Source organism: Orbicella franksi, chromosome 2 (genome assembly GCF_964199315.1).
Source record: "Orbicella franksi chromosome 2, jaOrbFran1.1, whole genome shotgun sequence".
NCBI classification, from domain to species: domain Eukaryota; kingdom Metazoa; phylum Cnidaria; class Anthozoa; order Scleractinia; family Merulinidae; genus Orbicella; species Orbicella franksi.
The window spans coordinates 27,271,946-27,501,834 of record NC_138146.1 but is presented as its reverse complement, the minus strand read 5'-3'; the positions used below and the strand labels follow the sequence as shown (position 1 = coordinate 27,501,834).

General features: G+C 38.4%; 16 protein-coding genes, 1 long non-coding RNA gene and 1 pseudogene across 25 annotated transcripts; 10 read left to right on the top strand and 8 right to left on the bottom strand.

The window, feature by feature from the left end:
* Positions 1–3,807: 3,807 nt before the first annotated feature.
* LOC145479027 (vesicular inhibitory amino acid transporter-like) lies at positions 3,808–5,777 on the bottom strand. Its single transcript, XM_081457271.1, has one exon. The coding sequence runs from the start codon at positions 5,146–5,148 to the stop codon at positions 3,808–3,810; it is 1,341 nt and encodes a 446-aa protein (XP_081313397.1). The 5' UTR covers positions 5,149–5,777.
* Positions 5,778–10,224: 4,447 nt separating this feature from the next.
* Positions 10,225–27,443, top strand: LOC145479026 (adhesion G protein-coupled receptor L2-like). Its single transcript, XM_081457270.1, has 22 exons — positions 10,225–10,446; positions 10,584–10,623; positions 12,839–13,015; positions 13,717–14,023; positions 14,453–14,625; positions 14,947–15,035; positions 15,694–15,798; positions 16,763–16,937; positions 17,180–17,281; positions 17,492–17,582; positions 18,549–18,663; positions 19,617–19,672; positions 19,954–20,098; positions 20,492–20,595; positions 20,955–21,057; positions 21,362–21,515; positions 21,797–21,863; positions 22,360–22,426; positions 22,893–22,984; positions 23,806–23,974; positions 24,259–24,381; positions 25,150–27,443. The coding sequence occupies exons 1-22, from the start codon at positions 10,411–10,413 to the stop codon at positions 25,510–25,512; spliced, it is 2,853 nt and encodes a 950-aa protein (XP_081313396.1). The 5' UTR covers positions 10,225–10,410; the 3' UTR covers positions 25,513–27,443.
* Positions 27,444–31,118: 3,675 nt separating this feature from the next.
* Positions 31,119–43,465, top strand: LOC145479025 (uncharacterized). The gene is made up of 16 exons (XM_081457269.1): positions 31,119–31,382; positions 31,979–32,168; positions 32,408–32,628; positions 33,578–33,728; positions 34,113–34,694; positions 35,238–35,695; positions 35,990–36,120; positions 36,544–37,674; positions 38,735–38,834; positions 39,295–39,454; positions 39,578–39,641; positions 40,032–40,098; positions 40,443–40,540; positions 40,854–40,980; positions 41,462–41,596; positions 42,816–43,465. Exons 1-16 carry the CDS (start codon positions 31,134–31,136, stop codon positions 43,206–43,208), a joined length of 4,257 nt encoding a protein of 1,418 aa, XP_081313395.1. The 5' UTR covers positions 31,119–31,133; the 3' UTR covers positions 43,209–43,465.
* On the top strand, positions 43,232–47,083 carry LOC145472346 (uncharacterized). Its single transcript, XM_081454942.1, has 3 exons — positions 43,232–43,258; positions 43,452–43,614; positions 46,615–47,083. The coding sequence occupies exons 1-3, from the start codon at positions 43,232–43,234 to the stop codon at positions 46,782–46,784; spliced, it is 360 nt and encodes a 119-aa protein (XP_081311068.1). The 3' UTR covers positions 46,785–47,083.
* A 2,391-nt stretch (positions 47,084–49,474) lies between these two features.
* LOC145479024 (uncharacterized) lies at positions 49,475–56,307 on the top strand. Its single transcript, XM_081457268.1, has 3 exons — positions 49,475–50,908; positions 53,307–53,489; positions 54,909–56,307. Exons 1-3 carry the CDS (start codon positions 49,906–49,908, stop codon positions 55,397–55,399), a joined length of 1,677 nt encoding a protein of 558 aa, XP_081313394.1. The 5' UTR covers positions 49,475–49,905; the 3' UTR covers positions 55,400–56,307.
* An 817-nt stretch (positions 56,308–57,124) lies between these two features.
* On the top strand, positions 57,125–65,220 carry LOC145479023 (pyroglutamylated RF-amide peptide receptor-like). Of its 2 annotated transcripts, none has more exons than XM_081457267.1 (4): positions 57,125–58,130; positions 60,739–60,930; positions 61,416–61,866; positions 64,169–65,220. In XM_081457267.1, exons 1-4 carry the CDS (start codon positions 57,944–57,946, stop codon positions 64,353–64,355), a joined length of 1,017 nt encoding a protein of 338 aa, XP_081313393.1. In that variant the 5' UTR covers positions 57,125–57,943; the 3' UTR covers positions 64,356–65,220. The 2 variants fall into 2 exon arrangements, with proteins under 2 accessions (XP_081313393.1, XP_081313392.1); XM_081457266.1 differs by having other exon boundaries at positions 62,573–64,252.
* Positions 65,221–66,397: 1,177 nt separating this feature from the next.
* LOC145479022 (neuropeptide FF receptor 2-like) lies at positions 66,398–75,837 on the top strand. Its single transcript, XM_081457265.1, has 5 exons — positions 66,398–67,971; positions 72,720–72,908; positions 73,281–73,725; positions 74,165–74,322; positions 75,515–75,837. The coding sequence occupies exons 1-5, from the start codon at positions 67,788–67,790 to the stop codon at positions 75,592–75,594; spliced, it is 1,056 nt and encodes a 351-aa protein (XP_081313391.1). The 5' UTR covers positions 66,398–67,787; the 3' UTR covers positions 75,595–75,837.
* Positions 75,838–75,952: 115 nt separating this feature from the next.
* On the bottom strand, positions 75,953–93,365 carry LOC145479021 (TPR repeat-containing protein DDB_G0287407-like). The gene is given in 27 exon segments (XM_081457264.1): positions 75,953–77,053; positions 77,683–77,907; positions 78,185–78,392; positions 78,570–78,691; positions 79,726–79,847; positions 80,365–80,476; positions 80,973–81,114; positions 81,482–81,600; positions 82,667–82,822; positions 83,650–83,743; positions 83,951–84,105; positions 84,613–84,708; positions 85,471–85,630; positions 85,923–86,059; positions 86,434–86,545; positions 86,729–86,868; positions 86,985–87,069; positions 87,192–87,259; positions 87,607–87,711; positions 88,243–88,404; positions 88,623–88,870; positions 89,430–89,537; positions 89,686–89,968; positions 90,132–90,275; positions 90,445–90,618; positions 90,908–91,165; positions 92,658–93,365. Coding segments are annotated over 27 exon segments (3,777 nt in total). The 5' UTR covers positions 92,664–93,365; the 3' UTR covers positions 75,953–77,017.
* A 3,243-nt stretch (positions 93,366–96,608) lies between these two features.
* On the top strand, positions 96,609–117,845 carry LOC145479019 (adhesion G protein-coupled receptor L3-like). Of its 6 annotated transcripts, XM_081457258.1 has the most exons (25): positions 96,609–97,384; positions 98,149–98,333; positions 103,047–103,123; positions 103,215–103,260; positions 103,973–104,274; positions 104,624–104,759; positions 105,401–105,649; positions 106,551–106,588; positions 107,202–107,405; positions 108,147–108,333; positions 108,665–108,817; positions 109,027–109,117; positions 109,284–109,386; positions 109,761–109,813; positions 110,133–110,262; positions 110,364–110,467; positions 112,405–112,510; positions 113,091–113,241; positions 114,023–114,089; positions 114,181–114,247; positions 115,087–115,172; positions 115,848–115,974; positions 116,201–116,242; positions 116,644–116,763; positions 116,865–117,845. In XM_081457258.1, the coding sequence occupies exons 3-25, from the start codon at positions 103,073–103,075 to the stop codon at positions 117,045–117,047; spliced, it is 2,796 nt and encodes a 931-aa protein (XP_081313384.1). In that variant the 5' UTR covers positions 96,609–97,384; positions 98,149–98,333; positions 103,047–103,072; the 3' UTR covers positions 117,048–117,845. The 6 variants fall into 6 exon arrangements, with proteins under 6 accessions (XP_081313384.1, XP_081313386.1, XP_081313388.1 ...); XM_081457260.1 differs by lacking the exon at positions 98,149–98,333 and having other exon boundaries at positions 96,609–97,349; XM_081457262.1 differs by lacking the exon at positions 98,149–98,333 and having other exon boundaries at positions 104,027–104,274.
* Positions 117,846–119,621: 1,776 nt separating this feature from the next.
* On the bottom strand, positions 119,622–141,818 carry LOC145479018 (EF-hand calcium-binding domain-containing protein 6-like). Its single transcript, XM_081457256.1, has 24 exons — positions 140,781–141,818; positions 138,197–138,273; positions 137,318–137,415; positions 137,149–137,223; positions 136,817–136,883; positions 134,136–134,350; positions 132,567–132,704; positions 131,682–131,755; positions 131,337–131,527; positions 131,160–131,225; positions 130,769–130,851; positions 130,185–130,295; positions 127,681–127,791; positions 126,805–126,987; positions 126,125–126,308; positions 125,742–125,795; positions 125,567–125,637; positions 125,002–125,153; positions 123,885–124,114; positions 123,643–123,729; positions 123,305–123,390; positions 123,109–123,208; positions 122,828–122,896; positions 119,622–121,657 (listed from the first exon to the last, which is right to left on the bottom strand). The coding sequence occupies exons 1-24, from the start codon at positions 141,022–141,024 to the stop codon at positions 121,442–121,444; spliced, it is 2,982 nt and encodes a 993-aa protein (XP_081313382.1). The 5' UTR covers positions 141,025–141,818; the 3' UTR covers positions 119,622–121,441.
* LOC145472330 (uncharacterized) lies at positions 141,813–164,004 on the bottom strand (annotated as a pseudogene).
* Positions 164,005–168,628: 4,624 nt separating this feature from the next.
* On the top strand, positions 168,629–173,088 carry LOC145479017 (uncharacterized). The gene is made up of 3 exons (XM_081457255.1): positions 168,629–168,700; positions 169,580–169,612; positions 169,813–173,088. Exons 1-3 carry the CDS (start codon positions 168,629–168,631, stop codon positions 170,260–170,262), a joined length of 555 nt encoding a protein of 184 aa, XP_081313381.1. The 3' UTR covers positions 170,263–173,088.
* Positions 173,089–173,454: 366 nt separating this feature from the next.
* LOC145479016 (TBC1 domain family member 15-like) lies at positions 173,455–188,534 on the bottom strand. Its single transcript, XM_081457254.1, has 15 exons — positions 188,292–188,534; positions 188,059–188,157; positions 186,229–186,340; positions 185,001–185,214; positions 184,746–184,857; positions 183,764–183,979; positions 182,765–182,893; positions 181,747–181,850; positions 180,907–181,001; positions 180,256–180,372; positions 179,334–179,434; positions 178,703–178,802; positions 177,499–177,596; positions 176,921–177,037; positions 173,455–175,888 (listed from the first exon to the last, which is right to left on the bottom strand). The coding sequence occupies exons 1-15, from the start codon at positions 188,355–188,357 to the stop codon at positions 175,442–175,444; spliced, it is 2,127 nt and encodes a 708-aa protein (XP_081313380.1). The 5' UTR covers positions 188,358–188,534; the 3' UTR covers positions 173,455–175,441.
* A 475-nt stretch (positions 188,535–189,009) lies between these two features.
* Positions 189,010–208,215, top strand: LOC145479015 (tumor susceptibility gene 101 protein-like). 3 transcript variants are annotated; one of them, XM_081457252.1, is made up of 12 exons: positions 189,010–189,165; positions 190,693–190,777; positions 192,326–192,391; positions 194,321–194,484; positions 195,102–195,342; positions 195,836–196,146; positions 196,553–196,645; positions 197,342–197,478; positions 198,647–198,749; positions 199,282–201,941; positions 203,036–205,849; positions 206,645–208,215. In XM_081457252.1, exons 1-10 carry the CDS (start codon positions 189,127–189,129, stop codon positions 199,372–199,374), a joined length of 1,332 nt encoding a protein of 443 aa, XP_081313378.1. In that variant the 5' UTR covers positions 189,010–189,126; the 3' UTR covers positions 199,375–201,941; positions 203,036–205,849; positions 206,645–208,215. The 3 variants fall into 3 exon arrangements, with proteins under 3 accessions (XP_081313378.1, XP_081313379.1, XP_081313377.1); XM_081457253.1 differs by having other exon boundaries at positions 199,282–205,830; XM_081457251.1 differs by having other exon boundaries at positions 199,282–205,849.
* Positions 208,216–209,769: 1,554 nt separating this feature from the next.
* On the bottom strand, positions 209,770–211,136 carry LOC145469407 (uncharacterized). Its single transcript, XR_014042314.1, has 2 exons — positions 210,593–211,136; positions 209,770–209,973 (listed from the first exon to the last, which is right to left on the bottom strand). It is a non-coding gene; the product is annotated as an uncharacterized LOC145469407 (long non-coding RNA).
* Positions 211,137–211,745: 609 nt separating this feature from the next.
* LOC145479014 (uncharacterized) lies at positions 211,746–215,540 on the bottom strand. The gene is made up of 2 exons (XM_081457250.1): positions 214,739–215,540; positions 211,746–213,738 (listed from the first exon to the last, which is right to left on the bottom strand). Exons 1-2 carry the CDS (start codon positions 214,997–214,999, stop codon positions 213,685–213,687), a joined length of 315 nt encoding a protein of 104 aa, XP_081313376.1. The 5' UTR covers positions 215,000–215,540; the 3' UTR covers positions 211,746–213,684.
* A 3,486-nt stretch (positions 215,541–219,026) lies between these two features.
* Positions 219,027–220,190, bottom strand: LOC145479013 (uncharacterized). The gene has a single exon (XM_081457249.1). It carries the CDS (start codon positions 220,180–220,182, stop codon positions 219,658–219,660), a length of 525 nt encoding a protein of 174 aa, XP_081313375.1. The 5' UTR covers positions 220,183–220,190; the 3' UTR covers positions 219,027–219,657.
* A 1,537-nt stretch (positions 220,191–221,727) lies between these two features.
* Positions 221,728–227,898, top strand: LOC145479012 (uncharacterized). Its single transcript, XM_081457248.1, has one exon. It carries the CDS (start codon positions 221,728–221,730, stop codon positions 222,646–222,648), a length of 921 nt encoding a protein of 306 aa, XP_081313374.1. The 3' UTR covers positions 222,649–227,898.
* Positions 227,899–229,889: the final 1,991 nt, after the last annotated feature.

The following is a 229,889-nucleotide window of genomic DNA, read 5'->3' as shown; positions in this document are numbered from 1 at the left end:
TAGAGTTTAATGTCGCATGCCCTTTTATGGATTATCATTGAACTAAATCTTCCTTCCCTGCCCCCTTCCTAAGTTGCTGACTTCAGTAATACTGCCTAATAGGAATATGCTCTGTAATGATTTTTAAGACAACGCTCTTTGAAATGCGCCACATCGCAGTGCAGTACCATTCACGGATCAATGTGGAAGTTTACTTCAAGACGTGCTACTAGACATCCATCATAGTAATCCAATCAAACTTCGTCGGCTCAGAAATTAATGAAGGAAACCGATACAAATGAAGCATTCGTCACCAAAACAACAAAAAATGACACCGTCATCATTGACATGAGCGGAATACTACGACAACGTTATGACAATCATGTGATGCCTTTTTGGAGCAGAATTTTTAAGTAAATTAAATCACCTACCTTTTATCGTCAGTAATATGGCATTCGCTCGTCATAGATCAGCATAAAACCTAATTTCCTTTTTCCATTGGAAAAAATGAATATATTTCTTTCAATCCTTATTATCGTTAATTGTGTCTCTATAATAATTGATGCACATATTATACTTACATATTCTACTGCTTGATATGTGAATAATTTAATTCAAATCAAGTGACTACTCTTAAGGAAAACCTTTCGCTTTCGCTGATGATAATTATTTTCGACAAGTACCCTCTGATTTCTCCTTCTGTTTTTTAGTTCGTTATTTTTCCATCTATTTTTTTAAATTATATACATTAGTGAAGCAATAGACAGTTAAACGCTACGGGTCTCGTAATTAAGGTAAAATTAATAGTTTTATTCACAAGTGACCTTCGGTAACTACGGGCGCTTTCTAGTTCAACAAAACGTACAGTTTAAATTTCCGAAAATTTCCAGAGGCGAATAAAATAGCATTTCTAGAATTTCCGGAAAGAGGGCAACCTCACTCGCTATACCCAGTTGCGAATTATCGAAACTTTATTTTCGGGAATCTATGCTCCGGTCCTTATACTGTATGTCAAAAAAAAAATAATAACGTGTTATTATATCATTTTTCAGAGCCAACAAAGCGTTATTTCAACTGTTAGGAGACAAACGTTGCTCAAAATTCAGTTTGAAGACAAAAATGGCGATTGAATTTGGCTTTTTTTAAACTAAACCCCAAGGCCCCGTTCACACTAGGGGCCGCAGAAAAGTAAAAACGGCGCTTTGACTCAAATATAATGTTTTCTGTCCACAATACGCCGGAGAAATTTGAAAACGCAACGATCACCGGTCATTTTGGAGTTCTGTTTGAGGAAAAAAAAACAAACAAGTCCTGACGTCATCGTTACCGGAAAGCTTCGATTTCTAAATGTTTTCTGTCCACACTAAAACGCAAAGCCGGTGTTTTCAAATTCCTCCAGTTTGAAGAGGGCTTTCGAAAAGCTCCGTTTTCGTGACGGATTAGCGTGGACGGCAGGCCTAACCGTAGAAATAAAGTTGCGTTTTTAAATTTCTCCCGCGTAGTGTGTACGGGCTCTGAGATAGGCAACTAGCTAGTCAAAATTTGCTTAATGTATAGAACGCAAGAGACCGTTTACTACCACAAAACTACATTTCCCAATGCAAGGAGAGAGTTGAAACTACGACGCGAAGTGAAACTCGATAACAATAACAAAAACCTAACTTCAAATTAAAACTAAGGTGAAAATAGAGAAATATAATCGTCGTAAAATCTATACTAATTAGATATCCAAACACATTCATTGTTATGATATCCTATGTTTAAAGTGCACCTAACCCCAAAAATTTTTTTTCGCTAGAACGAATCTACTTATTATTTGAAATAGTTCTGCGAAAAAATTTTTGAATTCCGTTAAATCCTCGATTTTCTGTGCCACGACGAAATCTCGAAAATAGCTCCAAAACACCGCCATTTTGTTTCACGACCGAGTTTGAGGAGAATGGGTCCAGCGGCTCTTGTGACGTCTACCCAGGAAGGTTGGATATCTCATTTCCTCTCATTTCCTTCAGGATGGTGCAATACATATTCGAAAACTGCGCAGAAACGCCTTCCAGAGGTGCTATCGGCTGTTGCAGCAATATTCCAGATTTAAAGAAAGATATACTGTACAATTTACTGACGATGATCGGCTAATGGTGCAATAAAGACGTAAACGATGGTTGATTTTGTCGAACCGAAACAAGCGAACTGAATCTGTGAGAACCATTGAAGAACTGTCACTAGAATTTGTTCCGCAGACTTTCGAACGCTATTTTCATAAATGTTCTGCTTAAAGCTAACCAGCAATTTGTAGAAATACTACCTACAACCTATATCTTCCAATCCCGCAGTATTTATAACATAACCGGCAAAGTTGTGTGATCCGGTCATGATCAAGAAGCGTTATACTGAGATGTAAATAGATCGCAACTGTACGCCGCTAACCAACACTTATTTCTCTTTCGATTTAGATGAAAGTCGAAGATTAATCCTCTAGAATTACATGATAACAAAATTGTTAGACTCACAGAGTTTTTCGAAGGTTTGGAAATCAGCAGTGCGACAAAGATTCTGTGCAATAGCGTCGAAAATATGACCGCGTAACATTATCTGCGGACCGCTTAGGGAACACATCCTTTTCGCTTATCCGACGAATTTCACTGCAAACTTTGAGGACAATTTACATTGATTATTTGGAGTTACGACTTAAAACGTGTGACAATGTGAAATCGGTAATTGTATGAAATGTTTCCTTCCGCCTTGCTTCCCACAGCTTCAAAAATACAGGTCCAAACAATACGATTTTCAATCGATCGAAGCCAATGTTTTGCAGTTCATCAAGTCTCGAAAACTGCAACACGTACGTCGCTCTTATAAACATGAAGCATTCAACTGAAAGTAAAACACAAACTGGATTTAACAGAACCTTGACAAAATACATTCTCGGTAAGGACAAATGTAAACGGGCTATAAACACGCGTGGGAATCTTATGTTTAGTTGACGAAATTACCATCCAAAGCAGTCCTTGAGTTTTCTTTCCTGCTTTTCGTTTGCCTGCTCCTCCACTTCGTATCTAGCTTTCCATTCCTAATATACAGGCAGCTCGTCCGCAAAGACGTCTTCCCCATCGTCGCTTGAAATATTGTAAATTGCTCTAAAAGTTCTAAGCAGTGAGTTCACAGTTGTCGAACGTGCTCGATCGAAGTTTATTTCGGAGCCTTCCGAATCGAAACTTAACTCTGACTCCAGTGACGAAAAAGAAATGATTCTGAGACAAAACTTGGACGTTTTAGTCCCAAAATACATCGGAACGATTAGTTTTGCGTTCTATTTTCTCGAGCAAATATAGAGAGTTGACTGAGGCGCTATTGTGTTTGGTTCCTGGGTAGACGTCATCAGGTACCGCCGCCCCAGACTCCCTAAAACGCGGTCGTGAAACACTTAATCGCGACTTTGAAAGGGCATAGAAAATCGAAGATTCAACCAAATTCAAAAATTTCTTCGCCCAAATGCTTCAAATAAAGTCTAGATTTGTTTTAGCGAAAAAAAAATTTTGGGGTTAGGTGCACTTTAAACTCGATAAATCATTAATTAATTCTCGATTGTATATATCCAAATGGCTTTCCATTTTCTAAAATATATCTTAATAGACCAATTTCGATATATTAAAATTCCGCCTAAAACAATAGACCTCAGTAAAAGGCTCTGGAAAATAACTACAGAGTTTGTGGGGTTTATTCCCCAGAGCCTCGTGCTGAGGTCTATCGTGTTAGACTGAATTTTAATATATCGAAATTAGTCTATTTCTTACATAGGTATAGTCTCCGTACCATTCGTGAAAATTTTATTTACGTTTTTTCATAAGCTTTTACCAGAGCTTTTCCAGAGAAAAAAATGCCGAACCCTGCAGCAGCTAATCCAAACGAAATGATGAAATAATCCAGGATTTTTTGATAGAAACGTAACTCGCCATGTTTAAATCTCAGATGAAACAAGCAAGGCAAAACAAAGCACGTTGTGGAAGAAGTCAAGCTGCCAACAAAAGCCAGCATCAATGCAAAGTGTGGAATTACCGCCGCAGCGCCCAAAGTAAGAAGCACCAAAGACACTCGAACACAGACAAACCGAACAGCCATTGGCAGTCTATCCAAAAAACACTCTGGCGATAGAGCATCTTCAATGGACCTCACAACGATAAGAATGGGAAATGGATAAGACGCCAACACGTTTACTCCAAGAAACACACATGAAATGTAATAAACCACACCTGGGGGAAGGTTGTTTGTAGCAAGGTCCTTCGTATCGGTCGTAAATGACAGAAACGCGCAAAGGGAAAATGTAATCTTAAGGCAAGTTATAAATATGTATGAAATGCTTAGCATGACTCTAAACATCCCCTTATTCGCCATATCTCCTTCCAGTCGTGGAAGAATGCTGTGAGCCGCATTGCTGAATAAAACAATCCCAAATGCTACAGGAATCCCTTCCGGTTTCCAAAGTGGAATCGAGCTTAGTTGCCAACCAGAGCTGTGGCTGATACCATACCACATGACAGAACCCACTGGAACTAATACGGACAGGATACCAATTAAGCTCAACCAAGCTATGTTTGAGAGGCTCTTAAGAAACACTGTGGGAAGTACCACAGCTGCACCAATGCAGCTCCACAGGATCTTTGTAAATGGCAGGGTAAGAAATGCGTAATCTAGGAATGTTGCACAAAGGACAAGGTACGAGGCTGACAGCATAAGTAACTCGGTGTTTTGCAGTGCTAGAACAACCTTTCTTCCAATTCCAGGCCAGCAAGCTTCCCCTAATTCCTCAATACTTGATCGCAGACGTGGTTTCCGTCCACCGGGTGTAGAGCTGTCTCCATACAAACATTGTATCATGATCGTACCTGTGTAGCAGCATATCACGGGAACAATAACCAATGCTGCCAATGCAGCAACTCCGCCATTCAAAACTGCGAAGGGTAAACTCAGAAGACCTGTTCCTTCTACGTCACAGATAAAGTTAGCTGCTGCCTTCCACATTGACATAGTGTCACGTTCTCCTGAATCTATAACGTTTGTTTCCTCGTCGTAAGATGACTCACAGTTACCATCAACATTATTTCCTTGGTAGTTTATGGGATCGTCAGCCGAAGTTATAGTTTGGAACACGTTGGGGTTTTCATTAAGTGACATTTTATCCTTGCGTCAAGTCTCAGACCTGAATAGAGAGTAAACGAGAGTTGGATATAATATGTTTAGTCGAAAACAATCGGAACTGCCGTAGTTGATGGATGTACGGTGTAATGATTAACACGTAGCATTTATATTATTTACAACGGTTGCAGAGGAAAAAACGTAATGAGAAGGGAACAAAAGTCCAGAGCGCTGGCATATTTCTTTTCTTTCTTTTTTTCTTTTTTTTTTTGTGAGCGAACAATGCTTTTAAAGTCGACCTGGTTAACTTAATACCATAACGATCTTCAATTGCGATATATTGCCAATTGTTAATCGGGTGGGAGTCGTTTCTGAAGATGAAGGTGAGTGAAAATATGAAAATCCGATGAAATATCTTACTATAAATTGCACACCACCAACCCTTTGCGCAAAGCTTAAATTAGTTCATTCATTAACTTCGAAAAGCTTGTTCGATTCTCGCCAATTTCTGGGGAACGGCGAATTCAAGGAAGAGCTGACACGATTCGGCAGATCCCTGGCTTTCTCCTGGGGTGTCAAATCGATGAAATCGATAATCGATGACAATCGATATCGATTGATAGATTGATACTGATAATCGATGACCAATGGATGAAAAGGATTTGTGTGACGTTTTATCTATTGTCACCGATTTCCAATGACAATCGATGGCCTAACTGGTATCGATTGGTATCATTTGGATGCAAATTTCGTCACCCTTTACAACCGACAGGCTGTTGGGGATAAGCGCTTACTATCATATCTTTGGACATGTAGATCGTTAACAGATTTTATATGAATTCTTGAGACATTTAACAGAGAAATTTGTGTGTATTGGCTAGAGAGGATCCACAAGTTCGGGTTGAAGGTGGCCGAGCTGCCCACCATCGGGAGTTACTCTCAACGCGTTTCCGTGTTCCTCATCGAATCGACGTTTGTATCGAAACGACTTGTATCGAAACGACTTTGTATCGAAACGACTTTGTATCGAAACGACCGTAAACCTCCTCAACACCAAGCATATAACACGTTGCACCCCTCGCACCACTGTACATGGGAGTAACTTGCTGTAACTATTGTAATGCCGACCGAAGTTGAAATCTCTATGCGTGGGATTACCATCTTTTCCGTTTTCAAGTAAATGTTGACTAGGTGCGACCTTTGTTGCCAGTCGAGTGACTATCGAGTGATCATCGAATGACCGATACCAGTTGATTAAATTTTATCGATTGAGCGTTTTTCCGATCATCGATTGCCATCGATTGCACACCACGGGAGATGGCTCTGGTTGCAAGATAGCCTGATAGCCTGCAACGCAGGCGGATTTTGGCGAGCGAGCGCATTCTGATCAAGCGAGCGCCATCTTGGATTGAAGAGGAGAGATTGGAGAGAGATTGGGGAGAGACGAAAAGGCGTTCTAGGGAGTGGGAGTTAGGCTAAAAGAGGAGTAACGGGGAGGGGGTTCTAAGCCAACATGGTGGCGAATCTACTTGATCGCGAGCTGATACCGCTAATTCGTGAACACACAGAAAACGCCTGCACTACAGGCTGTTGCAAGATAGACTTGAGTTTACTATCGGCTGGGATATCGGTTGGGAGGAACCTAGGCTCGATTACTTGCCGTTGTTCGGGAAAGGAGCCCGCGACCGGACACGAGAGAGCGCCAGGCGAAAATCGAGCCTTGGGGGAACCTGAAGACAATCCTCGAATTCGTTAAAAACCGCGATCGAGCTGTCTAATTATTTTAGCATAACCCACCGACCGATCTATCAAACAACAAAAAAAATATTGTTATTTAAGAAACTCGATGAATGCGATTGACTATTATTGAGTTTCCGGTCTCTTTTATCTATCGTGTAGCCACATCAGACAGTGATTTTATGCACAATGTCTTACTTTTATTTACATAGCTATTCATATCTGTTTGTTCGAAAAAGTGTTATCATATAAAAATGTATTGAAATTTATGTTGATCTCGTCTTCCAAAATACTAAGCAATCAATAACAATAATGATGTAATTAGGTAATCGATATGCAAGTATGCTTCGTGTCGAACTCAGTTATTAAGCACAAAACTCACAAGCAGTTCTACAAGCCGCAGCTTGTTAGTTTCGTGATTTTGTGCGTGATTTTGTACGCCTTAATATCAACATAGCATTAATATAACATAACATTAGCAGGACGCTTGAACATTGTCGCGCTATGGAATTCAATTGTATGAATGCCGACTCTAATATCTACAGGACGGTCGCTCTCCCAATGCTGACTTCTGACACAGATCACAATCAAATATTGCGTTATACTGATTGTACTTTATGGTAATCTTGAAACAAACTAAACATAACGCAGGCTTCTTACCTGTTATACCAGCCGCAAACTTTCCTGGTCAATCTATTTGCTCAGTCGCTATTTGGGAAGTGGAACGTCGAATTTCTTTGCTCCGAGTGTCTTTGCTGGTGTCAAGCAGTTACGCAAAGGTCACGGAAAAAAGGATCGATTGTGCTAGCATAATCTTTGGTATAATTTAGCAAACCGAGCATAATTTTTAGCTTTTATGTATATTTAGCACTGCTAGCATAATCTGGCCTTTTCACGAAATAAGAAGGTAACGTAATTTCGTTTTGAATATACCGTACTTCTTTTTACCTGTTCTGTTTCTAACACCTTTGTGACTCGTTGTGTCCGGGATGACTATGCCCTTGGTCTCAGGCCACGCGCGAAACGGCTTGGGGGTGAGTTGACTGAGCCCTAAGATCTGACACTTCCACTTTACTTTTCATTGTGGCCATGGTACGTGACATTTCACTGAAAATGCAAACGATTCGGAAATGATATACCTTGCTTTCGGGTATTTTAATTTATAATTGTTCCACGCATTTCACAAAAAAAGATAAACTCATCCAGGACTTATGTTTTCTATTTTAGCGGAGTTTACAATTCACAAAAAATTAAATAAAATTGGTAGTCAGGTACAAGGATTCAAAAAGCGGGTAATCAGGAGATGAGGGTAGGTAATGACCCTGGCCTTCCACAAACTATGAAGCATCCAAGCAAGTTACAAATTTGCGACGCCCATTATCACAGGGTGCCGACAGTCTTTCATTACAAAGTGCGACAGCTATTTTTTCAGTAAGTGCGACCAGTACACAAACAGACAGGTGTTACGAAGTGCGACGATTTAATTACAAAAAGTGCAGCGATAATTACAGAGTGCGACAGAAGAACGCGACACTTCCAGGTCAACAAGACTATTTGAAACTATGTTCTGAGTCAGTCTTTGAGTCGGGTATCTGTTACGCAAGTTCGTCTACTAAAAATAGGATGGCTATAGGTTAGCCAAGAGGCAGGGCTTGTCTTAAATTAGATAATAATTTTTTCTTTCAATTGACGGATTCAGCTAACGTGTTTACATCCTTGCTGCTACTCTATTCAGGCCATGTGATGATTCATTTAGGAGATTACAATTGTGCAATTTGCCTGGCGCAACTGATTGCACGGGAGTATGTACAAACAAAACAATTGTAACCTCCCAAATGAAGCAACACGTGATCTCAATTGGGTGGCAACAAGGATGTAAACACGATAGCGGAATCTCTTTACACATCATTACAATACTTGAAACCATTTTTTTTTTCTACTAAAAGGCATCTCGCAATTTGCTACATCTATATAGTGACCGTTACTTGGCATACACATAACAGTTATTCCGTCTCATGCAAAATCCCATATTTCGATCGTTTCGTACTCTATGTGAAAGCTGTAAATTTCCTAGCACCCTCTTCTAGCGACCACAAGACCATTCTCCAGTTTACGTGAGCCAGTCTCTCGAAGGTCTCGCGGCTTTCGAAGATGACAATGAATTCGAAATTGGTATCGTCGAACAATAGTTGACTATCATTAATCTGATATGAACAGATATGCAAGTAAGGAATGTTTCAGTTTGAGAACTGCTATTTTGACAACTACTTTGTATTTTGATACTTAGGTTATGTCGATGTAAATGTTGGTTTTGCGGTAATTTTCCGATTTTTCTTGTCATTTTTTTTGGAAGAAAGTTTAAGATACCAGTTATAGCATACCCCCATCCCCCTATCATTATTTTCTCCCTCTGTCTTCACGAACTCAAAACGGGGGAACGCTTGTTAAGAAGGTTACATCGTGTTTTCAGTGATGTACACGCAACTGAAAACGGAGATCAGTTCATTTGACAAGGAATGCTTTGTGTCCTTTAGAGGCCAAGCGTTTATGATAGGCTGACTGGAATTTACTTAACAAGATAAATCGAAGCCAGGAGAACTGTATGGAAAAAAAGAAGCCCTTCTAAAGAATGTGTTTTTTTTTAAATATTTCATCCATGTTTCGAGTTACGGAAACACTTATGTTGCTAAAACTCGACAGAAACACGAAAAACGTTTTCTATTCCTTACACCGGATTACGCTGAAGTCAACTGAAGCCAGCAAGGCAGCCTCCTTTGGTCACTTCAAGATTAAAATAGAAAATAAATTTTACTTTGAACAAAATCTGTAACGGAGGTGCCTTAGAGTGAAAGTCCTGGAAATGTTTCAAACCCTCTCTAAATAGATCAAATTGAAGAAACATTTTGCACATGATGAAAGGAAGCGTTTTCAATAATGTGGTGATAGAAAATGACAGAGGGATGTGACGTGCCAGTTTTTAATTATTGCATCTTATCTTGACATGTTTTCCAGCTTCGCCTCCTTTTCAAATTTAATACTTCAATTATGGTTCCATAATGGTGAAAATACATCATGGATGAACAATTTTTTTTTTACCTTAATTAATTTTATCCCAATTTATCACGCGACCGTCACGTCTTTTTGGTTGATGAACATATATATTCATTTGATCAGGTGTATTGCAATGAAATTAACACACAGTTCGTCGGGATTAACCCTTGCGTAAATCTTTTTTTCTATGAACAACTAATATCCTGCTAGGGAAATAGGGTATTTATCCATCCATAATTTCTTATATTCTTTTCTCTTTTACATCGCGTAAAGCAAACACTTTTTGCGACGCGTAAATCAATAAATTAGAATAACAAAAGCGGCTGAGATACAAGCCAATCACCAATTTTAACCTTAAGACCTTTGAGTACACATCTTTTAGTGGTGACAGACAAGTCATAATCATTGTATGTTGCATTGTGCTATGGTTATGCTGGAACACCGTCCACTCGAAGAAGGAAAGCTAACAGACATACCTTGTCAGTGAAAAAAAAAAAAAATCGACGCTCTGCTATGAATTTTGGTTCTATTTACATGATTTTTCTCCAGGTAGGACCCTAAATGATGGGGAAATAATTTGCCTTTACCTGACCTGTCCTGCAGTTGTCACGGTTAGAAAAGTTAAGCTCCATATTTGCTTTACTGTTGGCTTTGAACATATGCCTTGGTATTTCTTGTCTTGACAGTGCGCTTTTTCATCTGCTGCCAAAGACTTGTACAACAAAAGTAAGTAGACGTACGATAAATATAGAGATCTCCAAGCTGAGGACTGATTCGTTACGGTAGATATTGTTCTTTGGCTATTCATTGATGATACTTGTAGATGCCAGAGTCGTCTTATATTGAATTTTGAAAGGATCAGATGGTTGTAAAGACGTTTTTGTAGTTTGTGAAATTAAAAGGAAGAATTCTTGCTACATTCAGTGATCTTTTTAAACGGTACACGACTATAAATTCGTAACTTGAGGCAGACATCTTTGACTCTGCGCATTAACCTAAGAAAACATGCAACTATCTCAAACCAAATTTATATACAGAACAATGTGTTTTAGTTAAATGATGCCAGGAAACAGGCTTAAAACAATGTTTGGACCTTTCATTGTATGTGATGACAGTGTGGAAACGAATATGTGCGATTGATGGAGAATTGATTCCAAACGTGTTTCGAAACTCTTCCCGTTCAATTTATGCCGTGACAGGAAATGTGCGTTCGCTACCGACTCAAATCCGTATATTTTTAGGTTATTATAAAGGGCTAAAATATCCTTACTTAGTCTTTGTGACACGCACTTAATTAAACTTTTTGGCAAGAAAGCGTACCAGGCAAGATAATATTTACCCAAGGGTAAGAGTAGAAATGCGCGCTTTAACAGCGCGCTTTCTATTTTCTCCTACCCTGGGGCATGTCCTAGTAAATGATTAATTTTTAAGCTACGGCTAAGTTCTACTTCATATATTTAGACCTGTTTGTTGTCGTTATCAAAATAGTGATCTAATTGGGGTTCAAATTTGGCGTTGGTCGTAACAGTGATACTGTTAAGTTCAGCATTATCAGTTTCTACTTTTCAAATTGTTATTTTTATTGAAACTAATAAAGGTGGTTATGTCTACGCCAGAAACAAAACGGAAAATCCTTGTGGTTGCATCGATGCTTTCAGAGTAAATGAAGATGGTAGATGCATACAGCTGCTCACCTGAGTTAACGCAAGAAGCTTCGAGATGAATATATTAACCCAAATATATTGCTTCACAATTACTTGGCAATTTTTATCGACGGAAATTGTAATTATAAAACTCATGGACTTTTAATTCAGTTCCTAGGGAGCGCTTTCTTTCTGTCATACAAAGTGCACAAAGCATGTTTATCCAACGCCATCTGACGGTAATTATGTTTCTAATTTATTCTCTTTCTGAGGAAAACAAAATCCATGTCAAAAGAGAAAATTAATTTGGGGGTGCTAACAGCATTAAGAGGACGCACGTCAGTCTCGTGTTTAAAACTTAGAGGTTCATTTCCCTTAACAGGGTGTGATTAAATCATTCATTTCAGATTCAAATTAGAGCGGAGTGGGTTCGTGAGTGCAAAGTGTTTCTTGCTAACTACGAAATCAGTCAGAATTTCTTAATTCTGTGTGCATAAAGGCCGTGAATATGAAACTTCGTTTTTATTCTTCGTTAAGTCACTTTTAAAAGCGCTTCACGGGAACCATAAGGTCGTTTAATACCCAGAACAGAACTTTCCCAATCCAATTTCCGATAAATTAGAAATTTGATGAAAGAGCAAAATAACTGCCATTTAGTGCCTTGTCCGTTGGAACGCAAAAAAGCCGATATTCCTTGCAAAAAATGAAAAAAAAACTTTCTCGAAATATAATACACATGTAAGAATAATATTGTTGGAGCCCTGTCAGGTGTCATGAAAAAAAAAAAAAAAAAAGGCAAATTCATTATATTGCAGGCTTTTTCACCCTAAAGCTCGCGCTCTCTCATTCAGCAATAAAACTGTTTCCCGCCAAAAATCTTTGAGCGGGCAACATTGCAAAATCTGACGTTGGAGTGTTGTAGTGTACTGCTACCGCGAATGTTGACCGACGAGCGCCGTTGAAAGTGAAATCTGTAATGCTGTAACACAATACGAATATCGAATCTAGAGCGTTGAGATTCGCGAGAAACAAATAAGGACCAACTATTACGTGTTCAATGTCATCAACACATCCAGTCGTTTCTCCAGTGCCATATTTCTTTCTTTTAAGTTAGACGTAAGGTATTGTTGTTAAGAACTGAAAAAACAAGAAAAGGAAGAAAAAGCACTGGACATTCATAAATTTAGAATTAGAGTGCTGGGCTGCAATAAGAAGTCTCTCTAATGAATTCCTTTTGTTTTTCCACTTTCATTGTTAAAAATGCTAGTTCTTATATCTTCTCTGTTTTGATCTCTCAGCTTTTTGTGTTGGTAAATCGTCTGGTTTGCACGCTGACCCAGAAGATTGCAGAGCTTATTATGATTGCAATAACGACAAAACACGCCATCGTACAGGGTTATCGACCGGACTTATGTTTGACCCAAAAAAGAAGACATTCGTTCATTCCTGGGAAATGAACTGTGCAGTAAAAAAAGGTAAGGCTGTAAGAGTCATGATACAGCTGATGAAAGCATGGTTAATATAGGGAATGGTTCTAAAACCTGGCAAAGTTTTTTGTTGCATGTTTTTGTTGTCTCTTTTGGGAGTTGACCCTGCACAAAACCTGCAAGGTAAAATACAAAAGGTGTGTGCTCATGCAACTAACCAATAGGAATATCGCGATTATGTCATTCATGCATAGTCTATGAGCATAAAACAATAGGATGTGCAGGGTCAAGGACCTTTCAAACATAAATCGGAGCCTGTTTGTTTGCTTCTTTGATGTTTACCGGGCTTCTTAACCATTTCCCTCAATTAAGTATGATGAGAGACTTAAGTTTACCAGATCTCGTAGAAAAAGCTATTCGATGTCAGAGTCAGATTAAAAATAGAGATGTCATAAGACGTAGTGGTTAGCGTCAAATGTTTCACGCGTACAAATGAAAAATATTTTCAAAGTTCGGTTCTTTATGTTGCTATCCTGCAGCAATTTGGTATAAAAGTAAGATGTCTTTTTGTGTACGACATTGTCATATGATAAAAATCGAAGAAAATCATTTTGCTCCCTCAAATAGTTGATAGTACCCTCACCTGCAGCTTGGCCTCTCTCTAGGCCATCTTGCGGGGAGGAGATGACGTGGTTTTGATGTGGTGTGACATGTAGAGATATAAAAATGCGTAACTGTTTTTATTTTAGTGTACCGTGAGCTTTGGACAAATGTACCAGGGTCCTCAGTGACTGATTTGGAATCCAGCAGTTTGTATCCCTGTGCTCCTTCGAAGACGAAGTTCATTGACACGTTTTGTGTTTACAATCCAGACAGCGGCGATTATTATGGTCAGCGGTTAAGATCTTTCTTCCGAGCTCCTGAGACAGGCAATTATACCTTCGAGACTTCCTGTGATAACGCCTGCCAGCTATGGATGAGCAACAGTGAACTTCCCACCGGGAAACGTCTAATCGTTGATCAGCGCAAATATAACACACGACATCTCTGGGATAAGTACGTCTCGATACGACTGGACACATTATGCCACACATGCAGATGGGTTACTGTAATAAGCAAACCATAGCAAGGATATATGGAAACTCTCACTAGAAGAGCTCACTGTAATCTCCTCCACAAGTGAAAAGGCTAAGCTTTTTTCATACGGGTTTGGGAGATTTTATTTTTTCACTTATGAAATTCTCCAAAATTTTTTTCTGCTTGTCCCCTCTTTCTGAGCAACATGCCTGTATGGATCGCAGCAGATTTGAAAATATATAGTTTTCTGATTTGTTTTCTACTCTTTGGAGTGGAGGTGTATGGTTCATTTCTTTCATTATAACAGTCTGGCATTTCACAAGTTGCCTGCAATATTTAAGGGTGTCGTTCTAAATGAACTACATGTAACCTTGATTTCTAAGAACTTAATTAAGGGTTTTCTCTTAGGTCTGATGATCAATCTTCAGAAAAGATATACCTTGAAGAGGACAACGTGTACTACATGGAAGTATTACACAAGGAGGATATACTGTATGATTTTATGTGTGTCGGAGCGAAATTTCCTACAAAAAAGAAACAGCAGCCCATTTCATCAAAGCATTTTGTCATGGAAGGAACAGGTATGGTGCTAAAAGGTCTTCGCATCACAGCGTATTAAATACGTTGTATAACATAAGACAATTCACCGCAAGAACACAAGATCTATTTTTATCAAATCCCTGTCTATTCTTATTATGCAACTGACAAAGAGAGAAAACTCGAACACCGCGGAAACACCTCTGAGGGAAAACCATGCTGGATCCTGCTTAAAGAATTTTTAAAGGAGGAATAATTTCGCATTGTGAATGAATCGTTTTGAACTTCAAAAAAAAAAAAAAACAAAAAAAAAACAGCAATCTAGATCCATTTCTAACCCATGTATTTGCTTATGTCTTTTACAGAACTGGACCTTATCGGTTGCAGAGGAAGTGAGCAAGGATTACAAGATGTTAAATGTCAAGCAGAACGTTGTAAAACTCCAGACGAAATGGTAACTAAGCTATCCCGCATGGAGAGTTTCAGTTTATTATTTTACAAATTTTCATTTAGGCTTAGCATGTATTATAACTCGAAATATAAATAGTCTTTTTTAAAAAAAAAGCAAAAAAAAAACAAGTAGCTAGCTGCTATTGTTGCTAAAGGTATCCCCGTAAAAAAGGAAAGGAAGAAGGAAGAGATGGAGAGAGAAAGCGTAACGCATGCTAATGAAAAACTCTCCAACTTTGGTTGTTTTTCTTCCATATCTTCTGGCTAAAAGATACTAGTGTTATTCCATTACTGTTCCAAGTCTGAAACGAATTTTAAGAGATCCTTCCTACTCCCTATGGCTGGACTCAATCTTATATTTGTTTATATTGTTTGTGAAAATAGGGGACTTATTACTTAATACAAAACCGATTTTGTGCTTTCTTTTTGGCCTATTCCTGAAGCCATAAAGTGAACTATTGCAGGAGAGGGAGCTAAAAATACAAATATGTTAAAACGAAATCCAATTAAAGGTCTTTAGGGATAATGCCAACTGCGTTGTAAGAACTCCCAATAATGTGTTTGTTCCTCTCGTACTATTTTACGTTGCTACCGTAAACTCCATCTCCGATGCGTTTGTTGACTTGCGGTATTTTAACGGTCCTCTTCAACTTTGAATTTAGCTCAAAACCTTCAAGCAGTCTATGGATACGATGACGAAAAGTTTGAAATCAATACCTTCAGACCAATCCCCTTCTTCGCTCCAGCAAATTACGCAAGTCACAAAGGTAAACTGCAATCTGCAATGATTCTCAAACTAACATCGCCTCAGCAGACGGTCGTTCAATTGAGAAATATGGGACATCAGTTAGATTTGCAAGTGTGGTGAAGCAGGAACAGAAGTGCAATCATTACTACATTGCCTGCGCTTTTAAGCCGGTTTGCAAACGTCTAGCAAGGGAAATAGCAGACGTCTGCACGCAGGCTACCATTACTACTGCTAACCTGCATAGCAGGCGTAAAAAGGGGGAGAGTGGGAGGGAGCGTTAGAGAACATTTTTCGCCTCCCTACGTCATTCCCGGTTTACTCCTGAAACACAGGCTATACTATTATTCAAAACTATCCCATGAAGTCCATACTTAACTGAACTTTACCAGCTGCACTTTTGTACGGACAATGTCACTGTCCTTTCCTCGTTCAGCACGGCTCTCTCGGAAACCAATTCACTGTAATTGAAGAAATTTTCCGTGTTGAAATAAAAGCGTCTGTCTGTCTGTTTCACCTGTTGAGAAACGAGAGAGGTGCTGATCCCCATGGAACGAGGTAAAAAAAGGTAAAGTCTGCATACGAGCCAAGTGGCCCATCAGGCCGGAGCTTATCCCGGTTTCTGTAGCATGAAGCTGGGATGCTAGTCCATCGCAGGGTTACCCCCAGCATTAAGTTCGCCGGTACCCATTTATACACCTGGGTGGAGAGAGGCACTGTGAGAGTAAAGTGTCTTGCCCAAGAACACAACACAATGTCCCCGGCCAGGGCTCGAACCCGGAACGCTCGATCCGGAGACGAGCGCACTAACCATGAGGCCACCGCGCCACCCAACAACAATTTCAGGTGGCTTAGAATTTACTGCAAAGTTTATGATCTTCTTAACACGACTATCCTAAAGAACACATACCTTTATCGAACAAAAAGAAGAGTGTAAGTTGTTGTGTGTCTCGTTGCTTCATCAAACGTTTATTGTTTTTCGCCAGGAAAGCACGAAGACCATAAACGATGTACTAGTAGAAAAAACAAAAGAGCAATGGCGTCGGTCTAATACGAGTTTAGCTATGGAGATTGCAGAGATCACGGAGTCGTTTGGTAAAGAGTTGGCTGACAAATGGTCCAATGAAACATCTGCAGTCGGTTCATCGGAGGACAACATTGGTGAGCAGAATTCATCTTTATTGGCCTTTCTAATTCAAACGCTTTATTGTTGGAATTTTACTCTCATATTCGATGACAATACCATTACTTTTGTTGAGCAATGTTAGTTCCGTTAGTGAGTACACTAGGTTGGTGAGATTTTGAAATCAACTCACAGGGAAGAGTTCCTACAGGTTCCATGATAACAAACCCTGGTTTCAGGTTGCCTCACTTGTGCTTACAATTTTGCTGCTGTGTGTTAGTTCTGCAGGCATCAGTGTTGTCTGGCGACTACAGATTTCCAGTATCTAACATGGACAAAAATTGGAAAGAAATCAACGATTTCCTCACTTTAAAAGTCGCGGGTGAGAAACAAGTGTTGTTTTACCAATATTGCCTTGGATTGATTATTCTTTGCTTTCTTGATCAACTCTTGAGTTCCGTTGTTGACAATGCTTTTTTCAAATTCAAAGCCCGTTGTCACTGTATCTTTTTTAGGAAAAAAAGCCTTTAACGCGGCACTTGGGTTATTTAAATAGGTTAACGGGGCTGAAGGTTTGTAATTTATCTTGCAGAAATCAAGCTTAAAGATAAAACCAAGGCTTTTAGTGTCATTTACAAGAGTTTGCATGAAATGCTACCATCGTCTCCATCCAAGGTTGGAAAGTAAGTATAGATGATATTGTTCAACCAAGCAGACCACGAATACAAATACTCCAAGACCAGTTATAAACATTCTTCTTTGTACTCCTGACTTAGGCACCGACCACACGTATCCGGATATTTTTGAATCCGCAACTTTTTCTTTCCGGATTCAGAAATTTCCCCGACCATACGTAGCGTATTCAAATCGAATTCGCCTGTCCACATGCATCCGATGGTATCCGGATTCACTCCAGAGAAACTAGGCCTACACGTTGTGCTGCCATATTGGTTTATTGTTCGGTAAGAGACTGGACGCGATTTTTCTACGTCATCCGATTCACTTCAAAAATATCCGGATTCGCCGTCCACGCGTTATCGGACTCGCTGCGGATTTATTTTTTTCCACTCTGGAGAGCGGATTAAAAAATATCCGGATTCGCAGCGGAATTCGCCGGATGCGTGTGGACGGAAGCCGTAACCGGAAAGAAAAAGTTGCGGAGTCAAAAATATCCGGATACGTGTGGACGGGGCCTTCATGTAGAATGAAGCATTGTGCTCGTTGAAATGCTGCACGCGTTTAACTGCACGCGTTTAACTGTGCAACTTACGCAAATAAAATCACGAAGTGATCTGCCAGTATATTCACGTATTATATAAACACGAGTGACTTACTGGAAAATACACCACGCGTAACATTCATACGAAACTACATCCAGGACTCGGGTGGCGTATTTTCCACATTCTTACTAGTGAGGATATTGATGACATCATTAATCGCTTTTCACGGTTTCTTGTGCAGTCAGTTGGTCTATATGGCAAAAAGAAAATTACACGATAGATTGACGATATATGGATTTTATTTTCTCATGTTTAAAACGATGTAGTTGTTTTACCACGAGAAAATATAATTCACACCTTTGCAACGCCGTGTAACATACTATATGTCTAAGTACTTCTAGCGTAAAATCTGCGTTTCTCGCTTTTCAGAGAAAAAGGCAACGAAACGAATTACGAGCTTAACAGCCGCATCATTGGAAGTCTTGTGACGCCGTCAGCTACTGGTAAAAACCTGGATGTCCGTGTTACTCTCCAGCACTTAAAGGTAAGTCCTACTTGGCGCGGACCAAATAAGGCACCTGTAACGAAATTAAATTTATTTTTAAAAGTGAAGAATGATAATCGCAGTAAACTTTCCAATTTAAGCAATTGGAAAGAAGAAGCCTGAAAAAATCAGGGCTTCAACGGGATTCGAACCCGTGACCTCCGCGATACCGGTGCGATGCTCTACCAACTGAGCCATGAAGCTGCACATTGCGAGCGAGGTCAATTAATTGAGCTCATATTTTCCCATGAGGAGTGAAATGATGTGAAGTATATATGAAATAATTCATATTAGAACTGTGGTTGTAGATGAAAGTGAAGAATCATCATCGCAGTAAACGAGAAGATATGAACTCAATTGATTGGCCTCTCTCCCAATGTGTGGCTTCATGGCTCAGTTGGTAGAGCATCGCACCGGTATCGCGGAGGTCAAGGGTTCGAATCCCGTTGAAGCCCTGATTTTTTCAGGCTTCTTCTTTCCAATTGCTTAAATTGGAAAATTTACTACGGTGATCATTCTTCACTTTCATCTACAACCGCAGTTCTTATATGAATTATTTCATATATACTTCACAAATTTATTTTTGTTCGACGTGAAAGAGGATACATGCATGAGAGACTTCTTCCTCCGATGAAACATTAAAAAATTTATCTTTATTTGTAAATCTAAAGTTTTGGTTATACCGTGTCAAACGGTATTATTATTATACAAGTTTACAACGTACTCAGTGAACTAAAAGGTGATTTATGAGCACTGAAAACAAGTGACTTTTGAAGGACTTTTCATCATCCTTACAGTAAATGCAAAGAGGTGTGAAAACTAGAAAACTACTAGTAGCAATAATATAACCACATGTGATGTTGTATTGATTTCATCGAGTAAATTACCTGTCCAGTACACGCATCAGTAAGCAGTTAGTGACTGGCATTATAAGATGCTATCTTTCTTTTCAGTTCAAATCAAATGCCACTCAGGTACCAATGTGCGTGTGGTGGGACTTCACTGCTGGGTGAGTACGAGTGAATCAGCAAACAAGCACATAAGCACAGCAACATGAAAATTCTTATGGATATCAAAATGGATACTTCCTTATACATTTAAGCAAAGATGTTATCTCAAGATTAGCAAACAATCATATGACTGCCAATGTGGATATTATGCTATTTTTTGACATATCACAGGTTGAAAATTGAACGTTATTATATAGAATCTCTAAATTTCTCTCACACTCACTGCATTACTAAAAACAAATCAAAGTCTAATTATGGTTTACTTTAACAACATCTTTAGGGGCGTAAACAGCACTGGCCTATGGTCGACCAAAGGGTGTGACGTGGATACTGCTGCTTCAAATGAAACCCACTCAGTTTGCAAATGTGACCACCTCACTAACTTTGCAGTGCTGATGCAGATCAAATCGGACTCAGACCTGGAGGTAAATTATGTCCTCACAGTAGGGATAAGACAATGCAAGGGCAGTACGAGGGAAATAGACGATAGGGCACGCCAGATTTAATAGATATTAGTAGTGCTTGTAGCTCCTGACTGAGAAAGATCCGCAATAGAAAACGTGGACTTAGTTTTCTGTGCCTCGTTTGGCCCTCTGCAACAAAATTCTCTATCCCAGGAATGTTTTACCAAAGAGAGAAAATGTAGCGTTACTTGCGAATTAGCATGACCGGACAAAATTTCCTGTAAGACGACGTTGTTCAACATCTTTACAGTTGTGTGTTACATGTACATGAAAATTTACTACTTAAAAGGCTTTCGGTCCATTTGTTGTTTTAGCTATGGATGATACATTAAAATACGCTTTTTCGCTTTTTAGGTTGATGAGTCCCATGCTGTAGCATTAGAGATCATCACTTACGTGGGCTGTGGATTGTCGTTGATTGGCGTTACCCTTACAGTCGTCATCATCATATGTTTGTCGTAAGTTCAGATACTGTTATCCAACTAATCTCAGAGATCCCTTCCAATCAATTGTGGGATCTGATTCAATCAAACTGAGCTTAAATCTTAATAATGTCGCTTAAAAATATGGTGCGTTGGACCCCGGACTGATGTGTTCTTTCAGTGCCCATCCTGACCAAAAATCGGCTAGCATGCCACCCAGGCTTTGCCCACTTCACGCTGCCGGGTTTCATGATCACTAACCTTGTCTGACAACGTAAAATAAAATAATTTTGGGCTAGTTATTTCGTAGCTTCCTTATTTCGGGTGGTCATCATTTAAATTGTACACTTTTAACAATATAATATAATTTGGAACTTTTCATTTAAACTCCACAGCGGTGTGCGTTCAGAGAGGAACCTCATTCATGTAAACCTGTCGCTGTCTATCGGCATCTTTCAAATTATTTTCCTGGCAGGAATTGAAGCAACTAGTAATGAGGTTTGTTAACCGGAAAACAAAGAACACTTACAATAACTTACAATCAGAAAATGCCACTCTTTATCCACAAAAGTTTGTATTTTTCTTCTTTTTTTTTTTTCAATTTGTTAACGTTGCGTGCTGCTCCTGTTGTGGTTGTGGTTGTCATTGTTGTCATTGTTATTGTTGTTGTTGTTGTTGTTGTTCTTCTTCTTCTTCTTCTTCGCCTTTCCGTACTGTTTACTTCAATTTAATTAATTGACCGTAACTGATGCAGTTTTAGTTTGCAGAAATGATTTCGAAGTTGCATTCCATTTCTTTGCAGGTTGCCTGCACGTTGGTAGCGGTGTTACTTCACTATTTCTTGTTGGTTTCATTTGCATGGATGTTAGTTGAAGGCGTCCATCTCTATGTTATGGTCGTCACTGTTTTTGAAAACAGCAAAGAACAACTTCGCATCTACGGATTATGCGCATACGGTGAGACCATCTATTGAGATTGTCTTATAAATAAAAAAAGGAGTTTCTCGTTGATCGGAACCTGGCCGAAAACATGCATCGTCCGTTTTCTTAAACTAAACCGTAAAGTTAAGCGTATGTTCCAAATAAATAAAGTATTGTGTCAATGCATAAGTCTTAGACTGATGATCAAACATCACAAATTCCAACTGACCCACACCATTCTAGATTCATAGTTATCAGCGGGTTGTACCATGCCAGTCGAAACAGCATGAATTTATGTTTTACATTTTCCTTAACAGGTTTGCCTGGAATTGTTGTTCTTATTGCTGCCAGTGTTGCCCATGATGGTTACGGTACAGACTCCCGGTATGAAGTCAAATTACTGTTTGAAGCCACATGGTTGGATATCACGTTGCTTTTAGACCAACTGGGGTTCATCAGTATTGACCAATATTTCAAACTTTCCTAATAACGTTTAGCTATTGAAAATTTAACTAGACTTCACCGACTACTGGCAGCATCCAATGTATACAGCCGGATTAGGCTGTCTTACGATTGATAACTACCAGGAAATCTGGCTCTCTTTCAGTCTAAGTTGTAAGAGCTTGCTTTGCATGGTTTACAGCTATTTTAGATTCAGAAAAGGCACTTGTCAAATTGACGCCTTGGAAAATCAGTTTATAATTAGTACATTAAATTTAGGTTTATTTACGCATTTTACGTTTTCCCTTCAAGGGAAACATGAAACATACACACACGCAATTCAGTTTTATACACAAGAGACACCAACTACTTTAGTCATCAGGCATCAAATTATACAAATGATAAACAATAACAAAACAAGAGTCTTCTTGTCCTCTAGCTGTTGGCTGTCAGTGACAAACGGAGTCATTTACGCTTTCGTAGGACCTGCACTGGCAGTAATCCTGGTGAGTGAAAATGTTTGCAGGAGTTGTGCTGATGGTATCGTGGGCCACCTTTTATAACAACAACAACAACAACAACAACACAGGGTTGTCAATTTTTTTGTTGAGTTTAATTTGAAAAGTTAAATTGGCACATATTCTGCCACCAAACAGCGGTACCATCACTTGTCCTTCCCCAGCCAAATACTGCCTTTTCCAACAAATAAAAAATAAGCGCAAGTAAACTTGAGTGAAACTAATCGCAAGCAAACAATGCATTTGGCGTTCGGCGTTCGGCGTTCGGCGTTCGGCGTTCGGCGTTCGGCGTTCGGCGTTCGGCGTTCTGCATTCTGCAAAATACCCCTGCCGGGATCCTTCAATAACAGTGTGGACCGCAAACTCGGCCAGTAACAGGTATTTATGACTGTAATTTCGCACCTGCTGCTCGATTAGGCAGATTTTTCATTAATTTTGGTAATATTGTTTGCAGGTGAATACAGTAATTTTAGTCATGGTTATCAGGGAGATTTTTAAGGTACAAACGAATGGAGTCTCTCGTTCGACGAAGTTTGATCTTGTCAAGTAAGTAAAATGGTGACTAAATTGTTTAAAGTGCAGTTTGTTTCACGAGGTTTCCTGGAACCTGGTGATCGTGTCTTGGTAATAAAGATCTTACTAAGAGTATGTGAAACATTGCTAGTCAGTTCTATGTAATTGACCGGCAAACAGTCGATCCCCATTGCTACCGAAGCCATCGAACGGCCAGAAACATATCACCGTATAAATGACAACTTTAAGTTCGGGGTAAAAACAGAACCACGCATAAGCAAGGAGATCCTCAGCCCATTCTGCAGAAAGAGAGAGGAATTGATAGCCATAAGGCTATCTTGCGCTATTGCCCTAGCCTTGTTCGCTACTACAATGATGTATTTGAGCTTTATTGCTTAATTGCATTCTTGATCGAAAGCCTTTTCTGTTTTCTGTTTTAATACACTCTTTGCCGTTGGCATCCTGGGAGACAGTTTCAATTCAATTTACACTATATAGGACATTTAGATACATTTTATAAGTAAAGTAATGAAACTTGTAAAAAAAACATAGAGCCGTAAAGAAATAAAATTTATATGTGAACGGTGGCCAAAGTAGCAAGAACTTTCTTGCTGGCCATCGCCATGGCCAAGTTAATGGCTAAGCTCGATCTGCATACACTACATTACATCATACATACACTACATTTACACCTATATAATAGCAAAATCAAACAGCAAAGTAATACATGGCAGCAAAATCAGATTTGATTATTCAGAAGGTGGCATTTGTACTCTTTGCTCAGTTCAGAAGTCTCTTGAAATGCCCCACCCACATTCCAATGAGCCTGATCACCTCTTATCTCACATCATTAGGTCTGGAGTCAAGTCAGCAACCGTTCTCTTTCCTTTACTTGGCATTACGTGGCTGTTCGGTATTTTAGCACTGGACACTAAGACCATCGTGTTTCAGTACTTCTTTGCCATTCTCAACTCTTTACAGGGATTCTTCATTTTCATATTTCACTGCCTGCTTAATTCAGAGGTAAGGAGATACTAAGGGTTCTTTCTTTTCTCAACATCTTGCATGAAACTGAACGTTCATTGTATTTTTAAGATTTGTAATTTGCCTCTATAATTTCTCAATCCATGAGTCATGTTGTAATGTATTATGGATATAGAAACACGCTTAAGTAAAGAATGGAATCATACAACACTTGGAAATGCATGGAAAAGTAAAAGAAGCAGACGGATACTTCTCGTCTGCAGAGTCCTAAAAAGATTCCGAAGTTTTATTTTTTCGAGATTCTCAACATGCTTTTTGTTCAGGTACGAAAGGCAATGCAGCGAAAGAAAGAAATCTGGTCCAGCCGTCGAACTTTCTTCACGCCTTCTTCGACCATTCCTTCGTCGGCTGCTGCTGCTACAGCATCTCATAGGGCTACGCTATCGGTAATCATGTTTAATATTTGCTATGTGGTGCTTACGCTAAATACAGATTATTCCACGAGCGCGCATTGGATATGGGATGGTAATTAAATAGCTATAATCATCTCATATCCAACAAGGGCGGGTGGAATAATTGTTTAATTAAAAACGCCTCCAACATATAGAAAAATAAAATAAAAACAAAAACGCGCCGAAGAATTACCGTACGCTCGACCGTGTTTGTAGAGCATGGTGGCTCATATACCATGATGACTAAGTCAATGAAAACCCTTGAATTGCGTTATCCAATAATCCACTTTAATAATTGTTCATATACTATAAGCCAATGAAAACTCTTGAATTGCATTATCCATTGATCCAGTCTTTAATAATAGAGTGTATTTTAACTTATAGACTACGAGTATTCCCTCTAGCTTTTCGTCGAGCGTGACCGTAAATACACCCGGAAGGAAAAATGTCCGCGCGAAATTTCGCGCGGTCATTTTCGTGTCGCGGTTTTCTTTCGCGTCATGCACGACGGACTAAGCGAAAGAGGGACAACTCGTAGTCTATTTAACTTATGTCCCAAAGGTTCCAGTTTTTTCGACAGGTTATCTTCTAATAAGTCACACTGTTAAACGTAGTATATTCAATTGTTAGTAATTTATATTTCTTTTGCAACAATTAAACAATGATGACGATGATGCCGCCGCTGCCGCGGCTGCTGCTGATGTTTCTGGTGCATTAATGACCAATGCGCTTAGAGTCGACTTATGTTTATGTATTTTTAAGGACGTGAACATGATGTCCCACTCTGATGACCCCACTAACAGCCAACCCGCCGTGGATGGTGATAATATTGAATGCAGTCCCGTGTCCGAAAAGAACGCTCCTCACGAATCGGACAAACAAGCAGACGTCAATCCTAGTGGCACTTGCCCAACAGCCAGAGAGCACTGTCCAACTTGGCTTTCCAAGGAACCAACCGAAGGATCTGCAAAAATTAAATTGCCTCCTGTGACGGTTCCAGCAAATAAGAAAAGAAAGCAGAAACGACTCCTAAACAAAAACCCGAGACAGAACAGAAAAGGAAAACTAACTACGGTTATAGAACCATTGCAAGAAGAAACTAACGAATCGAATGTCAACGCGTGAGAAAGATGATAAAACGTGATTGTTGTTTAACATCTACCATTCTGCAAAACATGAAAACCCATTTGAATGGCAGTGTTCCTTTCGGGGATAATCATTTAAAGACATTGTCTCTTTCTCCTTTGTATATACCTAAATTTTACTCTAAAACCGGTGGTGAAATGAACTGTGACGTGTCAATTTATAAATAATACACCCTTATTTATGATCCTGAATACTGGGAAGGTTCTCCTTTTTTTTCATCTTTTCATTTCATTAAACTGCCAAAGAGAGAGTGAGTTTCACCTGTACATAATTTAATCCTGTCTGAACGACTTGTAAAATGGCAGAGTAAGTCAAAATATTAAGAAGAGAATACTATTTTCTTTACGCCTAATAAAGCAAAAGAGCTTAGTGCAAATCTCGTTCGAGCACCGATCCCGGTACTTGTTAAATGTTTTCCGCGAATGCCCTTCTCTCTAGTTTCAGCATTTATTTTCGGCTCAGTACATTGTTTCAGTGCACGCTACCAAGACAATTTTACAATCCCTTTATTGTGAATCCCTATAACAGTGCTAATTCTGATTTAGCTGTCTGAGTGTGATATGTTCTGGTTATCGATTGAAAGATATAAACGTGAACAGAGATTTGCAGGTTTACCGTCAAAGTTCGATGAAATTGAAAAATGTGCCATGCAGGCCCCTCGATAATATGAATTCGACGTTTAATAAATGGGAACCCCGCCTGACAGGGGTCGTTTAAGGTTTTTTTGACGGAAACAAAACTCCTGCGTTGGGTATTGCATATGCTATGTAAACTAGATTTGCCCTGACTCAAAGGCCTTCATGCATTTGTAATGCACAAGCCCTCAAAAATCACTCCGCTTTACCACAGTCGGCCGTTAACACCAAGTAATTTGACAGCGTTTCGCACCTTCAAAACAATATTTCATATTTATTCACCGAATTTATCATCGAACGCATTAAAAGACTGTTTTGTTTCTCTTTAACACGAAGAGCAAAAGGGCTAATTACGAGTGCAAAACCACTCTATAGGTGCCAGTGGTCGGTTACCCATGGGACTTTTTTGTTTTGTAGTGCGTTCAATGCCCTTAATGGCTCCGCATCCTAATGACAGCCTGCCTTTCAATAACATCCTAAGCAACCATTTTAGCATCTCTGTGTTCATAGCAGTGTTTTTAAACCGCTTTATTAGCCACCATCGTGAAGGTAAAAGCGTCACAAATGGCTTTAAATAGGACGAGTTGACCAGCTATGGAATAAATCAACAGGTAAATTTGACTTATTTGATTTGAACGTCCAAATCAAGTAGAGATTTTGTGCCTTAGCCTACGATGTGTGGGTTTTTTTTATTGAGAATGGTCGGCGAATATTGGTTGCGTTTACTGAAAAATGGAAACCGTCCTTCGTTTTTAGAAGTAACGACTAAGTGACCTTTCCCCCTTAATTCACATCGTTCAATTATCTCTCTGAGTTAAGGAAGGATGAAAGATTCTCAACAACAATTAAATTTTTAAGACCGTAGGAGCACTCGTATTATTCATCATTTGGTTTGGAATAAATTATTGGGTTGACTCAGTATTTATATATTCAGAGCACCATTTGTAGTCTTGGCTACTTAATTCAGTTCGATAGTGAAAGAGTGCGAACTTTAACTGAATGTGAAGAGAAACGAAGCAACTTAGCAACAAAAATCCTTGCCTAACTGACTAGAGTCGAACACATGACCTTTGAGAAACCGGTGCAATGCTGTGGCAGCTCGCCTTTCTGTAATTGTTCTACCTGTAGTTGTAATACTAGGGAAATGACTCTATCACCACAAGTCAAAGTTCTTGTAGAAAATGAGACTATAAAATGAAAATGTTTCAAGTCAGAGTGAAGTGAAGTTCATTCATCCCAGTGAGCGAAAACGGTTGCCAAGACAGACAAGGGAGACTGTTTATAAATTAAAGCTGTGAAAAGAGAACCTCTCTAAGTTCTCTTGGAAAGACTTTTGATCTACCTTTCTGCTGGAGAATCATTCACTTACGTTAGTTTGACTATTGGCTACCTGGTACCGGTCCAAACAGAAGGGAGGTTCGCCTCCAGTAAATAAGTAAGTAGGTAAAGACTTTATTTAAAAAGGGTTTACATGCGCTAAATAGCCAAAGCTAATAAACTTGTGGCCCTCTAGATCAAATATTGAAATAGTTAAGAGCCTGCATGTTGTTGACGAAAACGTTCATCTCACATTGCATTCTTGAAAGATTTCAAAGACTTGACAGTCAGGTCTACAGGAAGCTATAGAAACCGAAAGCGAGCTATATGCAATGATCCGTAACCTGTGAGTGTTCCGCTGAACAGTAAAAGACAAAAAAAAAACTTACTGGTAGATAAATATTCATTTGCCTGTGTTACGTTCTAGTTGCCCCGCTCACAAAAAGCATTTACCGTCACCAAATAAAAATGTTATGCCCCTGTTTTGGATTTTGACCCAAAAATAAGATAATATCATAATGCTTATTTGAAATTGATAAAAGCAATCGGTTCAATTAATGATAACAAAATTTGTGCTTTCTCTGCCTGCCCCAAGAATAGTAGTACTCCCTTCCCTGCTGTCTTGCGTGAGCTCTACGTACCGGACATCAATAAAGCTCAACAAATTGGACAAATATGGCTATGGGCAAAAGGTCCATAGCCACTTTTACTGAAACATTAAAATTCATGACTAGTTCCTTATACATCAGTAAAGGTTTGCCGCCAAGGAAATAACAAAAGGAAATGTGTTGAGAGCACATAGGCTGTTCGATAAGTAGTAAGAAAATTTCTCTCTAGCTCACTCCAACAACCTAAAACGACAAATAAACTGGCATCTATGTAAAGACGTATGTAAGGACAACTTATCGAAGCACAGTAATGCGGCTGCAGTGCCCGCGGGGATTAAAACAAACGGCGGATCTATTTCCTTTTTTACCAGTTTTGGAACGAATGCACCTCCTCCTCTTCCTTCTATTTTGACTTCAATTCACACAGCAGAAGGCGCTGATCCGTAGAAACGAGTTTATTGTAAACATGACCGAATTATACACGTTCGACAAACTTCAGTGTCAACCTCAATAAAGAACAAAGAATAAAACTATGAAGCGTAATTCCGGGTCTTTTGATATTTGGAGCTTGCTTTATTTCAGGAATCCCTGCAGGCGTGATCTATCGCTGAGTCACCTATAGCTGACAAATTAAGCCTTTATTACGTTAATCCATAATACGTCACTTTCAGACAAAGCATAAAAATGGAAATTGTTATGACTTGTGTGTGTCCGTGTGTCTAAAGGCTTATAAAAATTCAACTGCAGTTTTAATAACTTCACTGCTGAGTAGCATTGTAATAGCGATGCCGGGGACCGCTTTATTGAATTTTTCTATTTTGCTCTCATCTAATCATTCCTAACAGAAAGCGATATGCTGCATACTCGTAAAAACAGCTCGCCTAGCCATAAAAAATAACGTTTTGTAGATCCCTGTCGGAACAATAAGATCTGATCTTTACTTGAATTGGTGCAGTCTGTAAAGAAAAAAGGATTAGAGAAGATTGCCAGGTGATGTTTGAATCTTTGACGTCTTTTGATAAAAGAGAAAATCAAATAGATATTATCAGTTTGTATTTGATCTTGCTGTTTGTATTCGTACAACTGAGCTTTGTCATACACCTTTTCAGATGTCCTATATGTGTGTTTTCTCTCACGTACAGGTGAAATGGCGGCAAGAGCAATTCTTTTTATTGCTTTGTTCCTTTTGCAAGGTAAGCCGTAGAGACATTCTTCTAACATTTTATGATAGATATAAAGACTACAAAAGCAGAACAAAAACTGGCAAACGTCGACACAGAATGGTGGAGACATTTCAAAATAGCAACAATATTTATAAATGGCACGTAGGTAGCTAGTTTTTACTTAAAGTTTCTTTTCCCAGGGAGAGGAGAAATGTCGAAAAGAACAGGGGACAGAAAGAAGAATGTTGACTGTTTACAAAATAAACTATTTGTCGGTGGTGTTAAACAACAAAATGGAGAGGTATTGTCCTACGGTCACAAGAGAAAAGCAATAATAGACACAGATATTTCAGAGTATGGGACAAATGTAAATTGAGAATGCGCGCTGTCGGGGAGTTGAAATGGGCAAGGGATGGTTGGATATTTGATTTTGTTTTCTATTTTTTTCTAATTTAAATCTCCGAGGTTATAACTTAAAACTTTTTTGCTAGTATCATCTAAAGGAAAATAGAATCATGTTTCCGTTTTGACCAAAACTTGCCAAATGAATGTTTGCATTATCAGACTTTATTTAAAGATAAACTCGGTTGTAAAACCTTGAACCAAAATTAAAAGTACATGAGCCATGAACGTTTCACGCCCCTCCGTATACTAGCATCATTGTCATAATACCTTAACATTTCATACTTAGGAGTTCGTTTACTTTATTTTTGTCCGGTCGTATTCTAGGAGACTTTTCATTTGTATTTGCGGATTCTTTCTAAATTTGTTTATTCAGTTTCCACTCTGAAATCGTCACAGAAATCTTAACAAAAAGAGAATCCTGCTGTTAGAGAAAATTGGCAAGTCGTAAAGTATGAATTACGACCAGCAGGAGGTCGCTAATACGCCTTTTCTTAGTTTGAAAACTACTCTTGAATAGAAATTAAACTTTGTAAAGGGAAGAGTACGGTGGAAATGCACAGCTTATGAAACACACTTATTTTAGCCGCACCAAAGCGATGTGTTATTAATTATAATACGAACCACAAAGTTAAATTGGTATGCTACTTTTCATTGTGCACTACGAACAAGAACCACAATTGAGAAATGGTGACTATACCGTAACATCTTTGAATGGAAGCAAATGCCATATTAATGCCAAATGATACACAAGGGTAATAAATTAACTTTGAAGAACTTTCGTTGTTGAGTCTGGGAAAGGCTTAATTTCAAAGACATACCCTGTCCTAAAGTTCCTTGTCGAGGTTTAATTGTAATGTTATTGTTTACTGTTGAAACGTTTAGTTAATTAAGAAGCCCGACAAATTTGTCTGACCCTGTGTAAAATGTCCGGCTTTCGGTTTTTTTTTTTGTTCAGTTGTTTTCTTCACTGAGTTGTGCTTTGTCACGAGGCCGGCTCCGGCAACGGCAACGACGATGTAATTCACATTTTCGACAAAGGCTGGATTCTTCCCTAGAGCGCGGTCTATGTATAATAAATGCAAACAATCCGGCGCATTCAGTTAATTTAATGCTAGGGATCAGAATACCGCATCTCAGAGTAGACGACAGTTTCTAATAGACTGCTTTGTCGATCTAACATTAAGAATTCTTCGAGACTTTTCAACTGTTCTTGTTGCCGGTTCAACTGTTCTGTTTCTTGGAGACTTTTCAATTGTTATTGGTTTGAAATAACTTCTCTTTAAGAATCTTCACATTTAGCAGCAATTGCCTTTGTCACGTTTTAGGTAAATTATGTCTCAGACCAGTGTTTTTATTAATAACAGGCAACGGTAGAGTCCCTATCGAAATTGCTTTCTTCCTTTTTGGTTACAGGAAATGTCAACTGCATTAAGTGTTATTCAAAGTATTCTCCATATTTCCGTGGCTACTTCATGGAAGCCAGTGATTGCACAGGAGCCACCTTAAGAAATTCAACCACCAAAGACCCAAACATTGTTTGCTGTATTTTGGATAGTGCCATAATCCCTTCGATCCCACAGAATGTCAGTGTTTCTCTGGAATCTTACCTTGACATGGTTGGAGATACAACAAGGACAAGGGCACTGTATCCATTTTACTTGCAAGCATTACGTGATGCTCGGATTACCAGGAGACGCCACATAGCGGCATTTACTGCTCAAGTGAGTTTAAAGAGATCTGTAACCTACTAATTGCGAAGTCAAAAGTCTAAAAAAGAAACTAAGTCCTCTCTTGTTTAATGTTCAGCTACAGATGAATTTAAAAACATGGCGTTGACAAATTTGTTCATATTGTAAGACCAAATAATTTTTATAGTACTTAGTCATGTTTGATTACTGGATTCCTGTCGATCAGTTTCAAGTCAGACATTATTGTTGTGCACCTATGACCTGTTGTGTTTCACAGCATCTTCAGGTTTATGCAATTACGGTCTCCCTTTAATTAACTTTCTGTTTCCATTCCAGGAAAGCAAGGCATGAACCACTGAAAATACGTTTTAGCTGTCCGATTCACTACTGAACTCGAAATACGCGTTTCACCACTGTCAGTGCATCGGTCACTTATAATTTAGAAAAAGAAATAAAGATCTCGAAGAGAGAAAATATGGCTCCTTTTCCGGTTCATTCCTTGCTTGTTTCTTTTGTTTTTCGCTGAAGATTACTAGGGACGAGTCCCTTCAAGAAGTAAAATGTTAAACTTTTCCAACTTTACCACACATAATGCCAGCTAACATTTCTGTGATACACATTTTCGTTAGATCTTGTATCAGACATCAGGAATGAAATTTTCTGAGGAGAGCTCCAACGGTCAGGAATACGAAAGAAAGGAAAGCTTGGGAAATTCTAAAGAGGCTGATGGACGTAAATACATCGGTAGAGGATTTCTACCTCTAATTGGGAAACACATGTACCATCTTGCAACTTTATCTGTCAACAGCAATATCATCCGTAAGTTTGGTTACAGGCAGCTGTTTCTTCTTCTTCCTCTTCTTCTTCTTCTTCTTCTTCTTCTTCTTTAGAAAAGGATCCCCCGCCTCGTATAACAAAGTTTTTCTGAAAGATTTGTGAACTATAGCGTCTTAATGATGTTACGCAAATAAACTCCGTCTTCATACTTTCTTACCTTCTTTTGGAATTGCTTTGCGAAGTTTTTCCAAGCAAAATGTTTCTATCAACTTCACTTGCAGGCCAACCGGAGATTGTGGCGTTCCCATCGATAGGATTTAAGGTTGCCGCTTGGCTATGGACTACTGGATATAGTTCAGCTGACAACAGCAGCTTACCGACTGGGAACTTGGGAAAGTTCTGCAAAGGAACAGAATACAGCTTCTTGGAATTATCTATTAATGTTCAACAAAGTACAGCTAGGATCGAAACACTGTTCCATCACTGGCGGCATGCACGTAACGTAAGATTGACTGATGTTTCTTGAGCTCCTAATCTAAAATTAAAGTTTTCAATTCTTGCATTTCAGTGGTACAAAAAAGCCAAAGTTAAATTCAGATGGCTACCATTGTCAATCTAACGACCGTTGCAACTGAAACCTGAAAAAAAATTGTTAGTGCCACCAAACGATGGAATGGACGGCAGTTATTTTTGTCCACACACTACAAAAAGGCTGTGTGTTATATAAGAAGATGTGGCTTTTGTTCACTGTGGTTAAATAGACAAATGAACGTTTGATCGTTTGTCTCATGATAAGGAGTCAGTATCAATAATTGATCGCAGTGTTTAGACTGTTATGCCGCTAGTCTTCTTCAGGGGACGAGGTTGCATGATTACGCATGTAACACGTTGGATCGGTTTTATTAGCTCGTCATTAATATTCCAAATGGCTGGTGTTGTTCATTCCCTCAAAGGTCCGCTTTGTTATTGACCGACTGTAGTGCTTTATGACTGTAGGCAGCAATTCTCTAGGAATTTCGATTCCGCTGCCTCTTTTGATTTGGGATGTCAGGTCCAGGTATCAGCCCTGGCCGGCTCATTGCACTGACTTTCTGAGCAAGGCACTTTACTCTCACAGTGCCTCTCTCCGTCCAGGAGTCTAAATGGGTATCGGTAAAATGGTAGAACACTTGACAAAATGCTGAGGCGTAACCCGTGATGGAATAGGATCCAGCTCGGGGGAGTAGCAATACTCCCAGCCGCTTGATTCTCTCTATTGACGTTATTTGGATGAAGCCAGTGATGGTCATGATCAATAAATTAACCAGGTTCCAAACAGGAACAGCCCTGCCTATTATCCTGGATTATGTACAGAAGTGAACAAAGTGAGACAGGAGTAGGTCCCGTTTCAGAGATTGTTCTGTATTCTGTAGTTAAGAAACAGTTGTAAGTCTTTATCTTGTTATCAACAGGTAATTGGTCTCCTATGTCCGTCAGATGGGAATGGGCCAAGGTGTTCGGTAGATGGAAGAAGTGGAAGGTGCAAATTGGTGACAAGCTGCAAGGGTGAACATTCTGCAACGGGTTGTCCTCTTGCAACCTCGCTGGTCACATGCTGTCTTGGTAATGACTTTGGCAATATTAACAAATGATAAAAGCAGTCACACATAGTAGATAACGGTTTCAACATGGAGAACATTTAGAAACACAGTCTCCTTCCCGTACAGTGGACATCCTATTAAAAAAAAGCATTGGCAGAGACCGCGCTCGAGATATTAATTATAAGGTCATATTAATGTCCTTTTCGAAGATATCGTAGCTCTGTCTTCCTCTAGATTTCTCATTGATTGATTCTTAGACGAAAAGTTGTTTCATTAATAGTGGAATAAGTCAGCCACAACATTAATTTTGTGCGCGCCTTAACAATTTTTGTCCATTCGCGTAAAACACACGCAAAAATATGTATGAATAGGGTAATAGTTAATTTATCTCAATTATCTTCCTTAGATTGTCAAAATCCGATCGATTTAGCCTTCGTATTGGATTCCTCTACCAGCGTCAATCCATCCAACTTTCAACTTGGACTCCAGTTCATCATAAAGGTTTGCAAATATTTCAACATTTCATATCCTGATGGCACTCGAGTGGCTCTCATCAGATACAGCGACGTTCCGACGACAATGTTTCGTTTTAACACCTACGCCAACAAGCAAGACGTCCTTAGTGCAACTGGATCGGTACCTTACGAACCTGGTTTGACCCGCACCGACTTAGCTCTCTTAGAAGCCCATGCAAGCCTGTTTGGAAACCCAGATCACGGAGTCAGAGCTAAAGAATTGGGTATTCCGAGAGTGCTTGTTCTTCTTACTGACGGAAGAGCTAGCTTGGGGACGGGCTCGGTAATCACACCATCCGAGTTGCTCCGTGGAGACGGGGTAAACATTTTTGTTATAGGGATTGGTCAGAGACTAAACAAGAATGAGTTGAATATCATTGCCAGTGATCCTGATGATCATCATGTAGTTTCTTCCAAAACCTTTGCAGGCGTAAATTCCCTGGTAGGAAACATTCAAGAAAGCTCGTGTTATGGTGAGTGCTTTGCCGTGCTATTTTCGCTGTGATCCGGCTTTCTCTTCTGTCCTTTCATCTCTAGCTTCAACTCAAAGGTGTAAGTTTTGTCATCTTTTGAATTTCAGTTTCAGGAAAAACTATTTCCCTACATTTTAAAGTGGGATAGTAGGTCAGTGATGTCAAAAAGCAAGCCCCATATCAAATTCCAGCCTAATCCGTAAGCAACAATCTCGGTTTGCCGATCAATTGCTGTTCGACGATACTGAAGGAATCAAGAATCAGCTCTGCTTTCCAGTGGCAAAAACGCATTTCCACAATTGTAAGCAATTTCTAAGTTTAAACCGAAAAATTTCCAAATTTTTGGGTTCCCATGCATGACTAAACCGGTCAAGTACAACATACGTCCACGTGGCATATCGCCATACATTTGCTCAATCGGCAGATGACATCATTTTCCCTCGTGAGTAAACACACATTGCTTAAAGTCATTTCTAAAAACGCAGTCATTTCTTCTTTTACAATTAATTACTACACTATTTTTCCTTACGCATTGTTTCTTAGAACCTGCTCTGCTCGAGGAAGAAGAAGAGGTAGTGTCCAGTGTGGTACAAAATTCTGTAAAATATTATAAATACGACTTGTTGAACAAGACGGGGATAAAGACCGTATTCCTGCAAACATCCCATGGAAGTGCTGGTATCTCAGTTTCTACAAGCATCAGGAATCCCCGAAATTATCACGTCAACCTTGGATCCTGTGAGTTCCATGGAGATATTAAGCTTGCTGATAGCGATCCCCTTTGGCAACTGGATGACCTTCAAAACAGTACATTTTGTAATGCTACTTCCAAGGGAGGCAGCACCGAGCCCCGCTTTGTATCTGACGAGGAATTCGCTGCAGAAGGATTGATCATTTACGTGAAAGCTTGCTCTAGCAGATGGTTTTATGTCTCAGTCGAGGGAGTTAATGAGACAAATACGTTCAGTTTGACACTGTTCAAGGACCTCATCAGAATAACGGTAGGTTGCTTTCCATTTCACATATCATTTGTGAATTCCTTCTTTTTTCATCTTACCAACACCCAGAATTGCTTCTTGCGGAAAGATCTTATAAAGCAGACAACACCTGCAGCTTACTTCAGTCTCTACAATTCTTTGGCATTCTCAATTCCTCGCATGTCTATACCGAAAACTCAGTAATGATTATTTCTTTCGCCAGCAACCTGCTTTGTTCGACATGCAATAAAATGATTGAGTGATTGGCGCATGTTAAATACATCATTTAATAGATTGCTTCTATTTTCTATTGATCAGAGTAAGAACAACACGGATGGAGTCTCAGAGAGTAATGACACCACCTTTCCGATTCCTAAGAAAGTGTTCGTCGGAGTAGCAGTCGCGACCGTCGGAACCACAGCAGCCGTAGCAGCTGCTGTTACGCTATCGTAAGTATGGAGTTCCAAATCTAAAATCTCGACTTTGCCAATTTTTTCTTTATTTATTCAAGTATCTAACGATATCATAAAATACTCAAAGTCAGTTTTTAAAGTTTTTCAACAACTTTCATTGTGAGCTAGTACAAACAAAATGTCTGTTTACTTTTTCCGTAATTCCAGTCAAATTATCTCTTGAACAAGACGATCTACGTACTAGTTTTCTGTCTATCTTTATTTAGAAATTGATAGCTACCCCGATGAGTTAACAATGGTCAAGTATCTACAGTTTTCCAGAATAGTAATCCAGAGTTTAATTCTGATCCTAAATCAACAGTACAGTTTTCATTTTGAATCATAGTTGCGCGTGGAGTAAATGTTGGCGGTAAGTGTAGACAGTATAATGTCATTGATCAATCCATCTTTTTAATGCAGATGCGCAAACGAATTTCAACTCAAAGGCTCCACGAAGATTAAGAAGAAAAAAGGGAAAGGCAAAGAAAAGAACAATAACTCTGTAGTTAACGAGGCTTTTGAAGGAGACGATGATGAAAAACAGAGCAGTCAGAATCGCTCCAGTCTCACCCTTTTACTAGAGAGCGGTGATCTGAAGAAAGAAAAAACGCGTTCAGTTCATGTTACCGAAGAGAAGACTGATGTTATGACAGGAATGAAGAAATGTCGAAAAGGAAATGATATAGAGAAAGGAAACGGCCGCGCGACGCACGGAGAAGAATTCTCACGAGGAAATTCCCCATGTTCCAGTGAAGGTCGACAAAGGAAACTCTCGCGTCACGGTAGTCTGGTGACTTCGATGATTTATGATTTACAGAGAGAAGACACAATTATAGAAAAAACACTGGCAACAGAAACAACGGTTTCTGGAGGGACTGATTCTCTTGTCGAGGGAGCTCGCTTCAAACGTCAGGTTACGAGTACAAGTGTATCGGTAGCTGTTGTTACATCAAAAGGAGTTCAAAAAGAAAAGGTTCCAATTGGCGAAGATAGGGTCAGAAGGATTGGCGCCGAAACAATGAAACGAAACTATGATAAGCTGTTAACAGGACTTGGAGACACTGAAAACGTATTTCAAAAAACTAAACCAAAGAGAAAGGATGCTGTAACACTAAATTCTTACAAAGACCAAAACCATTTTTTGAGCAATGATCTCAAAGCAGCCACAGGTGAAAACGTGAAACAAAATGACGGGAACACAACGCAAGATTCAAACAGTTCTTTTTCTCATCGGGAACCAGAAAAAGTGACAATCTGTTGCTTTCAATGGCAGCCCTCTTCATCTAACAACATAGTTAAGAAGGCTTCAAAGGCTGAAGAAGAATCAGAAGGAAATGGCATTGAAAAAACCGAAACTCGTGAAGTGAGTGATAACGTCGAGAAGACTGAAAAAGTTAGTTTTCTAGTCCGCATGAAAAGGAAAGTCACAAAGCGTAAGGTAATGGCAGCGATGTGTCCTTGTTTCACATACTTTATCCTGGAAAGTGAGCACGGAGGAAATTCAGTCAACAAGGCAAAGGGGGAAAGTGATAAAAATCCGCAAGAAATAAGGTAAATTATTATAAGTACTTCCTATGTTTGCTAACTGTGTTCAATTGTGAGAAACTCAAAAGAAATTTATTAGACTGAAAAAAGCTGTTATCTATGTTTTTCTAAACCGTTTCCTCGCGCACTATTGCTGTCGTAACACCTTGTTATGTAATAAGGATGAAGGCATTGTGTTCCATACTTCAACTTCAACTTCAACTTCAACTTCACTTTATTTTGCACTTACATTTTGAAATTACAATATTAGCATAAAAAAGAAAAAAAGATACATATATAACAATTAAAGGTGACAATGATACATAGTTTGTGCATGGAGGCTAATAGAACCGCGAGATTATCGAGTTAGTCTCCATCTCGTTTGAGTGAACATAAAAAACCATGGGAGTAGAAGGACGGATTACTAAAGGAAAGGGCTGGAAGAATTGTGGAAACTTAAGTTTGATATTGCCGAGATAGAACATAGTTTTTAACACTTTTGGTAATAGTAATAGTATCCATAGTATATGGACACCAATTTTTGTAATTCGCATCGAATCGAATGTGATCGAGGAACACTTTTATGAAGTGGTCATCATTGGGGATTGGTCAGTAACCGTTTCTTACAGGTTGTCAGTTTCAACAGAGTTTTGATAGAGATGTAAGGGGCAATGCACACAGTAATATTCAGCAATGACAGTTCATTCCTGAGTTAATTCCGCTATTTAGGCAGGAGATTTAAAAAGCCCTGCTGCACTTTTTCGAAGATCCCCGCTAGGTTTAACTAACAATACGCACATTGCCGGGCACTAGACCCCTGAGATAGAAGGCCCGGGGAAACTTTCATGAAGGGTTACCTTGTTGTAAAACATTTTCCTTCCGGTAATCCACGGGATGAGAAAGATATGAGAACGACCGTGTAGGGCAGCTCGTCGAGCTATAAAATGCCCGTATAGCACTGACTCGCTGAGTGTGTCGAGTAAGCGCAAATCAAAGTGCAAAATGTAGCCATTGACTGACAGAATGTCACGTTAAACGTCTAAAACAAGCATTCGTTGTAACATATTGTAATCGTTTCTCTATGCAGGGACAGCCGTTTTGAACGAGATATGCAAATGAGTCAAGCGATTTGCGTATTACTATCTCAGCTTTTATTCCTGGCCGGAGCTGACGCTAGAGATGACACAGTAGGTTTAATACATCGAATACCTTTACGATATTTGACGTAATGAGCACCAAATGGATGACATACGCCTTCAAAACAGGTTATATAGTGCAACTGAAACCAAAATAATCTTGGTGATATTTTTATCAATTCTTGCAAAATGATACACTGATTAAATAATTGTTAGTTGCATAGCTTTAAATCTCCTAATGAAGTGTTTAAAAAACGATCGAGTTGTAGTGTTTTAGAAAGTAAGATCACTATGAGAGATCGCCTGATTTTAGCTCTGTAGTGACACGTACACGTAAAGTGAGTTTCTATTACTCACTTTGTCACATGACTGTGAAAGGGTGTGCTAATGATCGTTAATGATTATTTTTGCATTTACATATTTTGTAAATAACTGTTGATAAGTTAAACCATTCAAATGTTTATTATTATTATTATTATTATTATTATTATGATGTTTTATTTCTTTTCAGATTGCTTGTGCTGTTGTGGCCATTACCATGAACTATTTGTCTCTTGTAACTCTCTGTTGGCTTATAGTCCAGGCCCTTTACCTCTTCTCCTTCACCAGGAAGCGTGAAAGCGAGGAGCAGCAGAAACTGAAAACAAAACTCTATTACGCAGGCGCTTGGGGTAAGGAAAGTTATCATGGACAGTCTTTTACAATACGACGTTGGTAGTTGAGCAGTGAAATATACATTGCATTGCAATATGTGATTTAAAATGCACTAATGTTTTGCTGCGGTTTTGGTTCAGGTTTACCGCTTGTTGTTGTATGTGTCCTTGCCTCTAAGTACGAGATGTACGATAAACATCCACAGTGAGTTAATCCCTGTTTATATTAACATATTGCGATACTATATTCATTGAAATGTAAAGAAACAGACAGACAGACACATAGACACATAGACACAGCTGACAGGACCGACACTGGCAGAGGGCCAAAAGGATGAATTGATAGAGTTTCTTGAAACAAAATGTTGCATTTTTCTTTTTTTAGTGATTATGATTTTTCGTTTACTTCATCACTTCACTGTTCAAATATCTTCCTCATTAAAATACAGCTCACTACTATTATCACTCTTCGGACATACAACTCGTTTTCAAGGAGACTCTTCTGCTCTATTTATTGTTGTTTTTGTTGTGTTGATGGCTTTTTGATACATTTAAACAAATACATCAATTATGTGTTTGTTTTCCTTTGTTTCAGCTGCTGGATCTCCTTCTCTGACGCGTTGAGCTGGTCAGTGGCAACACCCATAATTACGTTAGGGATGGTGAGTAGATTACCTATCGCTATGCATCTCAAGAGATCTTTCTGCGATTCTTCTACCAGCCTCTCTGACCATCCAATCCTCATTACAACCCGGGACGCGACTGCGTCCTGGTGGTAATGAAACATCAAATTCTCGAGGTATGGCTATTTTTCATGCATGATTTTCTTTTCGGGGACCGATGTGGAAAACTGCCTTCACTCAGGTCTCGGAGTGCACATCTTCAGGCCTGCCTACACTCATGTCTCAGAGAGCCTGAAATGAGCCAAGGGCTGTCTCCTTATCACCTAACTCTGATGGATAATAAATATCCAAAATCATGAGCATATTGCTTCTTCTGTTTTCAGGTACAATTAATACTCATTGTTTTGTTGGCGAAAGCTTTGATTACTTACCGTAAGTCCAGCGACATTGAAGAAAATGAAACCAAGAAAAGTGTCATCAAGTAAGGCATCAGTTAGTTATATTAATGTGTTTTAAATTTACATGAATGAACTTCGACCAGATCAATCAAAGACGGACCCTTTTTTTCCCGAATACAAAATAATTCGCTGGTTGGTTCCAATAGAACGTTGTAGTTTTCTTAGGATACCGTCTTTCTTCGTCCAAACAACAATAAATTCGAATAGGTCGTTCATTCGCCTCAAAACTAAAGCATTTCGCTGCTTATATCACTGATACTACAGTCAATTCTGAATCAGCTACTACTTTCCTCCTGGTTTGTACTAATTGTTGAAACGAAATAACTCTCTCAATAGGTCCGGTTTACAAACAGTGGTTTGCATAACAATCAGTGTCATTCTAACCTGGCTTCTGGGATCACTTTCCTTGAACATCGATCGTGATATCTACCATACCTTTTTCTCCATATTTAACGCGTTGCAGGTGATGATTCTACTTTCACTGTATTTTTTTAGGCACTTTAGGTGCGTAGACCGTCGTAAGCCTGGTTTTCACTAGCATATAGGAATAAGCATAAGCAAAATACGATGACTCAGAAAGATGTGGATTGTTGGCCTCCTTTGATTTTGCTAGGAAAATCTCAAAAAAAACAAAGAGGGGCTACTTACATTTAACAGCAACTTAGTGCGTCTACGTATGTTGGTTATGTTCATGAGCTAGTGAAATCTAACCGCGCAGACGTTTAGTACTGAACTAAACTTAGTAAGGCACACACGAGAACATAGTAAAGTTCTTTGTTTGTTTCTGCGGGGTGTCCAGTGATTATTTATACGCAAACACTGATTTACAGTGCATGAAATAAAATCATGTAATTAATTGGATGGACAAATGGTAAAAACAGGTTAAGACGAAGTCTTTGCCGCGCTTTTGGACAAACACTTAATTGCATTTGCTATGTCGACAGGGTTTTGGATTCTTCTTGTTTTATGTTGTCTTGAACCCTGAAGTGCGTAAACTAATTCTTGCCGCTTGGGAATGGAAAAGCACTCTGGTGACACCCTTTGACGAACATGAAGCCATTGAAATCGAAGAAGAAGAGGTACATTAGAAAATGTAGCTGACAGTCTATTCATACCAAAATACCATTAGGTAGTATTTATCTTTCACATCAGCAAGTGATGATTTTCTCTAAAATAAATCACGCCAATTAAAACTGCTAAACGTCAAGAAAGTTAACAGGTTTAACCTGAAGCAATCTGGTCTTTAGCTGAACTACAAAGATTTTACTACTTGTTATAATGATTTTGAGATATTTCGGTTCTTTAACGATAGACTGAATAGGGTAACTATTGGGGGGTAATTTTTTGTTTGTTTGATATTTTTTCTACACATTACCATTCAGTGTAGTGTCAGTGTTTCACAAGGTACACAATTCTTATTTAAGTATCATTTTTTTCATGCAATACCGTATTCTGAGGTTAAAATTTAATGCAAAAGCCATGAATCACACGATCTTTTATAACACAAAACGTTTATTAATAAAAGAACGGGATTGTTAAAACTTTCATCTCCATGTCAATTCAAACAACTGAATGAATCTACTTTCGTTCCATTTGCCTCTAATATCGAGATTGTTTTTCGAAAAGACAATCGCACTTGTTGTACAGTCCATGTTCAGAAACATAACCGGGTTCAACTTGAGCTCCAATATCACCTCCCAACATGACCTGTCTGCCATGGACTCGTGCTTTAAAATTTGAGCTAATTCTTATTTATTTTTTATTACCTTCTAACTTTTTTTTTTAATCATAAATTAATTACATACAATACTAAAATTACTTACGCTACTAACACTTCTTACAATAATATTACCTACAGCACTTACCTTACTTACGTATACAATACTAATATCACTTACACCGTTGCTGACGTTACTTACAATACAACCGTTACTTACACTACTATTACCGCCACTCAAAATACTATCGTAGTTTACACTACTGATACTATTCACAATACCGTAGCTTACAATATTCATTTTACTTATACTTGACATTTATTACATATAAAATCAATAGAATGCTATTAATATTACCTTCTAACTACTAAATGGAGAAAAAGAAACAAAAAATAAAGAAGGAAAAGTGAAAAAAAAAAAAAAAAAACCCGACAAACAACTCAAGACTGAATATCGGCCAGTATTCAACAACTCCCCCATGTTCTAACAGCATAACCCGCAGAAGTACACCTTTGTGTGGTAAATGTGCATGTATATGCAAATACTTTTTTCTGATGAGGCATTTCTCTTTTTAATTCAGGACAAAGACAAAAAGAAAGGAAAAGGCAAAAATAAAGCTACGAACAACAATAACCAAGAAAAGAACGACAGTAAACAAGGGGAACAACAAGGTCAGGCCATCGCGAATACCGTACACACAGTGGCCGAAGCAAAAATGGCAGCTGCCTCGATAGTAGCCAGTAACAAAATGAGAAACCCTGAGAACGTAACAGCACTTAAACCCGAGATTAAGAAAGAAACGCGAAAGTCAAGTTGGCCTGGTATAAAAGCCAATTCCACCCCAAGAACTCTTCCTCCAATCGCGAAACAAAAGAAGACTGCTCCGTCGTCCAAAGGGGCAGTCCCAAGACGGAAGATAACCCCCCAAGGACCCCCACAGGTCAGTAAAATTTATGAAAGTAAACTTCGTTAAGCATGCACCCCTGCTACCATAAGATGCAAAAGACGTTTATCTCCATCACTGTTCAGTACGAGAGGAAATAAGCACAAAAGAGCTGTGGAGCAAACCAAGTAATTTTCAGGGGGAGGGAGGGGATCTACTGACAATCGAGCTTCTTTCAAAACTGCCACCAGAAAAAAGGTTTAAAAACCCTCCACACATCTAGCTTTTATCATAGAAAGTACCCAAAATGTCATGCTTTCTCATTTCTTTTAGAAATTTATAGAAGATTTAGCGCTTAAACGAAATGCTGCTGGTGCTCCATCTTCACCCAGGGATAAAAGCTTGCGGTCACCATCACGATGTACGCAGCAGCCACGTTCCCCATCCTGGAGTAGGGCAGTTCATTTCGAATACAAAGATGATCTCCCTGTTGCAGGTGAGTTAAACTGTTGTTTAATTTCGTGATTAGTTTTAAAATCACGTTAAATATGATGCAAAACGTTTTTCAACCGACTTCTCTTTTGCGCAAAGTGATTTCTGGCTCCACGTGGAAGGCTATAGCTGGTTTTCACATGACGTCACTAAAATTCGAAGTACAAAACTATTGATCTTCCTGAGATTTTACTTAAATGATGTATGAGAGCAGCTGAAAACTAATATTCATACAAATTTTCGCTCCGAATGGGTTCTTGGTTTTGTGATACACTACGCTTAAATTTCTAAGCTTTTGCTTGACGCGGTATTTACATGACGGCCTAGAGAGATGTCATGATGGTTAAAAAAGTGACTTATTTCGGGGAACTTGGTTATCTGAACAGTTGATGTCTTAGAAAAAGTATTATTTTAATGTTTTAGAGTTCCTCGAGGGATAAATTCACGCTTTTGTAGCAAAACTCAGTGACAGATGTTTCTGTCAGTTTCCGGCCGCCATGTTGGTGCCCATACGGATGGGCACCAGCATGGCTTCTCCATACAAATCTCTATAAATTTGGGTAAAAAAATTCTCCGCATATCTCGCACAAGAAAAATTGCTGTGACTAGAATTTTGGCGAGAGTCTTTGGACATTTACCTTCTTTCATTTCCTAGATTCTGGACTTTATCTATTGACCGGTTTTTATTTTTATTTTGATCTATTTTGAATTGCGTGACACTGAAAACCAGCAATTGTGACGATTTCCTGTAATCCTCCTTACCCTCCACCTCAGCAGTATTCACTTCCTTCTAGACCCAGAGTACAACTAATCTTTTCTTTATCTGTAAAAAGGTTTTGTTCACACATTTAACAGCCTCTAAGTATCCAAAGTTACTAGACACGAATTTTCTCGAAGCAATAGCCCTTTAGCGTGGTGACACTAGACAAGCAAATTTCACCACCGATCCTCCCTTTAAAAATGCAAATTGTAAATTTTATCATGGACAAATTTCCAAAGCAGCAAAGATGAAAAGAATATCCACACACACACAAAAAAACCAGCTTGAAGAGGCTTGAGAAAATTTCTCGCAAGCGAGGCTTGCGGGTGAATTATGATGTCTGACGTAATCATGCATAAAGCTTTTTGGAATCCTCCAGTAGGCCATTATGACAACTTACGATCGATACTGCTTTAATGTTATGGGAAAAAAAATCAACATTTCGAATGCGGTACACATGGTAAACCCAATAGTGCTTTTTAGTAAATACCAACGACTTATGATGTAGTAAAAAGCCTAAAAATCAATAAGAGCCTGGGAATTGTGTACTCTGACCTTATTTTGCATAATTCATTGAAATAATTGAAACTTGGTAAAGGCGTAATATCGGATTAATTCACATGTTGCAATCTTCTTTTCTTTAAAGCAACAGCTAAATTAACACGTATCACGTCTCATGCATACTTTCATTAATACTACTACAAAGTCACAGAGCGGGAAGGTAACAAGCGACCTTCAATTATGAAAGTGCATTCATTAGACGTGAAAGCCTACTTTGAGACACTGGAGGTGGTATTTTTTCCAATGGTTAAACTTTCTTGGCTTGAATATGAATACTCTAATAGCTCTTTCCTTTTCACGGTTGGCTTTTGTTGTTTGCTTTACAATATAACCAATATGTGTAAATATGAGAGTAAATTTCGGGCAATGCTGTACTTTTTTTTCCTGAAATTGCCTTGCAAATAGGAAAAGCTCACCGCGTAAAGGGGTACATTGAAGAACATAATATGCCTCCCAGTTTGACTAATGTTGTTCTTTTGTGTTGTCAAAGAATAGTTCGATACGCTCAACGTTTTAAGAGTAATCACTTTTTCATCAACCCAGTAATCATTACGGGAAAGCAAGTGCCTTGTATTGTTTTACAGTATTTTAAGTCTTCGCTTTACTGATAAAAAATATATCATACATATCTCCATGTATACAAAGTTTATTTACTTTCTTTTGTTGTCGATTCTCTATAAAATAAACACGATCGGAAATTTGAAAACATTTCTTTTCTATATTTGCAGAATAATATGACATTTCATGTCAGCGCATATTTTTCTTTTTTTAAATTTCAACCATTTTCGTTCAAACAGGAAGGCCAGGCTGACATTTTAATAAGGAATTATAGCAACCCTTGGGAGTGAAGAAGATTTCCAGCTAGCTTGTCGTTACGCATCTTCTCGGCCATTTTTTATCAATGTTACTGTCAGCTAATATTGCATCTACTGTTTACATAGGAACGCTTTATTTTTATTACTTTTTTTTTCTATCCATGAAGTGCTTTAGTTGATACTGAATCGGTTTGCTATAAATACAAATAGCTTGGCTGTGGCTTTTTTTTTTTCATAAATGTCCTTTTCATTTCCTGTAGCGGAAACAGGAGCGTCTTAGAAGTAGTCTAGATCCTGTGGCTTAAAGACACTGTTATTAAAATCGAGATGTTATCCTCAAAAAAGAAGTAATGAGGTTTTTTTAACTCTGTCACCGTCACTGCTTACATTTTGTTATGATAATGCTGTGGGAAAAACAAATGTAACAGACGGATTCGGCTAACGAGTTTAATTTACATCCTTGCTGCTATTTTATTCAGACCTTGTGATGATTCGTTTGTGAGGCTGAAATTGTGCAATTTGCCACGCGCAACTGATTCAGTTGCATGGTCCTATGTGCAAACAGAACAATTGTAACCGCTAAAATGAATCATCACGTGATCTGAATTGGGCGGCATCAAGGATGTAAACAGGTCAACCGAATGTGTCAATTGATCTCCACTGCTCTACAACTTCTATTTTCTTTCGTTCTTGTTAAACGGCACTCTTTTTTTGTTCTTATGCTTAGGGGCATTGTTTGTGTTCTTTATTTGTTGTTTCGTTCGGTCAATTATAGAGAGGGATATAAGTTGTAAAGGTCACTCCAACAAAAGAGTACATCGTTTTGTATCAATACATGAACTCATGTCTCTTCTTTGTTGATCTGTAGCTTTCAGCTCTCCACCACCCAACGTCCGCACCAGGCCCCTGCATCAGACAGTAGCTCCCAACACCTCTCGAAAGAACCAAAAACCAGTGGGCAAGAAAAAGACAACCAAGGTGAAAAAGGTCTCCAGGCCATCAAAAGTTCTCTACGTCGAACCTTCCACCAGCGGTTGAAGCTGTGATATATGTTCGGATTAATATCTGAAGCCGGACAGAAGTCACGTAGCTAACCGCTCAAGATGAAAAATCCAGATAGCAGCCAGGAAGGAAAGCAACCAAATATCTCGATCGTGGATGAAAGACCAAAACAATTGAATAAAGAGAAACCTTTCCCGAACTCTGTGAAACGTGAGCATAGAAAGGTCGGCTTAACGACTGCTGAGCTGCACAGCATGAATGTTGGCCCAGCTGCATCGTGAACAATCTCAGGAATTTTATTTTACAACTTTTACAATTTTTTTAAAGTTTCTTTCCCCCCCCCCCCCCCCCCAGAGATGGATGAAGATAGGATATAGTGGTCATTACATGCACATTCATGCAAAGAAATTGTGTTTTCTTTTTTTTCAATTGAATCAAAGTCGTATTGCTTACAGCAGTCGAAAATTCATCTCTGACAAGAGAGGATGAAACCCAATCAGCTAATCGGATGGCTAGAAGCCGGGGGACGCAAATCTGGTCGTACCCCATACGATAACAAATATTCACTGCTTGGGCGAGATTGCTTTCATTCCAACTCAATAATTGTTCACGACTTTGGTAGTTTATAGCTGCTGTCAAGTCGAGCTAGGACATCCCAGCATTTGTTACTTTGAAAATGACCTCTTGAGTAGTTTGATTACGAAAAAAAAAAAAAAAAAAACAGCTATTGTGACCATCTCCCATAATACGAGCTAATCTCCTTTGGGTGATAAAAGAGGGACAAGGTAGGATTTTCGAGAATATAAATTATTAAATAAACCACAATTCCCAGCAAGATATGACTGCATTTTAATCACTTTGTTTTGCCATCCTATTAAGCAAGGTCTGTAGCCGTCACTTCAACAAATTGTACACAATCCACCCTTTATGTTTTACAATCACCGTCGCGCCATCTCGTTCAGTTTGTTGAATAAAACCCTGAGGATGGCAAAACTATTCTGCGTGCAAATGGTCCAACGTGACGGGACGACAAGATAATTACATAAACTAACATGTACAGGGCCCGCCTACTGACTCGGATTCATGAAAAAAAAAATCGTTCCGGTTAGTATGAAACATGAAGAACTTGGAGATGATGATTCGGGTTTAACATCACTACTGATCAGCTAGAGTCTATACTGACTATTAGCAGTCTTTTTTCTACAAAATGTTAGCCGAAAACCTCATTTAAAAAAAGGAATGACAATGGCACGTGATGAGCTCCTGTCTTATCAGTAGTCGATCAGTTACAAAGATATCCGCAACTTTTTGTCAGATTTCACTGAATATAAAAATGACAGTAGTAAAATAACCTAGACCTCAGTAAAAAAAAAAGTATTTGTTGCTATTAAACGGCGTACAAAGAAGAGTTTTTTTTTTTTCATTGGTAGATCTTTCCGTATTGGTCTAATGTAATTGCCAGGACTATTTAGGCATTTTGTAGAGCCCAAACACTTATGTCACTGATGCTCCTGTTGGTCAATGGGCCATGCGGATAAATTCAATTTTGTCAGTACTTCCTTAATGTATTTTCACTACATTAAATCGCAACACCATGTTAAAGGACGATGAAGAAATGTTTTGTTCGGTCGGATTCTTTAACGAGTTGGCTTAATGTTTCTTCCACAAAGAAAGCAATTAAGAACCGGATCAAGGCTGAAAGTTATTACCACTAAATGGATGACCAGTTGCACTTAAGCCTGTCATACTTTTTGAAGGCTATTGTTCCTTAAAAGTCACTGTTTTAATGTCGGCATCAATCATTTTAGCTATCATGGATTTAGACCCGGCAAAAACACCGGCGGATTTCCCAAGCTATTGCGTGCGTGGGAAAACAACAGTGTTATCTACCGCAGTGCTTATCTAGACCAGTAAATCGCAATATTTTTTTATTTGCCTCCTAAACTTATATAAGTTTATATTCAGTCTGTTTTTTCTTAGCCTGAGCGAAAAAAATAATAATGAAAAAGATAAGACATGAAAACTTAATCAAGCTTTTAGCCATGCAGCGGTGCAGATACGGACAAACCTTTTTGACATCGGTTCTTGACGCAATGTTTCTAATCAATAATGTACGTATTCAAAGATAATATTTGTATTTCAAAAAAAAGTAAACAAGGAATTTCCTTCATTGTTTAATTTTCATACTGCGAGGCTGGAGAATGGCAGCCTGGTTGAACCACGCAATAGTTGAGTGTTAAAGTAACTGAACTGATGTACTTTGCGTAAAAAGAATTAGGAAAAGAAAAAAAAATGAAAAGCAATTCAGTCAAAAATAGCAAGCTGTGTGTGAACCTGTTCAATTATTATGCTAAGTGTTACAAATGCTCCTATCTTAATTTTAAATTTTGAAAGGGAGAACAGAAACTTTCACGCACTGACACTGGAAAACGTTTTGCATTTGGTTTTCATCTAGTGTAACATATATATTTTGTTTTTCGATTTCACTCACTTCACAGAATTACCGGTCTTCCTTCGGCCGGGCCTGGAGCAGTCGTGAGTTCTTTTCAATCCGTCTATTTTCAGATTTTTAATATGTATGAATAATCGTTCTCGCGGAAAAAAACAATCATTAGGCAGGTGTAAAGCAATAAAAAGCAAGCATTGTTAAAAATTTGGGACACCTAATGTCACATCAACTTGACACGTTCCACACTGAATAAATTTAGAATATTCTGATCCGATGATGTCAATGTTGTTTCACTAGCCGACTTCAAATTATTTTCGCGCCGGCTGTTTGATAAATAGTACAAGCCAATGAAAATCCACGTAATAGTTTCTTAACCAATCACAAATGTCGTTGTAAGTGGTCTGAAGGTAAACAAACATGGCGTCGTTTCCCGAGAAACGGAACGTAATATAAATCGAGAATATGAGCGTTTGAATCGACGATTCGACAAAGGAACAACGGCCTCGAGTAAGAAATGACAATGTGACCTTTCATTTGACGATTGCTGGTATTGTTTGATCGAACATTACCCAAAATGACCATGGCTTGGAACGGAAGAATTACGCTTATGGCAATTTACGAACACGAGACAACGGGAGATGAGCGGTTTACTCGCGTGAAAAATTGGCCTGGTCAACTACAGGTTCACGTGTTTATGGCATAGAGACTATGTGTTCTACAACCGACAAATGCTGGGCATCTCCAAGAAGCATTCATCGTTTGAACCAGACATCCCCACAAGAAACACTGGCTCAAAACAAATCTCACGGGAAGAGCAAACGGCTCACGCACCCCACCGAAACTGTTTTCTTGGCAAGATTCTTCATATCTTTAACTGTCTTCATTATTAACGTTACTCTTTTCGCGTTGTTTCTCTGTGCCGTGATTCTCGTTGTTCCTGTGTGTTTTTTCGTCAGGAAACTTATTCTTTATTGCAGTATTCGGCGTCATCGAGATGGCAAGCTGAGCAAAATGTCCACATCAGAGGCAGTGTGGCTACAGACGAGTTGTGTAAATACAGCGCCAGTGAACAATTTATTCTTTCTTTTTGAGGGAATGGTCACCATCGACGAAGTTCAAAATTTTGTCAGAGACAAATTACTACAGCAAGGAATCTTGCATGGAAATTTGCGATTGCTAAAATTTAGACAGTCTCCCGTGAGGGTACTAAGCGGGTATGGATGGAAGGAATTTGACAATCTAAACATAGGTAATTATGTTCTTGAAAGTAAAGAGAATTCGTCTGCGAACCTTGAGAATTGGAGAGAAATCACTGAACTATCGAACTTCAAGGATCTTGAGAAGATGTGGAGAGTGACTCTGTTTCCGAAATTCAATGACAGCAATGATACTGGAGTATTGTTTCAAATACATGAGAGCATTGCGGATATATTTCCTTTAATGAGAATTGTGTTAGACTCTCTTGATTATAAGACCGTGTATCTCAAGAGGCATTGTTTTCTCTTGGGACGATTAGCGACATATTTCTGTGCTTGCTTCACTGGACCACTTGTCATTCTCAAAAGACTCCTCATGAAAAGTCAAGATGATTTCTTTGTGGCCAATCAAAGCGAGGGAAGTACATCTATAAACGATTCTTTTCATGTCTCGTGGTCTGGTCCCATAGATTTTAAGTCTGTCAAGAGGATCAAGGATATTACTCGCACTAAAGGTAATTTACATCTGTGAAATATTTGTTTCTATACTTTTAATCTCACGAATTAATCAACATCTACTTTCTCAGTTTACTGTGAAGCAGACAGGTAATGAGAATAAACAAATTCATCAGCTACATTGCCACTGGTACAATGATAAGCAACTTATGGTAGAGAAACTACTATTTTAAACAAGTTCTACATAATATTAAAGGCAATTTTGTGTTGTGTAAAGTGTAAGGGTAAGCTAACAGCCATAGAATGGGCACAAAGGTGCCAATGGTAGAGTTATTAACTCTGTAGCTATCAAAAAAAATAAATAAACAAATTTGCAAGCCAGTTAAGAATAAAAAGCAGCGATATTAAAGAATGATGTTTCGACGGCTCCATGCCATCATTCTCAAATTCAAATAAGATATCGTATTTGAATTTGAGAATGATGGCATGGAGCCGTCGAAACGTCATTCTTTAATATCGCTGCTTTTTATTCTTAATAATTTGTGAGCCTACAGAACAATTGCAGTCATGGACAGCTGTTTGAAAATAGCCATTTTCAGCCACATTCCTCAAGCTAACTATATGCACATCAGATTTCAGATTTTAATCATATGTACCGTAATTTCTGGCAGATTACCCGCGGGTAATGCGTTCAACTCGCTCTCTAATAATATTGTATGAACAAAGAAAAAAACAAGACGAATCTGGCAGTAAATGGGACCATGGACACTGGGTGCTCCCTGGGATAGCAACGAGAGTAGGTGGTAGCGACACACCCTGGACAGGTAATTGGATGGTTAGCGGACACACCCTGCAAACAAAGTGGGGCAGTTAGCGAACTCAAACCCCAAAGCATAAACACAATGTGGGGTGGTTAGCAGACACGAACCCCAAAGCAGAAACTTGGGCGGTTGGCGGACACACCCACTGAATGAATTGGGGTGATAGCGCACTCACCCAGAGAATGAAGCCCCCCAACCTAGCTGCTTAGGTAGCTAAGAATAAGGTGGGGTAAGGGGCCCACCCAGCCTGACGTGGGCAATAGCTAAGTGGAAGGTGTGCACCCAGGCCAGTTGTCCAAGTTTATTTATGGAGAGGGTAGAGGAGGGAAAGGAAACACTGTATACTAGCCAAGGAAAAATAGCTGATGTGCCTAGCATGCTGCTGGTACAAAGACTGGTGTAGCATAACATGTTCGTGAGTACTATTTGTTGAGACCGGATATGCAACAGATAGTAAAACTGATAACCTAAGATGAGCAAACAATAGTAATGGATGGGATTAATACCATTGACATGAGCCTTAATTGTTGATAAGGATACCGAGACAACATAGCTAGTAGTGTCCATTGTTTATGGTATCAAGTTCCTTGGAATGTTCGTAATGCACTTACACAGTAACAGAATAGCATCTCTGTACCTGAGACATATCGATGGACAGTAATAATAAGCTCTTGTGGTTAACTATACTTTACAAGTAAAGTTTACATTTACATGTACATGGATGTTGTCAACCAGAGTAAAATTCAAATTATTACTTTTGCATCTAAGCAACTTACACAAGGATAACATACTGACTGAATTCATGTACAGCTGTTTATTTTATGGGACTGAAACAGGATACTGTATTATGCAAGATTGTGGTTAAGATTCTTGCTTGTATAGGGCCTTTTCACTACAACTTAAAGATTTCATCATGACCTCTTGTGAACATGTTGTATGATTAGGTGATTTGCTTGATATAGGAACAAATTCAGAATGAACTAACAACAATTACTCAGTAGACCTTATATTTTGACTAGGAGACTGAGCAGTTTTGGAAATTTATTTAAATGTGTTTTCAAGTTTTTGATAATAATAATAATAATAATAATAATAATAACAACAAAAACAACAACAACAACAATAATAATAATAATAATAATAAAAATAATCGACTTTATTTAACGAGGGTAACACAGAATAGTAAATTACTGAAAAACCAGTGGCCCTCATATAAATATTACAGAGTAAAAAGATAACGTATTAAAAATTAATAATGTAGAAAGATTCTCAAATATGCTACAATAATGTTAAAAACTAAGATATGAGACACATTAAAATATTAGAAAGCAAAGCCATTACCGTTAAGACAAGACAATACCACTGTTTTTACCACAGCAACCAAACACTATAAATCTAGATGACACTATACCATAGCCTTAATCTGATATATTTGTTATGCAAATGTTAATGTACTTTATGCATCATCTTTTCTAGGTTTTAAACACATTTTACTTTAAATTTATTTAATGTACATAAATATTAATTCAAAGAATTGTGTCCAAGAGATATAATTTGCTGAAAACTGTTATTTAAGTAAAAAATTCAAATATGAAACTTAAATTAAGATAAAAAAAATTTCTTTTTCTGGTTTCAGTGGACATCATTCTCCTTTCCTGTGTGGCTGGTGCAATCCGTTCATTTCTTCAGAGATGTAGAGTGCAATACCCTGATGACATTCTGGTCTGTATTAGGACGGATGTCAGACCTCAACACACCAAACTCCAGCTGGACAACAAATTTTCTCTTGCATTTATCAAACTTCCAGTAGGAACAGAAGGTACAGTGGTTATGTCAAACCTCTTTCCTATGTTGATCATTGTACTGGGTTAAAACAAGTTTTAGTTGAAGCCAGGTAAATTGATCCCCTAACTGATATTTTAAACCCAGTGCCATGAAGGAGTGTGTTCAGATATCAGGGGTAGATCTGGGGGGAGGGTGCAGGGGGTGCACCTCCGCCCCCTCTGAGATGAAGCCTTCTTCATATTTGCTTTTAATATTTGTTTACCTCTCCAGTCAGTTATGCCACCCCCTCCTAAGGAAAATCCTGGATCAGCCCCTGGATTGGTTGTCCATTAAATTAAGCTGCTAGACTGATCACCAATGTGCTGGCAATATGGTTGGCAATGGAAATTTTTTCACATTCTTAATATACCATGCTTTAGGCCCGCAATGCGTACAAATGGTAAACCTCCATAGCTTTTTGCATGCACCTCAACCTTTGGCAGCATTTTCTGCTTATAATATGATACCGCAGGGAATGTTCTATAACTCGTCTGAGTAACCTCTCACAAATTAATAGGAATAAACTACTCAAACTAATAATGCAAAAATAATTTTTTTTATCAAGAATTTCTTGTTTTTCTTTCATAAATGAAATTTTATGGACATTTCCAGCTGCTGAGAACTTCAGCAGATAAGTTAGATTGTTTGAACAATTGATTCATACTGTTCATGAAGCACCTAAGGAAGTGATTAAAGAGAAGTGAATCGGTTGCAATTGAGTGGCTTTCAATGACTGTCTGAAAACCAAAATCAAAGTGATTCACAACAAATGTCAATAATACACTGAAGTAATCATGATTTTCTAAAACATGTAAGCTGGTGTTTAGTCATCCTGGGTATCAATGTTACTCCTCTCTGGGCAAGAAAAAAGCCAACGTGTTCTCAGTCATTGGATACAGCAAAAAATCACATACATTTACTTTGAAAGATCAACAACAAAAGCAGCAATCTGATTAAGTATCCAACCCACATGACCTACATGTACCGTGTTGGGCACCCCTTGTTTTGGTGGTCTCCTTTTAGATAAGTTAAGGTGGCACTAATCCCCATTGTTATTAATTTCTCTAAGGTTTTGGGCTAACAGACTCCAGATCCATGAGTTATAGGTTCACCTTTAGCGCCAAATATTTTATAGTCTTCTCGTGTTGTCCGTATTGTACTTTGCGCTCCTTTTCCATCCAGGTAACAGCGATCTGTTAGGGAATCGCGGCAATTACACTGTGGGCCTGCGATGTGCTAGGGATGAAGTAGCATTCCATCCATGCGGAGGTAGTACTAGTGTCGACAGCAGGGCCACTTTTGTGTCTAACGTATGAATAAGTCGCGTTACTTACGAACTATGAGTAGCGCAATCGGGCCGACTGCTGTAGATTTACTTAGCTTACCAGACATTTTAACGTTTATATCTCTCAAGGTGCTGTGCCTCGACTGTGGGAAACGAGGCGTAGAATAGACAAGTTTTCCTTTACCCTGGAAAGCATTATCATCTACGGTTTCATGAAGCTTTGCCTGTTGCTATTCCCTTTGCCTATGGTGAGACGATTGATCAACTATCTGATAAACAAGGTATCATGTACAGTGACCCAAATACCAGGACCAAACATGCCAGTGTTTCTCAATGGAAAAATGGCGAAAATGATGACCTGCTGGACGCCTAGAAAAACAGAAAGTGGTTTGTCAATCTCGATCACAAATCATGGCGGGCAGATTCACGTTGGCCTAGTCACTCACCATTCACAAATTAACGACCCTGTTCTGTTACTGGCAGAGTTTGAAAGAGAGGTGGCAAATTTAGGCAACCATCTGGGCAAACGAGCGTTACCCTCTCATCTGCGATGGCGCCTAAAGATGGATCAACGCGTCAATGAAGTTGCGGAAGAGAGGGAGGAGGAAGAAACCGTTTGAAAATGGTCACACATAGTATACATACATGTATTCGGTACAGACAGCACTGTAGCTAATTTATCTTTATAAAATAACGTAAGTATTAAACACTAGCGTAGTCATCACGCGAGTTCTTTGGCGAATTGCTTATCCTAATGCAAATGCTGAAAAGGACCTTAGATGAAACGTTTCTCCCCTTCCCCGTCCCCCTCTTTTTATTTAATTTTATCTTGCTCCAGCCGTTGAAATCGATAGTGATATGTGATCCGGATTTTTAGTATTTTTATGATCCACAATAGTTTGACGATACTAAAAGAACTAGTTACGTACAACATTCGTTAGCCTAAAATTGTCTTTATTTTAGTTGATAAATTTATTTGAGAGTTTTTACAGAGAAAGAATACACGTATATTTAATAACTTAGTATAATGATATTTGTGGGAACCTTTTAGATATATCTATATAATTTATTTGTACAGTATATATATATAAGAATCCAGAAAAGGTGGCATGGTTAATTAATATGTATGGATATCCAGCAGAACACATGTACAGTACTACTTAACGACGTGAAAAAAATATTTATGAAATAGCAGAGGTTCTCGCATAGTACGAGATAGGTGTGGCCGGCCACGTGTGTCTCGCTTTCCTTCTGAGGAATTTGATAATTTATGCTCTGTACCATTTTAATGTTTATATCTATTTAGTGCTGACCTGCGTCCCGGGGACCTGCGTGCGTGTGTAGACTATGTCATAAGTTACAAACAAGCACTTTGTAATTGGTAAACTGGGTCGTTAAATGTTATTTTAGACGCTACCTTCCCAGCGAGAAGTCTGGCTGTTTCTACTGGGAAGTTGTGTATTAACGACTAGATCTATAAGCTAGGGCTGTTGTTATCAAATCCTTTATTAAAGGGAACTTTTAGTGATAGTTTTCTTTGCTCTGCCTCTTGTAAGCTGTTTGATACCTTCTTTTAAATCATCTGCCTTTTTCGCTCTTAATTAGCAATGACGGCAAATTGGTTTACGTACAGATAGTTTCCTCAAACTGGAACGTTCTTGTTTTCCCCTTTTGTGTTAATTTTCAAAGCCACTTTATACGGCGGAGTTTGAAAGATTAGAGTCTGATTGTTTTAGATTATTTTTTTTCTTGGTAATTATGTAACGGAAATTTGCTCAGTCGGTTACGCAATGACTCATTAGTTGATTACCAATTGCAATTAGTACTTGTAGTTTCTTACTACAATATGTCAACCAATTAGCCTGTGATGGTAACCGCCTTATTCACCCAAAGCAGTACGTCGGAAGCGATAGAAACGAGCCATGAATCAGTATTTCGAGTTCCTCTCTGTTTAATCTGACCCATAATGCAACCTTTATGGGTATTTTGCCAGTATTACGCTTACAGATGGCTATTATAAATGCAGTAAACTCGTTACCAATGAACTGAAAACAAATATAATGATTCAAGAAACAGACTTGTTTTGACAATAAATCCATGTCAGCTCAGAGTGATGGTTCTCTTTTGCTTCCTTGTGATTTCGCTGGTTTAGAATGAGTTTCACGATATGCATACCTTGCACGTGCTCCTGGTACTTTATTCAACTTCCATCAGTCTACGTCATGAGTCATTGTTTGAAACAAGCTATTCCAGTGGATCATGTCAATTTGGTAAGCTTCATTTTAATACGTGTTGGTTGGCATGCCAGACGTACCACTGAAAACCTTTTGTCAAATTATAAAACTGAACGTTTCCGGGCATCAAAGTGTCTTGATGTCTTTGATGTGCGTCATTCAGAAGAAGTGGTGGTATTAAGTTTCGTAATTACTAATAAATTAATTAGTTTGGATCCTTTCTTTATGATGGTAATGCTGAATCGCTGTCCTTTCTTTTTGAGATTGACAGTGCTACGTGACAATTATTGAATACAGCGTTTTGACTCCAAAAGGGTGGACAATACGGTCTAAGATGGTTGTATGGCTTTATGGGGTCACCGAGATAGGACCTTGCCAAATTGAATTTCATTCATGTTTTCTTTTTCATCTTGACAATCAAATATTCACAATGCTAATCCACATTTGTGAAATTTGGCGCCCCATATGTTCTTTGTTTATCAACAATCCCGACTCAGCTTTTTAAATAGCTATTAAAATGATACGATCTGACATCTCCAAGGGTTTCTTAATACGATCCAACTTGAGATTTCAGCACTAGGTTCTTCAAAGTTGAATCCCTGCTGAAGTTGAAAGGCAAAAATATGCCTCTGACGCCTTGTAATCAGGAAACAAATCTAACCTGTTTCCTTTAATGGACGTTTATTTGTTATGTAAGTAAACTCAGAGGTCGCATTACAACACACAAAAAGCCATAATTTCTCTAATAGGTAGAGAGCTAAAAGGGTCCCGTCAAAGCAGATGTCAAAACGGATGAGTCCAAGTTGGTCCAAGGATGAAATATACAAACCTAATAGTAATTCTCTTGAAAACAAGTCATTGGGACATCTGATCAGGCGTGGATCATCATAAGTACTACTCGAGCAAAGCAGACTAATTTTCGTCTGGAAAATGGATAGCTCTCTGGCACCAAACCAGTCCGAGGTTACAGAAGGGCCAACTGAAATGGTCTACATCGTGGAACCACTGGCTCTTCGAATTTTTCGCCTAACGTTGTACGTGATTATATTCCTGCTGGCGACTTTTGGAAACGCTCTCGTTATCTTTGTGGTATACAAAACACGAGAACTGCATACAGGTAAGATCTTTCAATTCTTTGCTTCAACTTACGGTATTTTTAACGAAAGCTGCTAAGAGGATTACAGAAAGGAATGATAAACCAAGTACCCCGCTGATTAAGCCCCTTTGTCGTCCCAAAAACATTTCATACAACCTTTCTTATGGTGTCGCTGCCAACAAAACAGTTAAAATTAAATAGGAAATTGTATTTTGAAAGTAGTTCCAACTATAAACAAACGTCCCTTAGAGTATTGTACTTCTTACAATTTAAGGTATGCAGTACTAGTGAGTCCACCCTTTTCAGCCGTCGCGCCTAAATAGTAAACTGGTTAAATGCTGACAGGAATAAACGACAATCACGGCCGAATGATGCATACATAATTCGTCTACTTTACTAATATACAGCACGAAAGATTAAGTTGAGAATAATGCAATGTAATCATCGGCTCTCAAATAATCTTCATTACCCAACTTTTCTCAGTCCACGTTCTGCCTCAGTGGTGTTTCCGCCGAGCTTCAAAGCGCGCAGCATCAACACACGCGTTTACGAAAAGGTGTACAAGTTTTTGTTCAAAGGCAAACAAGACAGCCCCATTTCTTGGCTATGTACACATGAATACTTACTTGAACGTTAACTCCATTAACCTTAGTTTTTCCATTTTGACCGGTCTGCAGCCGACACATTCCTGGTATTTCGCATTTTCGTCGTGCATCTAATTTGCAGAACTTCCAGGAGATCCTCTATTGAGAATCTCTTTCTCGGCACCTCAATACGTTTCTATTGACTGCTTCCTTCCCGTCTTTTCAGATGCGAGTCGATTATGGTAGAAATTGCCGATCACAAAAGACGAAAAACAAACACTCGTAAAACAAAGAAGGAAAAGGAACAATGACAACGGAAGAATCTATTGAATCAAAGACGTTTAACAAAATAGTTTTAGTGTTTTCACAACTACAAATTCGTTGAACTTCGGGGCGATTGGCTCTTCGTATCTTTTCTCAAGGCAAAATTTAACCGCCATTAATTAAGGACTAACTAATTATGACCGGATGCTAAAGAACGCTGGTTTTAATCAATTAATGTATTGAATAAAGACATGTCCTGCTGCATAAGCATTAACTTTTCCTTCTGCTACCTCTGATTCGAACAAAGAACTTTGGATTAATGTGTTTATTATACACAATGAGTGTGTTGTACTCCGTCTTTTGTTAAAGACTGTCTTACTGAACAAGAAAAAAGATAGGCCAAAGGCGTCCGCTTCGTTCGTCCGTGGCATTACAATTTGATTAGTCCGCCGTCGCATGTTCCTCAGGAAATTTCATGCTAACTTTTCGTGACCTATGAGTACTAGTGTAACATTTTTCTTCTCACAGTTTGAGGCCCTGGAAAAGCAGATTAAGCTCGAAATACTAACTTTTGATACATGACATAAAGAGTTTTTAAACTGTTAATCTTTGTTCTCATAACTATTTCACATTTCATAGGTAAATTCAGTCTTTCTCGGTCATCTCTAAAAAAGACTTGGCATCTTGTTTTGAAATTCAGCAATCTTCTCGAGAGATCGCTCGGGGTCATGACATGAATCAACCAAATTCTGAACTGTTTCAGTATTTCGCCAATCGTGTTGAACATCACTTATAAAGTTCTTACCAAAGAAGTGACCACCTATAACGTGGGCAGCAAGGAAACAAATGACATTTTTTTGTGAGGCTACCTCATCATTATGATCGCCAAACCTGAGTTTTTTCCTTTTCTTTGGGAAAATTATGAAAACAGGTGTATTTACTTGACCACCCGCATGTGTCTGTGTTACAAAAAGATTGCTGATACTACCTAGACCACTTCCTTTCAATCTTGAAAACGCTAATGGACGGCTTTTCAACTAAATCCTCTTGATGGTCAACTTGCGGTCCAGGCTACCATTAGTTACTGAAGCGAGTCTGTAGGAATTTGGAACTGCAAACAAAAATGGATTCTGCGTGCCATTTGAGGTAACACATTTTTTCGAATACTCAAAACTCCCACCAAGTAGTGTGAAAAAATAATTATCCTGATTATAAATCATTTGTACCTTTTAACAAGAAGTGAATAGTCAAGTGAATGGCTCATAGTCAGAAACTGACTATGAGCATCTGTTTACATATGTAAAACCATTTACGCGCGAGCTGTAGTGTTATGCAATATCCTTGATTTTTCAGTTTTATCCAATTTAAAAGCCACAGTCTTCGAAAAAAATTAGCTTTCACTTTAAACACTTTTAACCGTATATCGCAAGATAGAATAAGATGAGATAATATCTCAAGATCCCTAAGTCTCTTAGAACGTCCTATGACACCCTTCTCATAAGACATATTTTGCTATTTTGAACCAACGCTTAATTATTTTGGTTTATCAGATTGTATTGCATTTCCTTAGAAGGTCTTGAAATTTTTATACTATCGTGATTCATAAATTTTACAGTTCTTTACAACTTCCTTCAGTTTTTTACAAGTTCACCGGGAAGAACAATTTCAGTAACTTCCCAGTTTGAAAACTAATACAGAAGTTAAGATAAATGTCGTGTTGACCGGTAATTCATATGTAGAAACTGTGTCAACAGTAATACGTGAATACTTTGTCTCTGCAGTAACGGGGTTTCTGATTGCAAATCTGGCCGTTGCCGACCTTGGAGTTGGAATGCTCTGTATTCCGTTTACTGTTGTTTACTTTGAGCTCAACTTCAACTGGCCGTTTGGCGCAGTGATGTGCAAACTCCTTCCCGCACTCATGTCTTGTTTTGTCATGGGATCAGTAGGAACCATGTTGGCCATTTCAATAGGTAAGCCGACTATTCACAACATCCTATATATAACAACAAGAAATGATATTCATGCAGGGTAGTCGCTTAAGATGATATCAGCATGTCTCCTGCTGAATGATAGTTGTAGACAGTACCTAAGGCAAAACATTTCGCAACAAAACTTTACCAATATAATTGGATCGGTCAAATACTAATTAATTGCACTTAATCTTCATAAACATCTTAAATAAGTATCTTAACTAACCACCATCAGGGCCAATGAAAACCAACAATAAAACAAATAATCTAACTAAACATAACATGGTTAAAAATCCCCACTGGCAGGAGGCAGACCAGTTACGTAGTAAGGATCAAACGTACCTGTACACTTACAGCATAATGAATAAAAAAACACTTGTTTGGTAGTCCCTATTACCTTTTTCTCCAAGTCTTCTAAATTCTCACATTGAACCGAGTCAGCAACTTTATCATCCGATGATGTGCCTCTTTATGTGTCTCCATAGATCGTCATCAGTCCATTGTGCATCCATTCGGCATGCGCATTTCAAGGTACCAAGGCAAGCTCATCATGTTGCTGATATGGCTAACTGCTCTTCTGCCAGCATTCCCACTGCTAGGAGTCATGGCAATCATCCCCAAGCCAACGGGTGGTGTGGCATGTTTGGAAGTTTGGCCACAAACTACGGGAATGCCGTACTCAAAAATATACTTGTTGTGCACTTTCGCGTTGACATACACCATCCCTCTTCCAATAATGATATTCATCTACATAAAAATCGGCATAAAACTTCGTCAAGCTATCAAGGAGGCAGCTGATAGGCCAGGCTTTACTCAGGCCCAAGCTACAAAGCGGATTATCAAAATGTTGGCAGCCGTGGTTGTGTGCTATGCGTTGTGTTTCCTTCCATTTCACACTTTGTATTTCATGATGGACTTCGGAGGATATAAATCCACGTAAGTTCAAGTTGTTGTTTTATTTTAGTAAATTATTGGTCACAACCGATTGTATTCTTTATGTAGCAGTTGGGTGGGAGGAGCTGGGACATTTACGTGAATAAAAATACGAGTAATATCATTGTACATTAAAAGGATGCTGAAAGCCTACATAGTGTTGTTATGAGCGGGGCTGGATCAAGTGCCTCGTCTAGTCGAATAGATAAAACATGTCGTGTTTCAGTATGTTGGCCAGCTACAATGTGCCAATTCCGCCAGGAATTCCACCTGGTTATAATTACAAAAACTTATACTATCCATATTCACCCAGCCAAATCACTTAATAGTACGCTTGCCCAGCTGCTATCATATGGTGGATCTTCTATTTCCTGATCGGACAACATTAAGAACGCTACTGGGCGGTCTTATCACTAAATCCGGGTACTAAAGACCCATCGGGCAGGTAACGTTGTTGTTCCTTAATTACAAAATGTAATGGTTGCTCGAGTCCCTCGACAGTAAAACATTTATCATTCAAACGTACAACACATTGCCCGGCATCAAAATGCGCCACCTTTTTACAAGCCGCAAACTGACAGCTAATGCTTGCTGCTCTTTTAACTTAGCTTATTCTCTGAATGTAAGCGCAGGCCCACTGCCAGGCTACCATGCCGACCTGTTCCTGCTTGACTTACTTGAAGCTTTTTGCCTCTCTCCCTCTCTGCAGGTTCTATCCAATTCTTCAAAGCTTCTCGAGCGTCTTAATGTTCTCAAACAGTGCTTCCAATCCTGTGCTCTATGCATTCATGGGCGATCAGTTCAAACTGGGATTCAAACAAGCAATTGCTTCTACTAGGAGGAGTTTTAGCTCAAGGATGTCAACCATTAATGGTTGGTCATCACCCTCCGCAACTAACACTTAAAGCGGTCAGGTATAGCTATAAATGTAATTAAAGCAAAACACCTAAAGCTTTCAATTACGTAAGTGCTGTTTAAAATAATAAACTGCATTGGGTACTTCACATGCTTACTTTTATAACTCTGTATTTCACGTACTCTCAGGTGTCCGCCAATTTCACTCAACTTCTCCTTAAAGTGCCTATGAAGTAAAAAATAATTGCTGCTTATTTCAAAGGCTTTTCAAAGTAAAGAAGAATGGCATTTTCCTTTTTGGAATACCTTTTTTCGTTTTAGAGATATTCACGTTTTTGTATCATAAGTGATGACGTCATAGGTGGTTCCACTAAAACAGTTCAACACTCAATCAAGAATATCTCTAGAAATATTAAAGCGGTGTTCTTTAAAATTTAAATGTACATTACAAAAGAAACAAAATGACACCCGTCGTGCCGTCGCCATGACAACAGTTATGCCGCTGGTCCTGTTTTAATTAAAACTAACATTACCAGATTTTATCTTAAACAAGGATCATCCACTCCCAACAAGCTAATGGGTAGAGTTAAGACAATATGGGAATCATGTGTGTTCCGAGCAAGACCCTCTGTCCCTTTTCAAAGAGTTGCAAATTGGCATATTTGGTTTTTCACAGAAAGAGACTGGAGCCAAAAGTGTTGCCATGGCAACAACACAGAAGGTGTCATTCTTTTTCTTTTGTGATGTACATTTGTGGTGCCAAGTTTGAAGAACACTGCTCCAATATTTCTAGAGATATTCTTGATTCAGTGTTTTGCTATTCAAGTGGAACCACCTATGACGTCATCACTTTCCTCATTTGCATAATACAAAAACGTAAATATCTCTAGAACGAAAAAAGATATTCCAAAAAGGGAAACGCCATTCTTCTTTACTTTGAAAAGCCTTTCAAATAAGCAGCAATTATTTTTTACTTCATAGGCACTTTAAACTACTTTAACCATTTTTTCTTTGGAGAGTGATCCATATCTCTCCTTTCCCAAGCACACTATTCGTCAAGTATAGCGTAATAAAGTCCTCCGCTAGGCACTGGCCATTAATTTGATATACCACCATATTCCGAGACCTAATATTAGAAGAAATGCGTAGCGTCGATGAAGAAAATTAACATTGCTGCAGTTAGCGAATCATACTTTACCCGAAAGAAAACTAGCTAAACACAATTATGCTATATGTATGTTCTTTTTTTTTCTCTCCATTCATGTCAAGAATATCACATATGTAGCGTGAGCGTCCTGTTAAAATATCTTTATTAATATTATTATTATTATTATTATTATTATTACATCATCAGTCATTTTCTCCGTAGGACATGATTTTCAATTTTCAGTTTTTTTTTTCTACCTTAAATGTTCTGTGGCTTAACAATTTTTAATCTTTCAATCCCTAGAAACATGTACATGTTACAGTCTTATTTCCAAGTCCTTATGTACGGTAACAGTGCAACCAACCCAGTTCTGTATGCGTTCCTTGGTGACCAGTTCAAGAGAGGTTTTAAAAGAGCCATTCGCGGTGGGAGCCAGAGAGGATTCTCTCCTCAACGAACTTTGAGCTCTCGTATGAGTTCTTTCCGGTGAAACGGAACAGTACACCAGTTTAGTTTTGAAAGAAATGTATGGAAAGCTTCATTTCAGTGCCTCGTTTCAAAGAAAATGTGACTTTCCGAAGACGATAAAAAAGGCAGTCTTCCAGACAATGAGTTTTCAGACAGTATTTACCTTCATTGTTGAAACGAACATTTCCACACAGTTATTGCGAGAACTGAATTTAAAAAAATAAATAAAATATTGCATGGATGATATCTTTGGGAACTTTCAGTAATGTAACATGTAAAGAGACATGCCAAACCTATGACATTATTATACGAAAGAGTATGACCACTCCATGTGAACTTGTTTCAAAGGCACTCGATTAGCAAACATCACGGTTAGGATGTCTAGGTGCTTTAGTGTAGAAAGTGGTAATCCGCAGTAAAGTTGTAGGCCTGACCAATGTACATTTTCTACATCGAATTACCCATTCTGATTGATAAAATTTCGCGTTAATCAACTTAAAAAAATGCCTAAAAAAGTAATTATATAAACTGGTATGTGTACTGGAGCAAGCGGGTTGCTTTAACACGTTCAACATGCACATCGGGTTTGGCTATGAGTTGAAAGCAAACTGTAATACAATTGCAAAGTTTACGATTGTGTTTAAAATATTTGACCAGTTTGGTTGAAGTCTGTAACGCCTCTATGTTAAGGACTCTATTTTTTAGATAACTTATCATTGAGTTTTGAACAGTCACAATATTACAAATGAAGATACAACAACTTTACACTTCACCTACTCCATTATGGTAATAGGACTAATAGCAGTTTAAATGCAAATGATTTGTTAACTGGGATTATCATGATTGATATATTATAGGAAAAATATATATAAAGTGAAATATTTCGTTTGCATTTGCTTATCAATTAACAAAGTATTGACAAAGATTATTGGAAGAATGTATTAAAGCTCTGTTTTCAATGAGTGTGCCCAGCTAGTCCCGCATTAATGCATTTGCTTACATTTGAAGCTCCACTATCTGCGCAACCTTTCCCCCTTAATAATAATAAGCCGTTATCATTAGCTTGACAAACTAGAACCTTAACCAAGAATCCAGCTGAAAAAGACTGCAGTGTTCCTCTTTTTGACCACACAGTGTGCTCTGAGGGTGGCGTGGGTAACGGAATCTCAGCTATGAGTTAAAAAACACGTCACCTCTCAGATCTCAAAGTGAAATCAGTTAGACCAATTCTGAGCTATCAGCTACACGCTCTGTGCCGATTCTATGCACCATGGGTGGAGCAGGGTTTGATTCGGTGTTCTGGTAAGCTGTTTTAAGATGGATTTTATAAATTTTGATCTCAAAAACTAAGCAGTGCATTCGTCTATGGTAGAGCGTTTGAGGTCGAGAGTTCCATAGGCACAGCCGTTGAACCGGACACAGTGCCTCCCCTTACGCAGATGGGCAAACAGGTATCAATGATCAAGGGAAAACCTTGCAAAATGCCAGCACCAAATAAAGAATCATAGGCAGCAAGTGCGACAAAAGGAAGTCTTGACTAAACTCCAGAGAAGTAATCAGGCTCAGAATATGACACTCCTCGAGGAGCTTGAGACTTTCAAAGTAAACATTTCCATAGGGTTATCCGGTAACTGAGAAGAGACTATGATAGATCATAGTCTCTTGTAACTGTTATATCGCGTGTCATGGCATCATGGCAACTGACGGCTGACTAAAGGCAAACGTAACAAAACTTAAAGTAAGAACAAAGAAATATACAAATGTGAGTTGACACCGCTACTTTGCCTGAAATTTCAGGGGCCTCTTAGTTCCTCAACCTTAGTCAACGTAAAATTGGATTCCGGAAATCTCCATAGCATGTCTACGTATGAAGATAAATAGCTTAGCGTTAGTTGCTAATTGAGTAAGACCAGGATAAGCGGCATGTAAATCATGGAAAATGCGCTGGACGATGAATAACTAAAAAATTCGACAACATATGCTGTAAAAAAATCATACATAAAATTTTACCCATTTATTTTAAAAACATCATATTGCATAAAAAATTAAAGTACTGCATGCACAAGTCATGCAGGAAGGCTTAATTACCAGCCGTGTGGTGGGGAACGAGCCCATTTCTTAAGTTATTTTTCTAATTAATTAAGCTTCATTTCAATCCAATAAAAGGGTCATGTCACTGACTGCATTTGTACTCTGGTCCTTGAAGACCTTATATTTGTAACTTCGGTATATCCAGAAAGATGAAAGTCTTCTTAACTATATTTTACCAGACTGCAAGCAACCTTATTTCCCTATGCCCACAAGTAAGCAGCCAAGCGACTAAAAAGATAATTGAGTGGGAAGTGGCGATCATCGAAATGTGAGCCAGAAGAATAGTTTCCATCCGCACTTTCGGTGGAGCTGAGGAGCCCAGGAGGCAACAGCTAGGTGTCTTGTGCGACATCACTCGTCTTCCTCATGATCGTCAGCAGTCTTGGTGAAAACGTATGACAGCGAATCAGCATCGGCAAGAGACCACAATATGGTTCTTTAGCATCAGTTAATCAATTTTTCTTTCTGTACGGCGTAGTTTTGTCAAATGCTCATTTTTGAGCAAAGTTAGCTGTACATCACCGATGGGCCTTATTCAACTACTGTCCTCGTTTCACAAAGTGGTGAAAACAAAGTTCTAGCTGTGGCAATTTATATCTGGGGCATTCAAATGGCATGCTTGGCATGTCATACATACAGTGTAACTTTATAGCAAAGGGCATTTGTATACGTGGAGTTCACATTAGATGCGCAAACAAGTACTTAACAGCCAAAGAAGCTTCGGACAGGTTTTTAGCTGTATCATTTTCTCCTCGGTACTTCCAATCTTTTAATAGCCGGAATTATCCTGCGTCATTCACAAGACATCGTCACGCGTGAGGTTGACTGGGAGTGTCGGTTTTTTTACATTAGAGAGGAAATTGCTTCTTGGAGAAAAGACCTTTGTTGACAGCTTCTAGTTATTTACTTCAAAAACAGGGAAAACGACGCGTCGACTGAATGCCTTGGTGAGGTGTTAATTACTTCAGAGATATTTCTGGTTCTCGATCACACCGGAAAGCTCGTTATGGCGACCTAATTACTTCACCAGCGGATTTCAGGATAAAAGAAAAGTCAACTGAATAAATATTAGGCTTATGAAGGATTTGTAATGAAAAGTCAACACAAGAGTCGGCGGGATACGGCTTAGTGGACACCTTTTAAGCTCTGGACAGAACGAAATTAAAGCCCATGAGGCGATTTCCGACCCAGGAATGGGAATTGTTATTTAAAACCAACATTATACCAAGTTTTAGTTATATTGTTTCCAGAAGTCCAAAAAGGTCGACGTTGGTTTGACATAACCAAGGGCCAATTTTGATATCTGTGTAGCAAGGTTGAGCAGGCCGTGTGTGGTTTACTATTTTAAAGAGCTTGTGATGTGATGGAACCCACGAATGTAACAGACCCACTTGCCACTGCCAATACATCTAATGTACAAGCGACTTCAGAGCCACTGGCGTCGAATATCTTTCGGTTAATTGTGTATGTAATCATATTTCTCGTCACCATCACTGGCAATGTCTCTGTCCTCGCTGTTGTCTACAAGATACGAGAACTACATTCTGGTAAGTGAAACAAAGTTATAAATCTATGCTAACTGTATGTCAAATTGGTGCGCATTCCGGCCACGTCATAGATAGCGAAGACGTTATCGAGCCACTTAAAAATGTGTGAAACCGATGAACACATTTACTTACAATGTGTTGCCTACATTAACACTATTTCAATCAAAATATAAATTATTGCCTATTGTTTAGGTTGTTTTCATGATCAAAAAGTCCTTAAATCCAGCAATTGGTAACTTGAGTGCTTACCTTCTATTTTCGGTTGCGTTGTGCGTTGTATGCGTGAGGTATAGGTAGATTCGTGATAACATTAAAAGAGTCTTTTCCTGTGATGCTGTAAGCGGTTTTACACGGCAGAGTAAAACCACAGGGAAGGTGGTGCATCTTTAGGAGATAATCGCTTCAATGCCTTTTAAAAAAGCCACTAATAGAACGTAATAAGGAAGGAATTGATTGCAGATTATCAAACTAAGATCAGGAAATATTCGTTTGTAAACTATTAAAATATAATGCGTTCTTTGCTGTTTATTTTTATCGTTGTGCTTCGCTTAGGACTGCTGCCAACTTACGAAACATACATCAGCCTTATAGATCAGTTGTTGGTAAAGCGAGCTCGGACTATTCGAGCTTATCCAATAAATTAAGAAATCTCAGACGAGAGAAGTCATAACCCGACTGAGGTCAAGTGTTTATATACTCAACTCTGTGGAAAGACGTTTATTTAACAGACTTCATAGAAAAATTCCACAAGTCTATAGAACTACCTGAGCGTAGCTTTTTCATGAATTTTCACTTGCGATTTGTTCTTGGCTCAGGAGTAAAAACTAGCTTTAATACAGCCATTGTAGTTGAGAAGACTCCACCTGATTGTATGAATGACACTGCTTGAAAATTTTGACAACAGCTTATTCAATAATTGTATTTGATGACCTAGCAACATCCGAAAGCATTTAGAAGGTATTCCGTTTTACAGCTTGGCTGCAGGTGAAAACATTGTAACTCTTCCATGTTTTTCTCCTTACTATTTTAGTCAGTCACGAGAAATTACATCTGAACCCTCTCGGTTAGGAATGGATGATAGTATATCAACAAACTACATTCGCAGACCTTTCTAGCAATATAAACACGCGCTTGTTTTGATACCTTACAAGATAGGGTTCCAGTTCATTTGATGTGCACGCCTCCTAAGTTTGAAACCTGATTGGTAACAAGAAAAATGGCTGCATTTGTGACTCATTGTCAAAGATTGTATTAACTTTGAAATTATGTCTTGAAATAATGCATTGACTAATGACTGAAGACGCGTTTCGAGGAGACGAAAAACTTCGCATTACTTCATCACTTCATTGTGGTATGAAACAAAAAATCTAAGATATGCGCGGCTATGGAAAGGTATTTTCCATAGCCGTAAATCTGTAAATTTCAGTGTAAAGATTTGACATTTTGCATTCTTTTGAGCTTGTAAACGTTTTATGGTTTATCTGCTTCAGGACATGCGTAAACATTATGCGGGTAAACAGATTCTCGAAAGGGCTTGATACTGGACGGTGTTAAATTCCCTCGAAATCCAGAAAAACTTTCACCATTTGTAATTTCGTGACATTCCAAGGCGCAAAGCCAGGATTCGCTCACATAGTTTTGAGCTGTCCCATGACCTTAGTTTAATAAAGCACTTTATCGGAGCCAACGGGTTAAATGCAAATGAACGTTTCTCAGCGCTACCCTCAGTTGAACTTAATTGCCTTGCATTATGGTACTTAAGAGATGCTATCCATTCTTTGATGAGACCGACGGTAAATGTCATCATTAACGTCTTTCCTCACTTCTAAACATTAATCAATTTATGGCACATAACTGCTCGAGGTAATCGTTGATCCATTACGTACAAAGTGGTTTATTATGGATAATTTTATTGACTTTTAATTAACCTCAGGCCGGCCGAGGTGCTAATTACATTTTGCACAGGATATATATATCTAATCAAAAAGGTTACCCATAACGGGAATAATACGGGAAGAAAATACTTTTACTAGCAAACTTAATTAGAAATGTGTAACGTGGACCTAGAGGTTACGGCCAGCGGGCACGTAGCGCTATCAGTCGCAAGGTTTGCATTTGTACAATATATTGAATTTCTCTCGTGCTTACTGGCAAGAGCCATTGTATATGAGGTATGGCACCATTTGTGACGTCTTAGAAGACATGTCACCCGAGAGCACAAGGTTTCAATTCAAAGCGATGTTCTGTTTAAGTTATACTATACTTTATTGTTTAAACTGTACTGTGACCTTTTTTGTCTGATACGCCATTATTACGACGTGATTATCGAGGTGGTGCACCCCGCACTCGGAACCCGACAGATGGCTCTATCAAAGAAAATTGTTCTTGACTTGTTAAGTTAATTAACAAAGCCATCGTTAAAAGGAAAACCGAAATACAGCAAATAAAGAAACATTCCAAAATGCAACTATATATCAAAAAACAGAGAAGGAACTAAGATGCATCAACGCCATCTTGACTGGATTATCAAGAAGAAAATAAAGGTGTAAATGTGGAATTTATACCATAAAAGGTGACTCAATATATTAACGTGGTCTTTCAGTAAGCGTTCTGAACAAGTCATTAACAAAACGCCTAAAAGTATATCAACCGTGTTTCTACCTTGAAAGGTTTTAAAGAAGTATTAGTGTGTGGCCATTAAACGGAGTACCAGTACATTTCCTTTCATCCTGAACCATTTTCAAAGTTTACTACTTTTCAATTTATGTTTTCGTTTCTATATCTTCACTTTGCCTCATCGGATTTGACATGGGTTTTGTGTTCCGTTTCCAAATTTATATAAAGACTAAGCATCATTGTTTAGCTTTGCAATTAAACATAGTCTTAAGATATCTCGGGTGTGAACGCTGGCACAGCTGCTTTCTGATATGCATGAAAAGGGCAAAAGTGTGGAATAAATTGGACATACAGCACATTTTCTTTAATATGAGCTTTCCATTTTCTGTGCCTGACTGCAGCCATTTCTTAAATACGTTTTGACTTGACGGGATATTATATTGTCTGGGCTATCAGTTCTCGTTCTAGTGCATGGTTTTACTCTTTACCCCTGTCGCCTACGGGTGAAAATACACATAAAAATGTCACCATATTATTGTCGATATTGGAAATGATGCCCTGGCTTAGGATTACAATTGTGCCTATCTTCATACATTACAGTACTTGCAAAAAATTTCGGACGTTAAAATTTCGGACGATTAATTTTCGGGCACTTTTTATCTCATTTCGAACAATTTTCGGACAAAAATTTCGGACACTTTGCTGAAACATTTTAAACCTTTAAGGTAAATTTATGGCCACAAAACTCGAACTAGACTGAAACAACATCTGGGATAATGATAGCTTAACTGCATCTTCAAGGTTGTACAGATTCACCGACGAGAAAATAACACAAATTCTATCAAGCCATTACGTATGTCAAGCCGTGTCTCAACTAGAGTTTGTTCCATCAAGGAAACTAAGAGCGTTGGACCTACTTAAAGTTTCAAACTGTACTGTGAATATTTTGGACTCTTGAAAATTCGGACGCTTAAAAATTTCGGACGGTTTTATTTTCGGACACTTCTTTTGACCGAAACTAAAATCGTCCGAAATTTTCTGCAAACAAGAAGATCTTTAAGATCTTACAACCGCGCTTTTAAAAGTTAACTGTTTTGGTAGCATGAGTGACCCGAAGAAAAAAAAACGAAAAAAAATATCGGTTTTGAACCTATTTCCAGCAAATTTGGCACACTGGAAGCTGAGAAAATTACTCTATTTCCGGTCATCATTTTTCAGCTCTTTTCGTCATATCCCCCCCTCGGGAGGGTTTTGTAAAGTTAGCGAATTAGTTGCAAGCCACCGTACTGGTGATTGCTGTCGGCGAAATATTTATTTGCTAAAAAATTGCGGCCAAATCTTTCGGAGATGGAAGTCAGGACATTTGTAAGGATACAGAAAGTAATTTGGGACCAGTTGCTGACTTGTAAGGCTGAAATTATCCAGAAGTAAGGTTTTTTTAACGTGAACGTAACGAAGGCCACGCGGTGAATAAATTATTGGCTCTTCTCACTGTCTCGTTCTGTTTTTTGTTTCGTTCTCTTTTGAAGTCCGCCGAGGTCATTTTTTCGTCTAAATAACTTGAGAAAAGTTCGAAAAAGATGTTCCTCTTGAATTTTCAGCTTTCAGGCAATAATCCTGGATTTTTTTGACCGAAACGTAGGTTCACTGGTTATGTTAATGTGTTTCGGTGGCTATGGGCGACCGTCGCTTCCTTTGTCGACTCACGCAATGAAGCTAGGTTACAAAAAAAATCTAATAATATTTAGTTCTGGTTTCGTTCGATTTCGTTGAAATTTTAATATGATGAAGCTGGATTGTCAACGAATAGATTTTAATACTGCCGATATGAGGTAGCTATTAACGCTAAAGTGATATATCGCTTCGATGTCAGGGTTTTGAAGAGGTTTTTTTGCAACGTGTAGGTTCGGCGTGATTTTGTAATCTGAGATTTCTGTTGACCCTGAAGAAACAAAGTTTGGCGAGTAAACATTACAGATTGCGTAATTCAAAGTTGGCCGAGTGGAGATCTGCGTCTGGTCTCCGACAAAAAAAAAATTAAAAAAAATAAACCAAGGGTAGAACATGAACCGCGCTCGGCCCATGGCCGCGCGGTTAATAATGTGATTCACATATGTTGTACTCTTTCTCAGTTACAGGATATCTCATAGCAAACCTGGCTGTGGCAGACTTGAGCGTGGGTATCTTATGCATTCCTTTCACGGTTCTTTATTTTGAATTTGCTCACTGGCCGTTTGGTTACGCTTTGTGCAAGATTATTCCAACCACACAGGCAATATCTGTCATGGCTTCAATAGGAACATTAGCAGCTATAAGTCTTGGTAAGTGCTGGTGACTGAATAAAATTATCGACAGTTCTTGCCCAAGTTTCTAAAAAATATCTCTCGGAGAGTTTGGGGCCATCTGGATGGAAAATCTATACTGTTGGATATATTGTTACACCTCGTGCAAAAGAAAAAACGGAGCCTGACGAACCACCCAACGTAAAAACATACAGTATAGGATTCCCCTCATTTACACTCAAACAACGTGACGGAGTTTTTCTCGAGGTAGGAAAGGATACAAGGGGTATCCTGGAGTTAGATACAAGAGTATTCCATTTGATAATGATTGTTCAGTCGAGTCCAGAATTAAATGACGCATAATAGTTTAGAATAACATCAAATAAAGATTGTACTTTTTCCTCCTTTCAGATCGTTTCCGAGCGATAGCTTATCCCTATGAGCCCCGCATATCAATTTATCAGGTCCGTTTTATTATCGCTGTGGTGTGGCTGATTGCATTTCTAGTTGGCCTTCCTATTCTCGCCGTCATGCATTTACAGGAGACCAAAGGTGGTCCCTTATGTTCAGAGGGTGGCTGGCCTAGTGAGACATTTCGAGACGTATATACTGTGTTATCATTTTGCCTAACGTACGCTATACCGTTGCCTACGATAGCCGTGTTATATACGGTTATTGTAATGAAGCTTAACAAAGCAGCAAGGGAAACTTCCGACAGTGAGGGATTTAGGACAGCAAAAGCCAAAGGGAAGGTGGTACGAATGTTGATAGTCGTGGTGGTCTTCTACTTCCTGTGTTTTTTGCCATACCATATCACATACCTGTGGTATGAATTTGGAGATGGAAGGGAATATAAGTAAGTATATCGATCACGAGTTTAAGTATTCTTTTTTTATACTTATCCTTTATTCTAGTGCGTAATTTGCTGGATCACGTTTGGTTGCTGTCATAGTGTTATAAACGTTTCCTTTTTTATCCCATTGTTATCATACAATCATGGATGACGTTTGAAAATTCGCTCACTTCTTTCACTCTCTCTCTCCTTTTTGTCGAGATGGTTATGGGTGGGGAAATTCAATTGTAAACCAGGCAGTGTAGGTCTGTCGACAAAAGTAAAAACATTAAGTGCGAGGAATTCGCGATAATCAGTCACTGACTACAACGCTTTTAAACACTTAGCCGAGCAGTCACTCTCAGAAACAAAGCTGTAAAAGTTATAAGTCAATGTTTTCAAGTCATGTCAATTGTTCTTTTTTATCTTTAAAGCAGTAATAAGATATTTTTCTTATTCCAAGGAGAATCTGGATTTTGATGTCCTATTGCCACGTGTTGGTGTACTCTAACAGTGCAGTGAATCCCGTATTGTACGGTTTTCTAAGTGACCAGTTTCGTAGAGGATTCGCCCGCCTTGTGCCGTGCTGTCGAATCTGGGGTAAAGATTCCAAGTCCTCAAGGTCATTGTACACACAAACTTCTTATCATAGAACTACTGTCTGTATGTCAGATGTTTAGCTTGCTTGTGAGTCAAACTCCAACATAGATAAGTTTACGATCACTTCTAATTTCACATATCAGTACTTCGGTGAAAGCTGAAGAAGATTCGTAGTTGCTAAATCTGTCATTTAGAATTTTAAAAGCTTGATTTTATGAATGTATGTTAAGCATCTCGTAAAGCATTTGAGGTAAGTTTTGGGCTTTTGTTTTGTGATTAAGCCAGTTCTCTTTCTTGTACTGAAGGGTTGGCAGTGCCACCTAGTCGACTGCTTACGATCTCCAAAGGAAACAAACTAATTACACAAAGACTTGATTTGAATATTTTGTCATACTGTGTTTTTTTCATGCTTTTCCTAAAACGACTATAATTACCTTTAAAGCATGCAACATTCATTTTCCATGTATAATCATACGAAGGATGTTTTTTAGAGCTAGAAAGAAAAACCCACTCATTGAATTACAAAATGTTTGCTAAGCCGTGAATAAGCTAGCTTGAATAGTAACACATTTCAGTATTTTTAAATCTTATTACTGCATGAGTACCATTGATTCAATATCACTTTCTTAGGAATCTAAAACAATTTTGAACTTTCATCTTCGAAAAGAAGTGTTTTAAGAAGGAAATTTAAAGTAACAGAGCCAGCTAAATCTTAACTATGAGATATATGATATCGGTTGGGTTAGGGTTAGGGTTTTCATGTGCTGTAAGTAATTTTCTAAAGTTCAAAAAGGGTTACTTGAGAACCATTACGCAGGCTATCCGAAGCTCTGAAGTTTGAAGAACGTAGACAAAAAACCCTGCGTTTTAGTGAACTTAGCATTTTCATCCTGTTGTGTCCCATGTACTTATAACATAAAGTGGGAAACGCTTTGTGGGGAATACCGATGTTGCTTACTGCAATTAAAAAAAACCAACACACTTCCTGAAAGTTTAGCTAAAGGAGAACTTGGAACAGCAGACGAAAAACTGACCTCAAGGGAAATCATTAATCATTCTCCCAAGTGTCTCCTTGTGATAAAATTATTAAATTATCAATTAAATAAAAGAAAAAAAAGAGGTGTTTTCTTCTTCTTTGCATTGTTATACCAATACGTCATTGAGCTCATACGTGCATACGCTCATACATGCAAACGTTTTACGTCATTCACTGGGTATGCATTCGCCAGCGCCGTTTCAAACATCACAGGTGAGCGAAGTACAGTTTCCCAGTCAATTTCCGTCTGGATATGAAGATCAGTGCAAGATGGAGGATTAAAAGGGCACCAGGCTCCGTTTCTTATTGTGTGCGTTCATTCCCAGTCCTGCAAAGTGATGCAAGCCCCCTTGGATATAGGTGTTATTGAAATTTAACGTAAAGAGAATTTTTTTTCTCTTTGCCGACATCTGAGTGCGAAGCCTTATAATATACTCATTGAGTCTATAGCCCTTCAATGTGAGGCAGCGTTGCTTAAGTGTCTGCTAACTGTTACAGCAATAACAGTTCATAAGTTGATCTTTATCTCATGTCTGATTTTAAATCCAGTTGACAAAATAAAACATTTCCTTCTTATAAGAAATAATTAAGTTACACCTGCTGACTTCTCACGGAATAGAAGGGTATATGAGTCAGTCTCATGAGTAGAACCTTTTGCCAACAGTGATTTGCTAACGATGTTTCTCCGTTCAGGTTTACGTACGGGTCTCCACGGGAGTGTCTGCCTTACCCAGTTTCTCTGGTCCCTTGGTGTCAGAAGAAGCCTAGCACATCATGTGATGAAGATGTGAGATGAATCTCGATCCTTGACTCCAGACTTCTGCAACATTTTCCTTCACACTGATGCCTCAGCTCTTTGTTTTACTATTTAGGACGTCGTTGTCCTTTTCAGTGTCTACTCCCGACAGATGATGAGTAAAAAAGCCAGTTAAAATTTATTTAACCAAATGGTTTTTTACAACAGTTTTATTTACATAGAAACGTTTTGTGTTTATAATACTCGTATATATACATTTGACCATTTCCTTCTATCCGCCGAGCATTGGCTCAAGTTGATGATTGAAAACGTATTTTCCTGTAAATGCTTGCTGACCCAGCAGCCTTCTACCAGAAGTGACAAACTAATTGAATCATTAATTTTAAAACTGTGAAATTTAATGGTCAAAGTGCGCAGGGGAAAATCTACTTATTGTCACTAATTTTTTCTTGTGGCATTGTAATTAACATACATATTGTTACAATAGCTCCTTCATTGTAGAGCACTATATTGGCTCCAGCGGTGATCAGCACCTGAACTACATGACCATACATGTATTTCTCAGGAAATGATCTTTCATTAGATTGGACGCGATACAAAGAGGCGGAGGCCTTGGCTTGTGGCCCTTTATTTAAGTTGACTTATCATTACTTTCTGTATGTTCGATAAAGGTCCTGTAATGAGAAGCGAAATGTCACGTTCATTATTTTCTGCAGTCCGTAGCACTTGCTCCTACTGGAAAGTTTGCAAAAAAGTTTTCGGAGTTTATGTTACATTATATTTCTTAGTCCTACTCTTGACTAGTGTTACATACAATAAGTAATCATCTTTTTCCAACATAACAATATTTGCGAACAGTTGGATAGTCAGGAGACTCCATACCATCGAATACCAAGTGTTCTGGTAGACCTTGATTACGACGCCTACGTTTCGTTTAACAGATTCAGGTACGACTTAAACTGAAAAAGAAAAGAAATACAATCGACATTTCTCTCTTATTATTTTATTGTAATTATATTTGTTACTTCAGTAATTCACCCCAAACTAAAAATCTCAACGCCGTTAATTAGTCATTAGTAACTTAGGTGCAGAAGATAGCGCCAGTAAATAGAACACTAAAATAGTGCTTTGCGATAGGCCGCGGTGTCCTCAGAATCAGGATCGATTGGCCTGGATTCGAGCGTTAGCAGTTCATTGTGTGTTGTGGTCTTGCCATGACAGTGGTCCCAAAGCATATTTCTCTTCCTCTCTCTACCCAGGTCCAACGTAGCGAAAAACCGTCAAGACAAGATGTTAAAACACTGGGGGGCCGGTAACTTGAGTTGTATAAGCAATACGCGACGTACCCGAAAAAATGGGCTCCTTTTGGCTCCAGAACGGACTGCAAAGACGTTATCGCGACAAGGCACCTTATTTCAAACCGTCTGAGTTCTAAAAGTCAATACTTTGCCACAATTTGTTTTACAAACGATGCTCAAATCATGGTTATTACATTTGACGCATTTGATGCATCAGTTGTGCTATAAATTATGTAAAATACGTGAGCACATAGATAACGTTTAACACGCTGTATTTTCTTTATGCACACCTGTTCTATAAGTTGTTCTTCGTGTCTTTCCTCTGCAAGATGCAACGCATTTTCCAGTATTTTCTTAGAGTCCTCGACTTCTCCTGCCATCGCTAATACACGTCCATAGCTACCCATAACTTCCGTGTTCTCTGGTTCTAAATCCAGCAGCTTCTTGAAGTATGTACAGGCCTTGACATAGTCCTTGTAGAATGCAAGGCATGATGCCAAGTTGTGAAGAATGACCTTTAAGCAGACAGAAATGATTTTAAAACAAGCTCGGTAATTTTGGCTGTTTTTTAAGCTGGTATGTTTGATCCCATCTTTTTTATTCGTGAAAAGTGATCAAGACACTAATGGTCCCTCGGCCCACATTTTGTGGAGTTTAGCGATAAATTGGCTTAACAGGCTGTATATACTTATGTTTTAATAGAGGTTTGTACTGTAAAATGTCAGACTTATTTCGAAAAATTATAACATTCTTGCTGATATTTCACCTTTGAAAACGATGATTGCAACTTACTGCGTCATTCGGAAATTTCTCATGTGCAGTCTTTATTATATCAAGACCTTCTTGTCTGTGATTTTTCGCAACAAAACTCTGGTATGATTCATTGTACTTCTCTGGACCAAAACCACCTTTTTCTAAAATTTTCAGCGTCCTTTGGGAGTCTCCGGTTTCGGCGAGCTTGGGGAGCTTTCTCCCGAAAATCATTGAGCTAGATGGAAATCTACAAGAAAAAATACATTTGAATTAATTGAATTAATCATAGAACCTTTCCTCAACCGCAGGTAGACTGAAAGATTGTATTTTGATATTTATTTTTTATCAAATTTTACCGCAGCACCCGTTTTTGTTTGATTCGTGGTTCAAGATGATGCGAAATGTTCAAATATACGTAACTTACTTTTCCAGACCATAATCCACCGTTTCCTCATACGGCCTCTCAGGTCTATTTTCTCCCAGTAGTTCATCGTCCAAAAAGTCCAGAGCAGCAAAATCTCTGTCCGTCGCGAAATCTGTTCCTACCTAGAAATCGGCAGAGCAAGCAAAAGGCTCAATCTAATGTATAACTAAGTGTTTTAACTTTCAGAACATATTCGGAGACTTTCCTTCAAGTTATAATTAAGTTTTTTTAAGCACTTCCGAATTCCAGATACGCTGTTGAACAGTCCATTCCTTTTGGGATGCAATTTATCGAATTCTGCGAAGTAAGAGCGGTTAAAGAAAAACGGGTTGAACGCGTATAAAAATTGAGCAACACGTCGCTCGGAAAAGAGACAAGCTACTCCCCCTCTTCAAGAAATAGGAAAAGCTTATTCATGCTTTTTTCTAGTTAGTCACACTGTACCTGCATTATTTTGTCCTTTGTAATCATAATCACTTAAGATCGTATTATCGTGCTTTAGTATCACCCAACTAGTGGACTAATGCAAATCCTGCATTTTGATTGGCTACGCTATCAGGGGACTATTAGTAATAGTCATCGAGTAGCGAAATTGGCGCCATCGAGCCTGACGCTTTCTTTCGTTTTATTCCCAAATAAATATTTCTTCAACTTGCATTTGCTAACTTTATTATTACCTTTTCTGTCCGACTAGTTGGGTGATACTAAAACAATTAGACCCTTCGCCCTCAAGGGCCACGGGTCAATAGCCCATGAGGCTTCGCCTCATGGGCTATTGACCCGTAGCCCTTGCGGGCTACGGGTCTAATTGTTAAGTAGTCGCCTCGATGTGTGTGCGTGTTTGAGAATGAATGCGAGTTTTCTTTGATTATGTTATTTACTTTCTTTTGCTTATTCGTAAGTAGTTTGTAAGTTTTTGTAAAGCTGTTTTTCCAGTTGTTTTTTGCCTCTTTTTTCCCCTTCTTGGTGTAAAACCGAATAAAAAATACTAAATGGTCGGGATTCCCTACCGTGCGGAAACATAGACACTTAACGAAAATGAATACGGAAACATAATCAACATTATAACAATAATCAACTTGTAAATATAAGAAAGATTGCATGCCAGTTATTATGTAAATATCTATTCTGTTGCCAAATGCCAGGTTCCACTCACCAGTCTCTCAAACAACTGCCTCGCCTCCTCATTGTGACCGTTATTGAGGTAGTAATCAGCCATGACAGAATTCAAAATTGGAATCGATGAATTCATTTGACCTTTCTCATGTCGAATCACTCCTAACATAAACAAGAGAAAGGCATTTGATGAGCAGGCCATATTTTTGGGAGGTGATGATGATGAACACACTAGTGTCTTTTCGAGTAGCTGCGTCAGCTGGGTTTCAAGTGAACACCGAATCTCACTGAAGTTTTGCCCATTACATGGTCTGACCCGTTTAAGGAATTAGTACGTTGTAGATTTTAAGCCTTCGATATTCTTCTTTGCCTTATACGTTTCTTTCATGTGTTACTTCACTTTGCGTGGTAAAAATATGGAACTTGAAAGCTAGAAACTCGGTTTAACTGGTGTAATAAGGATTAGTTCGCCTGGTATAGGGTTAGGAATCTACATTTGCTCCTGATGTTGGGAATCCACAAAAGAATTTTTAACCCAACAACAACCGCCTTACCGGTGTATTACTGTAACTACAACAAATGAAATTCGATTTATTTAACGTGTAGTATGCCCAGTGAATGAAGTACTAAAACCATACAGCATAGAGGTCAAAGAAACGCTACATAGCAAATATCAAACCTGATTTCTTGAAGAATGGATGAGCCTCATCAAACTTTCCCTCCTTGGCGAGGGCTATCGCTGCATTCTCCTGAGCGTTCAGTGTGTTTATGTGCTCTGGTCCTAACGATTTCTACAAACAAATATAGTCAAACCGCTTAAATACATGTACCAAAGGAAGGTGTTCATATTTTTGAGCCTGATGTACGTATTATAAAGGTGTTTGAGCGAGAGAACTGCTCTTGATGTAGAGGTGTCCCTATTATAGAAGCATCCATAAGGAGGGTTGACGATTTCCCTCGTTTTTCATAGTGTTCCCCACCCAGTGCAGTTCAAATGTCCGTTCAACCGAAAATACAGTCGCCAGAGAAAAAAACCTGTTGTTTCAGTTGTGCAAGGCAAGCCTATAATCACACTAATAAGCACCATTTTAGCCTGCTGAAAACTGGTGTGACTGAATTTGTTTTTGATAAAACGATCTGCTACCCAGAGATCAGGCTTTAAATGATTTGGATTACCGCAACTGGTGACATTATTGGCAACTAGAATATTATGACTCTAAACCCACCTCCCGACCCTCAGAACAGGTCTGCATGCTACTTGAACACACATCTAATAGCTATTTGTACCTCCATAATTTCAACTGCTCGTTTTGCGGCGTCCGCTGATTTTTTTGCGTCCACAGGGAGCAAGAATGCAGAATAGCTTAGCAATGTCTGACCAACATCATGATGGTCCGGGCCATATGCTTTTGTACGAATGTCCAGGGCTCTGCAAGAAATTATTATAGGTACTTCAAATTGTAATAAGCCCATCCTGACAAACTAGCCCTGCGTAAGTTCGGCAGACGGGTTCAACGAACGTGTATTCAGTCAACAGAGGGAATGTCCCGGAAAGTATTTTTTCCCACATGAAGATTTTTTCAAGACTGTCAATCTGCCCCACTTAGACAAATCAGGTGAATTTTCTTCTTACAAGTTGCAGTTACTTTAATAACGTGAATTGGCTCCATGACTGAATTCCTGTTTTTTTGTTTTGTTTTGTTTTGTTTTTTTTAATTATTGGAAACAAAGTTATTCTCTCACTGACTAATTCATAAAATCTCAACATTTAAAATGCTGATAAGTTTCTTCTTTACCTGAGGTATAATGGCTCTGCTTTGCTGGCGTCGTGGGTCCTGTAATAAGCCATTCCAAGGTTCAGCAGTGTGCCACCCACATCCGGCGGAAGTTGGCCAAAGTATGCTTCTTCGTAGGCCTTGAGGGTAACTTAGTATGAGCAGTTGCATAGATGGACATATTTTATCTTAAAATTGAGAAAGCGTAACTCTGGACAAAAAAACCGGGACACAAGAAGACTCCTTATACTTAAAACGCCACATGTAAAATAACCTCAGCGTTTTACTTTTGCTTAATAAGGCGGTACGTACGATTTGCTTGACCCAGTTGTTATATGGCTTGTTACAAGCCTACGGATATATTAACATAGCCTCCACTTGGCGCGAAAATATGCTAGGATATTTGTCCGAGGACATTATCTGTTCCGAGAAGCGAACAGTTTTCCGAGAGCGTAGCTCGAGGAAAACTATGAGCTTCGAGGAACAGATAATGTCCACGGACGAATAGCAGAGCATATTTTCGCCCCAAATGGAGGCTATTGTGTTTATCATTCTTCAAATCTTTTTCGAAACGCGCGCAGTTTTGAAAATTGGGGAATATTTTCGAATATTCCTCAGTTTTAGCTGGGGAATATTCGGTCACGTGAAGTGTTTAGACCAATCGCGCGCGAGCGAAAATATTTGATGGATTATAACAGTGAATATATGAAAGATCATATATTTGAACTGCGGAGAAAGATATGAAGACATCAATGATCATCGCAGTTATATACAACTTAAGCAGCTGTGAAATTAAAGCCTGAAAAAAATCAGGCTCTGCGATACCGGTGCAGTGCTCTACCAACTGTGCTATCAAGCCAAGTGGGAGCTGGTCACGTTGTGAGTTCGTTATATACCCGTTCGTATTATACCGTCTATGGGTATATTAAGAACTCATAACGCGACCAGCTCCCAGTTGGCTTGATAGTTCGTGCAGCACTGCACCGGTATCGCAGAGGTCATGGCCTCAAATCCCGTTCAAGCCTGAATGTTTTTTTCAGGTTTTAATTTCACAGCTTCTTAAGTTGTGTATATGACCACCATGGTCATTGATCATGATCAATGCTGTCTCCATAAGCTTATGGATGTGAAGTTGATGTTGTGCCCAATTTTACTTCATAACTTGCATTTGCAATTTTCGTAACGGCTTTTTTCTATAGTCATCACCTGTAGAGCTTCCTCGAGAACTCTAGCACAATCCTCCCAGCGTAGCATGGACTTATACAAAGCACCAATGTTGTTAAGTGTGTCTGGAATTAAATGGTGAGTGGGTGGCAAGGTTCGACGATGAAGCTCAAGACATCGGTTGTAATATTCCAAAGCCTAAAACAAAGGCATCAAATTAAACTAGAGCGCTGGTACCCCAGCATACCTTGAGACGGCTCATGTGTCCCCAGATTCGGCTTTGTCGGTGTAAAATAATCCCAAGAAAGCACAGTAAACACTCGCATATAAGGGGTTCAGGCTGATCAGGGTCTTATTTACCGGGTGGTCAGTGAGAAATCAGCCTGAAAATGCTCTTAAAATGTCCTTAAAATTTGTTCAGATATACTATACATTATAAATTACTAGAGGTTTAACTAACTTCCAATTTTTTTATACTTACACTAAAAAATGCATTCCAAATAAAAAAAATTCAATAAATGCTATTACTATAATATAAGTAAACATTAACAATTAAGCACTTTAATACAATTGCTTTCTTATTCTGGCATTTACTTTCTTTTTATATAAGAGCATGTTTTATTTATCAGGCTGAGTTGGTTCCTATGTATATGATGCTTTATTGGCAAACTTTCAGCCTGGTTGTTCTTATATGCGGGCGTTTACTGAAGCTGAAGTTAAATCTTAAAATTGCTGCTTGCTAATAGCACACAAAAAGTAAGTCACGTGGAATTAGTTTAGAATTAGAATTAAGTTGGTGGAATTAGTGAATGAGTTGATAGTGGGCTTAACATGCATGTTGTGGTAAAAGTAACACAGAAGTGTTAAAACAAGAAGCTTGCAAAAACTTTACGGCTCAGTTCCTTTTAATATAGTTGCAGTGGGTCTCACATTTGAGAACCATTTGCGCGCAAATTTATTATCATTATTACTATCAAACATAAAATATGTAACCTGAACAATTAACGAAGAATGACTAGCTTTACCTCGTCAAATTTGTTTGTCTTGTAATATAACACACCAAGACCGTTTAATGTAGTCGCTACTTTGGACCAACCTCGCTCTCTCTGATCTGCGAACCTGATTCAGCCGTCAGAGAAATATAGTATTTTATTCATAACAAATAACAAGTTTCCTGTTAATCTGTGCAATAAAACATAAGGGTCCAACTGGTTTTGTGACCCTTAATGGTACAAACAATTTCATCATGTCAAATAGTTTGAAGAAGAAATAGTCCATGATAAAACACCAGTGATCAAGTATAGTTACTTTAAAGTTCTGTCTTACTTTTCATCCAGCTCAAGAACCTCCCTATGCAGTGGTTCGGCATCATCGAAGCGTTCAGTATCCACATAAAGGCACGCAAGCGCATTGGCCACCTCCGTGTAGTGCTCAGCTACATCTGAATCACTGCGGATTTGTTCTTCTGAATATACTGACTTCTACCAAAAATACATTGAAGGACACACTTCAATATCCACCATTCGCACTTGAGTTCATGAAAACCTCCTCAAAAACACACGTAGAAATAGCTTTACTTTCGTTACTATTACATAAGATAATGTCAGAGCTATGAATATCAAACTTATATATCTAGCTCAGTTGATATCATTAAAATTACAACAATCATAAAACATAACAACCATATGATAAAACATTAAAGGGAAACCTCGGAGTTAAAGTAAGCTTTCAATGGTGTTTTTTTATGAAACTTTCAATTTATTGGCACTCAATGAGCATAGCCTTAATTAAATCAACTGTGCCGTTTATATGATTTTGTGTTTTACGAAACTCGCAATTATTTTCATAACAGACAAAGATTTTCCAGGTGAAGAAGACACCTGTTCTGCTTGTTGACCAGGAAAATGAACAAAAAATTTACAATTCACGGCATGGCCTCACAATGGCCCTGTTCTTAATTATATACCAACAAGAAATGAATCACCTACCTCTAAGTCTAAAGCTCTCTTGAGTAGTGGTTCAACTGCTGTCATATGTCCTGCAACACTTTGGAACTGGGACATCTGGAAGACTAAGCGGGCTAGCTGCAAATTTAGAGTTAGCATAGACATCGTCATTTTCACTTGAGATTTTTTCATATACATTACATTCTATAGAGGTAAATAAAGTCAAAGCCTCCAAATAGGAGACTTAGTATCATCGTGCTTGCGGTAATACACGAGTAGAAAGAATCATGAGAAAACCGCCATTTCTCAAATTAAGCTTTTTTAAGAGCTTGATTATCAATTACAAAATTGATACTATAAATAAAACTGATAATCGTAAGACCGGGAAAAAACGTTGTTCAGCCTTTTCACGCTGAAGTTAACCCAGCTTGCCATTCTTCTCGAGCATTCAATTTCCTGCCACCGGGAACCCAAGATAAGAAATCCCCACAGCATAACCATTCCAACTGCAACGAATGAATTCCAACATCATGATAGAGATTAGAGCTCTCTTAATTATAATATGAACTAGACATAGGCTGACTCTTCTTTCTTGCTGTCTCTGATAAGAGGCAATACAATCATTTGTTTGCCCATTTGTCCAATCTCATCCAGAGATATAAGAAATCAAAGTTAAAGCTCTTGAAACTATAAATAAAACTGATAATCGTAACACTAGGAAAAAGCATTGTCCAGCCTTGAGCTTCTCTCACTGAAACTAACCCAGCTGCCTATTCTTCTCGATCATTCAAGTACAAAGTTATATTAGAAACATTTCACCACAAAAGGAAAAAGGACGGTTATTTAAACAACGGATGGAACAGAACAGGAAATGTATGACTCACAAACTGTCCAGTTTACCTTTTTGACAGCATTGATAGTTTCTCCTCCTTTCTCTCGTTCTCTGATATAGAGTATTGTCAGCTGATCATCAACTGTCTTTTGATACAAAGCAGTTATTTCTTCCCCTGTTAACCCAGTTGCGTTCCAGTAGTTTACTAAGTCATACTTGTTCTCATCACTGAAATTGAAGAACAGCAAATGTAAGACTTATTAAATAAAACAAAAACTGTGAAGCGCATTTTCATTTGATCAGAAATATGAAATGTCTGCACTGTGTCCTTATTTGTAATATATATTGTCAACTCAGTGGAAACGTCTTAAATAATGTTCGTGAAAATATATTTTCGTAATATTGTGCATACTTCTTTAAAGTTACTGATCCTAAAGTGATCTTTGTGGGATGGGATGAACATAATTAAGGATGCAATGTACCTTGCACAACAAACTTATATGTAAAAGATTATGCAAACCTGTAGAGTGACCAGAAGATTGAAGCAGTCGTGAGACACTTAACAAGTCGATCTATGTCTCCAGATTTTGCCAGAAGCCACGGCAGTTCCATGCAGACGCGCTTTGGAATGTTAGTGTCGTAAACCAAATCTCTCTCCTTTTATGAAAGACGAAAATAACAGGCAATAGCTGGCAAGGCTATGACAGGGTTCTTATTTGGGTTGACAGTCAGTCATGAATTGAGCAAAAGCAGCGCAAAATACAACCCACAATGTTCATCGCCAAAAACTCAGAAGTAGTTGCAAAGAAACAATGTCTGATCTGTTATTTTAACAGCTACCATTTCAAAGAAACTTTTAATAACAATAATAGTCGATATTATTTCAAAAGTTTGCTAATTACTCGTCGGCTAACTCCACTAGTTAATCTACACGTTATTTGAAAAACACTTTATCTACTGATTTAGTTATTTAAAAAAAGTTTTGTTTTGATCTCGTTTGACCCGTCATAAGCAAACATGCTAATTCTAACCTTCAATCACGCTTCAAAATATTCCACCTCTAACATGATATAATGCCTGATAGTTGCCTCGTCCTGGCAGTATTGTTCTTTTACCGCGGCAGATAATTCGTCATGTGAAAACCTGAAAGCAAGATGTCAATATGATGAACTAATTTTTTTTTTCTATGTAGGCTTCTCCATGTTCACATGAAATAGGCCAATTTCGAGTTCCTGTCATTCTTCACAGTTAACAAAGAGGAAAAAAACTTGGAAATTGTCAGTACAACTAATAAGGCCAAAACACTCCTTATAAACTAATCTTTACCCGTAAAGCCCAGTCCGCTCCAAAATGAACTCTTCTACTGCGAAGTAGAGAACAGACCACATTTGGTCGGTTATATGAAGAATCGACTTCAGTTCTTTCTCAGACATTCCTTGTCGAGCCACCAAAATGCAACACATGACCTGAAAATAATAATAACAATCAACTTTTTAGATCGAATTTACTGTTTATGTTTATACATTCAGGCAGAGTTCTTAGTCATTCGTATTTAACGGACGGGAAACTCAGTTGTACTCACATCTTTAATCAAATTTCCTTCAAATTCTCTAGGGATATAATCCGCTTCCAAACGTTGAAGAAATTTAAGAAAAAGCTCTTTAGTGCTACAACAAAAGAAAACAGACTTAGAGAAAAAGCGTATAGTGTATTAGGAAAGAGTATGAAAAAATGTAACAGCAAGTGCAAAAAATGTAACATGGATGGCATAAACAATGACATCGTATACTCGTTCGTCTCAAGAAGTCCATCAAGATAGGCATCAAGTTGAAAGAACTCTCCAAAGCTGCATAATTCCTGAACAAAAGGAAAATTATACCAAATACGTCAGTGAGAAATAACTAATATGTGTACTTGTATACGTAAGTCTCTTTTAATTAACCGGTTTAAATGTACCAGTTTTGTTGGGGAGAAATGACATAATTATGTTCCTGAGGAGAACCGTGGTATTGGCAATGGTTCGTCATCCACCCTTTTAATAATTCGTTCGTTTCTATCATCATTTGTATTCAATCCTCTCCATACGTCACAAGCACATATTCATTCGTTTCCGTACATCGTAGGTATCAACAGTCAAATGACCTAATTACTGACTACGTTCTAACAACCAAAAATATAGATGACGTTGCGAACAAAGCACTTACCTCCAGTAATATTTTAAGATAGAGAGGATTTCCCGTTTGCGTCTTGCCCACAACTTTCGCTTTTTGCTCTGTTGATAAGGCTTTTCCACGGACTTTCAGCGTTGCCTGTTTGAAACAAGAACCGAGATAGGGAATACATAATTTTTTTCTTCCATTTCAGGTTTATCTACTTAACCTTTCTACAGTCTCTATACTTATTTCTATCAGCTTATTTTAATGTAAGTAACGAGAGGCCAGGCGGTGATATACTAAATCCAGATTCTCTCGTTAATGACCGTTCTTCTTTTTATTTTTTTTGACAATGTCTTTAATTGAAAGGAATTTAACGATTGATCATTAATGGGAATAGGGCTTAAAGTAGTCTGTACTTGAATAAGCTTGTTGCATTGAGGTCGTGTTTAACTTGATAATGAACAGCAGGAACATAAGAAAGAGGTTTCGATTACGCATTGGTTATCTCACCGACGCAAAATCTTCTCTTTCCTTCTTCAACGATTGATCATTAATGGAAACAAAAGGGCTTAAAGTAGTCTGCACTGTACTTAAATAAGCTCGTTGCATTGAGATCGTGTTTAACTTGACTGTGAACAACAGGAACACAAGAAGGAGGTTTCAATTACGCATTGGTTATCTTACCAATGCAATATCTTCTCTTTCCTTCTCCTTCAATGGCATCATGTTAATAACAGAGTAGCCTCTCTCTTCAGTCAATTCAGTCACCTTTGGACCGTCTGTAGAAATTACAGACACTAGAAGGTGGGCTTTTGGAGGCAGTACCTTTGGCAACCAATATAAGGTCTACGATGAAGAAAACAAAACGATATTATAACTCTAGTATTAACTAGGATTATCATTGTGCTTATCGGCCATTCTGTCTTGTTAGGTTGTAGAAAATCGATAGGAATTGAGATATTTTTCATGCTTGCAAATCACCATGTCATCGGTATTGGTAGTTTCTGTATTCCTTGAATGGGAGACCGCACAAACATTTTTTTTTTTATAAATATATATATTACCTTCGCTGTTTTTCCAGTGTCGTCTACTTTGTTCAGAGCATCAATAATAATTACACTGCGAAAGCCGGCTCGGGTGATCCTCTGCACCATTTCTGACAGGTTTCGAATGAGACCAAGAACGTCTTCATTAATATTACCCGGTTCTGTTGACTGTGGTTGCCCCCCGAGTTCCTGTTGGTTAGTCTGTGTCTTCTGTTTGAACCAACCGTTTAGTTCCTCCAGAAGACGCTTTAATATCTTCCTCGGCACTAAGAAGAGATCAATTGTTGATCAATTTTCGATTCGTTGGTTAAATAGACATCAAAAAATAATGACATAAGCGTTGAATGCGAGAATGAATTGAATGAAAATAACAGTTCGTTTATCCTAATACAGCTATCATGTTAAAAACTAGACCATTGGATGATGCAAATTACGAGTTTTCATTGGCTTAGCCATCCTGATATATGAAGAATTATACCATGCTCTACGAATATGGTTAGCGTATGCGTAATTTCTCAGGCGTTCTTATTTTATTTTATGCTAGTTTTCTATATCATTGGGGCGTTTTTAATAAAACAATTATTCCACTCACGCTTGCTGGATATGAGATGGTTATAGCATCATTGACTATCTACCATGTCATATCCAGCGTGGGCTGGTGGAATAATTGTTAATTACAGTAATATGAAATGTTCGTCTGGAATTATCAGGAAGTTCATGCAGAATGTTTTTTTGTTGTTGTTATTGGTGAAGTTATTGTTGGTTTAGCAGATGAACAGGCTTTAATAATTTGTCAATGGCGACAAAAAAAACTGAATTGCTTACCAGTACTATCACTAGAACTACCCGCAAAGTGATACACCACAGCGTCGTTGGGAAATTTCTCTTGGTGATGCAAGGACCAGCTTCCTAGCAAACATGATTTTCCAGACCCTGAAAGGTAATATGTGGATTGTTCAACTTTTGTGCCATTTCACGGATGGAACTTAGAGGCCCTTGTGTACGGATGTTCAAGCATTACAAAGACAATGAAAAATGTTACGTAAATCGAAAAAAGCAAAAATTCATTACATTATCTTACCAGCATCCCCAGTTACAACCAGATGTTTAGGACTTTCCTCTGTGCTTTGAGACTTGACGTGGTTGTCAAGTCGACTTAAGTAGTCATCCCCGCCCACAAAAACGCCACCCATGGCAAGCCTACTGACTCTAAACGCATCATGGTGGGCACGCTCCTCCTCCAAAGCTGACAACTTCTGAACAGGGCGAGCTAACGTTACTTCTTGCAGATACTTCTCTATTGCCTCGTACATTAATCGGGCCCCTTTTTGTGGATTTTTGTAGTTCATATGGACAGCTAAACACTATGAAAAAGGAACCATGGGCGCAGTTATATTTATCAAGAAGAATATCAGGCTGATCATATCAGACCGATCCATTTCTTCTTTTATTTCTCTTTGTGGGTTGGCTATCCCCTCTCACTGATTAAACCATGAAGAAAAATTAAAGCTTTGTTTTATTACTCACTTTATCTTTGGTTTCGTAGACTCTTCGTTTCAAGTCCTCTAAGTACTTGGCAGCCTTAGGGCCATCGGTTGATGACCGGAACTTCCGTGCCTGTCTTTCGTCTTCAGCTTCTTCAGCTAACTTCAATTTCATATCGTCGTAAGACTATAATATTAATGATCAGGTTTAGTACGACTCCTGCACGTGTGTCCATTTTGATTTGGGTTGTCTGGATTGGAAAGACATCGCCAACAACTCCTCGAAACCAAATAACGACAGTTCATGGAAAGGACAATTTCAGATTTGAAGTATACCAATATAGATATATTTTCACCTTATCTCTAAAGAAGAAGCAAGCTGCTCTCTTTCCAGGGTTTCTCAGATGGCCTTGTAAGAACTCTAACTCAGTTACAGCTTTCTCACGATAGTCGTTAACCCAAGGGTATTTCACAGCTGCGACATCAAAGCTTTTCTGTAAAAGGTTGTCCAATCCATGCCAACCATATCTCTAAACAACAAAACGAATACTGTAGCCGTACATCCAAGGCCAAAGTAACCACAATTCATAAAATGACAACAACCGCATGCAACGCAATGAGCCAATCAAAACAGGGGTCAATTGTTTTTAGTCAATTGTAATCGTCAGGCTACCTTTCTTCTTGTATTTCTGGCTGTACAAGCCGTGCATTGTTAATTCGGTGTTTTATCAGTGGATAACAACAGTAACAAACTAACTCTTAATAGTATATTTTACAATCTCTTCTCTTATATAAACGATACGATTTTGCCCATCTTACCTGTCCAAAGAAACCCACTATCATATCAGATCGATCCATTTCTCGTAGGCAAATCTCGATTGTAGCAGCATTAGACGACATCTCGGATGTTATTCCCCATCTCATGTCAACAGGCACAAACTCGTATCCGGCTCTTTTACACATAGAAGCCAACTGAGGCCAGTATTTCTTCGTTAATTCTTCTCTCTCCTCTTCCAGTCCACCAAATGGCGAACTAAAGAACACTCGTGCTGTCTTACGTTGCTGTTTTAAATTAGCCTTCAAGAGAGAATCATGGTAAAATTACTTGGAAGCCTTGGACTCCGTTATCATATGCTACATGTAGGTCAGCACAACTCGTGACCCTGTTTTTGGTGTGGGCGTGTTTTTGTTTGTTTGTTTGTTTGTGCTTTTGCTTTTTTACTTTATTTACCAAGGTAGGCTTATGTTTTACAGCAATTGGTAACACAAACTGCCACTGCCGGTATTAGTAATAGTAATTGGACCGAGTGGAGTACAATTCAGGGAGTAATCGCGCGAGTAATTTGAAATTATGAAAACGAATTGTACCTGAATTGTACGACACGAGGTCCAATCAGTAATTAATCGAATCTATAACAAATTTCGGAGTTAAAAATGTCTTATGAGAGCTTCTTTTGAGCGAAAACGCATGCAGCGCTTTTCCTAAGTTTTGAAAACTGAACGAAACATTACAAAGGAAGCCATTAAAGCGCGCGTAATTGACGTGCGAATCACATGGGTATCCAATTACAGGTATCCAATAACAAAAAGTTCAAATTGGACACCCGCGTGATCGCGCGCCGATTACGTGACAAATAGGCGCGCAGAGAACCAATCATGATGAGGATTTTGTTATAGATACGATTAGTAGTTTTACCGCTTAGGGCTCTCTGATAAGCCAGTGTGTCTGTTTCACAACTACTACAATTCCACAGTTTTATACTTCCATTACCAAAACATCTGATATCGCTTTTCTGTGAAGGCCCGTTTTCATGGCACAGAGACGTTGTGCCTAAAAGTCCTCCAAATTCCAAAGTTAGGTAAATGATAAATAAGCTAAAATATTTTTTTTCTCGTTGTTAAATTTTTCTTGCATTATCCCTGAGCTTAATAGTGATATCATCGTACGGCTAAATCGATCGTAGAAAAGGAAAATGACTGAATGACATAATTCAGGTTTAAGTTCACTTTCAATTGTGAAATTTAAGTTTATGGTCATCAAAACAAAAAGTAAACGATTCCGCCTGCTGTAACTATGGTAACAGTTTGCATAAAGACAGTCACGCAAGTCACACATGGCTGAGGTTAAATTTGAAACTAGGCGACCATAAGTAGAAATTACCGCTAACCATCTGGGATTGAGCAATAATATTATAAAAAGGCATGTGCCAACAAAAATAAAACCCATTTGCTGCTTGTTCATCGAACATTTCATCTCGAATATCTTTAAAATAACACAGACATGTATGACAACAATGAGTTTTACGTCATTCACAACGAGTGATGTTGATATGGAACTGATTAGCCTTGAGCAGTTCCAAAGGCACAAGTGGATCTTTGAAAGAATTGAAGGGATTTAGAAACCACCAGAAATGCTTTGCCAGTCGAAAATGTGTGACACCAACATGTACATGTGTCAGTAGTCCATCAATAGACTGCATGATTGCAATGTAGCATCCTCTGAACTACTCCGGCAGGATACAGTGAGAATGACAATACTAATGTGGAAACAGAGTTAAATTCCACCAACCTTCATTGCATTCGCTTGTAATTCACATCAACTCGTTAATTTCAATGGACAGATTAGCGATTGATACAGTCGACTGGTCCCAATTGAGTCAATATGTTGATAACATGTACCGTAATGTAGCGTGATAAAGTTAATCAGAGTGGAAGCTACGTCCACCCACAATTATTCTACATATGTACTCGTGTAGCTTTCTGACCGCTCAAAGTCAGTATTCACCCCGAAATGTAAGAGTGACTGAAAAGATTGACAATCTGTATCGTTTGAAAGATGTTCAAACAGAAGAAGAATGGTAATCAGTGCGGGAGGAGGAGATGTCACGCATCGAAAACGATTCAAATTTGCATGTTAATATGGAAGTTTCAAGAATTACCTTCACCCTGGTACGCTTGCTGTGAAAGGAAGGGTTGATAAAGAAGACATACGTTTTCTGCATATTTCTTAGAATTTAAAAATTTAATCCCGGCATCATTAATTGAATAAATGTAGTATAACAATTGTCTACGTGCGGGGTCTTTTCACGAGAAAAAGTGACATTTTCCGCACGTCCACACGCAGGCGTTTATCAATTGTTAATTTCGTCTTTTGAGGGTTGTGATGTTCAGTTAAGACTAATCCTGCATTACTTGAAAGATCTAATGTCTCAGGGTAAAATACCTAATAAATGGTTTTGGATATCATTGGCTACCATTTGACGTCACCGTCCTTTGCCCGGACCCTTCATTTATCAGTGTTTTGTTGTCTCTCTTTTTTGACAAGAGATTTTCCGTTTTCATTCATGCTATTTGGGTTAGATGACGTAACGATGGCAACTGGGTGATACAGCCAATTGACAAGAAAATGAGGCAACTTTAATCCAGGAAAATAAACTACTGGGATAAAAAAAATGCGTGCGCGATTATGGTAGCGAGATAAAATCTGCAAAAGCAAAAGTATTTGAAAATAACCACTGCAGTATGTTATTTAACAATTAGATTACTATACTGAGCTCTAGAATTCTATGTGATGATGAGCCTTCGGCCTCATCAACCACCACCTCATTGAAATCGAGAACGAATGATCTGTTTTAGTAGAATTTAACTGAAATTTACTATAGATGAGGGTTTCCAATTATCTCTAGGTGTATTATTTTAAATTTCGCGCCTTAGAAAGATCAATTCTATTGAAATTTCAGTTTTGTCTGCGAGCATCATCCTTTTTTAATAATTTCAAGTTTTTTTTTTTTTAAGTCAAGAGCCCGTAAACGTTCTTCTTTTAGTCTTCTCAGGCATATAATTTCCATTTGCATCAAAAGGTTCCTCCAAAACTTTAGAAAAACGAAGCACACGTCGCCATTTCATAGCCACTGCACAGTAATTAACAATTATTCGCCGAAGGCGAGGTGAACATTGGTTATATTCACCGTTTTATTCACCGCCTGGAGCGGTGATATAACGTCATATAAGGAATCGCTCAATCAATCAGATTGCTGGATACTCTTTGTTCAACTCTGAAATTATACTTATGGCTGATAGTGTTCGATCACTCAGCCAATCAGACTGTAGCATTTGCATTAGTATTCAATTAGAATTCTACTAAAACTATTTAGACTAGCGGAAATGCATTCGAATCCTGTAGGATGCAACAGGATAGCCATAGAACCGCGCATTTCTAGGTTTGGTCTATGCACTTATCTAATTTCTGTCTTTCTCTCTTTAAACAACGAAGCTCCTTCTTCCTTCTTTCATCACTTCCGGCGCGCCCTCCCTTCTATAATAGGGACTTTAACATTTAGGACGCGACGGCTCTATGATGCCGCCGGAAGTAAATTTTCAAGCAAGATGCACACTGCGCATGCCTAAGCCGTCGTCCCACTGGAGTCACGTCGCGTCGAGAACGTGAGTTTTTGAATGTTGGCGTTGTGTACAAAACGGGAGAATTAATCATTCTTGTGTCAAAGAAAATCTTGTTATATTCTCCTTAACATTTAAGATTTATATCTTCCAATCAAGTAGGTAGTTTGTGGCTGATTTAGATTGCAAAATTTCAAGATTCTGATTTTTTTTCCGACATTGTTTATAGATGTCTAAAGCATCAAAAATATGGCATCGTCGACCCAACCGTCGATATCAAGTATTAAAGTTTATCGCTTATAACATGTATGAAATCTCATAATTCTGAATGCAACTGGTTGCGATCAGTTTCGTTGTCTTTTACACACATCGTTACCGAAATTTGACCCGTGTATTAGCCGATAAAAAACACCTGTCGATGTTTCGCCGAAGCTCACTTGTCTCGCAAAGGCGCCGCAAACCTGTGATACTGTATTTTTGTCGGTTATGTTTCAGGACAAGCGACCAGACTTACCCTGTGTTGAGAGCTTACACACCAAAGAAAAGTTGCACGAGGGAAAGTAATAAAAGCGAGAAAACATCAAACATCGAGCAAAGAATAATAAGCGTTGATAAATCCAAATAAATGAAAGTTTGTGACCACTTAGAGTACACAAACATTTCAAGTCAGAGGGTCTTCAAGTTAAGAAAAATCCTCCTTTTCCACCCGGAAAATCGCCCTTATTTTTGGGTTTTACAATTTTTTTTTCTTGTAATACCGCAGCGATGGCGTTGTGCGCATCGCGTGGCAGAACTTAATGTTATTTTTCCTTTGCTAACAACGGCGTTCTAGTTCCAGTCTTTGATCGGTCACCGCGTTCTAAAAGCCGTCGCGTCCTGAATCTTAAAGTCCCTGCCTCTTCGGGGCAGAGAAAGCATCGAAATTGGATCAACGGCATTGAATCTGAACTAGAACGAATCAAAAGGCCTTCCTTCGGTAAAAGTGTATACGAAATCATTTATAAAAACTCATCAGACTCTACAAAAAATGATTTAATTTAACATTAAGAAAGAAAACGTTTTGAAGTTGTTTTTATGTGTTATTCAAAAGAATATGATCGTCCCCAGCAAAACTGGCAAGAATGATCATTCACGCATTAAATGGACCACAACATAAGGTTATTAGAGCAGTGCATTATCTGAAAAATACAAATTTTGACACATCAAGAGTTTCTGTTTCGGTAACCAAATTCAATTTACAGAGCTATCTCGAATTTCTGAATAGTTGGAGGCACTTCAAAAGCAGAGCTTGATATAACACCTGTCGCCTTAAGGTTATATGGACCACTGCGCAGCATAAATTAATTCGAGTCAACCAATCTAGCGGGATTTTCAAGAGCTTCCTGCAGGGCTCTTTTTTATGTACTAAGCGAATGAACGTGACTTGAAATAAATTTGCCTTCCTGGCATGGTCCCACAAAGTGCAATTTTCCAGCGGGAAAGTGGAACTGGATTGTTGAAACTGACATGCTAAGACTGCTAACTGTTCACGGAAACATTGATATACATTATTCTCAAATGTACTGGTCGCCTTTAGAGTTGTTACTTAATAAGTGTATTAAGTTTAAAACCCAGCTAACGTCAGGGGCACCCAACGGATCGTTTCGGTAAATTATCTGCTCGGAAGGCCTTTAATCCCCTCTGATTTTCTTGAGAGAATTGGCACCTCGAACTTTCGTGATATGAGAAATTTAATGTCTGTTGTTTTCGGACTGTTGAAAATGTTGTTGTGGGTACCGAAAAAAGGTCAGCTATCATTTTCGGAAAGGCGATAAGACCTAAGGTTTTCGGGAAATGGACAAAAAAGCCCTAATAAATTCGAGAATACTCAAGTTCCCCTAGAATATCCGAACAGATAAAATTTTTTTAGTGCAACCTAACATTAACCTACAGAGCTTTAAAAGTACTCCAGATAGCCTAAAACAGCGTCTAACAGCATTCGAGAGAAAACGGTCGTTGGGTGCCCCTGTAACGTGCAGTTTAAATTTGAAGTTATTATGTCGTTGTTCTTTTATTCGACTTTGAATTCAATTTAAATTGGTTGCGTGTGACAGCCTACATTTGTTTGCTCTGGTGGGGAAACGTGGCCGGAATTTTGAATATGTTGACTTCGTCAATATTTTTAAATCGCCTTTACAGATAGTGTAAATGATCAAAAACTGGTAATTAATCACATTATTGATATTTTGCTGATAACAGACAAATCTGTCAACAATACTTGAGAAAGTTCAATGAAAAATTAACATATTTGCTCCATGAATCTGTTAGTAGTCTCGATGAAGGGCGAGTGGCCTTTCACTGAAAATGAAAGCAATTGTTTTAGGTTTTACTTCCTATGAAAACGCTGCAAAGTTGTACTTAGCCCAGTGAATGAAATTAACTGACTTACGAAGGACAAAATCTTATTGTTTTTAATAACAACACGTTAAGAATATCATTACAGACAGACAGTCAAATACACCGAAACGGAAAAATATGGCCCATTATTGACTTAGCGCGATAATGGGTTTTATGCCGAGGCGGGGCCTTATCTTATCTTACGGTACAAGCTGCAGAGGTAGATAGCCGTTAATGGGCTAGACACCACACGCAGAGCAAGCTTTAAATTCGTGTGCTCTGCTAACCCTCTCCCCTTTTTCTGCCAGCGCCGATCGTGATAGCTGTTTGGCAGGCCAGCGGGCAACGTAAATACGATTTTTATAGTTTTAAAGTACTGATATAAATCAGTGGCTTCAAAAAAACAAAGAGATCCTGCAATGGAATACCTTGGAAAAAATAATTGTGATTACAGACCACATATGATCCAGAAGACATACAAGTACAGGTACCACCTCGAGCTCTGCTGCTTTAACTTATCAGGTTTGTTTTAAGATCATTGCTCATTGGTGGAGGTATGTACATTGTCTTTACAGTTAATGAATGTTTCATGTTAGGTTTCACAGAAAAATCTTGCACATAAAGCTACTGATATTCTGTATTATCGTTTCTCTGAGGAACTCGAACTTCTCATCTCTAGCTCTGCAAGAATAATTCTTGGGAACATGGACTACTTCTGTGAAGTGAAGTGAAAGACTTTATTTGTATTTCTAGGTGTATGTTTTCAAAAAAATTCTTACCAGTAGTATATTGTATCAGATTGTTTTACAGATTCATCTAGTTTTACGTCGTGTTAATTTTTCATTAGACTGTTATTCATTTTTTTTTTTTGAATTAGCACGCACCAGAATGAGGATAAAAGTCTTTTATAATTTGTCTAAATCCGCGGATTTCCTGATGATTTTAAGTTTCTAATATCGCCTCAGGGATTCTCAGATGGTATGGGCTCGAAATAAAAATTATATCAGCTTATTTTCTACTGTTTAACAAATTTCATCTTTCACAATCAGAAATATACAAGCGTAGCTTTCAGGATTGCTATTTAAAACTTGTTGTTCCACGCTCTTCGTAAATGAAAGAATGATAAACTCCTTACCTATATGATGACTAAACAAAGTTCATAAGGTGGTAGAGATGACAATTAAAGACGAAATGTGAATAAATTTATTCATAAATCCAAATTTATAGAGAGGAGTTAATTGCTATTATGTTGTTTAATAACAATGACAATTGTTGATAACTTTCAGGTGAAAGTCTCCCTCTAGGTTTACTCTGAAAGCTATCCCATCAGTCTTTTGCAATTGCAAGACATGAAAACGACATACAGTACGTGACGTGCCGGCCCGGAAATAATTTTGAATATCTCCTATTTGTTACCTTAATCCTCGTCATTCGATTAGGAAAAGTCATTCTCGCCCTTCTCCAAGGCAGGGTATGTATTGGTTTAGTTTCGACCAGATTGTTAGAGGAACAACGTATTTCTTTAAGCACACTTCTTTTTATTCTAATTTGCTGCCCGTAAATTCAGAGCCGACGTAGTAAGATTTGTATGTGAACTGGCCAAAGAAAAAACTGCACATTACGAATATTCGAGGTCTACATGTTGTTTACATTGTCTCATTTTGGTATATCTATTATAGAGATCTATTTGACACTCAGAAATACTCTTAATTCCTCAGAGAAACTCTCTCAAGCCCCAAATAATTTGTCACTTTTTTCACTTCCCTCGTGTCATATAGTTCAACAAAGATTCCTATTTCATTGTGTAGTAATGCCCCGAATATGTCACTCTAGGAAAAAAGATCTAGAACGACCAAGGCTTATAATGGTGCACTTTTTGGCTTTGTTTGCAAGCATCTTTATATGAGTAGATTCAATGGAACTGAGAGCAAATTAAAAGATCGAAGAACCTGAGAAACTCTGCCCACTCCCCTTGGCGAGTTACTGCAAAACACGTATTTCTAATATGTATCAATTGGATTCAGTTAAGGCGAGTTATTGAAGTCACGGAATAATAAAGGTGACGATTTATATATATATATATATATATATATATATATATCATTTCCTGCGAACATTCTGTCGTCGTACGTCAAGCAATTGTGGAGGATCCTGGCCGTAGGCACTTGAGCTTAGCACGTTTTCGTGGACATCCACTGAAAATTGTGCAGTCAGCTGGCACACATGCGCATTAGATGCCATTTCAGAGACGCAATCCATACTGTTTTTAACCAAATATGATAAAAATAATATCATAGGATGAGCAAAAGTACACTCAAAAACAGGTTTTTCAGTAAACGATTGAAAATCAAGCAAACCACTGCGAAGATTGAAGCAGATTTCTAAATGTACTTTGATTTCAGGTTGAGGTGAACTTTTTTCAAAGTGAGAAAACTAGTGTCCAGGTCAGCGCGGTCCTAAAGCTGACTGTGTCCCTTTGATTCATTAAATCCTTCGCTCTCCATTATTTATCATTTCTGGCGATCAGTTTATCAGTTTATTTGGCTATTTATTTCTTTGTTCATTCACTTATTAGTGCATTCACTAATTAGTGCATTCGCTCATTCATTCAATTCTTTCCTTTTTTCTCTCTTTCTCTCTCTTTCAATCATTTGACCTTTCGTTCTCTCTTTTATTTCTTACTTCTTTACTTCTTTATTTGTTTATCGTATAATTTTTCCTTTCCATCGCCGGACTCTTTCCGGATTATTTCCGGATTATTTCCGCTGAGGAAAATATTAGTTATTGAACTTCTGTATATTTATTATTATAATCGATCAAATATTTTCGCTCGCGCTCGATTAGTCTGAACACGTTACTTGACTAAAACTGCCCCAGCTAAAACTGGGGAATATATTCCCCAATTTTCAAAACTGCGCGTGTTGCAAAAAATATTTGAAGGATAATAAACACAATAGCCTCCATTCGGCGCGATAATGTGCACGGATATTTGTCTTTGGACATTGTCTGTTCCTCAAAGCTCACGCTATCGGAAAACTGTTCGCTTTTCGGAACAGATGTCCACGGACAAATATCCTAGCACATTTTCGTACCAAATGGAGACTACTGCGCATATGCGCATTTGAACATTTTATGAAATTTGCGCATTACAAATGTTATTGTTATTATTATTATTATTATTGTTGTTGTTGTTGTTGTTATTATTATTATTATTATTATTTATTAAGCTCATTGACTTACTAGTGAAAATTCCGTATTAGTCTTATAAGATTACAACCGAAACAGAAAAAAAATTTAGCAATGAAATACCCCACATAATGAGAGCATTTTAATGTCATGTGTGGAAAGCTACTGGTAGTTAAGAAGATATGCTGTAGTGAAATCCCAATGACAAACATAATGTACATGCGACTATACATTACGTGCTAACCGTTTGGGTTTTGTATTGATCCGCTTCATTTACAGGGGTAAAAGAATTCGTTACATTGCTATATAACACCTTTTTATCGTGTCTTTTTATCTTTTTGTCTTTCACTTCCGTGAAAAATGAAGTGAAATGTATTGTTAGTATATTGGTCATCTTTATATATAATTTGTTCCACTAAACGTATTTGGTAACATTTGTCACTGAAATCACCAAAAGTCACGAAATCAAAAGAAGTACGGCTTGGTATTATTGAGGGGCTTCCTCGATCGTCAAAACAGAGGTAACGTCAGAAAAATAAACATATTTCTCACAAACGCCTGCCATTCAATTGTTTCTGCTAGTTGGTGGAGTAACCTTGAAGTATCGAGGTTTTTTAAGATAATAGCTGTACGGATGAAGGCATACGCGTAGCTTTCACGAGTAACCGGTAACTTTTTGGTGAGTTATCAGACTGGGTTCGACTTCTGTTTGAAGAACTGGGAATTTTTACTTTCGAGTAGCTTTTTCTCTCATTGTTTAATATATTTCTCAGTATAGAGAATATTTCTTCAGGGGTATTTTGATATCTTCATTAATGGAAAATATTGGTGTAAAGGTTTCTTTCGAGATAACGCAGATTAAATCTTGCTTCATCTGCGAGGAATAAAAAATATTAATGTGGGTGCTTAAATTTATATTCGGCGAAGGCTAAAAGTCCAAAAAGTAACTAAGTACTGATTCGCATAAGCAAACAAGTTATGTTTAGGAGATGTTAGTCATTTTTGCCGCGCAGGCCGAAGCTGTAGACAAGTGGCAAGTGCTTAAGTTGTTTTGCTAAGTATGTATGTATGGTAATCTAAATCTTTGCAGCGCAAGAAACGGACCCAGTTTACGACATCCGGAAGCCGTTCGCGTTCAATCTTTCCAATCTGATACCTGGGATAAAGTTGGCAATCTATCTCTCAAAAGCAACTCATCACGCTTTTCGGAATTATTTTGTTGTATACGTTTCTTTGACTTAGTTCGATGTTCTGAACTTCTAGATTATGGATGAAAGTTATTTGTTGCAGTGAATTCTTAATACTCAACCACTTTATGCTCTAAATGTTTCCTTTGCATAAATACTAAAATAGCATTTGGCAGGATACAGACAATTAATTACATCTGCGTTTGACATAAAATCTACTATATGCATAATGCAAAATCATATGAGCCAAGAGTGAAGTGTCGTAACACCTTTTGGTGCTAACAAGGTGAAAATCTGCGGGTGAGAGAGGTGATGGGTAAGTTCACTTATTCAGTTAGTACGAAGATCAGTGTTGCTAGCACTACAGTTTATATGCAAATGCAGTATATTTTTCATCTCTTTCTGTCAAATATAATGTTTAAGTTTGGATATGTTACGTAACTACTCGTAAAAAGCAAACACAAGGCTAGACAAGGAAAAAGACAAAATTCACTTCTAGTGTTTTCCAATGACAAATATTTGAGAATGTTCTTATTTTTTAATTATTTCTTTTAAAAACTGCCAAAACTGCCAAAAATTCAAAAGAAACGCGGTTAGGTTAACAATGACGATGCAAATATCCAATGCCTCTATTTACTCTCAAGTTGTTTATTCGTGAAATTCTGTCATGTAGTTATTGATGACTTCCAACAAAAAATACTTAGATGGCATTAAAGAAGAGTAATTTGCATATATGGTAAGCTTTTAAGCTTTAAAATTGATCAGAGAAGATTTAAATGACAGGAACTTTTACCTATGGCGTAGAGAAAAATGAAGAACAAACTTACGTTCGGTTTTATTTTTTCTCTTTTTTTTGTTTCTTCTAACAATTTCAGCAGGAAGCAGGGAGTATAATGCGTATGAAAGGCACGAATTCGAAATTTGTCATGTGCGGTTAAAAATCCATTACTTTGACATATGGATAAAAAGTGGTAACAATAGCAGTTATAAAATTTTCGCCATTTAGTTTTCTTTACGGCCTATGTCTTTGCCATTAAATTTATCTCCCGTTTACTTCGAAATAAGACAATGAAGTTTGCGGTTTTATTTCAAAAGAAAATCAATACGACCTCCACTAGATGTGAAGGAAAGTGAATTTTTTCCCGAACATATTTCCCCATCAACTGCATTGTTTAATCTTCTCAGATGCTAAGAGCCATTGTAGTCAGATCATTTTACATTAACAACTGATTTATAGTCTGGTGCGCGCTCGTTCTTATGCAATCTGATGATAAGACTGGGCTTAGTCTAGAGTATATATGTGCTTTACACGGACGTGATAGTTATCATGAATAACGAATACGTGACTCATTTCTCACTAGAATGTTTCCGCACGCAATTAATTAGATCTTAAACTGTATTACTTCCCGTTCCATTCATTCTGATTCAGAAGATCCGAGCCCTTACTTGCATCTTCAGGTTAGGTTGTTCCTCGCTTATTATTTTTGGCGAGAAACCGACTAAGTATTTTAAGGTTTAATGATGTTGATTGAGCTATGAGTCCTGTGAGTTCTTCCTCTTCATAATTCCCAAAACAGAAAGAAATTATGCTAAGATGGTTACGCAGTCTGATCCAAGAGTGTCTAATGCTTGTCGTTTCTCAGGTGAAAATTTACAAGGACATGGCCAAATCGCTAACAAAAATGTATATCCTATTGCGGAAATCTTTAAGACAAATTCTGAGGACAAAAATAGACCGCAATATGCAGGCTAATATTCCGGTAAACTATCATTAATATGATCAACCAACCGTCAGTCTTTTTCTTTTTTAGTGCTGAGGCGGAACTAAAGGAGAACGATGGGCGCACTAAAGTGGCTTATAATGTTTATTTTTGCAACAAATTGGAGTGTAAGATGGCTTTGTTTTGACATTTAAGCCAAATGGTCAGTTTTTAACCATGCAAAAAACAGTTTTAAGAGTCAATGGTTTCTTTCTGCAGGAAGAAGAGGCAGTATGTAAACAAGGAGCGACGCCACAGCCTGGAGGTAAAGTAATTTGCTGCAGGGCAAAAAGAAACAATAAAAGGTGTAGAAATAATAAATCCAAGCGTCTTGGTAAATTAATTTTAAACCTCAGACGCAGGAAAAAAACTTTTTTAAAGAATCACGTTCCAAATCCGAGTACAAAAAATATTGTTGGCTACGAGTTCACTGCAAATAAGAAATCATAAATTACACACTTATGAAACAGACGTGGTATACATGTTTTAGACACTGGCATAGTTTCAATTCGTCAACAAGCGATAAACATTTAAGAACATACGTTTCGCCTCGGATTCGGCGTTGGAGGAAAGAATTATTACTGAAACATTGCTCATTACTTAATATTAATATCATCCATGCTTCTTCAATAACTTTTAAACATTTTTTCAAAGCGTATTCGTGCTGATGTCGAGTTGTTGAAAGCTTTTATGAAAGATATCGCGAAGAACACCATTTTTTTTTCTTTTTTTGCAGTCAATATATCACAGTCACTTGCAAAACTATCAGAAACTAAGACACTTTAGCAAGCCTTTGATACTCCGAAAGTTATCAATTAAAAGTTTAGCTGTAGTCATGTTCGATTTTCCCATGCTTGGGCTTGTGGTTATACGTAAGTCACTGCTTTCCTCACTAACTTGTGCTTTCGCATACACTTCATGGTGTGGTCCATAAAAAGTTCATTACACTAAGACATTAGAGCTTCTCTGTTTTACAGATCTTTATGCTTGTAAGTCAAACCCCTTAACAACAAACAGTTCCGTCATATTAGATGAAGTCACGTCAGTTGTTGCTAAAGGAAGAGGAAGTTTCCAAAGACGTATTGTTCTCGACACAACTTTGTGCCCTTCACGTTCGTCTTCAAACCAATATCTTGAGATAAAGTTGAAATATTTTTACGATGTGTGCGCGGTCACCACGTGGACGGACATTTCAAGACTTACAGACACAAACTTCAAGATTAAAGTTTCTTATAATGGACACTTCTGGGACTACTACCGTGAGATGGGAAAAGTGAAGGTAATTGTTTTTTTGTAATGTTTATAGTTCGTTCCTACTGGTCAGAATGCCTGTCTTCAGAGTAGGTGGATATAGTGAGTTCACTTCTCTGTCTTCTTTGACGATAAACAACAAGTACTATACCGCTCCCCCCCCCCCCCCCCCCCGCCCCCTGCCCGCCTTCAACTTAAAGAATTATCATCTAAATGAAAATTGAATGAAATGATTTTGATTCAGTCTTTCTACGAATTATGCAAACCGCTCGCCACCGAGTTTTTCTCCTTCCGACCCCTTTTAAATTGTATTATATATGGTGTAAGGCTGTCGGCCCTACAGTGAATAACTTACAAAATCTTTCCTCATATTTCAGGTGTTTCAAGAAGCTGGGAACAAATGTAACATATCTTTACACCATCTCCATCTGACAACAAAGTATATTCGTTTCTATCCTGTGAAATGGGATAAGGGGAGTTGTCTTCAGTTCAACATACAAGGAAATATTGCTTGTAAGTTTTGTGTTATGTTAACATAGAGAGCTTCTTTTAAAATATTTTAATGTAAATTTCATTGCCGTTCTAAGGCAATTGGTTAAAGTTTTTTCGCTGTTAGTGGATAGACCTCATTGACCAAGATTGGAAAAGACTAAAAATTACAAGACGTGCAGAATTTTTCAACAACATATTCTTAAGCATACAGTGATATTTCCTCCCAACAGAGGTTGTAAGTTTTGAAACATTGTCCAACACAAGGTTCGAACTGTAAATAGCATTTATGTGCTCTTCCTGGTTGTAGGGTTATCTTTTATTTAAAAGCATAGCCAATGGCGTGTCGAAATGACGACATAGTCATGCTTCTCGGCGTCCTTTGTACTGCAAAAAATATTCGACACTGGATGCGATGGTAAGCATTTTTATTCCAATACTGGAGCGTAGTTTTCTCAATAATGATGCAAGGTTGATTGCAAAGATGTTCCTTGCGGCTGCTTTGTAAGCTCGGAAACAGCTTGATGTCACAGAATCAGTTAGAATACTGTTTAAGCTACGCGGTGGGAGAAAATATTGCATTCAAATTTGTCTTAGTCCTGGAGGTCTAGTAGACTTTTGAAAAAAAGATTGTTTATATTAACGTTTGTTTCTCCGTATAACAGCATGCAAAAGCTCAGAAAGGCGACTGGATCTGTGGTGTAGGAATGGACCACTTCGTAACAATGTGTCCAACGCAAGATGTTCCGGTGACCTTAGAGCCAGATTTGACAGGGGCAAAAGTTCACCAATCAAGCTGTGGCGATGTTATTATGAATCAGCCCTGAAGTCAGATTTTAGCGGCTACAATGACACACTGAAAAGCTCTTGCTACGTACTCAGGCATTTTCAGCTGCAACAAGTATCAAAAACTTGTAAGAATTCTTCTTAACGTTAACATATATGATATCAGCTTTTCAGAATAGTTTTTTGTTTTGTTTTTGCTTTTCTGTTTGCCTATTTCTTTGTTTGGTTGCTTTTTCAGTCGTTCTCTAAATATAAGATCCAACGTTAAGACTGCAAGTCTTCCTATATGCGACCGACGAGAATGGCAATGTCAACAATCACATTGCTTAACATTTATTTCACACCACAGATTGCATTTGCTTTGACTAGGACTTTGCTCAAGGCTTCACCTACAGCACAAACAATTTTCTGAACGATTGACTCTGGAAACCGAGAACATACACCTCTTAAGAGATCTCAACAACTACCAGCAACTTATATACTAAAAGAGAACCGGCTTATGACTCACTAACTGACCAATTAGTTTCAACGGACCAAACTTATAGCATCATCAACTGACAGGCACATTTCACTTTACTCTGAACATGGCTTACGCTTAGGTTTCGAAACGTCAGTCAACAACAACAATTCCTTTCAGAACTGCCCTCACCCTATCGATCACACGACACGAATTGAGTTCTATCTCGAATAACGAGAGTTGACTGGCAATATCCTTTGAGATGATCTGGATCTTGTATTCTTGTAAACCTTACTATTTTGTTTTGTTGTTATTTTGTTTAAACGTCGTCTTCTTTGTTTCACCAGGAGACTTTAAACAGTCGTTTCTTTGTTTTTTTCTCAATTGTTAATTTGATGCTCGTCAAAACCTGATGTTCAAATACCCTCTGTTGTGGTAAATAAATTATAGATTCACGAATGTTTATAGGCTCACAATAAAACATCTCAAGGGAAAAATAAGGAGTTATTGTTCTATTCTAAGTAAATGCTTTTATGGTGAATTTAACTGCACTTTTTCATGCATTTTCCTAGGTACAAAGACCTCCTCCAGGACAATCGAGTGTTGTTCGGTAAGTGACTAAATCAGAAAGTCGATCAAAACGGAATGTTTTTAGGAGTTTTGACTGAAAGATGATCAGGTATTCCAACGAAGAAACCAAGAAAGCACAAATTGCCAATAACATTTTTATTATCACCATGCTGCGAAAAAGAAAACAAGGGAAGGGAATTTTGATCTGAGACTTTCGTGCTTTAGCTATAGCGCTGTGTGTCACTGACAACCGAAAAAAATATCAGAAGTGATTGCATACCACATGTAGGCAGGAACTGTGTTCGTCATGCGGAGAACCCCAGAGTCGTGGTAACATTTTTGAATTTTAAAGATTTTTCAAAACTGGCCGATACTTCAAGAATATTATCTGGCCAGAGCCTGTTAAGACGCGCGCTGGGATTATCTAAATAGTTTTGGCGGTATTTTTCCTGAGAGTAGTGAGTAATGGGTTTTCAGCAGAGAAACCTTCCACTATATTCTCCCAGTACGACCCTCGTACCCAGTTGATAACTAATTACCAAGAGTTCTTACTTATCACAATTTTAAGCAAGGAAAAGTAAAATTGTCTCAGTAGTGTTTAACACCTCACCAATAATATAACGTAATTGCACATGTACGGTATTTGCTTGCAGCCTGCACAGCGAGAAAATGAAAGAGAAGAGAAGCTGAATATCTCAGAGTACATAGCAGACTTTTCTCAGTTGACAAACGCTTACGAAACAACAGCTCAAATGTCTTCAGAGGACATTCTCGACGTAGTGCGGCTTCTTGAGAATGTGACACCAAACGAGCTCTTAAGGAATGCTACTCAACAAAACAGAGACCTGTTTGCCAAGGTATATAGATTCAAAAAAGGACATTGATATTCCACGACTAAGCGTCGCCATTTAATCGCCATTTGATGAAATAGAAACGAAATAACCATCTTCGAAAATAAAAACTGTCTTGGGGAGCGAGCGGGGTGGCTTAAGGCTGGTTTTCAATACTAGCGTCGGAGCCGTGGTCGGAGTCATATTCAACAACAACACAAACATTTATTGCTTATATTGCGCTTTTTCCATAAAAATAGTCAAAAGCGCATTACAATTGCATAAGCGTAGAGCGATACGATCTAGTGAAATACACACCAGATCTTAAAAGCAAAACACCGATCCTGCTTATGATTCCGTCGCTTATGATTCAGTGAAAACTACATTGACAGTGTCGGAAGTAGAAGCGGAAGAAAAAACCAATCACAATGCTCGATTCCAGGCCTTGTAAATTGTAGTTGATTCTTGCACTTCTACTTCCGACTCCGACAATCTAGTTTTCAAGAGATCATAAGCGACGGAGTCGCACACGGAATCGGAAGAAATGGAAACATTCTGATTCTTCCGACTCCGATTCCGTCGAGCTTATGACTCCGCTTATGACTCCGATTTTCGATTTTCACTGGATCGGAAGCCCTCTTACGACTAGTGAAAACCAGCCTTTAAAAGCGATAAACCGATTTTTTTTAATTCTTCAATAATGACGATGTGCACTATTATTCCACCTTAGTGTTTTCAAATTTCTTGTTTTATTTTCCTTTTTGGTAGACATATCTAGGGCTCTCAAGCACATTATTTAACGAAACCAATATTCCAACCTGGAGAAATCTTCAGAATTCTACAACTTTGAGTAGGCTATTGAAGGTAGTAGAGGAATTTGGTGTAGCATTTACCAAGTATCTGGATTGTGACAATGAAACGGAAAATAAAAGGACATTTTCCTTCTCGAACATCAGTAAGTAATTTTGTAATTACGTTAATTGTCAATAATCTTCACTTTTAGCTTCAAACTGAAACCCATGGATTTGTCATTATACATCACTCATAAATAAATAGAGAGCCTTCAATAAAGCGAATGACTCTCTAGATAAATTGTTTGATTTCCACGTTTAACAATGATTTCTACAAGTTGTTCACTGGTTATCATTTGATTTACTATCAGAACGCTAAAATGAAAAAGGCGCAAATATATGAATATATAAATACTAAAAAGAACTGAAACATAAAGATGGAACAATTGCTAAGTAAGAAAATCATTTGACATGAATTAATTTCTCGTTTTGCAGAATTTATTGCCAAGTCATGTGTCGACAAGAGATCCTTTCCAATAACGTTGTCTTCCATTCAAGGATGCAACTCAGACAATGATTCATCCTACTCTTGTAACGCATCAAGCAACGTTATGGACAGTGCTATAATTCCTGAATCGTTATTGGACGGTAAGCTTCATAAAAAATATCGCTCAACTTCCAGAAGGAAAACAATTCGACATGGGTTAACGTAATCAGCGCGTGTTAGTTTCATATCGTAAGAATACATGTAGGGAATAACTTACCATTTCCTACTGTACGTTATCTAAAAAGGTCATTAAAGCACTTAATTGATACTTATTGCAGTGGTCCTGAACTTATTTCCCTTGTATACACAGAAAATCAGCGATGGCAATTGTCATTTGTTTCATACAAAAACGCGCACAGGATATTTGCTGTTGATTCAACCAAGGGAAACGTCAAGCTAGAGTAAGAAGTACTTCTCAAGTTCATAATGTTGATGTTGTTGTTGTTGTTTTGTTGTTGTTATTGTTTGTTTGTTTGTTTGTTTGTTTTTTTTTTTTGGTACTGCTGCTGCTGTTACACAGTGGTGGCCTGACGTTGTTGACTGAATGCATTTTTTTCCTGTGTGTAGGACTGTCAAGGTGGACAGCCGCGTTATGTCGTTGACTGTGAAACCTGATGGGTTAATTTCTAACGAAAACCCTGTTGTCTTGACTTTTAAGCCATTTTCACGGGTAAGTAAAAAACGTACATTTTGCACTCAAATGTTTTACACTTGGAGTGCTTTAATATAATTATTAAGGTGACATAATTGAAAATTTCTATTTCTAACAAATTTCTACTACAAGAGTGACCCAATATAAGCGATGTACCTTTAGACCTGGAATGGGTTTTGGATATTAGCAAAAACGAGATCTCATTGGCGAAGAAGCTTCAAGTTACAAGCAAGCTAGTGTTAAAAAAAAAAAAAGCAAGAGGCGTTTTGATAAAAATTGTTAATCGAAGTGGGCTCAAAATTTTTTCATTGATGAGCCATATTATTTGCTTAAAGGTCAGAAACATAGCGGGAGATCAACACTGCACATGACTACAATTTTTTTCTCTACAGAAGCCAGGAAGAGTGAAAAATTTTCACTGTGGATTTTGGAACTTTAGTATTGAGTAAGTTTTAACGTTATGGAAATACACCAGGCATGTAACAAAAAATAGTTTTATCAAGACCTTTAATTCCATTCAGTGATTATTTTTGTCGCTTCTGTTCACAATACATCTTATAGAATCCATGCATATCACAGGCCACAAGATTGACATGAGAGACCTGGTCATCTCAGCGAGATAATGCCTGACCTTCATGCAGCCGAATTATTCAATGAATGCTATGAGGTTTCTCAGTATGAGGATTCTATGCAGCAAGAATTAATTCCATTTATTTTGAATCCCTGACTGTAAATCTTTCCCTGACTCTAAATCTATTTTTTAGTGAGACACCAAACGGAGCCTGGTCAACTGACGGATGTATTGTGCTGTCAACCAACACGTCACAAGTTACGTGTCAGTGTACACATCTGACCAACTTTGCTTTACTTGTTCAAGTGAATCCAGACTATCAAGTGAGTGTAGTACTTTTGAGCAGTATTGCTATTTTTTTTTACAACCCCTGCTTTAATTTTCAGCAGAGAAGGCTTATGTTTTTCATGATACTTTACCACAGACCCAAGGGATACACAAACATGTTCTGAAATGGATGACCTACCTGGGATGTTCGCTGTCATTGGCTGCAGAGATACTCTGCTTGTTGGCATTCATCCTGTTGGCGTAAGTAATCAGAAATAAAAGTTGCCATAATGATTATAATCTCAATCTCAGATAATGCATTTGCATTTTAAGAGTTTCAACTAAGATTTCATGAATGAAAGAAAACGCAGCTTTTTGAGACAAATGTGCAAACGATAGCCTAAACAAAATGTTGAAAATTCCGGTGGAAATGGGGGCAGCTTGTGTCACTTTGTGCTTGAAGCTATTTCGCCGAAAGGAAGCAACCCTTGACCTTCTGTCAGAAAAAAAATGGCTGAAAACAGCACATTTGGTGAGCTTTTTACCAAAGAAATTCAGGAAATAATGAAAAATGTCATCCCAAATACTACAAAAAGCCACAGCACGTCACATTATCAACTCAGCTTCGTACTGTTTGATGAGAAACATGTAAGCTTGCACATGTACAACAAAGGCAACTGAATGGCGAAGCCGAAGGTAAACAGCAAAGAAGAAAGGGAAAATGGATTTTCGGCATAAAATTAAGCTATATAGCAGATTCATCAAATTCTGTTACCTTGTATTTGGGTCTTGCCCTTTTATGCTGTAATGGCATCTGTTAACTTGATCTATTCAGAGATTTGTATCGTTTCAACACTGAGCTGATGTTTCAACAAGTAAACCCTTGCTTCATTTGAAATATTTTTCAGCAACCCTTTTACTTCAGATCTTCGTGTAAAACTGTCTTCGTTTGTAACATTTTCCCACCGTGTTGAAGACTTTCGAGGAGTTTGTGCGAATAATAATTCGGAAGAAAACTCTTTCTTGCTCGCCTTCAATCTCCCACGTTTCATTGATGAACTCAAGTGTACACCGCGTCCACACTTTGGCGCCTTTTCATACGATTACTTCATGTAGACCAAACTGAGATGTCCGTATCTATTTTTTATTACTTCGTATGAAACTCGGGCGTATAGAGTAACTGTTGAATGCGCCGACGAGTTCTTGTACCACGGTAAAAGTTCAATTTATAATTACTCAAATTTCGACCTCATAGATGACTATTCAAAGTTTTTGAGATGAGTACGATGACAAATGAAATTTCAAATTTCAAAATTGCACTCACACTGCAATAAGGCTTGAAGTCAATTTCGTCTGAAACCGTATTGAAGTGGATTGTATCTTCTCTCGTTTACCTGTGTCACTTCTTTTGCTCGTTTGGTGTGGCGATGATTCCGATGAATAGTTGTTGAAATGGAAGGAAATAAAACTTGCCGTGCAACCGCTTGCGCATGAATCGACTGAAAATGAGTGGGCTTGTTCCGCGCACGCTGAGAGTGCATGCATGCAGTTAGTTGTAATTGGCACAGAGGAGTTTTACAACAAACAACCCAGTAAAAGGCCCTACTGAAAGAATGTGTGATGCGTTTTCGTTCATTGCAATATCACGCACGATTGAAAAGTTATTTCACAGCATCTGTGCCCTTATTTGTATTCTCGTGAGTGACTAAAGGAGAAATGAGCTGTCTTTGTACGTAGTCTTTTCGGTTTCTTAGATTAAAGGGCGGGGAAAGCAAAACCTGACACAAACAGTGACATAGCGATGCCAGGCAATTCTTCCAATCAATCAAGTGTCAAGAATGGCGTTAACAAAAATTTGTCATCACCACAAAAACTTTTCACGATCACAGAGCTGTCCGAGCGAATACTTAATGGTCATCCTGATTATGATTTTCTGTAGCTGTCAGGTACCCGTTACCGCTGCGTCAATGTCTTCTTTTAGAGCCAGTTGCTTCTCCCATCCCCACCCCTCTGAGAGCCAGATCCAATGAAAAGAGCAGACATACTACCTTTTCCTTAAAATGCACTGAGATACCGCAGTCAGTGGTGGGATATAGATGAACCACTAGGTTCTTTGCCCCACCCACTAGGACAACAAGCATGGATTAAAGTGCTAAGTTAAACGAGAAAGCTATTCAGTAATTCTTCAATTGTTTCAGGAAAGTTAAGGAAACTAGAGTTAAAATCCATATCAACTTAGTTGGATGCCTTGCAGTTGGTCATCTAGTATTTCTAATTGGAGTGGAAAATGCAGCTGGTCACAAGGTAAAAGACCGATTGTTGTCTCATCCTAGTCAGCTGCGAACAGAAGAGTGAAATCTTATGTAACTGCTGGCTTGTACTTTTTCATGATTTTTCGTCTATTACTAACACCGAGTTCAATGCTGGTGATCTTTTTGTCCAAAGACTTTGAAAACGCTGAAGTAGCATGCAGCCAGTAGTAGCATGAAAGCAAACTGATCGCGCCAGTTTTAATGTTGCCCACCAGAAATAAAATTTCCTAGAATAGGAAAGCGTCAGTATACGTTTAACAAAGGACGATTGGGGAGATGGGGAGGAAGAAGGTCTTCCATCAAGAAAGTACTACCGTGAAACCGTTCAAATAAATAATACTTGGTTCAAACGTGTCCTCCACACTTTCCACAACTGTTTCTTTTCCTCGAGCTAATAATGTTCAATGAATGAATGAATGAATGAATGAATGAATGAATGAATGAATGAATGAATGAATGAATGAATGAATGAATGAAGGAATAAATGAATGAATGAATAGAACCACATCCCTCGAAAATTATTTATTTCTGAGATTTTCTGGTGCATTAACATGTTGAGTTTCTCTTTGCAGATGATATGTAGCATTGTTGCAGTTAGCATTCATTTCTTTTTCCTGGCCTCTTTCATGTGGATGCTGGTGGAAGGAATTCATCTCCTATCGAGAGTGAAAACGGTTTTCAAACCAATAAACAAATTACGAGTAGCTTATGCTTTAGCGTATGGTAAGAGACTTTTAATAAATCGAATCTGAAATTCAATAAATCTTGATTACATGAGAATTAAGATTGAAACAAAATAGAAGCTTTTTTAAGGGGCGAGGATAAAGTAAATTCCATACACTGTTTAGAGTGGTTTTCATTAGAGTGTCGAAAATTAATTGGTTTTGCATCAACTACGCAACACGATTGGCTTAAAAAACTTTTTCATCCAATCAGAGGTAAAACCAAAACCAACTGTGATTCACTCGCACTTGTTTTCCTGCGCTTTGCATCGTTACATTTAATTACTTCGAGGTTTGATTGGTTTACTGGATTGTCTGTGTCCTTTGTGATTGGCGAGAGTGATTACGACACCCAATTAAAAACTGCTCTAAGAAGCATAAGACATATTTCTTTGAAGTCCTGCGTAGATGAACACGCTAATCGACGCTTCCATGCATTTTGTTTCACCGTTCGAGACAAAACTGGTGATTTATTCAATTGCAATAACATACAAGAAAGGTAGTACCTTTCCTGCGGTGATTTTAGCGAAATTGTTGATAATTAATGAAAGAGCCCAACCGTGTACGTCACGATTTCCAGTTGTACCAAGTGAAAGGATCCTTGCTTCACAGCCGTACTTTGGTCGCTCTTTTCGGGTTGCAAAGAGAGCTTACACTTATGTTACAAAGCATGTTATTGTGAGCGATTCGTTGAACCACCGAGAAACAGCGCTATTATGTGTCATCATTGATGGAAACATGATTGACATACATAACAAGTTTCTTTCCCATTTTTTCCTTAGGTCTACCATTGGTCATAGTTGGAAGTACTTTTGCGGCGATGTTCAACGAGTATGGAACCCTGAAACAGTAAGATATGCGTTTCTTATGAATAACGGTAATGCCATAGGTACCTTTTCTCCAAGAAGTGGAGTTGATTCTTGCCTTCCTTTTCTTGCAGTTGCTGGCTATCCGTATCATCTGGTACAATATGGTCGTTCATTGGCCCTGTTAGTGCTATTGTCTCGGTTGGTGCTTTATCTTCCTTTTGTGTGAATTCCTTTAAAATATGTTTTGAAGGCCCCATCGGTAATCAAGATGTAGTTCCTCCTCAGACTATTCAGTTTGCTGTAAATTTATCATATTTGATATATACGTATATTTTTATTTGCGATAAAAATAACTTATCATCATAGCCTCCTCACTACGGAAAATAATAAGCGGAATGAATAGACACCTGGCCCCAGTTGTTCAAAGGGTGTATAACGCTATCTAGCGGATGAATCGTTATCCAGTGGATAGCGTAGTTTGTCTTGTCAACACTCATCCACTGGATAGAGATTTATCCGCTGGATAGCGTTATAAACCCTTCGAACAACTGGCCCCTGTCACAGTGATTTGTTTCTTTTGAGAAAAGATGTATGTAATGTATCCAGGTTCTTATATTAAGAGTGGGGTTGTGGGGAAAGTTGCTTCTCTCTTAAAGTGACAATCGAGATAGCAATAAAGAACAGACATACAATCTTATATTTCGTTACCCATTTTCTGTTGTTGTATCACAATCTTAGTGCTTGAAACAGACTAATATTGCATCTGATGAACTGAGTCGCTACCCACCGCAGTTGAGCGTGTTACACCTATCAAAGCCATCCAGACTTGAGAACAGTGGCCAACTTGAGTCCAATTTCTGTCCTTCGATAACCCTTTTTACATAAAGCTAACCTGGTTATGAATGTAGCAGATTTTGGTGTCCATATTAGGTTAACACTGCTGTTATCACGTTGGTCTTATGATAGATTCGCGCAGTTAAGAATCGGTATTTGAATTCACGTTAAAGTGAAGTTGTAACTCTCCTATCTCTTCACAGGTGAACATAATCGTACTGGCATTTGTTCTGCACAGATTGACGAAGACGAGAATATTTTCGAAACATAGCGATTGGAAAAAAATACGGTTTGTATATGCGATCTCTTTTAATTGGCAAATGTTCAAATCAGGATGGAATTTTTAACTTGTGATGAAGCATAGAGAAAATGGCAAAAGGAATCACCCTTGGCTGAAGGATTAATTATGAATTTCTTTTGTTTTATTCTCCTAAGCCTCGGAACACCTTTAGAATCATAATATCTTTAAACTTGCGTATTAGAGTAATAAAGAAGTGGTATGTTTCTAATCTCGGACATCTATATATGCCCAAGCATTCAAATGGTGTTAAGACGTGTGTCGGTATTGGTACGAACGGCAGCGCAACGTGGAGAGAGAAGCCATGTATGGCATCAGGAGCTGATGGTACTAGATTCCACCCAGCTGACCATCATTGCCCACCACTCATTTACTGAAGAACTGAGTTGTGCATTGTTGCTACCAAGCTGCCCTGTCAATCGCCACAGCTTTTTTTCCAGACCCAGTTCTTCATCTCCTTCTCTACAGTCTTCGGTCACAATTTACGTTGACGACCTTTCTTCTATGGCCTCTTTTGTTCTGTCCTTTCTTTTTCTTATCTTTTCTGTATTTTTTTTTTTTAGTTCACACATGCAATGCAATCTTCAACAAAGCCCAAACAAAAAAATGTACACAAGTATAACTACAAGTTTAGATCATCATGTAACATTTGTTATTCCTCCTCAGAGTTACTGTTCGCGCCTCGTTATTGATGGTACCTCTGCTTGGGCTGAGTTGGTTCTTTGGACTTTTGGCCGTCAATCAGGACACAATAGTGTTTCAATATCTCTTTGTTGGATTGAACTCACTTCAAGTAAGTTTGAAATATTTGGTAGCTCGGTAAGAGAACCTGGTGGAACTCAAAGTATTTTACGAACCAGGGTTTATTGATCTACATGGCCAGTTTTCGTGGTTTTACCCAACTCACTCTAGTATACGTACATGCTGTCTGTATTACCCTGCAAAGCATTTTTGTTTGTTTGTTGTACGATGTCGCAGTTATTTTTAACCATACCTTTCTCTTTCTCTTTTTATCGTAGGGAGTGTTTCTCTTTTTTTCCCAATGTGTCGTTCACGAAGAGGTATTTACGTTAGATTACAATGTAACCCCGATGTAACTGAGCTAGGTACAAACCTCTGAATGTAGAAAGTCAATGAAACACGATATATATGTTTCCGGCAACCGTGCTCAAAGGACCTTTGTTCTTTCCCTCTTGCCACTATGAGGGAAGAACTGAAAAGATGATAAAGGGTTCTGAAAGAGGAAATGCAGCGTATTTCCTCCACGAATCAGCATTGGGTCGGTAAAAAATGTATTTACTCAACTAACTTAAGTGCTTCTTGGCGTAACGTCGATTCACCTTCTTCATCTGAGTTTTGGTACTTGACGTGTAGAATATAATATGATTGCTCTCATGCCAACCTCTAAATTAAAGAGATTATAGTGTACAAACGTGTTTATAAGTATCATTTGACATTTTAGGTCAAGGCCGGCTTCAGAAATATCTTGAGAAGGAGACGAATTACCCAGCAAGTGACCAGAATAGTCAGCAAGGCTCGGTCGAACGCCCAAACGCCAGAAGACCACCAAAAACCACACAGAGTAAGAACACAACCTTTGTTTCAAGAATTGCATAATTGACAATAGCAGAAAACATCTCTCGGTACTCAAAATGTATTTCCCTTTGTCTATATTTGTCACAGCTCTCGCCGAAAGAAGCTTTTTCAGTACTCGGGACTACAGTGGTTGATCACCGTATCAAAGTAGTACAAACTGTTCGTTTGACTAAAGTCACCCAGAAATCCCAAGATAATAACGGTGCGGTCAACAAAGTTTACCAACCGGAATTTCCGTCGAAAGTCGCTTGGGGAAAAACATCATTATAAACCTAGAACACAAAATACCTCACGAAGAATAAAAATTATTGGATTATTATAGACAACGATATTTAGTTAACGAAACAGGCAAGGACAAGAATGGAGTTGGGCGCCAGTTTCTTCAGTTCTTATTGGTTTAATATTACTTTAGACTGCGTAGGATTTTCTTCAGTTCTTAGGAATGGACCATCATTTTTTTGACGGGGGGAGGGTGAGTTGGAGAACACTTCTTTTCCTTTTTTTAATTTAATTTAATTTTTTTTTATTTTAATAAAGAACATTTCTGGCTACGAACTCTTTTGGAGTGTCAGATCCTGCTAGAATTTTTTTCGTGGCTCCTTTTGCACGATCAGTTTGTCACTTTTCATTCGCAAGACCCTCCTCAAGAAAAATGATGGTCCATCCCTTGTTGACTGTCATTTTAACGTGCAGTCACGACAACAGAGCTGAGGTAAACGCAAGTGCTATAAGCAAAAGCCTCTCAACTCTCTTTCAAGCCTTAGTCTCGTTGTGACAATCGCGTTGCGGCTTCACCGAACCTGGTAACTAGCTAGATTTTGTCTAGAAAGCTATTTTTTTACTACCGTTTTTTATTACTAACTGGAAACATTTGTTTCCATTTAAAAGTATTTTCAGTAAAATAGCAGCACGGCTATATGCATAAGCCTACTAAGGGAAGAACTAGGGACATTTCACTTAGGTGTTCATAACAGCGCACCCAAAATAGGCAAGGATGAAACAGTTGGTTTCTGATCAAACGTTTCGAAGAAATCGGCAAAGATGAGTCACCGGGCCAACTGCAACACAAATCGGCAGTTGTGCCGACGACAAAAAGAGAAACAGAATAAAATATAAATCGAGGAATAAGTATGCCTTGTACATTTTCACAGATATGTTTAATTATAAATAAAATAAATAAATAAATTACAAATTTACAGAGGAGGCCACATCAACCTTAGCTGGTTTTCATGGTCGAATCCTATCCTGATCGAATTGAAATTTGTTGGTTTTTGTGGGGGGAGGAACTTCAACTTCAACTTCAACTTCAACTTCAACTTCAACTTCAACTTCACTTTATTTTGCACTTACAGTTTTGAAATTACAATATTAGCATAAAAAAAGAAAAAAAGATACATATATAACAATTAAAGGTGACAATGGTCTATAGTTTGTGCATGGAGGCTAATAGAACCGCGAGGTTATCGAGTTACAGAACCCCGAGAACCCGGAGAAAAACCCTCGGAGCAAGGCGAGAACCAACAACAAACTCGACCCACGTGTGGCTCCGTGCCGGAATCGAACCCAGGCCACATTGGTACGGAGCGATCTCACTACTGCGCCATCCCTGCTCCCCATTCTCGCCCTAATATCATAGCGGAGCACCATAACTTGAGGAACAGAACCACATGCATGCATGCATAGAAACAGAAACCCATATGCAACTCTTGTCTCATGGTTCAAATGACTAGCGCCATGGATTGTGGGCGCGTGCGCCCAACGACGACGACGTCGCCCAACATGACGGCCATACTCCAGCTAATACCAACAAGTCTTGGTTTACAGCGTACGTCTTTGATATTTGACATCCATGTTATGGTCAATTAACACCTGTCAAAACAAGGTATCCGCTGACCAGTATCGCGTGACCATATCGCGGGCTCAGGTTTAAAGCTCATTGAGATCGTGTGTTTTTTTAAAGTTGACCCCTGATCAAATACTTGTTCTCGATTGGATCTAGGGCTCATGTCAGTTTAATTTGTAGTAATCAGGGCCGGGTTGTTCGGAAATTGGGTTAATGCTAACCTAGGATAAAAAGTTAACCGAAGTATAAATTCGTGTTCTATACAAGTGCTTTTCACTACTTTAGGGTCAGGGCTCCTGGTGTAGTTTGACATTATTTAAAATCAAAACAGAAGGCCAATAATATAAACAGAAAACCTCTACGCAAAGTTACAAAACTCAAATCAAAATTCTCGCTTATCCTGGGTTAGCTTAATCGGGTTTTGAGCAAAGCGGACCAGGCTAAATCTGTATATTACAGTTAGATGCAGAAGCATAGGTGATATGCTTCTGTTAGATGTGATTGGTTCAATTTAAACAGTAACTCATTCTTGCGTTAAAGGTCCTGCTGGATACGAGCAGTAGTACGTCAAATGAAAGGTGGCCTGTAATCTGCGTAGCAGTCGGTTCAGTTGGAGTTGAACAACAAAGTAATCTTCATCAAAGAATTTATCGTGCTCTTCTTTGTTGGTCTGGCTCCCCGGAATCGAATGCTACGCAGGGTTCTGCATCACCAAATTGGAAGATTCACCCAATGTGAGTATATCTGGATCGGGGTGACCAAATTAAAAGCTGTCGAAATCGCCAAATTTTCGTATAAGCTCGTACTTCTGGGAAAATATCTGATGTCTGGCAGTTTATAGGCAAGTTCCTCTTCACACTGACAAACACTTCGTAAAGCTTATTACGGCACTGTTTCGTGCTTACAAGCCATTCTCTTGTCTAACGTGGCCAATCAGCCTCCGTTTATAATTATTACTTTTGCATCAACAGTTAAATCATTGAAGTATTAACCAACGTTTCTTAAGCATCAGAGAGGGAAGGGAACATGCCTCAAGTTCCATGCACCAGGAACAATTTTCATGCTAAATTACCTTTATTACACAAATAAATTAGTACCATTAAAATATCACACAATTTATAACAATGATGAATGCCAAAACCTTCATATCAGCACATTAAAACTTACTATAGATATAGTTTATGTATTCTACCTTCTGTGAATAAATACACAGCTAACTACACTATTTAAGATTACATAGCGTCCCAGTCATCTCAACATGAATAACGGCGAGCGGTCTTCAATTACTCGGCAAAGTTAAGTTTGCCTTGGCTTTGAGTTTGCTTAACCTTGCAATGGGTTAAAACAAATTCGTGTGATGTGTCTTAACCAATCAGAGCAAAATACTGTTGTTTATTTACCAATCAGGAGAAAAGACGAAACCAAGCGTTTTTAGCACACTCGGTGTTTTCCGCACCCGACACAAGTACAAGTTGGTATTAGGGCATGATATTGATAAAATGCTCAAGAATATTTGATTACTGACGACCTTAACAGCACGACATCAGGCAAGTTACACAGTTACAAAGCAATTTTGACCACCATGCATGACGACATTGTAATTAATAATGCTACCGTAAATACTCGCTTCTGATTGGATCAATTTATCTTTAATTGCATCGATAGCTGAACAACTAAATTCAAATCGTATCTGTCGCATTTGAGCAATGAAGTTGAGCTCTTGACAATGAAAGCGAATGTGCCCCAGATAAAACTTTCAGGTTTAACCAGGTTGCCGTGTTAAACAAACAAAAAACTGCCTATGAAAAAGACAGCAGTAAACAAAAACGCGAAAAAACAAAACAAAGCAACAACAACCGAAACTTGGCTCCGCGCGTACCGTCATTAAAGCTTGTGTTTACGGTTGCCGTATTATTAGAAGGAAATCGGTCTTTTTCTCGAAACATTTCACACTAGTGAACAGATCAGACTTTTTCTAATTTCCACGCGTCGCTGAGGCAGCCATTCGTGGAAATTACTAAAACGTTCAATCTGCTCACGCATACAATAAATCTCCAGCTGCTGATCAAACAGACAGATTACTTGTACTAAGACTGACAAGGAAGGCGGCAAATAAACTAAGACATTCACGGGATTAGAGTCATGACCTGGGTGATACGGTCCGTCACTTTAACAGATAGATTCCTTGTTGCCGTAGGTCTGTTCAGAAATTGATCACAGATGACGTCAAAATGGGGAAGAACAAAAACGGGGCACACGAGGCGATAGCGACGATAGCCGAGTGTGTCACTGATGTTCTTACCACATTTTGACATTCTCTGTGATCAATTACTGAACAGACACACTGCAACATGGAATCTATTTGTTTTATATAGTAAAGAAACAAAAAGAAATGTTAGTGACGCCATCTATGCGTCTGTCCTCCAGTTGACCATAAGTATACAAGAACAGTTTGACTTATTATATAAAATTCAATTGAGTGGGAAACTTGCTGTATTGTCAAAGTATCTACCAGAGCTTCTAGCTGAGTACAAATAAAGTTGTTGTTGTATCATAAATCACGTCGCTGAACATCTGACAGTATCACGGAATCTTAGAGCCCCCAGAATATTTTGCGGGATTCCTAAATAATTGTTTTCTTTTCACGACTGTACATTGGCAGCTATATATTTACAATGTTTGTGGCATATCTGCTTTCTCGGCAGCATACAACTCTCTTCTAACGCGGTGAATATGACAGGAGCTGAAGTGTTTGAAACAGCAAACGCAATTGGACTGACAAAGACGTATCAAACAAATCCCTAATTACGCTTTTCATTCTTTACTCGCTCAATGAACGCCTCATGAAATCCACATACGAGATTTTTCCCTCCATGTTTTCATCAAAGACTGAAAATATATGAAAGAAATCTTCCTCGTTCAAAGGAAAGCTGAACCTGCTCATGGCAGCCTTGAAATCTGTGACGGACACAAAGCCATCGCCCAATTGGTCCAACTTTTTGAAGGCTCTCCTGAGTGTCTTGAAGTCTGAAATCATCTGTAGAAATAAAGAGCTTAGTAAAAAGTACGCAAACCAACGCAAGTGGATCTTATATTGACTTACATCGGGTTTTTCAATGCAATAGATTTTCAAGGAAATAAACAAAAGAGATATAAAACTATTAACCACGGAATATTGGGTTTATCTTATTCTATCACTATATTCTCAGAATTAATGAATCAAATCAACGCAAGGAGAACGAAGCAATGCCTGTAGTTATAACTGCCCCAACTTTCTCTCTGCATAAGGAGTGTTGTGAGATCTTTTTGGAACTTCACCGGAACACGCTGCTACACCACTCAGCTACAGCGAATATCGAATCCATAAGAAAGGTCTACGCACGTCGACGCCTATCGGATAGATAGATAGATAGATAGATAGATAGATAGATAGATAGATAGATAGACAGACAGATAGACAGATAGACAGATCGACAGATAAACAGATCGACAGATAGACAGACAGACAGACAGATAGACAGATAGACAGACAGATAGATAGATAGATCGATAAATAGATAGATAGACAGACAGACAGACAGACAGACAGACAGATAGATAGCTAGCTAGCTAGCTAGCTAGCTAGCTAGCTAGCTAGCTAGATAGATAGATAGATAGATAGATAGATAGATAGATAGATAGATAGATAGATAGATAGAGATAGATAGATAGATAGATAGATAGTTGGTGCCAATTTCCTCCCTTGCAGCCAGAGGCTGAATTGCGGAGGAACCAGAGAGGTGAGATCGGACGTCAGCATATGAAGGCGCACTTTGCAGCCACTTCAGTCCATGTATGATCTCACCTTACCCACCCCAGACCAATGACCGACACAAGTCAGATAGACCATGACACCGGGTTCTACGTCCCCTACTCTGTTCGAACAGTGTCATGCGTTCTTTAACGTCCCACAAGAACCAGATCAGTGAAGTGCTGTGAGACGGGGCCTACGGTTTATCGTCCTTATCCGAGAAGACTTGAATGTCTAACCATTATCAACCTATCAAGGTGCACAAGTGAACCAACATTGCGCTGTCTTGTCATTGAAATAACTGAATGAATGCTTTTCCCAAATTAGGAAGGAAAACCGTAAAGCAGACTGGTCGTCAGCACCTCAAAATTGTCCCATACACACGTTACTAGTTAATTCGCGTGAGAGCTAGCTCACCTGGTTTCGAATTTTACCAACAACTGCATCGAGCGCTTCGTGAGCTCTTTTGCTGTCCGACCACGCCGCCTATGTTCGAAATGAGAAATAAAGCCATAAGTGACCTACAACGCCGCTTCGGCGAATGAAAACTCATCATAAAACAATAAAACAAAATTAAAACTAATGTAATATTGTCAACCTCAATTCAATTCAACATCATTTCAGAAAACCGAAAAATGGCGTACTAACGTTGGCCGAAAGCCCAAAGTACTATGCTGTTAGCTCATTTCCAAACTTACCTTGGTCCGATATTTGAACGTCTGTGACATGGGAACTAGGTCGTTAATTTTTACAGGCATTGTGGGAAGAAATTGCTTCAGGAATTCCAGGTACCACACCCTAAAGAGAAGGTACGGCGAGTTGTATTATTCACAGTTTCTTTGTCTAATCAATACTTTTGTAGTGAAACAAAAATCCCCGTAAAAGAGTTCTTACCGGGCGTTTTTCCTCCGGTCAAACTTTAAACAAAGGCTGTGGCATTCTTCGTGTGTAATATCCTTGCAAAATCTTCTTAAAACGCCCTGTTGGCAAACGAATTGATATTAATTAGTCTTTAAGCGAGCAGTATCCTCAACGTGTTTTTAAATTGCCTGCGATTTTCGAGAAACAAGACTTTTACCATCTTACTGTATCTAAACTCTGATTTCTTATCACGTTTCTCCTCGTTCAAAATTCCCAGGCAAAATATTTGCATTAGCTGATCTATTGCCTTATAATGGACACAAAGACCGATGTAAAATGCGGAGAGAGGAACATTTTATGCTTCCAATTACCTTAAAATCATTGAAATCCACCGTGGCAGCTCCTTCTATATCCACCGCAATGAAGGCATTCCGAATTTCACTCCACTGAGAGCACACCTAGACATTATGGCACACCAAGTCAGCAATAATGACAATTTAGAACATGATATGAAAAAAGTGTCTTTACATTTGCTCGAAAAGTTTTCATGCAAACAGTTCCCGGTATAGGACAAACACGAATGTTTGTGAATAGATTACAATAGGTGATGTACCTGGGATTTTATCTTCCTTAAAATGACTTCCACGGAAGTTTTGGTTTGCGTCTTCAGAGACGGAAGAGATGTTTTATCTTCAGTGGGGGACCCTGCTTGGTCTTCGTCAGGCACAAGGGAGGGTGGGGTGGGAAGGGGCTCAGGTTCAGCCTCTTTTTCTTCAGCGACAGGCTGTAATCGATTGTGTATGACTGACTTGGCATAGTCTTGCAGGACACGAGACAAATTTCCTAACAAAACAGTATAGCATTTAGTAACTGGTACATGACATATCGTCCTCCATTTCATAACCAAGAAATACTAGTGAGAAAGTAAATATAGACCCTTTTCATAAATGGCTGCCAATTTAAAATTCTTTTGTGTGCATTTAAATTAGCCTCACTAAACTCGTTTGGGAGTAAAAATTCTTTTGAATTATCTACTCAAAAACGAGGTTAGTCAGGCTAATTTTAATACTTACAAAAGAATTTATAATTGGCAGCCATTTATGAAAAGGGCCTATTGAATAAACAACTTACAACTATGTAATGTCACGAGCGACAAAGATTTGAAACCACGCTAGTAATAAGTGATATTCGTATTCTTGGTATTGGACTGGAACTAGCTTGCAATTGAGGCTCATGCGGGGGAATATCACTAAAAAAGGATTTATTTCATTTGCATTTGAAAAGGCTACCCGCATTAGCCACAGTTGCAAGCTAGTTCCAGTCCAATACCGAGAATACGAATATGGTCTATTGCCTCTCGCTTCCCACGATTTCAAACAAAACTGGAAATGTGTACTTGTGCGGGGAGCTTTCGACAGTTGCCGCTACAAAGATAGTAGACTTTCATACAGTGCGTTTTCAAATTTTGGAAGTCTGGCAGAAAACGACCAAGGAACCTTGAATCCGTCACTCATGTTCCGCACTAAGAAGACTCATGTTCACCACTAAAGAGAAGTTGACTTGTGGTAAGTCTAAGAATACAGAGGGTTTCTAGACAGAATTGTTCCTCAATCTTACTTTTATATTATTCTGCTTTGGGTGAAAATGTGATTTAACTGGACATCGTGTACACTGTACACGAAGTGTGCTCAGTATGTCACAAGAAAAATGTTTCCACGGCAGTAACTTACCAGATCCAGCCTCCTCTCCGCCAGGCGCAGCCACGTTGAAATTCAGGAAACAGTACTGCACTAGTTCTTCGAAGCTGACAGTGCCATCCTTTTCAATTGGTAACTTGGACCAAAGTAAATCAACTTCTGGTGATGTTAATTTGAGTTCGTATCTGAAAAATTGAACGGTACAGTCAGAAGTCAGACATGCGCGTGCACAGAACAAATGTATTGCCTATTCGAAGAGACGTTTCCGCTTGAACCAAATGAAACAGTGGACGTCTGTATTTCCATGTAGGCTACCTTTAACTGAAGGCAGCTAAAATGTTAAATCTTTTCAACAAAGACAAAAGAAGCACAAATGTGTTTTTCATCTTGGGGTTTTATAGAAACTCATATCACTGAGGGGCATGGCTGATTTTCACAAGACCACCAGTTACATACTAGACCACCGTATCAAAGTTACTACATCGGGCCAGTGTGGACCTCGCATTCAGATAATTCATGCAATACATGATGTAGGTACATACTGTAACCAACGAGAACGGCGTAAGTACATACACATGAGTTTGTGGTACGTATTTACCTTTCGAACAACCGTAAAAACATTCCTTTCGATAAATATCCTTTTCTAAGTTGATCCATCCCTTGAAAGGCCTAAAAAGAAGAAGAAAAAACACGTTCCTTAAAACCATCATACTGAAAACTAAAACAGTAAAAATAATCTCAACACAATGCAAATAAAATTTAAACAAACAAACCTTGTGAATGAGTTGGAATTTATCGGTAAGCAGCTCCCGAATTAAACCAAACAACTGCAAGGATAAAATTACGCACACATTATTGCCACGCTATGTTAAAACGCATGTTCATAAAAATCTCAATTTACAACAGGGATCTTTTTTGCCGATGGTTTAGTGAGGATAGAGAGCGCTTCAATACCAACACGACACGAACTGTTCATGCACAATTCCAAAAAGATTCCATGCATTTTGTACTCCTTTCGTTCCTTAAAATACCACTCACGCATGACAATCACTAGTCAATTAATCCCTGTGTGGTATGTCACCAGGAAATATCAAAACTAAACACACATGTACAACAACACTCAGTACAAGTTTTTCACAGCAGTCTATTTACTAACCAAATGAACACTCCTGGGTTGGGATTCTTTCTTGATTATCTCTGTTTGTGTAGCGCTCCTTTCCAGTCCCTTTCGCGACGCAGGTCTTCTCGGGGAACTCATTTCCTTAGGTGAAGTAGCAGGTCTGCCGCTGCCTGCTGGCGGGCTCGGTACTTTTGCACCGATAGAAACCTCCTTGTTTTCTCTGTAGAGACAAGTTGGAGAGTTAAACATCAAACCACGCGACCAGTTTGCCTTCATAACCATAAAACCATTTGCTGTGCAAATGTAGAATTTTCTTCATAGAGATTATTTTTCTATTACCACGTTTCCATAATTGAGTACAATTCAGAAAGTTGCCTGGCGCCATGGTAATACAAAAATGCGCAGGTTGTTCTCAGAAAACAACAACAACAACAACAACTGTGGAATCTAACAGTCAAGGAAACCCCGACTAAGCGACGAAATATTTTCATCCAGTATCGTGTTGTATGAACCTGTCTGATCATTTAGTCGCGCCGTCTTACAACAGTTTATTCCAACGTTTCGCTGGACAAGTAATGATCGTTTGCTCGCTTCCTCCAAAATCCCGTAGCATAACTAGGCTTCATTGCTACGAGAGGGCGTAAGATTTACTGGGATTTTCACGCTCAGGTTTACATTGGCTGATCGGAATGCCAAGCCTAATAACAATAACGTACCTTGGTGAACTGAAGAGCTCAAGAAACCGAGCGTAAGGAATCAGACTAAGGTTGGAGTCTTCCAGTAAAGGACGTACCACTGACGCTAACTCCTCGTCGCTAACCTTCATTTTAAAGCGAGCTTCTAACAAATCTTTAAACTGGTACCGCTTAACAACCCCTAAATTATCTCTGTCAAGCTGTCTGCAACAATAAACAACACAGTGATCAGAATTAGGTTACGCTAAATGGATGGCTATGGTGTACGCATTAAAAATATCTCTGTTAATAGTTTCGACAGAGTGTCATACTTTTCCAAACCCACAGTTTCATATTCAGTATACATGTACATGAACATTTTACATTACAGCACAATACAATAACCCACGATTGAAGCGATTTTTGCTAAAAGAAAAAAAAGTAAATTTGCGCAGAAAATTCTGAATTTTGCATGTGGCCTTGATTGTGGTGAACACTGCTCGTATTTTTTCGATGGTTTGCGCTTCGATTCCAAGAAAAAAAAAACGGTTTCTTAAAAAAGAAAAGAAAAAGAAACGACTAAGTTCTCTACTGGTGGTGTCTTTTGGAGATCTCTTAATAGATGATAAACAAAACAAAAAGTGAAAAAAAAAAAAAAAAAATACAAGTCAAGACCTTTCTCCGTACTTACACGAATTACAGAGTTAAAGTGAAAGTGTTATATGGCCGCAGTAGTCCAGAGATTATCGTTTCCAAATTCTCAGGCTAATAAACCGGAACAAGTGTCCAGTTGAGAATAACAAGACAGAGCGAGAGAGTACCATAAGAAGGTCTTTTGGTTTCTTGCGTTCAACTAGCGAAAATAAGTTAAACTTAATTACATTAGTTAGTCCAATACGTCAGGTTGAGATTTCTTACTTGAATGCTCCTAGCAAGGCTAAAAAGTCTGCTTGTAGTAGATCCAGTAACCGGGCCTCTGCATCGAATGCAGTTGTGTTGCCAATAGCTGAGTCCCTGCTGCGATTGAACCTGTGTTTAAATTGACAAAAAAAAAATGTTTCAGTAAATACATTGTGGGGTGATAGCATACGAGCCGAGCACAACAAGGTTTGTCTGTTATTAAGATAGCACTAAATTGTTATTCATCCCTCGCGTCAGAAGGTCTGCTTGTGTAGGGTCATCAAGGCCCCGGCGGGATCCACACCGACTAGTAGTGCTGTTGTCTACGAAATTACGTTAGCTGTCAACTAAACTAATAATTACCAAACTGTTAGTTAGAAGATGAAATCTTATTTTGCTGTTACAACTTATTCACGACATAAACAAAACTAAAACACGGGCCTCAAACAGACCGACTTAATATCAAGATACCCTCCACTCAGGTTGTCCAAAAGTCAGTCACAAACAGCAGTTCTTTTCAGAACTACCATCACTCAGACGATCACACTATGCGCACTAGATCGGGGGCCCGTTTCTCAAATGCCCCGAAAACTTTTCGGGCCCGCAAAGCCATTTTTAGTTAATCTGTATCTAAAAACAGAGAGGTGTGTACACCTGAAACTTGTGCTATGAAGGGAACCTCTGTTCATATTGAGAATATGCTAATAAAACAGCTCTGTAATCATCAGGTTTGAGATTTTGCTATGGCTTTCCGGGTGCGAAAACTTTTCGGGACCTTCGAGAAACGGACCCAGGGACCCGTTTCTCGAAAGACCCGGTAAATTTTCGGGCCCGGTAAATCACCCGGTAAGTCCCCGTAAACTCTTCGGGTGTTTCTCGAAGCTCCCGTTACCTTCCGTTAATTTTTCCGGTAACTTGCCCGGTAATTTACGGGAGGTCGTGACCTCCCGTAAAGTTACCGGGAAGTCACAAATGTTGCAAAACCAAACAAAATGGCGGCCGGGGGCGGACTTTTTTGTTTCACGGTCTTATCAAAGACGCCCCTTTCTAGCCGATATGGCTGACTGCGGAGTCATTGAACGATTTCGGCTTTCATGAACAAGAATAGAGTGACTCGTTGAGGGGCTTGAGGAGAGAAGCTGCCCGCTGGCTCCGGAAATATAGGTAAATATAATTGTTGTTGTTGTTTTTTTTTTTACAGTTTGAAGGCGTTTGCATGGAAGCGCTATATAACTGTGAAGTTCTATTTTATTGTTTTTCAAAACTAACAAACGGCGGGAAAACAAATTAATGAACCGATAAACACTGTCATGTAAACGCCAATCACTCGCTGCGCGTTTTTGAAAAGGCTTCTTTGTATGAACATCAAAATGGGTTCCTGTCACGCAAACCTGATCTTACTGCAAGCCAAACCTGTTTCCTGTGTTTTAATTGCAGATTTTTTTTTTATTTATTTATTTTTTTACTATTTTTGGAGAAGGAAATTAGAAAACAGACATTCTACAAAAAGTAAACATAATAGAGCGATCGCGAAGAATCGCATTAGGCGCGGTGCACAAATGCTGACAAATGTTGGTTATAGCATTTCTAGCCAGATGAAACACGAAGAAGCGTACTGTACTCACGATAGATTAACGAGAATAAAGAACATTAAAATTATTCTCCCCAATCACATAATTGTTTCAGTCGCATTTCTATTGATCTTAGCTTGCTTTATGCAAGAACAGTTGATTTGGGATCAGTAAAAATTACGCTTGATGTTTGCCGGAGAAAACGATTAAATCACGCCTAAAAATTTTAGTAAGATCCTTCCTTATTCCAAATATTCTGTACACTTACTTAAGCGAAATTCTTATCAGTATAAATTGCTGAAATAAGTGATCTTGTTTGATTGCTCAGTGAATATTTTGAATTAGAATGAATCACGGAAAAAGACAACACTCCTAGAAAAGAGCGAGATTGTCGATCGAAGTCTTCGAATCGAGCTACAAAAGGCAATTGATCATCACTTTCAAATAATATGACCATGCAAAATGACGATCTCTCTCAGTTGCTCTCCTTTGACACAACGATAACTTCGAAGTTAAACTTTGCACTGTTCTTCAAAAAGCATCACAGTCGCAACGACAACAGAATCGATCAGAATCGAATGTGTACGTATAGTCCCAAGTGTTTCTCCTTCTCTCGATCGCGCTAGAGATTGGTAACAACCCGCTATTTTATCGGGTCCGGTAAGTACCGGGAAAATTTACGGGTGCTTCGAGAAACGCTATTTCGGGCCCGGTAAAGTTTCCCGTTAACCGCCCCGGTAAGTTATCGGGCCCGGTATTTACGGGAGCTTTCGAGAAACAGGCCCCAGGTTGGAGTTGGCATGAGTCTTTCTGCGCATACCAAAAGTGTACGCTGTTGCAAATTAACAAGTGCCATCGATCCTCTCCAGGAAGGAACCAAAATTTCTCTGCTACAGCCAACTTGTCATAAATATAAGGTCTAATATCTAAGCACTAGGTACTGTTCTCTACCTGTGCTTTGGGTCCTCAAGCACGGCTTGTAACTTTCCTTCCTCTGATCGATCCAAATAAAAGTCCATAAGCTTCTTGTAAGGCACCATGTTATAATCTCGCATGCCACACCTACAGGAAGATAAACAAAAGCAAGTCTTAGTTACACGTAGCTGTAAAAATTTAGGTGTCCTGGAGCCTATCTGAGGTCTTCTTACACTTTTTAGACTGTACCATGTAAGGGAGCAAAGAACAAGTTGTAAGGACCCGTTCGATAAAACGCAAGTCTCGTAAAGCAGACTAGTTTAATCTGCTAGAAGGGGACTGATGGGAACTACATTGTAAAAACAGTGTTTAAAAACATGATCGATATGCTATACATGCAAACGAATAAAATGTCAAAAAACGTTTATACTTTATTTTTCTAGTCATGTTCAGTAAAGTGGAAAGTTCAAAATGGTAAACTCTACAATTAATCTTACAGCTTAATTAAATGTTTTATGTTTGTGTACAGTATATGTTGCTGCAGACTGGGGTATAAATACTAAGAAGAACAATTTATTTCGTTTTGCTCGTCCTAAACCTTTATGAACAATAATGCTTACCTTTGGAGGAAGTGCTCAGCTTCAACTGGCCCAAGCTGCAGATGATACTCAGACAATGCTTTACGGAAGTCAGCCTTGCTTATCTGAAGAAACAACATACAGTCATGTAACAATACATACTAGTACAGTGGAAACCCAGTAATCCAGGCACCAAAAGGCCACAAAAATCCGGCATATTAATTGGTTGCAATATTTCGGTGGTTCATTAAATAAGAATATTACTGACTGGACCTTTTTCCAGGCCAGAATAAAGTGGCCGTAATAACGAGGTGGCCGCATGAATGGGATGGCTGTAAGGCAGCTTCCCACTGTACAGTAAGTCAATTACAATCCAAGAGCCAAATAGAGTTAAAGGATAAAATCAATGTCTACACAATTAACTGCAAGGTACCTGCCCAGTATCCTCAGGATCATACTTGCGGAATGAACTGAGCACTCGGCTGTAGCCTTCTTTGAACTGAAAGATTATTAACAAAAATAATATTACTACCTGTAAGTACCGACATGTCTCAGTCTGGAGTATGAAGGCAGGGTGAATTCACCATGAGTTGATTTATTCTCATCTCACCTTTGCAGAAAACAAGGTCATAACATTCTCCAGTGCAGTGACACTCTCTTTTGTCAGCTGCTGGTCTTTTTCATGGCCTGAATGTGAAGGAGGTTTAAGCTCTTGTTCAACATCTTTTTCTTTCTCAGCAGGAATTTCTTCTTCCTCCTCAGGTTTAGATTTGGAACGTTGTTTGACGTTCTTAGGATGTCCTAAAATAAAACCATACAAAAAACATTGAACCTTACCATCTCAACAATGCCAAATTCCTTTTCATTTTTAATTACAGTTACATGTACTACAGAAACAATTGCTACAGTAGCCATAACTGATAGCTCTACAACAGTGAAAATATAATGTTATTACCATAGAAGGGGTTTAACCCAAGTGTTCTGAAAAAACACACAGAATCCACAGCTCCAAGACCAGTTCTATCAAATCTACAAAAAAAAAGAGAAAAGGAAAAAAAGTTCACAATTACAGGCTGAAGTCAATTTAAAAGTAAAGCTAATGACTTCTGACTGATTAAGACATGCAACATGACAACTATACAAGCAATAGTAAAAGATCTACTGTTAGTGCAGCAAAACAAAACAAAGAGGGTCAAGAGTGGCACATATACAATACAGCTCAGTGGGAGCCCAAGTTAACAATACATGCACATTAATCAAATATGTGAAATTACACGTGATAGCAGTTAAAAAACGTGTTTTTAGTTGCAATGTACATACCAGCCTCTCAGAGAACAGGATGACAATGGTAAAATCAAACTCCAGGACTATGATATAACAATTATTCAATATATTCTCCAAATTAAACCAAAACCAAAACCAAAACAAGACTTTGTGAAAGATCTCAATGTCATTCAAGACTTCAAGATCAGATCAGAAGTTTGCTAGGTACAATGATATTCTGACCTTTTCTAAGTACCATTTACTACATGTACCTCTAGAGTGAGTCATGATCAACAGTCAAATAGTACAATGTATGTCCACGGAAGCAGACAGTTGCACTATGCTTTTGAAAATAACAGTAGTTTTTGTGTAATACGGGAACTAGTGCAAAGGAATCTTCAGTTTCAACTAGATAAATCATAATGCATTAGGTCCTGAACATGCTTTATAGTTATATCTCAATCTCCATGCATTTGTGTGCCAGTGATGCTATATTACCTAATTCTCTGCACAAACAACACTCCTGTGATGCAACCTCCTCTACGTATTTGTACAGTGAATGCAAACATGCACTCACCTGTCCCAGACTTTATCAAATTCTTCTTCATACATCTGGTAGCCTAAAACATGTAGAGCAGTCCTCAATTGGGGCTTAAGCACCATGCCATCAACATCAAAGCAAGATGGAGGAAGTATTTTTGCATATGCCAACCTCCTGAAAAAAGAATATATCCAGATCCTTAACAGTGTAAAATCCTAGTATCCTGAAAATTTTGATTATATATACATGTACACGTAAATAGCAGTAGCTGTAAATGCAATTTTAAATATAAATAATTATGTAGTTTTATTAATATTTTACAATGCCAACATGGCAACAGTTATTTTTACACTTGAAATAATGGTTTGTCTCTTTACTACATGTAGATCAGTAGAGAAGATATATTATATATTGTGATAAAAGCTGTGAATGACATACAGTGTACTTGTACCACATGTAAATGTCGTGTAGGTGGCATCTACACTGTACATAGAGTACACATGACTTAAGTGCAAACACACATACATAAAACTCAGGTACTGTAGTGTATCAAATTGAGGCAGAAGAGAATTTTAGCACCTCTCATTAACAATAATATTGAAGGCTCTCGTGCAAAAAGGGCATATGTAGCATTTTGGGTCGATTTTTATTTTTTGCAGGATCGAGCTAATTTTTGGCAGACTGACTTGTTTTGACATGAAAAGCATCATTGCATAATTGTTTTTGCTGATTTGCGCTTCATTTTTAGAAATAACATATGCAAAAAAACTCAGTTTTCCGAGTGGCATCTTTTGGAGCAAATCCTTTGAAGGTGGATTTTGACGCAGCACGGACTTAAACGGTTACATTAAGTGGCTTCGACAGCACGATTTTTTTAGATAGATGTTTTGATTTTTGAAAGAAGTAGAGAAATAGACCGGAAAAAAAATCGACCAACCTCGTATCGAACTGGTGTCACGACAAAACAAACTTGGATGCAGCCTGTTCAGCGCCTTATCCGCTTGTGCTAATGAACCAACAGTAAGAGAATTGCATAATTATATAAATAATAAAACTAGTGGCAAATACCACCCTTCGGTGACTTCATCATTTAGCAAAACAAAGGTCTCCTTTGTTTTTTGCTCAACAAAAGATCTCCAAAAGATACCCTTGAAAAACTGAATTTTTTGCATACGTTATTTCTCGAAAACGAAGCGCAAATCAACAAAAGCAATTATGCAACGATGCTTTTCATGTCAAAACAAGTCAGTCTGCCAAAAATTAGCTCGATCCTGCAAAAAATAAAAATCAACCCAAAATGCTACACATGCCCTTTTTGCACGAAAGCCTTCAATTACATTCACAATTACTTTGGGCTTTTCAGATTGGCAAGCAGATTGTTCTTTTTGATCCCTCACAACAATTTAAGGTGGAGTTGTTTCAAGAGTTTTAGGTCCATTAATGCCAGTTGGGGAATAGGAAGATAATTTCAAAATTCTGACTTATGAAAAGCCAAGCAGTGAAGAAAAAAAATGTTGTGCATTTGCCTGCATAATTTTCAAACAATGGCTGCAAAGAAGACTACCAGAGAGGAGCATTGATATATCTATAGTCTAAAAATCTCACCCTTGCTGGGCTCTCCTCTTCAGCTGAGGAAAAACCTCCAGAGCAGAAAAGAATTTAGGTGGAGTCTTCTTCCGTCCTTGTTTAAGTGCAGCCTGCTTTTGTTCCAAAGCAATTTCTCTCTGCCTTTGACGTAATCTGTTAGCCGGAAGGTTCATGAGACTGCTGGAGTGTGAAGTTGGTCTGAGCACTGGATCCACCCATTCCTTGGTGAGTGACTGAAGAACAATATTGATTGAGACATTAATAACATTTACATGTACAAGTAAATCATTTCACTGATATTAATTCACTCTGTAATGTTGTTCTGCATGTAATGGTACATTCTTAGCAAGAACTACAACATATACCTAAAGAGTGCACATAAGAAAGATATTAAGAAAAGCTAATTTCAACATGATCTTAATTTGTAAAATTGCCAGACTGAGTGTTTTTCTGTCACAATATTAATACCACTTCTAACTGAATATGAACACCAATGTAAATTCAATTCAATTTAATTCAATTCAATGTTGCATAGCTTGTATTAAGAGGCTTTAGTTAATAAGTTCATTACAAATACATGCATTATCCAGGTTTATATTTCTCAAACTCATTGACAATTTATTAAGTTAAAACAAAGAAAATCACGAGCATGAAGGAGGTTTGGATACCCAGTCTTCATTAGCATAGATTTTGAAGATTTTACCTCTCCGTTCACTCCTTAGTTTTTGCTTTGACTGAAAAGATATATCAAACACTCGAGACAGTTTCATCGGCTATTCAAACACCTCAAATTTTGTCAAAAATACTCTGCTACATATTGTATTTTTGAAAGAAATGCAGGCAAGATGGACAGAGCATTTTAGAGAAGTACTGAACAGAGAAGAACCAACAGATTCTATAACAATGGAAGATGAATGTGAGTTCGAGCTAGGTGAATTGATTGAAGAAATCGCGATGACTGAACCAACAATCGGCGAGGTAAAAGCAGCAATTGAGCGTTTAAAGAATGGGAAATCTCCAGGCGTCGACTCCATCACGGCTGAATTGTTAAAGGCGCACAAGGAATTCTCAGCAACGAAAGTGCATCAGCTACTGGAGAAAGTATGGAAACATGAAAAGATCCCGGACAAATGGAAAAGAGGGTTGATCATCAAATTGCCAAAGAAGGGAAACCTCAAAGAATGTAAGAACTGGAGGGGAATTACTCTACTTTCAGTAGTCAGCAAAATACTTGGACGGATTGTGATTGATCGAATACAGAATGGAGTTGATATCAGACTGAGGAATGAGCAAGCAGGGTATAGAAAAGGCAGGGGAACAACAGAACAGATTTTCATATTAAGGAACATCATTGAACAAGCAAACGAGTGGCAGGCAAGCTTATATATTAACTTCATAGACTTTGAAAAAGCATTTGATTCCATCCACTGCGAAAGTCTATGGTTAATTATGCGGAAATATGGAATCCCGAAAAAGATAGTAAGGATGGTAAAAGTGTTCTGAAGACTTCAATTGTGCTGTAGAAGATCAGGCAGAAGCATGTGAGTGGTTCAACATCAAAACAGGTGTCAAGCAAGGATACAATATGTCTGGATTTCTATTCTTGATAGCTATGGATTGGATTATGAGAAGGACTGTAGGAAAAGGAGAAAATGGAATCAGGTGGAACTTTACATCTAAACTCGATGATCTAGATTTTGCAGATGATGTGGTGCTTTTGTCTTCTACTAAACAGCATATACAGAACAAGACTACTAAAATGAATGAGGAAGCAAGACGGGTCAGGCTGAAAATCAACAAAGGAAAGACAAAGGTGATGAGGATCAACGGGAAGAATCAGGACAAGGTTGCAGTAGATGGGTAAGATATCGGCGAAATTGAGGAGTTTAATTATCTGGGAGCTACCATTTGTAAGGAGGGAGGAGGAATGAAAGATCTGAAAAACAGGCTGTCCAAGGTGACAGGCACATTTGCCACTGACTCAAAAGAATATGGAACTCAAGGAACATCATGAAGAGGACCAAGCTTGGACTGTTTAAAACCTTAGTTGTACCGGTGCTACTGTATGGATGTGAGACATGGAAGATGAACATGGGAGATGACCAACGAATAGATGTGTTTCACAACAAATGCCTCAGGAGGATTCTCAAAATAAAATGGCAAGATCACGTTACCACTAGAGAGCTCCTTGAGAAGGCAGAGACGAAGTTCCTTAGTGAAGAGGTTAAGAGGAGAAGATGGAAGATGATAGGGCATGTCCTGCGACAAAACAGAAACAGCCATACCAACATAGCCCTATCATGGACACCTGAAGGAAAAAGGAAGAGAGGAAGGCCTAAGACCACCTGGGGAAGAACAGTTGAGAGAGAGAGAGGAACAGTGTGGGATGGCATACATGGGATGAGGCAAGAGCTGCTGCAGCCAACAGAGAAAATTGGAGGCATTCTGTGGAGGCCTTATGTGCCACGAGGCACAAAGAAGCTAGGTAACAGGTAACAGGTAACATATTGTATTTTCAACTCTCTTCGCGGTATTTGGTTATCCCAATGAAATACTGTCTCGTGTTTGATATACATGTATCACTTCACAACCCACCCATTTCAAGTAAGTGACCTGTATGCCTATTACAAATGGCACAAAATAATTAAGGACGATATGACTTCAAACTAAAAAGTTGTTTTCAGTACATTAACACCAACCTCATTATTCTGAAAGTAGTTGACAAAGGCATCAAATGAGATTGTACTCTGTGTATCCACTCCAAGCCTATAGAAGACACATAATAATAATAATAATAATAATAATAATAATGATAATAATGATAATGACAATGATAATGATAATGATAATGATAATGATAATGATAATAAACCATGACCGCAATACTTTGGAGTTTTGTCTATTGTTAAGTTAGATGAACTGTAAGGTAATACAATCCAGTATGCATTAATAGGGTTAATTACCCATCAGTAACAATTTTAATATGACATGGATAATTATAATAATAAACAATCACATAATAAACAATCACCTCTTTAGAAGACCATTTATCTGTTCAGATGTAAGATAGCCACACAGATGATACAGAATTGTAACAAGTGCTTCCCTGTGAATAGAGGAAAAAAGTTTCTAGTACATGTATATCAGAAGAAAATTAAATACGGTAACACGCAAAACCAGAGGATGAAAAAGACAAATACCTGGATACATTTCCTTTACCCATGGGGTCATTGGAACGAAAAGATTGGCGCAAGCCATTAATTCTTGTCAATAGCTTTTCACGGATGAGATCTTCAAGCTGAAGTAAAAGAATTAGCAAGCATGTCTGTAAATGAGTATATAAAGCCAATAGAATTGCATGGATCCAGTGCAGTGGAGCACAACTTGCTACGTGCATGTTACCATATGAGTAATTTTGTTAAAACAAAATCGAATGAATGTGTACATCACTGGGCGTGTTTAAAACACAAAAAGGCAAAATGACAAAATAGGACTATGAGTAAGAGTCAATGTGGTGTCTGTAATGGTTATCAAGAGTTAACACAACTGTTCAGTCTGAGTGATATTTAAGCAAACTTGAACACTACTTAGGCTCACTGTAATGCCATTAATTATTTTTGTGCTTTAAGCATGCCCTGTACCACCACTCTGATTTGTACAAAACAGCAAACAGAATCAGATATCATGTACCAATTAATCAAAACTATAATGTAACAAAATTTCATGATCATCAAACAGCTGGTTTTAAAACCAAATTGGGCTATGTAGTTACAACCAAATGAAGTTTCAATGTCTCTTAATGTCATAGAAAAATGTCTTACAAAACCTTATGTTACGGGGAATTACATGTACAGTGTAATCATCTTGATAAATAAAAGTACAAAATAATGAGTTCATTATGACCAAGTTCCACAAGAACAGGAAGCTATTCAAGTTTCAAAACAATAGCAAGTGAATATGACATGTATGTTCTCATAACACTGTATCCACTAGCATAGCATGGTGTTCATACTCTGTCTGTCGAAATCGTAACTTTTTACATTTTTAGAGTGAGGTCCAAACACAAGCTTAAAAGTTACCTCTTCAGGTGTACGTTTGTGTGGAGGTGTTTCCAATGCTGGACCACTATTGCCATTGGTCTTGTCTTTTCCTTGCCCTTCAAACACAAGAAAAATTGTTTCAGTCATTTGTTATTTTTATAAGAAATTCAGTCAAAATAATATGAAGTACATGTCAGCTGGAAATCAGATGATTAACTCTGTTAACTTAATAATTCAGAGCGATAGAAGTGCACTTGAATTTCTCTTACGGCACAGTATAGCCCTAAGAGAAGAAATAGAGGACCACACTGGGCAAAATATCTTTTGACATCTGTCAGTTCAAAAGGCCCCCCTGGCCCTTTACTTTCTTACGACTAAAGCCCAGAGGAAAATACTTCTGTCATTTTTTTTAGCATTCAAAATTATTTACAGAATTCCAATGTAATTCTCTGATTTGCGGCTTTATCCAAAATTCAGGGACTTTTTGCTGTCTCACAGTTAAACAAGTAGCCCAGGTTGTTCGAAAGGTGGATAACGCTATCCACTGGTAAATCACTATCCAGCAAATAGCGTACTTTGTTTTGTTAACACTTATCCACTGAATAGTGATTTATCTGGTGGATAGAATTATCCAGCCTTTGAACAACTGGGGCCTGGAGGCTAGATTGGATAATGCATATGGGGTTACTCCCTTATATGGGCTGTGTAGGTATGTGCGGCACCAAAGGGTATGGTTTTCCAGCCGTTTTAGTCATAAATACATGTAGGGTATCAATTTTGGTCATATTGGTCTTAAATAGGGTATGGTTTTTGTACTCTAGACTTGAATTACATATTTTGTTTAGAAGCAGCTACTTTTTCATGATCATTATCGATAGGACCATTAACAAAAGCCCTTCAAAAATTATGTTTAGGACAACTGTGTCAGCCACAACGGTCATATATAGAGTATTGAATTGTTGGTCTGGTGATAAATAGGGTGGGGAAAATCGCAGATTTTGGTTATAAATAGGGTAAGGATTTTGGGAAGTGGGCAGAAAACCCCCACCAATTTTTTCTGGGAGTGCCCCCCTCCCCACATTATTCTGTGCACTCGTAAAGAACATCAGGGAAATGGATAAGTTTACTGGCATTTAAACAAATATTCAAATGAAACTGAAAATTAGCCACCACTTATAGCACAGCTCCAGAGGCCAGCACCATACTCATACTCAGCCACCATTTACAGCAGAGTTCCAGAGCCAAGCACCATACTCATGAAGGAAACATGAAGAGAGAAAAAGACACCCTTAAATTGATTTTCTCATGGTTATGGCTAGCAGTGTTACTTGTGGGTGCATATGCATGACACCAGTGATGATAACGATGATAGGGATGACGGAGTCACGTAGGATGGTGGCCATATTCCAGCTAATAGCACATGCAGCCTTGGTTTATAGTGTCCTTCTTTGATACTGGATAGCCACGTTATGGTCAATTGACACCTGTCAAAACAAGGTATCTGCTGACCAGTATCACATGGCTGTATTGCAGGCTCAAGTTTAGCGCTCATCGAGGTTACATGTGTTTTTTTTAAGTTGACCGCTGACCAAGTACTGGGTTTCAATTGGATCGTGGGCTGATGTCAGGTTAACTTTTAATCAGGGCCTGGTCGTTTGCTGACCATTTTTTTTTTTTTTTAACTTTATTAATGTGTCAAATACATTCTAGCCGAGGATAATAAACCCTCTACTAATAGGGGACACATAAAATAAATAAAATAAATTATAAAATTTAAAAACCTAAATTTGATATTTACAATAAAAAGAGACTAAAATTTAACTACATTATTTACAGTAATTCCATTTAATGCTGACTCAGGATTAAAAGTTAACCGAAGTATAAATATTTCTTTTATACAAAGGTTGTTCACTGCTTTTGTTTTGTCTAGTTTGAGATTATTCAAACTCAAAACAGAAGGACAAACAAATTATAATTATACAGAAAACCTCAATACAAAGTTACAACACTCAAATCAAAATTCTCGCTTATCCTGGGTTAGCTTCATCGTGCTTTGAACAACCTGGCCCAGGAGCTCTTCTTTTAGGCTTGGATAAATCTCTATATTAAACATTCTAATGCCTTATAATTTAGGTTAGAAGATTTAATTCTTTGCATGCAAGTGCAGAAAGATGAGATTATACAATGTAGCAAATTTATGTCGTTAATAATCTGGGAGAATGAATGAATACACAATCAACAAGCAGTTTTCTTTCTAATATAACTAAAACAGATGAAATAACAGTTAAGCGTTCCGATTAATTTATATAAATTAAACATCCACGCACCTCCTTCTCGATGAGATTCAATAACATACATATAGTTTATACCGTATATTGTATCATTGATAATATTTAGAATCATCGAATCAGGGCCAAGAAAATAACATTTATCAGAACTTAAATGCAGCACTCAAATAATGCAGAGAAAGATACAAAAAAAAAAGGTTTGTTGTGCCATTTAGAAGGAGTGATAAATTACCTCAGCTACTGTGTGCATATCGTTAATTACACTCAAGCGAAACGCTGACTTGTAATAGAAAATGTGGATCTTACATGTATTTTGATTCTCTCTCAGTACTTACCTAATGGCCATGTCAACACCCGGGAATGTCCCTGCAGAGCTTTCTGTTTTATTCTTCTATTTAACGGCGGAAGAGCATCGTCTAGTTCTTCCAAAAATGCTTTGCTTTCTTCACGGGAGCTTCCACGGATTTGTAAATCAGCATTGTTGTCTTCTGACTTTCGCAAAGCGGGATGTTCGATTACTGGAAGAGCCGGTAACTTTTTGGGAAATTCTTGCCTTGGAGAAGCAATTACGCTAGCCATACTCTCGAAAATTGTCTCATTTTGGTCGCATTATGAGTTTTTACATGACTTTTTGACTTCGAGTAGAAGCCAAGGCCAAAATTTCCCGACTGTGTGTAACACCGCAAAAAGCCCAAATCCATGGTAACCAGTCTTGAATATTCACACTGGGAGCATGATCAGTGAACCAGAAAAGGTCACGCAACACGATCACCAACAATGTACCTCAAGAAAGGTGACTCCAGTCATAGCTAATGCATAAATTGGTCTTATTTTTGAACAGATAGAAAAATTCGAGGAAATATCTATTTTATCCTGCAAAGAATGTTTCATTAATGGGAATGGAATGTTCTGCATGTTCCATGTCATGTTCCATAAGGCGAATCAACCGAACCACAAAATTCCCGGCTCATCGCTATAGCAAAATGGAGTTGGTGGTTGGTTGGTCGAGTTGTTATATTCAGCCATCAATCCTTGCTGTCCTTGTACCTTGCCGATAAAAGTCCGCCATCTTTTTCATTGTACGAGTAGACACAAGGAGACTGCAGTCAAGACAAATAATTAAATGGATTTATCACTTTTCTTTTACAGGGTTTTGGTATGGACAAGGCCTCCTGTTAGCTGCATAAAATAAACATTATTTTTTCAGCGGCCTTGAGATTGCATTCCTGCTTGCCCTTATCACCACAGCTCAGGCTCCTCCATTAGTCCATTTTGATGGTTACACCACCCTTCTGTTACACCACATGTTTACCGAACTTTGGAACTTTTCCTCTAAAGGACCGAGGGCTCAAGTTTTAAAAGTCACACTCTTTGGTCACATGGTAGCGATCAGCGGCGGCAGCTGATCTGTCAGAGTGGTTTGGTCAAGTGCGACTAAATTGTATTGTAAAGAGAAGCATTTCTGGCTTTCTGCCCAGCTGGATGTCGAAATAACATAGGTACAGTGTATAAATAATGCGTTGTTACATATTTCCTTACTTTTCAGGGACACGAGTTCACTGAATATTCCGTTAAGATTTCTGGATTGTGTTCGTTGAAACCTACCCTGCGAGCCGAGTGGCTTCGATCGATCTTTCCGAGATAAGTGGGGAAAGATGAAGGCGACTTGTCTGGGGAAAGATCAAAACTACTCTGCTCGCAGGGGGTCAAAACAGTGACTTGTTTATACTAGGGCTGGAATACCTGAAAACAACCGAAGAGCTAACCAGAACTTTTTAAGCTAGGGCCGATTTGAAGCAATAGAAACTGTTGTCAATCACTAAGATGCAGATTAGTTGTTGGGTATTGTAAAATTAAGCCCCAACGTTCTTTATATCGGTGGTTTTGTTCCATGCATTTTACTGTAACATTTGCTAGCCTAAAGAATATTGTTCATTATAGTGGGTGCTTCACCAGATAAAGTATGTGTAAATAAGTAGATATATCAGGATCTCACCGTATACCTGTAAGCACAAATTTCTTGATAATTAGGCCTATTTCAGGCAAAGATTTGGTAAGCGAGTGTTGTAAAAGTAGGCAAACCCTTTGTCATCAGAGAACTGCCATTTGAGACCTGTAGCTGTAAAGTTACTAGGATGGATCAGGACTGAGCTGTAAGCGGAGGGAAGGTTGACTTTGGCCATGAAATAGTTGGGCTGTAGCAATTTTATAACATCATCAAGGGTTCGGAAGGTAAAGGAGCAAGGAGTCATGTAGCCATTGAGGCCATGGCCATGGGGGTGTGAGCAGTCATGGACAAGGCATACCTCAGGAAAGTCTGGCTTAGGAATTGCCCGTAGCATGTAAGTTTGATTTGTTCATGATGGAAGACATATAAGTTGTGAAATGCATGGCCAAGAAATGCGAGTATATTGATGGCATCTTTAAGAATTTTTCTATCGTTGCCTGAGGGCATTAGGAAATTGTTGCATAAGGTGAGGACTGCTGACAACAGGAGTTCTGAAATTTCGCACAGTCATGGAGCCTCAAATTTCAAGTAAATCTGTGAAAATTATTCAGAAGATCACAAAATACCGCAAAATTTGCTAGAAATCTTACCAAATACATGTCAGTACAACATATTTGAAACTTATTTTGGCTGTTAGGGCTGTTTACTTGCCGTAAACTTGCAACTTTATCTTGAAACTTTGTCATTGCAGTGAGTAAACAACGTCCCAAAACTAGCATGCATTCTTATGATTAATGTTATGAAAAACTGGGCAGTGTCCGTGATGTAAAAAGCTTTCCCATTGGTGCATTTCTTGAGCATATTGTTAATGGAAGAGCAAATGATGATCTCTGTTAAAAGAACTTTGTGGTCAAACATACATGTAAATCAAATATGTATGATTGTCCAAACGAGATGCTCAAATTTTCCTCAAAATCGCCAGTTTTTGAAAGGCAACATTTACCATTAAGTAGTCGGTGTTTCTGTTGCTCTTGTTATTGCATAGACTAACACTTATCATTTTCCCAACAAAATGACAAAATTGCTGTCTGTTTTTTGTTGTTTTTTGTTAAAGACATTCGTCAAATCAGTGCAAAACCAATTACTTTCCACCAAACTAGTCCGGAAAATTCCCATGATATCAGCCATTTTTTACTGACCGTTTTCTAGTGAAATTTGCCCCAAAAATTCCCAGTGGACAAGGTGGCGGGTTTGTTGATTTTTTCCATGAGCAGATTAAGCTCATTAGCAGAAGTTGCATGGACACTGAGTTTGTCGCCTGCATTGTTGCTTTTGGATAGGCTCTGGGCCCTCTTCTGGCTGGTAGCCTTCACATTGAACAATGCCTGATCATTTTGAGGGGCCGCTGATTGTGGTAACATACAGCTGTAGCACATTGCTTTGTTAGCAAGTCTGCCATGGCTCCTATGTTTTGGTCAATCCTTGATAACATATTCTTGGTAAAGATATTGTAACAATAAGAAAAGCAACATTTGTTGTGAGTAATACTTACACCAGAGTACTATTCTGCACTGTGATACTTCACTGGAACAAGTGAAGTACAATATACTTCACTGGAAAGCAATTGAGTCTGAGAATAAAGGAGTGATCAAAGGGCATGTTAATGGCTACACTATAGATAACAAGGAATGCAATGGCTAGATAGACAAGTGCATGCTTTTCATGTGACTTGTTAGTGATGTCAGACTGACATCGAAACAGAACTATAAATAGCCTGAAGTTGGCAAAATTTGTCATCAAACCCATACATGTATACCTATGTTGCTGAACGTAAAACTCAGCTCCATAATTTTGATGGTATAATTATGCTAAGTAATGCTACACATCCTGGGGGATGGCAGCTTACCTAATTTTAATAAGATAAAAAATATGCAGGTGTTGCTGTCTACCCATTGTGCCATGGTTGTATTTTCCAACTTGGACTTTTTAGGCCCATAAGAAACTAAAACATGCTCACCCTTTGATACATGTAAATGTGCTGGCTTCAGGAACACCAACGGCTCTTGCTGGGCTTGTGGCAAATGGACTGGGCCACCTGGTGAATGTTGGAGACTTCGAGAAGAGCCACTAGTGCTGTTTTTAGTTGCTTGGCCAGATGTCATGGCTACCTTGTTGCTCACGCTTGTTTGGGCACCAGTGAGGAGTGCGTCCAGTGGCAGCTGTGGGGGCCCTTGTTTGCTTGTGTTAGCAAGTCCCAAACCCGGTTGATTGCACAAACGGCAGACTCTTATGAGTGGCTGTGGTGGGGCTCGGTTGCAAGCTCTCAGCAAGAGTAGCAAGGCGCTGTTCAGCTTCTTTGATGGCTTTTTTAAGCATAGCAACTCCGGCCTTCTTCTGTAGCACCTGTTCCGCAATGTGGAGCTGCTTCAATATCACTTGCCCTGTAGCTTCCTCATCAACGGTAATATTGCTACATGTATGAAAACCAGCCTCACCCGCTGCTGTGCTGACGAGTTCCTTTTCCACACCTAGTGACTCCTTTAATTCAGGGCTCGTTGGCGAATCTGTAGCTAGGAGGCCTTGCATACATGGGCAATGAGGTCCTGGCACACCAAAAGTGTGAATGCTACGTGGAATCTTGCTTCCAGAGCATTTGGAGATCCTTTTATCCTCTTGCTTCTGGTCTTCGATACTTATACTGTCAAACTTGATCCGGAGGACTCGAGGATAACAATGAATCAGTAAATAATATTGAAAAAAAATTTTTTTTCGAAATACCAATACTGCTTGCGATTGCTGGCTGTTGCAGTGAATTTACTAAAAGTCTAATACATGCTTGATATACCAGTGTGATTATACCTTTACTAGCAGTACTTAAGTATCTATCAAACTTAGGTGCAGCTGTACATATTCAAGGAACAGGGCCTTGTAATATTTGAAAGTAATATATGTAGCAGAGGCTCAATATTATAAAATCAGTGCAAGCAACAAGTGCTCAGTAAAATCAATGTAACAGGGAGCACTCAAAACATGCAGACCATGTGTGATCAGATGGCATCCTGCTTCTGCATGTGGCTTTTTCTTGTGCCCATGAAACACAAATTTACACCCTGCTTTAGTATGAATAGAGCCCAGGCGTGGTGTTCACATTATCTCTAAATGCAGTAGTTATTTGTTCACCTGTATACCCGTTATGCAAGACAATGCAACAAAAGCAGATATTTTTATTTATAACCCAACACCTTTATTGTCAGCGAAAATACAAAAGAAACCAAACCACAAAGCTAAATTACCATCGTCTTTGACATAAATGAAGAGATAACCAAGTAGTTTAAAGAAACTTTCTTGGGAGCTAAAAAAAGCAACTTATGTTCCTCATTAAAAAAGTTAAGTCCTTTTTAAAGACAGTTTCTTGGTCGGCTTTTTCAGCTTTGGTATGCCTCCTCAATTTTGCGGGGCTCTTGTATATCAGGTGTTTACTATTTGCTTTCTCTTCGTTAACCTCTTTGACAAGTTTTTGCTTTCTGTTATTAGCTAAGTGCACTTGTGCCTCCTGGACTTTCAAGATTTCACCAAATTTAATATCAGAGTTTTGGCTCTAACACCTTCAACTCTGTCTGCAGCTATCTGTACTAGGTATCCTGCTCTAGACTCAAAACAAGCCTTTGGCATGTCAGCCAACTCGCCAAACACTCCATCTGCACATTTAACATAACTATTATTCTCTCTGAACGGTAATGGGATTTTTATCTGTATGCACAGCACACTTAAAAATGGGGCACTTTAAACTCCTGTGCAAATGATTTACAAAATCTAGGCACAAGGGGTAAATCATGTTCGACACATCTAGGAAGACCTTGTGTGAACATATTTCAGCTGAACTGCCTTACTTATCTTATGCAAGAGTAGATAGGTTTCTGGAGTTGTGATTGGTGGCCTGGACCTGTGAAAAATTTGGAAACAAACAACTGGAAATCTGCTCTTGGACTTTAAAATCAACACACAGAATTCTATGTATGCCCCTTGCTAATCTTTCCCTCCTTAAAAGTTACGGAATTGTGACATTTCTTTTCATCAGGTTTTTCTTCTTCAATTTCATTTCTTTTTTGTACACCGTATGACTCCATTTTTAATGAGTTTGTCAATAATTGCCGAGGCATATTCTTGACTTAACATGAAGGGGTCTTTGGAATAACCATTGTTAATGCTGTTGAAAGGATGTGCTACTCTTTTTAAAATCTTGCCCTCAAAATGCTGTCAGTCTGAGGGATAATGGCTTCTGTCTAATAAAGAAATCACCTTAGGAAATTTGCTATCCATGGCTGACAGAGTTTACTTCAAATGAGGGGCTAATACTTTGGCGTATAAGAACAACTTCTGAACTTCTGCAGTTTTACCATCTAAGAAATTAAGAAGCAAATATGGATTAAACTGAACTGCCAATTTTGCCTATTCTTTCAGCTTTCCTCGCCTCTCGGTAGGGATATAGGATGAAGGGAAATATGTTTATTTTGTTTATTGTTTAAAAACAAAAAACAAACCAAAAACAAAAATTAAGGGAAATATGTGTCCTTCACAAACAGATGCATTGAGTTCTTGTAGTTGGCAGGAACCAACAGATCACCATCACACCAAAATGCATCAGGGCTAGACTGTTGCACATATACAGGAACCATTTCACCCAGAAACATCTTTCTTTGATTTCTCCAATTCGTTTCATCATGATTGCAAAACTTAGAAAAATGGTTTTGGCTTTATTTGCTTGGAAACTTTTCTGTTAGTCCTTTGAGCGGTAGCCTGCTGGAATTTGGGACGTGGTTTGTGGTATTTGAAGATAGCTTCATCATCTAAAGTGATAAAAGAATAATATTAGTTTTTTTTAACCAACTATAGTTTAGAAATATCACCCAGTTAAAGGAAAAAAGTAAAAAGTAAATGTCATTGCTTACCTTCATGCCAATCATTGTTGCTATGTTTCTTTAAACTACTGTACAAGCCTAGTTTGCCAATCAAAGAGCTTAACATAGATACTAAAATATTCACACACATACACTGTTGTGTGTTTAAATAACTCAATGGGTACGATTGTCACTCCTACTTGCTGTGCTCTTGTTAGTGTAAAATGAAAATTTATATACATGTAAGAGAGCATCTAAACACCCAAACAGTAGTCATGAATGTGTGATTACAGATAGCCAGATATTGCATTTTAACATCAACAAAGAAAAAAGGTGCTTTTACTGATCTATACACTCGTCAGGTTCCCTTTGCAATGATCTATACACTGTTTACAGTGTGAAAAACATTTCGCCTCCACTTTTTAGGAGTTTGTTAATTTCTTAGATTTGGTAAATTTGTAGCTGATCTTGGCAAAAACCATAGGGCACACTAAACAGGGCTTGATGAATGTTTATACATATTTTGAGAAACCCATAGTACATCTACCCTTGATGAACATCCACCATGACGTGTACAAGGTGAATGAGTGCCTTTGCTTTCACCTGTTTGGACATGTGCCATTACCTGTAGCCCCAGACAATAATTGGTTTGGGAACTAAGTAGAGTCAACCACATTGCATCCACCTTCCCCTCTTCTCTCTGATGCTGCTCTTTCTTAGGAAAAACTACTTTGTTTGCCAATGGTGTACTAAAGAAGGGCTGAGTGCTTTGTGATAACTGAGACATGGACGCAACAAGAGGAGAAATAAAATATGTTTAATGCAAACCAACATTTAAGATCATTTTCTGCCTGCCAAAAATGCTAGTAATTATAAAATGTCTCACCTTGTGGTAGCTTTAAAAATTCCTGTCATTAAAAAAAATGTTATAGGAGTTGTAGGGGGACTGAGTGAAAATGTTCTGATGACATATGATTCCTTTGGGGTACTGTGATCCAGGAGGTTACTTCCACAGTCTGGCTTGTTGCAAATGTCCTGGAATTGACTGCTTGGTTAGTGGCAAAGGTGTCCGTTGAAGTCGCAGCAGATGGCAGTGGGCTGGAGCTGTTGGGGACAAGACGGCTGGTTTGAGGAACTGGTAGGACTTGGAGAGGGGCCAGGCAGGGAGGGACGAGTAGGCTGTTGAGGAACAGAAGGGTTGGTTAGGCTTGGACTGCACAGTGCAGGTTAGGGTGTGATAGCCATAGCTATGACATAAGGGTGGGTCTCTTCCTTTAGGATGTCATTGTACAGCTGCTCGTTAACCTTAGATCCTGAGACCGAGTTGCTGGAGGCTGCCATGTGGCACAAGGCCGTATCTGCAGACCTGATCCTGGTAGACAAGCAGGTCTGGGGCCAAATGCAGGAAGTTACATGTTGTAAGAAGGGTGTGAATCAAACATTTCAGGCTTTGAGCCACAGGGAGAGTGCTTGGATGCAGAATTTCCTTGATTTCATTTTATTGTTTTTAGAAGAGCTTGTTGGAATGAGTTGGACTAATAGAGAGCCTATGGATTATGAAACGGAAAAAACTGGTAAAAAAATTAATGAAGTAATGACACCTAGGACAAAATACTGACTTGATACAGGCATTGCTATTTGCTAGGTAAACAGTTAAATGACTTTACAAAGTGATATAACAGAGATAAGTCTCTCTGTAAAACCATTCAAATAAAAGTGTGTTTCACTTGCACTTTCATTTTCATTCAACTTATACTCATTTTCATGTGAAACATCACATGGAAATAAAGGAAAAGGTGCCTTGGAAATGGCATAGTACTGTACCTTCAACCAGTTGGTGTGGATTATAATTAGGAATGAACGTGAAAAGCTTCCTTCAAAGGATATCTTCATTTTGGCCATAATTGGTTTTGGCCTGTAACTGTAGCATGCTTCATAATGGCACATGTACATTACATTCAAGTCAAGTGTCCCCCCTCTCTTTTGATCCTGCCTCAACCTCTTTTCACTTCTGCCGAGAATATCAACAACAATGCTAATACAACACTGCTGAATTGTACTCATGCTCAGAACTTTTAACTGAATTATTTACCTTAGGTTTCTTCCCTCCCTTCAATGAAAGTGTCTTCCCAGTTCAAACCACATCTCAGGCAAGAAGGCATTTGCAATCATTCAGAATACTTCCTACTACATCAAGGACATTCAAATTGATCAAGTCAAGACTAAAATTCACAAACCTCAGAAAGCAAAAAGGAGTCAATAAAAACCAAAATTATTAAAACTCAAACAACACTGCACCTTGAAGAAACAACTCAAGCGAAGCGTGATGATTGGTCAACTAGCAGGACCACCACAAGCAAGCATCTACCAGTCTCTGATGAGTCTGAAAATGCTGCAGACCTCTTGTAACATTTTATACTTCAAATATGAAGTATTCATGGGAATGTCCTCTCAATCAGAAATAGCATGTTATTATGATCTTAGGTCAGGCCATGAATCTTGTCCTGTGTGACCAAAATTTCACAACTCAGATTACTGAATTGTAGTCATCCCAGTTGGGGTAGAAATCTACTGAGCCATCCTGTCTCTTCTGAAACACTGTCCAATGCCAAGGGCTATGCTTTGGTTACAGAACACTTCAAAGACTGACAAACTGTCAGGATTGATGAAGTGTACACATTCATTGAATGTCAGTTTCTTATCTGTCTTTACTGGCTTCTTCTTTTAAACGTTCTTACTAAGTTTTGCAGACATGTACTTTTGTTGGGAATTGCCTCCAAGATTGAACCACCAACACACTCACACGAAATCCTCATTTCTACTTTATTGATCACTGGAGAAGATCTCTCTCTCTCTCTCAAGCTCAAGATTACGAAGATCCCTTCTCATTTATTCTCCTTTTCTATTGTCTCTCCTATCGCTGTCAGTCATTTGGTTTGGGTTTCAATTTAAAGGGTCCAAAGTTCAAGGTTATCAGATTCCAACGCGTTGTCTGTCACGTAACACTTTCTCATATTACATTGCTCTTAATCAAAACAAAACTAAATCACGTTAATTACTACAAAAGCAACAAATGATAACAATACTCTGCACAATTTCCAACACTTTCTTCTATGATGTTTTCTCAAAGAAATTGAAGTTTGTCAAGGGAGCAACTTGTCACTGACTCATGATCAGTCTAATGTTAGAAATGTCTGGTAGGGATTCAGTGAAACAACAACTTTTGATTGTACCAAAAAAATTATTGAAACTAGTGTATTAGAGTTTATGTTAATTGAAAAAAGGATTGTGGTCAAAGGTGTTTTTTGCATTTCAAATATATTGTCGAATCTCACTTTTTGTGGCCAATTTTTCATCTTTTTCTTGTATTTTGTCAATCTTTTCAGCAGCAGATCTTTTCATTTTTGATCGCCACCCTTGCTTGCAGTGCCATTTCTTCAACTTTCTTTATATAAACTTCTAGCTCTTCAAGGTATGATTCATTTATGTTTTGGTAAAGCTGTTGAAAATCCCTGTGAATGGTTGTAGCAAAGTTCTCGATGGTATACTTTTCACAGTCTTTTATTCTGTCGCAAGCCAATTTGTATCTCTGCTCCAATTGCTTCAAGGTAACAGGTATTTTTCTTGAAGCTGTTCTGCAATTTTTTGGAATCCGACAGAGAATCGGATGCCGCACTACGTTCCCAATGTCAAGATGATCAACATGCTGTATTTTCCTCCTGAGATTTAACACAAATCAATTGTTGCGTAATCCTCTTGCTGCAAATCTCTCCGTCCCCATTTTTAAACTGGTTCACTTTCCAGGAAACTTTCTTTTGTTGTCCAAAGAGCCTGTGCAAAACTGTTGTCAAGAGCATCTGCAAAGTTGTTATTGTTGTATAGCAGAAGTTTGTAATGGAATCTGTACCATCTGAGGACTTAATTTACAATCTTTTATTTTCTTCTTGTAGATTTTCAGAATCGCAAGAATGCAATCCCAAACAATCGATCAATCTAGTTGATAATAATCTTTGAACAACCTCTACCTTTCACTCACATTCCAAAAAATTGCAAGTTCTCTATCGCACATGACTAATCTGTCAATCAAATTGAAGGACGTGTGACCAGATACGTAACTCTACATGTGTAATGCAACTATGGATTCTGAACAATGATTAAGTGTAATGCATTTCAACAACTCAAACCTCCTATGAGGATGAGAATGGTGAAATGGAAGTGAATCCATTTCTGAATTTTATCAGTTAAAAAAGAAACAACTGTCAGAACAAGTTAAGAGAGCCAACAACAAAATCAGCCACAGACTTTACCTTACAATTCAAATTGAAACAGAGGTATAAACATTTCTTGGGCCAGTTATTTCTGGGCTTCCCAGTACATATCCCATCATATACCATAACTAAGCTGTAAAAAAACTAATTCAAATCATAGCATACAGTTCCTAACAATTGAAGGGCAAAAATGTGCTTACAAACAACTTCGCTACTTCTTAGGAATGAAAAAAGCACTTTTTTGTATCTTCAGTAGCTATATATCACTGGAAAGCTTACAAACCAAGGATTCTAAAAATGGCTGTTTTTGTGCAGTGTCAGCAAAAGTAACTTGACACCAGGCTGTCAAAAGTACCACCTGCAGTGCAAAACCCATGGATACTTGAGAAAAGATTTCTCTTTATAAATTTGACAGAAAAGTAAACTTTTTATGTCATTTCAAAGAATAAGAACTAATTGTTGATATGAATAAAGGATTTTACAAAATTATAATATCACACATCAAAGGAACCATCTCAAGTTACATGCTGAAAAACTAGGTGAATATTAATTGGTGATTTTTTCCCCAGCAAGCCTTTGGAAAATTCCTTCATTTATATCAATTCATTAAATGAGCACTAACTGTCCTGAAAATTTCAGGTCAATAGCTTAAATCCTTCTTGAGATATCTTTTCTCAAAGGTGAAAATCGGTCGTTTTGAGAAACAGACTTGAAGTTTATAGCAGATTATATATTATGATGAATCTTGAACAAAAACATCAATGGTTGGAAAACTAATCAGATTTAGTTTCTAGAGGCAACAGGTAACCAATCAGAATACCCCAGCCTCATAAGTAATTCCTTCAAGGTCCTGAAAAGCTTCTTCTCGTCGTGTGCGAACAAGTTGGACTGCCTGGCGGCGCTTCTTTTCCTTGGCCGTAGCTTGGTTGTCTGCTTTCTGCAAATGCTTGTTATCCTTCAGCCTAAAGGCATGGCTTGTGCGTGTCCCACGAGGAATTGAAACCTTATCCATGATGTCCTTTCTACATTCTGCTCCCTTGTGGAAGTGGCAAACAGCTGAGGCAGCTGCATAACGAATGAATTTAGCGCCATGATGCTTATGCTCTGGGCAACGCACCCAAACCATAGAGTTGATACACTTATTTGGGTTTTGAGTGGTCCCACGAATGCATCTCTCAAGAAGTCTTGTGTCACTCAGTGTCATGAATGTTGGCCTCACAAGTTCAAGAAATACTTCAGGCAAACAGTCGTCATCTCTGTAAGTGCTTGTCCCTGTTGCCTTATCCTGTTGCCACTTACACCATGAAGTTTCTCCAACAGGACAAGCGGTGCTGTTTAGCAGGATCCTGTCCCTAAACACTGTGGTTAAGAATTGCTATGATATTCTTCTTCATGGTATAGATGGCAACATCAACTTCTCTGTCATTTGGATTAGGCTTTTTTAGAGTATTTTGACGTATTGTGAGGTCATGATATTTTTGTAGCTTCTTAATTTTGGTTTCAGTGAGCCTGCCATGCCCCCCTATGGGTTTGTCATCCTCCAGTTTGCCTTTTGACCTTGCTTTCAAGTTAAAAAGGTGTTTGCCCATCCTCTTTCGGACATGGCCAACACAATTCTCAACAGTGTTGAATGCTTTGCAGTCCCCATCTGAGACCATCCACTTGTATCTCATGTTATGCATTTCAATCGATCTTCTCCAAAGGATAGAAGCTCCTTAGCTTCCATGGCTGGTGAGCTACCATTAAAATTAATATCGCACTCACCAGAGGCCACATGTTCTCTCCCCCACTCCTGAAAGCTCTCGTCGTCCCCTTCACACCGTGACTCTTTGCGAGCACACCTTCGGCAAGCTTTTGACAAGACAGCATAGTCCAAAACCTCACCACTGTCTACTGAGATTGCAGAGACTACCCCTGTCAAAGAGGTAAAGCCTCGCTTGGCCCAGGTGCCATCAAAGCTAACAGCTGCATCCAAAGTCTCATTGATGTCAAGTTCCGGATTTTCATCAAGGATTATGTTTCGCAGCCTCTAACCTGCACTTTTGAGCTCTTCCATTGTGTAATCTTCTGCAATGCCTAGGATGCTGTCTACCTGTTTGTAGTAGGCACTTGTCGACATACAAGGCTTGTTCATGATTCCACAGAAGGATACAAGCCCTTCATAACCAGTCCCCAATTCCAGAGAGTGAAAAACAGCTCTTTTGTTTACATCAAAGGACTTTCCCCTTTTTGTGATGTTGGCAGATGTCTGGAGTGAAGTGCTTTCGTCACAAGCACTGCACATGAGGGAAAGATCAGACTTTAACCCTGCCCGACCACTTTCAGTTTGTTGAAGAGTGATGTTTGCTGAAGAAACAAAAAGACGTGCAGTATAAGACACTGTTTATTTGAAATGTCTAGTGTGGCATCTGTTGCATGCCATTTGAAAACAAAATTCTTAGTTCAATAAATATAGAAATACAAGTGCCAAAATATTTAGGCACAAACAACAAAATCAAAGCCGCAAAATCACTAAGTTAAATTATACACTGAAATCGGTTTGTTTTTCAGCCCAGAAGAACAATCAAACGGTTTGGTAAAATCTGTCAAGGCAATTTTCTCACCTTCTTTGCATTTATGTGCTGCAGAGAGCGCTTAAGATAGACTTTGCAAATCAATTAGTCTGTAGCCAGTTGCTTCGCATTGCCCAGTTGATTCTTCATCTGAGCTATTCAGTGATGCTTCTGTTGAATGGAACAGCTTCATCTTCTTCACCGATGAACTGAGTGGTTGATCAGAGTCCTCAGAGTCTGAAGCGTCAGCTCGTGAGAGGTGCTTGGTTTTGCTCGATCAATTTCTACTTCTTCTGACGGTTTTTTTCCCGAATTTTTCCCTTTCTTTTACACCAACCAAATCCTTTTCCTTTCCTTTTTGGTCTGTAGAGGCTTCTTTGCCTTTTCCCACCCATTTACAACAATATTTTGACTACTCTTGTGCACACGGTTTTCAAAAAGCGATCTCAACGTTCGGTTTCAATTTTAAATATATCCCAGGGTGGAATTCGCAGTATTTTCTGTCATTCGTGTTTCCTCGAGAAATCAGCCAGAAAAGGCCATAAACAGCCAAGAAAAACAAAAAATGCTATTATCGTTGCCCTGGCAATGCTTCCCCAGATTTTCACCTCTTGTGAATAGACCATTAATTTACAGCGAAATGGTAAGAAAAAATGAAAAAAAATCACTTCCCAATGTTAAGTTAAATAGTTAAAGTTGCCAATTTTGAGAAAAAACAAAAATTCATTTTTTCACCAAAATTCAGGTGAAACCCCACCTTAAGTGGCTTCTCAATAATTTCACAGCTTCCTCTTGCCATGTTTTCCTTGGGACGTGTGGGTGCTTGTCACAACTGCGGACTCATTTCGGCTAGGCTCCATCGCCTCTTTTACCATCTGTTAGCACTCAAAATGAATTGCTTACTGCGTGGTTATTATATATTATTTATTGAGAAAACAAGTATTTCTGAATAAAACTCAAAGACGAAGTGACAGTTTACATGAAAGCTAAACCCCTGGTACTTTGTTTCAGAAGCTGAGTATTTTCCCGGTTGACTAAGAAACCTTCGATCAAAGTTGTCAGGTGTGAAGTGATGGGAACATAAAATGGCATTTTTTGATGGCTCCCACTTCACGTGTTTTGCTTTTATGAAGTTGACCTATCTGTTCCGTCTTTTCTTCACTTCAGAGCAACTATTGCCAAAGAAAGGTATCGTATGAAGGCCAATACCTTCTTCTACAATTGTACAAAGCATCTTCCAGGCATTTGCAAGATATTTGCATTCGCACTATCCACTCAGATTACCGAAACCACAATTGTAGTCATTCCAGTTGAGGTAGAAATCTACTGAGCCGTCCAGTCTTTTCTGAAACACTGTCCAAGGGCTGTGCTTTGGTTGCAGAGTACTTGAAAGGCTGACAAATTGTCAGAATTGATGAAGTGTACACTTTCATTGATTGTCAGTTTCTTATCCATCCTTACTGCCTTTTGCTCTAGTATTTTCTCTCTAACTTTTGCAGACATGTTCTGTCTTCTATGTGTGTTTCCCAAGAAAATTAAATTTTATCAAGTGAACAACATGTCACTGTCTCAGTCTGATGTTAGAAATGTCTGGCAGAGACTTAGTGGAACAACAACATTTAATTGTGCCAAAAAAAATATAAATGGGCAGAAAATTGCCATCTTATTAGAATTAGAGAATTAGGGACCAGCTGCCCAAAATAAGCAGATAGTGCGATACAATTTGAGGAGTTAACTATAAATTGACGAGAAAGTAACCTCGGTTTTGTATTTAATCAAATTCCCGATTAATCATGATTGTGAGCATTCGGTTCGATTCACGATGCTTTGATTCCACGTTTCGATTTTGATTCGATTTTTTGTATACCTTTACCAGGGTGCCCCCAGTGAGTTCTTATATTGTGAAATCAGAATCGAGAACTCTTTCAAAATGTGCGTTTTTGATTGACAAGTAAAGACGTTTGCAGTTTGTACGCCATTTTGTATTGCTTGGTAAAAATGTTGCCCTTCTACCACCCCTTGAGAATTTCCAAATTAGGCAACCCATGTGCAACACACTCATTCTATCCTGAAATTGAGGGTTTAGGGTTGTATGTTGTTTACATTGTGTTTAATGTTGTAAGAATTAGAAAATAATATTTTGCATAATCGAATTAAAGTAATCAAAATCAAAAGGCACTAATCAAAATTGAATCGAATCACAAGAAATATGAATCGTTACACCCCTATTTAATAGGTAGATAACTAAGATTCAGATTCAGATTTTTATTGTTTTGCACTATTTACAAAAATTATAACTTTAACAGTATTTACAGAAATTACATTAATTAAAAAGAGAAAAGAAATATAACAGTATATAGCCAAAATGAAATGTGCTCAGTGACCAAAGTAGCATTGGCTTTCATGTTGGTCACTGACACGTACAAACAATTGACACAACATATCAATTATATTACTCAAATAATAAAAATAGAGTAATATGATCGTAGAAAAAAGATATTTTTTAAATAGCCAAAAAGATAATACCTAAGATTATTGCACAGAAATAACCGGGACGGCGGTGTTATATAAATAATGTAGAGCCTGTTCTTGAACCAGGATGGGTTGATAAAATGATCTGATTGTGGCAAAATAATTTTGTTAATGCATAGGCCAAAAAAATTTAGATGCATATAAAACAGTTTAAAGAACCTACCAAGAAGTAGTCTTGTTAGAGCAACAAAACACAAAACCTATAACCTTGACAATACATGTACAAAGCAGTACTCAGTGCTTAGCCAAAGAATGTCTTCTAGTGGCTGGCAAAGGAGACATGCTTGTCTGATACAAAGATGTTGCAGAATTCTCCACAGCGTTAAGGGAATCTCTGCGTTCCGCTGGTTCAGCAATCAATCGAACTGTATCGTTCTGTTTTCTTACGTTTATTTACGATCCACACATTCTACATTCAATCGATCTCTATTCATTCTCATTCTGTCAGTTACAAGATAGCAATTCTATTTATTGGTTATTACAACGGAAATACACGCCTAAACTACATAAAGCCATTATATTCTTAATACTTATTTGTGGTTTTCTGAGATCCTATTGCATTTTCTATTGCATGACTTGGCTTTAGTTTTCACTCGGGCTAATCTGATTAACAACTCTGTTCACTAAATTACAACCAAGTGTCACACATTCCTCTATGTCACAGGATGTTCGAAACCAAATTTGCACCCACAATTTCCCTAGATAATTCTTTATTTCATTGTCGGCAACATAAGCTAACATTCTTGTAGTTATTTCAAATTATACGCAAGCACGTTTCACAACAAAAGGTGATGAGCAGGCCATAAGCAACTGAGACATTTATACATTCCACACCCATATTATCGGAGAAGGAATTCTCCAGATTACTTCAAAGTCATGAATTTAATAAGCACAATTTTAAACATTAACAGAGTTGCCTGACAGGAGTGGTATCATTACACACCAAAACTTTTTGATAGTTTGTATTTTATGTTTATTAAAAGAGCATTGTTGTCAAAGATACTTTCCATGGGGAAGCTGTACATCTATTGATGGGTCAGTCTTCCACTTCTCTAGAAGTGCTATTGAATTTAATTCAAAATTGAATGTCAGTTGATGTTGGAAAACTGCCCCAACCAGGCTGAAATATTCTTGTATTCCCGAGAGCCTCCACTTTCGACTGGTGACTCCATCAAATTACATTTAACCACTTAATCATATGCCTGGTAGATACCGTTGCCTGTCGCATTTTTGAGAAAATCATGCCTGCAGCAACATTTATGTGCTGAAACTGTTTCAAGCATCCACAGACTTTTGTCAGTAAAAAGCATTAACTTTCTCCACTCATTGAAGCCTTAACCATTACCTGCAATAACAAAACTCTCTGTTCAATATTGTTTACATTTTGTCTCTAAATCAGGTTTTTTACAGTAATTAGCATAAATTTAGTTAGTATTATTCATTTAACTCAATTCACAGGTGAGTGTTTCACGTATATAAATATAATTTGGAAAACAGGCACAGTTTAACATAGTCTCATGGAATTATTAATTCTCACAAAAGAGTTCATAATGATTTCCTTTTCAACCTTTTTTTAGACTTTCATAAAAATATGTTTCATTTGCACTGATCAAGGATATGGTAGAGAATTTCCTTTTTTAATACTAAGAGAGAAATGGCAAAAAAAATGATACAGACCTTCCAGCCAAAAGCCAGAACATCAGAAATTTTGGTACTGGGGAAATCAGCAAAGTCCTTGGAAAGTAGGAAAGCTATTTCTGGTTTCATGTTGTGAATTGTGGATATGCTTGAATTCGTCCCTGTTGGAGTGCTGTTAAAACCAGCTTATGGCAAGGCTTGGACATCACATGGTAGTCTAAGACCTCACCAGTGTCCACAGAGATGCCAAAAATCACCTGTTAATGAAGTGAAGCCTATCTTGGCCCATGTACCATTAAAGGTAACAGCAGAATCAATAATTGCAGTGCTGTCTGGCTAACCGTTTTCTTCCATCACTTGCTGCCAGAGCCTTTTACCTGATCTTCCAAAATTACATACACTTGCTTGTTGTAAGCATGATTAAGAATATAACAAACAGGAGGGATAGAGATTATATTCCAGCGCATTTTAATACAGAATTTGACGTTTCATATACTAGTCTATATACATTTTCAAAAGTGACTAGTACAATTTATTGTGAAATATTAGAGGTCAGGAACCTAGACTGAGAAAAATGATCTGCAGCAGTATGTTAACCTGTCTAGACATCATGAGGAGTAACAGCTAGTAAAGTAACAACTTCTCAATACTGACACTGACATTGAGGGAAGGCTTTAGCTCTTGAATGAACAGTCTCTAATTTTGCAATGAAAGTAAGTTTTGCTGGGCACTAAAATGTCAAAATGATCTCGTTTTATGTTTTGACCAATGGTTTTTACATGATCAGCAATGGCTGATGAATGGTCACTTTTAGTGAGGGTCTTGAAATGTTCTGTTTTCCTGTCATGAAGTCTTCGTTTTGTTTTGCCAACATAAAATTCTTCACAGTCCCAGCAACCAGCTTTACAGATGACTTTGGACCTCCCTGATTGGCTCAAGTGATCTTTGTGTGGAATGCAAGATTTGATGCGGTACATGTTTTGGAATATGATCTTGAGGTTGATGAAAGAAAAGAAGTTGTATACACTGGATTTCAGACGTTTTGTGACTTGGTCACTGTAGTAACAGCTATTGTAGTAAGCAGCTCTTGAAAGGCAAGGTATGTTTATCATTGCACCAAATGAGGAAAGCCCCTCATAGCCCATCCTTGATTCAATTGAATGCCAAACGGTCCTTCTGTTGACATCAAAAGATTTTCCTTTTTTTAGTGAGTTTGGGTGATGTCTGCCAACGAGTGCTTTCATCCGAGGCACTGAGTAAATAGAAAGATTTGTCATCAATCCTGCATGAGTAGAGGCATTTTGTTTAATAGTTATATTTTCTTAATTACCATATGAGGAAGTAGCAGATCCCATTAAAATAGTGCTCAATACACATATAGTGTAGAGCTGAGTATATGAGTAATAACGAAGAGGCAAGATTTGCTGTTACTCCGAGTTTCGTGCTTACGCACTCATCAGACAGTATTTAATGATAAGCATTCCTATCAACTAGATATATATACACGGTATTAAACAATAGGCTAATTGCTGTAATGCAACTAGTCCAGCAATTAGCCTATTGTTTAATACCGTGTATATATATCTAGTTGATAGGAATGCTTATCATTAAATACTGTCTGATGAGTGCGTAAGCACGAAACTCGGAGTAACAGCAAATCTTGCCTCTTCGTTATTACTCATATTTTCTTAATTAGAAAAATATGCCGTAATAAAAATATACTACCCGACGGGAACCACACATTTAACAGAAATGATTATGAATGCATAAATTAATATTTACTCAATATCTGTGTCATCGTACATCAAGAGTTTTGAAGACGATAAAACTACATATTTACAGCTGATTTTTAAAAGTCCTACAGAAGCACTTCCATAGCTATACATAAATGTTACAAAAATGAAAATACATCACAAATCAGGTCTCTTGAAAATCTTCAGTGATATGCTCCAATGGACCATGTGGGTATGAAAGCAAACAGCTTCTGGAGTTGAACCGGTGTGTTGGGAAATTTAATGGCTCTCCTTAATTGCAAACAATACGACTCCTTTGTCGATCATTTAACTTTCAGTAGTCAATGCAAAATCTGCTTCTGCCATCCTTTTTCTTCACCATGACCACTGATAAAACGCAGGGACTGGCACAGGGTTCAATTATGCCTTGTGAATGTATGCATCTCCTCAACAGCTTTGAAAGCCATATCACCTTTTGCAAAGGGTAGTCTCTTAGGGTGCTGACATTCAAGAAAAAGGCATCACCTGTACTCAGTTTGTGTTTGGTAACACCTGCCCAGTCCAGACCATGAGGTCCTCTAGAGATGTCTTGAAATTTGGCAGGAGGTTATATAATTGATGCCTTTGGCGATGCTTTAGATGTAGAGGTCTCTCAGGTGCTCTGGTAAGCTCTCATCTGATCTAGTAGGTTCTTTTTTTGCCAATATAGCACTGCAGTCCAGGCAAAAGGCTTTGTAGATTACTCTAGACATCTGAGAGCTGTTCCTTGTATAAGAAGAGAGATTCGCAAACCGCAATTACCACCAAACCTGAAAAACCCAAAAGTAAATCATTAAAAATCAAAAGTACTACAACAGGAGAAACAACTCAAGTCTAGGGCAATGATTGGTCAACCAGTGGGACTGCCACAAATGAGCATCTTCCAGTCTCTGATAAATTTGCTCTTATAGAATATGAAGTATTCATGGGCCGAGTATGTCTTCTATATCAGAAAGGGCATGCTATCATTATTTAAGGTCAGGCCTTAAATCTTGCCCAGGTTGATCAAAATTTCACCACTCAGATTACCAACACCACAATTGTAGTCATTCCAGTTGAGGTAGAAACCTACTGAGCCATCCTGTCTCTTCCGAAACACTGTCCACTGCCAAAGGCTGTGCTTTGGTTACAAAACACTTCAAAGACTGATAAATTGTCAGAATTGATGAAATGTCCACCTTCATTGGGTGTCAGTTTCTTATCTATCTGTACTGCCTTCTTCTTTAAGACTTACTCTCTAACTTTTGCAGAAATGTTCTTTCTTCTACTTTGGTTTCCCAAGGAAATTGAAGTTTGCCAAGGAAACAACTTGTCACTGACTCAGTCCAATGTTTGAAATGTCTGGCAGAGACTCAGTGAAACAACAACCTTTGATTGTACCAAAGAAAATTATTGAAATTACAGAATTTGATTTTATGTTAATAAAAAAAGAACTGTGGTTAAAGGTGTTTTTGCTTTCCAAAAGCTCCATCTTATAGTATTGGATCTTTCTTTATTTTTTTTGTAGCCAACTTTCCTTTTTCTTTTTCTTGGACTTTGTTAATCTTTTCAGTGTCATTTCAGCAGATCTTTTCATTTTTGATTACCACCCTTGCTTGCAGTGCCACTCCTTCAATTCTCTCTATAAACAATTTAATCGTCTAGCTCCAGCTTGCGTTTTCGAGCGGTGCAACTGCGAAGGAGTTGGTCTGAGATTGCGCAGTCGTCAGGTTGCAGGGATGTTAGTCCCTTAAAGCCACGCGGTATAGGGGTGATGAAAATGCTCGCCTCGTCACAGCTGCAGTCATCTTTGTTGCAGTGCGGCTGTGGACTTATTGTTTGGGCTTGTGTGTCAAACATGTTTTAAAGTGTCAGTTAATAATCAACAGAGAAAAAAAAGTATGGCAACTTTGTGGATTAATTGCCTTAAACCTGAACTTAATCACAAAATAATATATTTACGCTGACAATTAGTTGCTCACTCACCATCAAGAAAGAAGAGATCATCTTCCAAGTCTGTTACAACTTCAGTCCCGGCAGAATGATAGTCCACTCTGTTGTACTTTGGGTGTCTTGGGCATCACCAATGAACCCAAGCCCCATGCAAGTAGCTCGGAATTTTCTAATAAAAGTTATTCAAAAAATGTATGTATATTAATTGAATACTTAAATTTATGTCGGTGTTTTAAATGATAATTGTAAAATCTTTACCTTGCATAGTGATATATTTTCTAGTTACCTGCTGATTCCCTTTTTCTCTTTCTAACTCCTGTGAATTCAGAAATAATCTACTGAATGATAAAAGCTCATCAATTAGCTCGTCAAATTTCAAACTTATATATATTTATTAATGCCATTTAACTTAGGTTTGGGAGAAGGAAAATTATTTACCTTGGTCAATGCCAGAACATCCTGGAACAGTAAATACTATGTGACTAATAAAACAAAAATCGTAACAAATGTCAATTCCAAACAAAACAAAATAGAGAATACAAAACAACCAATTCTTCTGGTCCTATACCCTAAATATTTTCAGAGGGCAATTTTGGGAGGTAATGTCGAAGTCATTTCTATAGCTTAGTCATGTTGGTAGTACTTTAAAACAGGCATAATAGCCACTTACACCAGGTCTTTTTAAAGATACAAACGCACATCTGCAAGGAATACAAGTATCTGGCGAAGTCTCCTTTACAGCCTGAAAGTGCTTTCAAAGAATACCCTTGTCAATAAATGACTTAATCATTGGATCATCCTGGATCATCAAGCTCTCATGAACAGATGTTTTCTTCCTTTTCAAACTTGTGAATGAAAGCAAACCCAGTGTTCCTGGCATAAAAGTAGTACCGCACAATTCCAAAATCATCATTGCCATCTTCTTGGAACTGTATAATGTAACTACAGCTTTTCTCTTTTCCCTCTTCCAGGGACTGGACTACTCCAGGCACTGGACTACTCTGTTTGACAATTTGGGGTTGTTCTTGAAAGACAGAAAGAAACAACATTTGTCTCCAATTTTGTGAAGACTCTTATCCTTCTTTGGCATGGTGTTCTCCTCAATAAAGTTCTGACTTCTGGTGGCTCTTTTGTCTCCTTCCTTATCATTGAACCAGAGTTTAATGCCAACAGTAGATTTTTGTACTATCTGTGCAATCGTTCCTCATGGGCCATGAAACAGACACTTTAGATGGCTAATCATAGCTTTGAGCACAAAGCTGAAATGTAAAATCAGGGGTCTGTGTTCTTGTACTTGATCTGGAAGGTGCCCCAGTACATGACAGGTGCAAGTTTGCTCCTTAGAGACTTGGATAGGTCAATTAGACAGAATTATGGAGAAAAAGAAAGTTTTGGAAAAAATGGTGCTTTTCTTTAAGGTGTGTTGTCTTTTCTACATCATTAAATAATAACCTACAACAAGCAATATATTTGCAGCAAGCTTTTCATTTTCAAAATGTAAGCAACTGTAAATAAATACTCTAGGTCTGCAGCTAAATCTGAAATAATGGCACCATTAAACACATCCTAAACACAAACACTTTCAAGCCTGTCACCTGGCTTTACAGGTCACAGCTAAACCCTTTAACACCTATGTGAATGTCCCTCTTTCATCCATGTTAACTTGCCTTCCTAAAGTACATGGACAGTTGTTAAGATCAGTTCAAATCTTAAACATTTCTTCTGGGCAGTCTCCACAATCACATTGTTTACTGTACACATCACAGCACTCTGCAGTATGGAAGGTTTTTTATCTTCCCATTAAAAAACTGTAGTACTTCCACATGCGTACATTAAACTTTGTTTTTGACGAATGCCCTCATTGTGGGATCACGTACAGAGACATAAGTGGTATGCATTCATGGACAAAACATCAGAACCATTCCTTCCACCCATTCCAACTTCTTGAGGGTAGGATTCCATGATCTCTGCCTCTCCAAAAATAACAACCTTTTTGATGTTGGGTATGTTAACTCCCATTCCAGGGCACTAGTTGCTATTACCAACGTATGCTTCCATTGTGAGACATGAAATCAGAGACAACATTATCCTTGATGTCTTGGGGGGGGGGGGGGGGTCTTTGAGTGATACATGGCCACTTCACTTTTGCATGGAAAAAGTAGTTAAAAGGATTCATAATTGTCACCATATATTTTTAATGACTGACAGAAAATTATTGTTTTTTCAGGATGCACATCATTTACCATATCTTTGAAAAGCCAACCAAAGCTATCCTGTAGTTCACTCTTAGCTTTTTCAACAATGTATTTGACATTTCTTTTGTCAAGTGGGATCCTAATGGTTTTGACAGCAGTCATATTTGACATCTTAATGATTTCTTTCCTTACCTTTGTGCTGGCTGTCTAGAATTCTCAGCGCGGAAGGGAGCTTGGCCATGACTACCAATCCCCTGAAAAAAGTGTGACATGAATATCACCATGTGAATATAAATAAGTGATAATTAATCAGTAATTATTGGCTAATTTACTTTATGTCACGTTTGTGCATAATTATTCACCGACACAGGAAAATGACAATTAAAAAAAGTAAAGGATATATAACTCAAATATAAATGTTACCCATGATCTATAAGGCCCGGGTCAAACGCCGTACTTCACATTAGCCGAATTCAATTCAACCAATTTGGCTCATGTGAAGTTCGGCGTTTGACCTAATTAAGTTCGACTGATTTTATTTGGAGTGGCTGAGGCGTTCTTCGCGCCTGGCCAGCCGCTAATAACGCCTGAAGACCGACTTTGGGTCAAACGTCGATCTTCACATGAGTCGAACCAAACGCGTAATCAAAGGATAACCAAAGTTAAGTCATGTTAATGTATGAATCAGCCTCAAGTGTATGAATCAGCCTCGATCTCAGATTTTTCCAACATGGCTGCCTTTCACGCTGGTTTTGAATTGTATGTCGTGTTTGGACACGACGAAATTTGCTGATTTAAATGGAACAATTTATGCAATTTTCACTGAAATTCGCCAAAATTCCTGCCTGCGTAGAAACAAACTTAAACTGTGCAAAAACATTTTTTTAGCATTTAATCTCAAATACACAGCTGTAAAATCCAATTTTTGGAAGCTTGAACATTTACAATGTTTTGAATAATAATGTGGTAGAGGCTGTGACCACACAAAGAGAGGATAAGCCTGTGCCTTGAGAACTCAAATTATTAGACTAGTGCAATACTGGGCCTATCATTACCCCTCATGGGAGGTGAGCCCTCTTAGCATTGCACCAAACCTTCTCCCGAAGCAAGAGGTGTTTTTGAGCTTTTAATTGGAACAAATTGGCATTTAACTTTGGCCAAGCAATTTAAACCCTTGAGCTAATACAGTACTTGGTCATTTACTTACAGGAATGAAGTAAACAAAGTCCTGCTTCTGAGATAGTCCTCCTTTGGCAGCTGGGTTTAATAAAAATGGAAGGACTGCCTTGGCAACCTCTGCTTTTTCATTTAAAAAATATGGGAAATGAAAAATATATAATAATAATAATAATAATAATAATAATAATAATAATAATAATAATAATAGTAGTAATAATGATAATGATGATGATGATGATGATGATGAGACCACGTAAGGCTACAGTATCTAACGTTGAGTAAACATCAAAAGACATCAGAATGACACTCGAGACCAAAGAGCTCTGTGAGCCACGACTGGATTTCTTAAACAGAATTTTGCTTTTGATTTTGTGGCATACATTTAGAAAATTTGAGCAGCCGCTGTTTCTATTGAAATATTTTTCCCATTCTTGATGTCCATGTTTTCAGCGGTCGATTATAAAATACGATTGCCAGCTGACTTATATCTGCCATTATACCTGCCCAGCGGTATTACAACAAAAAGTCTAAAACTGACCGACCGACCAACCAAGCAAACGATCTGGGTCTACATGTAGCTACTATTGCTAAAATCCATCTTTTGCTTCTGCCATCAAATTTCTTGGGATTCTAAAAGTTCAAAGTAATGAAAGGTACCTGTAAGGAACCTAAATTAGGTACATTTTGCATTTGTCATGAGATAAAAGTGTTTTCAAGACTAACACACATGCTTTATTTTAATTCAGTCGCATAATGGTTCTCTTACCTGGAGTATTATTTGCATCATCATCATCGAAATCATCATTCGAATCTTCCTTCAAGAATTTTAAATACTGTTGCACTCCACTCTTTTTTTTTCTATCTTTGGTCTTTGCCATTTCAATGAGTTGCTCTGCAACTTGAGTGAAGTTGGATCTAAAGGTGTCTAACATGCTGGTATTCACTCCCAATGTCAACTCTAATTCTGCAACGATCTAAATGAACAGAAATTTCACGCAATCGCTTTATATTCATCTATTGTGTCTCATTGAAGCGATGACCCGACACGTATCAACAAAAAGTTATTTCATTTTAAGTTAACTCGACTCAAGAATGCTCATGTATTTACTTGCAACCTATCATTCATAATACACTCAAACGTGATAAACGAAATTTAGAGAAATTATTAATTTCTTAATTTCTTGATAAAGCTACAAAACCAAGTTTTCAACTCATGTCTGCTAATTACTCGGGCTTCCGAAGGAAAGCCCGAGTCAAAAACTGCAAGCCTTTCGTCGTCACTCGTCTTATTGGGAGGTCATGGTCCCAGGCGTTCCTAGCGTAGTGCGTGGAATCTGGGGATGAGAATGTCTTCGTGAACGACAATAAGTTGATTTTCAGAATGCTGTGTTTTGTGAAGAAAGTGTGGGAAAGACTCGAAGAAGTTATCGATCGTTTTCGTAACCGTTTGGCCCGCGCCTGCCGGATAAGCAAAGTTCATGGTCGTTCTCACGAGATAACAAAGGAGCCATTTACGAGTTCAAACTACGAAAACGCAGACAAAAAACAAATTATGTTGCTGAGACGAAACACTCGGATGTTGCAAAATCAAAGAATCGTCGTAAGCAGAACTTGGAAGATGAGGCAAACAACATGCAATTGGATGAAAAGGATACTCAACGAAGCAATTTCTTGAATATTAAATATTTAAGCGTAACTCTTTGTGTTTAAGAGTTTCCTAATTCTTTTGTTTGTTTATACCCGGCAGCTGAGAAATGTTTTCAAAAAGCAAGATAAGCTTACCTAGCAGTCTGAAATTATCATAGAATTTCCACGGAATAATTCATTCAATTCTTAGAATAGTACATCCGCCGTCACTCATGTCACGCAACTTTCGTCATGTTATGGTCTGTTATGTGCTTTCATACCGAGAAAGTGTGAATTCAATGCAGTTTGGGACTCACGGATTTAACGTTAAATCCATGAGCCCCGCTTATATTACATTGCACATTTTCAATCGCAGGATTTTAGTCATATCCTACACGTATTTCTTGCGAGTGTTTTGTTGTTCACACCCTACAGTAGGAGCGTATTTTGTACTACCAGTATTAAGTATAAAATAAGCTCCATCTTTGTATCTTGTATCTTGTAGTTTAATCCTGACGAAGAGATCGAGCATTCTCAGCAGGTTCGAACGGACATTTCGGTGGAAAAACGGAAGGAATTTCTGACTGCGGGTATGTACAGTTTTTTTTTTTTTTTTACCTCCCTGTCCGTGAGTCACACAAAGTTCGGACAACGTGTTTATGACCAAAGATCAAAATACTCAAATACTCTCAGGAGGTTTCAAATAATATCAATGATTTTTGTGGAAATTGATCATCTATGAAGTTTTGACCGCCGGGTAGCTAGTGTTTTGAACAACCTTGCCCGTGAGTCAAGATTTTTGTAGTATGGCTGGGAGAATTCGTCCACTACAAAACCAAAACATTACTCAGAGTCACTTGGCATTTCTGAACAAATATTTTCATTGTGGACTAAATGTCAAAACATCGAGATCTTACGCATTATATAGTATGTCCAGGCTCGAAAATTTCCTCAACTACAAAGCCAAAATATTACTTGAAATCGCTTGACATTTCTAAACAAAGATCTACTATTCTAAGTCATTTTATTTCGAGGAAATTCTATAATAATTTCAGACTGCCGGGTATCTAGTTTTCTGAAAACACTTCCCGGCTGCCGGGTATCTAGACACAATGTAAAGTTTTAATTGTGTTCAATACGCTTACGTGCGGCACGAAGCCCGAGGAAACGCTCTTAGAGCGTCTAGTGTTTTTACTATCGATTAGCTGATGAGATGAATCGAGGTTGAAAAATACGTCATGGTCTCAATTAATTTTACATAGACACAACACTGATTTTATAGACAATAGGCTTGTCTTCCATGCGTAATAAGCAGCGAAAGGCGAACACGACTCAAGACTGTACTGAGAAAAATGCGATAGACAAATTACTCTTCCTAAAATAATTTCAGGATAAAAATGAAATATAACGACTGCCTTCAGGGTAAAGGAAGGCGCATTAAGCAGACTTACTGTTGAATTGCTGTTTTTCTCAAGACGCAGTTAATTGTAAACATTTATGTGGCTCGAAAATGTTCGTGTTCAACATTTCAATAAATTAGGAAGTGCTCAAGGGGCCTCGTCGTTTTGTTTTCTGACTTTGTCGCGAGTGTTGGCGGAGCGTAAGTTTTTCAGCGCAGTTTTCAAGAATCGAAGAAATCCACGATGAAGTTCTCTCCACTCGATTCAACCACTTCGTTGCTGACAATTCTATGTCTGGTTGCATTACTCAGCCCGGTAAATCAATGCGCATTTGAAAATTACTTGTTATCAAGCACTTGTATCAAGCTAAAGTGGAATCCCGATTTTTCAAACCTCCACTGAAACCCAAAATTCGCTTGAAAATCGAGCAGTTCGAGAATCGGGGTAAATTATAATGTTCGACTGCGGGAAGGGAAACGACTTTTCGTTCGAGTTATCGGAAGGTTCGTTTCTTTTTACTTCGGTTATGAAAAAAGTACCAAACTAGTGAACGTAACCATACATCGCGTTATTCACAAACTTAACCTAATAATAATATTCGCTACATACAGAGCGCAACTTTCCGTATAAAAATAATCAGTAAGTGGCTATTAGCCAAAGGAATCTTAGGTTTATACTGCAGATAGTCAAAAATTATCCAAACAGGCCTTTTTTCGGACATAGAGACTGAATTTAGTCATAGGAAAGGCATGCAGATTCAGTTTCAGGTTCCAAAAAATTAACTATTGACCTTACTTATGCATTTGAAACTTGGGAACATATTGAGCAAGTGAGAGAAACATTGCATAAAATGAAAGAATAAGAGCTACAATTAAATTACCAGTTGAATATAAATGACAGAAGCAAAATCTGAGGTTCAGCTGTTATTCTAGTTATGACAAAAAGGACAATGTTACTAAAATATCCTGACAAGTAATTTTTGCCTTTATTAAGCGCAGCGCTTAGATGTTTCATTTAAGATGTTTTAATACGCGCTCAATATACACAAAATATTAGTATTTGGGTTTTACAGGCATTGTGCTTATCCTAACATTGTACTTTGTAATATTACTGGAAAGATGCTTCATAGTGGAGTGGAGGTGTGTTCAATTTCTGTGCTCACAGCTCTAAAATTACTTCTTTATTTTATTGCAGTCAGCGTTTTCAGCGGACTCTAACAAGGCGCAGGTGAGTAACACGGTTTATCAGCTATCTAGTCACTTAACTCAACGAATTTGTCCACGAACAGGCTGCTCGAAAATTATATGCTCTGTGTTCACAACTTCATTTCATACTTGATACTTTCCTATCATGTCAAGAAAATTCAATGATTTATGTTCTTTAATTGGCTAATTTCTGATAGCCTTGTTTACAAAATCGTTTTGCAGAAGGTGATTTATCATCAAACCATGACTCCAACCTGGCTGGAGGAGCATGCGTCCTATATTGACAGTTCCTATACGAAAACCACTGAACAGCTGACATTCAACGCAGGCTCAGTAGCTAACGCCGCTCTCCTTAAAGTTCCCATGATTCCTGCTGGTGTCTTGCAATATTTCTCCCCGCTGACCGTTAAAATTGTGGTTTCACATGACGTCAGTATCGGGACAACACAAGACAGTGATATTTCATATGGTGGGTCAGACGGGATAAGTGTTGTCGGGATTACTACGAGAAATAAAGCTGATCATCGCTTCAGCAGCCCGTGTCATGGGTTCGAGGGTACCTCTGGTACGTCTTTGAGTAGAAGTGGATGGATCAATTCTTCCTCACCCAAAGTAAGCGACTCATTCTACCCCGGTCAGTTTGTGATCACTCTGAAGCTGGATGAACGCTGAGGCTCGTGCTACACTGCGCTTGACGGAGGCTTCGTTAAGACCACTACCTTCACAAAGCGACTGATGCTCAACAAAGGACTCACGCTCGAAGTATATAAGAATGACGCACACGAGAAAACTGGAATCAAGTCCATCGAAGTCACTATCCTACAAGACGCTTAGCCTGAAAAAGGCACTTGTCAGAAAATATGAGATACAAGGTCTCGACAGTCAAATAGTTAGCGTGCACACAGTTAAGGGTTAAATGACGGAGAGATATAGACTTAAGCGTTAACAGTGACAAGACTTTGAATTCACAGCATCAGAGAAGCCGTATAATTAAGGGATACCAGTAAGGGGGATTTGTTTTATTGTTTTTTGTAGCAAAATGTGCTTGAAACAATGATGGAATTCTTTATGTAATCCGCTTTGCTTGCTCGAATAAAAAAAAAAAAACAGAATGCCAGAAATCGGCCAAAATCTGTCTGACAACTGTATTTTATGCGATTTCATTCGTATTGTCCGGGAGATTTGGTGACTTGTACGGAAGACTGAAGCCTGTATCCGGGAAAGGAAATGCTGGGAGTATAGGGAGAACTGGATGGACCTGGATGGGAAATAAATTTATGGAATAATTAAAGTACGGAGAGGGGAAAAATTGGCACAAAACGTAGGGAGAAGGGAGATTTAACCCTCTGTTCCTCGCCCCTCGAGCCTCTAGCTGCTTCATGAGAGCTGTGCCATATGAGAAAGTTAGCCATGGTTAAAAGACGAATTCCGCAAGAGTCGAACGTCAATATCTTGCAAATGACCTGAAAAATTGTATAGTTTTGCCTTAACGACATGATCGATTATCCTGTGCGCCTGCAATCACCTTACACAGCAGATGTCTGTGAGAGCTCGTATGTAACCATGGTTACAGAGCCATCTTAATTCTCGCGGGCGCGTCGTTGCAGTTGCTTTTAAACCCGGATCCACTAGATAGCGTTTTATGCGGTGGATAGCTTGCAAACAACAATATACTCCACCCGCGCGAAATCTCATTCAGAGATCCTAAAGTATGACATAAAAAAATAGCTACTCATGTACAGTGATTGGAAAATCCAGAGAAGAATTTAAAAATGCATCTCAAATACCGCCTGCAAACAGATATGTAGGAAGGTTAGGAAATGAGCACGATTCAAGGCTGTGAGGAACAAGTTCGAATTTGTTCACTCTTTCAGGAGGGAATGTGGAGAAACAATGTCGTGTTGTAAGGGACGCATCCTTAAAGATTCTCTCATGGAATGGGTCTGGCAAGGAGTATTAGCGAGTAGTTGCTCTCTATCCCACCCGACGTCAGACCAACCCCACGATGCGCGATGAAATGATGGTGTGTCCTTGTTGCCAATTTAATATTTTAAAGGTCAATAACAAGACCAAAGTCTTCAATAAAATAAACCACGTGCTAATCTCAAATGGACATCTTCATTCTCTCAGAATTCCCTACATTACATAATACGTCATGAGATACAACATGACTGACAAGAAGGCAAGAAGACGAAAAACTTAAAAACAGAGACTCCAAGTTTTGCGCTCACTCACAAGATATGGAGTTAAACACTCGCAGAGAAATTTCGTATCTCCGCGCGGCCTTGTAGTATCCTCTATCGCTTCTGTTCAACTTTGTATCCGTCACTCGTTCGCTGGGCTCACTCGTGAGATATCGAGTTGAACCCTCGAACAGATATTCCATATCTACACGCGCCCATGTATTATCCTCTTCCAACAGGTTAGGCAATAGAGCGTTTTTTTCGTGTTTACATACCCTCATTTAAACACGAAGAGGGTTGGGAGAATTCGATACAGTTATGCAAACCCTCGACTGCGTCTCGGGTTTGCATGACTTTGGAGAATTCTCCCAGCCCCCCGAGTGTTTAAATGAGGCTATGTAAACCCGGAAAAAGTGCTCTACTGCTTTCATAAAATAATTCTCAAAACTACGCGCGAATCTAAAACGTCACAACCGTGTTTACATACTCTCATCTAAAAACCGTACCTATCGACCAATGAGAGCGCGCGTAGTAGCTCAGTTTTTTATAATTATTTGCTTTGAATGTTCTCTGCCCCCAACATGGTCAAATGACCAAAGAGTCAAACAACGATAAACAATACTTCTTTCCTTTGTTTCACTTATGACATTTAATATCATATTTCTTCTGTTATTTTGCAGATAGCTGATGCTTCCTTGGGAACTACTGAAATAAACCAAGTGATTTTAAATCATCAAGTGTCTATTGTATTATCTTATGTGACTATCGCTCAATTCTATGAAGGTTTTCTGAACGAGAACAGTAGTTCTCATTCCACGACCTGTTCCTAGTAAACACTACAGTGGAACGGAGTGGAACCCCGCCTTACGGCCAGCCCGTTAATTAAATACAGCCACCTCGTTATTACGGCCAATTTATTCTGCCCCGAACAAAATATCAGTCAGTCATTTAATTATATGAAGAACCCCTTTAATACATTAACGAAAGGTCGAGACTGGTCTCAATGCTCCACCAGAAAAGTGACGATACCTTGGAACAAGTACGAGTTACTAAGGGTACATTTGCGAACCCAATGCTGCGCAACGCAGAGCTAATATTTGAAGCTCGAAAAGAGAAAGTTAACTCCAAAGTGATTTGGAGTTTAGGGAGGAAGAGAATATAACCTGGACCAAAGGCTTTATACACATAAAGGGAGTCATTCGATCCACCGAATCAGATTGGACTACTGACTCAATCAAGTCACTAGAGCGAATGAATGACCTATGAACAGGCTACCTACCGGACGGAAACGTGGGAAATCGACGAAAACAGCACCCCCCCCCCCCCCCCAGCTCACCCCTTTCTTATGTACTTGGCTCGCTCCACTCTCCGATTCGTCGACTGCTAATCAGAACAAATCAGAATATTATACTATGCCTTGCAATAACACGTGAAACCCCGTCTAGCTGTTGCTGCCGGAAATCACCTGAGCGAACAGCTTCGCTCCAGAGAGTTCAAAAGGTGACTTCTGTGAATTGTGATGGGTAGATATCGATCCGTTTTTGTTTTTTTTTCAGGTTCGTCTATTTTCGTCTTGTGATTGACGGCCGCGAAGAAGCAATCCTCAGTTAGGTTCTGAACTTCAGAGTCTGCGTGTTATTAAACGGCGCAGTTAGTGTTTTAGATAAAAAAAAAAATAACCTCCATTTGGCGCGAAATATGCATGGATACTTGTCCGCGGACGTAATCTGTTCCGAGAAGCAGTTCTGTGAGCTTTGAGGAACAGATAATGTCTAAGGACAAATATATACAATATTTCAGAAAACCTTTGTGGATTTATCGTAGAGACGTCCTTCCGTGTAAATATAACATTTATTTCATATATGTAATCGGTGTGTGACATTTGTAGAATGCGTCCTCTACTACGGAACGAGTTAATGTATCGGTTGTGAAAACGATAAATAACAGGTTAAATCAATGCTCGTGACTTAGAAAAAAATACAGGTGGTGCTTGCTACGGGTTTGGAGAGTATCTTGCTGCATACTGCGCACTGTGTTTAAGTATAAGCCGTGCAACCGTTTCATTATTAAGGCCTAACTGAAAACAGGCTATTCTGAACGCATTTCAGACTAACTACAGCGCAAAGGGTTCGCAGGTCCGCGGACTGCATATGAACGTTGGGGTGCGTTCCTTTGGGATGATCCGGATCAGTGATCCAAGATCATTCAGATCATGGTGCCTCAAAAAAATTGATGAATCCACTCTGGTCACGGATTTATCGGTGCCTTTGATGCACCATGGTCTGAGTGATCTTGTATCACTGACCCTGATCCAGATCGTCCCAAAGGAACGCACCTTGCACTCCCGTTGACATAAATAGGATTATCTTTGGGAGTGTTAAGATATCAGAAACTCAAAAAATATTTGTAGTTTTTAAAAATTAAGGTGTTCAATAAGTATCCTCAATTCAGAATTGCTCCTTTTTCCTACATTTGTTCAACAAAAACATAAGTAAAGTATATTCCTTTCCCACTCTGTTTATCTTGCCCTGAATACTAAAAGACCCAGGTTTGGCCAGGATGCATTGCGCGCTGTGAGCATTGGAAAACAATAGAAACCTCGCTATTATGTAAACCAAAACAATAACAGATGCGTGGAAAGCGTTATGGTCAACACTGAGTCTTTAAATTATGGAGCCTCCCAAACTACAGACACCACCTGCCAACATATACATACGTCCCTCAACAAAACAGCTGTTACACTATCGTTATTCTGACACCAAATCGTAGTCTTGAGTGTGAACGTTGGAACGTTAATTGACTGTGTTGGGTTAAAATAATATGGTGAAATTTTCTCTTAATGTCATACTCCGCCGTAATGAATACGAAACTACGAGCAGTTTCTTTTTGCATTTCTTCCCGCACTATAGAAAAAATGGGAAAATAAAAACTACGCCCTTTTAGCAGCATCTTTCAAAACTAACAAAAGACGTTTACTTATAGTATGAATGATATATACTAGTTATGTAACACTTTCTCTAGGTACACCATGGAATATCCCACCAGTCACTTGTATTTTTATGTGAAGAGTGGGATATTCCATGGTATGCCACCAGATAGTGTTGCATAACTATTTTATACCATACCGTAAAAAAATACAGTGGTCAACACACTGAGTGCAGCGCACGATGGGACGTTTGGGTGTAATGCCGTCGAGCATGCAACGGCTTCCCTTTTCTTTTATTGTATGGTGCGGTATAAATGTGTCTACGATATGCACATGCTCTCTAAATATATGCTTTCTTTCAAAGTAGCACTTCTTGTCCATGCTTTGTCCATACCATATTCTCATCAGCACTTCTTAGCAATTGCATTTGTTACAAATATTCATTGCATTTCCCCGCTTACAAATTTAAGTTGTTTTCACCTGAGTGTCGAAAGTAATTCGTAGTTACTTTGGTTTTGAATTACCACTTTTCATCCAATCAGATGTAAAAACAAAACCAATCGTGACTCGTGACTCGGTCGCACTTGTTTTCCAACTCTTCGCGTTAGCTACATATGCATTTACTTCGAGTTCTGATTGTTGCACTGAATTTTATGTGTCCTTTGTGATTGGCGAGAATGATCGCTTTAGTTTTGGTTTGATGGCACTCATTTGAAAACTGCCCTATTCGAATTATCAGTAACTAAAATATATTCTGTACCTCTTCCGACAGCACCACGATTTCATCATCAGAGTCATTGATCCGATTCTCGTTTGAATCACCAGTTCTGTGTGAACCAGAACGAGTATTGTCCAAATCATTCATTTCCGTCTGATTGTCGCCGCTCGTACCTTCCTTGTCCAAATCTACTTCTTGAGAGGATACTTCAGAGCTTAAAGAAGTTTGGAAAGACGGGTTGCTCTTGCTTAATCCACAACCTTCTAGCAAATTAACAACATGTCTGCTGTGTGCCATCAGGAGGGGGTCGGGCTTTTCGACATTTGGAGTCATCATAGCCTCGTTCTTGCCAGTCAGTATGGCTTTCACTTCCTCGGGCGTATCAGGATAAGCGTGCAGTTGAAGACAGATCTGTTCAGCTCTGATTAACACTTCTTGAACGTCGATGTTGTATGCCAGATCGTTTATGTACTGTAAAGACAAAGAAATTCATCATGTGTTGGTAAAACACACAGAAGAAGAGGACGCTATAAACCATGCTAGAAACAGAAGCGCGCCTTTCACTCCCACCCGCAAGGCAAGATTTACTGCTAGTGCCACACCAAAAGGTGTGAATGAGATAAACGTCCATCAGAAAAAACTTCGGGTCTAACTAAATTAACAAATAGATTCCATGTTGTCGTGGGTCAGTTCAGTACGGATCACAGATGACGCCAAAATGTAACAAGAACAAAAAGGTGGTACACGAGCCATTAGGCGAGTGTGTCACTGATGTTCAGTTATTACCATAATTTGACGCCTTCTGTGATCAAAGGGGAAAACTAGGTCCGTAACTTACATTATTATATGGCTCTGTCTCACAAGGACTGGGAACTACCAAATTCACGAATTTGATTGGCTGAAATCTAGACCGGTATCTAGACGGTGTTGTTTTGCAGTGAAAAAGTTGCTAACTAAAATGCAAAGTCATTGATTATTTTCATCTAACAATATTTATTATGGAAGTGCCAAAAAGCCTGATGAGAAAAAAAAAAAAAAAGTAAAGAGGACGAGCAAACTTTGGCAGAATTAAATTCAGCTCATCGCCGTTCGCAAGCAAAATGCCAGTTAGCACAAACCAGTTACATTAAACGAATTAAATTGTTCTTGTCTGCACCATATAATAAACATCCCATTAACCTAGCTTAGTCGGTCTGTATGGGAGAATCTTGACCTCGGTCGTGTGTACAGACTTTAGCGCGTTCGGTCTGCACTCACGACCTCGGTCAAGATTCTCTCAGGCAGACCTCCTGCTAGGTTAATAAGAGCTAAGTACGGACCTCGAACTCAGTAAATGGCACAATTGACCCCCTTGATAACCACAACAGGCAATGTTCAGCTTAACTGGGTACATATTCTTTGTCTTTAGAGACGAGGAGGCCGGTAATGCCTCCTTCCTCTGCGCCCAGTGAAGAAAGCCCAGAAATACCTAATAACGTTATGATTTGTCAATATTTCACGCACCTTAAGTATATCTGTAAATCCAAAACCATTCTCCATAATAACATGACGGTGTCTGTCCAAAATGGCTAAGCAAACCATCAAGTGATAATTTGGGGACAGTCTCTGTGACCACAATGTCTAAGAAATAAAATAATGGCATGGTCGTGAACCATCACCTCATCGTAATGACATCTTGAGTATCGGTGACAAGGTTAGGGTAAGAAAATGCAGAAAATGGTACCAAACGGATCGCGCAGATGTTTTCTTGGAGGATAAAAATGCGTCTGAAGCCGCTTGGAATTTCCACGTTAGAAATATAATGGCGTCACCGGATTGGCTATTTCTAGACCCTCCTCCGGGGTGAACTAAAAATAACTTTAGAAGGATTACCTTAGCAACAAGGCCTGTATGGAGGATTAACTCTTCCACTCTTCAACCTCTCTTGGATTGATTCATTTGGCAAATTGTTGAATAATGAAACAATTCCTCTGGTCAATCGAGTGATATTCACGGCCGGATAATTGTTTGTACAACAACAAACTCAACAAATGTTCTTAAGTAGTAAAATACGGTACACAAGGATAAATGCACAGGCTTACCTCCCATAATGTCATGATATCAGGAAAGGAGAACTCACGCTTAAAGCAAATAAGAAGCCATCTGAAGCAGAAGTACAGGTTACCAGAGTCGTGATTTTCTATGTAAAAACAAGATTTGAAGTGTGAGATTTAATGTACAAAGCAGTTCAGGCTAAGTGCAGTGTAACTGACAACAATCGAAGACGCGCTTTCTGTCCTATTCATTCTGACTTCACGTTGTAACCTGAACGAATGAGTTTCTGAATTTGGTTTTGTGGGTTTCCTTTGAATCTTACTAAACTACAGCAATCGATTCAAGCTTGAATAAGCCATCAAAAATCAGATTCAGGTTGCCTCTAGATTGAACTAAATTTTTCAGATTTTCATTCCAGCGGGAAGTATGAGCCAGGACAAGAACACGCGGGATAAATGTACTTTACATCAGCATGCACACTGTCTGAATAGATGCTACACAGTTTCTATGGATTCTTGGTGTAAGTTATTTCTTAAAGAAATTTACCCATAAATAACACCACACTCTGGGTAGATATCTCGGTTATGCCGGGATTTAGCTATGCTTCTTACATGTAGCTTTGCCAAGGTGAATAATAAGGAGAACTCTAAAGGCTGGTTTTCACTAGTGATAGAGTCGTAGTCGGAGTTGTAATCAGAAGCGCAGAGCGATACGATCAAATCAGCGAAAATCAAAGTGATGGAGCCGGAAGTAGAAGACTGATTCCGCTTATGACTCCGCTTATGATTCAGTGAAAAGTAGATTGTCAGAGTTAGAAGCTAAAGCAGAAGAACAAACCAATCACAATACTCGATTCTGGGTCTTATGATTGGTTTGTTCTTCCGCTTCTGCTTCCGACTCTGCCAATATAGTTTTCACTGGCTCATAAGCGACGGAAACGTTCTGATTCTTCTGACTCCGATTCCGTCATCACTTATCACTCCGCTTTTCACTATGTCGTAAGCACCCTTATGAATCCAACTCAGACTCCGTCACTAGTGAAAACCAACCTAAAATTTCTGATGTTTCCAACACTTCCCTCTTCTCTTCTTTCAATCACAAATTAATGATAAATGCACCTTCCAACTAATTTTTTTTTTTCAAAGATCAATAAATTGCTTTATTTAGCAATGCAGAATGAATTGTGCAAACGGAGAAAAATTAATGTGTTGAACTAAGGAAAAACACTTTAACATCAGTTGAGTTAATTACCAAGATAGGTGTAGAAATGAGGATCAACAAACTTGAGTAATACACTGAGCTGATGGAGCTGTGCTTTCATTCCTTCTTGATTCACATCAAAATTATGAGCCTAGCAGGAGACAGAAGAAAAACCAGACCGAAATGGTTATTACATCTTAAAATCCATTATTATTTTAGCTTGCACGCAATTGGTTTAAACACATCATGTGACTGAATATACCCCAGTTAAAACTAGGGAATATCCGAGTGATATTCCCCAAATTTCAAATGTTGCAAAAAATATTTGAAGGATAACAAACACAATAGCCTCCATTTGACTTCAAAAATATGCTTGGATATCTGTCCTTGGACATTATCTGTTCCTCAGAGCTCCCAGTGTCCTCAAGCTTCGCTCTCAGAACTGTTTGCTTCCCAGAACAAATAATGTTCATGGACAAATATTTGAGCATATTTTGGCAACAAAGGGAGGATATTGTTTTTATACCATTGCCACTATTGACCCGACCTATGCACATATAAAACCTGTGAAAATACTCACAAGCTGGTTTAAAAGTGTTAAAATACCAATAAGTAGAGCTGAATCATGAAACAACTAATATATTTTTTACCAATGAGCCTTCTGACTGTGCAGGTTTCTTACCAATTTTTCCATGAAACCAGCAAAACACCAAAAAGCCTCAACTTCATCCTCCATGAGAAACAATATTGGAGAAAGAAGATCACTCATGCCTTGCACATAGCCTAGGAAACAAGTTTGCAAGTGGATAAATGGAAAGGATCTAACAGGGAAAAACTCTGCTTATTTATCATTCTATAAATGACTTGTTGAGTAGTTATCAGGACTGTCATTAAGGACCGTAACCTGTAACACCTGCTATGGCCGAGTATGTTTGATGGGGCCTTGATGTTATGGGTGAACTGGACTATAGTTGATACAATTCACCCATGAGGTAACAAGTTTGTTTCAGGTGTGACAATCAAGGCTACAGTTCACTCAAAACTCAATGACAGCCCTACTTATATTATCAGGGATTGAGATTCACTGTTCCTTCAGTTTACATGTACATTTGTGACATCAATGACAATTTTTAGCACTTTTCAGATCGTTACATACCTGTTTGATTACGTATCTTCAAATTCTATATTACTAACAAAAAACTTGTACCCCTTAGCAAAATAAGCCCTCTAGGAATTATTCCTATGCAATGCCTTTTCAGGGACACTTAACAATGAGACGTTGGGTGTGGCTACTCTAAAAACCTTTTGATAAGTCCTTTGATTTTGCCCTGTTGTAGCTATTCTTGGGTAACCATTTGCTTTGCAGAGAACACCAAACAGGAAACAGAATGAGACTTTAAGGAGAAGAGGTAGTTTGCAGGCAGGCATTTAAATGAGAGGGAGACGGGTAAATGATAAGCATGAAGCCCTTCTCATTTCCCCTCTCAATCCACTTTGAACACCTGTCACACAGGCTAGAGTTATTATTATTATAGAGTAGGTGTTTGGGGGACAAAATAGAACTTCACCTACTTATCTAACTGTGAGTAAATCATTGTACTTACCAAGATCAAAATTATACATGCAGTAAGTTAAAAGTATGTCATAGAGTTTCTTCACATTAGAGTGGTTTGCTTCTGAATAGAATACATGTAATCGGTCGGTTCTTGCTACATCTTTGTCTGTGAAAGCAGTCAAGAAATCCTATTTCGTGTATCTTACATGAGATATACAAATTTTAGTGTACTGTGATAGATGTAATACATTTAATTTAATTTCTAAATAATTATTATTTGTGATTGTAATAATGTATATCTTATTATTCTGCACAATAAAAATGTGTATTATTCAAAAATGAACAGCACTATGATATATAGTTTCCATAGTAACCTGTTATGTTAAGGGAGTGATTATAACAATTTTTAACATTGACTGTTCAAAGTAGGGGTATTGTCAGTCCATTTAAGACCGATACAGTTGTAAATCACATTGCAGTCATGTTATTTAGTGGTATATTTCAACATTCACCTCTAGTGGATGATCTTCTTAATTCTCACTACCTATCTACTTAAGATCATAAATTTTGATATCACAAGGATAAGTTTGATGTTTATCATTCCTGGATATTTTAATACTAATAAAAGAGTTAACTAACACAACTGATGACCAAGAACATACTTATAATATTTTGCCTATATACAGTATTTTGTCCTTACCTATCAGATGCTTTCTTTCTCTAAATTCAGAAAAGTTCTTTTCTTGTGTTTTTGTCATGGACTGCCACTGCCACTTCATGCTTCGATATTCATCTCTAGAAGTACAAACAAATGGGATACAAAAAATAAAGCTCTTAATAAACATCTTGATCAAGTCCAGATAAAAATTTAAAAAGAAAAATGTCATGGTTTTTATGAGTCTTCTCACATACATAACGTATATTGATGAGGGCAACCTGAGCTTTCTTTTAATTCAGATTTAAAGCAAGCAGAAGAGATGGTCCAGACTTCAACGTTTTTTACCATTACTGATCATGAATCAGTCATCAAACAGCACATAGAGACCACAGATCACAAAATCTATTCAAGCTGTACAACAGTTCTTGATAGCAGTACACTACATAAAAATTCAACTTTCGTCAGGGCCTGTCTGGCAGCTGTAGACCCTAACTTGGTGTTAAAAATTAGACTAAATTTTATGTTCAATAACAGCTCGGGGCAGTCATTGACAGCCTTAACCTGCAGTAATACATGTTACAGCTGAGTATGCTTCAATGGGCCCATAATGTCACGGGTGACCTTGCTTGTTGTTCGTACAATTCACACACAAACCAACAAGTTTGTTACAAGTGTGAAGATCAAGGAAACAGGTACAGCCCTGCAGCTTAGCATGTGCATTATACAGTATAAATACTATAAAGGTACTTGTAGAGGTAGAAGGATATTTTCTCTTGAATATATCAGTTGATATATATGTAATAACTCAGACATGATGCAGGAATTAGTCACCTAAAGTGTGCCTCAGACTACATGTACCATCTCCCAAAACTATGTACTTACTCTTTTCTTTTGAAGAGGGTTTGCTGTGACTGTGATGTATAGCCATACTTCTTGTACCCCAAGAGATACTGCCAAACTGCTTTACGTATCAAATCATCAATACCCTGGAAAAGTATTTAATGATACGTCACACCCAAAACAGAAAAGCCAAATGACAATAATCCTCTAAATTATATGTGTAGAATTAAAAAGTGTTTCACTCTTTCATGCTATGGCAAAGGACATCCGATTTTTCAGTAGCCATTTATTACCTGACAATGTATGTTGTCAGTGTTACTGTAATAATGATACTGACAACATGCACTGCCAGGTGTACAGAACAACTTTTACTAGTCAACACAAAATAATACCTACATGTACACAGTCAGGGCATTAACTAAACGGCATAAAGGTTTTTCCTTTTAAACGTAATGAAATGAATGTTGAGTAATGTAATTAAAAAAAAATTAATTAAAAAATAATCTTTTTTAATTTAATTATAATAATTTTATTTGACTCATTAAAATTCTTCATTAATCATCACCATCATCATCATCATCATAATAATAAAAATTATGGGCATGCAATGCATGCAAAGGAGTCACTACAGCTTCAGAGACATATATGTAAAATTGCATTCCCATAAGCTATTTAACAAATTGACATCAGTTTTCCATGCATCTTTCTTGTAATTGATCACGAATTTCATCATAACATTGTCAAAGTAGCTGTGGACTACTTTGACAATGTTATGACAAAATTCATTGTCAATAACAAGACATACGCATGAAAAACTGAGGTCAATTTTTTTTACAACAACAAAGTCAACTTCTTCACATAGATCGCATAGATTATAACAACATCGCATAGTCTGTCCGCTTATTCACAATGAAAATTAGCTAATGAGTGTGCGACAATTTCTGCAGTTATTCTTAAGTGTATGATGCTCCTGGGTGCTTGTCAGTGACACTAAAATTAATTACAAAACAAATTAATAAGATCACAATCTTATGATAGAAGATTAGAAAACAGCACATACCCCTCGGAAAATTCTGTCATGTAGCTTCTTGACATCAGTGACTCGTCCTGCATCATCCAAGAATGACTGCCATTCATTCAGTCGCATGGGTTCACCACGTGCTACTTCTGGAAATTCACCAAGATCTCGCTGCAGACATAAAATTATGTACAAAATATCACAAAATGATCCTTAAGCAGATAAAACAGGCTAATTACGGTACTCTAATACCTTGAGTTTATTTTAGCAAGAAATTCAATTTGGAACAATTTGTACGCTGAGGGGAGCAAGTGCTGTGAAAGAACAAAGTAAAATGTCTTGTCCATGACCACAAGACAATGATTTCAGCCAGGACTACTACCCCTTGGATGGGATGCTAGACCATAACAAAGGTTACCCCAACATTGACTTTGCCAGTACTCATTAATTTATACATCTGGGTAGAGATGAACCTGACCAAGGCTCGAACCCAGATCGCTCAATCCAGAATCCAGCGTGCACTAACCATTAGGCCACCAGTTACCTCCTGCAAAGTATAAAGGGGTAAATTATCTGGGCAACTTGATATAATGGTGGGGAGTGCCCTCTGATGGGGGCACCAACCCATCCTGTGGACGTACCAGTCATGGCACAGAAACTGGAGTTAAGTGCAAGGGCTCAAAAAGCACTAGGTGTAAATAAGGGTCATTAACCAAGCATGAGAACAAGACTGCTGAATATTGGCCAAGTTCTTTTTTGTGTGTTTATGGACCAAGACAGCCAAGTACCATAAACACTCAAAACATGAAGGAGGCCAATATCTAGCCATCTTGACTAAACACGCTTGGTCAATTAAAGGATTCATTATTATGGAAAAGTCTGAATGCTATTTTCTTGTCGGACCCAACGGGTAATTCCGAGCAGGTAGGATAACACCATCTTGCCCGCTCAGGTAGTCAATCACAGCACAGGATTCAGTTCATCTTGCCCACTTACGGAGCAAGCCATTTTAAGTACGTGTAAATATTACAAACTTGGTACCTTATTTGGTACTGATGCAGCAGAGTGGTTAGTACATGAAACATCTCCAAGGTCTTCAAACTCTGCTTCTCTCTTCTGACTGCTACCCAGCTGGTCATCTCCTTGAGGGTTTTCTGTTCCCTGCTGTAAGCCTTCATACACATCTCGAACATACCGTGTCACTTTTGACAAAGCGTCCATGCCATCATAATATGCACTGTGAATGAATCTTTGCCACTACGAATCAATCACAAGCAATTACAAAAGGTTATTGATCAGTAGTACAATGCAAATTCATTTTTTTTAATCAATGAAGTAGTTAGTACGAGACTGTAAAATGATCATGGGGAAGTGTATTTATTGTACATAACTCTTATCAATTTTCTTGACAAAATACAAAATGTAAATTGTAGGATTTCATCTCAGTATTTCTTATGAGACTACACTACTGAATTCGATTTTAAACAGAAACAGTGACAAGTATAGTCAAGTACCGGTACATGGCACATTTGATTGCTCCGGTGTGTGCATACTTATTTGTCCTATTTACAATTGCAAGACTGACACATATAGTTCTGCATAAAAGTAATGCAAGCACATTTGGAACATAACACCTGACTTCAGACAAAGCATCCTTTCTATGCCATGCAAAGTGTCATACACTGTGCTGTACAAAATACACTGTACATATTAACACTACATGTATATTTCCACTCTAAATTTCTAGACAGGTGTAACCAGTATTTAACGTTGATCAAAAGGCTAGTGAAAGAATTAACAGAGGGAATGTTTATTGTTGTACTGTCAGCTACAGTGTAACGTCACAAAAGTTACACAAAATGTATTTTAGAATTAAAACTAGTGAAATTAATAATGAACAAAATTTCTCCATCCTCAAGAGAGCATTCTGAAATGTTTATCTAAATCTTCTCTTATTAGAAAAGGTATTGTTTACAGCATTTTAAAAGAGACTCTAAATTTCAAACACTGAAGGTATTCTTACAGGAGCTGCAGAAGGTGGATTGTCTTCAGAGAACAAATTAAGTTGATCAAGCGACTGCTTTAATGCACTGTGTTCCTCTGCCACGACAAATAACTTAGTGTTGTAGGGTGATCTGATGAGAAAGGCAAACACAAAATACCACATTAAAAGCAGATACAAGTACATACATGTACTATGTTGTAGTTTAAAATGAATGTTAGTTCAAAACGATTTCAAACTAGTTGCCCAGAACCTTGTGATGAAATGGCCACTCACTTTGTTAGCCAGATGTATCTCTGCAGTCGGCGGATCATTTCACTTATGCCCCCAGAGTGAAAATGAAGGGCTGGCAGAGTGTTGCCATCTTTTAAAATAAATACAGCATAAGACCAGGTCAGCTTAGGGTCTGAGCGTCTGATGGAGTGCAAGTCTGCTGTGTTGAAATGAATGGCATATTTGGACCTTCTTTTCTTCTTATGAGCACTTGCACCTGTAAAAAAGCATTCAGACAAGGGTTTTATTTCATAGCACATACTGCACCTACATACATGCTCTAGAAAAACAAACACATAATTGCTAAAAGTTTTCTGAATATCTAAAGCATTTCGAGAAATATGGGATTATGCATGTCAGTCTAAATTAGCTTCAGATCAATCATACACTGTAAGTCATGAATATTCTTCTTTTACTCTTCCCATGAATTAAATCATACATGATCTTGAAGTAATATATCAAACACGAGAGACAGTATAGTGTTTCATTGAGATATCCAAACACCAAGAAGAGATACAGTTGAAAATATAACATGCAGCAGAGTATTTTTGACGAGATTAGAGGTGTTTGGATAGCAGATGAAACACTGTCTCAGTATTTGATATATCTTCTCAATCGAAACAAAAACTAAGGATAACTACCACTCAAACGTGTTGCATAACTAGCTAGCATGACCTATCATTATTATTATTATTATTATTATTATTATTATCGTCCTCACGTATTATTATTGTTAATTAGATATGATGGAGAATTCTCTGAAAGGAGGCATTAGTGCTGGAGCTGCATGATCTGATTCATCTTGATAGTAATTCAATAGCAGATCGATATGAATACAGTGCTCATGCTGTAGCATGCCTTTGATTATAACACTGCTGTTTATATACTACAATTATCAGTTGAGTAAGGCGGGACGAAAGTTTGGTCACCAAGTTTTAACGTAAAAATCTTGTTGTTGTCACGAGCGACTGGCTCCGTATCCACTGGCAACTTGTCGGCCTTTGACGTCATTGGCAGCAAAGCGCATGAAATTGTAGGCGACACGACAGGCGATGCACGGCCATTGATATTGTTACCAATGGAAATGAGGTAAGTTGTCCGTGACAACACCATAATTTTAGGGCCAAAACTTCGTAACCAAACTTCCCTACTGCCTTACTCAACTGATAATCGTAGTAATTAAAATATTAAAATTAGAAAGGAATCCAGATGCATAATAAAATACACATACCTTGCTCTTTGCTTTGAGTCACAAGGTCCCACTCAGAATAGTCACTTGACTCAAGTTCAAATTCTTCTTCTTCATTAACAACAGGCGACCAATCCACAAAACTGCCATTTTGCTGAATTAATGAAAATGGGTATAAAGAATCCTCAATCACTCATCTTGCTGATTTACAACTTTTGATCTTTTCAGTATCACTTTTACTGTTTTAACGTATCACTCAAGCATTTTTAAATGATTTATCACAAAAGCAAACAAAACTTCCAAAGCCACTGGGCAATATTAAATCACACTGTTACAATGTTCAGAATTTTGTAACCAAAGCTTGGTAACCCAAGCACTTGGGTTACCCTACCTGCCTTTTAACAGGGCCTAAAGGCCTGGCTAAACCGGGAAACATTGTTACAGAAACATTGTTTCTTGTTATGTCTCTGGGCTGGCTAAATTAGTGGGAAGCAAACAAAATGTGTTGCTGCCCTGGTGGCTAAACAAGGAAACATTGTTTTAGAAAACAAAGGGTCATGCAGCGAGTTATAAAAAAAAACAGACTTTCAAAGAAGTCTGGGGAGACTTCCTTTTTGTTCCAGGGCTTGTTCCCTCATAAATTGCGATCTCTGAATTTTCCATTTGCTTTTGTAATAGTCCACTGTGATATCATATTTCTCTGACATCTGTGCAGTCTTCACGAGCTACATCCCACAAACAGACTCTGTCCTCATACAAGGCAATAAGTAACTCCCTCTCCTCGTTCTTCCAATTCTTTTCCTTCTTTCCCTTCCCTTTTCTGTGACATGCTTGTGGCTCTTCTACTTTAACCTCGCAATGAGTCATTGACATATGCTCGCCGTTGCTGGGAAACATTTTTAACGAGTAGCACTGGAACCTAGTCAATATTGTTTTTATGGTGGCTAAACTGGGAAACATATGTTTCAGAAGCAAAATTTGTATCCGGGAAGCAAAAATGTTTTTTGACTTGAGGCAAAAACATCTTTTTGTTTCTGAGCAGCAAAATTTGTTTCTGCCACATATGTTTCCCACACAGCTAAACTGGGAAACATTTGCCTCCGCAACAATGTTTATGTAGCAATGTTTCCTAGTTTAGCCAGGCCTTAAGGCATGAGAGATGGCAGGTATGACATAGCCTCTACCCACAAAGCACCATGCATATAAAGGCAATTACTGCACTTTTCAATAACATGTGGACTCTAAAATTCAAAGCTCAACTGATGAATGCGTTTTTTCACTACCATCGATCAAATGTTCGGTAGCTCCTCCCAGCTTCCGACTATTGCTGAGCACACGGTAATCAAATCGTTGAGCGCAGTGCAGACAACAAAACAGTGCTTGGCAGTAGTTGGAAGCTGGGAGGAGCCGCCAAACATTTGATTGACAGTAGCGAAAAACGTATTTGTCAGTTGACCTTTGAATTTTATAGTCCACATGTTATTGAAAAGCGCAGTAATGAAGTACATCAATTAAATAGGCCCTTTGTGCAATCAGGTCACATGGTACAGAATTAATTATGCTGGGATGCAAGTTACACAGTAGGACTTCCAAAACAAAGGAACTCATACCAGTCCAACCCAACTTTCTTTTGTTTTGAAAGTCCCACTGTGTAACTTGTGTCCCAGCATAATTAAGTGACCGGATCGTGCAAAGGGCCTACTTTTTCTTGACACATGCAAGATGGCTGTGACACGCTCAGGTTCCCCACCACATTAGAAAGATGGATGCAGTTTCCCTCAATGTGGACCCTTTGGTATATTTTTTTCCTCTAAAACAGTGCCATTAACCGATCTACGTATTTTTTCAGAAAATTCGTCATTTAAGACTTACCTTTTCGATAATCGTGACTCTTCCAGGGATGATGTTTGCACTTTGTGTGGCGATGGACACAGCAGTGTGAACAAACACACCATCCTGAATGTAAACTACCTGAATACGATCCACAAACCACATTTATGATCACATTTTACCATACTTGAATGTATAATTGTTCCAAAGAACTCTTATGATCTGTTATGGCTGCCGATTGTACCAGAGTGTTACAAGCTTTACAAGTCACTGACCTTGTCTTCATCTACTGCTGTCTGTACAGGTTGCCGTTCACAGGACGCAGAACTTGCAGCCGCCATGTCTCGAAAATATGTTAAGTTCACATCAACAGTGACGCTCTTTAAGTAACGTGACTATCTGTGATTAAAATGAGAGATTAAGAAGGTCCATGATGGTGCGTAATTGTTAAAATAAGACTGCACACAAACCGAAACAGGAATCTTAGCCACTCGTCCCCAGACTCTTGCCGGCTCACAACTGCAAAGACGCCCTCTAGCTCTGCACTGTGAGTGTTCAGGGAAAGTAGAAGAAAGAAGTTGAAAGAAGTTCGAACAAAAACATGAACAGTGTCAAACGCAACTGAGCCTAAGTTATACTTCAACGCTCCGGTCTGAAGGTCTGAAATATAAACAGAATTTAATTTGAGGCCTATAGATTTATACAATTTCAAATGGGCACGAAAATTTGGTTATTATAAAGCTTGTTGTTTTTTCTTTTTCTTCTAGCATGGGGTAGTCTGCAACTCACTCGAATATATGTTGCAGAATTTGTAATAGCCTTATTTAAGAGTATTTAATTTGCTGAAAAAAGATCAAAGATGATCAAGAATAGTAGTGATGTGACCTGAGGACATGACATTACGTGATGTATGACACTAAAAATAACGATAACCGTCATCAGCATGCAGGGCGATCTGGGAGCCAGATGAGTATGTGTGGCATTGGTGTCACATACATGAAGAATGGTATGTGACAGTCGACGAAGCTAAATGTAATTTACCATGGGTGTTTGCTGTAGAGTATATCGTCCTTAACCAATGCCTTCTAAGTCGGCTTGCTGAAGTTAAAAATGTCATTTGATGCGCTGTTGAGGAGTAAGTTCGTAAAGGTCAGTACCAATGTCTAAATTTCGAAGCAGCTGAACTTAAAACCAGCCCCAGAGGTTTTTCCTTGTCCGTTCTTTCTTCCAAAATTCTCAATGATAATCCATCAAGAACCGTGAATGTGTAGTCGCTGTGAAGAAGGAGAGAAGTAAACCTCTGGGACCACGGTGAAATACTTGCTTGAAGTGAGAAATATTTCATGAACCTCTGAAGCGACAAAGAAAGTAACCGGCTGACCCAAATGACGTTACCGTGTTCGATGGTGCTTTCTTCCTTCATCTGGGTTCCGAGAAAAGCTCAGGGTCGAGCATCTTGTGAGAAGCTCAGAATAGAATAACAGATCTTCACTCCTTCAATTTATTAAATAAACTGTTTCAATATCTTTGGTCATTTTTCGAATACTTGCTGAGACATTCCGTTCTTGATTTTGTAATTTTATCAAAATTGTCCTTAGTTAATGCTGTGGCGATTTGATTTGCATATCACAAACGGTAAAATAAACATTTGGATGCTTGGTATTTGTTGGCAGGGCACTAACCCGGGACACAGTGCTAGTTTATTTCTTGTTGTTAATTTGTTTATTTTATTCATTTATTTATTTATTATTTGCTTACTGATTGATTCTTTATACACATACATGTACATGTACATGTATTACTACACAAACCAAAAACTTTGGTTTTATCGCACTTGGGTTCAAATTTACTCTTAAAAACAAACAAACCAGGAAAAAAAAAAATAGCTTTAAGGCTTTTATTATTGCTACATGTATCCACCAGATGAATCATTCTCCAGTAGAAAGCATGTTTTATTTTGTCAATATTAATCCACTGGGTAGTACTATATCTGCCAGATGCACATGTGTGTATATGGTTGCTACACCCCTGCTTGTCCAATCTCACTTGGGCATAATGCATGTTGTCGAGGCTGTAAGAAGAAAGTCAATAACCCCATGATGATGGTGTCAACAAAGGTGAATTTCAATAAAAACAAGACAGGCCGTTCAGGTCTAAAGAAAAACTTGAATTCCAGCTTGCCCTTTGGACAAGCAGCTCTTAAATTTTGCTTCTCCTGGGCAAGTCATAGTTTACTTTAAATTTGTTTTTATTTAGTTGGCAGATGACTTGCCTGGGCACTTGCCCATTGGGCAGGTGATGATATAAAGTTACTGGGCTGGCAAGAAAATCTACTTGTCTCAGATGACCAGAGGCATTTTTTCAAGCCCTGCCATTACCAATCTTAGTACTCTAGGTGCTAATGTTGGAAGATAGACGCATATTAAATGTGTAGTATTGAACGTGTAATACAATGCATATGTAAACGCATATTGTAGTACAAATCCTTATTAGAATAGAGATGTCATATAATGATAGGAAGTGATATTCTTGATGAAATTTTGCAGTTGACCAAGCAGTTTTCATAGTAGTTTTTAGCCGTTTACATCATCCTCCAATATGTATGTAAGCCAGACAAATTACATGTTTATGAATTCTCATTTTTTTGTTTGTTTGTATTTTTGTTTGGATCTTCAGTATCAGCATGCAGAACTCTGTCTCAAAGATGTTGCAAGAGCACTGCATCACTACTCCAACTTAATACCAGAACTGCAAAAGTTTAGTAAGTGTGATTGCATATATTGATATGCTGAAGTTCTATGAGCTGATCATTTACAATGTAACAATTATCTGCATAGTACTTGTAGAGCAAATTGTAATAACTTTTCAAGGGAGTATTTAATGGCTCAAGGTCTTGGAAGTAAAAACTGAATGAAGCAAACCAAACCAACATTCTCCCTAATAGGTTGAAGAAACAAAGGTTGCACATAGTAAGTAACGGTACAGTAGCTTACAATATGCGAGTGGTATGCTAAACATGCAGGACTTATTGAACAGGTTGTATTAATTTTGTTTAACAATATGGTACCGTATTTACTCGTGACGAAAAGTGCCGAAAACTGACAAAACTCGAGCACAATTAGAACTGGTTTTGTAAACTCGGTTTTCCTGACGGACTTCAGGCAATTGTTATGCTAATTTCTTGGATTGCTTGGTCAGGTCTTTGTGTATGACTCGTGTATAAGTCGAGGGCGATTTTTTGGGATGATTTTTTGGTCATAAAAGGTCGACTTATACACGAGTAAATACGGTAGTTAATTTTTGATTTTTTGATGTCAAGTTATAATTATGTGGTTATTTTTTTTTTCTTGTTTTTTTCTATCTAGTTAGTTAACTTTTTTTCAATTTATCACTAGTAGATAATATAACTATAACCACGGATAAATTAAATATAATATTATTTGAAATAAAAGTGAAGTAACTAGAAGAAAGCAAACCACCTATAGTTGAAATCAAAAACTGAGATCAAAAATTAACAACAACATTTATATTGCTAAGCAGTAAGGCATCCGTACTTAGTCCGTATCATCCAAAAAAATACCACTTTTATTTCTCCAATTAATCAACCTGAGGTTTCAAATACACATCATGTAGACTTACAGTGTAGACAAGTGTCTTTGTTCTGATGATTACCAAACTGATGGAAAGAACTTCATTTACAGAGCTGGAAAATTATGTATCAGCTAGAACTACAGATATGTTATAACATAATCTCTAGTGAAGATCTTGTAAAAAATTATCTTGTAGAGAATTCTAAACATACACTGTTTCAATTATACATACTTGTATATAGTGGACAATACTCACAAATTCAGACAGAGGCTTACATGGAAATTCTAATAAAGAAATGGTAAATTGATTATGTCATCAGGCTACAGTGTAGGGTCTTAGAAGAAGAGAATAGAAAACAAATGAGTTGAGCACATGCGAAAAGCATACATCATGTAGTGTACAATTCATGGTTACACATGGTCATGTAATATTTAAATAAACTAGGATGTACATTCTGTAGTACAACCATGGACAGATTGTGTTGGAAAATGCGCAAAAACCTGAAATCATAACCACTATACCTACTGAACAAGTGTTACATGTAGCACCCCCATTCCCCCTTTCAATGTTGGAAAATGGCAAAATGCAAACTTGTGTTTGGTCAACATTGCACAGGGGTGGGAAGGGGCAAAATGCAAATAAAATGAATTTTTCCAACCCTTGTGACTAAAGTTATAGCTTGTAAGAGTTTAAACAACAAACTTGATTTGTTCTCCAGCACACAACGATGGGCGAGAAGTGGACTTACTAGCCCTGAATGGAACACTTCCAGTCGTAATCAGAGGTAAGATTAAAAGCCAAAATCTTTTTTAATGCCATGTTCCTGTACATTGTTCTCACACTATCTACAGTATAAAGGTAAGTTGCCACAATTGGAGGTTATAAAACCGTAATTTAAAAAAAATATACGTAAACAAAACATTGTCACTTAATTCAAATGTCTAGAAAGATTATTCACATAATTCAATTGTACACAACATTTGCATCTGTCAGCTAAATTTTTCTTCTCTCGGCTTCCAGGGCTTGAAATTAACTTTTGTAAAGGTGTCAACTGGCGACTAATCTCAAAATTTTGGTTGCTTGATTGTAATTTTTTGGTCGCCATTTCTTCAACTATTTTTGGTCTTCTTCAGTATTTTCCTGATGTACACAACCTTTGACATAATTCTAAGTTTATGTATGAAGAAGCTTATATACGATGGTAAAATTTTAAAGAAAGAACACATAAAAACAACATTGCAAAACAATGATCAATAAGAATTTGAGCAGCTTCAGTTACTTTTTCTGTGTTTCCTCTCCTTCCTTATCTAGTTTCATGTCTATGCAATTTTTTGCACCAAGCTAAGGCTTTGTGCGGTCAACAGACATATTGGAATCATTTCTGCGCTCTGCCACATTTTTGGTCGTCATATCAGGCCCTGACACACGTTTTTTAGTTCATCTGTAATACCTCTTAATAAAGAAGCTGCTGAATCAAACATGGTGATCCTGCTGGCAATTGAAGGATTTGCCGGTTTGTTTTGTTATATGTATTCTGGTCCATGAATCATATCTTTCATCCACAAGTAAGGTTGATTTGTCTTTGAAGCTAAAATGTTGATGGAAGAAAAGGTGAATCACTCACTGATGATCAGTTCTTAACATCTGGTCATGTGTAGTAATGTAGTAATACAGCAATGTAGTAATGTAGTTACATAGTGATGTGGTAATGTATTATTTAGAAATGTAATTGATGTAGTAGGAAAGTAATGTAAACATCTGGTCACCAACACTCAATTTGACAAAATAATGTACTGATTCAAAAACTGTGTCATACCTGTACTGGTTATTAAGTTGCATAATTTTACACTGTGGCAAATATATACAATATGAGCTGGGTATTTTGTTAGCTATACACTTTACCATAATGCTACAATTTAGTGCCCAGGGCACTAAGTTACTTTTTGTAATTGTAGAGAGGGCACTTATTGGAGAAGGGGCACTTATTTCTTTTTTATCATACATGTCTGAATGTGGTGAGATACTTATTAAGTGGAAAAACAACAGATATTTTCGCTCCAGAACTGTAACAACAGAGACTCTGATAGTCACATGTTAATATTACGTTCAGATGAGAAAGCAGACTTCATAATTCATTCGTTGAATCAGTTTATTCATTCAATGCCTTGAATGTCACTTTTGCTATGGGGGTGCTAAAGGGCCCAGCACTTATTGATATAGGGGTGCTTACTACAAAAAAACATACTTGAGGAGAAGCACATATTAGAAACGGGGTGCTTATTGAAAGAAGGATGCTAAATCGAATCATTATGGTACACCAATGTAGCTCTGAAATTGCAATGAAGGGATTTATATGTTTCATGAATTAAGAGTTTTACACAATAGCTGCTCTTTTCTTTTACTTGGAGCAAAGCGGACATCTTCGCTCTTATTTGTTTTCGTTTTTATCTTGTTTTAACCGAGGGGAGTTGGGGTCCAATGTCTCAGGCAGCTGATGTTGAATTGTGCTGCACTCTATCGCAGGTTTCATTTGATGTCACATACATGGTGTATGTGATGTTGTAAACAAACGGTTTTGGAAACAGTTTGCTTTTGAGTTGCACCTTTGCTGGTTACAAAATTTCGCAAACAGAGCTCAGCCTTGATAGCCAAGTTGTAGCTTTATTCAGCAGGCATCAAGTGCATAAAATGAGCAAATTTTTCTTTGTTGCAGGTGTGACATACAATATTCCAGTGTGTGTCTGGTTGCAGGAGAAGCATCCTTATGTTCCACCACTAGTGTTTGTTAGGCCAACAAGCACAATGGCTATCAAGGCATCTCAACATGTCGACACTAATGGAAGAGTTTATCATCCATTTTTACATGAGTGGAATTATGTATGTTGATTCTTGTTGTTTCACCCAGCTAAAAATTATAAATGCAACTTCAGGAAACAAAGCAATGTGGACTATCAAATGTGCATTTATGCAAGTTAATTTAATCTCTTAAAGTGAAACTTGAAACTCTCAAGGATTTAGAAAGTCATTCATTCAGGAATCATCCTTTTTTCTGTGAATGTTATGCAAGACAACACTATGAATAAACTTAGAATAAACACCTAGAATAAACTCCAAACTTGTGTTACTCATTGCAAGATGGTTGGAGTTATTTTAAAAAATGAATCAATGTTTATTGATATCCATTAATCATGACAATATACATTTACCCTCAAGGTACATGTACATTTGCATACGTATTGCTATTTGTTTTTGAATAGCAAAATGAATGTTTATTGATATCCATTAATCATGACAATATACATTTACCCCTAAGGTACATGGACATTTGTATACATATTGCTATTCATTTTTGTTGCATCATTTCCACACAGATTTCCATTTTTTTTTTTTTGTTAATTTTTGTAAGTGTTCATTTAGGCAAGTACTGTACATTTTTTACAGTGCACATGTAAAGTAACTAACAGCACATTTTTTGTTTCTTTTTTTTTTTTCAGCCCAGATCTGATCTTGCTGCCTTACTTCAGATTCTCTGTGGCATTTTTGCAGCACAATCACCAGTTTATGCAAAGAGTACACCAACACCACCACAGCCTTCTAATTACAACAGACCACAACAACCAGGGTACCCTCCTCAATATCCCCCAGGTTACCCTCCTTCTAATCAAGCTGGGTCACTGCCCTACCCTGTAGGAGGGTCTGCAAGAATGCCAATGCCAACACAAATGCCGATGCCAGGCAAGTGCAAAAAGACATTTGGTGTTTGTCAATATATTTAAAATTTCTTTGCCTACATACTGATGATGAGGTACTGAAGACTGGGTAATATGCTTTTCTAGTTATGGTATTGGAGTAATTGATAGGCTGACTGACCAACTCACTAACTGACCAATGAACGGATAGATGGTCAGACAGATGGGCAGACAGAAGGACAGACAGACTGACTGACTGACTGACTGACTGACTGACCTGACAGTCTGATCTATTTTTGACTGTCTGTCTGACCAATTGATTGATTGATTGACTGACTGACTGACTGACTGATTGACTGATTGACTGATTGACTGATTGACTGATTGACTGATTGACTGACTGACTGACTGATTGATTGATTGATTGATTGATTGATTGATTGATTGATTGATTGATTGATTGATTGATCGATCAACAGTCTTATTTATTATTGATTGACTGACTGAGTAATTGATTGATTTTGTTTCTGTTTGTGCAGGTAGCAGCCCTGGGGGAACAGGTGGTAACAGACCCCCTTATCCACCCTATCCCTCTCATGGTGGGGCCAGCATGGGTTCATCTAATCCCCCATACCCAGTGACTAATCACTCAACTTATCCTCCAAACACACAATCATCTTTCCATGGTCCCGCCAGCATTCCTCCCACAACTCAAGCTAACCAGGTCACAACGGAAATGTCAACCACCTCAAGTAGCAATTTAAATGAAGATGACATCAAAGCTTCACTCCGGTCTGCTGTGGAGGATAAAATTAAAAGACGTACAAGAGCACTGTTTGAACAAGCACAGGTTATGATCAAAATACTTTCTATTTGTGTGCATTATTGTCTAATTTTGCTTGTCAGTTGAGCACAGCAAAGCGTGCTTAGACTTTTTCAGTTTTGTTGTCAATCCCACATCATGAAGTCATGCAGTGCTATATTTATTCTTGGCAATCATTTATTTCAGAAGTAATCACATTTATTCCTAGTTACATGTTCATTAATGCGTTATTAAATTGTGTTCAGTTTTAGCTTAGTGTTTACAACATATTTGGTGATATGTATAGCAATTCTTTTATTTAGCAAGTCATTGATTTTTTGTTAACCTCATCACCGCACTAGACTTTGTTGTGTTATGTGTTGCTCTGAGACAGTTTAACAGACAGTAGGTAGTAAATAACCCCTAGATATCTTCCTTGCCATTTCTTTGACAGATTGAACTAGATGAGCTGAACAGAACACAACACGAGTTAAAACAAGGAAGTGAAAAGCTACAGGATATTCTTCAGAAACTTGAAAGAGAACAGGTAAATGACTCAACAGAATTCAAAGAGGTAAATTAAAATATTTTAACAGCTTGAAGCATCCTTGGAACTCTTCTCTTGGGATTAGAATACTTGCATAACTCAAAAGCTCACTTGCCTTGAGCAGCAATCTAAATTATTAAATGAGACAGTCATTAATTTCTCTGCATGCCTTGCCAGCCTATGATGCAAGATTACCAGAGACAAACATACTTTAGTGACCACCACTGTTATCAAACAATTCCAAATGGTCCTAAATTTCCCTGTTTACCACCATATTATGAGGAGAACATGTCGCATAAATTTTAAAAAAGTCTTCTCGTTCAGGTAAGGCCGTAGTGGACAAATTTCTGCTTCCCTGGCTGGGATGTAAGTCCATCAATGGTTACTCAAACATTTTGTTAAGTTGCCCAGACAGACTCCCACTACACATTTTAGCACTTTATGTCTTGTGTATGAATAGACCACAACGTCCTTGGCCAGGGCTCCAACCCACACTTTCAGGGGATACCATTAGGGGAAAATAATGTGTCTCTCACACCCCACTAAGGGACCCACAAAATGGATGGACACTTACAGTACACCGTATGCAACATTTCACTGTATTTTTTTTATTCATTTATTTTTCTTTACTTTTTTTCTTTTTTTTACTTTTCTTTTTTATTCATTTATTTTTCTACAATGCTCTTTTTTCCTCAGGCTGATGTGGACAATGATATCAAGCTGTTAACGCAAAAAAATGAAGAGATTTCTGAGGTGGTGACCAAGTTAGAAGCCAATTCTGATAACCTTAATATTGATGAAGCTGTGGTGACCACCGCCCCTCTCTACAATCAGTAAGTGTAATCAATAATTTAACGAATGGTCACGATGCCTTTGTTTGATTAACATGTCCTTGCTGTCGGTCACCTGTACATACATGTCCTGTGTCTGTGATATTTATATACATGTAATTTGCTGTATTTAGAAGTGCGTTCAGGATGGTGGCTCCTTACGCAGGTGACGGACACAAATGAGATCATGTATTGTTGTGCAATTGTTTGTGAGTCGTTGTATTTTGGTGTAGTATTATTTCTAGTTTCTTGTTTCTATTACTTTATCTCGTCTGTGCCCGGCACATGAGGTAAAGCCAAGATAATTCGTCCGACATCTTGCAGAGCGCTGCATCCAGATGTAGAAATATGATTTCTTCTTGACTGCACTTGGATGAGGTATCAGAGTTATGACCATTCAAAGGCACTGCCATTGATTGATAGCATGTAATTTTTTTAGTGGTGACTGTCCTTTAATTGACGTGAATTGCAAGTTTATGAGCCTGGCCAGGGGTGTTGTTACTCTTTCACAAGTAAAACTGGAATCACTTAGAAACATGAGAGAACGCCAGTTATGTACGCAAAATGAATGCCTGAAAAAGATTTAGGCTTGATGGGAACTCGAACTCAGCCTGTTCGATACCGGAGCAGTGTTAGATACCAACTGAGTTAAACTATATATGTGTGTAACAAACCAACTGGGAACTGGTCCCGTTCCAAGGTCATGATACACTCGTGGATGGTGAATATATCAAGCATTATTATATGGAGAATAGTGTTTTACTGGCAACTAAACCACTCGTAGATTCCATACGCCACTTCATCAGGGACCCGAGTGGCGTATTTTCCGTATGTCACCTTTGTGAGTGTCGTATCGTTCAATGAAGTCACGATTCCCGCCTTTTGCTTTTGTTGAATTGGTTTCTCCATATAATAAAAAGAACATTACACGTTGGCTCGAAGATATGAATTTTATGTTCGAGTGGCAAGAACAATATCTCACGAGTGAGCTTCGCTCACACGTGAGATATTGTTCTTGCCACTCGAACATAAAATTCATATCTTCTCGCCACCGTGTAATATCCTCTATTTATATATTATTACCTGCACATCCTCGACTCCTCAACATATTACATGCTTGTTGTAACAAACAATCTCTTAATGTTGATTTGTTCCTCTGTTGTTTCGCCAGAATTCTCAATCTGTTTGCAGAAGAAAATGCTGTGGAAGATACCATTTATTATCTCAGTGAATCGTTAAGAAAAGAGGCAATAGATTTAGAACTTTTTCTCAAGGTAACTCATCAATATATGATTATAGTGTTTAAATCAAATACCTGGAACACCACAGAAATTACTTTTTTTAAGAACTGCAAAAAATAGTGTGTTGAGTAGGAGACATTCTAGTTAATTATGGCAGAATAGCAACACGCATTATATTAACACACTTATTTAAACACACGCAACACTTACTTACATGACTTAAACGTACGTAACATTGCTTGCAATACTTTACATTACAATTCCGCATATCTAACTTACTTTTAATTAATTACTTTGTTACAAACTTATCTTTACTCTGTTTTATTAACCTTGCACTACGTTATAAAACGTTACTCCAATGCTGTACATTCAGTGGTTACGTCATATACGCTACTTACATTTCGTTCATTACTGCACTGACCTACATAGTCCCACCACGTACAACGCGGTGAATTATATTTCTCACACTACTAGGCTTACTGACATCAGCATAACAGCTTCTTTCGTCTATTTCCATTGATGCTTTGGTAGTTTGTCTCACTGTTGTTATTGTTTTCTCTTGCAGCACGTAAGGACATTATCGCGGAAACAGTTTATGTTGCGAGCCCTTCTGTACAAAGCAAGAAAAACGGCTGGTTTGAAGGAAGTTGCTGGATAAACTGATCTGTAGATTTTGTCTCGGACAAAACCGCGATCATTTCCTAGAACGGCGATACGTAGTTTTTATTTTCACTTTTCTTTCCTTTGTCTCTTTCAAGCACATATTTTCCACTAAATGTGGCAAGTTATCTGAATGTTTCTTTTTATGTAAATGATTTCGTAAATGCTGCTGACTGAGTGTCAGTCTTTTCTAAGCGGCAGAGGGAGAGGGGGACCTCTCTTATTCTCCTTCACTATTAGTGAAGAAGAATAAGACAAGTCTGAAAGGTTATATCTGTATCGCGTTTAAACTAGTTCCTATACCATATGCTAATGAGTGTTTCGTAGAATTTAGAAAATGCTCACCAAGAGCAATTGTCTCGATCTAAGCACCATTTAGTCTGCTTCACTTCCTTCTATCTGCACAGCGCTCTTTACCCAGCGTTGAAGAGAATTATCAACGAAATTTATCTGCAAACTGAAGCAATTCCAGAAAAGCTCATAGGGAAACAAGTACCGTTTTTAGTAGGTATTTCTTAAGTACTCAAAGTGTTTGCGTTCTTTGTGAAAAGCAGTGAACACGTCCTGAAAGTTGCCACATGCTCTACTTAGTGCATGTGATTCTGTGAGAACTGTTAGGGATGATCTCAACTTTGGTGAAGGTGGCATTGTACTGATTGCAAGGAATAGATCTGTTTTATATTTCTGGTTGTAAAAATGGAGTAATGCTCTGTGAATTGTACTCAGTAAAATGCATACTAGTGATGTCGTGCTTCTTATTGGTATTTCAAGTCCAGTGAGTGATCAGACGGTGACCAGACGGTACTTCTGTTTGTGCAGTTGATGAATGTATGCACTGACTTAGGTCTTTCCACAGATATCCGGATATTTGTTGGGATATTTAGAAGGCTCTGAGATATTAAGAAAATATTAGGACATTTAGAGAACTTTGGGATATTTAGAAATATGAATAGCTTATTTTCGACAGAGCCTTGTGTTTTTTCCTCAATTATTATCTTGAAACATATATTCCAATACATGTAAGCTTAGATCACTAAAAGCTCAAAAGCCGCAATTTTCCAAAATGGCGGATGCTGGCAACATCGAAGCGCGTGAATCCTCTTCCTCAAGAGACGAAGATGAGGTCATCCGCTATTCCTTTTACTGCTGCAAGAAAATGTTGAAAATTTTTGTCTAAGTGATCCAACATCTGTTCATTTTAAAACTAACATAAGAGATATTCGGAGAGTTTTTCGAGATATTTAGAACATTTGTGGCGGTTTTTAGAAAAAATTTTGACAATTTCTGGAAAGATATGTGGGCGATTTTACGTGATATTTGTGAAAAGGCCTGCGCTGACTTGCAATCCTTGCTGGTAACCATTCACTGTATTGACATTCAAGCAAAAGAGTTTAAAAATGACCAAGAAATGGTAAAGAGCAGCCTTAGGTAAAGACCTAATCCAGTACTGCTTTGTATTGATTCAGTCGGATGTCCGGTTTATAGCAGTAGACTGATTGCCGAAATTGTTCATTTTGGTGTCCTCTGCTCATTAGAGGTGTGTTCTGAATAGAGGTTCGTTGTATTGTGGAAAGGTACATGGTGCTGAGGACCAGACGTCTCCGCTTGATAAAGGGTGTGTTTCACTGTGTTGCTTCGTTGGCTAAAGGAAAGTAGCCAACTGGTATCCTGCTATAAACGATTTCACAGCATTCAGGTGCAAAATGCTAGTTTGTAGTCTTCAAGTCACGCCACATTGTCCTGTCTCGAGGACTTCGATCAGACAGGTTTCAAAATCGTTTAAAACCAGTACGCGTCATAAACAAAACGAGATATAACTCGCCAATACTTAAAAAAGAACATTCTCAGGAAAGGTGGAACGTATTTTATCAGTAACGGTCGTACTTGATGGGAATCGAAAACCGCGCAAAGAAAGGCACCCAAGATAAGTAGTGGCTAGTTGCAGCCATGAAAATGCTAATGATTTAATGTACAATGTTTTCGTCTGCACAATTTTTACAGTTACTTTGCGAGTCCATTCCTCAGTGTTGAAATGCATAGTACACTATTTCGACTATGAGTGGTATGAAGTCTCATCTCGGAGATTTAAGTCTGTAGATATTCTCAACCCTGCTAACTGCATCCACCAAAAAAAGCGAAACGTTCATAATAAGTCTGCTAGTAGGCTCACGTGTGGGGAGCATACGTGCGAGCGGCGAAGCATGAAATTAACTTTCCATGGAGAATGGCATTCAATACAGGAAAATAGTGGATATTTGCCTACCGGTTTTTCGACCACTTCTCCTTTCAGTTTTCTTTCAATTTATGTGGCATTAAAATGCGGCAGCAGGCTAAGCCCTAATGTGAATGAGAAGAACCAGTATTATCATTCAAACCCAACACCAATCGATAAAATTGCAACTATTTTTCAATAGTCAACGGAAAGAGCTTGTTTTAAAGTGAATTTAACATACTTGAACTGCGGGATTCTTTGAACCACAGACATATCAACTGTAGTGACAGACGGGATGAAATCACGAGAAAGAATCCTTTGGACTTGCCGCTGTAACCTGGAGAACACGACAGGTGGGGAAAACTATTAACCTGATTATTGTGTGTTTTTTACTTCATCTGTTCGGTCACTATAAAGTTTGGAAAGGAATATCTTGTTGCTTTCATCAGAAGATCAATACAATAAAATTGAATTTACCTCCTCGAGGAAAAATCGCTTTGACTCGCCGCACTGTGTTGGCGGAATTGGTTCAGGTGGGAAAAACCAGTAACCTGAAATCCGTCCTTTGGTTATTTTATTTTCATACATTTTTTTTTTTTTTTCTCGTACACACCTACAGTACGACTATAAAGGACTTAAAGGAATATGATCTAGACGCAAAGTTAGATTCCTTTAGCCCTGTGGCCGCAGGGAACTGAAGAAATTCTAGCAATTCCGTGTTTTTTGGGGGACATTATGAAAACAATGAAATTGTCCACCTACAATCATTGTCCACGTACTGACGACCATTTGCAGCTCGTGAAGCTTCCAGCAGAGACTGCTTCATTGCACAGCTCAATTTGTGATTTAATATACTGACTCTCTTTAACTAGTTTCGGAAATCAGGTGTAGCACCATTTCTTTGCTGCATGTACTGCCACGAGAAAGATGTCTGTTGGCCAATATTGTTTAACTTGCAATTGTAAGCAATGTTATGATGTAGACTAGTGATTACTTCCCGTCCATCGACTGTTTTTTCTTCTCCATAACTCTTCCAGACAGTTCTTGCCCACGATGAACTCCTCAGGTGGCCATTTGGCCCCGGTTGTTGCCGATTAGCGTTAATCCAGCACTAATCTTGTTTAAAGGCGGTTTTTAATCCTAATTGTAAATTCCCATCTGAGGTCGGAACGAAGAAACAATTTGATGAAGGGGAAAAATGCAGAAATTTAGGAAACAACACCCTCCAAAGAAGATTTCGTAAAGCTAAAAGGTGGCACTTAATCTCCACCCTTCGTTGCTTTCCATCCAGCGAGTAAAATCAGCAAGTTTACGGGTATATTTCCGATCGTCAACCAGCTGATCGCTATCCACGTTAATCAGTAATCTCCGTCTAGTGATCAGCACTAAGTACTTAATCTTGTTTAAAAGTGGTTTTTATCGCTAATTTTAACTTTCCACCCGATAGGACGAAGAAACAATTTAACGAAGGGGAAAATATGCAGAAGCCATGATCAAGTTCATAGTTTTCTGTATACATAATTACAGGGTAGCTATGATTCTACTATCAAAAATCGGGCTGAGATGTTTAGTAATTGACGAAAATGCTATTGGGTGCTTTCGTGTTCTCCTAATGGCACAAACATGGGATGCAGTGTAGAAACCAATTAAATCCCGATAAGATTTCCTAACGGTACTTTATTTCCACCACTTTAATTGCTTTCTATCCAGCAAGTAAAATTTATAGGCTTTTTATGCCTGATAAGCTTTCCTAACATCTGATCGCTCGGGTGACTCGTGAAAGATCCGCATAATAACCCTTGCAACCATTTCTTCAGATAATAACAGCTTTATTGAAGTGTCAATGTATTTAGACACTAATCTCTCATTGTCTGTAAGATCTACTACATTTTCTGGTCGCTCTTTCCAGTTTTCTTAGCCTATATATTTACGGCAGTTGTTTCTACTTCATCAGTTTATTCAAACGGTTAACTGAGTAGATGGATGGGTTTTTCGTAGAATAGTAATCAAGTAAGTAAGTAAGTAAGTAAGTAAGAACTTTATTTTAGTGTCAATGTATTTAGCCCATGTGGGCTAATTGGGAACACCGTATTAACTCTACCTAAAACTTTTCATTAATAGTGTTATAAGATTCTCTTAAAAAAATTAAAATTGAAATATTGGCAAACAATGAAAGGAAATAAGTAGTGTTGCCCTTGCATCATGATGTAAAGGGAGGGTCATGCAAAGACAATCGTAGATTGCAGTTTAGTGTAGAACCATAATCTTAGCTCATGTATTGCATATTCACACGTATTGTTCATCGTTCTTTCGGGGTTCAGTTCCCATATTGAAGATTGAAAAAGATCATTTAATGAAATCAATTACCAAAACCCGAAGTCTCACACGCCTACCAACTTAATTGAACGAAACGACTTTGGCTGCTCAGGTACGCCTACTTTAGGTCCTCAAATCGCCTTAGTCGCCCATTTGCCAGTAGTCGCTTTTCTGGGTAGCCTAACACCACGACTTCCCTCCAGTTTTTCATAGATCGCTTTAAGTCTTCCAAATCGCGTTATATCGCCCAAAGTTACTTAGCGACTTTCCGACCCACATTGGTAATAAAACTGTTCAGGAAATTCCTGTGCATCTTGGAACTTGGCACCATCTAGTTTCCCCATGGTGCAGTTCAGTGCGATCAACGTTCCGTTCGCTGTAGTAGTTTCATGAGGAGACAATCTTTTCTAACTTTTGAACTATTTTTTTTTTCTTTTCCATACCTTTTCAATAATGGAAAAAACTCATGAATGTAACGATGCAGGTTTCCATTTGACATGTACAGTGGACAGGTGAACAACGTTTACTTTAAAAACAGCACTTGGGCGTTCAGTTGAAAGGTCACTCACTTTGTGGTCAAGCTCCTTTTTTATTATGGCACAACAAGATTAAGACAAACGTGATCGAAATAATAGGCTGTCTGGTAAATCAAAAATTTTATCATTGGTATAAACTTAGTTTTCATTCGCTCGAATGATTTTCAACTAATTTTGGCAATTACTAATTGTATGTGAAAGAGAATTGAGTCAGAATTACCCTCCTGCTTCTCTTGGTATCTTCGGATGCGGAGCCACTCATTAAAGGTTCTTAACAAAATACTGGAGATTACAACTGAGAAGAGTTTTTAAGTCACGAGGTCTACCTTAGAACTCTGTCTGGAAAGCTAATTTCAAGTTCCAACGCCCGTAAAGGGGGTTATGTCAGGACAAAGCCTATAAAAAAATATGCTGACTTTTGCGGTTGACTTTTGTTTTGTTTCTATGGGAAGTTTGTCCAGAGATCTTTGACCGATCGGATGTACTTGCCATTTTAAGAAGAAAGTGCCTGAAGGCGGTGCCAGTCGACTGTGACAACAGGCGTAGATTTTCCAGTCTCTTAGATTTTTTTTTTAGCAGACGTTTTTAATCCTTTCCTCTAGCGCCTAATTCTGAATTTCGTCTGTCAGAGATACTTTTGTAGCTCTTTTTTTGTATTCTGGAAGAATCATGATCACAATTCCTGTATGATTCTCGTTTTCCCGTTGAGTACCGTGTTGACACGTCGGTCCGTTTATTGTGATGTTTGAGTCTCTTGTGTAATAAAGCCAAGGTTATATTTTCTACGATGAGCAGTGTGAAATAAGACTACGAACTGATCCCGTTGAGGTCAATGCTCAAAACAAGAGTCGAAGAGTCGTAGAATCCTTAGAAACGCAATGGCATCCAAGGCAGAACATACCCGGAAAACGAGGAGACACGTGAAGCGAAGACACGGTGCAACAGGGTCATAGTACCCACACCTTGGCTAGAGCAGACTTGAAAACAGGCGGATCTCATTAAAGCTCATTAACAGTAAAGCAATTAAAATCCTTTTTGTCTGATTGGCCATGGTTGTAAGTATAGTGCGGGCTTTCATTCTTCGTTAACCATTTCCGGTAAGTGTGCTGATAAATATAAAGCCGGGGCTTGACAGCAGCGAACGTTAAAGATAAGCTCAAACTAAACATATTGCAGTGCCATGAAGTCCATTAAATCGATTGTCCTTTTGCAAGCATTACTGGGGATTATCGCCATTGGCCAGCAGATAGAGCAAGGAGACGGGAGAAAGATCATCATAGTCTTGACCGGACAACGTATCGAAGAACCAGTCGTCTCCACAACACCTCAACATGACACGTCCAACTTTAGGGAGAAGAAACAGAAGAAAGAGAGGTGGCTGCAACACTGGGTAAAAAGGATGATGTTAAGTAAGAAAGTAGTTTACGTAATTGAAGTATCTCGACTTATGCTTTCGATAATTTCGTCAAGTTTTCTGTGTCTCAGGTCTGTGCCTTACGTCGAGGAAGTATTACTAATAGACATTGAGTGTGGAATCGCAAGAAAAATCTTTCGTCGAGAAATTGATATTAGCGTTAATCTCCATTCTTGTTTGCTTTATTTGTTTTTCACATAAGAGGGTGTTGAAGGTAAACAGTTTTAAAGTAGATTAGTCGCTGGATCTACAGAATCTTACAAACACAACGCAGATTCCACTGACCTTGGCAACCGACGTATAATCCAAACTGAACAATGTCGGGCATTTTAAATGAAGTTCTCACGCCCGCCAGAAGAGTATTCCGCACATTTTTGGACAAATGGAGTTTTAGACAAAGAAGCAGTGTAATTTTATGAAAAGCTACAACTATTACCAACTTGTCAGTCTTCAAAATTTGCTCCTTAAATCACCAGGTGCTAGATTGCTTCAATTCATTTGGATTCATCTCAACTGAAAAACACGATTCGTTTATTTATTTATTTATTTATTTATTTATTTATTTATTTTGCACTGAGATCACGCGAACTTTAATGCATTTGACAAACCCGACAAACAAGCTAAAGTGGTCGTAAATCAATCGTCCTAACCTTATGCATGCATGACCGCTTGCATAGAGACGCTGCACACACATGTACACACACACATCCACGTGATAAATACCAATATTGTTTGTGCAACTACTACATACACCAGCTTACATTCTACTGCTGTTTGTTCGTTGCAACAGAGAACAAGGAAAGCGGATAACTCTGCTAACCGGACTGGTGGGCATTTTGAAACAAACAGACGCGACAGAACATAGAAGAAGAGGTCTTGGTCTGATGCCTTTCAAAATGATGTTTGTTTACCGCGCGCCATCGGCACCAGAGTATCACTTTAAGAAATAAAGAAGTCAACTTGAAATATGAATTTCATTAGAGGTGTAAATTAGGTATTACGTCAAGACAATATTGTTGTTAGCTATTTATAGAAGATTTGCCTGGGAACGCTATGAAATAGTTCTTTTCTCAAGCTGTACTAACTTGTGGTCAGACATCGGATAGATTTTCACACAAAAAGGGGCGTACATGTATTGATATTTCCCGACCGGAAAATGTTCGAAAGTTATCTCAACCACATTGATGGGTTGCCACCAATCCTTAAGATTCAATCGACAGGGACGTGTCCGCCATGTTGATAGAATATGCAAGAGAAGACGGTAAAAAATAAACCAAAAATCACTTGATGAGGACAACAAACACGGCGATGATGACGTCACAGACTGTTGTCGTTTTAGTTTTCGTCATCTTTTCCAGTTGAGACTTAAATAAACGATAAAGCGTAAATAGAATCACGACAAAGAAATAGATACTACTTGTGAGAGAACTACAAAGCAATAGCCACTTAATATGTCATTAGAAGGAAAAGGGGCAAATGTCAAAGCGCGGTAGTCGGAGCTATTAAGAAGCAATAAAGACAACTTAAACACCAGGTTCGCTTGTTGTCCGTAAACACACAGCTCGCTCTTTCTCTGATCACGCCCTCGTCTCCTCTTCGCCTGGAGTACCTCTCGAGATCTTATCATGAAACGATCTTAACCGAAAACAGGCAAACAGCCTTGAAAATGACGTTCAAGCCGCCTCTTCTTGTGCCAAGAATCAATATACCTCGCGCACTCCATCGGGGCAGCGGGATGCCACCAACTAACACTAAAGTATACATGTCTATTTCCATACATTTCAGAGATTGTTTGCGTCTCCAAAAGCGGAATATGCCTGACCTCGCTCACCAGCAGCTGGTTGCGGTCATACAGTGTGGCAAATTCCCTAATTTGGGCATCTCTATCGATCCGCCGGAGTTTTGCTTGTCTGGACTGGTGGACTTTCAGACACTCCTTTCGCTTTCAAGATGGACACTCGAGCTATTTCTGAAAGTAAATGAGTGGGTGCTCAATTTGACAGCATGGCCGCCGCATTATCGCTCAACAGCACGTTATCGCATTATTGCTCAGAATGTGGATGGAAAGGAATTATTTTTGACAAAACTGTTTAGCTCATACATGAACATAGTTTCTTGTCCAACTACGACAAAATTCAAATAAACTGTCTTAACAACTTGACCTGTAACAGCAACATTCCCCTCCGTTTAAGAAACGGAATTATGGACAATGATTATAATTTTTTTTTTTTTCATGAGAAGACATTTAGTTTTTTTCCTTACTAGCCGTTTTTTTAATTTGTTTCTGTGGAGAAAATAATCTCCAAAAATGGGTAGGGCAAATGATACAAGTTCTTAGCTGACTTGCCCTACTCGAGTTGGCCGCCTCAGTTGATCACAATACACACTCTCTCCACTGAGTATATGGTGAGGGAGCTTTCAAAACGCGTGGAGTAATTTCTGCCACTAAAAGTTAGCAACCAGCGGAGCAGTAGAGACAAGGTGAATGGACTCTACTAGATGCTAGAGCGTAGTTCAGTATAGTTCCTTATTATATGACTGAACTGGTCCGAGATTTTGATCTGTTTCTTTGGTGGTCGGAATTTTGCAACACGGACCGCTAAGATGGACCGCTCAAGAAATCTCTCGCTTAAGAAATCTCTTTTCCTTTCAAGACTGGAGAACATTTCAGTTAAATGTTCCCAAAGCGACGTGAGAAAAAACAGGTAGCCTGCGGCTTGGTCGATAAACCTGCAAAAAAAGTACACGACATGCTTCTCTAATGCGGACATTACGCTAGTTCAATTTATACTCTTATGCAACTCCGGCCACTTAATCACTTAATTTGTTTTTCCTATTCATCTGCTGCATCATTTCACGCAGTAAATCGTATACCGGACGTATTATGCGCGAGAAATGATAAATGATGATAACCTTAAATCCTATCAAGTAACTATCCACATCCTGCCACATTGGACAGTCCCGGCATGCGCAATATAAATTACACGTCATTGGCTAACGTAATTGTCCCTAATTGTCCAATTTCGGAATTCATTGGCGCAAAAGAAGATGACCTCATCCTTTCTTGATTGGGGTGAGTATTGTCCAATTCTATTTCCTAAAATGAACAATGAACCTCACATCCCTATTACGTAGGTCAAGACACTGAGAATTGCTTTCATCTGGCCGCAACCCCAGATCTATTTTTGCGCTGGCCTTCCACGTACCAATATCTCCACTTGTAACCATGGTTTCCATGGTTACGTGAGAGAGAAAAATAGGTCAGAGATCAGGTAACCGTTAGCATGACATGTCATGGCCGAAATAAGCAAAATAAGGCCCCAGTAGGCTTGATAGCTCAGTCGGTAGAGCACTGCACCGGTATCGCAGAGGTCATGGGTTCGAATCCCGGTCAAGCCTGGATATTTTTCCAGGGTTTAATTTCACAGCTGCTTTAGCTGTGTACATAACTGCGATGATCAATCTTGTCTTCATATCTTTATCCGCAGTTCAAGTATATGATCTTTCATACATTTACTTGTATAATATATACACTTGCTAGCTCTCTTTTCCATAATGAAGTTGTTAATTCAGCTTCTCCACACCACATTAATAGCTAAACTGTGTTATACTCCTTTAGCATTTGCTGTGTAAGCACGATCCCACAAGCTCATAGCTTTAAAGTTTGGATCTCAATTATGAGAAGCTGACGCAACTGACGCAACTCCGGGAGATTTTTACTTAAGTTTTGCACTGTAATGAATTGTAAGGGTTATTCTCTGTAACAATTATTTTTAGTGGCTGACATTTTGTTACAATTAATTTCTTCCCCTAATTAAAAGTATCGTTCATGCGTGTAAGCATAATAACAGCATCCTTGAAAAAATACGTCTTTATTATAAATAGATATATTAATCTGTTATTCTGTCACATGAAAGGCTCTGTTATAAATATACTGTTAAATAATGCTTCAATTATGTAAGACGCGGCACTGTTCTTTGGAATGTACAAAATGAATACAACGGAACCGCTCGCATGTTTCTTCAGTCTTCATTTTGCTGATCTGTTTCCCGTAATAGTAAACTCTTGATCACGGCTTTGAACTCATGAGTCCACTCCAGATAGTCTCCCACTTTTCGTCTGTTTTTAAAAACAAGAAAATTCAGCATTAATGAATGACCACGAAGTCTTTTTTCCTATCGAATAACAGTGAGCAATACGACAGTCACTAATCGATATACCATGTTGTATCGGAACTTCAGAAATAATTTGTAACTGATGTCTCGTTATTGCGGTTGAACCACATTTTAATGTGTTAAAATATACCAACACTGCCACATGAAAAGATCCCGCAGTCTGTATGGACAGCAATGTAAAGCTTGGGCAGGCAGTTAACGCAATGAAGTATACGTTAATTTTTGCATCTACAGTAACTGATGAAAGCATCAATACGAAGAGGTTTGCCACATTTTTTGATTAAAAGGCTGGTTCACGAATCCTATAAAACACGTTTTTCACGTGTTGCCTGCGTGGTAGGCAGGTTTTACCGCACGCGCTCATCTCCATTAACCCGTGTTATTCTATGTGCAAATCCTAAACAACGAAGTTCTCCCGCCTTGCTATTCAGTGACAATATCCGTTCGATTTTGTTTCTTGCTTCTCTAGCACTCCCGAAGCCCAGTGTTTTGCAATGCATCGGTATGGTTGAGGAAGAGCCAAATGTTAAACGCGTAGGGTTTTTTTTCAGAAAAATGCTCACCTTAGTTCTATGCGTTGATTTGTATTTTTTTAACATCTTCTTTAGATCTGTCACTTTTCTGTTCAGCTCTGTTTCCCGGTTCTCTAGTTTCCGTAGCCTTTTACGCAACCTATCTTCCTCCGCTAATTCCTGCCTCTTTTTGGCAACCTTTAGCTGTTCTCGTCTTGATGAAAGTGTTAAAGCAAATCCTTCACCCGTGTTGCAGAGTGAGGCCATGATGACAAAAAGGGTATAGGACGCCACCAGAATTGTACTTGCTCTCATTTTCACTTCAGTGTCAAATATGACTTGTATGCTGCAAACAGAGTCCTTATAAACCCAGCAATTCACACAAGTATGACATCAATTACATAAACACGCCTCCTGATCCTCAAAATAGACAATCAACATGACAAAGCAACGTGGAAAGCCTCTTCAGTATTCATGGAACTCATTTGAGTATCAAACCGCCCTAGGGCGCCTGGAAACACCTTTATGCTTCTCGCTATGAAGATTCAAAACAACTTTTTGTTATCAAACGTTCAAACAAAAGGTGACATCAACACAAAACTTTGCTGAAAACGTAACCTTTGAACAAATAGGAAGTCACAAACATCAAAGCTTGTCGTAGTCAAGGAAAAGTTGTTGGTCCATAACGAACTTACACGAGCGTTCAGTCATGAAAAAAAGAAAAAGCTTCTCGACATAAATGGTGCTTCATCGTAAAGCTGACCGATGAGCACTTAGAGGTTCATAACATGCATTTAAAAAATGCTTTTAAAGTAGAAACTCATTTCATTTATGAGTTATATGAAGGACCAACTATTTAAGAAATGCAGAAAATGTCATTTGTAGGTTCATTTATCACTTTTCATCAGTACATTTTTAAGAGAAGACACGTACTAGCAAATTACTTGTGCCGAATCTGTAAACAACAAATATAAATATGAATACCAGAAGGCAGTGTTACATTTATAGCAGTTTTATTAACCTCGTATCTTTTTCATTCATAATTTTAAGCTAGGTTAAGATACAACCCACTTTTTGGAGTGATGTAACTTATGCAGTGTTATAGTCACGTGATGCGAAAAGGCCAATAAAATCAGCAAATGCTTTAATACAGCGCAAAAAAAAAAATGAATTACTAGGTCATCTGGAACCGATTGACGTCAGGTTTTCTAAGTTTCTTGTGACTTTTGCAATTTGTCCAGCATCTGAAAAAGCTGAACAGAACGAAAGCTCAAAAAGTAACATGAATTACTATGGAGATTACTGGTCGCTTCTATATGCAAAAATAACGTTTTGAGGCTTTGCGTGAGCGTTTGCTGGAAGAGTCTCTTCTGTTTGGAAAAACAAAGTTATTGAATTTTTAATCAACTGCATGAGAAAGAATTTAAAGTATTTTGCTCGTACGTTTTATAAAAAGAATGTGTCGTTTGAAGTTGACTTATTTGAAGGGCATTATTTTGTTGATGTCGCATTTCCGCCGTCGATTGTAAGAGAACGATTGGTTTCGCTAAACGTAATAGTTAAAATTGGAAATCCAACAGATGCTCTCTTCCACATATTGGATGTTCTCATCGCACCATACGATATTCTTTACCTACAGGCTTCCGGTATTGAAAGACTTTTGTACCTTTGACGAATAAAGAGCAATCATTTATGATGTTTTTACCTTTGCATTTCGCAGGGCGGACGTAAAGCGAACTTGTAACAACCGACACTCAGCAAAGTCAAAATCTTGTAGTTAAAAGAACATTCTTTATGCGGTTTGTAGTTCAAGTGTGGGGTTCTGGTTAAATAACCAGAGCCCTCGGAAATCATTGCGAATAAATGATTGTGCTGGAAAGAGCACAGTTCTGCATCACTTTCATCGACCGCAATTAAAGCCACGACGTATATGGAACTTCGGTGCATGACCTCCGCGAAAATTCTAACTCAATCAGGAAACGGACATTGAAGCAACAGAGAAAATGGTCTGATGTAGAAAATTCCTCTTAACCTTGGTGGAAGTAATATTGTTCCTCGTATTCCTAAACAGTTTGCTCAGACCCAAATTAGCATCTTGATTGTCGTTAGGTACTTAACTATTTCGAGCTTAATCTCAAACTTCTCGACCGTTCTGCATTGCCGGTACTTTCTGTGATTCACGCTAGGGGATCCTTGGTTCAGTATAAAACGGGTTAACAAAAGCCAAACTATCTCTCCTGGTAAGTCAAAACTTTAAAAGTAAACTTGAAAAGTATTTGATCGACCATGGTATGTACTGACGCACCAGTTTGATTAATGTGCATACCGTGAGCTCTTCACTTCTTTTCAGAGTTAACAAATAACATAGACGGGCCGACGGAGAGGACGTGTCAATTAAATGTCTTAGTTAATGGCTACTTGTCCTTCGTATATATTGATTTTAAGAGTCATTGAAAGTGCACTAAAGATCTTAACTGAAAATCAATGAGAGACTCACTTGCCTGCAAGTCAATTGCCAATACCTTTATTTATGTATGGGTTCAGTTTCGCCACTGAATAACCCAAGCGTCAAAAATAACCAATCTGCGTACGCAGTTTGTAAAAAGGCGTACTTATATCTGTGACAAAAAAATATTGTTGAACGGCTTCGAGAAGTATTCAATGATTAAACGTTTTACGTATTTATAGATGAACAAGATAAATTAACTGACTCTGTAATCGATAGAGATTTGCGCTAATTATTATTATTTTTTTTTTTTTTTTTTTTTTTAGCACCAAGATATTAGGCACAACGTTATTTATTTCATCGACCGCGAGCTCGTGAGTTAGTAACGGCTTTTCACATCGCGTCTAGGAGAGCTAATATTATGATTTTATCTATATTCAAGTCTCTCCAACTGTCAAAGTCTGGTTCTCTTTACGAGATTGCTCTTGCGTCATGGCACAGATACAATCCTCTACCTAACAAACTTTCTACGTAACAATCTTGCGGATCTTGTGTCTTGATTTGTAGGATGTCAGGGTGATTTCCTCAGCGCAGTACCATACCGTCAGTTCCGATAAGATATATCCAAGGCAATATGGCTCGGCTTTCAGGGTATCAGTGCTAACTGCATGGCTTGTCGTTCAGCTTTGTCCAAGGATTACCATATGCGTTTCGTTTTGACACCACGGTCTCCATGATCCGTGTTTTTGTCCTGAAAAATAGCAGAACTGACACATTTAACATAACATAACATAGCATAACATAACATAATGTTTTATTCAAGGTACAATAATAAAAACAAAATAAGATACATCTTGAAAAGGAAGAAACAGAGGTTGGCCCCATGACGTTTCTCCTTAAAAGAAAGGATTATTCATGACAACAGTTACCCCACGATTGAACTTGTCTGTGTGTTTAAGTTAACGAGGTGTCCACCTGCACGTGCCTGTGCAACGTATTGACAGATTTATTTTTAAACTTTTTGTTTAGATATTATTGAATTTTTCAGCGAGCCACGAGCAGCGAACTGTGAACAATGCTGTAATGCTGCTTTATCTTTTAGATCATTGAGTGATTGCTTGTGAATCGCTTGAAACTCACTTAAAATATAACTTTTTATGGGAACCGACTGCTTTCATTCTTAAGTTCTCGAACAACTGGGTGACTTATAAATTACTGTTCTCTCTTGTCTATTCATTCCATAAATGTTTACCTGCCGCTTGAGTTATTACAGAAGATAACGTGTTATATGAATTTACTTCGCTTTGTCATAAAAAGCTAAAGCCGACGTTGTTTGAGTTATGTTTGTTTGTTTCCGTGTTCTAACAGTTGCGAACGTCCAGCTTGATAAGACGATTAACAACTTGTCTTGAGCTGCGAGGCGTTCGAAGTAGTTATTATTCCGCATGGGCCGAAAGTATCGATAAAATTTCCATAATCCCGTAAGCAATGAGATGCACATTGGGTTAGAGCTAAGTCTTTCACAGCGAAAAAGATGTGTCACTTTCAAGCTGATCTCTCCAATCAGTGCAAAAAACACTAAAAGTAAATTTGAGTGTAACACCGATTTCATCCTAGACGTGATAAACAGTTCATTATCGACGCTCATAAACGGAACAGTCACTTAGCTGTATTAGCCTTCTAGTTCTGAATTAATTATTCTCTTTATTATGCTGTAAGTCTTATGTCTACACACCAGACTCGCTACTTACTTTCTTTGAAAACCGTGCTAACCACCGTTTGAGTTCCTTACGCTTCTTTCTCTCTAACTGTTTTTGTTGTTTCCTCTTGCGATTCCTGTTCCTTCGCTTTTTTTCTCCGCGCCTTTTCAGCTTTCGGTCGTGTCCCTTCCGTTGGAGGTCTCTTACTTTGCCGTGAGTAAGAACGAAAATGACACCGTGACTTTCTTCAGGGAACGACAACAATATCAGAATGACTGACGCAAAAACGAGTAGCAGCGTAGACGTCTTCATGGCGAGGAGTTGAACAACGACGGTCAAAACGACGGACACGGTTCCGCACAATGTTCAATAGAAGCAATTGCCTTGCCACTTCTTTGCTTTGTTATTTAAGCTGTGATTCCGTCTTAATGGACCGCTATTAAGAATATTGCTACCAGTGGTAAGTGTGTTTGTTGACCGCTGGGAACTTTCTTTCTACCGCCACAATTACCTGGTTGGACTGATGTATGCGGTGGGAAATAGAGCATTATAGCGTCACAAGTGAAATTATCAAGGAATTTCAGGTATGCCATGAAGAGACTAAAAGGATAATATATTTAAGAGCCTTGAGGCAAACAACTCGATTTGTAGCGTTTATTTCGATGTTGTTTTCGATAGAATTCTTCTAACAGCTCTGTAATTTTAACAATTTGCCTAAGTGTATTTTTATGAAATATTGTCAACACCTTGTTAAAAGGATAATAAATCTCTTGGTAATCGCCAATGAACTGTGTTGTGATGTAGTGTTTACAAAGTGTTAATAAACTTGAGACCTTGAAGGTGTTTGCTGATGCAGAACTCTGAGGTATTCAGGCTATACAAGCCAACTTCTTTATATGTCAATAGAAACACAAAAAATGCGATGGTTAAGTTTCTTTTATCTCACTAAAATTTTCTTTTTTTGGAAGCCCAGTTTTACAAATGAAAAGTTGTTCTTAGTGATCACGTTACAGGCATACTTTTAAAAAAACAAAACACCGTCATCTCCCTTGAGATAACTTCCGTACACTTATGAAAAGGAAGAAACGGACTTAACTAGCTTATTGTAATAACTGCTCTCTTCCTTTAGAATGATTTCGTCGATTATTCGCTTGCTTCATCCCCACTCAGCTCTGCTGAAGTTGCCAAATTCGTGAATCCGTGGGTGCTAAGTTTGTTTTCAGAACAACAGACAGCCAAGGGCGGTTCCAAAGTACAAGAAGGTCAAAAACACTCCACTGTCTGCACCGCAATCATCGTCATTATCATTTCCTTTATGTGCTCGAACACGATAGAGTATTATAATAACACTGCTTTTTGAGAGAGCGGAATTGCGGTCCGTGCTCTCAAAGAAATGAATTCTAAGTATGCAACAAGGCATTGTCAGGCCCTCTGAAACATGGCGCCAATAAGGTCAACAGAAACACAGAGAAAATTACAACTACTCAAGAAATGTTTTATTTCTTCCCTGCAGGTTTTACCTCTGTAGAAAGCAATTTTGGTCAGAAGAAAGATATACCTTTGAGAAACATCTGTGACATCATAATGTCATCTATCATTAAATTCCTTTTTCAAAGTAAAATTACAGTAGCAATATCATGAGGTAAAATAACAGGTTGATCTGGGATTTTTTTAATGAATAACTTTCTCTTATGGACTAAAAGAACATTTCCAAGTAGTTGTCGTCAACGTTTGTCAGTCTGTACAACTATTATATGTCTGGATCGTTGATATCTATATACTAGTGCAAAGTGTTTTTTTTTTTCAAACTTCACGCAATTCAAACTAAGGTGTTAAATGATGTGAGACAATTGAATTCGGAAACTACCAAAAGTCACGAAAGGCGCGTTGATTTGGGCGGTACGGTATCTTGATCATCAGCCATTCTTCAAACAAGACAGCGGAATATTACAAAAACCGTGATGACGTCTTGTGGTCAATCGTGTAATAATGACAGTGAGTTTGAAATATTTCCGAAAAAGCCTTTTATTCCTCCTACATGTACCAAGCAGTTCAAAAAACGAAATGTCTACAGACTTGACTTCATTAATCACAAAATCAATAACTTAATTCGCAAAGATTCAAATACTGTTTCCTGCGTGTAAAATATTTGATGATAACGTCATAGAAAGTTCTAGAACTCGAAAAAAGTCACCTAGTATCCACCCACCGCGAATACTGTTTACCGACTTGGAGATGCGTAGGTAACTGTTATTACTGGTGGTTTGAACGGTAATATTCCACAGTTCTCTCAAAATAGGAAAAAACAGCGAGAATGAAACGTGCTTCTACCAGAATATTTTATATGACTTATATTATACTTAGTAACTCACAGTTTGCAGAACTACCCAAATTTTCGAATATATCCGAACATAGACAATGTGAATCAGTGTCACTTCACTTTTGTTTCGTAATTCCCGCGTGAGGGGGGTAGTCAAAATATTCCTCCTCTTTTGCTCACTGAGCTCTGTGATTAGTGTTTTGTGATACTTGGTCTGGCTAAATTCTACGTGCTCTATAATTTAATTTTAGGAGGCGCGGTGGCCTCATGGTTAGCGCGCTCGACTCCGCATCGAGCGGTCCAGGTGCGAGCCCTGGCTGGAGACATTTAGTTGTGTTCTTGAACAAGACACTATGGACAAGACACTTAACTCTCACAGTGCCTCTCACCAACCAAGTGTATAAATGGGTACCGGAGATTTTAATGCAGGGAACAGGGTGTAACCTTGTGATGAACTAGCATCCAATCTATGGTGAAGTAGAGATCTTCCTGGTCGCTTCATGCTAGAGAAACCGGGATAAGCTCCGGCCTGAAGGTCCACTTGGCTCGTATGCAGTCTCAGTACCTTACCTATTTTAGCTTTACAATTTAAGGAGTCATAACTGCCACGTTTTTCCGGCTCACGTTTTCCCGCGCTTGGCACTGGTTGCATGCCTTTGTTTTGTGTTCTGATTGGTTTATTTCGCTGTTTGTGTTTCTCGTGTTTGACCAGATGCCATTGTTTTGATTTTTAATTACCGTATTAGATAACAGTGAGTGGCACAACCCTGAAAATCTTTTGGAACAATAGTTTGAAGAGCCATAATAGTCCAGAGTTTTCAGTTCTCGTCAACTCCATAACAGTGTCCTCGCCAGTTCCTTTAAAACATTTTCCGTTTGTACAGCCAATATTGCATATTGCACTTATGTGACTCAAAAAATGTTGAAATACGTGAAATCTTAAAAAAAAATCCAATATCCAATGTAAGTGACACCTTTTAAGAGAGTATGAGTCGTGCAAATTTTTGTTGATTGAGTTGCACAAAATTCCAATTGAAATTCACTCAACTTTAGAAGACATGAAAAAACACTGGACTGCACGGCCTGTGCAGCATTTCTTGTTTTTCTTCGTGTATAATTCCGATTTAAGACGAATGACAGTTTAAATTCAATATTAATAATGAGTGTTTCCGTCTAGTGACCAGGAGAGTTTTATTTTTTTTCATAATAAACATTTCAGTTTCAGTCCTGTGCATGATGTGTATCTCAGCGCAGTAATTTTCCATTTTGTATTTTAACTCGAGACAGGATGACTCTCTTCCTTCAGAACACCAAAATAATTTCACACACACAAAAAGACACAACACAGCCTACGCTCATACTCCGAGGAAATTGAAAACACAACAATCAGCGGTCATTTTGCATTTGTGTTTGAGTAAAGCTCGGGCGGGGAATACCGTGATTATCGTTACGTCATCGTTTACGAAAAGCTTCGTTTTCAAAATGTTTTCCGTCCACACTAAGACGCAAAGCCGGCGTTTTTCAAATTCCTCCGTTTTGAAGAGCGTTTTTGAAAAACTCCGTTTTTCGTGACGGATTATTGTGGATGAAAGGCCTAACCGGAGAAATAAAGCGCGTAGAATGGATAGAGCCTAAACCCCGAGGGGGCGAGAATGGCGGGCGGAGTTATTCCCGGACAGGTGCTTAGAGAGTGGGCTCCACAGTTAATTGAACTGTCATTATCTGCATCTTAAATGATCTTAAGACGGAGATCCCGTGATAACATAAAAATACAATTATAAAAGTGATGTTTCATTTGTCCTAAGTATAGATTTCTCACGACAGTCGAATGATAATGCGACGTCAGAGTCATATGACTTCCTTCCTTTTTACAACTTCCTCGTACGTCATGGCGTTTTGTTTTTGCCCATTGGTTGCTATGCGATTTTATTGCACCCTTGAATTGTCAATAAAACATCTTTATCCCACGCCGCTCTAAATCAGTGTTAAAACATGGAGTGAACTCAATCTCTGTTTTAATGATCAATAAATTATTTCGTCACAAAGGTTTGATTCGGCCGATTAGCGAGTCGACAAACGTGTCGAGGCGTAAAAATTGAAGCAAACATGGTAATTAAGCCAACGAAAAATCAGTATAAATTTACCTAGGAACGACGGAGTTCTTGACAATTATTGTCTCTAACTTTGATATGCTAAAACGTATTATCAGGATGTCTTACGTTGATTCACGAACACTTTATGTAGTCTACGATGGGAAGTGTTATAAACGGTTCATTAGGTGGTACAAATGCTTTATTTTGAATCCAAATCAACTGGTTACATCCTGTCTAGCCATACACTGTCCGTTAATGTACCATCTAGACGTTGAGAGACTGTACGTATGTATTATTCTCTTGTTTAAATATCGGCGTCAAATACTCGGGCATTAGTTGATCCTCTCTCAGTACTCATCATTAATTGTACATTGTCTGGGACGCTTTCGTTTTATAGTCACTCAGTTAGACTGGATCAACAATTGAACGCTTAGGGGAAAGCTTCGATTTCGTCTCATTCTTGTAACTTCTGAAGTTGAGCGGGAGACCCTGAACGGGCTGGTCGGTGAGTAAACCTGTTAAAACTGGTTTGCTGGCTTTGATGCCAGCATCAAAGCTTACTTTGGACTTTTCGAATGTACACTTGGCGATTGATTGCCCATACTGAGTTGCGCACTGCTTGTAGTTCGCACTGTCCAACTACTTAGCATTGTCAATTTTGTCTTTAATCCAGTGGCTATTTTCTCCCGTTTTTCCAACCGTTCCCTTAGCACTTCATTCCTATGCATGACCTCCTGCCGCAGTTTGATGTATTTCTCAATCTCCTCCCTCACCAGTCCGATGACAGCCTCTTTAACACGCAAACGATCCATCATTTCTTGGATCGCGTTCTCGCATCTTTGATTGAGCTGCTCCTTTTCAAATCTCAGTTTCTCTGCCTGAAGCGAGAGAGTGTCTTGGAAGTCTTGGGAGTTCTTTAATGCGTTGTTTTTCTTGGCGAGCTTTGCTTTCAGTTCATCTATTTCGTGGTACGCCCTGGCGACTTCGTTCATGATGTCGACTTTACTCTTCTCAAGTGAAAGCAGTGTGTCACCATTTTCTTTCATTATTCTATGCTGCTGACTCAATGTTGTTTTCTTCATCGTTTTAATTCATGACAAAAGCTCTAGTGGTTTTTAGAAAAGCATTCACAGCTTTTTGTTTTCGTTTATAAAGCCGGGAGGTTGTGGTTTCTCAGCAGCTTCGTTCGTAAAACCTTGCTACTGACCAGTGATATATTGCTATATTGTGCGTTGACCTCTGATTTCAGGACTCCTTATCACCAACGACTGCAGAAAAGAATCTATAAAGTCATTCCACTTACAACTGCAATAAATGGTCCATTAGCTCACACTTAAATCTTCTTATTGGACTACAAAACACTCTCTACGGCTGTCCCTACAAAATCTTAATCCCCGGAGAAAAGCTCTTAGTTTGTGCCATGTGTTTGTTTTTCCACAATGCCATGACACCATGTTAATTCTCCCATGACGAATGACACTAGATAAATATACAAACAATATAGCTGATGTGTTTGTTGAACTTGCCTTCCATTTAGTCGAAACATCATCATCTGTTATTCTAGTCCGCGAGAAAGTGTTATTCTTCCCGAGCTTGGTTTGCCACTATCCCTGTTGTTAACAACGTTTGGGTAATTTGTTTTCGTTTGTACGTTGCTGTGACTAACAAAAGTTTCCATAATTGAACGTTAATTAAAAAGTTCATATCGTACACGTGAGTTTTGTTTCGGCTTGCGGAGTTGATTTGGTGTCTCATGTAAACTGTGCAAAACGTACATATAAAGCGTTTTGAATGTATGACTTCTTGTACAAAGTACTGAACAGTTTTGGAGTGTGTATAGCAGCACGTTTCGCTTAACATTTCCTGATAAAAACGATTGTAACATTTGACCAGCCAATCAGCTCCGCGGCTTACTGGCAGGCATATAACATAACGGAATTTAAATTATGCAATCAATACGTCTGGTGTTAAATAAAGTATTTGTTTGACCAGACAGGTTGATTTCATCTTGGAGTTATTGAGCCCAACCACACTAGAGTGTTATGAAATGCTACAGCTTCGTTTTGTGTAAGCTTAAGACGTGACTAAGACTCGAGTAAGACTGAACATCGTTGTTGCATGCTAGTCGTGCCCCAATTTACGAATACCAATAAGGTGGACATTGACATGAGATTTGTCAACCTGATAGCCGGTGAAGTACGATTTCAAGATAATAACAGTTACGAACATTTATCGTGTTGGCTACAAAATGACAACAAATCTCATATCACTCAAACTGACTTGTCATTCTTTTGAAGCTTTTGGAGTGAAATTAATTCTTTTGTGATGCCCTGCTCAATAAATTGACGTCTATACGTGTTAATTACATGCGATATTTTCTTAAGAAGTAAACATTATTGTCTTTTTGTGGCGTTGCCAACGTAGAACAGAAAGTGAAAATTGCTTGCAGTGTTACAACACGGACCAAACAGCCACGAAATGAGCGTTCATATCGATTCATAACTGGATTTCAATTATCGAGTGACTGCGTAAAGGTCACTACACATAAACAGCGCTTACCTGCTGCTATTTACAAATTCAGGCAGTATTTAACAACGTGTTGTAAATCATCATCAAGCGATTCCAATATGGCAACAGAGGGAATGGTAACTTCTTTGCCCTTTGTAAAGCAAGAGGACAATTACAAAGTTAGTGACTTCTTATCTAAGGACAGACCAACAGAAAGTAAGACTTACCTCGAGAAAAGTTTGATGTGGGAAGTTGCGGACGGCATCGAGTGGGTCGAACCAGAGATAATTAATGTGAAAAGTGCAGATCATAGGAAAGTTGCTCTTCCCGACACATCTACAGCAACCAAAACCAGGCGGCCTAAAGATCAGAGTCACGGCAAAGATGACATGAAACTTCCAAGGAATGCAAGTAAATCTCTAGAATTAAACACTGCTTCTTTAGATCATCCTTATCGCAATCAGGCAAATCAACTCACGACGACCGAACTGCCAAGAATGCCGCTTATACGACAGCGAGCAAGATCCTTTACCGAACCCGGCATGCCGTCTTCTCTTGAGGACACCGATACTCCTCAAGGTAAACTGTTTCGCCAAAACCTCAGCTTAATTTATCGTCAAAAGAAAGAAATAGGAAAGCTAGAGTATGACAACGTGGCATCAAGACAGACATTACAAGCAGCCCATGATCTGATTGGAAATCTTAAGGAAAAGATTGAAAAAAGAAATAGATACATCAGGGAGAGAAATAAAAAAGAAGGAGACATCGCTCGTGTAGTGGAGACTTTAAGAAGAGAAAGGGACGAAAAGCTCATAGAATATAAGCTGATAATGAAAAAAATGAACGAAGCTCTCGCTTTAAAAGACAAAACCTTGGAGAATACAGAAGAGGAAAGGACACAAGTCGAGACTCTTTACCAAAAGCAATTAAAGGAAAATACCGATCTGATGAAAAAAATAGAAGCCAGAGAAAAACAGATAAAACAATTGAAAGAAAAGACGGAAAAAGCAAAGAGGTGGAAAGATGATGTCCGAAGCTAAGTCCACTAGTAAGCCTTGTCAAGTGGTGCCACGTTTTAATTGTAGATTTTCCTTTTGCTTCGATTACATGATGTCAATGATCACATATGTAAACTGTATTTTGAAGGTGCTTTCAGCTTCTTCCTTGTACCTCAACTCCTCACAAGCAAAACTAAAGGCGGTTTATTTATAGCACTGCACCTAAATCATAAATGACTTTTAAATATTCAATATGTATATTAAGGGATTAAGGCTTAACATACACCTTCATTTCACCAAAACAACTTAAAAGATTATAGGATTAGTGGTTTAACATACACTTTCATTTCATCAAAACAACTTAAAAGATTATAGGATTAGTGGTTATCAAGATCTCTTGTGGTTTTCATTGATTGGCAAAAGTTTTACGTTCGTTGCTATCATTTTGATCACTTTTCGACAGAATGATCGATAGCCTGGGCGAGTCTTGACGCGCTAGTGTTTATGGTACAGCTCGGATCCTTATTGAGGCCCTATGTGCCATTGGGCATTCCCGGATTGAGTGATTGGGCTTGGGCTTTGATAACTGGAGGAATACCAGTTATTACAGATCAGAAACATTTCGGAGAGTTAATATAGAATATGTGTATTGCCTGCAAATAGAATTTTTGTATTTTCTCTCCTTGAATTTCTGTTACAATAACATTGAGTTACACTGGTTATTGGGGAGGAGCCAATGATGGTTATGTCAACCCCCTCCAATTACTACAGATCAGAAACATTTCGGAGAGTTAACATGACATAAAATATTGCCGACAAATAAAATTTTTCTATCTCCTCTCCTTGTATTCTTGTTTCAATCATATTGAGTTGCACTGGCTCATGAGGAGGAGTCAACAATGGTTATGTCAACCCCCTTCCATGTTGTGTGCAGGTAACATGTTCAAGCAAACCATGTGCTTGCCATTCCCCCGATTTATCTACGGTGACAAAAAGAGTCTTGCAAAAAATAACACGAGACCAGAAATTTTCGTATCCGCACTTCTAAGGAGCCACATCACGGTTTGCCCATCTTGAAAAGTTTACTCTAAATCATTCAAGTACGTCGTTCGTAACCGTGTTAATCTTCTCCATCCTTAACCATCCTTGTTCCTCTATAGATTATTATCTCTTTGGCTTTTCTCCATCTCAGAAAAATTCTATTTTCAGGTTTCCTTCAATTTAAAGATAACGTGGCCAAAATAAATCAAAATCTCGAGACTGAGCTCCTTTAAGATCTCAACACGAAAATACTTCTATGCCAAAACCGGGTCATTGATGGCAATCACGTCTCATGATGTATCACTTAGCCCGTATGTATGTATGTATGTAGGTAGAATGTTTGTATTGCCGGACATATGACGCTATCATATTCGGAAATAATATATAGATTTAGCCAAGCCTAAAAGCGGAGCTCCTGGGCAGCTTTGTTCTAAACCCGATTAAGCTAATCCAGGATAAGCGATAATTTTGATTTGAGTTTTGTAACTTAGCGGTAAGGTTTTCTGTTTATATTTCTGACCTTCTGTTTTGATTTTGAATAATCTCAAGCCCTGCCCCTAAAGCAGTGAAAAACACTTGTATAGACGGTAAATTTATACTTTGGTTAACTTTTAATCCTGGGTTAGCGTTAACCCAATTTCCGAACAACCCAGGCCTAATTACAACAAATTAACTTGATATGAGACCGCAATCCAATCGAAAACATGTACTTGGCCAGCGGTCAACTTAAGAAACCACATGACCTCGATGAGCCATAAACCTGAGCCCGCTATATGGTCACATGATACTGGTCGGCGGATACCTTGTTTTGACAGGTGCTCATTGACCATAACATGGATGTCAAATATCAAAGACGTACGCTGTAAACCAAGACTTCGTATTAGCTGGAGTATGCGCGACGTCGTCGTCGTAGTTAGGCGCACGCGCCCGCGATCCATGCCGCTAGCCTTGTTGACAATGAAAAAAGAGTTGCATGGATCTCTCTTTCTATGCATGCATATGGTTCTGTTACTATAGTTATGGTGCTAAGCTTGGCGGCTCTTCGGGCCAACGGAGCTCCGCTAATATAGCCGCCATCTCAAAGTCCAACATCTCAGGTCTAAGAACGTTGTTCCTAGTTCCTTGCTAGTTTTTGTCTTTACATCAGCAGAGTCTACAATCGCCTGAAACTTTATCTCTCGATATTAGAATCCCATCTCTTTCACGGGTTAAAAAGAGGGTGATGTCAAACAACAGTCATGTAAGTCTAATATGACCGCCATCTTGAAAGGAAGTGCAACTTTTCTGGTCTAATAAGTTTTTATGTAGTACCTTGGTAGTTTTTGTGTCGATATCACGAAAAAAAAAATTCCACGTAAAACTTCGTCTCTCGATGGTGGGATCCCATCTCTTCAACGGGTTGAAAAGAGGATGAAGTACAAACAGCAACCGATGTTTCACATCATCCTTTTTTCCATGTTGATCTAATATGGCCGTCTTCATGAAACGAAGCCCAACATCTCAGGTCTAATAACGTTTTTCTTAGTATTTTGGTAGTTTTTTCTTTACATCAAGACAGTCTACTGTCGCCTGAAACTTCATCTCTCAATATTAGAATCCCATCTCTTTAAGGGGTGAAAAGAGGATGAAGTTCAAAGAACGGACATGTTTGCGTAATATGGCCGCAATCTTGAAATTTTTGTGGTCTAATAACATTTTATGTAGTTAGCTTGGGATTTTTTTTGAGGATAGATCATTTCTGGATTTAGCCAAGTCTAAAAGCAGAGCTCCTGGGTCGGGTTGTTTAAAGTCTGATTAAGCTAACACAGGATAAGCGAGAATTTTGATTTGAGTTTTGCAAGGTTGATGAGTTTTTGTGAGGTTTTCTGTTTATGTTGTTTGGCCTTCTGTTTTGAGTTTGAATGATCTCAAACCACAAACCAAGCCCATGACTCAAAAGCAGTGAAAAACAGTTGTATCCAAGAAAAAATTATACTTCGGTTAACTTTTAATCCTGGGTTAGCGTTAACCCCCTTCCGAAAAGCCTGACCCTCAGCGACGCCCAAATAAACCTGACATCAGCCCGCGATCCTATCGATAGTCAGTACTTGATCAGCGGTCAATAAAAAAAAAACATGACCCCGATGAGTTCCTAACCTGAGCCTGCGATATGGTCACCTGATACTGGTCAGTGGATAGCTTGCTTTAACATAACAGGTGTCAATAGCTGGTTTTCACATGACGTCACTAAAATTCAAACTACAAAACTATTGATTTTCCTGAGATTTTCCTTCAAGATGTATAAGAGCAGCTGAAAAGTAGAATTCATACAAATTTTCGCTCCGAATGGGTTCTTGGTTTTGTGATACATTACGCCTGAATTTCTAAGCTTTTGCGTGACGCAGCATTTACATGACGACCTAGAGAGCTGTCATGATGGTTAAAAAAGTGACTTATTTCGGGGAATTTGGTTATCTGAACAGTTCATGTCTTAGAAAAAGTATTATTTTAATGTTTTAGAGTTCCTCGAGGGATAAATTCACGCTTTTGTAGCAAAACTCAGTGACAGATGTTTCTGTTGGTTTCCGGCCGTCATGTTGGTGCCCATACGGATGGGCACCAGCATGGCGTCTCCATACAAATCTCTATAAATTTTGGTAAAAATTTCTCCGCATATCTTGCATAAGAAAAATTGCTGTGACCAGAATCTTGGCGAAAGTCTTTGCATATTTACTCTCTTTCATTTCCCAGATTCTGTTTTGATTTTTATTTTGATCTATTTTAAATGGCGTGACACTGAAAACCAGCAATTGACCATAACATGGATGTCCAATATCAAAGACATATGCTGTAAACCAAGACTGCATGACTTGGTATTAGCTAGATGGCCACCCGTGTTGTGTGACGTCGTCGTTTAGCACACGCGCCCGCGATCCATGCCGCTAACCAGGTTGACCATGAAAAAAGAGTTACATGGGTTTCTATTTCTATGCATGCATGTGGTTATCTTGTCTCCAAAGGTTTTAAAAGCCTGGTTTACACTGCGACATAAGCATAATCACAAGCATAAACATAAGCATGACGAACGTTCACACTTAACTTGTTGCATAAGCACAAGGAAAGTGACATACGCAAGCGCAATGAGCTCCAGAATGAAGCCGCGAAAGTATGGGACGAGCCACGTTTCAAAATGGCTTCACGTTTTCACCGCTTGTGTAACTTCATCGGTGCCTCCGCCAGATTCTTTTTCACCCTCGATTTTCTTCTTATCACGGCTGTATTTATTTCTGAGATTTCTGAAGAGTGTGGGAGAGGGCAATTTACTGATGTTAAAACTTGCATTTCAAATGACCCTGGCAAGAACACACCTGAATAATATTCACTTACCAGTGCTAACACCAACCGCTTCTGCAACATCTTTCGGGCAAAGCTTTTTTCGTTTGTTTCCTTGAAATCATCTGAGGATTCATCGTAGAGGCAGGGATAATTGCGAACAGTACTCTCAGACGCCATTTTGGACCTTGGAGTAGCACTGGACGCTATTAACTTGAATATCTGCTGGCATCAAACACAGATGCTCCTTGGGATTTTGCTTATGCTCACGTTAAACCCGGTTTACAAACTTACTTTAGCGACGTAAGCATAAGCGTAAGAAAATGGAAAACATCCCTGTTTCTTATGCTTATGGTTATGTCACTCCCGGTTTACACTGCTTATGCTTATGCGTGTGCTTATGCTTATGTTCATGCTTGTACTTATGCTTATGTCACAGTATGAGCCAGGCTTTAGTTTCATTAGATATATCGCCCTCTCAGATATTATGTCCTTTCGACAGGGTTTGCTTTTTTTAACTGAGCACATCTGAATTTCAAAGCTTTAAAAATTGCATTAAAATTAAACCCGATAAGGCTGTCGCGTAGGTCAAAAGATGACTAATCCTTTAAATTTTTGCTAACTTAACAGTCCTTGGATTAACTGAAGTATTAATTTCAATGAAGGGGCTAGAGCAATAGCGTTTCGTTTTAATAGCAAAACAGATGTTTTTGTTACATTACGGCCGCCATGCTGGTGCCCTCCGAGAGACACCAACTTCTCGTCTCCGTGCAAAGCTCTTTAAATTTACTTTTAGCCATAGCCCCCTGGGGATGCTGGGGCCGGGAGCTCCATAAAGCCCCGTGCATACGTATCCGAATATTTTTGAATCCGCAACTTTTTCTTTCCGGATACGGCTTACGTCCACACGCATCCGGCGAATTCCACAGCGAATCCGGATATTTTTAATCGGCTCTCCAGAGTGGAAAAAATCAGGAGTGCTCAACTGGAAAAATTTTAAAACTGACTTGTTGTTGCTCGAAAGTATTAATGGACATCCAATAAGAGATAAATAGTTAATAATTAACAACCGTGGGAAAATAATATCCGCTCCGCACTGCCAGCTAGTAGAAGATAGCTAAATGAAGTTGCCAGCCAGGAACCGTTTGGGGGATGCTTTTTCCTAGCCAGCACAACTTAAGAAACGCTGGTTTTCCCAGCAATTTTTACATTACTTTTTGCGCCAGCCAGGAAAAGTATAAATAACTTTTTAAATTCAATTTTAATTTAATTAATTGAGTTAATTAAATTAAAATTCCGTTGACTCAGTTATAATTAATCAATTAATTAATTATAATTAATTAATTAATCAATTATGACTAAATTAACTAGTGAACATGAAAAAACAAAAATTTTACTTACCTCAAAAAGGAAACACTACAATTATCATTGAATGGCAGTAAGATTAGGACAGTTCTCCATCCATGCAATAATTCATCTAGCGGTAATTTATAGCCCTCCGCAAAACAATTGTCGCTGAATGTATCATAATTGAACTGTGTCCAAGGCCACAAAGACTACAAGAACTCATTGCTCCATTCAGCTGTTAATGAAAAATGCAAAGTAGATTGCATTTTTTCTTCCAAATGTATACAGGCTTCAATGGAGATGTAGCATGCATAAAAAAAGTAAAATCCAATAGAATTAGATGTTTGTTGTAAAAAAATCTATAGAAACCATTTATTTTGCCATAAAATGAGCAATACCTAGAAAATGAAAACTTACGATAAATTAATTGCTTAACTGCCACTGCTGTTTAGGGTTGTCAGCGTTTTTAGGAAACCAATACCGCAACGGACCCAGGTTCAGACTGCCTTAGTTACCTTTTGAAACTGGTAGATAATTTCAAATGTACTATAGTGGATTTTATGCTCGGATCTGTTCAATACTTAGAGTTAGCTCTACCAATTTACAAATTGTAATTGAATTTTTCCTCTCAGTCCATAATGGGAGGAACAAGGGCTGGAAATGAACCTTGAGCTCACACATTCCAGTTTTTAAACTGCTCTGGTGTACCTGCCCCCTTCAAACTTAACGACATAACTTTTTGACAGCCCCGAGTATATCTTTAAGTATTGGTGGTACTTATGAGAAATCGTACCTGTTCCTCAGAATCTATAATCCAGACTGTATTAATAACCCCTTGCTAGCTACAAATAGAAAAACTCAACATTGAGAAAAACCAGCAGACATTTTGAACTAGTTTTCATTCTCGGGCCAGAGCAATATTAATAGTTCATTCGTTTGCAAATTTTGAAAGAATTGTGAGAAAACAAAACTGCTCTGGTGCACCTGCCCCTTCAACCATAGTCCCAACTACAAGTGAATATACGAAAGACCGTATATCTTCTTATAATCCCAACTGCAGCTCCGAGTCAAGTGTTGGCGGCACTTGTGAGAAATCGTACCCAGAATCTATAATCCAAAACATCCTAATCCTCGTTAGCAGATGCACTAAAGAAAGTGCATTCTTGCCCAAACAGCGTCCCTCTAGGAAGCTACAACATCATCTAACGATCTATTTTTCTAACTGACCATATGCAAAAATGGCTACCAATGCCTTCTGTTGTCTGGTCACGTTTCTTATAACGTGATCACACTAAAAAAGCAAATGGAACAAAATACTAAAAACGCTTTGACGTTTTTTGGTTTAAAGGTTACAAAGTAGTGACTTATTTAACGGATTATAAGGGAATAAAACGACTCTGGCCTACATAGCCTCGTTTTCACTTTTTTGATAACGTATATGTAATTGTGATCTCCAATTAGAGAAGAAGATAGCCTTAAAACTCGACACAGTGATTTATTTTGTCCTAATCTTCAAGGTAAATAGTTTTAATTCCTTTAGGGAAGTGTTTCTTCTAGGCGACATACATTTAGGCTGCTATTTT

Bases quoted from the DNA above. Each gene is read 5' to 3' on its own strand.
- LOC145479024 (XM_081457268.1), top strand. From the start codon at position 49,906: ATGTGTTCTACAACCGACAAATGCTGGGCATCTCCAAGAAGCATTCAT. The intron at 50,909-53,306 runs GTAATTTACATC...TTCTGGTTTCAG, and splicing joins GGATATTACTCGCACTAAAG to TGGACATCATTCTCCTTTCC. The intron at 53,490-54,908 runs GTACAGTGGTTA...ATATCTCTCAAG, and splicing joins ACTTCCAGTAGGAACAGAAG to GTGCTGTGCCTCGACTGTGG.
- LOC145479017 (XM_081457255.1), top strand. From the start codon at position 168,629: ATGAAGTTCTCTCCACTCGATTCAACCACTTCGTTGCTGACAATTCTA. The intron at 168,701-169,579 runs GTAAATCAATGC...ATTTTATTGCAG, and splicing joins TGGTTGCATTACTCAGCCCG to TCAGCGTTTTCAGCGGACTC. The intron at 169,613-169,812 runs GTGAGTAACACG...ATCGTTTTGCAG, and splicing joins CGGACTCTAACAAGGCGCAG to AAGGTGATTTATCATCAAAC.
- LOC145479026 (XM_081457270.1), top strand. From the start codon at position 10,411: ATGAATTTTGGTTCTATTTACATGATTTTTCTCCAG. The intron at 10,624-12,838 runs GTAAGTAGACGT...TTGATCTCTCAG, and splicing joins CAAAGACTTGTACAACAAAA to CTTTTTGTGTTGGTAAATCG. The intron at 19,673-19,953 runs GTGAGTACGAGT...CAACATCTTTAG, and splicing joins TGGTGGGACTTCACTGCTGG to GGGCGTAAACAGCACTGGCC.
- LOC145479015 (XM_081457252.1), top strand. From the start codon at position 189,127: ATGTCATTTGATGCGCTGTTGAGGAGTAAGTTCGTAAAG. The intron at 197,479-198,646 runs GTAAGTGTAATC...TTGTTTCGCCAG, and splicing joins ACCGCCCCTCTCTACAATCA to AATTCTCAATCTGTTTGCAG. The intron at 198,750-199,281 runs GTAACTCATCAA...TTTCTCTTGCAG, and splicing joins ATTTAGAACTTTTTCTCAAG to CACGTAAGGACATTATCGCG.
- LOC145479022 (XM_081457265.1), top strand. From the start codon at position 67,788: ATGGAACCCACGAATGTAACAGACCCACTTGCCACTGCCAATACATCT. The intron at 72,909-73,280 runs GTAAGTGCTGGT...TCCTCCTTTCAG, and splicing joins ATTAGCAGCTATAAGTCTTG to ATCGTTTCCGAGCGATAGCT. The intron at 73,726-74,164 runs GTAAGTATATCG...TCTTATTCCAAG, and splicing joins GGAGATGGAAGGGAATATAA to GAGAATCTGGATTTTGATGT.
- LOC145479016 (XM_081457254.1), bottom strand. From the start codon at position 188,357: ATGGCGGCTGCAAGTTCTGCGTCCTGTGAACGGCAACCTGTACAGACA. The intron at 186,341-188,058 runs GTAAGTCTTAAA...TCATTAATTCAG, and splicing joins GAGTCACGATTATCGAAAAG to CAAAATGGCAGTTTTGTGGA. The intron at 181,851-182,764 runs GTATGTGCTGTT...ATACTTTTCCAG, and splicing joins ATGACAGAATTTTCCGAGGG to GGTATTGATGATTTGATACG.
- LOC145479013 (XM_081457249.1), bottom strand. From the start codon at position 220,182: ATGAAGAAAACAACATTGAGTCAGCAGCATAGAATAATGAAAGAAAAT.
- LOC145479025 (XM_081457269.1), top strand. From the start codon at position 31,134: ATGGAAGCCAGTGATTGCACAGGAGCCACCTTAAGAAATTCAACCACC. The intron at 36,121-36,543 runs GTAAGTATGGAG...TTTTTAATGCAG, and splicing joins GCAGCTGCTGTTACGCTATC to ATGCGCAAACGAATTTCAAC. The intron at 39,642-40,031 runs GTGAGTTAATCC...CCTTTGTTTCAG, and splicing joins ATGTACGATAAACATCCACA to CTGCTGGATCTCCTTCTCTG.
- LOC145479018 (XM_081457256.1), bottom strand. From the start codon at position 141,024: ATGGCTAGCGTAATTGCTTCTCCAAGGCAAGAATTTCCCAAAAAGTTA. The intron at 127,792-130,184 runs GTAGAGAACAGT...ATTTAAACACAG, and splicing joins CTTGAGGACCCAAAGCACAG to GTTCAATCGCAGCAGGGACT. The intron at 121,658-122,827 runs GTGAGCTAGCTC...TTATTTCTACAG, and splicing joins TTGGTAAAATTCGAAACCAG to ATGATTTCAGACTTCAAGAC.
- LOC145479023 (XM_081457266.1), top strand. From the start codon at position 57,944: ATGGATAGCTCTCTGGCACCAAACCAGTCCGAGGTTACAGAAGGGCCA. The intron at 58,131-60,738 runs GTAAGATCTTTC...TTGTCTCTGCAG, and splicing joins AACACGAGAACTGCATACAG to TAACGGGGTTTCTGATTGCA. The intron at 61,867-62,572 runs GTAAGTTCAAGT...CCCTCTCTGCAG, and splicing joins TTCGGAGGATATAAATCCAC to GTTCTATCCAATTCTTCAAA.
- LOC145479012 (XM_081457248.1), top strand. From the start codon at position 221,728: ATGGCAACAGAGGGAATGGTAACTTCTTTGCCCTTTGTAAAGCAAGAG.
- LOC145472346 (XM_081454942.1), top strand. From the start codon at position 43,232: ATGCAAAAGACGTTTATCTCCATCACT. The intron at 43,259-43,451 runs GTTCAGTACGAG...CATTTCTTTTAG, and splicing joins AGACGTTTATCTCCATCACT to AAATTTATAGAAGATTTAGC. The intron at 43,615-46,614 runs GTGAGTTAAACT...GTTGATCTGTAG, and splicing joins AGATGATCTCCCTGTTGCAG to CTTTCAGCTCTCCACCACCC.
- LOC145479027 (XM_081457271.1), bottom strand. From the start codon at position 5,148: ATGTCACTTAATGAAAACCCCAACGTGTTCCAAACTATAACTTCGGCT.
- LOC145479019 (XM_081457260.1), top strand. From the start codon at position 103,073: ATGGGCGCACTAAAGTGGCTTATAATGTTTATTTTTGCAACAAATTGG. The intron at 108,334-108,664 runs GTAAGTAATTTT...CTCGTTTTGCAG, and splicing joins ATTTTCCTTCTCGAACATCA to AATTTATTGCCAAGTCATGT. The intron at 110,263-110,363 runs GTGAGTGTAGTA...ACTTTACCACAG, and splicing joins AAGTGAATCCAGACTATCAA to ACCCAAGGGATACACAAACA.
- LOC145479014 (XM_081457250.1), bottom strand. From the start codon at position 214,999: ATGAAGACGTCTACGCTGCTACTCGTTTTTGCGTCAGTCATTCTGATA. The intron at 213,739-214,738 runs GTAAGTAGCGAG...GCTATTTTTCAG, and splicing joins TAGCACGGTTTTCAAAGAAA to GACAAAAACACGGATCATGG.